Here is a 288,358-nt window from a genome sequence, read left to right as displayed (position 1 = left end):
GTGCTGTATAGTGTGGGTGCCTGTATACTGTGGGTGGCTGCATACTGTGGGGGCCTGTATACTGTGGGGGGCAGTATACTGTGGGGGGCTGTATACTATATACTGTGGGTGCTGTATATTGTGGAGTGCTATACTGCTGTACTGGATAGTGGGGGGGCTGTATACTGTGGGTGCTGTATATTGTGGAGTGCTATACTGCTGTACTGTATAGTGTGGGGGGTCTGTATACTGTGGGTGGCTGTATACTGTATACTGTGGGTGCTGATATTGTGGAGTGCTATACTGCTGTACTGTATACTGTGGGGGGCTGTATACTGTGGGGGGCTGTATACTGTATACTGTGGGTGCTGTATATTATGGAGTGCTATACTGCTGAACTGTATACTGTGGGGGGCTGTATACTGTGGGTGCTGTATATTGTGGAGTGCTATACTGCTGTACTGTATAGTGTGGGGGGCTGTATACTGTGGGTGCTGTATATTGTGGAGTGCTATACTGCTGTACTGTATAGTGTGGGGTGCTGTATAGTGTGGGGTGCTGTATACTGTGTGGGGCTGTATACTGGATACTGTGGGTGCTGTATATTGTGGAGTGCTATACTGCTGTACTGTATAGTGTGGGGGGCTGTATACTGTGGGTGCTGTATATTGTGGAGTGCTATACTGCTGAACTGTATACTGTGGGGGGCTGTATACTGTGGGTGCTGTATATTGTGGAGTGCTATACTGCTGTACTGTATAGTGTGGGGGGCTGTATACTGTGGGTGCTGTATATTGTGGAGTGCTATACTGCTGTACTGTATAGTGTGGGGGGCTGTATAGTGTGGGGTGCTATATCGTGTATAGTTTGGGGTGCTGTATACGGTGAGGTGCTATACTGCTCTACTGTATACTGTGAGGTGTTGTATACTGTGGGCTGCTATACTGCTCTACTATATACTATGGGGTACTGTATAGTGTGGGGTGCTATACTGCATACTGTGTGGTGCTGTATACTGTGGGCTGATATACTGCTCTACTATATACTGTGGGGTGCTATACTGCATACTGTGTGGTGCTGTATACTATAGGGTGCTATACTGAATACTGTAGGGTGCTGGGGTGCACTGTAATGCTAGGGTGAGCCGAGCCCTGGTCTCCTTCCTGCAGACCGGTGCCCACTTCCAACCTGAGCCCAGCTGCCCAGAGCACTGATCCTGAGCCGCTGGAGTCTTCAGAACTGGAAGTATTTACAGTCATTCACTGTACTCTACCAGATATGTAGATTTTTTGTGTGTGTGTTGTGGTGGAGGGCGTGATTGCCTGCTAAGGTGTGGGAAGGCGGGATCCTGGGGGTCCAAGTAAATTTTTGCCCAGGGTCCAATCAATATTAAAGACGGCCCTGCTCGTGGTGTATAAAAACTCACCCTCCTATGTATTTCTGTGTATTCGATATGTCTCGAATCTTTATGCAGCAGCCATATAGTTTAAATTTTCGCAGTGGAGAACTTTCTCGATACTGAGGTCTTTTGCAAATATTGCAGTCAGTATGTTCGGGTAGTGGTGGGTAGTTGCGATTCTCTGGTTCTGCCAGACGCGTTTCGAGGACCTCTGTCCTCTTGCTCAGTGGCCATGTTTCACATTTGATTATTCAAAGGACTGTTCTTTATATTGATGGACAGGTTGAATATTTTTAATATTTTTAGTACTTCAATTTTTCTACCAAGTTCATATTCACTGGTTTAACCACTACACCACAAGGAGTATACAGTCGTGGCCAAAAGTTTTGAGAATGACACAAATATTAGTTTTCACAAAGTTTGCTGCTAAACTGCTTTTAGATCTTTGTTTCAGTTGTTTCTGTGATGTAGTGAAATATAATTACACGCACTTCATATGTTTCAAAGGCTTTTATCTACAATTACATGACATTTATGCAAAGAGTCAGTATTGGCAGTGTTGGCCCTTCTTTTTCAGGACCTCTGCAATTCGACTGGGCATGCTCTCAATCAACTTCTGGGCCAATTCCTGACTGATAGCAACCCATTCTTTCATAATCACTTCTTGGAGTTTGTCAGAATTAGTGGGTTTTTGTTTGTCCACCCGCCTCTTGAGGATTGACCACAAGTTCTCAATGGGATTAAGATCTGGGGAGTTTCCAGGCCATGGACTCAAAATGTCAAGGTTTTGGTCCCCGAGCCACATAGTTATCACTTTTGTCTTATGGCACGGTGCACTATCGTGCCTGGAAAATGCATTGTTCTTCACCAAACTGTTGTTGAATTGTTGGAAGAAGTTGGTGTTGGAGGGTGTTTTGGTACCATTCTTTATTCATGGCTGTGTTTTTGGGCAAAATTGTGAGTGAGCCCCACTCCCTTGGATGAGAAGCAACCCCACACATAAATGGTCTCAGGATGCTTTACTGTTGGCATGACACAGGACTGATGGTAGCGCTCACCTTTTCTTCTCCGGACAAGCCCTTTTCCTGATGCCCCAAACAATCGGAAAGAGGCTGCATCGGAGAACATGACTTTGCCCCAGTCCTCAACAGTCCATTCACCATATTTTCTGCAGAAGATCAATCTGTCCCTGATGGGTTTTTTTTGGAGAGAAGTGGCTTCTTTGCTGCCCTTCTTGACACCAGGCCATCTTCCAAAAGTCTTCGCCTCACTGTGCGTGCAGATGCGCTCACACCTGCCTGCTGCCATTCCTGAGCAAGCTCTGCACTGGTGGCACTCCAATCCCGCAGCTGAATTCTCTTTAGGAGACGATCCTGGCGCTTGCTGGACTTTCTTGGACGCCCTGAAGCCTTCTTAACAAGAATTTAACCTCTTTCCTTGAAGTTCTTGATGATCCTATAAATTGTTGATTGAGGTGCAATCTTAGTAGCCACAATATCCTTGCCTGTGAAGCCATTTTTATGCAACGCAATGATGGCTGCACGCGTTTCTTTGCAGGTCACCATGGTTAACAATGGAAGAACAATGATTTCAAGCATCACCCTTCTTTTAACAGGTCAAGTCTGCCATTTTGACCCAATCAGCCTAACATAATGATCTCCAGCCTTGTGCTCGTCAACATTCTCACCAGAGTTAACAAGATGATTACTGAAATGATCTCAGCAGGTCCTTTAATGACAGCAATGAAATGCAGTGGAAAGGTTTTTTGGGGATTAAGGACTATGCAATTTATCTGATCACTCTTCATAACATTTTAGAGTATATGCAAATTGCTATTATAAAAACTTAAGCAGCAACTTTTCCAATTTTCAATATTTATGTAATTCACTAAACGTTTGGCCATGACTGTACATTGGACCAGAACCATTGACTTACCTATCTACCTACTACTAACAATGTGCAACCAGTAGTTCGAAGTCTCTATTTTTATTTTTATTTATTGTTTTTTATTGTTATTTGTACAATTTACAGTTTTTATGCAGAAATTATAAGTGTATATTCATCAATTTTTTTATTTTTTATTTTCCATTTTATTTGCATATGTCTTATCGATTTTATGTACATTATACATCAGACTATTAATTGATTTTTACCATTTATTCAAATTAATTTTACCCACTCAAGTTCTTGGTCTTAGATGTGTTTTGGATGGTGAGTGCTAGTTTATTTATTTATTTATTTACTCAATATTTCCAATTTGCCAAGTGACTAGGTGAGCCACTTTTAAACTAAGCACCTTTACCAATATTATTTGAGTTAAGTGAGCCACTATATAATTTTATACTTATAAATATACCATACACAACTGTGGATTTAGTGGAGATTCTAATTTAATTAGTTTGAATGCAATGAACTGTTGTACAAGTTTATCAAAACATAATAAAAAAACTAAAACTCAAAAAAAGACACAACCCCCCCGAAATAAAACGCACCTGTGTTATTGGTGCGTTTTCAATGCATTTCTTGCATTTACGCTACTTATAGGTAGCTAGATGGATTTCCCTCATTCTATTAATAATTTAATGCATAATCAGGTGTCACTCTATGAAATAATTAATGATCACGAATTTTGAACATGATGATCATAATTTCCTAATGGGCAAAGAGTCATTCCTCCAATAATGGCATATAAGTTCTTCAAATACCCCTACAAGTATCTAGGTAGTTCTATATGCTTAATATAGGCATATTATATTATTCCTTCTCTATCCTTTTTTCTTTTTCATTTGTATTTTTTTCCATCTTTCCTTCTTTTTCAGATGCTTTTTCAACATATGGAAATACTAACTGAAATGGAGAGGGAGAAAGAAGAAAAAGGGAATGCGTCCCTACCCAGGAGGGGAGATCAAAGTGCTGGTAAAACAGCCGGACTTCGATGTCTCGTCCCAGATTGGCACACATCCCAGATCTACAAGAAACAACTCCATTTCTGCATTTAGGCCTGCAGGAATTATGGTATAAAATTCGAAGATTCTTTTTGACTCTATTTTGGACATATTGGCTATGTGATTACCACCTCTCCAATATCTCCTAATCTTCTCGAAAGCTGCAAAAGTAAGTTGAATAGAATCTTTATTGTGATGGTCCCTAAAATGTTTAGAAACGGAATGTTGTTCAAAACCGTTTTTTATATTTGTAATATGTTCTGCTACCCTTTTCTTTAGTGTACGTTTTGTTCTTCCTACAGTCGTGGCCAAAATTTTGAGAATTACATAAATATTGGAAAAGTTGCTGCTTAAGTTTTTATAATAGCAATTTGCATATACTCCAGAATGTTTTGAAGAGTGATCAGATGAATTGCATAGTCTTTCTTTGCCATGAAAATTAACTTAATCCCAAAAAAACCTTTCCACTGCATTTCATTGCTGTCATTAAAGGACCTGCTGAGATCATTTCAGTAATCGTCTTGCTAACTCAGGTGAGAATGTTGACGAGCACAAGGCTGGAGATCATTATGTCAGGCTGATTGGGTCGAAATGGCAGACTTGACCTGTTAAAAGGAGGGTGATGCTTGAAATCATTGTTCTTCCATTGTTAACGATGGTGACCTGCAAAGAAACGCGCGCAGCCATCATTGCGTTGCATAAAAATGGCTTCACAGGCAAGGATATTGTGGCTACTAAGATTGCACCTCAATCAACAATTTATAGGATCATCAAGAACTTCAAGGAAAGAGGTTCAATTCTTGTTAAGAAGGCTTCAGGGCGTCCAAGAAAGTCCAGCAAGCGCCAGGATCGTCTCCTAAAGAGGATTCACCTGCGGTATCGGAGTGCTACCAGTGCAGAGCTTGCTCAGGAATGGCAGCAGGCAGGTGTGAGCGCATCTGCACGCACAGTGAGGTGAAGACTTTTGGAAGATGGCCTCTTGTCAAGAAGGGCAGCAAAGAAGCCACTTCTCTCAAAAAAAAACATCAGGGACAGATTGATCTTCTGCAGAAAATATGGTGAATGGACTGCTGAGGACTGGGGCAAAGTTATATTCTCTGATGAAGCCTCTTTCCGATTGTTTGGGGCATCAGGAAAAAGGCTTGTCCGGAGAAGAAAAGGTGAGCGCTACCATCAGTCCTGTGTCATGCCAACAGTAAAGCATCCTGAGACCATTTATGTGTGGGGTTGCTTCTCAGCCAAGGGAGTGGGCTCACTCACAATTTTGCCCAAAAACACAGCCATGAATAAAGAATAGTACCAAAACACCCTCCAACAGCAACTTCTTCCAACAATCCAACAACAGTTTGGTGAAGAACAATGCATTTTCCAGCACGATGGAGCACCGTGCCATAAGACAAAAGTGATAACTAAGTGGCTCGGGGACCAAAACCTTGACATTTTGGGTCCATGGCCTGGAAACTCCCCAGATCTTAATCCCATTGAGAACTTGTGGTCAATCCTCAAGAGGCGGGTGGACAAACAAAAACCCACTAATTCTTACAAACTCCAAGAAATGATTATGAAAGAAAGGGTTGCTATCAGTCAGGAATTGGCCCAGAAGTTGATTGAGAGCATGCCCAGTCAAATTGCAGAGGTCCTGAAAAAGAAGGGCCAACACTGCAAATACTGACTCTTTGCATAAATGTCATGTAATTGTCGATAAAAGCCTTTGAAACGTATGAAGTGTGTGTAATTATGTTTCACTACATCACAGAAACAACTGAAACAAAGATCTAAAAGCAGTTTAGCAGCAAACTTTGTGAAAAATATTTGTGGCATGGGCATTTCAATATGTATATTACATTGGTTGAGTCGCAGGCGAGATGATCTTTAATCTTAAAATGGTAAGTATTGTGTGTTGATCGTATTGCTGTGGTTTTCTTAGGAAAGTTGGTAATTTTGCAATTACTGCATCTACCGCATCTATAAAAGCATTTTAACTATAACCCATTGAATTTTGTCCCACATATTTTTCTTTTTATGGTTGGTGCAATTTTTAAACCCAGGTTTGGAGCTTTAGTATATCTTATTTGGGGAGTAGTAGTTAATATAGATCCTATAACTTTATCTTTTAACCCCTTCCCAACCTATGACGTACTACTACCTCGATAGCCCTCCATATACCTTTTTTTAAAGGGTGTGTTTTTTCTGTGTGGAATATAGTTTAATAAAAGGAAATAAAAGTTATATTTTAACTATAGGACCAGAAACGGAAAATTATAGTCAGTAGACTATTGGAATAATTGAATTAACTTCCTGGGTTAGTGGGTCATCTGAAAATATGTACTACTATGTCATGGGAACCACTGAGTTCCCGCAATTTGACGTAATAGTACGTCATAGTGATCGCGCGGGCACCGGAGTGGTGCCCGCGCAATCACTGCAGGGGATCGGCAGTCTGTGGTAGCGGGCCCCTGCTGTATCCGCCAGCATCGCTGTAAAAGCCAATGCTGGCGGATTAACCACTTCTATGCTGCGGTCCATGCGACATAGAAGTGGTTTGCGGCGGGTGAGTGATCGCATCGAGTCCCCGCGCTGCTGTGGCGGGGATCCAATGTGACACAAGGCAGCCCGATGCCGTGCAGAGGCTGCCCAATGCCTTGCATGGCATCGGGAACTGCCTTCTACGGGTGCCGAGGAGATCCAGATGTATTGTAATGCATTGCATAGAGGATAAGACCCCCAAAAGAAAAAAAAGATAAAAAAATGTGTTTTTAATAAAATTTATAAAGTAAAATTTATAAAAGAAAAAAAAACATCCCTTTCCCCTTATTTTATAATAAAAAACTGAAAAAACTAACAAAACCCACACATATTTGGTATCGCCACATCCGTAATGACTGGCTCTATAAATATATTGGTGTAAATATTGGGCAGACTAGATGGGCCAAATGGTTCTTATCTGCCGACACATTCTATGTTTCTATGTTTCTATGTTTAAAAAAAGCCATTTTTGTCACCTTACATCACAAAAAGTGCAACACCAAGCGATTAAAAAGGTGTATGTCCCACAAAATGGTATCAATAAAACCGTCACCTCATTCCGCCAAAAATGAGCCCCTACCTAAGACAATAGCCCAAAAAAAATATATATATATAGCTCTCAGAACATGGAGACACTAAAACATCACTTTTTTGGTTTCAAAACTGCTATTTTTGTGCTAAAGTGAAATACATTAAAAAAATATACATATTAGGTTTCGCCATGTCTGTAACAACCAGCTCTATAAAAATATCACATGACTTAACCCCTCAGGTGAACACCGTAAAAAAAATATGTATAAAAAAAAAGCTATTTTTGTCACATTACATAGTAACATAGTAACATAGTACATAAGGCCGAAAAAAGACATTTGTCCATCCAGTTCGGCCTGTCATCCTGCAAGTTGATCCAGAGGAAGGCAAAAAAACCCTGTGAGGTAGAAGCCAATTTTCCTCACTTTAGGGGAATAAAAATTCCTTCCCGACTCCAATCAGGCAATCAGAATAAATCCCTGGATCAACGACCCCTCTCTAGTAGCTATAGCCTGTAATATTATTACGCTCCAGAAATACATCCAGGCCCCTTTTGAATTCCTTTATTGTACTCACCATCACCACCTCCTCAGGCAGAGAGTTCCATAGTCTCACTGCTCTTACCGTAAAGAATCCTCTTCTATGTTTGTGTACAAACCTTCTTTCCTCCAGACGCAGAGGATGTCCCCTCGTCACAGTCACCGTCCTGGGAATAAATAGATGACGGGATAGATCTCTGTACTGACCCCTGATATATTTATACATATTAATTAGATCTCCTCTCGGTCGTCTTTTTTCTAAAGTGAATAACCCTAATTTTGATAATCTTTCAGGGTACTGTAGTTGCCCCATTCCAGTTATTACTTTAGTTGCCCTCCTCTGGACCCTCTCCAGCTCTGCTATGTCTGCTTTGTTCACTGGAGCCCAGAACTGTACACAGTACTCCATGTGTGGTCTGACTAATGATTTGTAAAGTGGTAGGACTATGTTCATTACAAAAATTGCAACAGCAAGTGATCAAAAAAGCGTATGCCCCGCAAAATAGTACCAAACAGACAGTCACCTCATTCCGCAAAAAATGAGACCCTACCTAAGAGAATCGGTCAAAAAATAAAAAAGTTATGGCTCTCAGACTATGGAGACACTAAAATATCATTATTTCGGTTCCAAAAATGCTATTATTATGTAAAACTTAAATAAATAAGAAAAAGTAGACATATTAGGTATTGCCACGTGCGCAACGATCTTCTCTATAAAAAAAGTCACATGACCTAATCCCTCAGGTAAACGCTGTAAAAATAAAAAATAAAAACGGTGCCAAAACATCCATTTTCTGGTTACCTTGCCTCACAAAAAACGTAATATAGAGCAATTAAAAATCATATGTACCCCAAAATAGTACCAATAAAACTGGCACCTTATCCCGTCGTTTCCAAAATGTGGTCACTTTTTTCAGTTTCTACTCTAGGGGTGCATCAGGGGGGCTTCAAATGGGATATGGCATCTTAAAACCAGTACAGATAAACTTCCAAAAACCATACCGTGTTCCTTTCCTACTGCGCCCTGCTGTGTGCCCGTACAGCATTTTATGATCACATGTGGGGTGTTTCTGTAAACCGCAGAATCAGGGTAATAAATATTGAGTTTTATTTGGCTGTTAACCCTTGCTTTGCTACTGGAAAAAATTGATTAAAATGTAAAATTTGCCAAAAAAGTGAGGTTCTGAGATTTCATCTCCATTTCCCATTAATTCTTGTGGAACACCTAAAGGGTGAACAAAGTTAGTAAAATCAGTTTTGTATACCTTGAGGGGTGCAGTTTCTAAAATGCAGCCATTTTATGGTGGTTTCTATTATGTAAACCCCACAAAGTGACTTCAGACCTGAACTATTCCTTAAAAAGTGGGTTTGGGAAATTTTCCGAAAAATTTCAAGATTTGCTTCCAAACTTCTAAGCCTTCTAACGTCCCCAAAAAATAAAATGTAATTTTCAAAATGATCCAAACATGAAGTAAACATATGGGGAATGTAAAGTAATTATTTTTGGAGGTATTACTATCTATATAAATCTATAAATTTTTGGTAAATTTGGTATTTTTTTATGAATAAAAATGATTTTTTTTACAAATTTTTACAACTGTCATGAAGTACGATATGTGACGAGAAAACATTCTCAGAATGGCCTGTATAAGTAAAAGCGTTTTAAAGTTATCACCACATAAAGTGACACATGTCAGATTTGCAAAAAATGGCCTGGGCAGGAAGGTGAAAACAGGCCCGGGGTTAAAAGGTGGTGCCAATGTTTATTGATTATTTTCTCAATCACCCTATATTGTGCATTAAAGGGTAAAATAGTACAAAAATCACACTAGCATTATTCTTTTCCGGCATAGAGTTCCGTCAAAAGGGCTCTATGCCGGAAAAGAACTGATCAGACATATCCCAATGCATTCTGAATGGATTGAAATCCGTTCAGTTTGCATCAGTATGCCTTCCGTTCAGTCACTGTCAGGAGTTTTGGCTGGACATAATACCACAGCATGCTGCGGTATTATGTCCGTCCAAAATGCCTGATCAGTCGCCGGAATGCCGGATCCAGCATTAATTCCCATTGACCTGCATTAGTGCAACTAATTCCCATTGACCTGCAAAACAACTGAATGATGGATCAGTCCTTCCGGTCTGCGCATGCGCAGACCAGGAAAACTGTGAAAAAGACTGCAAGATGGATCCGTCCATCCGCATGACAAGCAGAGAGACAGATCCGTTCTTACAATGTATTTGTAGACGGATCCGCGCCCGGATCTGACTACAAATGCTGTCAGTTGTCACACTGATCGGCGGATCCGGCAGGCAACTCCGACGACAGAACTGCCTGCCAGATCACACTAACGCTAGTGTGAAAGTTCCCTTAGTGGTCATAAAAAAGCTATCTCTGTTCATATCTTTAACTTTTTCCAAAGATATATCACCTACCTTATTGGGGTAATTTTTTGCTATAAATTGTTGTTTTAGTTCTATAGCCTCATACTCGAACTGTTCGTTATTTGTACAATTGCGTTTGATTCTCCAGAATTGACTAGTTGGAATATTCATGAGCCACCTAGGAAGGTGACAGCTTGAATTTAGAATATAACTATTTTTCATAACTGGTTTATGGTATGTGCTACATATCAATTTATGGTTATCAATTTTAATAATTAGGTCTAGGAACTCAACTTGTGTTTTGCTTACATTAGCTGTAAAACTGAGATTTCTCTCATTAACATTAATTTCTTGAAGGAAGGTGTTTAAATTGTCCACTGTATCTTGCCAATTAAAAATAATTTCGTCAATATAACTACGCCAGAGTACCAGACTGGTCCCCAGCCTAGACCGAACCACATCCTCCTCCCAATGGGCCATGAAGAGGTTGGCATACCTGGGGGGAAATCTAGTACCGATGGCTGTTCCACTTTCCTGAACAAAAATTCTGATTCATATGTAAAATAATTATGAGTGAGTATATATTCAACCACTTCTAATATAAATGCAATTTAATCCTTATGTAATGAACTATTTGTTTCCAATTGTTTTTTTTCAGAGCTTCTATACCCATATTGTGTTCTATAATCGTATACAATGAATTGACATCCATTGTACCGAGAAACCAATGGTCCTAAAATTCAAGTTTTTCTACTATTGATATAATGTCTGTTGTATCTTTTACGTATGATGGTATTTTATTTAACAACAGGTTGCAATATTTCATCTATATATAGTGATAAGTTGGAGGTCAGAGAGCCAATACTGGAGATAATGAGTATTCTGGGTTTGTTATTGTAATTTTTATGTATTTTGGGAATACAATAACAGACCGGTAGTCTTTTTTGAGTCCCAACCATATATTTATATTCTCGTTCTAGAAGAATTCCTTTATTGAGTCCCCTATATTGGATTAATTATTTATGATAATTATTAGTGGGTTCATATTTTAATTTGTGGATTGATTTAATAATTGTCATGTAAATAAAATAACCACCCACATTTTTTGAAATTATGTTTAACATAAAAACATGATTTAAACAATAGGTAATTTTCTAACTAATAAATGTGGTGTAAGGCATGTATGCCAATTTTTTTTTGAAAATTGCTTCAGATAAACTCATGCTACGGAGTTAAATTTGGACATCTTTGGGCGTATTTTCTAGACTATAAGACGCATTCCAGGTTTAGAGAATAGAAAATTAGAAAAAATATATTTTCTACCTTCCCTGGTGGTTTAATGAAATGGAGGGGTCAAGGTCGCTAACTTTGCGCTCTGCTGCATGCACAGCTGATGTATATGCAGACACATCTCTGCTGCATATACACCTGACAAACACAGCCATACTACACAGCTGACATCTACATACACACACCACTGCTGCATGCACTCCTGACAAACACAGTTTTGCAACAGAGGTGACATATACTGTATACATACACACAGCTCTATGGAATATATACCTAACAAACACAGCCTGCTACACAGCTGACATATACTGTATATATAGACACACAGCACTGCTACACATATCCTAACACAGTCTACTACATAGCTGACACAGCTAGTTTCACATCTCTGGAAGAGTCTCTAGCAGGGCTGTCCAGTTTGCTGGAGTTCTCCTGATCCGGATACTTTGCCCGATTCTGCTGTCTGCCCGCTGGACCCCATTAACTATAGATCTGGCAACGTTTTGCTGCCTGCACTGACCTCAGACTTGTTTTATGGATTAGCACAAACTCTGTCTGCCCTGACCTCGACCTGTGCCTAAGTACTGTTTTACCTTATTGCTCGGTCCTCCACATTGGTGTATCTGATCCCCCTGGGTCAGCTGTCAACCACATCGTAAACTACTCCTGGAGGTAGTGGCTTGGTGGCTCCCCAGCAGCAAAGTCCAGATCCTTATATAGGGGTTAAAGAGTGATTACCAGGGGACTGCCAGGATAACGCCCTTAGATTTAGCCCAAAATCAAACCGGTTGGTTGACACACCCACTAACTGTTACAATAAACACTAAGAGTACTGTACTGTGCCTGTTGAACACTGAAGTTGATCAGCAGAGGTGCCAGGAATCAGACCCTCACCAACATGTTATTGATGGCCTATGCTAAAACCCAGAAGTCTTGGAAAAAATATTTCAATGTAAATGATGTATCTTACTGTTGTTTGTATAGACGTTTGCTTCAAATATGATTTTGATAGTATTCCATCACAGAAATATCAATCTGATTTATATGCTTTTAATTAAAAAAATCTTTTACATCAAACTGATGACGTCTGTCACTTCTGCTATGTTTGCTTGCGTACTGTATTGATAATGACAATGATTAATAGGGCTACTGGGGCTTCCCTCAACCTTTGGCTGCTTGGTTGCAATTTACATTTCCTCTCCTACTATTGGAATCTCTTTGTGTGTTTTCCCACGGGGGTGATATTTTGACGTATGTTTTAATGGTGGGTAAAGAACTTAGATTGGATAAAAAGCAGGAACAGTCAGATCCCACCAATCCCATGCAATTAGTTAAAACCATTCACTCGTATATAAGAGAGCTGAGTGGACATGAAAATTCAAAGAGGTTAGATAGAAATAGATAGATGTAAACAGAGATAGATGTGACCGGTTAGTGCAGACTGAAGGATAGTTAGAAAAACCTAGTGAGATACAAAGAAAAGCAACCACGATTAATAGCACAGCCAGAAGAGAGGGCACAGAAACTCAAGAAGAGGAAGGAAAATATACAGCTAGAAACCAGCGTGAGATATCCAAGTGTCTCAAGAAAATTCCTGGAAGACCAATGCCAGCTATTGCCATGAGAGTATTCTTATTTGCTTTCTTCGTGGTATCCTGTGATGGACTCAGAAGGTAAGCCCATTTTTAAATGTCATAGTTTCTTTTTTTTTCTGGTTTCTTGTTGATTTGGATGGTACTGTTCTGCAAATTATGAAAACAAGTGATATCTAATGCTCTGTTCACAAGGGGCAAGGGGTATTATGCCATACGCTCTAGAGTTCTGGCTTTAATAGGTCGCAATAGATCCAACTTTTGGACTTTCTTGTGCAAAAAGTTTGTGACATTTTGCATATTCACTCCAGTTTTGAAAAGTTGGGTGGAAAAGCTGCCATAGTTAGCCTGTTGAGATGATTTAAAGTAATTGTCCAGCCTTTACTAAGTGATTGCTTATCATCAGGATAGGTCATCACTAGACTGGTTTCAGTGCAAGCAGCGCTGTAGTACCACTTTCCCTCTACTAAATGGTTGATGGAGCTGTGTAGTTCTAGCGTGGACTTCTGGCAACCACAGCTGATAGGCAGGGGTGTGAGATATCAGACCCTGCCGATCAGCTAGCGGTGACCTATCTTGAGGATAGGCCATCACTTAGTAATGGCTGGACAACCCCTTTAAGCCAGATTTTAAAAAGTTACAAAAATTGATGCAATTTTACTCCAGTAATAAAGGGATGGTCTAGAAAATGGTGTAAACTCTTCAGAGAGAAGTTTTAGACTTAAAGATGCACCAAATGTATCAAACTTCTGTGTATCATACTTGGGGGAGAATTATCAGGAGAGGAATTTTTTAAGTAAGTTTTGCAACAGCCTGCATTGCTGCAATATATACGATACATTTATTAAATATGTCATGCCACGTTTTATACATTTGGTGCATCTTTAAGTGTAACACTAATGTCCTGAGATATTATTCTACTTTCTACACCAACGACTGGAGTACGATTACGGCAATTTTTACAACTTTAATCAGCTGGACAGTCTAACCATGGCCTCTTATGAAAACTGGAGGGAATGGTGAAAACATACAAAATTTTAAAATTGCACAAAGAATCCCAAAAAGTCACAAATTCCTATTTTGTGACTTTTGAAGCTGAAATTATGGAGTGCAGAGCTTGATAATTCCATTCCTTCCAAATAACTGCCTGCTCATCAGTGGAGGCAAGGCCGGCGTCAGCACCCGGCATACCTGGGCAAGTGCTGGGGCCCACAGCTCCTGCAGGGGCCCACGGCAGAAGCTGGAGTGCAGGGAGCTGGGTCCTGTTACTCACCGCTCAGCTCCGCGCGCTCCTCTCCTCCTTCAGGCTTCTCCCTGCTCAACCATTAAAGAGGACCTTTCATCTGTTTAGCCCTAGTCTAATTAAGGTCTTACCTTATAGGGCAGCCCCCACTAATGTAATCACACTTATTTTTTTTCAAAGACTCCTGTTGCCCCCATTGATTTGAGCGCCTTATATTCTAATTAGCTGACTTGGTTATACTAGGCGGAGACTGGAACGGTTCACTTCTCCCTAGCTGTGAGCGCATCCAATCAGAGTGCACCACTTATAGCCAGGGAGGAGCTCATTCTCCCTGGCTATGAGCCGTGCGCTCTGATTGGATGCGCTCACAGGCAGGGAGAAGAGAACCGCTCCAGTCTCAGCCTAGTATAACCAAGTCGGCAAATTAAAATATAAGGCGCCGAAATCAACGGGGGAAAAAAAAAGTGCAATGACATCAGTGGGGCCCGCCCTATAAGGTTAGACCCTAATTAGACTAGGGTTAAACAGATGAAAGGTCCTCTAAGCCTGCAGGCACGGATTGCGCTGCCAGCCTGTGTGGGCGGAGGCTGCAGCCCGGTAAACTGCATAAGCCCCACCCACACAGTGCTGCAGAGCGATCTGTGCCTGCAGGGAAGAGAGGACTGTGAGCTTCAGGAAAGGGACAAGGTGAGTAGTTACTGTGTCTTTTTTGTTTTTAATTCAGAGGGGTCACAGAGAATAGGTAATCAATATCAGATCGGTGGGGTTCCGACTCCCAGCACCCCTACTGATCATCTTTTTGAAGGGTGTGTCCTCTTTAATGTTTACCTTCAATGTTACCTGCACTCTGTCAAGACTGTAGTAGGGGTGCAGGTCATCAATATCTGTAGCCCGGATAACCCCTTTAAGAAAATTTGAAAATGTTTACATATTATAATTTTCTTGTCTGTCAAAGGGGTTGTCTCCCGTCAGTAAGTTACATTTATCATGTAGAGGAAGTTAATATAAGCCACTTACTAATGTATTGTTATTATCCATATTGCTTCCTTTGCTGGCTGGATTAATTTTTCCATTGCATTATACACTGCTCATTTCCATGGTTATGACCACCCGTAATCCAGCAACGAAGGCCGTGTCTGCACACTGTAGGAAAAAGCGCTGGCCTCCCTGGTGTCCAGGATCATGTGAGCTCACATAGGCTAGTGCTTTTTCCTATAGTGTGCAAGTACGACTACCACTCATGGATTGCAGGGTGGTCATAACCATGGAAATGAACAGTGTATAATGTGATAGAAAAATGAATCCAGCCTGCAAAACAAGCAATATGGATACTAACAATACAATAGAAAGTGCCTTGTAATAACTTCCTCTAAATAATAAAAATGCTATTTGCTGAAGTGAGACAACATTTAATTTAATTTATCTCTCCTGGTACAATAATATGGTTTTCCAGGATTGGTATATCGATGAACTATCCTTTGGATAGGCCATCAGTATCTGATCAGTGCCAATCAGCTATTTTGAGAAGGCACTGGCACTACTTCTCGTAGCTTGCCAAGAACAGCACCGTACATAGTATAGCGGCTGTGCTTGGTATCTCGCTCAGCCCCATTCACTTGAATAGGGCTGATCTGCTCCTAGGCTACGTGAATGATGAATGTGACGTCATAGCCTAAGAAAAGCAGAGAGAAGCCTATGGCGCTCACAGGAGCGCTACTGCCTTCTCAAATAGCTAGGGATGAGCGAATCGACTTTGGATGAAACATCCGAAGCCGATTCGCATAAAACTTTGTGTTAATACTGTATGGAGCAGGAGCTCCGTACAGTATTAGAATATATTGGCTTCGAAGAGCCGAAGTTATTGCTATGTTTAGTATCACGAGACTTCGCGCAATAACTTCATAAATTAATTAGTACTTTTAAAAACCATTTCCCGAACTCGGGTTCAGTTCCAAGGTACCTGCCGGACAAGCCTTAGCTGTGTGCAGTAACAGGACCTGTGGTGACGTCACTCCGGTCATCACATGGTCCATCACATGATCCATCACCATGGTAAAAGATCATGTGATGGATCATGTGATGACCGGAGTGACGTCACCACAGGTCCCGTTACTGCACACAGCTAAGATGAAGACAGAAGGAGATGCCGGCTGCGCGATCAAGTGGATTAAGGTGAGTTAAATTATTTAGAATTTTTTTTAACCCCTCCAGCGCTATTTTACTATGCATTCTGTTTTCAGTATGCTATTATTTTCCCTTATAACCATGTTATAAGGGAAAATAATACAATCTACAGAACACCGATTCCAAACTTCTGTGAAGAAGTTCTGGTTTGGGTACCAAACATGCGCGATTTTTCTCACGCGAGTGCAAAGCGCATTACAATGTTTTGTTCCCGCAACGCATCCGCACATTTTCCCGCAACGCCCGTGTGAAAGAGGCCTTAGTGTTTTTTCCAGGGCCACTTTAAGTTCCCAGTCCGCCCTCGGGTCATAGGGGAACTGTCACCAACAGAAGTAGGGGTCATTGGTGATAACTTCTGTCCTATAACTCACACTGTAGAGTGTCAGTGTATTCTATGTAATGTGGCTTCAGTCTGTCTCCGCTGTCTCCACTTTGTGATAGCTTTCTCCCTATCGGCTCTTACAAGATGGAGGAGAACAGTGTTAAGCAGTACTACATAGAAATGCTGTGAAGATTCTGCACACAGCACTCATAAATATGTAGTGCGAATCCGAGGAGTCAGCTAATTATTGTAGGGATTCACGTACTAAATCGCCAAACTCCTGCTTTCTTAGATATCTTCAGCAGCACTTTATACACACAAGGATATACAGAGGAACAAGGAGATAGGTAGACAGAGGTGGTATCTGATTGCTGTCAGGAAGTATTTGATAGGAGATAATGAAATTCTGTAGATCACAGGAAGTCAGCCACACAGGAGAGATAGCATCTTGTCTACACAGCAAGTTCAGGAATGGAGGTCAGACTGGAGATCATATGAGCAGGTACCAATAATAAAAATTTATGGATGCAACTGAACAAGAATCAAAGAAAAGATACTAGTAGAATATTAGCGCTATAGAGCCAAATTACTGTAGACATTTTTAAACTGCTTTTAAATATTTATATACGTTTTATTTCCATCCACAGCCAACTTTATATACATCAGCGATATATTTGTTTAGTTTTCTTTTATACTTTAATCCGGTGTCGGACAGAGGTTCACTGGGTCAACGAACTAGACCCTACAGGCAAGTAATTAGCTCAAAAGGCAGCAAATGTTTCTTTTTCTCCTGGGCCTTTGGGGCCACTATATTGTCAAAGGCTGAGCCCAACAGAGGATTCTCTGGCACTCTGGTGGGCCAGTCCTACTCTACTTATATTGACAAGAGAATATACTTATGAGTAAATCATTTTGTTTAATATCAGGAAGGCATGGAGGACCTGAAAGAAGTTTATGAGATAGGCTCCAAGGGTAGAACTAGGTGCCTGTTTAGAAAAGAAAATGGAGGCGTACCTATAGAGGCGAGTAGCAATCACCCATGGATCCTACTGCCCAAGGGGTCATAAGAACACTTCAGTATTTTAAATGACACAATAGACAAGACTTTGTTACAGATTTAGCACTGAGCCAAGACATTTCAGGTTTCACCTCTTAATGGCCTCCAATCTACCAGAAAAGTCAAGAACCAGATTTGTGTGTTATAGAAAACTTTCCTAGTGACAATTAGCGCTTCTCCAGTATCCCACAGTACTTTGCTCTAAAGTTTTTGCCTTTTTTATTCCAAGGAGTACATATTTCAACCAGAAACGTTTACACAGTGTGGTACAGTGTGAAGTGCCTCCTAATGAAAGGCTTTCTAAATGTAACTTTTCTTTCTTTGATTCTGAGGTTTTACAAGTGCCCGTGGTATAAACAAAAAAAATCTGAAATAATAGCACACAATTATTCACAGGTTCTTTGCAGCGATACATTTTGTTAAAGACTAGTATTGATCGAGCACCAAAGTGCACTGCTCGGGTGCTCGAGTAGAACACTTTGGGATGCTTGGGTGCTCTGCAGAGCACCCGAGCACAATGAAAGTCAATGGGAGAACCCAAGCATTAAACCAGGCACCCCCTGCTCTGAAGAGGTGAGGGTGTCTGGTTCACAGGAAAAGGTCAGAAATTGATGGAAACACCACTAAAATGGTTCAGGAACAGAATGGGGAGGATGTCTGGATGCATCTTGGACTCCCAGGTCGCTGCTGGGAACGATGTTGTCCGAGTAGTACGCCACTTTTACAGACTGACAAAAATACGCACCAAACCGAAGATAAAATCGGTTTTAGAGGAAAAATTGTTCGGAAACATTCTTTCCTGTATATTTACTTGTATATAAAGTGCAAGTGCTGCCAACAATTACAACGAAAAGGGACTCTGATACAACCTGCATATCACATAAAGGAGGGCCTTATTCATATTGTGGTACAATTGTTCAGGTAGTGGGACTCCTACACTCAAAGCCTCTGCACTAACTGAAAGGGCTGCCAAAAATTACAAAGAACCATCACTCCAATACACCCTTTTTTGCACATAAAGGAGGGCATCATACACACCCTTTAAAAAGTATGATTGATGGCCTGCTGGTGACCCTCAAAAACATTAGGAACAAGTGCCTGCTGGTGACCCTCTAAAACATTAGAGGTGAGGGTCTGATGCTGATCTGACCATCTAAAATATTAGGGGTAAGGGTCTGTTGCTTAGCTGACCATCTAAAACATTAGGGGCGAGGGCCTGCTGCTGATCTGACCATTTAAAACATTATGGGCAAGGGCCTGCTGGTGACCTCTAAAACATTAGGGGTGAGGGTCTGCTGCTGAGCTGACCCTGTAAAACATTAGGAGCGAGTGCAGCCTAATAAGCATGTTGATATGATGGAGGAGGACAAGAAAAGGAAGAGTGAACCATATATCCTTTTTTGTGGGGGAAGGGGTGCATGGGAATACAGTGTATTCAATACACCATAAAAGCCACATTTAAAGTGCCTTTATGTTCAGCCGCTTTCCTCTGGTGGAGTAGAGAAGTCAGGGGCAATCCAGGCCTTGTTCATTTTGATAAGAGTCAACCTGTCAGCATGTTCAGTTGACAGGTGGATGCACTTATCAGTTATTATGCCCCCAGCAGCACTAAATACCCGCTGTAACAAAACGCCAGCACGCCAGCACCTCCATGGCGTAGAGCTCCAGTTCGTGCCACCTGTCCAGCTTGGACACTCAATAGTTGTGAGGCACAGAGGGATCACTGAGGACGCTGACACGGTCTGCTATGTACTCCTTCACCGTCTTCCAAAACCTTTCCCACCTTGTGACACTAGGCCGGGAATCAGGGTGAGGGTGCTGGAGGGGTGTCATGAAACTGTCCCAGGCCTTGGAGAGCGTTGCCTTGCCTCTGTTGGAACTGCTGTGTTTTGAAGAAATTTTTCCATAAGGACCTTCTGGTATTGCACCATTTTGCTAGTCCTCTCTACCACAGGAATGAGAGATGAGAAGTTCTCTTTGTAGCAGGGGTCGAGAAGGGTGAACAACCAGTAGTCGGTGTTGGCCAAAATGCGTAAAACGCGAGGGTCACGGGAAAGTGAGCAGCAAGCGTTTCAGTAGACACAGAAGTGGGATGGTTACGCTGATAATCTGTGTTGATTACTCAAAGTTGCGTAAAACCTCACAGAGGTCAGACATCCATGCCCACTTGTCGCTTGTGAAGAGCGGAAGCTGACTGGAAAGGCGACGACCATGTTGCAGCTAGTATTCCACTGCTGCCGTCTGTTGCTCACAAAGCCTGGCTAACATGTGGAACGTGGAGTTCCAGCGCTTGCTCACGTCGCACAACGGTCACTGAGCTGCCAATTGCAAGCGCTGCTGCAGCATTGCCAGACCGGTGGTAGCTGTAGATGACTTTCGGACTTTCGGAAATGGGCACACACGCAACGCACCTTCACCAGTAGCTCAGGCAAATTGAGGTAGGTTTTGAGAAACCGCTGAACCACTAAGTTGAACATGTGGGCATGGACATCTGTACGCTGCGCTGGGACACAGAAGTGGATGTGCTAGCTAATGGTGCTTGCGAAGGTCCAGGTGCAGGGCGGGAGGCATCCGGGCCTGCATTTTGGACAGGGGATTGGCCAGCACGTAACACAGGGGAAGAAGAGGCAGTGGTGTGACCCACAGACACTGACTGTGGACCCAGGCATTCAGCCCACCTTTTAGGGTGCTTTGATGCCATGTGGCGGATCATGCTGGTGGTGGTGAGGTTGCTAGTGTTCACGCCCCTGCTCATTTTGGTATGGCACAGGTTGCAAATGACAATTCTTTTATCGTCCGCACTTTCCTAAAAAAATTGCCAGACTGCGGAACACCTACTACTTGGCAAGGGAGATTGCCGCAAGAGGGTGCTCTGGGGAACAGTTGCGGGCCTGTTTGGTGTGGCCCGCCTTCTCCCTTTTGCCACCCCACTGCCTCTTCTAGCCTGTTGCGGTGCTGCGGATCCCTCCCCCTCTGTACTGCTGTCCTTGCTCGGCTTGCCACCTTCCAAGGTTGGGTCAGTGATTTCATCGTCCACCACCTCCTCTTTCACTTCCACACTCTGCTCATCCTCCTAACTTGTTGACCTAACAAGAACCTCACTTATTGACAACTGTGTCTAATCTTCATCATGAACCTCTTGAGACACTAATTGTGGTTGACTTATTGGCAACTGTGTCTCATCATCATCATCATCATCATCATCATCCACCTCGTGAAACACTAATTGCCGTTCCCCCACCGTCATCTTTTTCTGACTGTGGATGCTCAAGAGTTTGGGAATCAGTGCACAAGATCTCCTCATGTCCCTCTTCAAGCTGGCTTGGTGAGAGGGCCAAATCAAGGAATGGCTGTGAAAAGAGCTCCTCAGAATATCCGAGTGTGGGATAACTTGTTTGCCAAGACTCTCCATGGTGGGAGGAAGGAGGATCAGGGTGAGATTCTGTTGACCAGACTCTTGGCTACTGAGACTGGTCTTTGTGGAAGACAGGGTGGTGCTTAACCGACTGGAAGCATTATCTGCTACAATCCAACCGACCACCTGGTCACACTGCTGTGACTTCGAGAGTGGTGTCCTGCGCCGCCCTGCAAACTGGGACATGAAGCTAGGTATCGTGGATAGTGTGTTTCTTTTGCTCTGGCAGCAGGCCCTGGTCCACCGCACCCAGCACCACGGTCTCTGCGTGCACCATCAGCAGCACAGCCACTTCCCCGTCTCTTACTGCTCGCCTCGAGCATATTAAATGGTATATATGCTTGCAAGTATGTCACACGTACAGTGGTGCAGGTTTTGTAAGTGTATGAACAAATAAATGAAACTGAATGTTACAGATATTTAGGATGCTCAAACGTTATGCAGGAGATGTAGCTCAGGTAATGTCACTGTCACCAGCGCCGAAAAAAATTAAACTGAATGTCACTGATATTTATGAAGCGCAAATGTTATACAGGAGATGTAGCGCAAGTAATGTCGCTGTCACCAGCGGTGACAAAAATTAAACTGAATGTCAATGATATTTATGATGCGCAAACGTTATACAGGAGATATAGCGCAAGTAATGTCGCTGTCACCAGCGGCAAAAAAAATTAAACAGAATGTCACTGATATTTATGATGCGCAAATGTTATACAGGAGATGTAGTGCAGGTAAAGTCGCTGCTGTCACCAGCAGCCAAACAATTGCATGCAATTTAGCGCACATTGCGCGAATATATTTCGCAGCCAGATAAAACAATAGTCCTTAAAAGGACTGTTGGGTCTCTAACACCTTTCAACATTCAAAACTCCCTAAAAAAAATCCTCTCCCTACACTATCTTTCCCTTAAAATATCCCAAAACACTAAAGAGGTATAATTTAAGTATCATTCAAGTGGAATTAAAATATATTTTCTGGGATACAATGGTAGCCAAAAACAATGCAGGCTTCTAAGGTAGGCATAATGCACAATTCTTTCATGTACTGTGTTGAGGAAGGGTTGAGACGTATGCATATATATCCATGCATGCCTGCAAACACGTGCGGGCATGTATGGTATATATGTGCATACATTAACCACAGCATCATGGGATGATGTGCGCAGATGTGCCCAGCATCTGCGCACGTCTGCCCATGGTGATCCCCAGGGGCCCATGGTGGCCCCTGTGGGAAATATGTGACCCCTTATAATATATGTAGGGGCTTGTGCCCCCTTATCTGTGCCCCCTTATATATATGACTGCGTCCCCATCTATAATCCCCCTTAGAATACATTATGCCCCTTATATATGTGACATATATGTGTATCTGCCATGGCTCTCCCCCAGGTGTGTGTGTGTGTATATATATATATATATATATATATATATGGGCCTATAACTGCCCATGTATGCCCCCAGGTTTCTAATGAGTATATATGTATATAGATGCGCCCCAAGTATCTATATACATATATATATATATATATATATATCAAGTTCCTGCAGGGGGTGGATATGTCTCCAGGTGGCTAGTGACTTCAAAGGTAATTGATTTGAGGTTTATCAGCCTATTTACTATGCGGCCCCAACCTTGTGTTTGTGACATGGCTGGGCGTGTGGTGCTGTGAGCCTCAGGGGGCCAGCCAGTTGGCTGCTGCAATCTGAGTGCATGCATTCCGTCACACGCACACAATGATGTCACACCCCTGGAAAGGGGGGGGGGGGGGGTGAGAGTGACTTATATATCAGTCCAGGACAAAGGAACAGGGCTCTCTTTTGCAACCAGACTAGATACAGAGAAACATGAGGACTGCTGCCTGAAGGAAGAGAGGCCCATTTTGGCCCTGGAGATGGCTGAGTATACGCTGGCATGGCATTGTACCTCCCTTGCAGTGCCAACCATATTATCCTAACCCTTTGTATCCCAGACCCCATGCTGCCCCTTGTTACCCCTGATATCCCTTATCCATTAACCCCTGCTGCGCCAGTCCCCTGTTAACCGCCTTCTCCTACTCTGCACACCTTCTCCTACTCTGCCCTGCTGTGTCCCTGGACCCTTGCTGTATACAAACTGTATAACCCTCTTGTAACCCCGTAGGGACAGTATAGAGCTAGGCGGGTGGGTTGTTATACTTGTATGTGTGAATTGTCTAGTTAGTTTATGGGTGGAATTGGGAACGTGTAGCGTAGTTTGAGTATTGTATATGTGTAGTGCTGTGTATTGTTAGTGTATTGCGTGCTTAGTGTGTTAAATAAATACCGTTATATTTGTACCCTTTGTGTAGCGTGTACTTGTTAGCGGTAGCGAGTTAGTAAGGCGCATGCAGCTAGCATTAGTGATTAGTGTAAAGCATAGCGAAAGTATTATGTAATTGTTATATAAAGGCATAAATAGGCGGAGTCATCACTAGACGGTTCCTCCTATTTAGGAATATTAATTATCGATATTCGCATAATATTGGTAATTAATATTCCCCCTTTACATACTGTATGTTGAGAAACTCTGTATCCATGAAAAAGAGGTCCATGAGATTGTGTCCACCATGGTATAAGGAGCTTATGTAAATACATCCTCAGTGGAGAGCAGCAAATTATGTGAAGACTGACAATGCTGTAAAATTGTGGCAATACCTCATCTTTAGTAAATTTAGATGGATGCAGTAGTGAAATGTAGGTTGTTTGCCTACTTTATAAAAAAAAGTAATTTTTCAATGGGAAAATGTAGAAAAATATAGGCTCACTGGGGAACACATATTACAAAGGTAAAGCGATGCTGCTCTGAAATATGCTTGGTGAATTTTCTTGTATACCTTATATTGCATATACAAATATAGAGAAAATACAGAGTATAATCCAACAGTTTATGAAATTCAAAACATCATCCTAAATGAAACACCCCAAAAATTATAAATATATATTAGAATAAAAGTGCGGTATCTGTGGATCACTGCAGCTGAGTAATGGATTTAAGGTGCTCTTGGTTTATGTGACCCACCCAGTCACAGAAAGGAATACAAAATGATATAGGATAAACCAGGCACTCAAGTATGGAATAAATTGATAAGGATATGTATTCCCACAATGACAATAGAATATAACAATAAAATATAACAATAAAATTCACCAATAAAAATCACCAATAAAATATTATAAAACACTTTAAACCGTAATAGCAGCAATATAAGGCATGTGCACTAAAAGTCAATGTGTTAGTTGGATAGCAGCGGCATTTATATTACGCAGCAGCAATAGACATATGCATTGGACATATGTGGCTTGTAGATACTGAAGTCATTGGGTTCAGAAGACAAGGAAAACGCAGAAAAACCGTAATTGGTAGCAAAGTCTTATAAGCGCTTCTTTGGTTTCGGTAATGCTGAATTTGCACAGCGGTGGCGTCCCACCGATTTGAGCAACTCTGTTGCTTAGTTTTACCTGGCCAGTATGTCTTTATCCTACGTCTGGATCTGTGGAAGTTTGCTGTGAGCGCGGTGTCACCTGGATATCCTACTCACCGAAGCAATGTCTGTGGCTTTATTAGGATTCCTCCGGTGTTCGTCGCTCTTAGTCACAGCTGATGAATTCTTGGAAGTCCAGGGGAGCTATTTTTCCAGCATGCCGGTACAGGGTATTAAACCATACGCGTTTTGGGGTTCTTTGAGTGACCCCTTCCTCAGTATATGATATACATGTAAAGTACATGAGTAGCATGGTGTATGTTTTTTTTTTTGATGGCGTGGAAGAGGCAAGTAAATTAATAGCAGCAACAAAACATTTTTACAGTATAATATATACATTCTTTTACTCCACAGGAGACAGTACACTTTGAAATGTAGCAAACACATATTAAAGTCTCTCATAGGTGGGCAAGTAGCTTAGCGGTTTTTAGTCACGTGGCACACAAGTCTTAGTGGTTCTCACTCAGAGGCACAATGTCTTAAATCCTTACAGTCCTTAAAACAATAAAAACTAGCCCAAAGCGGGACATCCCTGCCACAGGAACATTTAGGCCACTAGGCTCCAGGTGTCATGCTTGGGTTCTCCACTCAGGGCAATACTCCTCCTGCTGCTCTTTATTGTTCCCAGGGGTTTATGCACTGACCAGGGCCTTCACTTCTCATCAGTCTGGTGGCAATAGCCCATACCACCTCTTCTCCAAGGGAACCTGGCTCACTTGACACTTTGTTCACTATTCCACGTCCCAGTCAAGCCTGGTCTGTGACATTTTCTTTTTGGACAGATTCCTGGTGCTCCTGTGTCACCTTGCTTGAGTGCATTTATTCACAGTAGGGGGTCACCTTCTCCTGCTACACAAACTTAAAGCCTTTCACCCACTGATGTAGCTGTTTCAGCAAGTCTTTGGTGTCATGGTTCCCTTGGCCGCTCCTGCCTCCATGCGGCAGCAGCATCTGGCTGCAAGGGGAATCAGGGCTGTGCTGACGTCAGAGCCCCGTGCCAATGAGGAGATGAGAAGGGGCTTCCGAGAATCATGGCGCACGGCCAACAGCTCCACCTGGCATGCAGGCAAGCCAATGTGCTGGCAAATTTCTTGCTCTCTAGCTCCCCCTACTTTTCCCTTGCGTGTATTGAAAACTCCTTTGGCTTGGATTTCTGGATGTGTTATTGTGACTACGTTTTTGGCTTCTGGTGTTTTGGTATTGTACTGGTTTTGGTTTCTCGTTTGCCACTGCACTGCTCGACTGGCATTTCACCATTTTTCTGTACGACTACTCTTTTAGTGTTTCTCTGTTTGTTTGTCCGTTTGTGTGTTGCCCCATCACATATTGCAGTAGATGGACTGTTGACCAGTTGTGCGGTCACTGCTTAGGGTGAACGTGCAAGTAGGTAGAGATAGTTGGTCCGGGCAGTTTAAGGGCTGCACTATCCATTTGTGTTTAACGGTAGTCATTATCCTGACATTGTGTGAGGGCTCCCCCCAGTTGTCGGGGGAGGATGAGGGCACAGTAGGTGGCTCACAGCTACACTCCTCTAAAGGTGCCCAGTCCAGCATTTATATTTACGCCTCCACCTTGACCAACATCACCGCACAGTATAGTAACAAGGGCCAGCTCTTGTCCTCCTTTCTGCTCTGGTTATCTCAGCAGAATGGTGTCTCAACATTTAGTAGGCAATGGCAATTGCCCCTGCAACCTATCACTGGCCACAGCGGTGAAGCGCTGGCCTGGCCACAGGGGGAGGTCAGCCTGAAAGGCCTGAAGTTGAAAAATCCTTTTAAGGCCAGTTACCAACAACGTAGTTTGGTGCTGTTTTTAATGTGTTTTTTTTTCCACCAAAGCCAAGACTATATTCTAAAAGGACAAAATTATATGTGTTAGGTAAAAAGTATTCTATAAAATTTTATTTTAGATTTTATTAATCATTTTGTCATTTATGTTGTAGGATACCAATCCGAAAAATGCCATCAATTCGTGAGACCCTGAGAGCAATGGGAGTAAAAGTTGCTGATGTATTTCCACAGTTAAAAATGATAGGATCTGGAGATCCTAACAATGGAACAGCCCCAACACTTCTTACCAACTACTTGGATGTGAGCAATACAATCTGAATGTTTTCCTATAAATCTATATACTAATCTGCTCAGCTCCTCCTGCTCTGTAACATGCGTAACTCTGCATTTTCTTTGACGACGGGTTCCCTTTAAGTGTGCGTTATGACTGGTAGAGATTAATTGTACAGTTTCGGGAATAGGGAATTGTATACACAGTCAGAAAACGCTCTCTCTTCAATTCCTCTCAATGAGCAGAGACATTGGAGATAATTGATTGGGTATACCTCAACAACCTCAACTCGGCCTCCTGCCTACCAAGTGCCATCTATAATATTGGGGTCTTCTTATATGGCAGAGAGGCTTTTGGGTGTGATTGCTACCTCTGCTACCTCTGTACCCCTTATAATATGGCCCTGTTCGTAGGAAAGTTGAAAAATAAAGTTTACTTAGCTTTATACAATGCAAATTCTAATAATGTGCTTTTATGGTTTATCTTTTCAGACCCAGTATTATGGTGAGATCAGCATTGGTTCTCCTTCACAAGTATTCAAAGTTGTTTTTGACACTGGATCAGCTAATCTGTGGGTGCCATCCAGTCGATGTTCCCCATTGTACAGTGCCTGTGGTAAGCCATTGTATGCTTGAAAGTTGTTGATAGGAAGTGGTGAGTCCATTCCCATGATGGTCAATTTACTAAAGGGCAACCTACCTTGAGTGCTGAGGTGGAGTCATTGCTTGGGATGGTTGCACAGTTGGTCGCAGTGTAGCCTGGAACCCCTATGTTACATAAAAACTGTTAAAATATAGAAAAAGGAAACTAGGGGGTTCAGAGCAGTAAATTGGATGGATGCAAATGGCTCCCTAGATGTGTCAGTCTTCAAATGTTGCTCAGTGTGTTGCTGATGGCCTGAAGAAAAGACAACCTAATGGTGCTCTTGCTTCTTTTATCTAGTAGAATTTGAAAGACCCTGATCTGTAACTATGTTATCCCAAAGAGTTGAAATATAATGGGTTGAAGAGTGTATAGCAGGGATAAGCAACCTTTGGCTCTCCAGCTGCTGTCAAACTACAACTCCCAGCATGCACACTTGGCTGTTCTTGTAACTCCTATACACATGAAAGGAGGATTTTGGGAGTTGTTGTTTCAGAACAGCTGCAGTGCCGGAGGTTGCTTATCCCTGGTCTATAGGATCTAAGATCATTATAACTTATAAGCAAAATAGTTTGTGGTTATAACATGAAAATATGTCAAGGGGTGTGAATATTTTTTCAATGCACTGTAGGTTGGGTTTATACATTTAGGTTTTCTGATGCAGTTGTGGAGCCACATCCTTTACACTTACCATCTCTTTATAATCTACAACTTAGTTTAGCTTTAAAAACTGGACAACCAAATCGAAACTTGGAAACCCAGCCTTATTAATCTAGTCCTACAAGCTGAAATATTGTGTAATCCCACCTTCTTCCCCATATTATCTGAATTGCATGTTTAACAACCAGAATTCCAAAGACAAGCCTGTAGGGCCTGAAGCCCATCTATCTGCAGGCTGTTTTACAACATCCTGTGTCTGCGCATTGATCGATTGTATACAGGTTGCTATAAATGGCTATCGCTATAATAATATGTCAATACCCATCAACGTTACCCCTTAACCCCCATTCAGGATCAGGCCATTTTCCATTTTTTTCGTTTTCATTTTTTACTCTCAGCCTTCCAGAGCCATAACTTTTTTTATTTTTCCATTCACATATGAGGGCTTGTTTTTTGCAGGTCAAGTTGTACTTTCTAATGGCAACATTTACTGTTGCATACACTGAAGTGGGAAGCTGGAAAAAAAATTCTAATTTGGTGGAATTAGAAAAAGAACACAATTCGGCCACAGTTTTATGGGTTTTGCTTTTACAGCGTTTCCAATGAATTGTGACCTTTATTCTCCTGTTCAGTACAATTATAACAGTACCACATCTTGCATTTTAATACTGAAAAAACATAAAAAAACTTTTTCTTTGCATCACCATATTCTGTCCCCCATAACTTTTTTATTTTTATGTCTATGGAGCTATGTGAGGGCTCATTTTTTATTTTTTATTGATACCATTTTGGAGTGTGTATGAATAAATGGCGAAGCAATGATTTTTATGTTTTTTTATTTTTTTCTATTTCTATTTATGGAATATATTTTTTTATATTTTAATAATAAGGGCATTTTCACAGGTGGCAAAGCCAAAAATGTTTATTCTTTAATTATTTATTTTTACTTTCATTTTGGGAAAAAGGGGGTTATTTGAATATATATATATATATATATATATATATATATATATATGCAGTGGAGCTGCCAGAGGGCCATATGAGAAGAAACTTGCGAAAATATATATATTTTTTTTTTCTCGATGTGGATCAGCTAGGCTGGTAATGAAGATAATTAACAGCCAGTTGAAGAGCTTAGGAAAATGTGGGCTGAGTTCCTCAATCAGGGCTCCTAGTCTGGGGAAGAAACAGGCTGGGCCAAGGCCTTTGGGAGCCAGGACCCTCTAACCTTGTGCAAGTACTGTGTTGTGTTTTGGGGAGCTGGGTGGTAGACCCAGATACCGATAGAGAGGGAGAAATACTGTGTAGTCAGTGGCCAGACGGCCTGGGATTTGTGTTTATGATTTATGTTTGGACTGCTGTAAAAGTGACAATAAAGCTGGTTGTGGCCAGTTTGCACCTAAATCTGCAGTGTTTGGAGTGGCTTCTTGAGGTGTGGCAACTGTCTAAGGTGAGAAGACGGCGATCCTGGAGAGCTAAATGACCCTGAGTTGTCACAATATATATTTTATTTAATGTATGTGTGTGTGTCATTAAAAGATATCGACAGTATCCACTATAACAGTGACATCTACAGTACCCCGCCGCCCTAACAGTGACCGCCACAGGTTAACACCTCTTAACACTGACCCCCCCCCCCCCACAGTGTCCCATCTCCTTAAAATGTGACCTCCACAGCAGCTCACCCCCTTAACTTTGACCTCCACAGCATCCTGCCCCTTTAACAGTGACCTCCACAGCGGTCGCTCCTTTATTAGTGACTTACACAGTACCCCATCTCCTTAACAGTGATTTCCACAACACCCCGCCCCCTTAACAGTGGCCTCTACAGCAATCTTTTCCTTAACACTGACCTCCATAGCGGCGTCCCCCTAACTGCGACCTCAACAACAGGTTTCCTCTAAGGTAGCCAGAGGTCCGGTTTTAGGCTGAACAGTCCAGCTTTCAGACTCCCTGTCCTTCGTCCAGTGCAGGACCTGGATGGACACAGGGATGTCCTTTTGAACAGCTCACTCTCAGACAGCAGCACTGTGCTGTCTAAGTATGAGCTGCAGGGAGAAAGTCACCCTCCCTCCTACCCCTGCAGCTGACAGAAGTTGATTTTTACCTTCATTTTTTCAATCCCCGTGGCTGTGGAGTGGGAGGGGCATGGCTTAGCGGGATCTGGGGGTGGGGGTTTTAAGTCTGTCTTTTGAGGGTGGCCTGAATGGCCACCCTACCTGCCCCTCTTTAGGGTCCATTCACACGTCCGTTTTTTCTTTCCTGATCTGTTCCGTTTTTTCAGGAACAGATCTGGACCAGATCTGGACCCATTTATTTTCAATGGGTCCTGAAAAAAAACGGACAGCACAATGTCAGATTTTTTTCAGGACCCATTGAAAATGAATGGGTCCAGATCTGGTCCAGATCTGTTCCTGAAAAAACGGAACAGATCAGGAAAGAAAAAACGGACGTGTGAATGGACCCTAACTGTGACCTCCACAGCACACTGCTCCCTTAACAGTGTCATCCACAGCACCCTGCCCCTTTAAAGGTGACCTACAAAAACTTTTTTTTCCTTACTATAACACTTTTAAAAATTTTCCTATTGAGACCTGCATCTGGACCCGGTGTTTTTACAGCAAAAAAAATGCCCAAATAATGCAAGTGTAAAAAACACCACAAAAAATGCAGAAACATGCCTTTAAAAACTCATCTGTGCAAACATCGTTCAGATCTCTGATTGCTTTCAGAGAATTATTTTAGAACTGGAGAGAGATTTGTATTGCTCACGTGTGTAGCCAGACTACTCCAAAATGTCTTATATGTATCTAATAAATGATGTATAGTTTCCTTTTTACTTGAATTAGCTATTAACATATGATTCTTGAATCACAGCGTCTCACAATCGATATGACTCATCTAAATCTCACACCTATGTTGAGAATGGAACAGGCTTCTCAATACAGTACGAATCTGGAGGAGTAAGAGGTTTTCTAAGCCAAGATATTGTTACTGTGAGTTTAACTTCTATTACCTGCTTTATGGAACATCTTTTTTTATTATTCAATTCAAGATATCAAAACTGGTAAACAAGAACAAATATTAATACTGTTTACTCTCCTGAAGAAATAACAGTGAGATACAAGTGGAATTAAAAAGAGGATCTGTCATGTCACTTCTATTGACATGTCTGCTTTAGGCTGGGTTCAGACCTGAGCGTATTCGATATGCGCTTTTTACTAGCATTCTGGAGCATCAGCTTTTCATACGTAACACTATGTTGTGCCAGGGTTTTTTGTGCAGCCTCTTTTCTGCATATTTGCCAGGTTGCCGGATCCTATTCAGTTGGCATCCAGTAATGCAAGATCCAGAGAGCGGCCAATTCTCATTAACGCTAGTGTGAAACTAGCCTTACTCCTCAATGTGAAAGTCAGAGGAGTTTCCTTGAGGCTCAGTTTGCAGAACTAAAATCCGCTGCAGATTTCCTTGTGGAAAATATCTGTTTTCTGCTGTGAAATCTGCCATCAAAACGGCATCAATGCACATGGCGCACATGGTGGCATTTTTTTTCTGCCGCTATATTGAGATCCGCTTTAGAAGTGGCATGTTATTTCTTAGAAGCGGATTGTTATAGGATTTTGTATTGCAGTCAATGGTAGAACTGAAAAAACATTCTAGTGGTTTTAGAAGTAGTTTTACAAGCATTTTACCTGTGTTTCCGCCACCAAAACCGCTTCTGGATTATATCCCAACCAAGGGCTGGATAAGAAAAAGACCGGCAGACCTCGGCTAAATCCCCTTCCAAATCCTCTACCCAATGCTCTTCTAAAATGCTTGTAAGGGCTCATGCACATGCCCGTTGTCTGTTTTGCGGTCTGCAAATTGCGTATACACAAAACATGGATACTGCCCGTGTGCAATTCTGTATTTTGCAGAATGGAAGGTTTGGCCCATAATAGAACAGCCCTATCCTTGTCCATAATGCGGACAATAATAGGACATGTTCTATTTTGTTTGCGGAACGGGCATGCAAAAATATGGACATGGAATGCACATTGAGTCATTTCCGTTTTTTTGTGGTCCTATTGAAGCGAAATGGTTCTGCATACAGAATGGACACAGAAAAAAAACTTACGTTTGTGTGCATGAACCCTAATATTCCTCTATGGCTACTTTCACATCTGTGTTGTCCTGTCCGGTTTTGATATCTGGCACAGGCTCTTAGAACCGCAGAACAAAGCTTCAGTTTTGACCCCATTCATTGTCAATGGGGACAAAACTGAACAAACCGGAACGGAGTGCACCAGAATCCATTCCGTTCCAGTTTGTTGCATTCCCATTCCGAACACAAAACCGATGCAAGCAGGACTTTTGTGTGTGGCATGGGAAACTGAAGAAGCCGGATCCAGCATCAAAAACCATGAAAGCCAATGGTGCCGGATCCGTTTTTATGGACACAATAAAAAAAAAACAGATCTGGCGCCCATTGACTTACAATGGATCCGGTTTCTTCATTTTTTTTTTTATATAATACAATCACATCCATTCAGAACAGATGCAGTCGGTTGTATTATTATAACGGGAGCGTTTTGTAGCGGTTTTGAGATCCGATGCCAGATCTCAAAATCAGACAGTAAAAGCGCAGATGTGGAAGTAGCCTAAATCCACCACCAAATGAGAAATCTGTCACCCAAAAAAAACTGCTTTTAACTAGTAATCTGCTACTGCATTTGCCGTGGGAATTTAGCCTGCCCTGAGGGTTGGAAAATCCTATACATAGTCTACACAAGAATTTAATGTGGATTAGCTATAGATTTGATTACAATCCCCCTGTGTAGCTTGTATATTGTGAATGACCATACAAACACTAAGGGCACCTTCACACGCGGCAGATATTGTGGCAGAAAACTCTGCAACTGAAAATCAGTTCCATTCACCCTAAGGCCTCTTTCACACGGGCGTGAGTTTTTTTGCCCGGATAAGAGCAGGGTGCGTTGCGGGAAAATGCGTGATTTTTTCTGCGCAAGTGCAAAACATTGTCATGCGTTGCATTCGCGTGAGAAAAATCGCGCATGTTTGGTACCCAAACCCGAACTTCTTCATAGAAGTTCGGGCTTGGGATTGATGTTCTGAAGATTGTATTATTTTCCCTTATAACCATGTTATAAGGGAAAATAATAATGATCGGGTCTCCATCCCGATGGTCTCCTAGCAACCATGCGTGCAAATCGCACGGCATCCGTACTTGCTTGCGGATGCCATCCGATTTTCACACACCCCATTCACTTCTATGGGGCCTGCGTCACGTCAAAATCGGAAAATATAGAGCATGCTGCGATTTCAACTGAACGCACAAGTGATGCGTTAAAAACATCGCTCATGTGCACAGCCCCATAGAAATGAATGGGTCAGGATTTAGTGCGGGTGCCATACGTTCGCCGCACGGATCGCACCTGCACGGAAAACTCGCCCGTGTGAAAGGGGCCTAATAGAACTTGCAGAAATCCATGCGCTTGCTGCCTCGTTTAAATGAATGGAACTGATTTTCAGTCGCAGAATTTTCTGGCACATAATCAGCCGCGTGTGAAGGCATCCTAAGCAAAATGCTGAAACACAGCCAAGTTCAGAGCATAGCAGTTATATTCAGTGTATAGTCCGCAGGGGACACAGAGAGGCATAAATCTTATGTTATACAAGTAGAATCAGTGCAAGGAAATTGCAGAAGGACTTACATTTGCACAATATTCAGACAGCACTCCAGTATGTAGTGTTAAGGCCTCATGCACACGACAGTTTTTTTTCACGGTCCGCAAAAACGGGGTCCGTGGGTCCGTGATCAGTGACCGTTTTTTCGTCCGTGGGTCTTCCTTGATTTTTGGAGGATCCACGGACATGAAAAAAAAGTCGTTTTGGTGTCCGCCTGGCCGTGCGGAGCCAAACGGATCCGTCCTGAATTACAATGCAAGTCAATAAGGACGGATCCGTTTGATGTTGACACAATATGGTGCCATTTCAAACGGATCCGTCCCCATTGACTTTCAATGTAAAGTCTGGAGTTCTTTTATACCATCGGATTGGAGTTTTCTCCAATCCGATGGTATATTTTAACTTGAAGCGTCCCCATCACCATGGGAACGCCTCTATGTTAGAATATACTGTCGGATATGAGCTACTTCGTGAACCTCAGATCCGACAGTATATTCTAACACAGAGGCGTTCCCATGGTGATGGGGACGCTTCAGGTTAGAATACACTACAAACTTTGTACAAGACTGCCCCCTGCTGCCTGGCAGCACCCGATCTCGTACTGGGGGATATGATAGCACAATTAACCCCTTTAGGTGCGGCACCTAAAGGGGTTAATTGTACTATCATATTCCCCTGTAAGAGATCAGGGCTGCCAGGCAGCAGGGGGCAGACCCCCCCCCTCCCCAGTTTAAATAACGTTGGTGTGCCCCCACCATCGCCCCCCCTCCCTCCCTCTATTGTATTAAATCGTTGGTGGCACAGTGTGCCAACCACCATCGGCCCCCCTCCCTCCCTCTATTGTATTAAATCGTTGGTGGCACAGTGTGCCAACCACCATCGCCCCCCCCCATCACCATGGGAACGCTTCTGTGTTAGAATATACTGTCGGAAATGAGTTTTCACGAAGTGAAAACTTAGATCAGAAAAAGCTTTTATGCAGACGGATCTTCGGATCCGTCTGTATGAAAGCAACCTACGGCCACGGATCACGGACACGGATGCCAATCTTGTGTGCATCCGTGTTCTTTCACGGACCCATTGACTTGAATGGGTCCGTGAACCGTTGTCCGTCAAAAAAATAGGACAGGTCATATTTTTTTGACGGACAGGATACACGGATCACGGCCTCGGCTGCAAAACGGTGCATTTTCCGATTTTTCCACGGACCCATTGAAAGTCAATGGGTCCGCGAAAAAAAACGGAAAACGGCACAACGGCCACGGATGCACACAACGGTCGTGTGCATGAGGCCTAAGGTGAAGGATTCTTATTATTCTGCCGGACAGGTAAGTGCACATCAGTATAGCAACGTTTCGGGCTTATGACACTTAGAGCCCTTTATAAGCAAGTATGTGCGTCTAAGTAAGAGCGCCGGCTGCAGTGTCGCTATACTGATGTGCACTAACTTGTCCGGCTGAATAATAAAAATCGTTCGCCTTTAGACCTCTTGCACACGGCCGTTGTCCGACCGTTTCGTGCATTGGGGACTGCAATTTGCGGTCCTCAATGCACCGGCGCCATCCGTGCGGCTGACACAATGGATACAGACCTATTCAACTTGAGCACAAGTGAATGGGTCAGCATCTATGATGCGGTGAGCACATGGCCGGTGCATGCATATTGCGGACCGATGTTTTGCAGGCCGCAATACGGGCTATGGCCGGCAACAGCCATGTGCATGAGGCCTAACACCTTACATACTGGAGTGGTGGACAAGGATCAAAAAGGGAAGGGCACCCAGGAAAAGCCTTATAATTGATGAGTGCTGTGGCTCCTATCAATAGACCGATGGACTTACATGGTGATGGTAAGGCAGGGAAACTTTGGTCCGTCACACTATAAGGCCTCATGCACACGACTAATTATTTTGAGGTCTGCAAACTGTGGATCCACAAAATATGGAAGTGGTCTATGTGTCTTCCACATTTTATTTGTAGACCTATTGACTCCAATGGATCTGTGATCTGCATTTTAAGGACAAATATAGGACATGTTCTATCCTTTGAGGAATAGACATACGGATGAAGTCAATGGTTCTCCGGAAGGCACATGGAACACTTTCGTATTTTGCAGATCACAAAATTATTGCGCTCATGTGCATTAGGCCTTATACAGCTATTTTCTTAGGGTGAACCCTCAGACACTGAGGCGCAAATGTAATTGCAAACCCCCTAAAATTAGTGCTGCAGTCAGGATTTTGTGCTTCTGTATTTGTATAGGATCTATAGCAATAAACCAGAACTTTCCACTAATTAAAATGTAGAAGATTGCATGGTGGCATTGATTATAAAATAATAACCTCTTTTGATTTCGTATATGACAGGTTGCAGATATTCCTGTCATCCAGGTTTTTGCAGAAGCCACAGCACTACCTGCATTTCCTTTCATCTTCGCCCGCTTTGATGGAGTACTAGGAATGGGATTCCCGGCGCAAGCGATTGATGACATCATGCCTGTTTTTGATCGGATTTTGTCTCAGAAAGTCCTGCAGGAAGATGTCTTCTCGGTGTATTACAGCCGGTGAGAGGGAATAAAGCAAAGCTGCAGAAAAAATGAAATTTCTGAATCCATATTATAAACTACAGTCAGATGTGCCCCATATCCACTTCATCATACTTCTATACAGTATTGTCACACTCACATGCCTGCACATGCCTTAAAGAGAATGTTTAATCAGAAAATGAGATATTGTTTGAATAACATCTTTATTTAAAAAAAAATATATAGTTTTATTTTTATTTTCCATCTCACTATATTTAAATAAAAATCTCAAAATCGTGCAGTTTTTACACTGGCCACTAAGACTAATAATAGCTCATGACATCCTGTTCTGTACATGTCACTTTTCAGTTGCCATTATCATTATCACCACAGGCAGATTTACAATGACAAGTAACACCTCTATATAGATAAGACAGGATCCTGCATTCATGATAGGCTATATCACAGCTTATCAGCTCCCTCCTGACCGCTGTAGCATGCCTAGAAAACTCTCCCATATAAGTCAAAAGGGTCCTCTCCCGTCCATTGTGTTTATGGCCCAAGACAGGAAGTATTAACATATTTTAGGCCTAGGGCCAGTGTAAAAACTGCAGGATTTAAGGATTTTCTTTTAATATAGATAGTGACAAGAAAAATGTAAAAAAAATTCTAAAAAGTATCTTTAACAGAGTTTTCTAAGATATTTTTATTGATGACCTATCCTCTGGATAGATCACCAGTATCTGATCGTTGGGAGTTCGACACCCGGGACCCCCCGCCAATCAGCTGGTGCTTGAAGTAACACTGCGGGCTTCTCACAGCTTTAACTATGCCATGTGATATCACGTTCATCGGTCCCATAGCCGAGGCGCAGCTCAGCCCCATTGAAGTGAATGGGGCTGAACTGTGATACCAGGCATGGCCGCTGTACAATATAAGGAGCTGTGCGCGGCGGTGTCTTCTCATCAGTATCAGATCTGCAGAGGTCCCAGGTGTCGGACCCCCACTGATCAGATACTGATGACCTATCTAAAGTATCTCAGAAAACCCTTTTAACATTAAAAACTTGATAATTTTCTGATACATTCCTATTAATAATAACTAACACAGTCACAATGTTATCTTCCTGGTAGCTTTAAATCACTTATATTCACTTCACCTGCTTTAGCCCTTTTGATAACATGCCACAGCTGCTTCCGTAACCAGAATCTCCTTTCTTTGCAGACAATACAAGTGAGAAGATAAGTTCCCATCCCCTTCCTATTGATGTCACTCACACTAACATGGTTCCCCAAGTGGTAACAAACTCTAACCCGGTGCCCAAGAGATTATTTTCAAGAGACTGCTCTGCTATACACCTTTTACTTAGATTCTTTTTCACCATACCCCATTTACAAGGAGCATATACCCAAAGCTCAGAAATGGAAAGGCAAATAAGATCCTAGGCAAAATACAGATGATTTGTTATAGCCACGTTATAATGACATAAATAGCCCTAAAGTGTGTGCACGCAAGAAGCAATAAATCTAAAAATAATTGGCATATGCATCAATTTAAATTTGGATTGTAGTATCAAGACATGTTCACTAAACACCAACCACTAGATGATACTAGTAGAATAAAGGATGAATTGTTTTTTTTTTCTTGAAGAAAATAATGAAGGACTCTGCTTAACAAACAAGTCCTTCGAAAAGAAATTTTTGCAATTTGTGTTAGAATTCTTGAATGTTCTCAATACTAAATCTTTCCCAAATTACACTATACACTCAAAATTGCCATACGTTTATATAGTCTGAAGTCATTTTCAGATACTTTTTTTTTTCCACAAAAGAGAAGTTGCAAATATGTCTGTCCTTTACATGTTTGCCAATATGTTACCTTGAGTTTAAAAACTATCCACTAGATGTCGCTGTTCTCCAGGAAAAGCTGGTGTCATGATTTAAAGGGGTTCTCAAGAAATAAAAACTTTTGATCTAATGCCTGTAGCCTGCCTCCGTAAATAAAAGATTCATACTTATCTGCTCCACCATGATGGCTCCCTCATGTCCATGTTCTGGTCGTTGGACTGTTTACATCCGGTGCTGCATAGGCATGGTCACAATAACTGGACACAAGCAGCACATCACCACTAAAGCTGGTTATTGGCTGCAGCGGAGCATGTAACCATACCCATGCAGCACCAGATATAAACCGTCCAACCACCACAACTGAGCGGCAAGCAGCAGACGACGATGAATCTTTTATTAATGGAGGCAGGGCATTAGATAAAAAGTCTTTGTTCCTGGAGAACCCCTTTAAATACACTGACTGACAAAAAAAACACCCAAGAAGGAGGTGATGGACTCGAATGAAATTTATATGTGCATTTGTAATGATGATATATGTGATATAATGATTACAATTTTAGAGTGAAAGGATACGTTTATTGGGGAAAACTGTACAAATGATGGAGGCTCTAGTATCCTGTTGGGCCACCTCTGGGCAAGATAAGATATGGTTTGGCATGGAGGCATGCAGGTTCTGTAAGATATCCTGCAGGCCATTTTCCCACTGATGTTGCAGCCTGGTCTGTAGATCCTGCACGTAGGTTGCCAAAGCTGGTGTCCTGGCTGGTCCCATAAATGCTGAATTGATGATAAACCTGGTGAATGGGCAGGGCAATTCGTTGAAACGACCATCCTGCCTTTCGGTTCAATGATGTGCTCCCTCTCAAAGTCTATCAACTGGGTAAAATGTCTTTCAGTGCCTCGTAGAGGCATGTCTAGCAGTCACAGATATCTCACAACAATGTACCCAAAAGTAGCCTCCGAGAGCCTTTTTATAGGCGAGCATGGGAAGCATTTTTATGCCACCTTGCGGCAAGACCCAGTGTCTAATCAGACCATATCTGTAATAATTTACATATCTGCCTTAGACATAACCGCATTCCGAGTTTATATTTGGGCGTGTAATTTTTATTTATTTGGCATTCGGTGTACTTCACTAAAGCACATGTAGCCATTTAGCAAGAGCTTTCCTTCTTGCTAGCGCAGTCCAGTCTAGTAACAGGACCCTTGTACCAACCCCTAAGTGTTAAACATACCTTCTCTTGTTTTGGTGAGTTTTTTGTTTTTTTTTGTCAGACTCTTGTTATAAACAATTCATTGAATATGTTTAAAACCACTTACACAGTATTACTTGTATCTTACTACAGGGATTCCCATCTAAACCCCGGAGGAGAAATTATCTTTGGTGGCTCTGATCCTTCTTACTACACTGGTAGCTTTCAATATCTCAACCTTAAGAAACATGGATACTGGCATATTAACATGAAAGGGTAAGAAGGGAGGGGATAACTAGATTACATATTATTAAAGGGAAACCGTGACAATGAATATGCCGTCCAATCTGCTTTCCCTTTAAAGGGATTATCCAGGAATGGATAATAATGACCTGTCCTCGGTTCTGGTGAGTGCATTTGGTTCCCAGCAGCTCTCCAAGCACAGCGCCGCACAGTGTCTGTGCTTTGTATTGCAGCTCAGTCCCATTCACTTCAAGGTACAGTGATGTCACATGGCCTAGGAAGACTATATGTACATATAATATTATATTTTCCATAAGTGGCCATGCCAGGTTACTGCAGCTCAGCTCACTTCACTTCAATCGGAAATGAGCTGCAGGAACCCAGCACGGCCACCGCGCTTTGAATATAGTGGTACTACCTGTTTCATTCAACGTGCTAGTTCAGGGGACAGCTGATTGGTGGGGATGCGGGGTGTCGGGCCCCCAATCATCTGCTATTGATATATAGGTCATCAATATCAGTAGCCTGAAAAAACCCTTTAAGCTCTATTACTTGGATTTTCCATCCATTCCTAATTGGCGGGTTCTGACGTCCATGAGTCTCAGAATGGAGAAGTCGCAGTGCTAGTTAAAGGGGCTGTCCTGAGATAGGGAATACATTTATATCTACCTGATAAGTGTCTGATCTTTGGGAAATCAACCACTGGGATTCCGACTGATCATGAGGGGTCCTGTATAAATGGAGCACTGGTGGCACATCCACACGGCCACTCCATTAATCCCTAAGGTACTGCAGCAGTCCCATAGAGATGAATGGAGCAGATGGAGTGTTATGTTACCATTACGGTAATTTACACAAAGTAAAAAATGATGTTTGGAAGGTACTTTTAATGGGAGCCAAAAACCTAGCACAAAAGACAGCATCACCTCTTACAGCTGCTTGTGAACTCTGAATGTAGAAAAAGCCCAGCAAGCCAACTACATGGAGCTAAAGGCATGCGTTGCGTGTGTGGTATGTATGTGGCGGTATGTGTTTTGGTTGAGGTGTAACCCTTCCTTTTTGTCTAAGCCTGGCCTAACAAGAGTTCACAAAATATGTCTTAACCAACCTAATGTAATGGTCTACAGGGTGTCAGTTGGTGCCGAGGTCCTGTTCTGCAAAGAAGGGTGCACAGTGGCAATAGACACAGGAGCAGCTTATATCACTGGCCCTGCTGGTTCAGTATCTGTTCTGATGAAAGCAATAGGAGCCATACAGCAACCTGAAGGGGAGGTAATGAAAATGAACATTTATTTCCTATTTTTTTCATCTATATGAATAAGATGAACAGAAAACATGCAGCTCTTCCGCTCCTCATATAGATATAACAGGAAGCTCAAATCTTCTGAGTAATATTTACAGAGGCAGACATGGACCGTCTCCTATTATTCTATTGGTCTCTCTGGTCAGTGTACGGGAATTAAAGGACTTATCCAATACCAATGTTTTTTTTAACAGACCTCTTCAGAGTGGCTGACCTGCAGTGGGGTTCATACTTACCTGGCACCCGCTGCTGGATTCCGTCTGCATTGCACCATGTCCACCTGGTTAGGTCCCAAGAATCAACATCCTGTTGACAGGTGTCATGTGACCGCTGTGGCCAGTGAATGGCTGCAATGGTCACGTGATGCCCGTCAACAGGATTTTGATTCCCAGAAACAAGGGACCTTCCTAGGTGGCCATGAAGCGATGCAGCAAGAATCCATCAGCGGGAACCAGGTGAACCCCACCGCTGGTCCAGACACTCTGAAGAGGTCTGTTAAAAATTTTTAGTCTTGGATAACCCCTGTAAACAGCTGACTGCAGTAGGAGGGACTAAGGGTACTTTCACACTTGCGTCAGTGCGATGCGGCGGGCAGTTCCGTCGTCGGAACTGCCGCCGGATCCGCCGATCTGCCGCTGACTGAAAGCATTTGTGAAACGGATCCGGATGCAGATCCCTCTCACAAATGCATTGCAAGGACGGATCCGTCTCTCCGCTTGTCATGCGAACCAACGGATCCGTCTTGTAAATTTTTTCAAATTTTTACCAATCTGCGCCTGCGCATGCCGGAATAACGGATCCGGCATCCCGGTATTCTGAATGCCGGATCCGGCACTAATACATTCCTATGGGAAAAAATGCCGGATCCGGCGTTCAGGCAAGTCTTCAGTTTTTTTCGCCGGAGAGAAAACCGTAGCGTGCTGCAGTTTTATCTTTTGCCTGATTAGTCAAAACGATTGAACTGAAGACATCCTGATGCAAACTGAACGGATTAGGGCTCTTTCACACCTGCGTTATTGTCTTCCGGCATAGAGTTCCGTCGTCGGGTAAATTCCGTTCAGGATGTATCAAGATGTCTTCAGTTCCGTAACGGAACGTTTTTTGGCCAGAGAAAATACCGCACCATGCTGCGCTTTTTGCTCCGGCCAAAAATCCTGAAGACTTGCCGCAAGGCCGGATCCGGAATTAATGCCCATTGAAAGGCATTGATCCGGATCCGGCCTTAAGCTAAACGTCATTTCGGCGCATTGCCGGATCTGACGTTTGGCTTTTTCTCAATGGTTACCATGGCTGCCGGGACGCTAAAGTCCTGGCAGCCATGGTAAAGTGGAGCAGGGAGCAGCATACTTACCGTCCGTGAGGCTCCCGGGGCGCTCCAGAGTGACGTCAGGGCGCCCCAAGCGCATGGATCACGCATGGGGCGCTCTGACGTCACTCTGGAGCGCCCCGGGAGCCGCACGGACTGTAAGTATACTGCTCCCCCGCTCCCCACTACTACTATGGCAACCAGGACTTTAATAGCGTCCTGGCTGCCATAGTAACACTGAACGCATTTTGAAGACGGATCCGTCTTCAAATACTTTCAGTACACTTGCGTTTTTCCGGATCCGGCATGTAATTCCGGCAAGTGGAGTACACGCCGGATCTGGACAACGCAAGTGTGAAAGAGGCCTTACTCTCCATTCAGAATGCATGGGGATATGCCTGATCAGTTCTTTTCCGGTATAGAGCCCCTGTGATGGAACTCTATGCCGGAAAAGAAAAACGCTAGTGTGAAAGTACCCTTAGAGGGAATCAAAAGAACAGCAGTGGGTGCAATGGTATAATATATTTTTGGCAGGGCTCCCCCTTTAATGTTTTGACCTTAATTGATGTTGATGTTTCTCTTTTCTCCAGTATTCCATGGACTGTGATAAAATCTCCCAGCTTCCTGATATCTCTTTTCATATGGGAGGGAATGAGTATACACTAAAAGGGCAAGCATACATCCTGCGGGTAGGTAATACACATGATTTTTTGACACCTTGTATACGGAGTCAAATTTTAATTTTATAAAGTGTCCTTTGTTGGCTGCACACGCATATTGAATTGTTTGAAAAATTCAGATTTGACAGAAAATGATGATTACACTTACCGGTAATCGGATTTTCCAGACCCCACGACAGCACCATAGAGAGAGGGATCCACCCCCAGGGACAGGAAACTTACAGAAATAAAAGGGTGGAGCCTCTCTTCCCATTCAGTGGTTTACAGAGCAAGAGAGGGACTCCTACACCATTGGTTATTCCAAACAGAACATCATAACTGCTTATACATTGCACCATTATTAACTACATCCAAATATACAACCCCAAAAAAATAATTTTTTTAATATTTTTTTTAGAAGAAACCATCACCAAGGGTGGGAATTAGGAAGGGTGCTGTCGTGGGGTCTGGAAAATCTGATTACCGGTAAGTGTAATCATCATTTTTCCCCTCCCCCACGACAGCACCATAGAGAGAATTACAGAGAAGAACCCTTGCAAAACCTTTCTCCCAAAGGAAAGATCAGAAGAGGAAAGTAAATCCAAACGGTAGTGACGGAAGAAGGTAGAAGGTGAAGACCACGTGGCTGCCTTACAAATTTGTTCAATGGAAGCCCCCGACCTTTCTGCCCACGATGTGGAAACCGAACGCGTAGAGTGAGCCTTCACCGAAAGGGGAGGAGACAGGCCTTCCTCCAAGTAAGACTGAATAATGGCCAGTCTAAGCCATCTGGACAAGGTACTTTTGGTAGCCTTCCTCCCTTTATTTGATCCCGAGAAGAGAACAAACAAAGCAGAAGACTTTCTCCATTCTTCCGTAAGTCTGAGATACTGCAACAAGCATCTCCGTACATCTAGTGTATGAAACACAATTTCTCCCGCATTCTTTGGATGGTCACAAAAGGAAGGGAGAACAATCTCCTGTGATCTATGAAATTTTGAAGATACCTTAGGAGAAAAGGCCGGATCAGGAAGAATAATAACTCTATCATCAAGAATTACCGTAAAAGGGGGGTTGATGGAAATGGCCTGCAGCTCGCTGATCCTTCTAGCTGTAGTAAGGGCCACTAACAAAACTAGCTTAAGAGTAAGAAACTTGATACCTATGGAATCAATGGGTTCGAAAGGTGCCTTGGTAAGGGAATTAAGAACTAAATTGAGGTCCCACGGGGGCACCCTAGGGGAAGAGACTGGTGTCATCCTATCTACCGCCCTGAAAAACCTAACAATCCATGGATCCATGGCAAAATTTCGCTCAAAAAGGGCAGATAAAGCAGAGACCTGCACTTTAAGTGTACTTTTAGCGAGACCCAAGGAAAGACCTTTCTGCAAAAATTCCAGGACCTGGGAAATAGGGACACATTCTGGCAAACACTTAGGGTTGAGTTTACTGAACTCCATAAACTTCTTCCAAGTTCTCGCATAGATAGAAACCGTAACTGGTTTTCTACTTTTTTGTAAGGTTGTGATAAGTTCCTGAGAAAAACCTCTTAACTAATAGGCTCCGCTCAAATTCCATGCAGTCAGATGGAGACCAGCTGCTGCTGGATGGAAGACCGGACCCTGGGACAGTAGATCCAGTTGATCTGGTAGGATCCAGGGGTCCGAAATAGACATGGTTCGAAGCAGCGTGAACCATGCCCTCTTGGGCCAAAAGGGGGCAATCAGGATGACCCTCGCTTTGTCTACCCTGATCTTTTTTAGAACTGCTGGGATTAACTGGAAGGGGGGGAAGGCATATGCCAGAGGGAAGTTCCACTTCAGAAGAAACGCATCCACCCCATAGGGGGATTCCCTTGGATTCAGAGAACAAAAGATTTCTACTTTCTTGTTCAGGCCCGTACTGAAAAGATCTATAGTTGGAGTACCCCACGCCCTGCAGATCCTGGAAAATATCGAGGCGTTGAGGGACCATTCCCCCTGTCTTAAGAGGTATCTGCTGAGAAAATCCGCCTGAATATTCTCTTTCCCTTTTATGTGGAGAGCTGAAACGTGACTGACCTGTCTCTCCAACAATGTTAGCAATCTCTCCGCTTCCCACCGTAGGGATACCGACCTTGTCCCCCCCTGGTGATTTACATATGCTACTGTCGTCTGATTGTCTGACAGAATTCTTACATGGCCTGTGCCAAGAAGGGCTAAGGAAGCTTTCACCGCCAGTCTGACTGCCACTAACTCTTTCCGGTTGGAGGAGAAGGCCTTCTGAGCTGGGGACCATAGACCTTGGAAGTTGTATCCCAGCACATGAGCCCCCCACCCCCAGGGGCTTGCATCTGTGGTCAGGACAATGGGATCCGGGTAGGACCATGGAATTCCCTGAATCAGATTGTCTCTGACCAGCCACCAGGATAAGCTCTTCCTTGTTGAGCCTGAAATTCTTACTCTGACATCCAGCTTTCCCCCATGACTTTTGAAGGCTGTCAAAACTTCCAACTGTAACTGTCGGGAGTGAAGCTGAGCCCATTCTACCGCCGGGATGCAGGAATTCAGAGAGCCCAGTACCGACATAGCCTTCCGAAGAGTCAGGGAGGTGGAAGAGAGGGATTCTATTTGACTCCAGACCTTTGCGATTTTTTCCTCTGGGAGATATGTTCTTTGAGTCTCGGAGTTCAACACTAGGCCCAGGAATTTCTGCACCTTCTGCGGTTTCAATCTGGATTTTTTGTAATTTACTATCCATCCCAAATCCTGGAAGGTCTGAATGATATATTGGACATTCTGTTGGCAGACTCGTAAGGAATCCGCAATGACTAGAAAGTCGACTAGATATGGGACTATTAAAATGTTTTTTATCCTCATGAACGACACCATCTCTGCCACTACCTTCGTAAAAATCCTTGGTGCCATGGACAGGCCAAAGGGTAATGCCTGGAACTGATATTGTCTGATCTGACCTTCCATCTGAATCGCCACTCTCAGGAACTTCTAAAACCTCTGGTGCATCGGTATGTGAAAATAAGCGTCCTTTAAATCTAATACTGCCATGAAACAATGAGGAAAAAGGAGCTGAATCGTATTCCTCATTGTCTCCATCTTGAATTTCCTGAAGACCAGAAATTTGTTCAAATCCCTGAGATTGATGATAGTCCTGAAGGAGCCGTCCGGTTTTGGAACTAAAAACAGGTGGGAGAAGAAACCTTCGGACAGTTCCTCTTGCGGCACGGGAATTAAGACATTTTTTCTGATAAGATCCAAAACTTCTTTTATTACAGGAAAGGAACCTCTTACACAAATACTTTTTGTAATAATAAATCTTCGTGGAGGCAAAGAGATGAAATCTGGTTTTAGACCTGATCGGATTATGTCCAAGACCCAAGGACCTGCAATCTTTTCCCAAGAGGCCTGGAAAAATTTTAGTCTTCCTCCCACCTCTAACCTGGTGTCATTGTGGGGTCTGTTTTTTGCTAGTAGAGGAGGAGCCTCCAAATAAGAAACCTTTCCCCCCCGGATTCCTGGATCTAAACCTCTGGTCTCTATCTCGGCCAGACCTCCTACTGGTTTTACCTCTGAAGGGCCGAAAGGACTGCTTATTTCTGGGACCAAAAACTGAACCAGGGCCAGGGGCCGGAAATCTTTTCTTTTTATCCGCTGCCTTTTCTAAAAGGTCGTCTAGCTCAGGCCCAAACAAAAATTCTCCCTGGCAGGGGATATTGCATAATCTTTGTTTAGAGGACAAATCCCCCCCACTCCAACTCTTCAACCAAAGGGCCCTCCGTGCAGAATTGGTAAGAGAAGCAGACTGAGCACTGAACTTAATAGAATCAACTGATGCGTCTGTCAGGAAATCGGCCGCTTTTTGTAGGGTTGGCAAGGAAGACAAGATCTGATCCCTAGGGGTTCTATCTTTTAATTGTCCCCCCAGCTGTTGCAACCAGAAAGATAAGGTCCTAGCCGTGACCGTGGCAGCTATAGCTGGGCAAAAGGCTAATGTAGAGGCCTCCCAGGCACCCTTAAGAAAGGTCTCAGCTTTCTTATTTAGGGGTTCCTTAAGCATCCCTGTATCCTCAAAGGGGAGCGAGGACCTTTTTGATGCTTTAGAGATAGCCACATCAATTTTAGGGGCCTTCCCCCAAGAGGAGGAAGCTACTTCTTCAAATGGGTATTTGCGTTTGAAGGCCCTAGAGGCAAACACCCGCTTGCCCAGCTTTTTCCATTCCCTCTGAATTAGGGACATGATGCTGGCGTGAACAGGAAAACAGCGACCCTTCTTCTCCTGTAACCCTTCAAACAAGGAATCAGCTACGGATTTATCCTCTTTGATGTCTTCAATATTCATGGTAGATCTAATGACTTTTAGTAATTTATCTGTGTCCTCAGGAGGAAAAAAGGTGCTGGACATGGACTCATCTTCCGAGGAAGAACCAGACGAGGACGACCCGCTGATCTATCACTGTCTTCTGATGAAAAGACCTGGGATGTTCTTTCACTTTTATCTTTCACAGAAGCTCTTGTTTTCCTATCCGACTTTAGGGTATTCTTAACCTCCGTCTTGATGAGTGACCGGATGTTATCCAATAGGGACGGGGACTCCTCCGATATAGTTTTCTCAATACAATTCTGACACAGCTTCTTCCCATAAGAAGCGGATAAGGCCGCACCACAGAGCGGACATTCTTTGTTTTTTCTTTTCGCCAGCACTTTTTTCGGTTTAGGCAGGATGGGATTCACATCACCCTCAGCAGCTTCTTGTCTTCTCTCTTCCTCCATAACAATCTCTGATAGGGGGAATATGGAGTCTATACACTTCAGGGATACAAGAGAATAGTATTAAAATCCTTTATACCACAAGCCAGGCCACTCAACTGAAAGCCTCCTACATTGTCCGGCTTCAGACCGTCTTGTATAGGCTCAGGGATTGCATGTCTTTTCCCCTTTAAATAACCCTGAGGGATCGAGAGCGCCTGACTCCCCATTCCCGGAACCGGAAGCACCGATGTGCGTTCCACCTGAATCCGGAAGTGCGCCCCACTCGGCGCGCTCCGGAAGTACGTCATTGTACCTACTGCGCACCGGAAGTGCGTCACTCGCTCACCGCCTCGGACCCACGTGGAAGCGCACTACTGCCAGGTTGCACCGCTCCGGTATCCGGTCCTGTGGTAGAGCCCCAGCCGAGGATAGCCACTGAATTGCGCCACATGAGGCGCCTCCCATGGGGCAGAGCTCTCCCTGAGAGATAACCCGCATGCCTGCCGCAGGAAACGGAGGGCCCCTGGAGCACCTCCGCATCCTAGGGTCCTGACAGCCTGCCCAGCAGCGCGATGGACCCCGGCAGCAAGAAACCGTAGCCCTCTAGGAACTCCTAGGAGCCAAGACCACGGTAAGACCTGAAAAAGAAACTGTAGGTCTCCCACTCCAGGGACAGGAAACCACTGAATGGGAAGAGAGGCTCCACCCTTTTATTTCTGTAGGTTTCCTGTCCCTGGGGGTGGATCCCTCTCTCTATGGTGCTGTCGTGGGGGAGGGGAAAAGAATAGTGCAGCACGCAGCACAATTATTGTCGTCAAAAAGACAAACACCACAACAGAACCCCAGTGGACTCCATTATAAGTCAATCTGTTTGTTGGGTGCTGTGTGGATCCTATGGTGTAGCCAATATATTGTTGTGGCTTCCATTACATCATATGCCATAAATGTTGAACCCATTTGGTTGTAATTTGCAGGTGCACTTTGTACAGTTACTAGTCGGTTTATTTTAAGAACCTACTAAATACTTTGCCGGACCACCTGAGTCTATCCTTATACATTGTAATGTCAGGCATTGTACTTAGGAGGCTGAGACAGGTAATGACGCATGTCTGTTTACCTGTACAAGATTTACATTCCTCCTCTTAGCACATGTATCCAAAAGTCATTTACCGACAGATTTATACCCTGTTTTATTGTCTTATGACACACCCTATGGTAAAAGCTGAAAGTCTGTTGCTTATCCATTATGTACTTAACACTAGTGGTGAAGCAAGAAGATGTCTGCACCCAACTTCACCATTCAGCCTTGCAGGCACAGATCACGCTGCAGCACTGTGTTGGAGGATCGTGCAGGCCTGGGAATCTTCCTGTGCCCTCCTCCCATACAGTGCTGCAGCACAATCTGTGCCTGGAGGTGCTGGAGGTGATCTGATCATCAGGAATGGGACAAGATGAGTATTTACAGTTTTTTTTAATTAACACTGTAGCATTACTACTGTGAGGGGGCACAGAGAAGGCATTACTACTGTGAAGGGGCATAACTGTTATGAGGGCACAGAGACGGCATATGTACTATGGGAGGGCACAATGAGGGACATACTCTGAAGGGGGCACAGAAAGGACATAACTACTGTGAGGGTGTCAAAATGAGGGCATAACTACTCTGAAGGAGTACAGAGAGGGCATAACTACTGTGAAGGGGCATAGCTAAAATTGGGGCACACAGAGGGCATATCTACTGTGAGGGGCGAAAAATCAAGGCATAACTACTCTGAAGAAGGGCACAATCGCGGCATAACTACTGTGAAGTAGTTATAAATACTGTGAGGGGGCACACTGTTGGCATAAATACTGTGAAGGGTTGCAATGAGGGCATTACTATTGTGAGGGGGCACAATGGGGACATAACTACTGTGAGGGGGCACAATGTTTTAAAGTATGCTGGGGGGAGGCAGAGAAAGGACCCACCTCAGGTGCCAAACACCTTAGGCACGCCACTGTTTTTATCCATTCTTTGTAGGTAAGAGGGTTGGTGGAAACCTTCACTGGCCTTGCTTAGTATCTCGCAAGTTTGTTGTGAGCAAAGCCTGAAAAGAGGGAAAGCCTTATTTAAGTTCTTTCCACCCATTTAAGAAAACCTTAGTTGGGCTTCGTCCCCTTGCATCCTGATAGCATTCACAATGCCTACCCTGATTGTATACCAGTCTTTGCATTGCTAAAGTATTATATTGAAAGGCTATTGTAAAATATTAAACATTAATGAGAAACCTGAAAGGGGTTCTCTGGGCCTATACCTAAAAAGTATTTTTCAGTCTACAGCAGACACTTTGAGCAGTACTTACCTTTTCATCGCTCCACTGATTCCACAATCCTGGCTGGTATTATATGATAGACCGACTCTCTGTGGGCTCTTCTTCTGACGTCACTACCAGATGCAATATGCACTTGAACAGAAAGAAAGAGGAGCACATCTGTTTGCAACATCAGAGGAAGAGCACACAGCCATTCGTGTGGTCACCTGATCCAAGCTGAGATCGTGGAATCAGCGGAGCAATGGAAAAGTAAGTACTTCTCAAAGTGACTTCTCTCTGACGGTTAGGCTACTTTCACACATGCGGTAAAGGGATTCGGCAGGCTGTTCAAGCAAAGGAAGGGCTTGGCAGAGTTCACTCTACCCGGCCAAACCCCATTGACTATAATGGGATCAAGCAAGGATTCAGCTAGTTCCCAGCATGAGTGCCGGGTTTTGACCGGACAAAAAACTGTGTATGATCTGCAGGGGTGCACCTCGCCTTACTGTTTAAGACATACTTGGAAAACATTCATTACAGAGCTACAAAACATACAGAATAATACAGCACCACGTACCTCTTACATCCAGTGATGTGTCCTTTGATGTAGACATTCTCTTTCTTTATCTTCTCCATTCAGACCAGACCACCATGATGATTTCTTTTAGCCATGTCTTGCAGAGTTTGACAAACAGACATCTTAGTTTCCTACTTTTCCATCCTGCTGCCCACCTTCTGAACACCCCATCCTGCCACCTCTAATACTGTGGCCACTGTCCTTCCCAATACTATACTGCAGAAACAGATACCCCCCCCCCCCCCTGAAAATACTATTACCACACAGATAGTTCCCCTTCTATAAGTTTTGTCACACAGGGCCCTAAAGAATTACAGCCCCCAGCAAATAGTGTCCCTGAAACTTATAGTGCTATAAACATAGTGTCCTCCAAAAATAATTGTGCTAAGCTGATACTGTGCCAGGGTGCCTCACAATGTAACAGTCCTCCCAAAAGTACCACCAATAGTAATAATTCTCTGCCAGAGTGCACTATGTGGTAACAGTGCACCCAATACTAATAATGTCTCTCATTTTGCCCCAGAAGTAATAATGCCCCTATAGTGCCCCCAGTAGTAATAACGGGCACAATATGTGCCTGTTTTAAAAATACCCCCTTATAATGTTTGCCAGTAAATTAATTCCCACTTGCAATGTGTGCCAGTACAAAAATGCTCCTTAATAATGTGCGCCAAGTACAAAAAATGCCCCCTTATGTGCCAGTACAAAAAATGCTCCCTTATAAGGTGTGTCAGTACAAAAACTACCCCCTTTTAGTGCCACTAGTAGAATTGATGTCCCCATTGTGGACCCCTTTATAATGTGTGCCAGTATAAAAAATGCTCCTTTTTGCAGCCGCAGTGTCCCAGAGTGCTTTCTCCAGTTACATTGTGGCCCAACACCATGCTGCCAAATAAAACTAATAAACTCAAATACTTACCTCTGTTCTGCTGTCAGCGATGCAGTGTAAGACACAGACCTCTTCTAGTCTGTGCCCTGAGCTCTATGAAGCCCGGCTCAGGCAGCGCGATAATGATGACACCGACCTCTGATAGGCTACTGGAACTAGGACTAATGCCTATTAGAGGAAACAGTGGGCCGGGACTCATGAGACATCGCTCCCATGCCCCGTCGCAGCATTCAACTGTACTGCTGTCCTGAGTACATGATGCAGTTGAATATGTAGAGATGAGCGTTTCCACGAGGAAAGCGCTCATTGCCCATGGCCCTTCCGCTGCCCCCCTCCTGCCCCTACCTGGTGCTGCCTGAGGCAATCGCCTCACTTCGCCTCATTGGCGGTGCACCCCTGATCATCTGCTGGAACTGCCTGCCAGATACCTTTACAGCAGGTGTAAAACTAGCCTTAGCTAAAAAAGTCTTTTTAGGTACAGGTCCCTTTTTAATTTTAAATTAGTAACCAAATAAATGAATGAATCAAACTTTCATTGCAAAAGTGAATACATTTGCTAGTACGGTATGTGCTGCATGTCCTATTTTCTGTTTCAGCAACTGCATTTTGGAGAAGAAGTCTGCTACGTTGCATTCTCTGGTCTGGATATTCCTCCTCCAACAGGACCTCTTTGGATTTTGGGAGCTACATTCATCGGACAGTATTACACAGAATTTGATCGCCACAATAATCGTATTGGATTTGCTACATCGCTCTGAAAGCACATTATTTTATTTCTCTATCATAGCCACACAGATTTTTAAGTCTATTTAAGCTTGTAGATAAATATTGTAATTATTTTTGTATCTGTATTTGAATAATCATTAAAAATAGATCATGTGTATCCATTATGAGGGACAAAGACTGAGCTAGGGAAGTGCTGGTGCTTTAGGGCTCCAAGAAGCTCCTCTGCCTTGGACAGGGTATTCAGATAGATGGCTAGGGCAGCAAAGGACAAATTTGCCTTGTAAGAAGGAAAGCCTATCTGAAACTCTGGATTGGGTGTACTGAAAAATAGGGGCCGATATCTCACTTTGATTACCATAATAAGAACTGAATGCCTGCTGAATCGCAGCAAACATAACCTTGTAGCTGGGTTTCCTTATTTATAAACTAGGTGCAAACGTAAACTAAATTACTCATAATAATTTAGCTTGAAATTCCTAAGAACCACTAGTCTCCCTTACTTTTCTCGGTAGTAGAAGGAGTCAGCAACTTTCTCCCTATTAAACAAATTCCAGTACCAGGTTCACTGCTTTTTGTCCCTGGGCAGAGGTCCAGTTGCAGAAAAAATGAACTTTGATGCAACACGTAAATGAGTTGCCCTGTTTTTATTGGTCACTTGCTTAATTTGTTAATTTTTTTATATGTTTTGGTGGAAGTGATTATGATTATTTTTGCAATATACTTTATTGGTGATGTTATACTTTTTATTAGCCCTTTTTTCTGTTTTTGCATTTATCTGCCTTCCCGGAGCGATATCTTTTTTTTTGTTCCCATAGCCATATGAGGGCTTTATTTTTTTTTTTGCAGGACAAGTTCTACTTTCTAATGGCACCATTTATTTTGCACACTATGTAGAGGGAGGCCGTAAAAAAATCCAAATGGGGTTGAATTGGAAAAAAATGTAATTCTGCCACAGTTTTACAGGTTTTGTTTTTACAAAGTTTCTTATGTGATAAAACTGACCTGATTACAACAATACCACATTTATATAGTTTTTCTTGTGTTTTTAATACTGAAAAAAATAAAAACTCTTCATTGTCATATTCTGATCCCAATAACTTCTTTAGTTACGTCTACGGAGCTGTGTGAGGGCTCATTTTTTTTGTGGTGAGATCTGTAGTTTTTATTGATACAATTTTGCCATGTGTATGACTATTTCATTCAATATTTTTTGGAAAGTGAAGCAACAAAAAAATGTTGAATCGGCCATTTTGATTTTTTTTTTCTGTCACGTCATTCACCGTACAGGACAAATACGTTTATATTTTATTAGTTTGAGCATTTTTGTATATATGGCAATGCCTAGGGCTACTGTCACATTAGCGCTAGCAGGTTCCGGCAGGGGAACAGCCTGCTGGATCCATACTAATGCTAGCCCATGTGTGCTGCCGGAATTCCGCTCCGGCGCCATTTACTATAATGGGGACAGGCCAGACAAAAACTGCAGCATGCTAAAACTGCTAATCTTAAAGTAGCCTAAGAAATTTATTTTTTATTGTTTATTTTATATAATTATGGGGAAAGGGGCATGATTTGAATTTTTATATCTTTTATTATATTTTTTTTTTTTACTTATTAACTTAGCTTTTAAGTCACCCTAGTTGACTATAACAAGCAATTAATAGATTGCTTCTCCTTTACATTGCAAGAAATTGCCCGAATTTATTGCAGATTCACAATATTTTTTAACCTGCAGGGCTCCGTAGGAACTACAGTTGTAACTGCCTTGGTTTCTTCAGAGAGACCAAGGCTTTTACATAGAACCAACAGCTTCCCTGATCTCCAATCGGGGATGCTATTTAAACCCTGGGAGCACAGCGCTACCAGGGAATGCTGCCTCAGATGCTATGGTCACAACTGACCGTGGCATTTGAGGGGTTAAATGTCTCCGATCCGCATTATCGCTGATTGCAGACATTATCCCTGAGTCTCTGCTGTTTTGAACATGTACTGCTTAGTCGGAAAAGGCTTATAAAACTGTCTCTGAAGTTATACCTAACCCATCTCCGGTGTTCAGTACAGTGAAGATGCTCCCAGCTCACTGCTGTTACCCTCAGTGCCTCCATCTTATACATTTATAGAAGTGACCTTATATACTATAAAACTCTTCTCAGTTGTTCCCTTCATCTACACTGTGAGTTGTGAGCGGTGACAGGGTGTCTGTGCTTCCCGGCACACTTACTAACTATCCACACCATGCTCACCATAGACAGTACGTATAGCAGGCAGGAAGAGAAGGAGAAGCAATTCTACAGTATATAGGGACAGTTCTATAAATCACCTTATAAAGTATATTGCAAAAATTCTTAGAATCACTTCTCCTACACACTAAGAAAAAAGTTACACTTTAAATGCAAAATTAAGCTACTTTCTAAATAGTCTGCAGTTGTGGTTCTGTCGAGTTTGTGTATATCCTTCACATCATATTTGACATAGAATCAGCAGTACACCACTCCTGGTTGGGCCCTTCCTTTTCACAGGGTAAAGCTGACCATACAATTTAGACCTGACCTGCCAATACACATGCATACTCATCGCCGCCAAGCGTGTTCTCAATAGACACATTATCTTTCACCAGAGCAAAGTATCTGCCATGTTGAAATCCAATATACCTGAAATGTATTTCCCCCAACATCTGCCATGGGAATAGTTGGGACATGATGATGCACATTAGATGGTCGTCCGATCTTGCCAGAATCACCATGTTCTGCCCAGATTTATCACCTCAACTTCTGCAAGAGACATGCCCCCATGAGAAAAGTCAGAAACTAGGAGCAAGCTACTGAAATCATGGGAATCAGAGTGATGATTGAAGCCTTAACTACTAAACTAGTATGGCCAAAAACATTTTTCCATGTCAGGGGAGTTCATAGCCTTTAAGTTGTAGTTAAATAAGTTGCCATGGCTACAGATATTGAAGACATTTCCTCATTTCCTCAGGAGAGGTCATCAATATCAGATCGGTGGGGATCCAATGTTTACGTGCATGCAGTTTCTCTTGTAGCGCTCACACGGGTGCCGCGCCAACAGCTGATGAGTGCAGGTGCCCTGAGTCGGACCCCCAATGATCGGATATTGATGATCCTGAGAAAAGGTCTTCAATATCTGTAGCCCAGACAACCCCTTTAAATTACTGATAAATGAAGCAACTTGCAGAAGTTTTTGAATCACATGGTTCCTATTTTTTCCAGAACAAATTACAAGCCGACCAGGCTGCAACATTTGAATATACAAAACTTTGTAATGAAGAATTGTCAGAGAAACATTTTGGATGGATGGGGTGGAGTGGATCTTTATACATGTGATGCTTTGGTCAGAACCTTGAAGTGTGCCCTTTGTATAATACAGACTCATAAGACAGCTTGTCACGACAGTGGATGGAGAGTAAACACATGTTGTAAAGGCTATCTTCCATAGTGAGCATTGTGGCAAGTGTTTAGCGGAATTAGTTTTACCGCTGTCAAAGATCAACAACTGCTGTAGTAATAAAGGGCAGTGTGCTCTTTTCTTATTCTGCTACCATGTAATCCAGGAGAGATGTGTCTTGCTTGCTCGTTTCCTAAATGGTCACCAAACCTATCTTATTTAAAGAGCAGCTGTCATCATAATGCTGTTTTTGTGTGCTAACATAAATCACACTAGAATTATAGAATTAGATTTTGAACAAGATGACTGTTATATTTGTTAAATACCTTACTTTCTAATCCCACTACTTTCAAAGTGTATCCCCATCTTTCCATAAATGTCTGATAGATGTGGGCGCCTCTGGGACCCATCTTGAGAAAGGGGCCACGTCTTATGACTGCTGTGAATGGAGATGGCACACATACATGGCTCCCTCCATTCAGTTCTATAGGCTTTCTGAAAACCCAGGCTTCCTAACTCAGCTATGTTCAGAACTATCATCGAAGAGAATGGGAAAGAGCCACACATTTACATGGGCCATGAGACAGGAACCCATTCTTGACATATGTGTGGGTCCCAGAGTTGTCCTATCAGAAACCTTTGGGTATGTGATAAATGTCTATCCAAATGTTGTTATTTCATCAAAATGGCTACTTGTAAATACTTTTGATGCTTGCATTGCAACTTGTTGGGCTGTACTTGTACTTGCCATTCTTACAATCTGTGGCCATGCCTCATAGGCTTTCCATTCCTGTCCAATCCTCATGGAATAATTTCCTCTGAAGGGTGGCAGCTTATGAGCGTGGCATTACATACACAAATGAGCCTCATGGAGATGCCATTATACAATAAGCTTGTGTATTCCTCTTAAAAATGATTCTAGATGTCCTTCAAATAGGACAGGTCTCTTTTCTGCATTTTGTGCTCAATGCAAAAATTTGATTTGTAGCATATATGATTGTGTCCCTCAGACTAAGGCCTCATGCATACGGCCGTTGTTTTGGTCCGCATCCGAGCCACAGTTTTGCCAGCTCAGATGCGCAGATGCGGACCCATTCACTTCAATGGGACCGCTAAATATGCAGACAGCACTCCGTTCCGTTGTCCGCAAAAAAAATAATAACCTGTCCTAGCATTGTCTGCGTTTTGCGGACAAGAATAGGCAGTTATATTACTGGCTGTCCGTGCCATTCCGCAAATTGTGGAACGCACACGGACGCCATCCGTGTTTTGCGGACGGCAAAACACACAACGGTCGTGTGCATGTTGCCTAAAGAGAACATTATCCCATCCAGGAACATTTCAACTAAACTTGAAGACCACATACACACAGTGCATACAATGCGGAGATTATCTTGCTGAAAATCCATAGCCTAAGGGCTCATTCAGACGGCCATATGCTGTCTGCAAAAATAGCATTCAGTATTTTTGTAGACCCATAGACTTCAATGGGGCCATGTCCTGATTTTCACGGACAAGTATAGGACATGTTTCATTTGTTTTGCGGAACTGTGGAATAGAAAAGGGCCCCATAGAAGTGAAGGGGTCAGCATCTAATCCGCAAAAAAACGGATCCGCAGTTTTGCGGATAGCATACGGCCGTCAGAATGAGCCCTAATACAGTACCAGCTTCTTGAAACCTCATCTACACAAATTCTCATTTTCAGAAAATTGACCTGTGGTACTGATTGTGAAATCTGTAGCATGCCAATTTTTGGTGCAGATTTCACCCTTTTCAATACAAAGGATGAGATCAGGAGCAAATCTGTAAAAATTTATGACAAAATCTGTAAGTAACATTTGGATTAGGACAAAACCCACACAGAAAATCTGCTTAAACGACCCTGCCGTGTACCCTATAAAGAATTCAGTTGTCTTCTCTTATTTCCCTGCCTGCACTGCCAAGGGGAACACTAGAGAAGAAGCTGAGCAGGGCGAGTCCATTTTTGACACTCACTATACATATGACAGGCACATAATAATATCCACGGCTGTGCATATCAGAAAAATACAATATTGTAATTACATTCACACCATGATACATTAGCAGCCTTGCTGTATGAAATAATAAGTACTATCACAATTTCACATTTTCGTAATTATATATGTATTCATGATTATAAGAATTAGCATGTGTTTTGGGCACAGTGATCCTTTATGTATGTGCTGGATTTCAGAAAAAGTCAAAATTGACAAGGACTTTGTTCGTGAGGAACAGGTGCAGGTTGTGATTTGGGGGACTTTCTCCGCTTACATTGCAGTCATCATAAAGGTTTTGCTCATTTTTTATACACTTGTTTTGTTTTGTGCACTAAACGTGTAAAATAAAAGCAACACAAATTACAGCTTTGTCGTTTTCTTTGTGATTTCTTGCTTGCGTGTATTTCTCCACATCTTTACATAGAGCTATCTATACAGGGAAGAATGCCACCAATGGGGGAGACCTAATGACGACAGATATATAGATCAGACTGGGGTCTAGTATCCTGCATCAAGTCTATCCTATGAATTGCTCTGGAAAAAAGAATACTGTATCCATTTTATCCCATTATTCCATTAGTCCATTTTTTTCTTCTCTCTGTTGCAGTTCTTTTAGAAACTCGTAATGCAATGTGTTAAAATCAGAGCATTATGACAAAATTGCAATATGGGATATCTAGAAACTTTTGTGGAAAACATCGTCGTACATCTCAATAGTTCTTCCATTTAGCATAGATTCATTCGAGAAATGTATTCTTATCTCTCAGCAAATATATTCATTCTCCTTTTACATGTATATGCAGTGAAAGAGAGACATAACTTTAAATGGGTTCTCCAAGTTATTGATGAAATCCTCAGGATAGGTCATCAATATCAGATCAGTGGGGGTCCGACACCCAGCACCCCGCCGATCAGCTGGTTGAAAAGTGCCAGCGCTGCCTTCTCTTCATTGTTTACCTGCTGCTATACATTTTTTGTAATGGAATCCATAGACAACTTGACCTGCAGTGCAGGTTTAAATTCCACTGCAAAAGTCAATTTATGTTGCGTATTTCAATAGTGAATTTAAAGGCTATGTACACCTAGGGGGCAACTTTTTTATTTTTTATTATTGCATTATACCAGTGGCGTGCCCAGGGTGTTTGGCACCCAGGGCAGGTCATTTCTCTGGCACCCCCCAATACTTGACCACATACCTCTCACATCCAGGGCCATCTCCTGCAGTGGCATAGCGTGGGTAGCCAGCACCCGGGGCAAGACAAGTATTGCGCCCCACCCCCCAACCTGTGACCACGCCCCCTTTTTTAGACAAATAATGTAATAGATGTCACCTGCAGTCCTATGTAACACCACAGATAACACGGTGATAACTCTGAGTTCAGATAATGTATTAGATGTCTCCTGCAGTCCTATGTAACACCACAGATAACACAGTGATAGCTCTCTGAGTACAGATAATGTAGTAGATGGGTGTGAGGCCCCAGAATTCAGAACACACATAGTGTGACCTCAAGTCTGGGGCCAGGATGCGGCAGTGTGGAACAAATTCTATATACCCCCTCCCCCCTACCCTACCGTGAAACAGATATTTGGATGGACATAACAAACATTGCTATGAAATATACAGGAGAATACAGCACCATACCTGTTACATCCAGTGACATCTCCTGTAATGTAGACTTTCCTCAACGTCCTCATTCGGAGATAACACCGCCATGATACCTTCTTTCAGCCACGTCTCGTCTCTGCAAAGTTTCGCAGAAAATGTTTTAGATTCCTCACTTTACTATCATCCTCAGATAACAGACCTCCCCTTCCCCCGTAGTGCCCATAAGTATAATGCTCTCTGTATAATTATAATATATAATGGCCCCCTCTGTAGTATTATAATAATAATTATGGCCCCCTTCAGACCGGGGCATACGGTCCTGTGTAAGATACAACACTCCCCCTGCCTTTATTCCTTCTTGCAAACAGTCCCATGTAAAATACATCGCTCTCCCTTCAGCTCCTCCAGCATACAGTCCCATGTAAGTTACAACCCCCAGAGGTTGCACTGTCTTTCCTGGAAGGTGGGCAGAGCCTATCGGGAACTGACGCGCATGCCCCGCCCCCTCTCGCCTCCTCACTCTGCTCTGCAGCCGGACGCTGTGTGAAGAAAAAAAACAACTTGTGCCAGCCCCCCAGACGGCGCCCCCCTGCAGAGTGGCGCCCGGGGCAACGGCCCCGCCGCCCCCCCCCCCCACGCTACACCCCTGATCTCCTGTCATGTAGACCTTCTCTTTCCTCTTCCCCTCCGTTAGACCGCCATGAGAAAATCCCCCACGCTGCCCCCCACACACAGTAGTCCCCCACGCTGCCCCCCACACAGTAGTGTCCTCCACACAGTAGTTCCCCCACAGTAGTCCCCCCACAGTAGTGTCCATCACACAGTAGTGTCTCTCACACAGTAGTGTCCCTCACAAAGTAGTGTCCCCCACACAGTAGTGTCCCCCACATGACCCCCCAAACAGTAGTGTCGCCCACACACTGCCCCCATACAGTAGTCCCCCCACACAGTAGTGTCCCCCCACGCTGCCCCTCACACAGTAGTGTCCCCCACGCTTCCCCCCACACAGTAGTGTCCCCCACACAGTAATTTCACCCACACTGCCCCCACACAGTAGTCCCCCCACACAGTAGTGTCCCCCCATGCTGCCCCCACACAGTAATTTCCCCCACACAGTAGTCCCCCCACACAGTAGTGTCCCCCACACTGCCCCCACACAGTAGTCCCCCACGCTGCCCCCCCACAGAAGTCCCCCCACACAGTAGTCCCCCCACAGTAGTGTCTCTCACACAGTAGTGTCCCCCACACTGCCCCCCAAACAGTAGTGTCCCCCACACTGCCCCCACACAGTTGTCCCCCACACAGTAGTGTCCCCCCACGGTGCCCCCCACACAGTAGTGTCCCCCACGCTGCCCCTCACACAGTAGTGTCTCCCACACAGTAATTTCCCCCACACAGTAGTGTCCCCCCACGCTGCCCCCACATAGTAATCCCCCCACACAGTAGTGTCCCCCACGCTGCCCCCCACACAGTAGTGTCCCCCATGCTGCCCCCACACAGTAGAGTCCCCCACGCTGCCCCCCACACAGTAGTGTCCCCCACGCTGCCCCCACACAGTAGTGTCCCCCACACTGCAGTGTCCCCCACATTACCATCCCTCCCATAATAAATTGCCCCCCCACTGTGTCACACAGTATCCCACCATATTGTCCCCACCCCCTCCTGTGTGCACCCCCTCATGTTCCCCAAAGTTGCCACATTATAAAATAAAAGTTTGCCCCAAAACATTCTCTGTCCTGTGTGCACCCCGGCCCCCTTATCTCACCCAAAGTTGCCACATTATAATATAAAATAAAAGTTTGCCCCCACACGTCCTCTGTCCACCCCGGCCCCCTCATGTCCCCCAAAGTTGCCACATAAAAGAAAAAAGAAGGAAAGAAACCCTAAAAGCTAAATACTTACCTGCACTTGCTTGCAGAGTCCTGGCACTGTGCTGCTGAGTCCCGGTGTTCTGCCAAATCTCTATACCTTGCCAAAAGTCTATACCGGAAGTGACACTGCCGCACCGGAAGTGAGGAGATCGCCACGGAATCAGCTGGAGGAGGGTGTGCGCGGTGCTGCGTAAGCGCACATCCACCGGCTTAGTTAGCAAAGAATTATTTCACTACCGGCCTGAAGCCTATTGAAATGATCGGCAGCGGGGCAGGGAACTATGCGCTCCGCTCCCTGCCCTGCCGCAGTATGTGATAAGAAAAAGTTGTAGACCAGCACAAGCCGTGGAGGAACAGCCAATCCAACGCCGTCCCATAGGTATAAATGGTTAACAGAAGATATCACAGCAGCATGTCCAGTGTGAATTTTATTGGGGACCAGAGTGCACACACAAGTACGACGTTTCTCCCGCAGTATGTGGGACTGGGTCACGGGTGTCAGCGCTTCAGCAATGAGCGCTTCCATCTGTATTGATGGAAGCGCTCATTGCTTCTGGGCCAGCTGGCACCCGGGGCGCACCGCCCCCCCTCCCCCCTGGGCACGCCACTGCATTATACTTGAGCTAAAAATAATTTTTTCTGTTGGTCTTTATTAACAATATGGAATCATTTTTTCTGTACAGAGCTGACATGCTCTACCAGCTGCCTGAGGATTTTTTTTCCCTTCCTGTCACCTGAGGAGCAGACGGATTTCTTATCTCTGTTCTCTCACATCATAAACACTCATTATAGCTCAATCCTTATCTTACTGATAAGAATGTGGCTTACATAAGTGTTTATGACCTCACAGTAGTTTAGAGATGAGAAATTAGATGACAAAGTGCCAGTCACACAGTTAGAAAGACAGTTAACCTTTTGTGACTGAACAGCTCAAAATGTTTAATAAAGGCCAACTGAAAATATGATTTTTAGCCAAAAATAAGTAAAATGCAATCAGGAAAAAAATTGACTGCAAAAATGTACATAGCGTTTAACCCTTACCAATGCAGATGCTGCAACAACTTTGTGCAGCAACCTACAGGGGGAGAGCTGGGTGGAGGGGAGAGGTAATTGTGGCACTGATGGGAGTGGTGGTGCTTCACAGTGTCTGTCCTCACTCAAACATGCAGTAAATGGAGGGGCACAACCCTTCTTTCACTTGGGCCACACCCTGGTGTTGGGGCTCCTGCCTGATGGTGGATGGGGTGCCCTTGATGTTAAAGGTGTATAGTGAAGGGGCACAAGGCAGGGGGCTTGGATGATAGGGGCAGGAGGATGGGTGCTGGAGTTAATGATCAGGCCCGTTTGGTTGGAACAAGTACAGTCTCTCTTTACTAAATCAAAGATGGCCGTTGCAGTACATATAGCAGCAATAGACACAGTTCTGAGGTATATCAGAGTAGGCTTTTCCCAATATTTGCGTATAGGCAGTAGCAAAGATGGTATTAATGCTCCCGGAGTCTCTTTCTGTAAGGCCTCAGGCACGCGACTGTTGTGTGTTTGGCGATCCGCAAATTGCAGATCCACAATTTGCGGAACGGCATGGACAGCCATTGATATAACTGCCTATTCTTGTCCGCAAATCGGACAAGAACAGGACAGGTTATATTTTTTTTGCGGGCCACGGAACAGAGCAACGGATGCGGACAACACACGGAGTGCTGTCTGCATCTTTTGCGGCCCCATTGAAGTAAATGGGTCCGCATCCAAGCCGCAAAAACTGCAGATCGGATGCGGACCAAAGCAACGGTCGTGTGCATGAGGCCTTACTGTTAGCAATCTTCACAAATAACCACAGGCATGCAATTTCATTCTCATCAATACTTTCTGCAATGTCTAAGTTGTGGGGTCCAGATCTCATATGGCCAGTTCCATCTCCAAGTGTGGTGGGCACCGAAGCAATATACCCTTTCCACAAGCAGTAAAGTATTTTGCCATAAACGTGCATCATCTTGCTGTCTTTCCAGCACAGCCTTGCATTGTTCTTAACCTTCTGTATGAATTTCAGGCTTTCTTTCTCTCAAACATTATCTCTCACTTTAGTTGCTTCTCTCTGGCAGCTCTTCCAGCCTTAAGGATTAAAGTTCCCAGGACTAGGTTTCACCTTAGGCCTACTTTGCAGCAACTCACACAAACATATTGCCTCTAGCCCTGATAGCTAGGCACTCTCAGCTGTACAAGCCGGTGGGGCAGGACCAGGCAGTCTCCCGACAGCCTAACCAGGACTGCCAGTGTTAACTATTTATAGCCAACAGACAACCATTAGGGATACATGGGGCCAGATTTATCATTAGCTCAGGTCAGAAAAATGGAGTAAAAAAGTCCCCAAAAAAGTCCCAAACGCTAAAACTGCGCACAAATTTGTGACTTTTTTCTGCTCTGCACTATGCTTGTCAGTTTTCTGAAAGTGATCGTGTTTTCTTATGTAAATGAATCTCTAGACAGATTTACGATTGGTGAGGACCATGCTTATCTTATGAGACTTTTTAATAAAACATGCGACTTTTTCATAAAAACGTGCGACTTTTTCATAAAAACGTGCGACTTTTGTAAAGCTGCCTACTGACGGATAAACTGCTACCGTCAAACCACATTTATTACAGTCTTAAAGGGCCAATCATAAATCTGACTTGGCTAAAACTGACTTTAGCCATATGTTAAAGTGGAGTGAGCTGTCAGAGTCATGATAAATCTGGCCCATGGTGCGTAAAGAAATGCAACAATTAACAATGGATCAGAGCATTAACTGTTCAGTATGAGATTAACTCTTTAGTGGTAATCCCAGATGACTTTAACCCTTTTGCAGTGATCCTCTGGGTCACTGCAGCTGCACCAATACATCCCATGTGGACATACTCTAAGGTTATGATGACCTGCTCAGGATAGCAATTGGCATATCCAGTGAATTTTCAAGGAAATCCATGGTAGAAAACTTCTGCTGCAGATTTGAATATGGATTAGGTTAATTGACAGCAATGGAGCTAGACCACTACATTTCAACTTGTAATCCATATAAATAATGAACAGCGGGGGTGGGAACTTCATGAATGCCTCTATGAGGCATGAATATGGACAAAGCGACTTGGATGTAAGGTTTTAAACTTTTTCAATTTGTGAATGTTGGTTTGCTCAGGATGACCTCATAAAGTGAGGTGAAAGAAAATTGAATATTGTGAAATGGATACAGATCTTCATAAGTTGTCTGGTGTGGAGTGATGGAGCTCTGGTCTGTTTTCCTAATTAAAAGCCACTGGATAAGTGAATTGGATCCTATAATCCCCCAGTAATAATACCCCTATGGTGTCCCAGTATTAATAATGTCTGCTATAGTGCCTCCGTCAATAATAATGCCCACATACTTCTCCCAGTATTAAAAATGCCCTTAGGCTCTTTCACACAAGCGAGTTTTCCGCACATGTGCAATGCATGAGGTGAACGCATTGTACCTGCACTGAATCCGGACCCATTCATTTCTATGGGGCTGTTCACATGAGCAGTGATTTTCACGCATCACTTGTGTGTTGCGTGAAAATCCCAGCATGTTCTACATTCTGCGTTTTTCAGGCAACGCAGGCCCCATAGAAGTGAATGGGTCTGCCTGAAAATCGCAAGCATCCGCAAGCAAGTGCAGATGTGGTGCGATTTTCACGCATGGTTGCTAGGAGACAATCGGGATGGGGACCCGATCATTATTATTACAGAATGCATAGTACAATTAATACAGAATGCATAGTACAATAGGGCTGGAGGGGTTAAAAAAAATAATAATAATATAACTCACCTTAATACACGTGATCGCGCAGCCCGGCTTCTCTTCTGTCTTCTTCTTTGCAGGAAAAAGACCTTTGATGACGTCACTGCACTCATCACATGGTCCGCCACATGATCCATCACAATGGCAAAAGATCACGTGATGGACCATGTGATGAGCGCAGTGACGTCATCAAAGGTCCTATTCCTCGAAGAGGAAGACAGAAAAGAAGCCGGGCTGCGCGATCAAGCGGATCCGCAAAACACGGATGGCTGTTTGTGTGCGTTCCGCAATTGGCGGAACGGCACAGATAGCTATTAATATAACTGCCTATTCTTGTCCGCAAAATGGACAAGAATAGGACAGGTTATATTTTATTTGCTGACCACGGAACGCTGTCCGCATCTTTTGTGGCCCCATTGAAGTGAATGGGTCCGCATCCAAGCCGCAAAAACCTCAGCTCGGATGCGGACCAAAACAACGGTCGTGTGCATGAGGCCTTACTGTTATCAGCTCCAGACTTTCTGTCTGTGCCTCTCTGTTTCTTACTCTGGAGCTCACTCCTCCTCCCCTCTCCAGAGACTTCTGTGACAGCAGGTAATCTTATCCTTCAGTGAGCTGAAAGTCCATATTGGTCTCTCAAGATGGATTTATCAAAGAAATCAGAGTGAATGTAAGTTTAGGAAAGGAAAAGATGAGGAAAAGAGCAGATAAGTGGTGAATTAGGCATTTGTCTCTGATAAGATATATTGCAAATTGAATATATTGAAATCGAATCCTGGCTTTCTTCGCGACAACTGAAAATCGGAACAATGGTGACCGTCAACGTGAAAAACATGGTGTTGGCGCTGCGTCAAGGAGGGCTGAGCCATGCGCCCTGCATGGCACACGTGTTCAAACTGGTTGTCAAGTGGTTCCTGAAGTCTTTCACCCATCTGCAAGACATCCTAAAAATGGCCAGGAAACGTTGCATGAACTTCAGCCACTTGTACTCAAAGCACACCCTCCTTGAGCTGCAGTGTCATAACGACATTCCCCAACATAGGCTGCTATGCGACATTTCCACCCGTTGGAATTCCACCCTCCGTATGTTGGACTGACTATACGAACAGGCCATAAACGATTTCTTGATAATCCAAGTGGACAAGACTACTCCTCTGTGTAACATCGATGTCAGCCAGTGGCAGCTCATGCGTGACACCTGCCGTTTGCTCAGGCCCTTTGAGGAGGCCATGTTATTTGTCAGTCACCAGGACTACGGGATGAACAATGTCATTCCACTGCTTCATGTCCTGGAACAGATGCTGATAAATCTGGCTGGTCAGGGGATTGGAGACATGGCGCCTAGATCTCATGGCTACATGAGCCCTGGTGGGGCTGAACTGGAGGAGGAGGAGGACATTGGAGCACAAGCAATGTGTAGCGAAATGGGTGTTTTTTCTACACAGGTGACAGGAGAGGAGAAGCAGGAGCAGACAGAGGAACTACAGGGCGATGAGGAAGACGAGGCTGAGGACCCAGACACACCGTGGCAGTATGCAGTGGAGATGGAGGCAGAGAGTCCCTCCGAGTCACTTGCACAAATGGCCAGATGCATGCTCACTTGCTTGTGTAGTGACAGCCAAATAGTCACCGTTTGGCAGAGGGATGCTTTCTGTCTCTCCATCTTGTTGGACCCTCCTCGCTCCCTGTCCAAAATGAGGGCCATTTTTACACCCGCTGAGAGGGATAACAAACTGAACTACTAAAGAGACATCCTATGTAGTCCTATGTAGCCTATCTGCGCCATCGTCCATCTTCTCTTAAGTCTGACCGGGGGGCCCTGTGCGCTCACATTGCTCTGCCATGGCTACTGTGGCAGGGTGGCACGTAGGAGCAGTTCCAGCTCCATCAGCAGCAACTTGAGTCTAGAGTCGCTGATGAGCAGCTTTTTTCACCCGTCTAGTGAAGAAACTACTCACCAGCAGCTAGACATAAAGCAGAACCTGAACCAGCAGGTGGTGGCATACTTGGAGTGCACCCTGCCAGCCGTCATTAAAGAGCCACTGGACTACTGGGCAGCCAATCTGGATTTGTGGCAGCAACTGGCTGCGTTTGCCCTGGAAAAGCTGTCCTGCCCGGCCAGTAGTGTGGCAGCAGAGCGGGCGTTTAGTGCGGTGGGGGCCATAGTTACCCCAAGAAGAACTCGCCTGGCCACCCAAAATGTGGAGAGACTGACCTTTATCAAGATAATTCAGGCGTGGATCAGCCAGGATTTCCACCCACCAATGCTTGATGCATCAGACCAGATCATCCATGGTGCAACACCAACACTTTGACAAAAGAGAGCGGTTTCTTCTGGCAACCTGCCTCAGCTACTATTCTGATGCTGTCACCCGCCTGATGCCACACATCTGATGCCAAGTGGTCCTTTTTTCACCCACCATCTTCAGCTGGTACTGGTATTGGCACTCACCTCCACACTATAACATTGTGCCACTCTGTGGTCTCCTCATGCTGCTGCCACCTCCACACTATGTCACCTTGCCACTCTGTGGTCTATTCATGCTGCCGCCAACTCACAACTCTGTCTCTGGGCCACTCTGTGTTCTCCTTATGCTGCTGCCACCTCCACACTATGTCACCTTGCCACTCTGTGGTCTCCTGATGCTTCTACCACCTCCACACTATGTCACCTTGCCACTCTGTGGCCTCCTCATTCTGCTGCCACCTCCACACTATGTCAACTTGCCACTCTGTGGCCTCCTGATGCTGCTGCCACCTCCACACTGTCATTGTGCCACTCTGTGGCCTCCTCCTGATGCTGCTGCCGCCACCTCCATACACTGTCAATGTGCCCCTCTGTAGCCTACCGTTGCTACTGCTGCCACCTCCACACTGTCATTGTGCCACTTTGTGGCCTCCTCATGCTGTCATAGGGCCACTCTGTGGACTTCTCATGCTGTTCCTACCCTCCCCACTTCATGACTGGGACACAATTTAGCCTTTTGGCCTGGCTGACATCATAATTTTTTTACCCTTCTTCTGATCTGTCAGAAGGAAGGAAAAATGAGATGCACACCGGATTCTGTCTGTGTAGCAGTTGTAAGGCCTGTATGGTTCCATAATAACTGGCTTGTCATTTGGTAGCCAAAAGCAGGAGTGAGTACAAAACACAGAAGACATGTAAATATTCCATTCACGTGTCATCTCTGTTTTGGATCCACTCCTATTTTTTTGCCATTAGCATTACTGATGGATTACTGAACAAATGCTGACCGAGTGAAGGCGTATGCTCCACAGACAGGATCCATTTTTTTGGGGTTATTATTCTGGCGGATCAGGAAGGGAAAAATAATCAGTGTCGTTGACACAAACTTACTGACACCCTCTCCACTCTGTCGGGGTGCTCTACTTATATAAGCGTTTAATAGAACAGGTTCTGTAGACATCTATGTGGAATCAACTGACTTGGTGCTAACATCGACCTGTAAGGCTGAGTTCATACTTGAGTTATTTGGTCAGTTTTGGCCCCGTGACTGCCCAAATAAGTGAAGTGTGCAGTGATTCTAAGAGCGACTCCTGTCATACGGACTCACAGTATTATTTCATTACCAGATCAGACTCCCTATGCATGCTACTGCAAGGCACAGTGTTCTAAACCACTATAGAGTCTCTCTGCAGCCAGGAAATAGCAGTTTTTTAACGCTATAAATTCAGATCGAACTGAATTTTTTCCCAAAAAGTCTGCGAAACGGCAAATCACATTTTTGAAACTTTTGCTCATCTCTAGTTAAGACCACCCTGCAATCAATCAGTGATGGTGGTGCTTGCACACTATAGGAAAAAAAATAGCCTATGTGAGCTCCCATGGTTCCACCACCAGAGAGGCCAGCGCTTTTTCCTAGAGTGTGCAATCATGACCACCACTGATGGATTGCAGGGTGGTCACAACCATAGAAACGAGCAGTGTATAATATGATGGAAAATTAAGACAGCAAATGGAGCAATATGGATAATCACAATACATTAGTAAGTGCATTGTATTAACTCTCTACGTGATAAATGCCACGTGATGAAGAGAGACAACCCCTTTAATGAAAACCTCAATACAGAGTGTGCGGTATGTCAGACCTAACAGGGGAATTATACGTGAGGTCACGGTGTGATCAATAGGTGGGCCGAGGTAAATACAGTTCAGGTTACTCACGGTTATGTCGTCCCTGGGCAGGCTCACATAAGTGAAGAGGAGAATGGCACAAGGATTCCCTGGGGCACACTCTGGTGTAATGGACACAGGCCAGATGGTGGCTGAGGTGGCCTTGATGGTCCGTATTAATGTGCCTATGGCAAGGTCCCTTGTAGTCGTGACACCAGTACCTTTTGTATGGAGGTACAACCATTTACTGTAGTATTAATTAAGGAACTTGAGGCAGAGACAAGAAGGATGAAATCCAGGGTGGAACTTTACTGAAGATAAATTCTGGTAACAGTATATCCAAGTAATAACAGTCTCTTTGGTACAGCAGATATTAAGTACAATCTCCCATGCATATGGGGGAACGGGAAAATGCAAGTTCTTAGTGGAAACAAGCTCTTGGTAATAAATATGAAAGTTACTGCTTCAGACTAGGCTTATAAAATATGAAAGTCTTACACTGGTAAAAACTCCAGCCTTATTCTAACCTTGGTTGAAGGTGCTTTTCTAAATCCTGGAACTTCTATTCCAGTATTGTTCTGACAGTTGGCCTAAACTGTCCTCAGGGTTTGACCTGGCGGTGAGGATGCCTGACATCTCCTATACCTGGTACAAAGGTGCCTAGTAAGCCCTCAAGTAATGGCTGTCTTGCTGATTTTTTGTCTTGAATAAATTGTAGTAATGCCTTAGATACTTTGCTGAATGCAGCTTGGACACTGGTCACTCCGGAGGGGTGATCTATAGGAGTGGATTGCTCACCTCTAGGTAGAATAGTTGCAGGCTTGAAACCCTGGACTGTGGAGCCGACAGGGACAGAGCACAGAGGCTGTGAATAAGCCTCCCTCCAGCTATACAGCTACATTGCTGCTGCTTTCTAACTAAGCTCATGAGAGAACTGGTCTGTTCTAGAATGAACTCTCAACTGCACTGAGCTGAAATGAACTGCCTAACTAGGTCTGAGCTAAGCTATATATATACATTCTGACACTACTCCGTCTTCTGGAGAAACTAGTGTAGTGCACCATAACTAGGCCTGTGTAAAGGATCTTGCATGTAAAAACCACTTTGTGACATGGGAGAATATGACATGAGATGAAGTACTAAATGCAGGCATATTACATGACAATAAAACATTTGTGGGACACTGCATACCCCTGTGGTAAAACATGTGTCACCCTCCCACACATCCAGGACAGGAATCTGGTCACCTGAAAGACACCAAAGCATACGCCATATACAATCAGGTCCATAAATATTGGGACATCAACACAATTCTAACATTTTTGGCTCTATACACCACCACAATGGATTTTAAATGAAACAAACAAAATGTGCTTTAACTACAGACTGTCGGCTTTAGTTTGAGGGTATTTACATCCAAATCAGGTGAACGGTGTAGGAATTACAACAGTTTGCATATGTGCCTCCCACTTGTTAAGGGACCAAAAGTATTGGGACAATTGGCTTCTCAGCTGTTCTATTGCCAGGTGTGTGTTATTCCCTTGTTATTCCAATTACAATAAGCAGATAAAAGATCAAGAGTTTATTTCAAGTGTGCTATTTGCATCAACTCTCAGGGTGAGATCAAAGAGCTGTCACTATCAGTGAAGCAAGCCATCATTTGGCTGAAAAAAAACAAAACAAAGCCATCAGAGAGATAGCAAAAACATTAGGCATGGCCAAAACAACTGTTTGGAACATTCTTAAAAAGAAGGAACACACCGGTGAGCTCAGCAACACCAAAAGACCCGGAAGACCACAGAAAACAACTGTGGTGGATGACCGAATAATTCTTTCCCTGGTGAAGAAAACACCCTTCACAACAGTTGGCCAGATCAAGAACACTCTCCAGGAGGTAAGTGTATGTGTGTCAAAGATTTCACCAGAGTGAATACAGAGGGTTCACCACAAGATGTAAACCATCATTGAGCCTCAAAAACAGGAAGGCCAGATTAGAGTTTGCCAAACAACATCTAAAAAAGCCTTCACAGTTCTGGAACAACATCCTATGGACAGATGAGACCAAGATCAACTTGTACCAGAGTGATGGGAAGAGAAGAGAATTGAGAAGGAAAGGAACTGCTCATGATCCTAACCATACCACCTCATCAGTGAAGCATGGTGGTGGTAGTGTCATGGTGTGGGCATGTATGGCTGCCAATGGAACTGGTTCTCTTGTATTTATTGATGATGTGACTGCTGACAAAAGCAGCAGGATGAATTCTGAAGTGTTTCAGGTAATATTATCTGCTCATATTCAGCCAAATGCTTCAGAACTCATTGGACGGCGCTTCACAGTGCAGATGGACAATGACCCAAAGCATACTGTAAAAGCAACCAAATAGTTTTTTAAGGGAAAGAAGTGGAATGTTATGCAATGGCCAAGTCAATCACCTGACCTGAATCCGATTGAGCATGCATTTCACTTGCTGAAGACAAAACTGAAGGGAAATGCCCCAAGAACAAGCAGGAACTGAAGGCCGTTGCAGTAGAGGCCTGGCAGAGTATCACCAGGGATGAAACCCAGCGTCTGGTGATGTCAATGAGTTCTAGACTTCAGGCTGTAATTGACTGCAAAGGATTTGCAACCAAGTATTAAAAAGTGAAAGTTTGATTTATGATTATTATGTCCCATTACTTTTGGTCCCTTAACAAGTGGGAGGCACATATGCAAACTGTTGTAATTCCTACACCGTTCACCTGATTTGGATGTAAATACCCTCAAATTAAAGCTGACAGTCTGCAGTTAAAGCACATCTTGTTCGTTTCGTTTCAAATCCATTGTGGTGGTGTATAGAGCCAAAAATGTTAGAATTATGTTGATGTCCCAATATTTATGGACCTGACTGTACATTCACCTCCAAAAATGGCAAATATAAAATGTGGACTTTGCAATGTAATTCAAATACATTCTAGGCAAATACGTCACATATAATATATTTCAGTAGTCTGGGTGAATAATGGGCGTTGACACTTTTCGGTGCTTGACAGGGAAATATGGGTGACGATCATAAGTAAGGGCAATAAAGTCCATGGCAAGTAAAAAAGAGTCCCAATATGTATTGGTATATATAACAAAGTGCAAATATATTATTTTAGTATATAAAACTTTTAAGAGATAAGTCAGTGCAATGATATCTCAGTATAGATCACAAAGAGCTCAGGTATACGTTTGAGTCTTTTCTTTGGGTGCAAGCTTTTAACGTTGCATAACCTGTGGAACAGTGCAAATATATTATGCATTTATTAGTGTATTAGGGTACTTTCACACTTGCGTTTTTCTTTTCCGGCATAGAGTTCCGTCACAGGGGCTCTATACCGGAAAATAACTGATCAGGCATATCCCCATGCATTCTGAATGGAGAGTAATCCGTTCAGTTTGCATCAGGATGTCTTCAGTTCAGTCGTTTTGACTGATCAGGCAAAAGAGAAAACCGTAGCGTGCTACGGTTTTATCTCCGGCGAAAAAAACTGAAGACTTGCCTGAATGCCGGATCCGGCATTTTTTTCCATAGGAATGTATTAGTGCCGGATCCGGCATTCAAAATACCAGAATGCCGGATCCGTCCTTCCGGTCTGCGCATGCGCAGACCTTTAAAAATGAAAAAAAAAAAAAAAAAAAGGATCCGTTTTGCCTGATGACACCGGAAAAACGGATCCGGTATTGCAATGCATTTTTCTGACTGATCAGGCATTTTTCTGACTGATCAGGATCCTGATCAGTCTGAAAAATGCCTGATCAGTCAGAAAAAATTACATCCGTTTGCATACAGTTTGCCTGATCAGGCAGTCAGTTCAGGCAACGGAACTGCCTGCCGGAATCAAACAACGCAAGTGTGAAAGTAGCCTTAATAATAAGCCCAAATATAGCTTGAGTCCTTTTTCTTTTGAAGTGCTTTCTGTAGAATCCTCTGGAAACAGGTAAAAGTCATTTTTAATCCTCAGGAACACGAGAGTTAATTGTAATCAGTCTCCTAAATGCTCAGAGATTATTGCCCCTTCCTAGGATAGAAACTACCACAGACTGAAAGTGACTGCTGCATTCATGAACCCATGATGACCTCTTGTCTGCAGTGGTGTCTGAATCAGTGTATATATACTCACAAGCACTTCCTACTTTGCTCTTGCTATATATATGCTGTGAACTGTGAATAGTAATGCCTTCTAGTGCAATGTTTTGTTTTTTCTAGTGTAATGCTTTAGTTTAAATGTCAGTTCTTGTTCCTCTGTCCATGGCATCTAGGATTGCTCCAAACAACATTTCATTGTATTGTACATTGTATTACATTGTATTGTACAGTGACAATAAAGGCATCTTATCTTATCTTATCTAATCCAAAGGGTGATATAAAAATGCCACATAAAACACGTATAAAAGCAGCATAATGAGAACCATAGTTCCATAAGGCTATTAAGTAACCTGAGAAAGGGGATAAAACAATGTAAACGTGGATAAAAGGGGTTAATGATGAAGGGGGAGTCCTAACAAAGGTGGCGATCTGGCTGAGGCTGCAACGTGAGGCAACGGAATAAAACAAAATTGACCAATAGTCTCTCAGCTTTCAGGATCAGTCCACGCTGTGGCTCCTATAAATTCTATTTTTTTTAGAAAAGGGCATTTAGAGAAGGACGTCCAGGTCCTCCTCGCTGCTAGAGCTACTGAAGCGCATTGTGGGGCGCTCATGCTTCTGGTAGCTCAGGGTTGCAGCAGTAGTGGTGCGCCACTGCCCTCTGGTGGTGTCATTGGGTAAAGGCTGTGCAAAGCTTGGCAAAGGCTGCAGGGATCCCTAGCCGGTGCAGAGGTGGTTAATACCTTCGGTTGAAGGGGCTCTGGCAGGCAAACTGGAGGTGCCTGTGGCAGCTTCCAGGGCAGTACGTATGGCTGCACCCTGGGGTTGAAGGTTAACACAGAGTTGTTAATCTGGCCCACCCGTAGTGTTAGTGGTGCGGCCAGATCAGGGATGAGGGGCTCCGGTTCTGGCTGGTGCTGTTCTTAGAAGTGCATCCTTCCATATGGGGCCTCCTGAAGGCAGTGTACTCTCCCTGCAGAGCCTGGATCTTCCTGCCAGGTCTCTGGGGTCAAGGCAGGGGACAACGGCCTGGCCAGCAAAGTCACACAGGCGGCGAAAGGGCCTTAGATAGAGTGCATGGGGGTGTATACCACCTGATCCCCCCCATATAGGTTGTGACGGGCCTGGGGCAAGTAGGAGCGCCTGACAGAGCGGCGGCCCACAAATATCTCGGCTCCAGAATGGTTGTCTCTCTACAGCAAACCACAAGACTGTCCCTGTGCGTCGAAATAATTTTGGGTCACCTGGCCGTGGGTCATCTAACACTTGCTTAACCCACTCTTCAATGGCCGACTTATACTCCCACGCAGTCTGGGTGTGAGCGGTGGTCTCAAACGGAACCTCAGGATTGAGGCGTCCTGCCCCGGGGGTATTGGTTCTGAGAGGCGGAGTGTAAACTCCGTCCTCCTCCGCCGCACCAGCAGGTGTGCGTAGCGGAGCTTGCTTGGGCCCGCGAGGGGTGTCAGAGTCCACCGGGAATAATGCAGGGGCAGCTTCAGACTGGGCTGGGGTCTCAGGGAGCGCGACTGCTCCTACCTGATGTCGCGGACGGGCAGTTCCGGTGCCTCCTGGTGGTGATCTGGGGTGTTCGCGGCTTGCTTCTATCCGATGATACGACTGGCTCTTGGACCGGAGCGTCGGTCGTCGGTGCCGACGGTGACGCGGTTGGTGCAGTCGGTAAGAGGGTAGAGGTGGTCATCTCCTCTGGTGCCTCGATAGCTGCTTTCGCGGGAGCGGACTGGATGTCGGCGGCCATCTTTGATGCAAAGTCAGTCGTCGCGGAGGGATTCACTGCCTCCGGAATCGTCGCCAGCGTCGAGGGGCCATTCTTCTGGACCAGCTGGGATACACTGATCTCCGGTGGGTACTGTTAATTCACCGGCTCCCCGTTGACGAGCATCTCTCCCCACTGCTCGCTTACTCAGTGTGGGGAATGAGGGTGGAGCCAAGAGGGAGGAGTCTTCACTTTGCAAAGTTCTTGGTGGGCAGACTTGAGGATTCACGCTTCTAGGGGGCGTATTCGGCATTTTCGCGCGCTTGAGTTTTCCCGCTTCTGAAGGGCATGAAGAAGCGGCACCATTACACGAATAGGTGGGCTGAGGTAAGTACAGTTCAGGTTACTCGAGGTTACGTCGTCCCTGGGCAGGCTCGCATAAGTGAAGAGGAGAACGGCACAAGGATTCTCTGGGGCACACTCTGGTGTAAGGGACACAGGCCAGATGGTGGTTCAAGGTGCCCTTGATGGTCCGTATTAATGTGCCTATGGCAAGGTCCCTTGTAGTTGTGACACCAGTACCTTTTGTATGGAGGTACAACCATTTACTGTAATGTTAATTGAGGAACTTGAGGCTGAGACAAGAAGGATGAAATCCAGGGTGGAACTTTACTGAAGATAAATCCTGGTAACAGTACATCCAAGTACTAACAGTCTCTTTGGTACAGCAGATATTAACCGCCTCCGGACAGCCTAACGCAGGATCGCGGTCCGGAGGCGGGAGCACTGCGCACAATCACGCATATGCGCGTCATCTCGCGAGACGCGAGATGACGCGCTTAGCCGGCCCGCGCATGCGCATATCCGGCCGGCAAAAGTTAGAGGGGGGGTCACGTCACCAGCCTGCCAGCCAATGATCGTTGCTGGCAGGCTGGTGATTTTTAAAATCACCATTCAGAAGCCAGTTAACACATCATATTTGTAAATATGATGTGTTAAATGGCTTCCCTGCTCCTCTGTAGTGATGAGCGGGAGGTGCCATATTCGATTTCGCGATATTTCGCGAATATTCGAATGAATATTCGTGTTATATTCGTCGAAATCGAATATTCGTAATTATTCCAATTATCGCGAATAATATACGATTTTTTTTTTTTTTTCGCGTATTGCGATTATTTATTTTGATAGTATAAGGCAACGTTCCTATGCTAATTGACTATGGCTAGGCTAATATGTGTATTTTACGAAATTTCGTGATTTGCTCTAACTTCGTCTCTTAGAATATTACGAATATTCTAAAAGACGAAGTTAGAGCAATATTACGAAATTTCGTAAAATACACATATAGATTGTAATTTAGCTAATATAGTGCTATAATCCCTTTTTTTGCCTCTAAATTTTTTTTGCCTCTTCTGAACTTAAGTTTTGTAAAATATGTACACTATTAAAAAATATTACTATAGCAGTATATTAGCTTAAATACAATCTATGTGTATTTTACGAAATTTCGTAATATTGCTCTAACTTCGTCTTTTAGAATATTCGTAATATCCTAAAAGACGAAGTTAGAGCAATATTAAGAACATTTGCAAAAGCCGAAATTGCGATGTGAGTTATATAATACGAAATAATCGCATGAAGATTTCAACTTAGCACTGCTATATTCCATATTCTAGCCCAATATGGAATATAGCTGTGCTAAGTTAGCACTGCTATATTCCATACTAGGCTAGAATATGGAATATAGCAGTGCTAAGTTGAAATCTTCATGCGATTATTTCGTATTATATTACTCGCATCGCAATTTCGGCTTTTGCAAATGTTCTTAATATTGCTCTAACTTCGTCTTTTAGAATATTACGAATATTCTAAAAGACGAAGTTAGAGAAATATTACGAAATTTCTAAAAGACGAAGTTAGAGCAATATTACGAAATTTCGTAAAATACACATAGATTGTATTTAAGCTAATATACTGCTATAGTAATATTTTTTAACAGTGTACATATTTTACAAAACTTAAGTTCAGAAGAGGCAAAAAAAATTTAGAGGCAAAAAAAGGGATTATAGCACTATATTAGCTAAATTACAATCTATATGTGTATTTTACGAAATTTCGTAATATTGCTCTAACTTCGTCTTTTAGAATATTCGTAATATTCTAAAAGACGAAGTTAGAGCAATATTAAGAACATTTGCAAAAGTCGAAATTGCGATGCGAGTAATATAACACGAAATAATCGCATGAAGATTTCAACTTAGCACTGCTATATTCCATATTCTAGCCTAGTATGGAATATAGCAGTGCTAACTTAGCCCTGCTATAGTCCATATTAGGCTAGAATATGGAATATAGCAGTGCTAAATTGAAATCTTCATGCGATTATTTCGTGTTATATTATTCGCATCGCAATTTGCGAAATTTCGTAAAATACACATATAGATTAGATTGTAATTTAGCTAATATGGAATATAGCAGTAAGTTGAAAACGCCACTGACTGGAGCAGCCAGGAAGCCAGGAATCCAAAGGACAGGTAAGAACAACTTTAGAGAAGTGGGAAAGAAAAAAATATAATAATAAAAAAAAAAAAAAAAGAATATTCGAATTCGCGAATATATAGAACGATATTCTAAATATTCACGAAATCTCGAAATTGCGATATTCGAGAAAAAAATTCGCAATTCGAATATTCGCGCTCAACACTACTCCTCTGCTGGTCCTTTTCGTCGGTTGGTCTCAGCAGAGGAGCAGGCATCACAGTGAGTATCACCAAACACTACACTTAGCCCCAGATCACCCCCCCCAGCACCCCAATTAACCCCTTGATCACCCCTTCTTGCCCCTGTCAATCACTAGTTAAAGTGAAAAAAGTGATCAGTGTAAACTGTCACTTTTTTTTTTCCACTGGTATTGACTGTTAGGTTTTAGGGATAGTTTAGGCCCCTTGGTTAGGTAGTTTAACGATCGTTTAGCGCCCAGCCCTCCGCACCGCAGTCACTTATTCGCTGATTAGCGTATCGCTAATCAGCTTTTGCACTTTTATAGTATCTGTAAGTGATCAAAACTGATCACAGTCAGATCTATAATAGTATTAGTGTCACCTTAGTTCGCCCTCCACCCAAAACGCTGTGTTTGCCCGATCAGGCCTGATCGGTCGCCCACACGTGCGTTCGCCCATGCCCGCCCCGCCGCAGTGACAACATTTTGTCACTGCACAATGACTTTACAAGCGCTGCGGCGATAAAAAAATCTTTTTTGATATTTTTTATCAATCGCAGCGCCCTCGGTACTTCGCTAGCCTCCCACTTGTAAGACAGGCTTGCTTTTTTTCTTGGGTAGTATCAGGGAATACCCCCTAAATTTAGTAGTCCAAATGTCAAATAAGAGGTATTCTTCTGAAGAGGCCTACAGGCTTCTGACCCAGTCCGATGAGGAATGGGAACCCTCATCTGACGACTCCAGCGGGTCAGAATAAGAACCTGTAGAAAGCAGTGGCAGTCTGACCCAAAGTTCGGACGAGGAGGTTAAGGTCCCTGATACCACCAGGCGTACCCGGCCCCGTATTGCTACACCACAAGTTGCGCAGGATCCGCTTCAAGGGCAGCAGAGTGGGGCTGCCTTGTCGGATTACGTGCTGAGGCATACACCAGCAGCACAGCCCACCTTGGACCTAGTACCAGCACTGCCGTACAACATGGTGAAGTGGCGAGCACCAGAAGGGCAGTTGAAGCTGGTACGGTGGCATGTGCAATAGTTGACCCGTCGCAGCCACCGCACAGACAGGCCCGTAGAGCCCCTAGAGTCCCTGAGGTGCTGGCAAACCCTGATTGGCAGTCCCCAACTTCAGCTGCACCATTAGTTCCCCCTTTCACCGCCCAGTCTGGAGTTCGGGTTGAGACAGCTCAGATCGGTTCGGCACTGGGATTTTTTGAGCTGTTCTTGACTGCGGAGCTCTTGGACATAGTCGTTGCAGAAACAAATCGGTATGCCACTCAATTTATAGCCGCCAACCCGAGAAGCTATTATGCTCAGCCTTTTCTGTGGAAACCCGTCCAAGTTTCCGATTTAAAAAATTTTCTGGGCCTTCTCCTCAACATGGGTCTAACCAAAAAGCATGAATTGCGGTCATATTGGTCCACGAACCCAATTCATCACATGCCCATGTTCTCTGCTGCCATGTCCAGGGCACGATTTGAGGCCATCCTGCGTTTCCTGCACTTTAGCGACAACACCACCTCCCGTCCCAGAGGCCACCCAGATTTTGACCGGCTCCACAAAATTCGGACCCTCATAGACCACTTCAACAACAAATTTGCAGATTTGTATACCCCTGAGCAAAACATCTGCGTAGACGAGTCCATTATACATTTTACCGGGCGCCTTGGCTTCAAACAATACATCCCAAGCAAGCGCGCCCGGTATGGGGTCAAATTGTATAAGCTCTGTGAAAGGGCCACAGGCTATACCCACAAATTTCGGATCTATGAGGGTAAAGATCAGACCCTGGAGCCGGTCGGTTGCCCTGACTACCTGGGGAGCAGTGGGAAGACAGTCTGGAACTTGGTGTCACCCTTATTTCGCAAGGGGTACCATCTTTATGTGGACAATTTCTACACAAGATTGGCTGCTGTGGCACCGCGCGACCTAGTCGTCGGGGCTTCCTAGTCGCCGGGGTTTCCCCCAACGGCTCGTTACCACCCGTCTTGCAAGGGGGGAGAGGGCTGCCTTGTGTAATGAAGAACTGCTCGTGGTGAAATGGAGAGACAAGCGTGATGTTTATATGCTCTCCTCCATTCACGCAGACATGACAATACAAATTGAACGAGCAACCAGTATCATTGAAAAGCTCCTCTGTGTCCACGACTATAATTCGCTCATGGGAGGGGTGGACTTCAATGACCAGATGTTGGCTCCTTATTTCGTTTCCCAACGCACCAGACGTTGGTATAAGAAGGTGTCTGTATATTTGATTCAATTGGCTATGTACAATAGTTTTGTTCTCTACAGTAAGGCTGGGAGAACAGGATCCTTCCTCAAATTTCAGGAAGAGATCATCGAGAACCTCCTGTATCCAGGAGGTTCCGAGGCCCCAACCACCAATGTAGTGAGCCGTTTACACGAGCGATATTTCCCCAATGTCGTTGCTGGTACCTCAACCCAACCGTCACCCCGAAAAAGATGTTGTGTCTATAGCAGGAGTGAAATAAGGCGTGACACCCGCTATTTCTGTCCTGACTGCCCTGACCACCCTGCCCTATGCTTAGGGGAGTGTTTCCGGAAGTACCACACACAGGTACACTTAGCATAGGGATTGCATCTCACAGGACAGGCACACAAGGCTATTAGGGCCCATTCACACAGAGCTGCTGCAAACCTCTCCTTTCACCTGGGACAAAGTGCATAATGTACTTCGCCACATCTCTAGGCGATTTGCGCTTTGCACATTGTCCCATGGGGAAGGAGAGGTTTGTCCTATAAAGGTAAAAAAAAAAAGTTTACGTTCTGTTCAAAAAGTTAAATAAAGTTTATATGTTCCGTTCAAATGTTATTATAAAGTTAATAAATTTATTGCGCTGCGGCCAGTTTTTTTCATTTTTTTTTACCTTCCAGGTGGACCAACCGATCGACTAGCTGCAGCACTGATGTGCATTCTGACAGAAGCATTGCGCTGCACACCGTATGCTTTGGCAAACACTTTGTATATAAAAAAAATCAAAAAAAATCCTGGCAATGATTTATTCATCCACATCGATTGATGTGAATAGAGAAATCGGGTTTGCCAGGGCATACGAGCTAAGTGGGTATGGATGTTGGGCGGAGCTCCTATGTCCTGGCAGACGCCTTTCCCCTCCTTTTTTTTTTTGGTAGAGATTTTTTCATCCACATTGATCGATGCGAATGAAGAAATCTGTGCCGTTCATTTTTTCTTTCAGCCCAGAGGCTGAACGAAAAAAAAAAATCTCATTACCTGTATGCTCAATATAAGGAGAATAGCAGAAACTCCTAATGCTGGCCATACATGTAATGATTGTGGAGACCCTCAAATGCCAGGGCAGTACAAACACCCCACAAATGACCCCATTTTGGAAAGAAGACACCCCAAGGTATTTGCTATGGGGCATATTGAGTCCATGAAAGATTGAAATTTTTGTCCCAAGTTAGCGGAAAGGGAGACTTTGTGAGAAAATAAATAAAAATCAATTTCTGCTAACTTGTGCCCAAATTTTTTTTTTCTATGAACTCGCCATGCCCCTCATTGAATACCTTGGGGTGTCTTCTTTCCAAAGTGTGGTCACATTTATACTGCCCTGGCATTTTAGGGGCCCTAAAGCGTGAGAAAAAGTCTGGGATCCAAATGTCTAAAAATGTTCTCCTAAAAGGAATTTGGGCCCCTTTGCGCATCTAGGCTGCAAAAAAGTGTCACACATGTGGTATCTCCGTACTCAGGAGAAGTTGGGGAATGTGTTTTGGGGTGTCATTTTACATATACCCATGCTGGGTGAGATAAATATCTTGATCAAATGCCAACTTTGTATAAAAAAATGGGAAAAGTTGTCGTTTGCCGAGATATTTCTCTCACCCAGCATGGGTATATGTAAAAAGACACCCCAAAACACATTGCCCTACTTCTTCTGAGTACGGCGATACCACATGTGTGACACTTTTTTGCAGCCTAGGTGGGCAAAGGGGCCCACATTCCAAAGAGCACCTTTCGGATTTCACAGGGCATTTTTTACACATTTTGACTTCAAACTACTTCTCACGCATTTGGGCCCCTAAAATGCCAGGGCAGTATAACTACCCCACAAGTGACCTCATTTTTGAAAGAAGACACCCCAAGGTATTTTGTGATGGGCATAATGAGTTCATGGAAGTTTTTATTTTTTTTCACAAGTTAGTGGAATATCAGACTTTGTAAGGAAAAAAAAATCATCATTTTCCGCTAACTTGTGACAAAAAATTTAAAATTCTAGGAACTCGCCATGCCCCTCACGGAATACCTTGGGGTGTCTTTTTTCAAAATGGGGTCACTTGTGGGGTAGTTATACTGCCCTGGCATTTTAGGGGCCCTAATGCGTGAGAAGTAGTTTGAAATCAAAATGTGTAAAAAATGCCCTGTGAAATCCGAAAGGTGCTCTTTGGAATGTGGGCCCATTTGCCCACCTAGGCTGCAAAAAAGTTTCACACATCTGGTATCGCCGTACTCATAAGAAGTTGGGCAATGTGTTTTGGGGTGTCATTTTACATATACCCATGCTGGGTGAGAGAAATATTTTGGCAAAAGACAACTTTTCCCAATTTTTTATCCAAAGTTGGCATTTGACCAAGATATTTATCTCACCCAGCATGGGTATATGTAAAATGACACCCCAAAACACATTCCCCAACTTCTCCTGAGTACGGTGATACCACATGTGTGACACTTTTTTGCAGCCTAGGTGGGCAAAGGGGCCCACATTCCAAAGAGCACCTTTAGGATTTCACAGGGCATTTTTTACACATTTTGATTTCAAACTACTTCTCACACATTAGGGCCCCTAAAATGGCAGGGCAGTATAACTACCCCACAAGTGACCCCATTTTGGAAAGAAGACACCCCAAGGTATTTCGTGATGGGCATGGTGAGTTCATGGAAGTTTTTATTTTTTTTCACAAGTTAGTGGAATATGAGACTTTGTAAGGAAAAAAAATCATAATTTTCCGCTAACTTGTGACAAAAAATAAAAAGTTCTATGAACTCACTATGCCCATCAGCGAATACCTTAGGGTGTCTACTTTCCGAAATGGGGTTATTTGTTTTTTTTTTTCTACTGTCTGGGCATTGTAGAACCTCAGGAAACATGACAGGTGCCCAGAAAGTCAGAGCTGCTTCAAAAAGCGGAAATTCACATTTTTGTACCATAGTTTGTAAACACTATAACTTTTACCCAAACCATTTTTTTTTTTACCCAAACATATTTTTTTTTATCAAAGACATGTAGAACAATAAATTTTGAGAAAAATTTATATATAGATGTCGTTTTTTAAAAAAAAATTACAACTGAAAGTGAAAAAATTCATTTTTTGCTAGAATTTTGTTAAATTTAGATTAATAACAAAAAAAGTTAAAATGTCAGCAGCAATGAAATACCACCAAATGAAAGCTCTATTAGTGAGAAGAAAAGGAGGTAAAATACATTTGGGTGGTAAGTTGCATGACCGAGCAATAAACGGTGAAAGTAGTGTAGTGCAGAATTGTAAAAAGTGGTCTGGTCATTAAGGATGTTTAAGCTAGGGGGGCTGAGGTGGATAAGGTCTTGAAGTATTTAATCATTATACTTACTACATTCACATTAGAAAATATTTTAACACTATACACCACACTAATACTGCACTAAATGCAGTCACTACACAGCCCACAATATTAGCACAAACATCTCAAACACTCATATATAGCTGTAGAATAAAAACAGCCAGCATAACCATTACAAAAATTCTGACATTATACTCATGTTATACACCTAGTAACAGTCCTTTATCTACACTGTTATAACAATATATTATTAACATATGACTTGCCTATATTTGCTCTCCGGTGTAGAAAGGCAATATTCTAATTAAACAATAAGCTATAACCTTTATGTGAATCAATATTAGTATATACACTCACCTAAAGAATTATTAGGAACACCATACTAATACGGTGTTAGACCCCCTTTTGCCTTCAAAACTGCCTTAATTCTACGTGGCATTGATTCAATAAGGTGCAGATAGCATTCTTTAGAAATGTTGGCCCATATTGATAGGATAGCATCTTGCAGTTGATGGAGATTTGAGGGATGCACATCCAGGGCACGAAGCTCCCTTTCCACCACATCCCAAAGATGCTCTATTGGGTTGAGATCTCGTGACTGTGGGGGCCATTTTAGTACAGTGAACTCATTGTCATGTTCAAGAAACCAATTTGAAATGATTTGAGCTTTGTGACATGGTGCATTATCCTGCTGGAAGTAGCCATCAGAGGATGGGTACATGGTGGTCATGAAGGGATGGATATGGTCAGAAACAATGCTCAGGTAGCCCGTGACATTTAAACGATGGCCAATTGGCACTAAGGGGCCTAAAGTGTGCCCAGAAAACATCCCCCACACCATTACACCACCACCACCAGCCTGCACAGTGGTAACAAGGCATGATGGATACATGTTCTCATTCTGTTTACGCCAAATTCGGACTCTACCATTTGAATTTCCCAACAGAAATCGAGACTCATCAGACCAGGTACCATTTTTCCAGTCTTCAACAGTCCAATTTTGGTGAGCTCGTGCAAATTGTAGCCTCTTTTTCCTATTTGTAGTGGAGATGAGTGGTACCCGGTGGGGTCTTCTGCTGTTGTAGCCCATCCGCCTCAAGGTTGTGGCTTCATAAATGCTTTGCTGCATACCTCGGTTGTAACGAGTAGTTATTTCAGTCAACGTTGCTCTTCTATCAGCTTGAATCAGTCGGCCCATTCTCCTCTGACCTCTAACTGAGCAGATTGTGAAATACTCAGACCGGCCCGTCTGGCACCAACAACCTTGCCACGCTCAAAATTGCTTAAATCACCTTTCTTTCCCATTCTGACATTCAGTTTGGAGTTCAGGAGATTGTTTTGACCAGGACCACAACCCTCCATGCATTGAAGCAACTGCCATGTGATTGGTTGACTAGATAATCGCATTAATGAGAAATAGAACAGGTGTTCCTAATAATTCTTTAGGTGAGTGTGTATATATATATATATATATATATATATATAGACAATAGAACATCTATATTTTCATAATTATATATCTTTATGTTTATAACTTCCTTATCACACTCTATAATAGCAAGACTATCCACTCCCCTTTTGCTACTACTCTGGATTTTTGGGAAATGCCTTCCCTAAAGTGATGAGATATCCCTTTAAAAGCTACACCAAACTCCTATACTGCAGGCCACTGAGAAAGAAGCATTGCGCTTTTGAAACGCGTTTGGTATTCCCTGCAGTAATATACACATTTAATATCTTTCAAGCAATTACATTAACCCTACAAAAGGACTGAACAATTTGATCCGGGTCAACTGAGAACATCATACAATGATCAACCCGGTACCTCTACATCCATCCGGAGGACAAGACACCGCTGAAGCTCCCGCTCACGTGGGACGCCACGTCAGGAGCTGGGGAGCGCAGTGATTAATACAAGCATACATCGCGGCAGACGACCCCCGATCCAGGCAACATACACAGGACGGGTAACGTTACAATATAAAGACTGTAAAGAGACGAGATTGTATACAAAGTATTTAAATATTCACTGACAGAAATCAATCTTTGATGCATGTATGAGTAGATAAAAAACTTTTTGGATATACCAAATGCATTTTATTTGTATATCTTATCCTACTCAAGCATAACACCTTTTTATCATTCAAACAGTGATTGGCTGATACCCCAATTGAATTTCATAAATAGGATTAATAACCATACCTATATAAGGGGACTTTACTATCTAAAACCAGTTCATCAAAGACTAATATGCATAAACATCTATGAATAGATGTATTGCATTGCGATCGCTACATACCTTTTGTCTTGAGAGCAACAGTGCCATCTACTGAATACACGTACAAAGATTATTATTTTACCAAATCAGTGGAAGGAAAATTTCTATGAAGTGGATTCCTTTTGAAATTACTTTTACTACAAAATATTTATTATTTTATCTTTTCAATTTTTATTTTACTTTTTCATTTTTTCCATTTTTCTATTTTTCATCCTAAGCTAATCATTATAAAAATAGATATTTTATATATATATACCTTTATATACCTGCCATGTACTGTTCACCAATGCTTGAGAAAGGCTCAGTTGGAGCCGAAACGTCGCTTTGCCATTGATGGGTGAATAAACACAGATTTTTTCAAAGAATTGCTTGGAGTGCAGTCCAATTTTTGTACCTATATAAATATATATATATATATATATATATATATATGTATAAAACAACAGCAAGTGTATCGTTGATGATATGCACATAACACCTTTTTAGTATCTCAACAAATACATTTATTCTGTATTACGGTAAGTCATATTTGTATTGTCATATACAGTACAGACCAAAAGTTTGGACACACCTTCTCATTCAAAGAGTTTTCTTTATTTTCATGACTATGAAAATTGTAGATTCACACTGAAGGCATCAAAACTATGAATTAACACATATTGGAATTATATACATAACAAAAAAGTGTGAAACAACTGAAAATATGTCATATTCTAGGTTCTTCAAAGTAGCCACCTTTTGCTTTGATTACTGCTTTGCACACTCTTGGCATTCTCTTGATGAGCTTCAAGAGGTAGTCACCTGAAATGGTTTTCACTTCACAGGTGTGCCCTGTCAGGTTTAATAAGTGTAATTTCTTGCCTTATAAATGGGGTTGGGACCATCAGTTGCGTTGTGGAGAAGTCAGGTGAATACACAGCTGATAGTCCTACTGAATAGACTGTTAGAATTTGTATTATGGCAAGAAAAACAGCAGCTAAGTAAAGAAAAACGAGTGGCCATCATTACTTTAAGAAATTAAGGTCAGTCAGTCTGAAAAATTGGGAAAACTTTGAAAGTGTCCCCAAGTGCAGTCACAAATACCATCAAGCGCTACAAAGAAACTGGCTCACATGCGGACCAGCCCAGGAAAGGAAGACCAAGAGTCACCTCTGCTGCGAAGGATAAGTTCATCCGAGTCACCAGCCTCAGAAATCGCAGGTTAACAGCAGCTGAGATTAGAGACCAGGTCAATGCCACACAGAGTTCTAGCAGCAGACACATCTCTAGAACAACTGTTAAGAGGAGACTGTGTGAATCAGGCCTTCATGGTAGAATATCTGCTAGGAAACCACTGCTAAGGACAGGCAACAAGCAGAAGAGACTTGTTTGGGCTAAAGAACACAAGGAATGGACATTAGACCAGTGGAAATCTGTGCTTTGGTCTGATGAGTCCAAATTTGAGATCTTTGGTTCCAACCACCGTGTCTTTGTGCGACGCAGAAAAGGTGAACGGATGGACTTTACATGCCTGGTTCCCACCGTGAAGCATGGAGGAGGAGGTGTGATGGTGTGGGGGTGCTTTGCTGGTGACACTGTTGGGGATTTATTCAAAATTGAAGGCATACTGAACCAGCATGGCTACCACAGCATATTGCTCCATCCGGTTTGCGTTTAGTTGGACCATCATTTATTTTTCAACAGGACAATGACCCCAAAAACATCTCCAGGCTGTGTAAGGGCTATTTGACCATGAAGGAGAGTGATGGGGTGCTGCGCCAGATGACCTGGCCTCCACAGTCACCGGACCTGTACCCAATCGAGCAGAGTGAAGGCAAAAGGGCCAACAAGTGCTAAGCATCTCTGGGAACTCATTCAAGACTATTCGAAGACAATTTCAGGTGACTACCTCTTGAAGCTCATCAAGAGAATGCCAAGAGTGTGCAAAGCAGTAATCAAAGCAAAAGGTAGCTACTTTGAAGAACCTAGAATATGACATATTTTCCGTTGTTTCACACTTTTTTGTTATGTATATAATTCCACATGTGTTAATTCATAGTTTTGATGCCTTCAGTATGAATCTACAATTTTCATAGTCATAAAAATAAAGAAAACTCTTTGAATGAGAAGGTGTGTCCAAACTTTTGGTCTGTACTGTACATTTTTGAATATTGAAGAGCCTTTCATACCCAAAATAGTAATACCTCCCTAGTAAGATCCCTAATACAATGGGAGAGAGGAGGAGGCTGCGAGCTATAACAGGCCATGTGACACAGGCTACCAGGTCCACCAGCATAGCACATTCAATACATTTAAAGAAAAATCACTGAATAAAGTGGCCTAAATGGGAGGAAATGCTCAACCACAAACATTGTAGCGTATTTATAATCGGGGGAGCAATTCCTCCGCAAGTGATCCATTGCTAACGGCAATCCCCAGCAAAAATGCATACAATGGAGGATGCCGGCAGTGGACCACATGCACCACAGAAACTTCCCACACAAGATGAAATAATGTGTGGATGAAAATATAAAAATACATAAATTACTGAAAAAAGGTGCACCATAGAGTTGAGCGGACACCTGGATGTTCGGGTTCGACGGGTTCGTATGAACTTCACAAAAAAATTTGAGTTCGGGACCCGAACTTGATCCGAACCCCATTGAAGTCAAAGGAGACCCGAACTTTTCAGCACTAAAATGGCTGTAAAAATGTAATGGAAAGGGCTAGAGGGCTGCAAATGGCATCAAAATGTGGTTAAGAGCATGGCAAGTGCTCTGCAAACAAATGTGGATAGGGAAATGACTTTAAATAACATGAAATACGTAAAAAAAAAAAAAATCTTGATCTAGGAGGACGAGGTCCATATGGAGTAGGAGGTTGAGGAGGCGGTAGATGTGACGGTGTAGGTGGAAGTGGCGGCGGTGGAGGAGGAGGTAGCCTACACTGCTTTTGGTTTTTACATTTATTTAAATTTTTAAAAATTAGGGTACACCCAACATTGGGAAATATAACCTGTGATAACCCTCTTGGAGGTGCTGGCTGTAGGGCAGGCCAGCACCTCCAAGGTGTAAAGGGCAAGCTCAGGCCATGTGCCCAATTTGGAGACCCAGAAGTTGCAGGGGGCAGAACCATCAGTCAGTACGTGTAGGCATGTGCAAACATACTGCCCCACCATGTTGCACGTCGCCTTGATGTTCACGATGCAATTGGATATCTGCTCTATCAACTTTTGATGTTCTTTTCTGCACCTACCATGTTGATCGAGGTTAGCGGCAAATCAGGGTTCCACCCCGGAGAGGGAGCGTGAGAAACAGAGACCACATCCAAGTGAGATCAATGAAAGAAATTGAATTGCGATCGAGCGGAAATGTGGGAGAAGCTATTAAAATGGAAGAATTAAAGGAAAGGAGGGGGCGCGCGGCTACGCACTCCCGACTCGGGGAGGTAGTGACGATAAATTACAATACAGGACTCTTAAGATGCCCTGTTATTGGAATGATTAATAAAAAATGATAGGGAATGTCACTGGGGTATTTTGGATTTGGAAACGTTAGTCAGGAGAGGCTCTGCTGCCGCTTTGCTGACTCTAGATAACTTCTGCCTGATCACACGTTCCTGTGAAGTCCACCATCCATTTGGATATCTGCTCTATCAACTTTCGATGTTCTTTTCTGCGCCTACCATGTTGATCGAGGTTAGAGGCAAATCAGGGTTCCACCCCGGAGAGGGAGCGTGAGAAACAGAGACCACATCCAAGTGAGATCAATGAAAGAAATTGAATTGCGATCGAGCGGAAATGTGGGAGAAGCTATTAAAATGGAAGAATTAAAGGAATGTTGATCACGGTTATCAGCGAATCAAAGCAGATTATTAAAGCAGAAAGATCGAAGGAAAGGGCCAATTAAAGACGAATTTTAGAAATTTAAGTCCCTATCACCTATGCAGAGCAGAGGTTTTTCATTGCCAGAAATGGGTTAATGTCACCCACCAATGGAACAGATTATTTAAAAAAAATTTGGTCCCTGTCACCTATGCAGAGCAGGGGTTTATTCATGGGAAAAATTTTAAAATGTCAAGCCAAGGATACAACAGTGAAATTTATTAACCTGTCTACTAGGTAGAGCAGGGGTCTATCACAGCCAAAAATTGGTTATTTTCACCCGAAAATGTAACTGACAAATGAGTGTTTTTTTTTTTACCTGTCTACTAGGTATAGCAGTGGTATATCACACCCAAACATTGCTGAATTTCACCCAAAAATGTAACAGACAAATTAGTGTTTTTTTTTTTTTTTACCTGTCTACTAGGTATAGCAGTGGTATATCACACCCAAACATTGGTGAATTTCACCCGAAAATGTAACAGACAAGTTAGTGAATTTTTTTAACCTGTCTACTAGGTATAGAGTTGGTATATCACACCCAAAAATTGGTGAATTTCACCTGAAAATGTAACAGACAAAATAGTGAATTTTTTAAACCTGTCTACTAGGTAGAGCAGTTATATATCACACCCAAAAATTGGTGAATTTCACCCAAAAATGTAACAGACAAATTCTTGAATTTTTTTATCCTGTCTACTAGGTATAGGGTTGGTATATCACACCCAAAAATTGGTGAATTTCACCTGAAAATGTAACAGATAAATTAGTGAATTTTTTTAACCTGTCTACTAGGTAGAGCAGTGGTATATCACAACCAAAAATTTGTGAATTTCACCAGAAAATGTAACAAACAAATTTGTGAATTTTTTTAACCTGTCTACTAGGTATAGCAGTGATATATTACATCCAAAACTTGTTGAATTTCACCCAAAAATGTAACAGACAAATTAGTAAAATTTTTAACCTGTCTACTAGGTATAGTAGTGGTATATCATCACACCCAAAAATTGATGAATTTCACCTGAAAATGTAACAGACAAATTAGTGATTTTTTTTACCTGTCTACTAGGTATAGCAGTGGTATATCGTGGGGCGTTGCGTGGGGGGGGACCAAGGGGGCCGTTGCCCCGGGCTCCACACTGCAGGGGGGCGCTGTCCGCTAGGCTGGCACAAGTTAAATCGCCAACGCTGTTTTTTATTTTCAAATTTTCACACAGTGCCCAGCTGCAGAGCAGAGTGAGGAGGCAAGGCGGGGCACGCACGGCAGTTCCTGATAGGCTCCGCCCACCTTCCAGGCGGAAAAGATAGTGCAGAGCCAGGAGCCGGAGCAAGAAGAAGCAGAAGATTGCTGCCGCACTGTCGCTGAATCAGTAGTAGACTGTAGTCCAGCCTAGAGACAGTGATTCAAGCAACCCTGAGACAGAGGGAGTGACAGTCAGTGTCACTGTCCCAGAGTCCCAAAGTCCCACCCTGAGTGTGTAATTAGGTCAGTAGTGACTAGTGTACTATGTTGGCATGGGCTGAGGACAGGCAGGCGTTAGGGGTAATATATGATAATATGAGTGAAGTGCCACTGTGCCAGTCAGTGCCATGAGAGCCAGGCCAAGACTGCCAAGCAGATGGCACCATGGCACTGCAGTCAGAGTGCTGGTGAAGGATGACCAGGGACACTAAGACAGTAACTTCACTGCCTGGTGCTCGGCTATCAGCACTGAGTGACAGTCAGTGTCACAGTGTGACTGAGTCACTCAGTGCTGATAGCCGAGCCCCAGGCAGTGAAGCTGCAGGAGAGCCAGGCCAAGCAGGACCTTGGCAGTCAGGATGCTGGTGAAGAATGACCAGAGAGACAGTACTGCCCAGAGGATGCCATCTGCCAATCTCTGCTGTCCATATACCAGGCCAGGCCTACCAGCATTACTCCTTGATATATCACCTGCCCGCCTGGTCACCCCACCTAACACTCAGGGAGACAAGTGACTCAGACTGTTAGGTGTGGAATGACCAGGCAGTATATGAAGGGGTTATACTGGTAGGCCTGGTATATGGACAGCAGAGATGGGCAGATGGCATCCTCTGGGGGTTGTATCTTACATGGGACTATATTCTGGAGGAGCTGAAGGGAGAGTGATGTATTTTACATGGGACTGTATGCTGGAGGGGCTGAAGGCAGGACAGTGATGTATCTTACATGGGACTGTATGCTGGAGGAGCGGAAGGCAGGGGGAGTGATGTATCTTACATGGGACTGTATGCTGGAGGAGCTGAAGGGGGCCATAATTAGTACTAGACAGAGGTAGTCATTATAATAATAATACAGAGGGGGCCATTATATATTATAATTATACAGAGAGCATTATACTTATGAGCACTATGGGGGAAGGGAAGGTCTGTTGTCTGAGGGTGATAGTAAAGTGAGGAATCTAAAACATTTTTTGCGAAACTTTGCAGAGACGAGATGCGGCTGAAAGAAGGTGTCATGGCGGTCCTATCTCCGAATGAAGACGTTGAGAAAAGTCTATATCACAGGAGATGTCACTGGATGTAACAGGTATGGTGCTGTATTCTCCTGTATATTTCATAGCAATGTTTGTTATGTCCATCCAAATATCTTGTTTGGGGGCTGGAAATAGAATATGGCCCACACTGCTGAAGCCTGGCTCCAGACTTCAGGTCACACTGTGTGTGTTCTGAATTCTGGGGCATCACACCCCTCTACTACATTATCTGTAATCAAAGAGTTATCACTGTGTTATCTGTGGTGTTGCATAGGACTGCAGGTGACATCTACTACATTATTTGAAAAAAAGGGGGCGTGGACACAGGTTGGAAGGGGGGGGGGGCGTAATTCTTGGCTTGCCCCGGGTGCTGGCTCCCCACGCTACGCCACTGGGTATATCACACCCAAACATTTTTTAATTTCACCCGAAAATGTAACAGACCAATTAGTGAAATGACATAATGACATAAAATAAAATACGTACAAAAAAACAACAAAAAAACTTGATTTATGAGGTGGAGGTCCATATGGAGTAGGAGTTTGAGAAGGCATTGGACATAGTGGTGTAGGTGGAAGCAGCAGTGGAGGAGGACGATGTAGCCATGGTTTTTGTTTTAAAAACAGTGGAAAAACAGTGGGAAATACCAAAAATACAACAATGAGCAATTGCGCTGTAGTATAACAATGGCTGGGTAAGGCCGGTATACATGTCTATTTTGCACAAGGTACGGACAAGTCTTGTGGGATCCCTGCCTGGTTCATTTTTAATGAACGTGAGCTTGTCCACATTGGCTGTTGACAGGCGGCTGCACTAGTCTGTGATAATGCCCCCTGCCATGCTTAACACACGTTCAGATAATGCACTGGCTGCAGGGCAGGCCAGAACCTCCAAGGCGTAAAGGGCAAGCTCAGGCCATGTGCCCAATTTGGAGACCCAGAAGTTGAAGGGGGCAGACCGTCATTCAGTACTTGTAGGCGTGTGCACACATACTGCTCCACCAAGATGGTGAAATGCTGCCTCCTGCTAAGGCGTTCCATATCAGCTGGTGGTGCTGGTTGTTGTGGCGTGCTGACAAAGGTTTTCCACATTTCGGCCATGCTAACTCTGCCTTCTGAGGTGCTAGCGGTGCCCCAGCTGCATTGGCGACCTCTTCCTCCTCCTCTGCCTTCGCCTTGTGCTTCCACTGTGCCCCCAATGTCAGGTGGGAATGCCAACAGAAGCGCATCTACCAGCGTGCGCTTGTACTCGCACATCTTACAATCACGCTCTCACGCGTTATCGACACTGGCCATGTTGGTGGAGTACTCGAAACAGCGCAACAAGGAACATAGGTCTCGCATGGAGGCCCAGTCATTGGTGGTGAAGTGGTGCTGTTCCGCAGAGCGACTCACCCGTGCGTGCTACAGCTGAAACTCCACTATCGCCTGCTGCTGGCTCCTGCCAGTCTGGCCAGCATGTGCAAGGTGGAGTTCCACCTTGTGGGCACGTCGCATATGAGGCGGTGAGCGGGAAGACCGAAGTTACTGCATCGCTGACAGGCGAACAGCAGCAGGGTGAGAATGCCGAAAGTGCGAACTATATGCAGCAGCTCTGACATATCGGGGTAATTTTTAAGGAATCTCTGCACCACCAAATTCAGCACATGCACCAGGCAAGGGATGTGCGTCAAACCGGCTAGTCCCAGAGCTGCTACAAGATTTTGCCCATTATCGCACACTACCAGGCTGGGCTTGAGGCTGACTGGCACAAACCACTCATCGATCTGTTGTTCAAGGCCCGTCCACAGCTCCTACGTGGTATGGGGTTTGTCCCCCAACAGATACGTTTTAAAACTGCCTGCTGTCGTTTACCCCTGGCTATGCTGAAGTTGGTGGTGAAGGTGTTGCGCTGACTGGATGAGCAGCCGGTAGAGGATGAGGAAGCGGAGTAGGAGGAGGAAGCAAAAGGAGGCAAACTGAAGCGCCCTGCAATCCTCGCTGATGGAAGGACATGCGGCAAACTGCTATCCGCCTCAGGCCCAGCCACCACTGCATTTACCCAGTGTGCTGTTATGGAGATATAACGTCCCTGACCGTGCTTACTAGTCCACGTATTCGTAGTGAGGTGCACCTTGCCACAGATGGCGTTGCGCAGTGCACACCTGATTTTGTCCCCCACTTGGTTGTGCAGGGAAGGGATGGCACACCTGGAAAAGTACGACGTACTGTGGGACAGCCACCGCCATAAGGCTTTTAAAACTCTCCATCTCCACCAGACGGAATGCCAGCATTTCAGAAGCCAGTAATGGCAGGTTGTGCTAAGGTTGAGAACGTTTATGCCTCACTTCAGGGTCTGATTGCACAGCGTGCAAACCACTCGTGTCTTGTCGTCAGCACATTGTCTGAAGAACTGCCACGCCAGGGAACTCCTTGGAGTTAGCTTTGGTGTGCTCGGTCCCTTGCTGCCGTGGGCAGTAGGAGGCGTACTGTCTAAGGGACGGCCGCTCCGCTTTTGCACCCTGCTCCCTCTTCTGCTGTGCTGGTGGCTCTGTGTGACCACCGCCTCTTCCTCCGAACTACACAGGTCACTCGCATGACCTTGATTCCATGTGGGGTCGAGGACCTCATCGTCCTCCACATCATATTCCACCCCGTCTTCACCCCTGCTCTCCCTGTCGGTCTGCACACTTTCGAAAGCCCCAGCAGTTGGCACCTGTGTTTCGTCATCATCTGAGACGTGCTGCGATGGTCCTCCCATGTACTCATCTTGAAACATAAGTGGTTGGGCATCGGTGCACTCAATCTCTTCCACTTCTGGGGCAGGGCTAGGTGGATGGACCTAGGAAACCCTGGTAACAGAGTCATCAAAAAGCAGAAGAGACTGCTGCATGACTTGGTGCTCAGACTGCTTGGCTGATTTGCAAGGGGGTGAGGTGAAAGACTGATAGACATCAGCTGCAGGTGCCAACTCTGATCTTTCAGCAGGAGACTGGGTGGGAGACAATGTGAAGGAACTGGAGGCACTGTCAGCAACCCAATCTACTATCGCCTGTACTTGTTCTGGCCTCACCATTCGTAGGCCCATTAGGCTGCATTAGGCCCGACCAAATACCACTGCAGGTTCTGTCGCCTAATCGCACCTGAGGAAGGTGTTTCACTTGTGCGTGTAGCTTGCACAGATCGAACACGTCCTCTCCCTGCAACAGGAGCTCCACCAGCAGCACCACGGCCGGGGCCACGTCCTTTATTTGACGCTCTCCTCATATTTCTCAAATTTAGGATTTTGCCCTAATTGGGTGTTTTTTTAATAGCAGAATAGAACCACAGTATCTAAAGGGTGCATCTCACAATGACATATGCAGCAAAGGCTGCAAAATTGTGCCCTGCACCCACACAACTATATCTATGTAGATCGCTAAGTTCAATTGGAGTTCAGATTAAAGATTCTGTCCTATTCTCTCCTTCACAGCAGCAGCATCCTATCCCTACACTAAGCACAGCAGAGTGAAGTGCAGCGCTATGTGACTCCAGCTTATATAGAGGCTGGGTAACATGCTACACTGGCCAATCACAGCCATGCCATTAGTAGGCATGGCTGTGATGGCTTCTAAGGGCACACAGTTAAACGCTTGTTGATTGGCTGCTCTGCAGCCTTTCAAAAAGCGCTAAGAAATCGCCGAACACCGAACCCGAACTTTTACAGAAATGTTCGGGTTCGGGGTTCAAAAACACCTAAAGTTCAGTACGAACCCAAACTTTACAGTTTGGGTTCGCTCAACCCTAGTGCAACACCATAATATGTGACTGACCATACTGGCTAAACCCTGACGCTGATGTTAAATATAGGTGGGGCTTGCAGCCTCCTCCTCCCTCCCATTGTATTAGGGACCTTACTATGGAGGTATGGCTTCTCAGAAGAACTAGCAAGTGGAATGGATGCGCACCAAAGAGTCGGATAGAAATTATTTAATAAGAAATAAAATTACAGCTAAAACCACAAGACTAAAGTCTCTGAATTGCCCGAATTCAGAGACTTTAGTCTTGTGGTTTTAGCTGTAATTTTATTTCTTATTAAATAATTTCTATCCGACTCTTTGGTGCGCATCCATTCCACTTGCTAGTTCTTCTGAGAAGCTGAGGTCTATTACCATCTTGGTGCAGAAGTATTTCATCCGTCGGATCGATATTTGGGATTTTCCTGTTCGAGTGTCTTGATCCTTGCCTGCTCCACCCGCCCAGCTGCCTGTGAAGATTGCACAGATCCCTTCCATGCATCTCATAAGGGATATCCTGTGAGTACAACCTTACAGCAAGCGTTTTAAGTGTAATTACATGCTACACTATAGTCCTCTTTTTTAACAGAGTTCTACTGAAGATACCATCTACTTCTATACGCATTTACTCGCAAGAAATCCTGTGAGTATAATCTATTCGCAGGTGTGCTAAGTTTTTGGAATTTGCTACACCATAGTGCGCTTTTTCATTTCAGAACAGATTTCCATACCAGTGTTATTTTGTGAGGTTGGCTTGTGACCACGTTGATTGAAGATCTACTAAAGGAACTTTTTATTTGATTTTCATTTTTATATAAAAGAATTTTCTCCTGCAGCGCAATCCTTCATTAATATCAAAGCTGAATATTTTTGGAAGTAGTTTTTAGTTTGTTTTTAGTTTTAGCTATTTTAGGGGGATATCTGTGTGTGCAGGTGACTATTACTGTGCATAATTATTAGGCAACTTAACAAAAAAACAAATATATACCCATTTCAATTATTTATTTTTACCAGTAAAACCAATATAACATCTCAACATTCACAAATATACATTTCTGACATTCAAAAACAAAACAAAAACAAATCAGTGACCAATATAGCCACCTTTCTTTGCAAGGACACTCAAAAGCCTGCCATCCATGGATTCTGTCAGTGTTTTGATCTGTTCACCATCAACATTGCGTGCAGCAGCTACCACAGCCTCCCAGACACTGTTCAGAGAGGTGTACTGTTTTCCCTCCTTGTAAATCTCACATTTGATGATGGACCACAGGTTCTCAATGGGGTTCAGATCAGGTGAACAAGGAGGCCATGTCATTAGATTTTCTTCTTTTATACCCTTTTTTGCCAGCCACGCTGTGGAGTACTTGGACGCGTGTGATGGAGCATTGTCCTGCATGAAAATCATGTTTTTCTTGAAGGATGCAGACTTCTTCCTGTACCACTGCTTGAAGAAGGTGTCTTCCAGAAACTGGCAGTAGGACTGGGAGTTGAACTTGACTCCATCCTCAACCCGAAAAGGCCCCACAAGCTCATCTTTGATGATACCAGCCCAAACCACTACTCCACCTCCACCTTGCTGGCGTCTGAGTCGGACTGGAGCTCTCTGCCCTTTACCAATCCAGCCACGGGCCCATCCATCTGGCCAATCAAGACTCACTCTCATTTCATCAGTCCATAAAACCTTAGAAAAATCAGTCTTGAGATATTTCTTGGCCCAGTCTTGACGTTTCAGCTTGTGTGTCTTGTTCAGTGGTGGTCGTCTTTCAGCCTTTCTTACCTTGGCCATGTCTCTGAGTATTGCACACCTTGTGCTTTTAGGCACTCCAGTGATGTTGCAGCTCTGAAATATTGCTAAACTGGTGGCAAGTGGCATCTTGGCAGATGCACGCTTGACTTTTCTCAGTTCATGGGCAGTTATTTTGCGCCTTGGTTTTTCCACACACTTCTTGCGACCCTGTTGACTATTTTTAATGAAACGCTTGATTGTTCGATGATCACGCTTCAGAAGCTTTGCAATTTTAAGAGTGCTGCATCCCTCTGCAAGATATCTCACGATTTTTGACTTTTCTGAGCCTGTCAAGTCCTTCTTTTGACCCATTTTGCCAAAGGAAAGGAAGTTGCCTAATAATTATGCACACCTGATATAGGGTGTTGATGTCATTAGACCACACCCCTTCTCATTACAGAGATGCACATCACCTAATATGCTTAATTGGTAGTAGGCTTTCGAGCCTATACAGCTTGGAGTAAGACAACATGCATAAAGAGGATGATGTGGTCAAAATACTCATTTGCCTAATAATTCTGCACTCCCTGTAGCTGAGTGTATGTATGTATGTACGTCCGCTAAAGGAATCCGCACCGTCGCCTTTACAATCACAAAATTTGGCACACAGGTACATCAGGTGTACATCAGGAAGGTTTTAGACCGGGTCTCAGTTCTCCAGCACATACCGTTCCTGATATATTCCCAAAAAATGCATTAGCCAATAGAAGCCTGGTCACATGAACCTTATCAACCAATAGAAGCTCGCAGGCCCTTAGTCTTCACATACACACAGTTTTACACCAGGTTTCCATAACAACCAGCCATTATTATTCAATTCTGTTGGTCAGCTTTAAAGGGGCAGGGCGCTGTGGATGACACTGTTAAGGGAGCGGAGTGCTGTGGAGGTCACAGTTAAGGGGGCAGGTAGGGTGGCCATTCAGGCACCCCTTAAAAGATGGACTTAAAAACCCACCCCCAGACCCCTCTAAGCCACGCCCTGACCCAGTTAGGCCATGCCCCTTCCCACTTTGCAGCCGACAGGGATTGAAAAAATGAAGGTAAAAATCAACTTCTGTCAGCTGCAGGGGTGGAAGGGAGGGTGACTTTCTCCCTGCAGCTCATACTTAGACAGCACAGTGCTGCTGTCTTAGTGTGAGTGGTTCAAAAGGGCATGCCTGTGTCTGTCCAGGTCCTGCACCGGATGGAAGACAGAGAGTCTAAAAGCCAGACTGTCTGGCCTAAAACCGGACCTCTGAACACACTAGGGGCAGATTGCTGTAGAGGCCACTGTTAAGGGGACGGGGTATTGTGGAAATCACTGTTAAGGAGATAAGGTACTGTGGAGGTCATAGTTAAAGGGGCGAGCGCTGTGGAGGTCACTGTTAAGGGGGCAAGATGATGTGGAGGTCACTGTTAAAGGAACGAGCTGCTGTGGAGGTCACTGTTAAGGGGGTGGGATCCTGTGGAGATCACTGTTAAGGGGGCGGGCACTGTGGAGGTCTCTGTTAAGGGGGCAGAGAACGGTGGAGGTCACAGTTAATGGGACGGTCCACTATGGAGGTCAGTGTTAGGGGGAGCGGTGCTGTAGAGGTCACTGTTAACCACTTCACATCCGCCCATAGGATATAAACGTCCTATGGGTGGATGTTTATCTCTGAATGGACGTTCTGGAACGTCCATTCAGAGATGGCAGCTGCACGCTAATCGTGCAGCTGCCGAGCGGGGGGCCCGCTGTCAGTGACAGCAGGCCACCCCAGAGAGAAGGCAGGGGCAGTTCCCAGGTCTCTCTGCCTTCTAAATCGCTGTATATGCGCTATGCACTTCCTGTCCCGGCTGGGAGAGTGCAGGAGCTGTCGGGTCTTCTACAGACCTCGATCAGCCCTGCACTGAGACTGTACAGCACAGTATACCGCTGTACAGCCTCTCTGGGGGCTGTATTTCCCCTGCAACTGGGCTACTATGTCAGCCCCAGTTACAGGATAAATCAATGGGGGGGGAGTGACCATAAATTGTAAAAAATTAAAAATAAAAACAATGCCAAAACAGCCATTTTTTTGTTTCCTTGCCTTGCAATTAGAAATTGTATGTGCCCCAAAATAGTACCAATAAAACTGCCACCTTATTACCTAGTTTCCAAAATGTGGTCACTTTTTGGGAGTTTCTACTGTAAGGGTGCATTAGGGGCGCGTCAAATGGGACATGGCATCCAAAAACCAGTTCAGGTAAATCTGCCTTCCAAGAACCATACGGCGCTCCTTTTCTTCTGCGCCCTGACGTGTGCCCTTACATCAGTTTACGACCACAAGTGGGGTGTTTTTTATGTAAACCGCAAAATCAGGGTAATAAATATTGAGTTTTGTTTGGCTGTTAACCCTCGATGTGTTAAAGAAAAAAATTGATTTTATTTTATGCACTTATATAGCGCTACTATATTCCGCAGTGCTTTAAAGATATTAGCATCCAACTGTCCCCAATGGGGCTCACAATCTAATTTAGAAATGTCATCTCCATTTTCCTTTAATTCTTGTGGAACACCTAAAGGGTTAAGAAAGTGTGTAAAATCAGTTTTGAGTAACTTGAGGGGCGTAGTTTCTACAATGGGGTAATTTTTGTGGGTTTCCACTATGTAAGCCCCACAAAGTGACTTCAGACCTGAACTGGTCCTTAAAAAGTGCGTTTTAGAAATTGTCTTAAAAATTTTAAGAATTGCTTCTACAATTCTAACCCTTCTAACGTCCTAAAAAAATTAAATGACATTTCCAAAATGATGCCAACATAAAGTAGACATATGGGGAATGTTATGTAATAAATATTTTATGAGGTATCACTTTCTGTTTTAAATGCAGAAAAATATAAATTTTGAAAATTGTGAATATTGACTCAAATTTATGACTGTCATGAAGTACAATATGTCACAAGAAAACAATCTCAGAATGACCTGAATAAGTAAAAGTATTCCAAAGTTATTACCACATAATGTGACACATGTCAGATTTGCAAAATTAGGCTCTGTCAGGAAGGGGGAAATGGTCAGGATGTGAAGTGGTTAAGGGGGCAGGGTGCTATGAAGGTCATATTTTAAGGGTAGCTCTGTGGATGTCACTGTTAAGGGGGCGGGTTATTGTGGAAATCACAATATTGTTAATGAGACGGGGTACTGTGGAGGTCACTAATAAAGGGGCGGCCACTGTGGAGGTCACTAATAAAGGGGCGGCCACTGTGAAAGTCTCTGTTAAGGGGGCAGGCCGCTGTGGAGGTCACTGTTAAAGGGGTGGGGTGCTGTAGATGTCACTGTTATAGTGGATACTGTCAATATCTTTTAACAACACACACAAACATTCAATGAAATAGATGAACTATACCCGTGCGAAGCCGGGTCCTTCTGCTAGTACTAAATGTAATTGTCATTACATATCTTATTATGTGTTTTTATTAGCACATACTTAATAACGATTATATTGTATACATACTTTTGGTTGTTGGTGCTGTTTTTGTAGGCGTTATATATGGCATTGGTTGGCACCATTATGACACATATTTAGGTTTCTGCCAATGGGACAGGTTATATCCTGTTATTTATGTGCACAGTATGGCAACAATGGTTATGTGTATAATATGGCAGCATCTGTGGTGACAATTGTGACCCCTTCAAAATCCAGCAAACAATCCTGTGGCAAATCAGTCTTCACACCCCCATTTGGTTAGCAGTATAAGCTTTGAGGGTGAGGGCTGTTTCTTGGCCCTGTTTCAGGATGGAAGCTGTAGTGATGTCAGCCAAACACAAGGGGGCGCCACTTGGGTGACGACTGACAACTACAAATAACTATGACTCAATCTTTGGACTTTGTAAACTGAGTAAAGTGTACTGCACATAGCTGCCAGAAGGGGGAGCTCTGTCGTATCTGCTCGGGTCTCTGTGTACTCTTCTCCTCCTCCTGAGACAGCCCTCTCATCGCACTGTGACAGCGAAGGGTGACACTGGGTGACACGTGCCGGCCCACTCCCCCCTCCAGTGGGTATTTCCCACCTGAAGAGGGGGCCCAGGTCTCAGAGCGAGCAGGGAATGGGTGAGCAGCAGTGTCACAGCCTGTCGCGGCACTCTCCCAGTGACAGCTCCACAGTGCCCGCCCTCGGCATTGCTGTGGATGAGCAGAACGTCCTTCCAGGCGCCCTGAGTCTTATCCGGGAGCTCAGACCCGACTGGGACCTCCGCCATGTGCAGACTAAGGTAATAAAGCCGTGCGGATCATATGCTGTAGTGATGTGACGGGACTACTACTCTCAGCAGGCCTTCCACCTGTGCCCCTGCGAGCATAGCACTCAGCCCTCCCACCTGTGCCAGCACCACCTCCCCTGCCCTCCTGGCTCCTGGAGGTGGGAAAATCGCCTAAAGAACAATTCCCCGCATATTTTTCTAGCAGTCACAGTCTTTAGGGCGCATCCATTCCTATTTTTTTTTTTTCGGCAGGTAAAAAGCGCTATGAAATTTTGTGACATATTTCTTTTCCTATAGAGAAGTCTATGGAAAATGCCTGAAAAAGGCAACGGTTAAACACGAAGGGGCAGAAATGACAGGAAAAAGCCTCCATTTATAGGGTGTGTTATCATTTCCCGCTGGCCGGCATGTAACATCTGTAAGAAACGCCATGAAATACGTGTGATCTGAAACTAATGCCAAGTGACAAAAAAACCAAAAACATTTCCACGCAGTGGGGGTCATTAACGAAGAGCGCTGTGTCTGTTTTAGGTGTAAAAGCCAAGAGGGGGAAAAAAACGTGCAACGGTATTTTGTCACATAGACGTTTTAATGCCTTGGGAGCGGAGGCGGCTGGGACATTGACACCGGAGGTGCACCTAATTTATCATGAGGCAAACGCCTCGTCATAAATGAGCGCAGATTGGAAAGAAATTGGTGTAAAAATCTGGACTTTGTGAATGACCCCCATTGTGTTAGAAACGTGTGTGCATAAAAACATGCATCAAATAGAAGCGAGATGACGACGGGGGTCATTTACAAAGACTGGCTCCAGTCTATGCTGACAAGTGCATTAGGTGCACCACCGGCCCAACGTGCACTTGGAGTAAAACCTACTCCGGCCCTTGACTGGAAATGTTTTCGCTCTTCTTTTGCTCTTGTTTAGGCCTCATGCACACGACCATTCCGCAAAACACGGAAGCCACCCATGTCCCTTCTGCAATTTGCGGAACGGAACAGGTGGCCCATTGTAGAAATGCCTATTCTTTTGCGGGGCCACGGAACGGAACAACGTATGCGGACAGCACACAGAGTACTGTCCGCATCTTTTGTGGCCCCATTGAAGTGAATGGGTTCGCAACCGAGCCGCAAAAACTGCGTGTCGGATGCGGACCAGAACAACGGTCGTGTGCATGAGGCCTTACATCGATTATACTGTGTATGATGCTGTGCCCGGTGAGCTGAGAGAAGACCGTAGCGCTCATAGGATCGCCGCTGCCTTCTCAAACAGCTGTTCGGTGGGGGTCCTGGGTGTCAGATTCCCACCGATCAGACACTGATGACCTGTCCTGACAGCTGGGGGCCACTATGGGGGACATTATAACGGCTGGAAGCCACTATGGGGGGCATTATTACTGCTGGGGGCCACTATGGGGGACATTATTACAGCTGGGGGACACTATGGGGACATTATTACAGCTGGGGGGCCACTATGGGGGAGATTATTACAGCTGGGGGCCACTATGGGGGACATTATTACTGCTGGGGGCCACTATGGGGGACATTATTACTGCTGGGGGCCACTATGGGGGACATTATTACTGTTGGGGGCCACTATGGGGGACATTATTACTGCTGGGGGCCACTATGGGGGACATTATTACTGCTGGGGGCCACTATGGGGGACATTATTACTGCTGGGGGCCACTATGGGGGACATTATTACAGCTGGGGGCCACTATGGGGGACATTATTACAGCTGGGGGGCCACTATGGGGGACATTATTACAGCTGGGAGCCACTATGGGGGACATTATTACTGATGGAAGCCACTATGGGGGACATTATTACTGCTGGGGGCCACTATGGGGGACATTATTACTGCTGGAAGCCACTATGAGGGACATTATTACAGCTGGGGGCTACTATGGGGGACATTATTCCTGCTGGGAGCCACAATGAGGGCCATTGGGGGCCATTATAGGCGACATTATTATGGGGGACATTATTACAGCTGGAGGGCCACTAGGGGGACATTATTTCAGCTGGGAGCCACTATGGGAAACATTATTACTGCTGGGAGCCACTATGAGGGACATTGGGGGCCATTATAGGTGACATTATTAATGCTGGAGGCCACTATGGGGGACATTATTACAGCTGGGGGATATTATAGGGTTACTATAGGTGACATTATTACAGCTGGGGGCCACTATGGGAGACATTATTACTGCTGGGAGCCTCTATGGGGGACATTTTTACAGCTGGGGGCCACTATGGGGGACATTATTACAGCTGGGGGACACTATTACTGCTGGGAGCAATTATGAGGGACATTGGGGGCCATTATAGGCGACATTATTAATGCTGGGAGGCCACTATTGGGGACATTATTACAGCTGGGGGCCACTATGGGGGACATCATTACTGCTGGGGCCACTGTGGTGGGCATTATTACTGCTGGGCCACTATGGGGGACATTATTACTGCTGGGGCCACTATGGGGGAAATTTATACAGCTTGGGGGCCACTATGAGGGACATTATTACTGCTGGGATCCACTATGAGGGACGTTGGGGGCCATTATAGGCAACATGATTAGTGCTGGAGGGCCACTATGGGGGACATTATTACAGCTGGGGGCCACTATGGGGGACATTATTACACTGGGAGCAACTATGGGGGACATTATTACAGCTGGGAGCCACTATGAGGGATATTGGGGGCCATTATAGGCAACATGATTAATGCTGGAGTGCCACTATGGGGGACATTATTACTGCTGGGACCACTATGAGGGACATTATTACTGCTGGGGCCACTATGGGGGACATTATTACTGCTGGTGCCAATATGGGGGAAATTTATACAGCTTGGGGGCAACTATGAGGGACATTATTACAGCTGGTTCTGCTCTTCTCAGACGTCTCATAGAAATGAATGGAGCATGCTGGGAATTAACACCTGGAGTGCCGAAGGTTGCTGACCCCTGACCTACACTATGAAGATACTACGAGAGAATTTAGACTAGAACCTTCAGAATCACAGGTGCATATCCATGAAGCAAACATGTTACAAAAAACAAAATGGCTGCACACCATTATACATACTAACAATGGAGCTAAGAAATGGAGGTCATTCTAAATAAAAGTGGTACAATACCGACTATAAATGAGTTAATGGAAGCTCTTAGTGCACATATTTGCTCAAACATGTGCCGGGCACATCTACCAGGCGTCAAGGTGGCTTCTGCAGAGCTTCCATTGACTCATTTATAGTAAGCATTGTACCACTTTTATTTAGAATGATCCCCATTTCTTAGGTCTACACTAAGAAGAGTCAGTGATGCCACTAGAAACCAGTCTGCCTTTATATTTGTAGCTATTTCTGAGCATTTGGCGTCTGCCACTCGCACACCGCCTCCACATCCCGCACTCTGTCCTGAGACTCGGGGACGGACTGTTGTCTCACCTCAAGTTACATAACATTGATATAAGTAACTTACTAATGTAGATGCATTAGCAGTATTGGCCCTGGTCCCCGCTATCTTCTTTCTGCTCGTCTCTAGGGGTTATTATGGCCACCGCTGCGATACAGTAGCAGTGGCCGCGATTGCGCACAGAACTGATGGAGCACACGGGGCCGCCTGCATTAGCTCCCATACCCGGCCACATTCTCAATCTTCGCTGTCATTTCATATAAGAAACAGATTGCGGCAACCTCAAAGTCTGCTCCACTGAGACCGCTAGCAGCTTCAGGAGCGCGCATGTACAGGCAAGGGGCGGGATTATTTTATCCTAGCACTGCTTGCCTGCTGCATCACACACAGGAGAGGCATGGCCCCCACTACAGCTCAGGAAGGGCCCCAGGAGCCGTGCACTGAGGACTGGAATGAGGAGGTGGGACAACACAAGTAGGCAAGGCCAGAAATACTGTAGTGCAGCACAAAATACCGCCCCAGCAGAACCAAATACCACTGTGCAGCATAAAATATGTCCACCCGCTGCAGTATCCATGTGTATCACCTTCCTGAGGCTGCGTTTAATTCAGAGGTCAGGCACATAAGTACCTTATTCTCCTAGTAATAATTAATGCTGAAAGTCAGACTGTTATGTACCGGGATGGCGGCCATGATGAGGGATCAGGAGGCCTCCTGTGCATTGGCTCACCGGGAAATGGGTGGGGTCTATGGCCAGTCTGCCCTTGCTGAGACCCCTACTCTTTAGTTAATAGCGCCACGCTTTCCCCAGTGTCAGAAATTCTCACACTTGATTCTACCCTGTCCTTCTAATCACATATCCAAGCCCTTTCCCTTTCAGACCTTCTCCAACTCCTTCCTGAACCTGGAGTCAACAACACTGCTAGTGCATTCCCTTGTCAACTTCCACCTTGGCTACCACATCCTTGTCTGTGGCCTACTATCTAAGGCTACTTTCACACATGCATCAAAGCCTGCCAGAGTTCTCCGGATACGGCATAGCCGAATAATGCCGCGTGCCCGCTGGACCCCATTGGCCATAATGGGATGAGGTGGGGGTCCGCCTGGATCCCTGTCACGTCCCATTATAGTCAATGGGGTCCAGCGATTCCAATGGCTCTGCCCACACCATGCCTCCTTTTTGGAAAGTGTCAAGGGTGGTCTAAAAGCAGCATCTGTGCAAAATGTGTGTGTGGGTGGTGTTTAATCAGCAAACCCACAGGATGCAACTTTATTACACCAGTTTCCTGGTTGATAAATCTCCACCGTGTGTAAATCTACCGTAAGGTTTTCTTCACATACACTTTTTTTGTGGCTTTTTTGAAGGGGGGCTTGCAAATTTGTGCACACAATTTTGATATGTTTTATCAGGCTTTTTTTGTTATAGAGAAGCCTTTGGAAGAGAGCCTGAAAAAGGCGACAGCTAGAGCATACGATGTTCTCTGTATGAGAATGAGCATTCTCTGGTTTGATCCTTCATCCCCCAAACACATTTATTCTTTCTGGGCAGCAGATCGCTGTTAATACAGAACGCTCTACTGCCCAGAAACAGTGATTAATGCTGCCGTATCAACAATGTATTCACCGGAAGAAGCCAGTTTACTGGCGAAACGGCGTTGGGTCAGGAGGTGGCTGAGAGATCCACACACCATTCAGGATATGCTTATTATCTATTTTTTAATCACCAAGTCTTTTTATCCTCATATTTGCCTCCATTGCAGCATTCTTTGGGGCTTATTATTCTGAGGTGTCTTGGTGTTTACCATCTTGTATTCTTTTCCCTGCTTGTTGGTGTGCTGACCTCTCGGCTCCCCCTTGGGCACTCTAATAGAAAATGTATTTTCTTGTCCGCAATTGCGGACAAGAATAGGACATGTTCTATTTTTTTGCCGAACGGTAGTGCGGATCTGCAAATGCGGATGCGGACAGCACATTCCGGCCCCTTTAATAATGAATGGGTCCGCACCTGTTCCGCAAAATAGCGGAACGGATGTGGACCCATTTTTCAGACGTGTGAACGGCCCCTTAAATAGACATGTCAGGAGCAGTGGAAGGTCCTCTTTAAGGTCTCATTCACACGAACGTGTGCTGCCTGTTGCTGTATTGCGGCCCGCATTTGCGGACCCGCAATACACAGGCACCGTTTCCTGTGCATTCGGCATCACGGATGCGGACCTATTTACTTATTTCGGTCTGCAAATCTGGAGATGCGGAAAAGAAGCATGGAACTGAACACTACAGAGTGCTTCCTGGGGTTCCGTTCCGTGCCTCCGCACCGCAAAAAGATAGAACATGCTATATCTTTTTGCGGAACGGACGGATCGCAGGCCCATTCAAGTGAATGGGTTCGCGTTCCCCATGTGGTTGGGCCACGGTCAGTGCCGGTGCATTGCGGACCGTGGCTGGGCTTCTCACGGTCGTGTGAACAAGCCCTTACACAGGTTATTATAAGGAACGAGCATTCCTAGGAGCCCTCCTTCCAAATAATCCCCGTTCGTTGACCCGTTTAACCTCTTCAGGACACATGACGTACCAGTACAGCATGTTGTCCCGGTACTTAAATACACATGACGTACCAAAATTAAAAGTTTCAAGTAAACAAAAACGTAATTTTCCCCAAATAAAGTTAAAAAAAAGACATATTAGGTATCGCCGCGTCCATATTGAACGGCTCTATAAATTTATCACATGACCTAACCCCTCAGATGAACACAATAAAAAATAAAAACTGTGCTTAATAAAGCATTTTTTTGTCACCTTACATCACAAAAAGTACAACAGCAAGCGATCAAAAAGGCATATGCCCACCAAAATAGTACCAATCTAGCCTTCACCTCATCCCGCAAAAAATTTGCCCCTACCTGAGACAATCGCTCAAAAAATATGGAGACACTAAAACATCATAATTTTTGGGTTTTAAAAAAGCTGTTATTATGTAAAACTTTCAAAAAAATAAATAAAAAGTATACATATTAGGTATCGCCGTGTCCGTATCGCCCGGCTCTATAAAAATATCACATGACCTAACTCCTCAGATGAACACCATAAAAAATAAAAACTGTGCTAAATAAACCATTTTTTGTCACCTTACATCACAAAAAGTGTAATAGCAAGCGATCAAAAAGTCATATGCACCCCAAAATAGTGTTAATCAAACAGTCATCTCATCCCGCAAAAAATGAGAATCTACCTAAGATAATCGCCCAACAACTGAAAAAACTATGGCTCTCAGAATATGGAGACACTAAAACATGATTTTTTTTTTTGTTTCAACTATGATATTATTGTGTAAAACTTACATAAATAAAAAAAAGTATACATATTAGGTATCGCCGCGTCCGTATCGACTGGCTCTATAAAAATATTACATGACAACCCTTCAGGTGAATACCGTAAAAAAATAAAAACGGTGTAAAAAAAAAGCCATTTTTTTGTCACCTTACATCACAAAAAGTGTAATAGCAAGCATTAAAAAAGCCACACGCACCCCAAAATAGTGCCAATTAAACCATCATCTCATCCCGCAAAAATCATACCCTACCCAAGATAATCGCGCAAAAACTGAAAAAACTATGGCTCTCAGACTATGGAAGCACTAAAACATGATTTTTTTTTGTTTCAAAAATGAAATCATTGTGTAAAACTTACATAAATAAATAAAAATGTATACATATTATATTTGTTTGGCTGTTAACTCTTGCTTTGTAACTGGAAAAAAATTATTAAAATGGAAAATCTGCCCAAAAAGTGAAAATTTGAAATTGTATCTCTATTTTCCATTAATTCTTGTCGAACACCTAAAGGGTTAACAAAGTTTGTAAAATCAGTTTTGAATACCTTAAGGGGTGTAGTTTCTAGAATGGGGTCATTTTTGGGTGGTTTCTAGTATGTAAGCCTCGCAAAGTGACTTCAGACCTGAACTGGTCCTTGAAAAGTGGGTTTTTGAAAACTTCTGAAAAATTTCAAGATTTGCTTCTAAACTTCTAAGTATTGTAACATCCCCAAAAAATAGAATGTCATTCCCAAAATGATCCAAACATGAAGTAGACATATGGGGAATGTAAAGTAATAACTATTTTTGTAGGCATTACTATGTATTATACATGTAGAGAAATTGAAACTTGGAAATTTGCAAATTTGGTATTTTTTTTATAAATAAAAATGTTTTTTTTTACTCAATTTTACCAGTGTCATGAAGTACAATATGTGACGAAAAAAACGAACTCAGAATGGCATGGATTAGTCAAAGCGTTTTAAAGTTATCACCACTTAAAGTGACACTGGTCAGATTTGCAAAAAATACCTTTTTATCAAATTCTACTGAACCAAAATGATTATTTAGCTTATGTATGCAGAGATCGCAGTATAAAAAAAAAAGGTTTAGTGGGCTGACAGAAGCCCTTTAAGATGAAAATGAAGGGGTTAAAGGGTCTTTTGGGTGCCAGCAGCAGATTTGTAGGCACATTAGCTACCTGGCTTGTAGGATTTTGCTAGCAAATTCATATGGGCCCCTCTGGACATTTTAACAACTTTCATAGATATTCTTTTAGTAATGTGTCATTAACAAATATTGCAAAAGCCTCATGTTATCTCAACATTGTGGACAGGTAACTAAAGACCTTGGTCTCATGTGCATTTTACTATTAATAACAATCTGGTGCATTGCACTCTGTACATTAACGCAGTCCTCCAAGAACCTAATCTGGATGTGTGTAGGACATTGACTTCTGGATAATAACTGGAATTTACTAAAAGACAACCGTACGAAAACAGGCACATAGTCCATGTTTCTGCACAAAAGACTCAAATGTCAAGGCCAGTACATAATGGAATTTCCTGTGCTTGATGTGTCATGAGAGAAGAAAGCAGTGGGCTTGGTGGGTATATAAGGTGTGCGACAGGCTGTCTGCACACATATCCCTTGTTGTCATGGGTAAAAGGGTAATTCTATCAGATTTGCAAAAAGGGATAACTATTTGCTTTTGGGCCAAGGGTGGCAGTATTTCTAAAACAGCACAGTTTGTGAACTGTTCACATGCTGCTGTGGTGAAAGTGTATCGTGAGTGATCAAAGGACACCATTGCGAATAAGAGACTCTGAAACAGTAAAGCACCACATGCCATTGATGTGAGAGGTGAACGTCGGCTATGAAGGTCAGCGAAGGCAGACCAACGCACTACAGTGGAGCAGCTCACCACCAGATTGAACCAGGGGGCTACCAGACAAGTGTCTAAAGCAAAAGTTCAGGGAACCTTCCGGTGTATGGGTCTCCTAAGGAGATAGGTGGTCACTACACCTCTGCTAACAACTTTGCATTGGCAGAAAAGGCTTCAATTCTCTAAGCAGTATTGGAATTGGACCTCTGCTGATTAAGAAATGGTTGCCTTCTCGAATGAGTCACGTTTTCTGCTTCATCAATCGGATGGACAATGGCGTGTCAGGTGAGAAACATCAGAAAACAAACATCTTGCAGTCATTGCTGGAAGAACAAAAGCTGGTGGTGGCAGCTTTATAGTCTCGGGAAAGTTTTTGTTGCATTCCCTGTGCCCGCTCCTCCATATGGAAGGCACTCTCAACTAGGGCTGCAGTAAACGAATATTTTTGTAATCGAGTATTCTATCGATTATATTTCTCGATTCATCGAGTAATCTAATAAGAAAAAGCTACTTAAAATAACGTACGTAATTAGGTATGAATAAAGTTATTGGTTTGAAGGGGTTAATAACTGTATACATGCCTAATGCCAAGGTGCTTCCATTAACCCCTCCAAACCAATAACTTTATACATGCCCATTGGGTTTGGAGGGGTTAATGGAAGCACCTTGGCATTAGGCATGTATAAAGTTATTGGTCTGAAGAGGTTAATGAAAGCACCTTGGAGGTGCCTTCATTAACCCCTCTCTAACCAATAACTTTATACATGCCAAGGTGGTGCTTGCAGCCTCCATTAACCACTCTCTCTCCATCTGCCTCCCCCAGCCTCTGATCTGCTTGCCCCCAGCCTCTGATCTGCTTGCCCCCCCCAGCCTCTGATCTGCCTCCCCCCCCCAGCCTCTGATCTGCCTCCCCCCCAGCCTCTGATCTGCCTCCCCCCCCAGCCTCTGATCTGCCTCCCCCCCCAGCCTCTGATCTGCCTCCCCCCCAGCCTCTGATCTGCCTCCCCCCCAGCCTCTGATCTGCCTCCCCCCCAGCCTCTGATCTGCCTCCCCCCCCCAGCCTCTGATCTGCCTCCCCCCCCCCAGCCTCTGATCTGCCTGCCCCCCCCAGCCTCTGATCTGCCTGCCCCCCCCCAGCCTCTGATCTGCCTCCCCCCCCCAGCCTCTGATCTGCCTCCCCCCCCCAGCCTCTGATCTGCCTCCCCCCCCCAGCCTCTGATCTGCCTCCCCCCCCAGCCTCTGATCTGCCTCCCCCCCCCAGCCTCTGATCTGCCTCCCCCCCCCAGCCTCTGATCTGCCTCCCCCCCCCAGCCTCTGATCTGCCTCCCCCCCCCCAGCCTCTGATCTGCCTCCCCCCCCCCAGCCTCTGATCTGCCTCCCCCCCCCAGCCTCTGATCTGCCTCCCCCCCCCAGCTTCTGCCTCCCCCCTCCCCCCAGCCTCTGATCTGCCTCCCCCCCTCCCCCCAGCCTCTGATCTGCCTCCCCCCCTCCCCCCAGCCTCTGATCTGCCTCCCCCCAGCCTCTGATCTGCCTCCCCCCAGCCTCTGATCTGCCTCCCCCCCCCAGCCTCTGATCTGCCTGCCCCCCCCCAGCCTCTGATCTGCCTGCCCCCCCCCAGCCTCTGATCTGCCTCCCCCCCCCCAGCTTCTGCCTCCCCCCCTCCCCCCAGCCTCTGATCTGCCTCCCCCCCCCAGCTTCTGCCTCCCCCCCTCCCCCCAGCCTCTGATCTGCCTCCCCCCCTCCCCCCAGCCTCTGATCTGCCTCCCCCAGCCTCTGATAACGCAACCCCCCCTCCCCAGTATTAATCATTGGTGGCAGTGGCCACAGGGTCCCCCTCCTCCCCCCCATCATTGGTGGCAGTGTCAGTTCCGATCGGAGCCCCAGCAGTGTAATGCTGGGGCTCCGATCGGTTACCATGGCAGCCAGGAGTCACGCTACTGAAGCCCTGGCTGCCATGGTATGTTAGTAGTGAGCAGAGAGCAGCGCATTATACTCACGTGCGCTGTGGCCGCCGGTCGCTCCTTCTTCTGTCTGTGCGGCGGATTGCTAATGCTGTAAGCATTAGCAATGCGCCGCACAGACCTATGAGAAGGAGCGACCGCCGGCCACAGCGCACGTGAGTATAATGCGCTGCTCTCTGCTCACTAACATACCATGGCAGCCAGGACTTAAGCAGCGTCCTGGCTGCCATGGTAACCGATCGGAGCACCAGCATTACACTGCTGGGGCTCCGATCGGAACGGACACTGCCACCAATGATGGGGGGGAGGAGGGGGACCCTGTGGGATATGGCCGGCGCATTCATTGGTGGTGCAGTGGCCACAGTCCCTCCCCTCCTCCTCCTCCTCAGTCCCTCCCCTCCTCCTCCTACTTGGTCTTCAGCGGCAGCCGCGCACAGTGAGGAGGGAGAGACTCCCTCCTCCTCCCTCCTCCCTCAGCTGTGCCGGCCGCTCAGTCCTGCCTCTCTGGCTCCGGAGGACACGGAAGCGGTGAGTGAGACGCTTAATTTCACTCCCGCTCCGTGATCACGTGATCTGAACGATTCCTCGATGCAGGGAAACTGCATCGATGAATTTTTTGACTCGATTTAATCGAGTTATTCGAATAATCGTTTCAGCCCTACTCTCAACTGATATCGGTATGAATCCATGCTTGCAGATCACGTACACCGATACTTGCTAATTGTCTTCCCTGGGGCAGAAGGAATCTTTCAGCAAGACAATGTGACAAGTCACACGGCTAGAAATGTCCAAGATTAGCTGGAAAAGTCTTCCAATTACTACCCTGGCCACCTAGTTCCCCAGACTTGAACCCAATTGAGCATCTGTAGACCACCTCAGTCGTCTTGTTTGTTCTGTGGATCCACCTTCCAGCAGCTGTAGGATGCAGCATGGCTCCAGATACCTGTGACAACCTACCAGGACTTATTGAGTCACTCCTAGCCTGTCTAGCTGCTGTCCGTGCTGCACATGATGGTCACTCTGGATATTAGTTGGTGGTCATGGACTTATGCATGAGTTTCTACTTAAACTTCTGGAGTCTGTGTTGAGCCAGATTAATTATATGTCACACAATATTTGAAAAACTCAGTGCATCTTTAAAGGGCTTCTGTCACCCCACTAAACCTTTTTTTTTTTTTTTTTTTTTTTTTTGCTTACTTATAATCCCTACACTGCGATTTATGCCTACATAATCTAATTAATCATTTTGGTCCAGTAGATTTTGTTTAAAACATGCTTTTAAAATATGCAAATTACCTTGCTACCAGCAAGTAGGGCGGCTATTTGCTGGTAGCAGCCGCATCCTCCGATCCTAAAGACAACCCACCTGTAAGCCACAGGTCTACCTATTGTTTGGTAGTGATTTTCTCTATCTATGTGATTCAAAAAACAAATACACAGTAAACCTAAAAGTCTATTTTCTAGAGCTCAATAAAATGTAAATTTTCTTTAACCCTCATGGGTCCGATCCCTAAACATGGCGCTCTCTCGCACGTGCAGTGGGCGCCTTAGCCCCGTGGTTTCTGCTATTTTAAATTTGACCACATTATCTTACCCTTCAGATAATGTGGTCAAATGTGACCACGGCATCTGCGCAGACCGTAACCAGAAGTCGCGCGCTTCCGATCCGGCAAAAGCTTTCCCCGGCTGAGATCGGGGAATCTGTTACCTTTCGCTAATTGACCGAAGCCTCAGGCCTCTTGCACACGAACATGTGCGCCCCGTTGTCGTATTACAGTCCGCGATATGCTGTGGCTGCTCCACGGACTGTGCTCGTGCATTGCGACCCACATTTTGCGGGCTGCAGCACGACCACGGGGCGCACACGTTCGTGTGCAAGAGGCCTCAAGCGGGCTTCAGAGTCAATTAGATGTATATATCAATGCATGCCACTAGGTGGAAGCCTTGTATTGATATAGTGCAAATTAAGTCTTAAATGATGGCTATTTAGACATCACTGAATACCATGGGCAATCGAATGATTGCCAGTATTGTCAAACAAGGTGACTTAAAAAAAAGTAGTTCAAATCACCCCCTTTCCTAAAACTAAAAAATACTTAACTAATAAAAAAAAATAAACATCATGGGCATCACTGCGTGCAAAAATGCCCATACTATTAAAATAAAACAATATTAATGGCATACGGCAAATGGCGTAGCAGTAAAAAAAAAAAAAAAGCCAATTTGCAATTTTTTGTCACTTCAACTATCCAATAATTTTTTCATAAAAAGTGATCAAAAGGTCGCACACACTTAAAATTGGTATCACTAAAAATAGCAAACAGATCGTCCGGCAAAAAAATTAGCCCTTACACAGCCCCGTACACATAGCTACTAAAAGGTTATAGGGGTCAGAATATGGTTATGAAAAAAAAATTGTTTTCCTCTAAGGTTTTAAAAAAAAATTCAGTATTAAAACGGAAATAAAATTATACAAGTGTTGTATCGTTGGAACTGTACTGATCTGGAGAATGAAAACAGGTCAATTTTACCGCATAGTATACAGTGTAAAAAAATAAAAACCTTTATCAGAATTTTGTTTTTTCCCAATTCTACCCCATTTGGATTTTTTACCGCTCCCTACTACATGGTATGCATCCGTAAATGGTGCCATTAGAAAGTTCAACTTGTCTTGCAAAAAATAAGCCCTCATAAGGCTATGTGAATGGAAAAATTTAAAAGTTAGAACTATGGGAAGGCGAGGAGTGAAAAATGAAAATGAAAACTCCCAGCGTTCTTTAAGGCTGATAGCAGCTTTGAACCCAAGCACACTGCATGCAAGGCAAGCATCTAAACCATTGAGCTATAGCTTCAGACAGCAAACTGGAGGATTTTCTTTATCTATGTGATAGAGCAGATTAAAAGTACAATGAAGCTAAAAGTCAATGTGACGCTGACTAGTGAGAAGAGAAAAGTCAGACATCAGGGTCACACATCACTTAAATTTGTCTCTTTTCTCAATAAAATGCCAAATTGTTTTAAAGACTGAAAGGGGCTTTGAACTCAAGAACACTGTGTGCAAGGCAAGCATCAAAACCACTGAGCTATAACTTCAGGCAGCAAACTGTCATACAACTCATTCTCACTTTGACCCTGACCTATAAACTCAGATATCAGAGTCAGGGTCAGGTGTCATGGTCAGGTGTCACATTGGCATTGTTCTAATACTTGACAGTGATATCTGATGTCCTAAAATGAAAACTGTACTACTGGTATGTAGTGACAGATGCCATTTAAATCAGCTCTAAAGGCTCACAATGGCCACTTTCCCACCCATTTTTACAAATTGGAGTCAGTACAGTAAAAATGCACAATGTCACAATTTTTTTTAATGAGCCCAAAAGGTCACAATGCCCTATTTTGCAACTTTTTGAATCCAGAATTCTGGAGTGCAGGGCTTGATAAATTCTCCTCAGTTTTGTTTATAGGCTTTTGTCCTCTTTATTTTCAGGATTCTGCAATGGAGGCTCCTGTAGTGAAATAATATAAACACGTTTTTGAACCTTCACTTGGGAATTGAGTTGAAGGCTCTTTGGAAAGGCGTTTAAACAGTGAGAGAGACTGACTTAGGCCTCATGCACACGAACATATTTTGTTTCCGTGTCCGTTCAGTTTTTTTTGTGGATAGGATGTGGACCCATTCATTTCAGTGGGTCCGCAAAAAAAACATGTGCTGTCCGCATCCGTATGTCCATTCCGTAGCCCCCCAAAAATATAACGCATGTCCTATTTTTGGCTATTTTGCGGACAAGGATAGGAATTGTTACAATGGATCCTCAAAAAAAATGGATGTCACACGGACATCATCTGTATTTTTTTTCAGATCTGCATTTTGCCGACCACAAAATACATAGGGTCGTGTGCGTGTAGCCTTATGATGAAACCTGACAACTACGGCGCATGTGCATGCATAGGCAGATGATCAGGTCAACTATCAGGAATGAACATATATACGAATGATCATTCCCAATAATTTGCCAGCGTAAATGTGCTGGCGATCAGCCAGTAAACATGCAAATGCTCATCTGTTGGATGACCCAATATTCTGTGTGGCACAGTAAATCATTGTGAGCAGTACATCACCGTAAAAATGGATGTGCTGACAACAAACAATGACACCGTAGGCGGATGAATGGTCATAGCAATAATTATTCATCCTCATACAGCATCAATAATTGCTTCATGGAAGTGCAGCCACGGAACAGTTAATGATCAGGAACAGTTTGTTCCCCGTTATTGACTGCTGTTTTGGTCTATGTAAATAGGTGCTAAGATAGACGGCCAGCTGATGAAAACCTAAAGGGGTAGTCCCATCTTAAAAAGTGATGGCATAATGCTAGGGTATGCCTTCACTTAATGATCATTAGAGGTCTGACTTGGGACTGCCACCAATACTGAGAATTGAAGGCACTGGTATAGCACTGTAGCCCCTTTAACCGCTACAGGACCGCCGTACGCAGGATTGCGTCCTGGCAGCGGCTCTGCTCTTCTGGGTGGACGCATATACGCGCCCTCCCGCGATAGCCGAGATTTCCTGTGAACGCGCGCTCACAGGAACGGAAGGTAAGCGAGTGGATCTCCAGCCTGCCAGCGGCGATCGTTCGCTGGCAGGCTGGAGATGTGATTTTTTTTAACCCCTAACAGGTATATTAGACGCTGTTTTGATAACAGCGTCTAATATACCTGCTACCTGGTCCTCTGGTGGTCCCTTTTGTTTGGATCGACCACCAGAGGACACAGGTAGCTGTGCAAAGTAGCACCAAACACAACTACACTACACTACACCCCCCCCTGTCACTTATTAACCCCTTATGAACCACTGATCACCCCATACAGACTCCCTGATCACCCCCCTGTCATTGATCAGCCCCTCTGTCATTGATCACCCCCCTGTAAGGCTCCATTCAGACGTCCGTATGATTTTTACGGATACATGGATCGGATCCGCAAAACACATACGGACGTCTGAATAGAGTCTTACAGGGGGGTGATCAATGACAAGGGGGTGATCACGCATATAGACTTCCTGATCACTTCCCTGTCATTGATCACCCCCCTGTCATTGATCACCCCCCTGTAAGGCTCCATTCAGACGTCCGTATGTGTTTTGCAGATCCGATCCATGTATCCATGGATCCGTAAAAATCATACGGACGTCTGAATGGAGCCTTACAGGTGGGTGATCAATGACAGGGGGGTGATCAGGGAGTCTATATGGGTGATCACCCCCCTGTCATTGATCACCCCCTGTAAGGCTCCATTCAGACATTTTTTTGGCCCAAGTTAGCGGAAATATATATATTTTTTTGTTTGTTTTTTCTTACAAAGTCTCATATTCCACTAACTTGTGTCAAAAATAAAAATCTCACATGAACTCACCATACCCCTCACGGAATCCAAATGCGTAAAAAATTTTAGACATTTATATTCCAGACTTCTTCTCACGCTTTAGGGCCCCTAAAATGGCAGGGCAGTATAAGTACCCCACATGTGACCCCATTTCGGAAAGAAGACACCCCAAGGTATTCGCTGAGGGGCATATTGAGTCCATGAAAGATTGAAATTTTTGTCCCAAGTTAGCGGAAAGTGAGACTTTGTGAGAGAAAAAAAACAAAAAACTATTTCCGCTAACTTATGCAAAAAAAAAAAATTTCTATGAACTCGCCATGCCCCTCATTGAATACCTTGGGGTGTCTTCTTTCCAAAGTGGGGTCACATGTGGGGTATTTATACTGCCCTGGCTTTTTAGGGGCCCTAAAGCGTGAGAAGAAGTCTGGGATCCAAATGTCTAAAAATGCCCTCCTAAAAGGAATTTGGGCTGCTTTGCGCATCTAGTCTGCAAAAAAGTGTCACACATCTGGTATCGCCGTACTCAGGAGAAGTTGGGGAATGTGTTTTGGGGTGTCATTTTACATATACCCATGCTGGGTGAGATAAATATCTTGGTCAAATGCCAACTTTGTATAAAAAAATGGGAAAAGTTGTCTTTTGCCAAGATATTTCTCTCACCCAGCATGGGTATATGTAAAATGACACCCCAAAACACATTCCCCAACTTCTCCCGAGTACGGCGATACCAGATGTGTGACACTTTTTTGCAGCCTAGGTGGGCAAAGGGGCACACATTCCAAAGTGCACCTTTCGGATTTCACCGGTCATTTTTTACAGATTTTGATTGCAAACTTCTTCTCACACATCTGGGCCCCTAGAATGCCAGGGCAGTATAGCTACCCCACAAGTGACCCCATTTTGGAAAGAAGACACCTCAAGGTATTTCGTGATGGGCATAGTGAGTTCATGGAAGTTTTTATTTTTTGTCACAAGTTAGTGGAATATGAGACTTTGTAAGAAAAAAAAAAATCATCATTTTCCGCTAACTTGTGACAAAAAAAAATAAAATTCTAGGAACTCGCCATGCCCCTCACAGAATACCTTGGGGTGTCTTCTTTCCAAAATGGGGTCACTTGTGGCGTAGTTATACTGCCCTGGCATTCTAGGGGCCCAAATGTGTGGTAAGTAGTTTGCAATCAAAATCTGTAAAAAATGGCCGGTGAAATCCGAAAGATGCTCTTTGGAATGTGTGCCCCTTTGCCCACCTAGGCTGCATAAAAGTGTCACACATGTGGTATCGCCGTACTCAGGAGAAGTTGGGGAATGTGTTTTGGGGTGTCATTTTACATATACCCATGCTGGGTGAGAGAAATATCTTGGCAAAAGCCAACTTTTCCAATTGTTTTATACAAAGTTGGCATTTGACCAATATATTTATCTCACCCAGCATGGGTATATGTAAAATGACACCCCAAAACACATTCCCCAACTTCTTCTGAGTACGGCGATACCAGATGTGTGACACTTTTTTGCAGCCCAGGTGGGCAAAGGGGCACACATTCCAAAGTGCACCTTTTGGATTTCACCGGTCATTTTTTACTGATTTTGATTGCAAACTTCTTCTCACACATCTGGGCCCCTAGAATGCCAGGGCAGTATAACTACCCCACAAGTGACCCCATTTTGGAAAGAAGACACCCCAAGGTATTTTGTGATGGGCATAGTGAGTTCATGGAAGTTTTTATTTTTTGTCACAAGTTAGTGGAATATGAGACTTTGTGAGAAAAAAAAAAATCATAATTTTCCGCTGACAAAAAATAAAAAGTTCTATGAACTCACTATGCCCATCAGTGAATACCTTAGGGTGTCTACTTTCCGAAATGGGGTCATTTGTGGGGTGTTTGTACTGTCTGGGCATTGTAGAACCTCAGGAAACATGACAGGTGCTCAGAAAGTCAGAGCTGCTTCAAAAAGCGGAAATTCACATTTTTGTACCATAGTTTGTAAATGCTATAACTTTTACCCAAACCATTTGTTTTTTACCCAAACATTTTTTTTTATCAAAGACATGTAGAACAATAAATTTAGCGAAAAATTTATATATGGATGTCGTTTTTTTTGCAAAATTTTACAACTGAAAGTGAAAAATGTCATTTTTTTGCAAAAAAATCGTTACATTTTGATTAATAGCAAAAAAAGTTAAAATGTCAGCAGCAATGAAATACCACCAAATGAAAGCTCTATTAGTGAGAAGAAAAGGAGGTAAAATTCATTTGGGTGGTAAGTTGCATGACCGAGCAATAAACGGTGAAAGTAGTGCAGTGCAGAAGTGTAAAAAGTGGCCTGGTCATTAAAGGGATTCTGTCACCTCCCCTAAGCCAAAAAAACGATTTTAAAGCAGCCATGAAGCACAGCTTACCTGGATTAGGCTGTGCTCTTTTATCTTGCAATCCGTCCAGCAGTTACTGCAAAAAACGACTTTTATTCATATGTAAATGTGTCCTGAAGGTGCCCAGAGGGGCGTTTTGTTCTTCTTAGAGAGCCCAGTACCGCCCCTCTTACAGTGCCCAGCCCGCCTTCCTTGCACTGTCTAACCGCCGCCCCAGCCTGCCACAGCCTCTCCTCCCTCCCCCTCCCTCACGCCGAACGAACTTCTCGCACAGGCGCAGTACCCACTGAGGGCTGCGCCTGTGCGATCAGCAGGAGACTGAGGGCAGGAGCTTCATCCTCGTCACTGGGCATGCGCCGAGCCCAGTGACGTCCGATGCTCGCTCTTCCCTCAGCTGACTGAGGGAAGAGCGAGCATCGGACGTCACTGGGCTCGGCGCATGCCCAGTGACGAGGCTGAAGCTCCTGCCCTCAGTCTCCTGCTGATCGCACAGGCGCAGCCCTCAGTGGGTACTGCGCCTGTGCGAAAGTTCGTTCGGTGTGAGGGAGGGGGAGGAGAGGGATGACAGGCTGTGGGAGGCTGGGGGCGGTTAGACAGTACAAGGAAGGCGGGCTGGGCACTGTAAGAGGGGCGGTACTGGGCTCTCTAAGAAGAACAAAACGCCCCTCTGGGCACCTTCAGGATGCATTTGCATATGAATAAAAGTCGTTTTTTACAGTAACTGCTGGACGGATTGCAAGATAAAAGAGCACAGCCTAATCCAGGTAAGCTGTGCTTCATGGCTGCTTTAAAATCGTGTTCCCTGCACAGCTGCAGTCCCGGCCACTTAACTGTGCAGACACTCCCAGTCCCAAATGAATGGAGCTGGCTACAGAATTAGAAGGGACCCATGCTGTGTCTAGGAATAAAAGGGGAGCCATGCTGGGGAACAAGAGTGAGAGGGGAGTCTTGCAAGGGATAGAAATAAGACACAAAGTTACTGTATGCCTGGGGCCAAGAATAAAATGAGACCCATGCTGGGGTCTAGGAATGAGAGGGGAGCAATGCTGGGGACCAGGAATGAGAGGGGATTCTTGTGGGGGATCAGGAATGAGACACATATGTCTGGGGCCAAGAATAAGAAGGAACCCATGCTGGGGTCTAGGAATAAGAGTGGAGCAATGCTGGGGACCATGAATGAAAGGAGAGCCATGCTGGAGACCAGGAATGAGATGGGAACCATCTTGAGGACTGGGAATTAAAGGGGTGCTATGTTGGGGACTAGTAATATGTGGGGAGCCTAGCTAGAGACCAAGATTTATGGGGCTGCCGTGCTGGAGACCAAGAAGTAATAGACTTGTTCTTGGAACCAAGAATGATGGAACCATCTTGAACTGGGTCATAAGCAACATTTTGGGTTTATTAATCATTATTTGTATGTGTTTGTTTTCTGTACATTTTTGCCGACTCCATTAAACATACTTCAGTCTGCATACTTTTTTCTTTGAGAAACATTTGTTTGGTTGGCTCATGGATGTTTCACTGTATATACATCCGTCCCGTAGTGGGACCACAGTCTGAACTCTCTAAACCAGACAACTGTTTTATTTTATTTGGCCACATAATTTCAGAAGGCACCTAACCAGCCCTGTGACCCCTATATTAGTTTACTGCTAGTAAAAAAAAAACTGTTTTCTGTAAAAAGTTAAAAGCATAGATCAATACAGATCCAGAGCAGGTATTTTCTTTGCTGTGGAAAATATAGTATAGTAAATAACCTATTAACTTCACCAATAATTAGCTAGGAGCTGTACAAGGTCCTGTTTCTTATTAACTTGACTATAAACATACAGTGAGGTGGAATAAATATGTAGCTTTCTATGTGCAAGAAATATCATTCCCAAGTCCAGTGCCCTCTCTACCCAGCAAGCACATGGGCTGTTTCTAATACCAGGCTGGGAATTTAGCGCCCGGTATAATATAGACTAAATAAGTAAAGAATATTGGGCAGATTTACTAATCCCGTCTGAAAATGTAGGCAGTGCAAACTTGCGGCTGTATTACACTGGCCGATATTTCAGACGATAATCACTAACAAGCATTCACATGAACGTTTGTTAGCAATCATCTTGCAGTGTAATCCTGCCGCCAATTGTCAGGTGAACGGACAAACACTTGTTCATCGGACAATTCAGATTTTTAAGCATGCTTAAAAATCAGCACTTGCCGGCAGCAGATTGTGCTGTCTAATAGCGATCTGCCGCCAGTAAACCATTAGGCAGTATGGGGGGGAGCGATGACATAGCTATCACTCCCAGTGGCGTTGCTAGGGCTGGTGTCACCTGGTGCGGTAGAAAATGGTGTCACCCCCCCTGGGTGACACCTGACAGTGTAGGCTATATGTATATAACAAACATATTTCATATGAAAACTTACAGTTACTTGGCTTGGCCCTTGGGGATCTCGGACGCCACTTCCACACTTGGCCGGGGGCTCGGCGGAGCTGATGATATGTTTTATCCTAATGAGAAAGATTTCATAATAAGGATTTGGAGAAGGGGCAGAGGGATAGCAGAGCAGGGAGAGGCTGGTGCTGCTACTAGGGGGTCATACCATGGGGAGTAATAACGCCCACCATAATGCCCCCCCCCCCAGTAGAAATAATTCTCCTTATAATGTGTCAGTGCAAAAAATACCCCCCTGTAATGTCCCCAGTTGAGCTAATGTCCCCATAGTGCCTCCATAATGTGCCAGTATAAAATACCCCTATATAGTGACCCCAGTAAATGCCCCCATAGTGCTCCTCTCCCCCCTAGTGCCCCCATAATGTACCAGTATAAAATGCCCCATATATAGTGCGCCAGTAGATGCCCTCAGTGTCCCCCATAATTTGTAAGCATAAAATACCCCTTCTCAGTGCCCCGTAGTAGTCCTCTCCCCCCTTCCCCATAGTACCCAACACAATGTGTCCCAGTATAAAATGCCCCTATACAGAGCCCCCATATAAAATAACCGTTCTTTGTGGCCTCAGTAGATGCCCCTATAGTGCCACCAATAATGTGCCAGTAAGAAGTGCCCCCATAGATGTCCCCCAATAATGTGGCAGTGAAATGTGCCGTCATAGATGCCCCTTAATCATGTGCCAGTAGCCTAAGCCCCCCATCAACATGTGCCAGTAGCCATAGGCGCCCCCCCTATCATGTGCCAGTAGCCATAGGGCCCCTCTATCATGTGCCAGTAGCCATAGGGCCCCCTATCATGTGCCAGTAGCCATAGGGCCCCCCTATCATGTGCCAGTAGCCATAGGGCCCCTCTATCATGTGCCAGTAGCCATAGGGCCCCTCTATCATGTGCCAGTAGCCATAGGGCCCCCCTATCATGTGCTAGTAGCCATAGGCCCACCTATCATGTGCCAGTAGCCATAGGCGGCCCCCCCTATCATGTGCCACTAGCCATAGGGCCTCTCCTATCATGTGCCACTAGCCATCAGTATTGTACAGAAAAAAAAAAAAAAAGGAAAAAAACACTTACCTCTTTGGCAGCGATGCGATGCAGGCCTCTTCTGGCCTGTGTCCCGCGCTGTGTACGGCTCAGGGCTTAGGCGGCGCGATGACGTCATCGTGCCGCCTGCGCCGGCCTCTGATAGCAGGGCTCCAGACTATAAAAAATACCTAGTAGCCATTGGCTCCTGAACTGAAAAATTTAGGAGCCAAATTACATTTTTAGTTGCCAAATCAAAACCGAATGAAAATTTTGGTATCGTGACAACGCTACGCCGATCAGATCGGCGTAGGGTTGTTTCAATACCAAAATTTTGATTCGCTTTCATCACCATAAAAAAGTATTGCGATGCTCGAGCAAAAAAGGCACGTGCATTTCGCATTTTATGAAACGTTCGGCCCATAATAGAACAGTCCTATCCTATTTTTTGGGGTGACAAGGTGACTAAAAAATGGCAAATGCTCACTGCATAGGAGATATTTTTTAATAATTTAATAGTTTGGACTTTTCGGACGCAGCGCTATGTAATATGTTTATTGTATATATTTTTTATATGTAAAATTGGGAAAGGGGGGGATTTAAACTTAATATTTTAGAGTACTTTCACACTAGCGGTTTTCTTTTTCGGCATAGAGTTCCGTCCTAGGGGCTCTACACCGGGAAAAGAACTGATCAGTTTTATCCCCATGCATTCTGAATGGAGAGTAATCCGTCCAGGATGCATCAGGATGTCTTCAGTTCAGTCATTTTGACTGATCAGGCAAAAGATAAAACCGCAGCATGCTACGGTTTTAGCTCCGGCGAAAAAAACTGAAGATTTGCCTGAATGCCGGATCTGGCATTTTTTCCCATAGGAACGTATTAGTGCCAGATCCGGCATTCAAAATACCGGAATGCAGGATCCGTCCTTCCGGTCTGCGCATGTCGGTAAAAATGTGTAAAAAGATACAAGACGGATCCGTCTGTCCGCATGACAAGCGGAGACATGGATTCATTCTTGCAATGCATTTGTGAGATGGATCCGCATCCGGATGCATCTCATAAATGCTTTCAGTCACATCAAGATCGGCGGAACTGCCCGCAGCATCACACTACCGCAAGTGTGAAAGTAGCCTTAGTGTTTGTGTTTTATTTTTACTTACTATTAGCCCCCTTAGGGGCTGGAACCCTTGTCCTATTCACCCTTAGGCCCCTTTCACATGGGTGAGATTTATGCACGGGTGCAATGCGTGAGGTGAACGCATTGCACCCGCACTGAATCCGGGCCCATTCACTCCTATGGGGCTGTGCAGATGAGCGGTGATTTTCACGCATCACTTGTGCGCTGCATGAATATTGCAACATGCTTTATGTTGTGCGTTTTCATGCAACGCAGACCCCATAGAAGTTAATGGGGCTGCGTGAAAATCGCATTGTATCCGCAAGCAAGTGTGGATGCGGTGCGATTTTCACGCATGGTTGCTAAGATGACAGTCTATTCACTGTGTTATTTTCCCTTATAACATGGTTATAAGGGAAAATAATAGCATTCTTTAATACAGAATGCTTAGTAGAAGGTCAATATAATAACAATATAAATATATACACCCCAGTATAATAAACATTGAGTGCGCCCCCCCCAGTATAATAAACATTGAGTGCGCCCCCCAGTATAATAAACATGGATGTGCGCCCCCCCAGTATAATAAACATTGAGAGCGCCCCCCCAGTATATAACATTGAGTGCGCCCACCCAGTATAATAAACATTGAGAGCGCCCCCCCAGTATATAAACATTGAGTGCGCCCCCCCAGTATAATAAACATTGAGAGCGCCCCCCCAGTATAATAAACATTGAGAGCGCCCCCCCCAGTATAATATACATTGAGAGCGCCCCCCCAGTATAATAAACATTGAGAGCGCCCCCCCCAGTATAATTAACATTGAGAGCGCCCCCCCCAGTATATCAAACATTGAGAGCGCCCCCCAGTATAATATACATTGAGAGCGCCCCCCCCAGTATATCAACATTGAGAGCGCCCCCCCCCAGTATAATACCATTGAGAGCGCCCCCCCACAGTATAATAAACCTTGAGTGCGGCCCCCCCCAGTATAATAACATTGAGCGCCCCCCCAGTATAATAAACATTGAGAGCGCCCCCCCAGTATAATAAACATTGAGAGCGCCCCCCCAGTATAATAAACATTGAGTGCGCACCCCCCAGTATAATAAACATTGAGTGCGCCCCCCCAGTATAATAAACATTGAGAGCCCCCCCCAGTATAATAAACATTGAGAGCGCCCCCCCAGTATAATAAACATTGAGTGCGCCCCCCCAGTATAATAAACATTGAGTGCGCCCCCCCCCAGTATAATAAACATTGAGGCCCCCCCCCAGTATAATAACATAGAGCGCCCCCCCAGTATAATAAACATTGAGAGCGCCCCCCCAGTATAATAAACATTGAGAGCGCCCCCCAGTATAATAAACATTGAGTGCGCACCCCCCCAGTATAATAACATTGAGAGCGCCCCCCCAGTATAATAAACATTGAGAGCGCCCCCCCAGTATAAAACATTGAGAGCGCCCCCCCCAGTATAATAAACATTGGCAAGTGCGGCCACCCCCCCCGTATAATAAACATTGAGTGCGGCCACCCCCCCCAGTATAATATACACTGAGAGCGCCACCCCCCAGTATAATATACATTGAGAGCGCCACCCCCCCCAGTATAATAAAAATGAGTGCGGCCACCCCCCCCCCCAGTATTAAATATACATTGAGTGCGGCCACCCCCCCCCCACCAGTATAATATACATTGAGAGCGCCACCCCCCCCCCAGATAATAAACATTGAGAGCGCCACCCCCCAGTATAATAAACATTGAGTGCGGCCACCCCCCCCCAGTATATATACACTGAGAGCGCCACCCCCCCCAGTATAAGATACATGAGAGCGCCACCCCCCCCAGTATAATAAACATTGAGTGCGGCCACCCCCCCCCCCCCCCAGTATAATATACATGAATGCGGCCACCCCCCCCACCAGTATAATATACATTGAGAGCGCCACCCCCCCCCCCAGTATAATAAACATTGAGTGCGGCCACTCCCCCCCCCCCCCCAGTATAATAAACATTGATGTGCGGCACCCCCCCCGTATACTATACACTGAGAGGCCACCCCCCCAGTATAATATACATTGAGAGCGCCACCCCCCAGTATAATAAACATTGAGTGCGGCCACCCCCCCCAGTATAATAAACATTGAGTGCGGCCACCCCCCCCAGTATAATATACACTGAGAGCGCCACCCCCCCCAGTATAATATACACTGAGAGCGCCACCCCCCCCCAGTATAATAAACATTGAGTGCGGCCACCCCCCCAGTATAATAAACATTGAGTGCGGCCACCCCCCCAGTATAATATACATTGAGAGCGCCACCCCCCCCAGTATAATAAACATTGAGAGCGCCACCCCCCCCAGTATAATAAACATTGAGTGCGGCCACCCCCCCCAGTATAATAAACATTGAGTGCGGCCACCCCCCCCAGTATAATAAACATTGAGTGCGGCCACCCCCCCCAGTATAATATACACTGAGAGCGCCACCCCCCCAGTATAATATACATTGAGAGCGCCACCCCCCCAGTATAATAAACATTGAGTGCGGCCACCCCCCCCCCCCCCCCCAGTATAATATACATTGAGTGCGGCCACCCCCCCCCACCAGTATAATATACATTGAGAGCGCCACCCCCCCCCAGTATAATAAACATTGAGAGCGCCACCCCCCCAGTATAATAAACATTGAGTGCGGCCACCCCCCCAGTATAATATACACTGAGAGCGCCACCCCCCCCAGTATAATATACATTGAGAGCGCCACCCCCCCAGTATAATAAACATTGAGTGCGGCCACCCCCCCCCCCCCCCAGTATAATATACATTGAATGCGGCCACCCCCCCCCACCAGTATAATATACATTGAGAGCGCCACCCCCCCCCCAGTATAATAAACATTGAGAGCGCCACCCCCCCAGTATAATAAACATTGAGTGCGGCCACCCCCCCCAGTATAATAAACATTGAGTGCGGCCACTCCCCCCCCCAGTATAATAAACATTGAGTGCGGCCACCCCCCCCAGTATAATATACACTGAGAGCGCCACCCCCCCAGTATAATATACATTGAGAGCGCCACCCCCACAGTATAATAAACATTGAGTGCGGCCACCCCCCCTCCCCCCCCCGGTATAATATACATTGAGTGCGGCCACCCCCCCCCCCCCCCACCAGTATAATATACATTGAGTGCGGCCACCACCCCCCCCCCAGTATAATAAACATTGGTGGTGCAGTGGGAAGTGCCAATGAGGGTTAAAAAAATAAATAAAAATTAACTCACCTCCTACAATTGATCGCAGCTGCCGGTCTCCTGTTCTATCTTCAGGACCTGTGAAAGGACCTGTGGTGACATCACTGTGGTCATCACATGGTACATCATATGATCCATCACCATGGTAATGGACCATGTGATTAGCTCAGTGATGTCACCACAGGTCCTGAAGATAGAACAGGAGACCGGCAGCTACGGGATCAATTGGAGGAGGTGAGTTCATTTTTTATTTATTTTTTTAACCCTCATTGGCACTTCCCACTGCGCCACCAATGTTTATTATACTTGGGGGGGGGGGGGGTGCACAAAATGTTAATTATACTGAGAGGGGGGGGGGCGCACTCAATGTTAATACAAATACAGGAGGCGGGTGCCGGAATGAAATAGCCTGCACCCGACCTCTATGATAGGGGGCTGCGATCAGTGGCAGTTAACCCCTCAGGTGCCGCTCACTGTCATAGAGGTCGGGTGCCGGCTATTTGATTCCGGCACCCGCCTCCTGTATTTGTATTACAGGTCAGTTTTCTTCATTGGTGGCGCAGTGGCCACAGCCCCTCCCCTCCTCCTCCCATCCCTCTTCTCACTGGCGGAGGCAGCGGCAGCAAGAGCAGCACAGGGGGAGGGAGAGAGCTCCCCCTGCCTCTATGGAAGTTAGTTAGGAGAACTCCGGCGGCCAGCGGGTGACACCCCATCAGACTGGTGTCACCCGGTGCGGCCCGCACCCCCCGCACCCCCCTCGCAACGCCACTGATCACTCCTCCCCATGCTGCAGAGGAGATCGCTGCATGTACAAAGTGATTGCCAGGAGGAAACACTTCCCTCCCGACATTGTCTTGCTGATCTGCCTGTCTAAGGGTGCAATCACACCACCGTAAGTGTTTTGCAGTCCGCAAATTGCGGATCCGCAAATCACTGATACCGGCCGTGTGCATTCCACATTTTGCGGACCGCACATGGCCGGCGCTATATAGAGAATGCCCAAGCGGACAAGAAAAGGACATGCTCTATATTTTTTGCGGGACGGTGGAACAACAGATGCAGACAGCACACGGTGTGCTGTCCGCATCTTTTGCGGCCCTGTTGAAATGAATGGGTCCGCATAATTGCAGAACTGATGTGGATCCTTTTATACGGCCGTGTGAATGCACCCTAATACAGGCTTTAGACTAGACAGGATGAGTGGATGATGCAATATATTTGGTACATGGCTAGGCACTTTGGTTTAACTTTATACCATCTATTAGTTGGTTTATTTTGCAACAGAATTTTGTGTTCAAATTGTGGTGGATCTTAAGGTACAGCCACACACTCAGGTTTCTGCATGCAGTTTTGGAAGCCAAAGTCAGGAGGGAAAAAACGAGGAGAAATCGTATGCATCCTTTATCATGTCACTCCTTTTATGATCCACCCCTTATTTTAGCTTCCAAAACTGCATTGTACCCTAAGGCCATCCTCTATTTCTTGCTGAGCCACCCCAGAATAAAAGGTGATAGCAATTAAAATCTTACTGATGTATAACCTGCAGCCCTCCATGCATCTTGGACAGCCTACAGCTATTAGGGCATGGTGGGAGTTGTAGTTTTGGAGCAGCTGGAAGGCCACAGGTTGAGCATCCCTGTGCTAGAAGGTGTGCACCTTTAAATAATTCTGGTGCATCTCATACAAATTTGGAATACATGTCCCACAATATGTTTTTAAATGATGATATTGTTTATTGAAGGGAAATGCCGTTCAGCCCTACCTGACTATATGTGAAGAAGTAATTGTACCCTCAGGTACTAAATTGACCAAATTCAATTGACAACTGGGTTCATTGTCACTAGGAACACTTAAAACCTGTCAGACAATGTGTCTCAAAAAGCAGCATGATTCCACATTCCAAAGAAATTTAAATACAGGTCCCAAATAAAGTAATTTAAATCTACCATTCTAATAAGGGTTAAAAAGCCAAGGGGTTAAAGGTAGATTTAGATGGGAAGATTCTGCAGCCAATTGTCGGGAAGTAAGTGTTCCTTTCGAACAATCGGCTGCTCGCTAGTTTACATGCAGTGATCTCCTTCACTGTATGCGGATAAGGGATCACTATAGCAATCCCCATACAGAATCATGGTTTCTGAGAAGCAGATCGCTGTTTAGACCACACGATCTGCTGCCCGGAAACTATGATCGGTGGAGCCTGCATAAGCAACAGGATCATCCAATGAACAAGCAAAACGGGTGGACTGTGGCACATTTACATGGGCAGATTGTCGGGAACGACTATTCACACGAACGTTCGTTCTTGATAATTTGCCCGATTCTCGGGCTGTCTTAATGCACCTTAAAGGGGTTCTCCGGTAATTAAGAAAATGAAAATATTGAAATATTACTTCATTATAAATATTTTCCTATATGCCTTTCATTAGTTATAATGGCTCGTTTTGTCTAGGGGGCAATCATTAGGAAAAACAAAATGGCCTCAGTCCTATTAGTACACACAAAACCTGTCCTAATTACACAGGAGGACAAGTTACTTCACAACACTGAGCTAAAGGGCTGCCTCATCCTCCTCTCTGCTCTACTTTTCAGGGATTATGATCCTGAATACAGTTTTAATATGGTCATCAGCTGAATCTCTGTAGGAATAGAGTTCATGAGTAGCAGTACTTATATGCAGTCTCCATTACCACAGCTATATAACCCTTACAGTTCGGGAATGCATTAGATGACACTGACATAATACTATTTTGTGGACTGATGAGTGAGAGGTGGGACTTTTTGAAAGACATGGGTCCTGTTACATAGTAAAACTAACACTGCATTCCACTGTAAGGGTAGTTTCACCTGGTGGATTTTGACACTGTCAAAATTAAACATTTACTCTGTGACTGCTGCACTCAGGCACACTTCAGGCTCTTCTAACCAGGCCCCGACCAGATGTGGCCACTTATACACCACTCACAAAAAGTTAGGGATATTCGGCTTTTGGGTGAAATTTCACGATGAACCTAAAATGTACTCTAACCTTTACAGGTGAACTTAATGTGACCTTCTCTAAACTTTTAAATGCACATGTCCAACTGTTCAATGTTTTAGTACTTTTTGCACAACTTGCTGTTCTCTAACATGGAGCTTAACAGCAAAATTCACAACAGGTGTTTGATCCATGAATTGGCCAATACATTTCCTGGTTCAATTAGAATTGATATTTAAACTGTCCTCCTCATCATGCTGTTCACATTTTGACATCATGAGACCAAGACGACACCTAACAATTGATTAACAGTACATCACCATTGCGAGGCTTCAAGTAGGATGTCAGGTGGAAGTGGCTCCTGAGCTTAGAATGTTATGAGCAGGTGTGACTGGAAGAGTCACAGAAAGGCATAGAAGTGGACATCCTTTGGCCAAATCCCACACTAAAGACTGCTTCATTTTGAACAATGCCCTGCTGAACTGCATGATAAATGCCACACAACTCCAGGCAGATTTGAAGTGAGGGGAGAGGCACCCAAGAGTCACATCAGACCATTTGAAACTGTTTACACCAGCATGGTCTGCATGCTAGACGACCTGCAAGGGTACCTGACCACAGGCGTCATTATCTTACGTGGGCCAGGGAGCATCTACGCTGGACAAGGGACTAGTGGTCCTCAGTGCTGTACACTGATGAAAGTCAGTTCATGCTGAGCAGAAATGATGGCTGCCAATTATGTTGGAGACGTCAAGGAGAACGCTATACAACAGCCACTGTTGTCACCAGCCAAGCCTTTGGTAGTATGACAGTGTGGGCAGGTGTGTCCAATCAATACAGAACTGCCCTACACTTTGTGAATGGTACAGTGACAAGCTCATACTACTTGAATAAAATCATTAAGCCAGTCATTGTGCCTCTGCATAAACAGCACTGGCCTAATTTCATCTTCATGGACGACAATGCTCCAGCTCATCGAGGTCGCATCATTAAGGAACGGCTGCTGGAGACAAGGGTACTTTTTCCAGACTTGAAAACCTATAGGATTAGCTGAGTCTCAACTCTGTACCCCAGAACCTCAATGACCTGAGGGTCCCCCTTCAAGAAGAGTGGGATGGCATGCCTCAGAAGACAATAGGTTGACTTGTGAACAGCATGCCACATCGTTGTCAAGCTGTAATTGATGCTCAAGGCCACATGACACTGACATTTTTGTGGGGGGTATACCCACCACTGTTGTTGCCTTTTGTTTCAAATAAATTGTTTGAGATGAGGAAATCACCATTGCATGCTTCTACTTAAATAACCTACTTTCATGATATAATATCAATGTAGCATGAACTTTTTACATTTTCCATAAATTTCACCTGAAAGGTTAGTGACAAGCGTTAATTAGGGAAAGTGCCCTGAGAACCTCTTTAGGGAGAATGTCCGCCCGTAATTGGGGTATGTGACAGGACAATGATCCTGAATGGCTTGTTCCTAAAGGACAAGTTTACCCCTGAATGGCTCAAAAGAAACAAAATTAAGGTTTCGGAGTGACTGAATCAAAGTCCTGACATTGAGATGCTATGGCAAGACCTCAAGCAGTTCATGCTTGAAAGCCCCCCAATGTAGATGAATTAAAACAATTCTGCAAAGACGAGTGAGTAGAAATTCCGCCACAGCAACGTAAAAGACTCATCACAAATGTTTGATTGCAGTTATTACTGCCCAGCAGGTTGGCACATTGAGTTATTAGGTTTAGGGGGCAATTACTTTTTCACATGGTAGTATACATTTTGAATCAATCTTTATCTTAAATAATTGAATGATCATTTAACCCTTCCCGACATATGATGTAATAGTACGTCATGGTGGCAAGTGACTTGCCGCATTTTGACGTACTATTACCGTACGTCATGGTGATCGGGCGGGCACCGGAGCGGTGCATGCCCGATCACTGCAGGGGCCCGGAAGTCCCTGAGAGCCGGGCGCCTGCTGTATCTGCCTGCAGTGTTGTAAAAGCCGATGCCGGTGGATTAACCCCTTCTATGCCGCTGTCAGCTTTGACCGCGGCATAGAAGTGGTTTGCGGCAGGTGAGGAAGCCCATCGGGTCCCCATACTGCTGTGGCAATGACCTGATGGGTGGCAAGGCAGCCCGATGCCTTGCACGGCTTCGGGACCTGCCTCCTATGGGGGCCGAGGAGATCCAGCCCCAGGCTGGGTCTCCTAGGCAACCTGTTAGTGTATGCATTACAATATAGATGGTATTGTGGGACAGAAATAAAGTATTTTTTTTTTATGCAAAAAAAAATTGTTTTTAATAAAAAAATTAAGTTTCAAGTAAAAAAAGAAAATAAATGTCCCTTTCCCCTTTTTTTAAAATAAAAAATAGAAAGAAAAAAAACACACATATTAGGTATCACCACGTCCGTAATGACCGGCTCTATAAATATATCACATGATCCTCCCCGTCCTATAAACACCATAAAAAAAATAAAAACTGCCATTGTTGTCATCTTACATTACAAAAAGTGCAACACCAAGCGATCAAAAAGGCGCTTGTGTGCCACAAAATGGTACCAATATCCTGTAAAAATTAGCCCCTACATAAGAAAATCGATCAAAAAATAAAATAAAAATATAGCTCTCACAACATTGAGACAATGTTTCAAATATGCTATTATTGTGTTAAAGTGAAATAAATAAATAAAAAGTAGACATTAGGTCTTGCCACATCCGTAACAACCTGCTTTATAAAAATATCACACAACCTAACCCCTCAGATGAACACCGTAAAAAAATTAAAACAGTGCCAAAAAAGCTATTTTTTGTCATCTAACATCACATAAAGTGCAACACCAAGCAATCAAACAGGCATATGCCCCCCAAAATAGTACTTATTAAACTGTCACCTCATCCCGCAAAAAATAAGATCCTACCTAAGACAATCGGTCAAAAAATAAAAAAGCTATGGCTCTCAGACTATGAAGACACTAAGACATCATTTTTTGGTTTAAAAAATGCTATTATTATGTAAAACTTAAATAAATAAGAAAAAGTATACATATTAGGTATTGCCACATCCGTAACGATCTGCTCTATAAAAATGGCACATGACCTAAGCCCTCAGGTGAACGCTGTAAAAATAAATAAAAACTGTGCCAAAACAACCAATTTGTTGGTCACCTTGCCCCATAAAGTGTAATAATGAATGATCCAAAAAATCATATGTACCCAAAAATGGTACCAATAAAAACGACAACTCTTCCTGCAAAAAACAAGCCCCTGCACAAGAAGAAAAATAAAAAAAATATGGTGTTCAGAAAATGGAGACACAAAAACATTTTTTTTTTTAAATGCTTTATTATGTAAAACTGAACAAAGTAGACATATTTGATATCATTGCGTCCGTAACAACCTGCTCTATAAGAATAGCACATGATCTAACCTATCAGATGAATGTTGTAAAAAATAAAACGGTGCAATTTTTTGGTTACCTTGTCTCACAAAAAACATAATATAGAGCAATTAAAAATCGCTACTTAGGCTACTTCCACACTTGCGGCAGAGTGATCCGGCAAGCAGTTCCATCGCCGGAACTGCCTGCCGGATCCAGCAAAACGTATGCTAACTGATGGCATTTGTAACGCTACTTTCACACTCACGTTTGGTGCGGATCCGTCATGGATCTGCACAGACGGATCCGTTCAGATAAGACAACCATCTGCATCCGTTCAAAACGGATCCATTTGTATTATCTTTAACATAGCTATGACGGATCCGTCTTGAACACCATTGAAAGTCAATGGAGGACGGATCAGTTTTCTATTGTGCCAGATTGTGCCATAGAAAATGGATCCGTCCCCATTGACTTACATTGTGTGTCAGAACGAATCCGTTTGGCTCAGTTTCGTCAGACGGACACCAAAACGCTGCAAGCAGCAGTTTCGGTGTCCTCCAAAGCGGAATGGAGGCGGAACTGAGGCAAACTGATGCATTCTGAGCAGATCCTTTCCATTCAGAAGGCATTAGGGCAAAACTGATCTGTTTTGTACCGCTTGTGGGAGCCCTGAACGGATCTCACGAACGGAAAGCCAAAACGCCAGTGTGAAAGTAGCCTAAGGGTACTTTCACACTTGCGGCAGGACGGATCCGGCAGGCTGTTCACCCTGTCGGATCTGTCATTCCTCTGTTTCGCCGTGCCGCCGGACCACCGCTCCGTCCCCATTGACTATAATGGGGACGGGGCGGCGCTCCGGCGCAGTACGGCAGTTCGCGGTCAGAGGCCGCCGGACTAAAAAGTCGGACACGCAGGACTTTTAGTTCGCTGTGCACTGCCTGTACTGCGCCGTAGCGCCGCCCCCGTCCCCATTATAGTCAATGGGGACGGTCCGGCGGCACAGCGAAACAGCGGAAGGAGGGTTCCGACAGGGTGAACAGCCTGCCGGATCTGTCCTGCCGCAAGTGTGAAAGTACCCTTAGACTGATCAGGATCCTGATCAGTCAGAAAAATGCATTGAAATGCTGGATCCGTCTTTCCCGTGTCATCCGAAAAAACTGATCCGGCATTTATTTTTTTCACCTTTCTTTTGGTCTGCTAATGCGCAGACCAGAAGGACGGATCTGGCTTTCCGGTATTTTTAATGCCGGATCCATCACTAATACATTCCTATGCATTCAGGCAAGTCTTCAGTTTTTTTGGCTGGAGATAAAACCGTAGCATGCTGTGATTTTATCTTTTGCCTGAACAGTCAAAAAGTCTGAACTGAAGACATCCTGATGCATCCTGAACGGATTGCTCTCCATTCAGAATGTATGGGGATAAAACTGATCAGTTCTTTTCTGGTATAGAGCCCATGTGACGGAACTCAAGGCCGGAAAAGAAAAACACTAGTGTGAAAGTGCCCTTTCTGTAGTGTGGTGGGGTGATTCTTTTTATTTTCATTGGTCGGAGTGGCTGCAGTACTTGTCCGCTGGCTGTTTTCCTAGACAGTAACCTGTTAGGGAGTGCAGTAAGTACACAATGTAGGTCATGTGAATAGACCTTGCAACCCTCTGCTGATGCAGTCATTTCTGTTATAGTGACACCAGTACAAAGGTTTACTTTTTTGGCATCACTCGTGAATTCCTGTACACAATCATGGGTACCCTGGACAGTTCAAAGCAATTTTACCTTGGATGGCCTGTTCAGAGTATCCTTCTACTAATGAATATAACTAGAAGGGTAGAAGTGACACAGCCAATCAGTGTCCACCAATGACAAGGACTGGCCAGATAATGTACACAATGTCAGGCTTGAGGACAGTATACAAGGGTTGCACCACAAACATCAGCATATCTGACACAGTGATGATCTCCTTGAATTTTAGAAGCACTTATATACAAACCGGATTCCAAAAAAGTTGGGACACTAAACAAATTGTGAATAAAAACTGAATGCAATGATGTGGAGATGGCAAATGTCAACATTTTATTTGTAATAGAACGTAGATGACAGATCAAACGTTTAATCCGAGTAAATGTATCATTTTAAAGGAAAAATACGTTGATTCAAATTTTTACGGTGTCAACAAATCCCCAAAAAGTTGGGACAAGTAGCAATAAGAGGCTGTAAAAAGTAAATTTGAGCATAACGAAGAGCTGGAAGACCAATTAACACTAATTAGGTCAGTTGGCAACATGATTGGGTATAAAAAGAGCTTCTCAGAGTGGCAGTGTCTCTCAGAAGCCAAGATGGGTCAAGGCCGTAAAACCATACTGGAGGCCCGTGATCTCCGGGCCCTTAAACGACACTGGCACCACAAACAGGAATGCTACTGTAAAGGAAATCACAGAATGGGCTCAGGAATACTTCCAGAAACCATTGTCAGTGAACACAATCCACCCTGCCATCCGCCGTTGCCAGCTGAAACTCTACAGTGCAAAAAATAAGCCATTTCTAAGCAAGATCCACAAGCTCAGGCGTTTTCACTGGGCATGGGATCATTTAAAATGGAGTGTGGCAAAATGGAAGACTGTTCTGTGGTCAGACGAGTCACGTTTCAAAGTTCTTTTTGGAAATCTGGGACGCCAGGTCATCCGGACCAAAGAGGGCAAGGACAACCCAAGTTGTTATCAACGCTCAGTTCAGAAGCCTGCATCTCTGACGGTATGGGGTTGCATGAGTGCGTGTGGCATGGGCAGCTTGCATGTCTGGAAAGGCACCATCAATGCAGACAAATATATTCAGGTTCTAGAACAACATATGCTCCCATCCAGACATCATCTCTTTCAGGGAAGACCCTGCATTTTTCAACAAGATAATGCCAGACCACATTCTGCATCAATCACAACATCATGGCTGCGTAGGAGAAGGATCCAGGTACTGAAATGGCCAGTCTGCAGTCCAGATCTTTCACCTATAGAGAACATTTGGCGCATCATAAAGAGTAAGGTGCAACAAAGAAGGCCCAAGACGATTGAACAGTTAGAGGCCTGTATTAGACAAGAATGGGAGAGAGCATTCCTATTTCTAAACTTGAGAAACTGGTCTCCTCGGTCCCCAGACATCTGTTGAGTGTTGTAAGAATAAGGGGAGATGCCACACAGTGGTGAAAATGGCCTTGTCCCAACTTTTTGGGGATTTGTTGACACCATGAAATTCTGATTCAACATATTTTTCCCTTAAAATGGTACATTTTCTCAGTTTAAACTTTTGTTCCGTGATTTATGTTCTATTCTGAATAAAATATTAGAAGTTGGCACCTCCACATCATTGCATTCAGTATTTATTCACGATTTGTATAGTGTCGCAACTTTTTTGGAATCCGGTTTGTAGAAGAAAATAATGTAATATAGTTTGGAGCTCCATGTACAGGTAACAATGGCTGCCTAATAATTTAAGTTTTCCTAACTTTTTTGCTATTTTGACTTATTTTTCCATTTGTTTTTACTCTTTTTTACATTCACTGCTAGCCATTTTGACCCCGGTTTCAGATATTTGTCTATGTACACTACCAGAAAATGTAAAAAGGACACCTGGAAAAGTCTACATGCTCTTCAGGGTATCCAGCAGTTCGATCTCCAGATCTCCTCCCCTCATCGAGAATGAAATTGGATGGGGTGACAGATCCTCCATGTACATCAGCCAACAGCCACCTTGGCTGAACTATAGGTCCACAAAGCTTGGAATGACAGACCCCAGGAGGATATCCAGAACCTGTAGGACCGTTACCAGGCCAGGGTAGCAGCCTGCATCACATCAAGGGGAGATGCCACCCAGTGTTAATGTGACCCTGCCCCAACATATACCTTGCTGCAGAACCCAAACCCTTGTGTGATCATTGACCAGCCAGCACTAGCAGTTTATACTTCTGTCAATCGCAGCTCAATCACATTAAGTTTTCCAGGTGTTCATTTTCCAGTAGTGTATTTGCTTTTGTACCGCTGACATATTCTGTAGAGCTGCTCACAGATTATCATTCACATCAGTCCTCGTTCCTAGTGGTGCTCACAGTCCAATTTCACAATCTTACAGCCATCTGGGACTTTGGGGTGTCTGATCTGTTAGCACCTTTAAGAGAAACCTCTCATCACACTTGCAGCCCCTAAACTGCTACCATCTACAGGATGGTAATATGTTTCAAAATCTATAACTCTGAAGTGTCCCTTGCAAAACTGAATAAAAAATATAGTTATTAAGTAGCAGACAATTCCTGAATCCTGTGGCCAGACCCAGTACTCTGACAAATCATGCCCTCCCCTGCCCATACTGGCTGGAATGAAGTCTTACAGGCTGGCATACATCATTACAAACTAGCACCGTACATCTGGCACATGTGCACTTAAGCAAGGTGCACTGGCTCCAGCTTTCTTTGCACACTGCGCATGTGCTGAGTGCCCGCTGGAGCTGTAATGATATATCCCATACCCCTGTAGGCCAGGACTTTATGACTCCTGAGGAGACTGGGCCTCCCACATGACTTCTAAGAGGTAGTGGGCGCATTTTCCATGGTGACATCTTTAAAAAACTATCTTGTATGATGCTATGGTAACTGTTTTGGGATTGGAAATCTGATGACACATTGATACTGTAGGTTCATTAAAGCATCACTAGTCGATAGCACATAAGTATACAAATAGCAAGATTATGAATACCTGATACATGCAGTGCGGACTAATTTGGTTATTTGCTGCTTTTCAGCAGGTATTAGGATTTCTTTAAACTCTTAAGGACACGACCATATTTTACCTTAAGGACCAGGCCATTTTTTGCAAATCTGACCAGTGTCACTTTATGTGGTGATAACTTTAAAACACTTTTACTTATCCAGGCCATTCTGAGATAGTTTTTTCGTCACATATTGTACTTCATGACACTGGTAAAATGAAGATTAAAAAAAAATCATTTTTATTTACAAAATTTACCAAATTTTTAAAAAATTTGCTAATTTCCAAGTTTCAATTTCTCTACTTTTATAATACATAGTAATACCTCCAAAAATAGTTATTACTTTACATTCCCCATATGTCTACTTCATGTTTGGATCATTTTGGGAATGCCATTTTAGTTTTTGGGGATGTTACAAGGCTTAGAAGTTTAGAAGCAAATCTTGAAAATTGTCAGAAATTTTCAAAAACCCAATTTTTAGGGACCAGTTCAGGTCTGAAGTCACTTTGTGAGGCTTACATAATAGAAATCACCCAAAAATGACCCCATTCTTGAAACTACACCCCATCATTAACCCGTTAGGTGCTCCAGAAGAGTTATTGGCAAATGAAGATGAAATTTCAGAATTTCAATTTTTTGCCAAATTTTCCATTTTAATAAATTTTTTCCACTAACAAAGCAAGGGTTAACAGCCAAACTAAACTCTATATTTATTACCCATGGCTCTGCGGTTTACAGAAACACCCCATATGTGGTCGTACACTACTGTACGGCCACATGACAGGGCTTAGAGGGAAAGGAGCGCCGTGTGGTTTTTGGAAGGCAGATTTTGCTGGACTGGTTTATTTACACCATGTCCCATTTGAAGCCCTCCTGATGCACCCCTACAGTAGCAACTCCCTAAAAGTGACCCCATTTTGGAAACTACACCCCTCAAGGTATTCAAAACTGATTTTACAAACTATGTTAACCCTTTAGGTGCTCCACAAGAGTTATTGGCAAATTAAGATGAAATTTTAGAAATTCAATTTTTTTGCCAAATTTCCCATTCAAATTTTTTTTTTCCACTAACAAAGCAAGGGTTAACAGCCAAACTAAACTCTATATTTATTGCCCTGACTCTACAGTTTACAGAAACACCCCATATGTGGTCGTGCACTACTGTACAGCCACACGGCAGGGCGTAGAAGGAAAGGAGCACCGTGTGGTTTTTGGAAGGCAAATTTTGATGGACTGGTTTATTTACACCATGTCCCATTTAAAGCCCTCCTGATGCACCCCTCAGGGCCGTCTTTAATATTGATTGGACCCTGGGCAAAAATTTACTTGGGCCCCCTGGATTTCGCCTTCCCACACCTTAGTAGGCAATGACGTCCCCCTCCACCACAACACACACACAAAAAATCCACACATCTGGTAGAGTACAGTGAATGACTGTAAATACTTCCAATTCTGAAGACTCCAGCAGCTCAGGATCAGTGCTCTGGGCTCAGGCTGGAAGTGGGCACCGCTCTGCAGGAAGGAGACCAGGGCTCGGCTCACCCTAGTGTTACAGTGCACCCCAGCACCCCACAGTATGCAGTATAGCACCCTATAGTATACAGCAACCCACAGTATGCAGTATAGCACCCTATAGTATACAGCACCACACAGTATGCAGTATAGCACCCCACACTATACAATACCCCACAGTATATAGTAGAGCAGTATAGCAACCCACAGTATACAGCACCCCACAGTATACAACACCTCACAGTATACAGTAGAGCAGTATAGCACCTCACCGTATACAGCACCCCAAACTATACACAATACAGCACCCCACACTATACAGCCCCCACACTATACAGTACAGCAGTATAGCACTCCACACTATACAGCACCCACAGTATACAGCCCCCCACAGTATACAGTACAGCAGTATAGCACTCCACAATATACAGCACCCACAGTATACAGCCCCCACACTATACAGGCCCCCCCACAGTATACATCCCCCCACACAGTATACAGCCCCCCACACTATACAGGCCCCCACACAGTATACAGCCCCCCACACAGTATACAGGCCCCCACACAGTATACAGCCCCCCACACAGTATACAGCCACCCACATTATACAAGCCCCCACACAGTATACAGCCCCCACACAGTATACAGGCCCCCATACAGTATACAGCCCCCCACACAGTATACAGCCCCCCACACAGTATACAGGCCCCCACACAGTATACAGGCCCCCACACAGTATACAGCCCCCACACAGTATACAGCCCCCCACACTATACAGGCCCCCACATAGTATACAGCCCCCCACACTATACAGGCCCCCACACAGTATACAGGCCCCACACTGTATACAGGCCCCCACATAGTATACAGGCCCCCACACAGTATTCAGGCCCCCATACAGTATGCAGCCCCCCACACAGTATACAGCCCCCACACAGTATACAGACCCCCACACTATACAGGCCCCCACACAGTATACAGCCCCCCACACTATACAGGCCCCCACACAGTATACAGGCCCCCCACACTATACAGGGCCCACAGTATACAGACCCCCACACAGTATACAGCCCCCCCACAGTATACAGGCCCCCCACAGTATACAGGCCCCCACAGTATACAGGCCCCCACAGTATACAGGCTCCCACACAGTATACAGCACCCCACTATACAGTAGTTTACAGTATATTAGCATAACAGCCCCTGTCACCTTTTTCTGATGTAATCTTCATAAAAAAAGCTCCACAGTTAAGGCAAACTTCTCCAGCAGCAACACTCCTGGTAGGACCTGTGATGACCTCATAGCCATGTGACCAGTAATATTGCTAGGTTACTGGTCACATGGTGATGATGTCATCTCAGGTCCTAGATCACAGCTCTCACTCACAGAACGCTGCCTGGACTTTGTGCCGGCAGGCATGGCATGGCAGCACCCCCTGTGTAGCTGACAGCCTGACATCCGGGGCAGTGGCTAGCAGGGCTCAAGAGGCAGCTGCCTTGGGCCACCCAAGAGCAACTGGGCCCGGGGCAGCTGCCCCTTTTGCCCCTTGGTAAAGACGGCCCTGGCACCCCTACAGTAGAAACTCCCTAAAAGTGATCCCATTTTGGAAACTACGGGATAAGGCGGCGGTTTTGTTGGGACTATTTTAAGGGTACATGTGATTTTTAGTTGCTCTATATTACATTTTTGTGAGGTAAGGTTACCAAAAATAGAAATTCTGAAATTTTATCTCCATTTGTCATAAGCTGTTGAGGAACACCTAAAGGGTTAAAAAAGTTTGTAAAATCAGTTTTGCATACCTTGAGGGGTGTAGTTTCTTAGATGGAGTTATGGAGTTTCTACTCTAGGGGTGCATCAGGGGTTCTTCAAATGGGACATGGTGTCAAAAAAAAAGGTTGCTCCTTTCCTTCTGTGCCCTGCCGTTTGGTCATACAGCAGTTTGCGACCACATATGAGGCGTTTCTGTAAACTGCAGAATCAGGGTAATAAATATTAAGTTTTGTTTGGCTGTTAACCCTTGCTTTGTTACTGGAAAAAATGGATTCAAATGGAAAATGTGCCAAAAATAGCAGTTTTTAATACATTTTTTTTGGACCGTGTTAATCTGTGGGGTCAGGTCATGGGATATTTTTATAGAGGAGATTCTTACGGACACGACGATAGCTATTATGTCTACTTTTTTACATTTATTTAGGTTTTACCCTATATTATCCTTTTATAAACAAAAACAAAACATTTTAGTATCTTCATAGTCTAAGAGTCATTTTTTTTTTTGTTTTTAGCCGATTATCTTAGGTAGAGGCTCATTTTTGCGGGATGAGGGGGCGGTTTTATTGGCACTATTTTGGGGGCTATATGACTTTTTGATTCATCATCGCTAGATGATGAGGAGGACGCAGATGACAACAGGAAAGTGGGGTCATCATCGTCCTCACTGGGGCTCTCGGACAGGGCGTATGCCTCCTCGGCCGAGAACGTCCGGTGGGCCTTAGAGGAGTGTGTCTGTGTGTGTGCATGTAAATCTTTATTTAGTGTGCGTGTGGGTGGGGGCACAGGTGTTCGCGAACTTTGCCCTACAGCTAGAAAGAAAAATTTAAAAAATTACTATTTAAAAAAAAAAAAGTGTAAAAAAAAAAAAAAAGAAAGTTACAAATGCGTAGTGGGGTGGGGTGGGCGATGCGCTAACAGTGGCCGGACACAAAGAGTGCCGGCCACAGTCAGCGCATGCAAAAAAAAAACTTTGTCCCAAAAAAATAAGTGCTGTGGACCCCAGACACCCGATCAAGGTGCTAAAAGTGCTTTAGAAAAAAAAAAAAAACCTTTTCCCCCTATCTATCCCTGACTATCTGTGCCGAAATTGCCTATCCCTACCTGCCCCTACATACTACAGTGCCTGATGGCACAAAAAACTAGCTCCACTCTCTCCCCCTCCACGGACCTGTATGAGCGGGGAGGGGAGCTCCGCCAATTCAAATTTGCCGCTCCGCCTGCCCAGCCTCCCTGCCAGCCAATCAGATGCGATCCTGAGAGGTGGCGTGAGCGCCACCTCGCAGGATCGTGATTGGTGGTGTATTATCACACCACCGACCACCGTCCTTTCCGCGTTATCGGGTCACCAGGGACCTGAATAACCCGGAAACGCAGCAAACCGCAGGTCTGAATTGACCTGTGGTTTGCTGCGATGCCCCCTGGGCATTGTCCCACTGTGCCTGCTGATTGATTTCAGCAGGCACCGGGTTCCGATCACCGCCGGCCGCGCGGCGGTGATCGGAACTACACATGACGTACCGGTACGTCATGTGTCCTTAAGTATCGGGACATCATGCCATACCGGTACGTCATATGTCCCTAACTGGTTAAAGAAGACTGACAATCAGTCTCACACAGCAATAAATAAATCTATCAACAGCCTCCATGTTGATGACTTCCATTTAGCAACAATGATAATATAATTATTTATGCACAAGTTAGTTTTTTAGTGTTTTTTATGGAAGAGTTTATTATTGTATTGATTTTTTTATTTTATTTTTTGTGTTCACAGTTGTTCACTGACGGCATCACAAACAAGCTTCTTGCCTGCTATGTGGATACGTGTATGAAAGATGCAGTACTTGTGCGTGTCTATGGCAAAAGGACTGAGCTGTTTGTGGATCGAGAAGATGAGGTGACAAGTTTCCAGTTGTTGCAAGCTCATGGTTGTGCCCCCGAGCTGTTCTGTACTTTTCAAAATGGACTGTGCTATGAGTTCATGCGTGGCTTGGCACTTGGCCCGGAGCATGTGCGCCAATCTCAAATATTACGGTAACATTTGCTATTTAACCAAGCAGTGACTAGATATCAAAGAAAATTAATAAGGGGTTATCTAATGAATAATGGAAAAAAACATATAGTACATGACAATATCTTTCTAACAAAGCTAGAACCAGCCCTGCACCTCATATGGGTCCAGAGATCTTCCCATTCATTGTTCCCATTGCTCTGATAGATTTATATGAAGCTGGCAGCTCAGCATGTGTGTCCACTAGGGATGAGCGAATCGACTTCTGATGAAACATCCGGTCGATTCGCATAAAACGTTGTTCTAATACTGTATGGAGCAGGAGCTCCGTACAGTATTAGAATGTATTGGCTCTGAAGAGTCGAAGTTATTACTTTGCGAAATCTCGCGAGACTTCACATAATAACTTCAGAAATTGATTTGTACTATAAAAAAAACATTTCCCGAACTCGGGTTCGGTTCCAAGTTCGGGAAACGTTTTTTTACAGTACAAATTAATTTATGAAGCTATTGCAAGGTCTCACGAGACTTCGCAAAGCAATAACTTCGGCTCATCAGAGCCAATAGATTCTAATACTGCACGGAGCTCCTGCTCCGTACAGTATTAGAACAAAGTTTTATGCGAATCGACTTCGGATGTTTCATCCAAAGTCAATTCGCTCATCCTTAGTGTCTACCACAAAAGTACTCAGATCCAGGTGCTGGTTTAAAAACTGCTGAATATTTTTTCGTGGGGCCACCCCTTTAAAATATAGGTGTGAATGGTTATAAAACCTTGCTGATAAAAACTTTGGGGGTCATTTACTAACAGAAATTCATCTATTTTTGGTGTATTTCTGCGACTTTACACTTACGTCAGGTCTAAAAAAAGGTGGGCACTGCGTTTGCGGTCCGTCTCATTTGTCATTTTCTACGCCTGGTTTAGGCATAGAAAATGGTCTAAGTTTAAGCCAGCAGGGAAGCTGGCGTAGATTTAGACTGGCGGTGGATACGCCAAAGTTATGTAGAGACCGGCGCCTCTTCATAACTTGGGTGGATCCAACACACAGGGTTATTAAGACTGGCATCTAAAACACTGGTCTTAATTGATCCCCTTTATTTTTGTGTACTGATCTACATCATTCCACAGTGTAAAGTGTAACTAGCATTTTTTTTTTCAATGTGTAGGGCAATTGATAATAAACATTTTTTCAATACATTTTTATTTATTGATTTTGCCATTATGAAAAAAACTGACCCTGAAGTTAATTTTTGGCAGTGAGCTGCAAATCTTCACTGTTCTGCACAATACTGAATATCAAAAACGTTCCTCACTCACTGCGCTCCCTGCCTTCACTCCTCCCTCATATATTCCCTAAAGCTGGCCAGTTTATATGTCTGTATTCTGCCTGGCCTAACATTGGTGAGTACCCACAGTGTCCATGAGAACTGTATGCCCAGCGTGCTTGCTAATTATCTAGCTGCTTGGAGATGCAGGAGATCACTTCCAACTTTCCTGCATCTCCCGGGGGCTCATTAGTCAGTGTGCCTGGCATACAGATGGTACGGACACTGTCACATATAATATAGAAGGAGGGTGATGGTTGAAAAACGTAGTAAACAATAGTTTCTCAAATGCAGCCATACACATCTTAGTCCATACTGGTCATTACATTTGACTAATCTGACCATACATGTTCAGTGACACCGGATCTTTCTGGAAACATTCTGTCAAAAAAGATATTTTGTCCACAACCAGTCTTTCTTTTAAAGAATGATCTTTTATTAGACATTTGGGGGAAAAATTCAAACACGGCCGACTTCTTTTCAGGTGGCAATGGTCTGTCATCATTGGGCTAAAGTGATTGTTCATTGTTAAATTTCACCTGATGAACAATTATTTGTTTTTTATTAGCTTTTAGACTAATGTGTATAGCCATTTTAGGTAAAGCATAGCCAACAATTGTAATAAAATAATGCGTACTCCCACCACCAGTGGGAGGGTGCCTGAGTTTTAGGTTTCTATGTTGCTAGTTGACCAGCAAAGGTTTGCTATTTATTCTGTTTACCCATGTACCAAACCTCTGCCTGTTCTATATCCCTGGTGCCTGCTCTGACCTTAGCCTGTTCTCCGTTTTGACTCACTGCTGCCCTGACTTGACTCGGACTTGGCTAACAGATACACACGGACTCTGCCTGCCACGATCTTGGCTTGTTTCCTGCCAAGTACTGTTTGACCACTTGGTGCTTCACATCTGTGTTTCTGACTTCCAAAGGATGAAAACCAGGGAACCGCCAGGACAATGCCCTTAGGTTTAGTCCTAAGTCAAACTGGTTAGTTGGCTGTCTGTAACAGTTTGGCTGCAGAGATGACATGCCCAAATACTCCACATAACCACTACAGCCAGTCTCTGGCCTAGGTGGTCATGTGCCGTATTCCGCTAAAGCCCGTGATTGGCTGCAGCAGTGTCCAAGGTATACGCTGCAGACAAGAAGATGACATTACGCATGCATCAATAGGAAGGATCAGTGTGACAGTGTTGAAAGCAGGGGATAAAATGGGTGAGTATGCATTCTTTATCACTATTAGTGGGGGATTTTTTTTAAATAAGTTGGACAACACCTTTAAGTGATGAAATATCCAGCTGACAAATGTGATCATCATGTTACAGGAGAGCTCTGATACTCTTAGGGGAATCAGTCTACTAAAGGGGCTTTCAAGCCTCATATAAATACCCCACCCAGTGGGACCTGTTGGTTGAAGCATACTTACATCATTATATACCCATCTCTTTCTCCTGGTCCTCCTCCTGCTGTTTGTTTACAGGCTGCAGCAGTGATGCGCATATGACCACTACAGCCAATCATTGTCCTCACCAGATTGCTAACAACAGTGATTGGCTGCAGCAGTCATGCACATTACCGCTGCACCCTGTAAACAAACAGCAGGAGCAGGGTTGGCACAGGAGCAAGAGGTAAATATGTAGTCATTTTTTATTTTACAGCATTAGGTGATATCAAGCAAATTAACTTGGATGTCCACTTTGAAGAGGAGCTTTCATGGAATTTATTTTTGTTAAAGGGGTTGTCCCACGAAAAATATTCTACAGTTTTCAAACCAGCACCTGGATCTGAATGCTTTTGTAATTGCATGTAATTAAAAATTTAGCATAGCCACTAAGTTATTCAATAAAATGTATCTGTATAGCGCTACTTGCCGTTTGTTTATTTCTTTGTCCTGCTCACTGAGAAGGCCGCACATGCTCAGTTTCATCCTTCAGCTGCCTCCTGAGCTGTGATAGGGAGAGCGTAGACACGCCCTTAGCTCCAGCAGAAAAGACACTCCCCTTGAGCTGTCAGCTTGATATAAATCTAGCAGAGCAATGAATGGGGAGATTTTCTGGATACATGTGAGGTACAGGGCTGGTTCTAGCTTTGTTAGAAAGAGATTGCCATGTACTATATGATGTCTATTTTCATTCTTTACATTAGTCATGGGATAACCCCTTTAAGTACCTTTACTTTCAGGGCCATCCTTTTTCTTTTTTCCAAATAACCCTTCTATGCCCTGCTGTGCCCCATGCAGTTTTTACGCCAGTATGTACAGGGAGGAGGAGACGCCAGGGTTTGTCAGTAGACGTTTCCTCCTCCCTGGCTGTGCTGCAGTCCAATCGCAGCAGAGCGTGATTTTCTAGATCATAAATGCAAACAAATTTATGATCTAGTAAAGCACAACATCAAAAACTAGTGATGTCACAGCTAAGAAATCCATCAGTAGCGAGTGCAGCACCTAAGAGGTTTTACAGAAAGGGTGCTCTTCTGTAAGCCCATTGGCATCACCATATCCTCAATCACCTTATCTATAAAATTGCTGCAAAGAACACGAAGGACAATGCAAGAATTGTTATTTTTTTATTCATTTTTTTATTTATTTCTCCTCAAAAAATGAACAAAAATTTATCATAAAGCATTATGTGTACCAATGAAAACGACAGCTCATCCTTAAAGTACGTCGATGGAAATATAAAAATCTTATGTTTTTTGATAATCAGCAACACAAAAATAAATTAGTTTTTTTATAATAGTTTCTAATATAATTTTAATATCACTGTAATTGTATCACCCCATAGAATGAAGGACATTTTAAATTTTTTCCGCAAACAATGGTCGAATTGCAGTTTTTTTCTATTCTCTTCCAAGGTGTTAATAAAAGTTATTCAATACATAAATATACCCCAAAATGGTGCAATTTAAAAATACAACTCACCCTTCAAAAAACAAAGGTAGTTAAAAACAAGGCACATCAAATGTCTTAAAACTCCGGTTGCCCGCAGCTCGCCTGGTTGCCCTATTTTTCCCTTAATTTCTGATCAACTAGAAATGGTGAGGAGGAAAATGGGTTGGAGTCTACACAATGTCTGCCATCTGAATGGAGTCTAGCTTCCTCTTTGCTTTTGAAGGGGTTCTTTGAGACCTACCTTTTGATATTGCCAGGCAGGGTGCATGAATAAAAAAATACTCATGACACTGGTGTCAGTGCGGCACTCCCTTCTCCTCTGCTAGTAGTCCCCACTGGTGTGTGCAGGCATCGCTGCCATTACTGAGGCCTTTGATGGCCAGCAGCGGGTCCAGAGAGGAGAAGCGAGCTTGGTGCAGGATCTGGAGCGCCACTGACAGATGAGTCTTTATTTTTTTTTATCTCTGCACCCTCGATGGCCATATTATAAAAGAAATGCCCCGCCATAGAGAAACCCTTTAATTATTAAAATATTGCAAAGAACTACAAGTAAGAGTCTTGTCAGGCACATTTATAAATAGGGTTGTCACAGGGATTAACCCTTTCAGTACTGAGCCACTTTTCACCTTAAATCCCAGGCCGATTTTTGCTAATCTGACATGCGTCACTTTATGTGCTAATGACGTTGGAACGCTTTTACTTATCCAAGCCATTCTTCAAATTGTAGAAGCAATTTTTCAAATTTTAACCAAAATTTCCAAAACCATTTTTTTAAGCACCAATTCAGTTATAAAGTGATTTTGAGGTGCTTATGTAATGGAAACCCCTCATAATTGACCCCATTTTAGAAACTACCCATCTCAAATTATTCAAAACTGATGTTACAAACTTTGTTAACCCTTGATGTGTTCCACAAGAATGAAATTAAAATGGAGGTTAAATTTCAAAATTGCACTTTTTTGGTAGATTTTTAATGTTAATAATTTTTTTCTTGCAACGCAGCAAGGGTTAACAGCAAAATAAACCTCAATATGCATTACATTGATTCTGCAATTTCGGGCATGTGCCAGTGGTCAGAAGAAAAGCAGCGCCAAACACTGGTGTCCCCTGCCTGACCCAGGGGGGACAGGTGCTGACAAGTTCACCCCTGTACAAACCCTGTTCCACCCCCCCTGCAGCTTCCTGGATGAATAAAAAAAATCATCTGGAGCTGCGATTGGCCGGTCTGCAGAAATCGGCCAATCACAGCGGTGGGGTGGAAAAACCTCCCTCTGCCCCTTGGGAAGATGGCTGCCTGCTGTCCTGAGCAGCCATCATCACCCGGTCACCGAGCGATTTCGCTCAGGGATTGGGTGAACACAGCACCGTAGCTCTACGGGAAGTCGGGAAGGAATTTTTTATTCCCCTAAAGTGGGGAAAATTGGCTTCTACCTCACAGGTTTTTTTTTGTTTTTTTTCCTCTGGATCAACTTGCAGGATAACAGGCCGAACTGGATGGACAGATGTCTTTTTTCGGCCTTATGTACTATGTTACTATGGTATTTTGAACCCGGTTCCCCGGCGCTGATATCCTACGGGTTAATCACGCTCATAACAAAACACAATGAGGGCTCATGCACATGACCGTATATATTTTGAGGTCTGCAAAACATGCATACGCAAAAAATACATATGACGTCCATGTGCATTCTGTATTTTGCGGAACGGAACAGCTGGCCCCTGATAGAACAGTCCTATTCTTGTCCGTGATGCAGACAATAATAGGACATGTTCTATTGTTTTGCAGAACCGGAATGCACACGGAGGAACTTCCTCTTTTTTTTGCGGACCCATTGAAATGAATGGCTCAGCATACGGTCCACAAAAAACAGAACAGAGACGGAAAGAGAATACATTCGTGTACATGAGCATATCACATAATACCTGGTCAACATTGCCAGAAATAAGACACCAAATAATACTACTACACCATGACCCAATCATTAATAATCCCATTTAGGTGATGTCTCTGTTCACTTTCCCGTTTTATGTCAGTTCTGTCTCTTTAAATACAGTGTCACCCTTAAATAAAGTGCCCCCCCCAGTAGTGGCCTCATTAAATATGGCCTCCACCCAGTAGTGCCTTCTTTATATATAGTGCTCCTTCAGTAAATAATCCACCAACTCCTCCCCAAAAGTGCCCCAGTAGTGTTCACAAACCAAATAAAAAAAACACATAACTCGCTCCTGCTGACTGCGCATGTCATCATGTAGATCTTGCCTGCAGTCCTATGTAACACCACAGATAACACAGTTATAACTCTCTTAGTACAGATAATGTAGTAGATGTTGCCTGCAGTCCTATGTAACACCACAGATAACACAGTGATAACTCTTTGAGTACATATGGTGTAGTAGATAGTACCTTCAGTCCTATGTAACACTACAGATAATACAGTGACAACTCTCTGAGTACAGATAATGTAGTAGATGTCACCTGCAGTCATATGTAACACTACAGATAATACAGTGACAACTCTCTGAGTACAGATAATGTAGAAGATGTTACTTGCAGTCCTATGTAACACCACAGATAACACAATGACAGCTCCCTGAGTACAGATAATGTAGTAGATGTTACCTGCAGTCCTATGTAACGCTACAGATAATACAGTGATAACTCTCTGAGTACAGATAGTAGACTCCGCCTCCTTCATAAATGCCTAGTAATTAGTAATAATTTACTGTCATAAAATGGTAATACAATTTCTGAAACGAAAAGTGCATGTGGGTCCTGCATTTCATATTTCCATAGACTTCTAGCTGTACCATTTTTTTGCAGTTTTGTCACTTTTTTTAAATCAGGATCTCATGCACATATCATATAGCTCCAAGCGACCTCTAAGTTGTAAGACATACATTTTTTTTTCTACAGGATTACACTTAAACATTGAAAAAAATGTGTCATACTGTAGATGCATTGCATCTAGACAGGAATATGTTGAGAATACAGCAATGTACAGAGCACCATATGGTAAGATTGGATTCTCCTGTTTTTTGACAGCTTGATTGCTCACGAGATGGCCAAATATCACTGTATCCCAGTCCATAATGGCTGCCTTCCAAAACCAGTCCTTTGGCAGAAGCTGAACAAGTACCTATGTATCCTGCATACCGAAGAAGGAATCCAAGACAGGTATGGCTCACAGAGTACATGGCAAAGGGATCTGTAGTAAGAGCACGGGAAATTCTGTAATATCCATATTTACTATGGTGAAGGTGGGATGAGCTTACTACAAAATAACTAAATATGTAGAGAGGACAGATAGATTAAAGATTGGAAAATGTTGTCTATTCCAGTGATGGTGAACCTTTTACAGACCAAGTTTCAACCTTCATAGTGCGCCCTGCGCTGATGAATGGCAGGAGAAGTCTAAGGCATATTGGTACACCATAGACTTTTTCCAGGGTGCGGGTGCCCACAGAGAGGGCTCTGAGTGCCGTCTCTGGCACCTGTGCCATAGGTTCGGCACCACTGGTCTAGTCTCATGATTCCAATACTGCTGAACCATTCCTGATGTTGTTTCTGCACAATCCAGGAAGCTACAACACAACTGTATTCCCAATGATCTGCAGAAAAAAAGCTTAAAGTACCTTATTCCCTTCATTCTCAGGAACGCCCCATGATCATAATAATTGACATTATTCTGGGTATATGCCATATAATTACAAGACGGAAATGAGGAACACCTGAATACGTTTTTGCCTTCGATGTACAGGTTTCTTGATGCTGTGTTAAAGCCACTGCTGCTTGGGGACAGGTCACTGATAAGGCCAGTCACCGGCTGCAGCAGCGGACATGACCTGAGATAAACGAGCCAGGGACCAGAAGACTGACTAATCGAGCCAGGGTGCAGGACTAGAGCAATGGGAAGCAGATGACTATAATTCTTTCATTAGGTCAAACACACTATGTGACCTAACTAAAAAACAACCAAATCTTGGAAAAACCTTTTAAAGGGGTTTTCCGAGATTTTCTTACTGACTTTCTGACTATCCTCAGAATAGGTCATCGGTATCTGATCGGTGGGGATCCGACATCGGGGACCCCCACCGATCAGCTGTGTGAGGAGGCACCGGCGATTGACAGCTAATGCTGCATGAGTAAGCATAGAGAGTTAGCTGTCAAACTATGAATAGGAATGTCCACATGACTCCTGGGCATAAAAAAGCTGGGATTTAAATAAGTAAATTTCAAGTTATACTGAATCTTTTCTCATAAAACTATATATACAGTATATTATTCAGGTTCCCTTTACTGATTAGTAAAGCGATGATATTACATTAGTATCCTGCGAGCCCATGCCTCTTTTAATACATGACAATTTTTGCAGAACAGACATTTGGTCATGGACACAGTCATTTATTTATTTTTGGGCCCCATTGAAGTGAATGCTTCTACATACGGCCTGCAAAAAAAAAGACACAGACAAAAAATACGTTTGTGTGCATGAGCCCTTACCAGTAGAAGTAACATAACTATCAGTAGCACCAGTAGTACCAACAGTAGTATGAGTGGCACCAGCCAGATCTTCCTCACTGTCTTTTATTAGCAGGGGCGGACTGGCTCTAAAGAAAAGAAAAAAAAAGTGAAATGTTGACAGAAGGCGGGACAACAGAAGTTGGCAGGGCCAGCAATACTGTTGTGCAGAACATAATACCACAGTGCAGCACTAAATACTACCTCAACAGAACCAAATACCACAGTACAGCACAAAATACTGCCTCAACAGAACCAGATACCACAGTGCAGCACAAGATACTGCCTCAACAGAACCTAATACCACAGTGCAGCACAAGATACTGCCTCAACAGAACCTAATACCACAGTACAGCACAAAATACTGCCTCAACAGAACCAGATACCACAGTGCAGCACAAGATACTGCCTCAACAGAACCTAATACCACAGTGCAGCACAAGATACTGCCCCAGCAGAACCAGATATCACAGTGCAGCACAAAATACTGCCTCAACAGAACCAGATACCACAGTGCAGCACAAGATACTGCCTCAACAGAACCTAATACCACAGTACAGCACAAAATACTGCCTCAACAGAACCAGATACCACAGTGCAGCACAAGATACTGCCCCAGCAGAACCAGATATCACAGTGCAGCACAAAATACAGGCACCCATGCCACTTATGGCAATACAGTTGAATTCAGAAGGGCACCTGCCAGGCCAGGTACATAAGTGCCTGATGCTCCTACATTAATTAATTCTGTGAACAACAGATCTTTATGTACCTAGCTGGCGCCCAAGAGGAGGATTTGGGTGGATATCGGCCCACCAGGGAATTTCCCTGTAGTGTCTATGGCCAGTCCACCCATGTTTATTAGTATACCATAAGGCATTTTTGTGACAGAAGCAGCCATATTGATTGCTCGTATAATGCACTGTTGACCTCAGACCAGACCCACCAAAACCAGACCTTCGAAATAAACACAGACACCAGACGCCTTAAACAAATCCAGATGCTGGACACAAAAAAGATTATAATCTTCGACTCTGCGTACTGGCTTCAGGACCTGCAGACATAGGATCATGTGGCCTTATTTGTGCATGTCCTTCAACAGTAACAGGTCCTTCTCATATTTGTCCTTTATGCCACCCCTCATTCTGAATCTGCCATATTGGGTATCAGGGGCGGTTTGGCCATAGACCTTATCGGGAAACTTCCTGGTGGGCCGATGCCCAGGGGGCCGCCTGGGCCCTCCTCATGTCCGGCCTGGAAGTGTTTGGGGATGTATTTTGTGCTGCTGGCAGTATTTTGTGATGGACTGTGGTATTTGGCTCTATTAGGGTACTATAATGTGCAACAACATGGTATTGCAGGCGATGCCTTCTATTGATTTAGACCCGACTAAAAAATGGGGCCACTTTTAGTATTTTTTCCAGGGCCACTTTAAGTTCCTAGTCCACCCCTGTTGGGTATGTTCCCAAGATATAAAGGAGTTGTGCAAGAATGGTTGCCAACCTCACCAGCCACACACATTCTTGCCCAGACATGTAAAGGAAAACTTACTTATCTGCTTCCCGGCGCTTTCTCCACGCTTCTTCTCCACCCGGCTCTGCTGGGCTCCCTCGCTGAAAACATCTGGTTTCACATGGTTGCACCTAATCCTTGACCACGTCACTGATTGGCTACCCTTACATCATGACAAATGGCCACGTGACACAAGGGGATCCAGTCACCGCCGTGGCCATTGACCGGCTGCAGCAGTGTTAAACCGGATGTTTTCAGCGAGGGAGCCCAGCGGACATTGCAGGACGGGAGGAGAAGGAGCAGGGAGCCATCACTAGGAAGCAGGTAAGTAAGCGTCCCTTTACAGAACTGGCCAACCCTCCACCCCATTTCTGCGCAACCCCTCTAGGCCATATACTATTCACTTTTCATTAATTAGCCCAAAGGTGCAAACCTCAAGAGTCCATACCCTGTGTGTAGGCACTCGGGCAGACAAAAATTGGAGCTGATGTCCATAGGTCATAAGGTAGAAAATGAGAATTGTAACTTGATTAGCTTCTGTGGGGAACTGTCCCACTTTATATTTGTGCACATTTTTATATATAATTTATATAATAATATAGATTTAATTACCTTTGCCCGATGGCATATATCTGAATACGTCATACACTTTATAGTCCCCGAAGGAATGGTTCCAGAATATTCAATGAGATTATTTGCCGGCTTATTGGTTACCTGAGAAACTGCATTGTCTTTATCCAGATTATCCTAATGAGTGTTAGTGACTGCTATAGACAGTTAGCTAAGCTGTGGTATGAGGCATATGTGGCAAACCGGGTCATTACTTGTTTTGCTGCAGAAACCTAATAAAGCAGTAAAATAGGGGGATTCTATTAAGATTGGTGTCTCATATGTCAGTCTTAAAGGGAATCTGTCACCAGCGACGTCCCTATCAAACTGTTTGCACAGACGCATAGCTGTTAAAACACTTCTTTTGTTGATCCTAGGCTCCATTTCCAAGTTAGTCTACATTCACACTCGCGTTTTGGCTTTCCGTTTGTGAGATCCATTTAGGGCTCTCACAAGCAGTCCAAAACAGATCAGTGTGCATTCTGAATGGAAAAGGATCCGCTCAGAATGCATCAGTTCAATCTCCATTCCGCTTTGGAGACGGACACCAAAACGCTGCTTGCAGCGTTTTGCTGTCCGCTTGACGAAACTGAGCCAAACGGATCTGTCCTGGCACACAATGTAAATGGAGACAGATCCGTTTTCACTGACGCAATGTGGCACAAGAAAAAACTGATCCATCCTCCATTGACTTTCCATTGGCTATAATACAAACGGATCTGTTCTGAATGGATGCAGACGGATGTATTATCTGAACGGATCCATCCATGACGGATCTGCACAAAACGCGAGTGTGAAAGTAGCCTTAGGCCTCTTTCACACGCGGGTGCAATGTGTGAGGTGAACGCATTGCACCCGCACTGAATCCAGACCCATTCATTTCTATGGGGCTGTGCACATGAGCGGTTATTTTCACGAATCACTTGTGCGTTGTGTGAAAATTGCAGCATGCTCTACTTTGTGTGTTTTTCACGCAACGCAAGCCCCATAGAAGTGAATGGGACTGCATGAAAATTGCAAGCATCCGCAAGCAAGTGCGGATGTGGTGCGATTTTTACGCACGGTTGCTAGGAGATGATGGGGATGGGGACCATGTTATAAGGGGAAAAGATTGCATTCTTAATACAGAATGCATAGTACAATAGGGCTGGAGGGGTTAAAAAATGTTTTAACTCACCTTAATCCACTTGTTCGCGCAGCCCGGCTTCTCTTCTGTCTTCATCTTTGCTGTGCACAGGAAAAGGACCTGTGGTGACATCACTGCGCTCATCACATGGTCCGTCACATGATCCATCACCATGGTGATGGATGATGTGACGGACCATGTGATGAGCGCAGTGACGTCATCAAAGGTCCTATTCCTACTGCACAGCAAAGATGAAGACAGAAGAGAAGCCGGTCTGCGTGAACAAGTGGATTGAGGTGAGTTAAATTATTATTTATTTATTTTTTAACCCCTCCAGCCCTATTGTACTATGCATTCTGTATTAAGAATGCTATTATTTTCCCTTATAAGCATGTTAGGGAAGAAGTTCGTGTTTGGTTACCAAACATGCTGATTTTTCTCACGCGCGTGCAAAACACATTACACCCGCATCTTATCCAGCCCAAAAACATGACGCCCGTGTGAAAGAGGCCTAATGATGCTCTTTCTTAGTATACAAATTAGACCTTTGGTGCAGTTAAGGCGTCACCATTCGGCGGTCAACATATAGAGCAGGAGAAACTGAGCAGATTGATGCATAGTTTTATGGGAAAAGATTCAGTATAGCTTGTATTTAATTAATTTAGATTCCTGCTCATTCTGGGCTTTGAAGTCCAGGAGGCGGTGCTATCAGTGATTGACAGCTATCTCTGTATACACAGTCCTAGAGGGAAGGCTGTCAATCACTTCAAAGCCCAGAAAGTGCATGGATATTAATGAATAAATTATAAGTTATACTAAATATATTTTCCCATAAAACTATGTATGAATCTGCTCAGCTCCTCCTGCTCTATAACATACTGTACTGCATTCATCTCAGACAACACGTTTGACGTGACTGGTTCCCTTTCATAAATTTGGTGAATCGTCTGGCAGTCTGTGTGTCATAAAAGCAAATCTGATGTAGATTTGTGCTATAAGTTCCCCTAGTTTCTTGCATAAATTATAGTGAATCTGAAGAGCCATACCACTTGCCCACATTTTTTTAACTTTTGTATGCCAGAAAATTGGTGTACAGCTTCTTATAAGTGGTCTCTGTACTCGTTTATTATAAAATACATAGTTAGGCCTCATGCACACGACCGTTGTGTGCATCCGTGGCCGTTGTGCCGTTTTCCGTTTTTTTTCACGGACCCATTGACTTTCAATGGGTCCGTGGAAAAATCGGAAAATGCACCGTTTGGCAGCCGCATCCGTGAGCCGTGTTTCCTGGCCGTGAAAAAAATATGACCTGTCCTATTTTTTTCACGGCCAACGGTTCACGGACCCATTCAAGTCAATGGGTCCGTGAAAGAACACGGATGCACACAAGATTGGCATCCGTGTCCGTGATCCGTGGCCGTAGGTTAGTTTCATACAGACGGATCCGAAGATCCGTCTGCATAAAAGCTTTTTCAGAGCTGAGTTTTCACTTCGTGAAAACTCAGATCCGACAGTATATTCTAACACAGAGGCGTTCCCATGGTGATGGGACGCTTCTAGTTAGAATACACTACAAACTGTGTACAAGACTGCCCCCTGCTGCTTGGCAGCACCCGATCTCTTACAGGGGGATATGATAGTACAATTAACCCCATCATATCCCCCTGTAAGAGATCAGGGCTGCCAGGCAGCAGGGGGCAGACCCCCCCCCTCCCCAGTTTGAATATCATTGTGCGGCCCCCCCCTCCCCTGTTGTTAACTGTTGGTGGCACAGTGTGCGCACCCCCCTCCCTCCCTCCCTCTATTGTTTTAATACATTGGGGCCAGTGTGCGCGCGCCCCCCAACCCCCCCTCCCTCCCTCTATTGTTTTAATACATTGGGGCCAGTGTGCGCGCGCCCCCCCAACCCCCCCTCCCTCCCTCTATTGTTTTAATACATTGGGGCCAGTGTGCGCACCCCCCCCAACCCCCCCCCCCCCCTCCCTCTATTGTAATCATCATCGGTGGCAGCGGAGTAGAAGATTTTCATACTTACCTGGCTGCTGGCTGCTGCGATGTCTGCGTCCGGCCGGGAGCTCCTCCTACTGGTAAGTGACAGGTCTGTGCGGCGCATTGCTGTCACTTACCAGTAGGAGGAGCTCCCGGCCGGACGCAGACATCGCAGCAGCCAGCAGCCAGGTAAGTATGAAAATCTTCTACTCCGCTGCCACCGATGATGATTACAATGGGGGGAGGGAGGGGGGTGGGGGGGTGCGCACACTGGCCCCAATGTATTAAAACAATAGAGGGAGGGAGGGGGGGTTGGGGGGGCGCGCGCACACTGGCCCCAATGTATTAAAACAATAGAGGGAGGGAGGGGGGTTGGGGGGGCGCGCGCACACTGGCCCCAATGTATTAAAACAAGAGAGGGAGGGAGGGGGGGTTGGGGGGCGCGCACACTGGCCCCAATGTATTAAAACAATAGAGGGAGGGAGGGAGGGGGGTGCGCACACTGGCCACCAACGAGTTAACAACAGGGGAGGGGGGGCCCACTGGCCACCAATGAGTTAAAAACAGGGGGGGGGGTCTGCCCCCTGCTGCCTGGCAGCACCTGCCAGGCAGCAGGGGGCAGTCATGTACACAGTTTTTTTGTATATTCTAACCTGAAGCGTCTCCATCACCATGGGAACGCCTCTGTGTTAGAATATACTGTCGGAAATGAGTTTCACGATGTAGCTCATATCCGACAGTATATTCTAACATAGAGGCGTTCCCATGGTGATGGGGACGCTACAAGTTAAAATATACCATCGGATTGGAGAAAACTCCAATCCGATGGTATAACAGAACTCCAGACTTTACATTGAAAGTCAATGGGGACGGATCCGTTTGAAATGGCACCATATTGTGTCAACATCAAACGGATCCGTCCCCATTGACTTGCATTGTAATTCAGGACGGATCCGTTTGGCTCCGCAGGGCCAGGCGGACACCAAAATGACTTTTTTTTCATGTCCGTGGATCCTCCAAAAATCAAGGAAGACCCACGGACGGAAAAACGGTCACGGATCACGGACCAACGGAACCCCGTTTTGCGGACCGTGAAAAAAAACGTCCGTGTGCATGAGGCCTTAATGTGTAATTTAAAGGGCTTGTCCAGCTGCAGATTTTGACAATATATCCTCAGTTCAGGTCATCAGTATAAGTTTGGCGGAGATCCGAATCCCGGGAACACCCACCAGTCAGCTGTTTAAGGGGGCTGCAGTGCTTGTACGAGCAGTGCGTCCTCTTTAGTGTTTACCTTTACACCACCTACTTTGTGGCGGTAGTGCAGTGTAATTACTGCTTCCTCTCCAATTCACTTGGGGCAAATAGCTGTAATTATCCTGCACCGCCACTGATTGAAGAGGGTGCCGCATTAGTGACTCCCCGCTGATCTTATGTTAAAGGCCTAGGTCATTAGTATAACTGCTTTAAGCTGAGGTGTATTAGATGCAACAGCCGCACCTTCTCTAGGTAATGCATCAGTAGAATATAGTATGACACTATGGTACAATTTGCACATATTAGTTTTTTGTATTTATTTTAGCTGCTGTTGCAACACTACCTATATTCATGAACATAGCCACAATTTGGGAGACTTGTTAATAAGCCAGTAGCTGGATGGTGATGATTGATTTTTATAATTCTTCCTGATTTGTGCTCACCTCTTTACCTGTCAGGCTCAGGTCTTTCTTTTCTCACAACCAGGAGATGGCAGCAGAAGACATGGTAGCAAAGCTTCAGTTCTCCAGTGAAGCACTGCTTTGTAAAGCCTTTTTCACCTGCCTGTGTTCATTTTGTGGATACAAAACCTCAGACCGTTTTGTATTGTCATAAAAAATAAAGAAGATTTGTAGTTGCACAATCCCTCTACAATGGTTTTCTGGTAATAATGATTTTTTAGCAAGTTCCTGTAGATTTCTACTTACCCGCTCCACGCTGCTCCGGTCTTCGACACTGCCTCTGCTAGCTCCATCTTCTGGTGCCCCACTGTTAACATCCAGCAGGGTATGGTCATGGTCACAACACTCTCTGATGCGGCCAATAGCTGGCTTTAACGGTTATGTGGTGCATGAGGCCACAACACAGCTGAAGCCAGTTATTGGCTGCAGCAGAGCATGTGACCATGCCCTGCCGAATGTAAACAGTGCAGGGACCGGAGGTTGGAGGAGCGGAGCAGCGTGAAGCAGGTAAGGGTGGGTTCACATCTGCATTCTGGATTCAGTTATGGCTTTCCATTATAACATGACTATAACGGAAAATAAAGTAAAAAAGGAAGCCTTTACAGGCATTCCGTTTTGATCTGTCCTAATAGAAGTCTATGGGGAAGCATAACGGATCCATCTGGGTCCCATTATGCAAGACGGAAAACAAAGTCCTGTCGACAGGACTTTTTTCTCTATTCTGCATAACGGAAACCAGACGGATAAATTATGCTTCCCCATAGACTTTTATTAAGATGGAAAGCAAAACGGAATGCCTTTTAAAGACTTCCGTTTTGCATTCCGTCATAATACAAGTCTATGGGCAGCATAACGGATCCGTACTTCCGTCTTATTGATTCCGTTATAACCATTTTATAATGAAAATCCATAACTGAATCCAGAACGCAGATATGAACCCACCCTAAGTACGAATCTTCTGTTTCAGGAGGCAGGCTGCGGGCACTAGCTTAAAAATAATTATTCCCAGAAAACCTCTATATGGCTTTCCGGATCTTAAAGGGGTTGTCCAAGTTATTTTTTTGTTCTTTCTATGTTCCTAACTAAGCAAATGTAACAGCTTTCCAATTAACTCACTTTATCTGCAGTGGCTGGTTTCTCGGATTTCACTGAGGGTCACATGACCTGTGATTTAAGCTTCTCTCTCTGCTCTGATAAAGGTTGTTTATGTCACTGTGCTGGCCACGCCCCCTTCACTACCCTCTGCTCTCTCTCTCTCCTAAGATTCTTAACCCCTTCAGCTGCACATACTGGCTAGCTGCAGCAGTGACAATTCTGGGCACAGGATCTGACAGACTAGAGAGAGCATTGCACAAGAAGGTAGAGGGAAGATCCTGTGTGTATTAGCAATGTCATTATACAAGTGGGACTTGTAGTTCTACACATACAACATGCTGTTGATTCTCCGAGCACTCAGGACAGCTCTTGTATCCACTCCCTTAGCAGTGTCATTATATAGCTTTGACTTGTAGTCCTACACATACAACATGCTGCAGAGTCTCCCAGCAGGCAGACATGTCACTCAGGGCAGCTCTTGTATTCACTCCCTTAGCAGTGTCATTATACAGCTGGGACTTGTAGTCCTACACATACAACATGCTGCAGAGTCTCCCAGCAGGCAGACATGTCACTCAGGGCAGCTCTTGTATTCACTCCCTTAGCAGTGTCATTATACAGCTGGGACTTGTAGTCCTACACATACAACATGCTGCAGAGTCTCCCAGCAGGCAGACATGTCACTCAGTCCAGCACTTGTATTCACTCCCTTAGCAGTGTCATTATACAGCTGGGACTTGTAGTCTTACACATACAACATGCTGCAGAGTCTCCCAGCAGGCAGACATGTCACTCAGGGCAGCTCTTGTATTCACTCCCTTAGCAGTGTCATTATACAGCTGGGACTTGTAGTCCTACACATACAACATGCTGCTGATTCTCCCAGCAGGCAGACATGTCACTCAGGGCAGCTCTTGTATTCACTCCCTTAGCAGTGTCATTATACAGCTGGGACTTGTAGTCCTACACATATAACATGCTGCTGATTCTCCCAGCAGGCAGACATGTCACTCAGGGCAGCACTTGTATTCACTCCCTTAGCAGTGTAATTATACAGCTGGGACTTGTAGTCCTACACATACAACATGCTGCAGAGTCTCCCAGCAGGCAGGCAGACATGTCACATAAGGCAGCTCTTGTATTCACTCCCTTAGCAGAGCAGGGGGAGGGGCAGAGATTGTTTTTATTGCATGTAAACAAAGGGCCAGAAGAGAACCAGGTAAATGAGGAAATATTTATTTTTATTTTTTGCATAAAGCTTGCTTAGCTCAGTTATATATTGCTGCCCATCAGATTTTCAGTGCTATATTATTTTTTTTCATAACTCTGAAAAAAGGAATATTTGCATCCAGTAATATGTCATGACATTATGATCGGTATGAGCCTGACTTCTGGGACACCACCAGTTACAAGAACAAAGAGACCTGGGTCCTTTTGGATTGTTCCCTGCACAAAACTGCAAAAAATCCACCTCGGAGCAGCAGTGCTTCTTCATTCTGAGTAGTAGTTGCGGTACCGTCATTTTGACCCCCATCAATCAGCAAGTGATGGTATAACCTAGCATTACGGCGGATCATTTGTCACGTGATGAACACATCAGCCACACCTACTTTTAATCAACAAATCTAAAATTGGATTTAAGACAGGTTTCCCAGGATGCATTTTAAGGTATATTTTGGTTGATTCTTCCCTATTGTAAGTGGGTATAGAGAGAAGAACGCCAGTCAAAGCACCACTGTTGTTCATAAGACTGGCATTGATCTGTACACTTTGCTTGTGTGACTTTTTGATGCAGAACGTATCCAGATCAGATCAAAATCTCTCTACATATGCAGAATTATAACTCACGTTTATTCACTCACCTGTAGATTGCCAGCAGGGATTCCCAGCCTGAAGGTGTTGGAAGAGGAACTTCTCTGGCTACAAAAGTACTTGCCCTCCCTCGAATCACCTATTGTCCTTTGCCATAATGACTTACTATGTAAGAATGTTATCTACAATGAAGAAGAAGGTAGGGACACTGTAGGGACGCATTTGTTTTCACAAAACAAGTCTAACAGCGTTCGCTAAAATGCTCTATTGATTTCCTGACAGGTCATGTCCGATTTATTGATTATGAATACGCTGGGTACAATTACCAGGCCTATGACATCGCTAACCATTTTAACGAATTTGCAGGTAATATAAATGTTTTATACATATAACTTACTGCTACTGCTAGTTGGCTGTCACCTCTTCTTGCAGGAACTGTTGGCATAGTGTGCTATAGACAGTTACGAGTCCCGGAAAACCTATTAGGCCCCTTTCACACGAGCAAGTTTTCTGCGTGGGTGCGATGCGTGACGTGAATGCATCGCACTGAATCCTGATCCATTAATTTCAATGGGTCTGTGGTACATGAGCATTGTTTTTTCATGCATGACTTGTGCGTTGCGTGAAAATCGCAGCATGTTCTATATTCTGTGTTTTTTACACAGCCCTGGCCCCATAGAAGTGAATGGGGTTGCGTGAAAAGCGCATCGCATTCGTAAGCAAGTGCGGATGCAATGCGTTTTTCACTGACGGTTGCTAAGAGATGTTGTTTGTAAACCTTCAGTTTTTTATCACGCAAATTAAAAATGCATCAATGCACGTTTCACCCACGCGAAAAAAACTGAACAACTGAAAGCAATCGCAGACAAAACTGCCTGAACTTGCTTGCAAAATGGTGCGAGTTTCACTGAACGCACCCTGAACACATCCGGACCTAATCCGTCACGCTCGTGTGCAAGAGGCCTTAGGATCAGGTGAAAGGCAGATACTGAAAGCCCAGCTTTGAGCCAGAGTCATTGAGACCCTCAAAGAGCCTTCACTCATCTGAACAGTGGTCTCTTTCTATGCTGCAGGTGACATTTGTGCCAACCAGGGCAAAATAATTGGTTCTGTTATGGGCCATACAGGAGTTTGCGTACCACAAAGCTGACTACCGCTGGCCACCAATAAGGAGTCTGTTACTTATATATAGACAGTGTGGTCAGTGACAGCTGTGGAAAATGGAGTGGAGTTGGAGCTGGGGTGACCAAGCAACTTCATGCACCAAATACCATAAAGTGTAGTGGCGCATGAACAGTAGCTGCTCTAGTAGTGGAAGCAGAGTCTCTGTTCTTGTGCGGCTACTTGGAGTAGCAGTGCAAGCAGGGCCCTGTCAATCAAGCGGCAGTTGGGCACTTCTTCACCTGCGGGGATTTGCTCATCCCTAATGATAACACATCCATCCGTGGTTGGACGCTTTATCGGCAGCATATTCCTTATTACACTGAGGGATGTGCTGCCAATAATCGGGCATCTTTCATCCTGATAGAAGGTGCCCATCAGCCGATAAACAAGAGTTCCTATGAACGCTTGTTCCCGATAGTTGGCCCGAATGTCATGCAGTCTAATAGGAACTTAAAGGGGTTGTGTCACTTCAGCAAATAGAATTTATTATGTAGAGAAAGTTAATACAAGGCACTTACTAATGTATTGTGATTCTCCATATTGCCTTCTTTGCTGACTGGATTCATTTTTCCATCACAATATACACTGCTCGCTTCCATGGTTACGGCCACCCTGTAATCAATCATTGGTGGCCGTACTTGCACACTATAATAAAAATCACCAGCCTATGTGATCTCCCACAGCCCCGGCTACCAGAGAGGCCGATGCTTTTTCCTATGTTGTGCATGCACGGCCACCAATGATGGATTACAGAGTGGTTGTAACGACATGGAAACGAGCAGTGTATAATGTGATGGAAAAATGAATCAAGCCGTAAAGGAGGCAATATGGACAATCACAATACATTAGTAAGAGCCTTGTATTAACTTTCTCTACATGATAAATGCCATTTGCTGAAGTGAGACAACTCCTTTAACCAGTAAGGGAAACATGGATACATGGTGCTGCCTAATGTCTATGGCCATCTTAACAATTTGATCTTAAGTTATATAATTTGCAATTTCCTGCCCTCTCCTCTTGATAGCCACCTCTACATGCTTTAAACTTTACTAGGGAATTACCTCAAAGCAGCAGATACCAAGAACAGTGATGGTCAGTTCGCAGTGTTCGCCAGCGAACACATGCGGACTGCCATCTTTAGTAAGGTAACTCACCCGTCCAGCAATGCACAGGTAAGCCCTTACCTGTGCCCGCGCCAGGAGCTGGTCTGAAATCAAATGCGGGAGCAGGCAGTTCCAAAAACAGCCCGATGAAGGCCCCCGGCGGCTGTTCTTAGAACTGCTTGTTCCAGGTGACTGCATTTGATTTCAGACCGGCTCCCGGCACAGGTAAGGGCTTACCTGTGCATCGCCGGACGGGTGAGTCTAACCTTCGCTGGCGAACACTGCGAACTGACCATCACTGACCAAGAAGTGTATGTTCAGATAACCATACATAAATCGTCAATGTCAACCAAAAATAACAAAGTATTGCTTAGCGTAAGCTTGAAACTGGCTAGCATGTCCACAAAGTCCCAATCTTTGAAGCACTTCACTGTATGGTTGAGATGTTTAAGGCGGTAGCATTATAAATGTGAGAGCTAATAGTGTAAACTTCTGCCTACATTTCTAGGAGTGAGAGAGCCAGATTATCGATTGTTTCCTGACAGAGAGACTCAGCGCCAGTGGTTGCGGCATTACTTGGGGGCCTGCAGAAAGCTGAAAGGAGTAGAGGGAGAGCCCCAAGACAAAGAGGTGGACAAACTTTGTATGCAAGTCAATCAGTTTGTACTGGTGAGTTTGCGGGGGAAGGGGGATTTCTATTCTAGCTATAAATGGGAACATTTCTGGTTACTGACACGAGATGAGACAGCAAGGGCCAAACACAGCTGTAAATCTTACAGCACAGCTAGGAAACTGCTAACACTTAGACCCCTTTCACACGGGCGAGAATTCTGCGTGGGTGCATTGCACCTGCACTGAATCCTGACCCACGCAAATTGCGGATCTGCAAAACACGGAAGCCGCCTATGTGCCTTCCACAATTTGCGGAATGGTACAGGCGGCCCATCGTAGATATGCCTATTCTTATCCGCAAAATGGACAAGAATAGGACATGTTATATTTTTATGCGGGGCCATGGAACGGAGCAACGGATGCGGACAGCACACAGAGTGCTGTCCGCATCTTTTGCGGCCCCATTAAAATGAAAGGGTCCGCACCCGAGCCGCAAAAACTGCGGCTCGGATGCGGACCAGAACAACGGTCGTGTGCAAGAAGCCATATTCTGTGTTTCTCACGCAGCCCTGGCCCCATAGAAGTCTATGGGGCTTCAGTGAAAAACGCATTGCATCCGGAAGCAAGTGCAGATGCAATGCGTGTTTTACTGATGGTTGCTAAGAGATGTTGTTTGTAAACCTTCAGTTTTTTATCATGTGCGTGAAAAAAATCATTCAATCATTCAATTCAAAGGGTCCGCAAAAAAACGGAAGTTACTTTGTGTGTATTCCGTTTCCGCATGTCTGTCATTCCGTTCCGCAAAAAAAAGGAACACGTCCTATTATTGTCTGCATTACGGACAATGATAGGACTGTTCTATAAAGGGCCAGCTGTTCCGTTCCACAAAATACGGAATGCATAAGGATGTCATCCATATTTTTGTCGGATCCATTTTTTGCAGACCGCAAAATACATATGGTCGTGTGCAAGAGGCCTTAACAGTAAATTTTGTGGCGACAGACTCCCTTTGTCTCAGCACCCAGAACATCAGCATTTGGATGCACACCAAGTGTCACAGTTCTCAATATAGAACGCTATGTGCTAAGTTGCTATTAAAGTTCAGTCAGCTGGTTGGTTAAGTGATAAAAAATCTGTGAGGTATTGGGGCACATAGGAGCCCTTCTTTAGCAATAAAAATAGCTATCTGATATTTTCACTGCTGAAGAAGGGTATCGGCTGAGCTCTGAACCCTAGAATTATTTTTTAAGGAACTAATCATTGCAGATTTTTATCCCTTCAATAGCTAGTGGTACAAGAAAAAATAATCAGCATCATTCCTGTATAATCCGTAGTGCAGCCAGAAACATTGGCCCCAGCGCAGGCAATGGGTTGCCCGTTTCTGGTGTAAATAATGATAAATGAGTCGGGGCCCCAACCTTGCCACGCTCACAAGTCACAATTGCATGAATCCTAAGAAGAGCCCAGTTGAAAAAATCCAGTGGATTAGCAACTTTTGTGCACCAAAAACAGTGCATGGAGAATAATGAATTTCCCTCTCATATCTTTTCCTTACCAGCACCATGCTGAGCGGATGGGCTCTTCTTAGGGCTCATGCACACTACCGTATGCCCTCCGAGACATACGGTCTGTGAGCGGGCCATATGTCCTGCAGCGGCATACATCGTGCTCACAGGGGCGCACAGCATCATGGGCACTATGATGCTGTGTGCACCGGGCCGCCCGCGGGGATATTGTCCCGCACTCTTAATATCATATGAGTGCAGGACAATACTCCCGCGGGGGACCCGATGCACACAGCATCATAGTAACCCATGATGCTGTGCGCTCCCGTGTGTAGCTGCAGTGCTCTGCTGTTTCCCTCTCCCCAATAACTCCCCTTCATTCCTGTCTCATATATACAGTTTTACACTAGATGGATTTTTTGGTAAATTCAGCCCCTCATAGACCACCTTAACACCAAATTTGGCCCCTCATAGACCATTTCAACCAGAAATTTGCAGATTTGTATACCCCTGAGCAAAACATCTGCATAGACGAGTCCCTTATACATTTTACCTTGGCTTCAAACAATACATCCCAAGCAAGCGCGCCCGGTATGGGGTCAAATTGTATAAGCTCTGTGAAAGGGCCACAGGCTATACGCACAAATTTCGTGTCTATAAGGGTAAAGATCAGACCCTGGAGTTGGTCGGTTGCCCTGACTACCTGGGGAGCAGTGGGAAGACAGTCTGGGACTTGGTGTCACCCTTATTTGGCAAGGGGTACCATCTTTATGTGGACAATTTTTACACAAGTGTGCCCCTCTTCAGGCATTTGTTTTTAGAACAGATTGGCTGCTGTGGCACCGCGCGACCTAGTCGCCGGGGCTTCCCCCAATGGCTCGTTACCACCCGTCTTGCAAGGGGGGAGAGGGCTGCCTTGTGTAACGAAGAACTGCTCGCGGTGAAATGGAGAGACAAGCGTGACGTTTACATGCTCTCCTCCATTCACACAGACACGACAATACAAATTGAACGAGCAACCAATGTCATTGAAAAGCCCCTCTCTGTCCACGACTATAATTTGCTCATAGGAGGGGTGGACTTCAATGACCAGATGTTGGCTCCTTATTTAGTGTCCCACCGCACCAGACGCTGGTATAACAAGGTGTCTGTATATTAAATTTAATTGGCACTGTATAATAGTTTTGTTCTCTACAGTAAGGCTGGGAGAACAGGATCCTTCCTCAAATTTCAGGAAGAGATCATCGAGAACCTCCTGTATCCAGGAGGTTCCGTGGCCCCATCCACCAGTGTAGTGAGCCGCCTACACGAGCGATATTTCCCCAGTGTCGTTGCTGGTACCTCAACCCAAGCGCCACCCCGAAAAAGATGTTGTGTCTGTAGCAGGAGTGGAATAAGGCGTGACACCCCCTATTTCTGTCCTGACTGCTCTGACCACCCTGCCCTATGCTTAGGGGAGTTTTTCCGGAAGTACCACACACAGGTACACTATTAGCATAGGGATTGCATCACACAGGACAGGCACACAGGGCTCTTAGGGCCCTTTCACACAGAGCTGCTGCAAACCTCTCCTTTCACCTGTGACAAAGTGCATAATATACTTCGCCACATCTTTGGGCGATTTGCGCTTTGCACATTGTCCCATGGGAAAGGAGAGGTTTGTCCTATAAAGGTAAAAAAAAAGCAAAACAAAAAAAAAATCACCGGTAAGCAAAAAAGTGAATGTTCTGTTCCAAAAGTTCAATAAAGTTTATAAAAGTTAATGTTCTGTTCAAATGTTATTATAAAGTTCATGTTAATAAATTTATTGCATTGCAGCCTGTTTTTTTCTTTTTTGTTTAGTTTTTTTTACCTTCTAGGTGGACCAACCGATGAACCAGCTGCAGCACTGATGTGCATTCTGACAGACGCATTGCGCTGCTGTCAGATTACACAAAAGTCGGTGTATGCGGCGCTGCAAGACAAGATTTCTCCTCTGCAGTAAAAGATACGTTTGCCGAGGCTTATGAGCTGAGGGGCGGTGTTCATATGCTTTGGCAAACACTTTGTATATTAAAATAAATAAATCCCGGCAATGATTTATTTATCCACATCGATTGATGTGAATGGAAAAATCGGGTTTGCCAGGGCATACGGGCTGAGTGGGTTTGGATGTCCTGGCAGATGCCTTTCCCCTCCTTTTCTTTTTTTTTGGGCAGAGATTTTTTCATCCACATTGATCGATGCGAATGAAGAAATCTGTGCCGTTCATTTTTTCTTTCAGCCAAGAGGCTGAACGAAAAAAAAAAATCTCTTTACCCGTATGCTCAATATAAGGAGAATAGCAGAAACTCCTAATGCTGGCCATATATGTAATGATTGCGGAGACACTCAAATGCCAGGGCAGTACAAACACTCCACAAATGACCCCATTTTGGAAAGAAGACACCCTAAGGTATTCGCTGATGGGCATAGTGAGTTCATAGAAGTTTTTATTTTTTGTCACAAGTTAGCGGAAAATGATGATTTATTTTTTCTTTTTTTTTCTTACAAAGCCTCATATTCCACTAACTTGTGACAAAAAATAAAAACTTCCATGAACACACTATGCCCATCACGAAATACCTTGGGGTGTCTTCTTTCCAAAATGGGGTCACTTGTGGGGTATTTATACTGCCCTGGCATTTTAGGGGCCCTAAAGCGTGCGAAGAAGTCTGGAATCCAAATGTCTAAAAATGCCCTCCTAAAAGGAATTTGGGCCCCTTTGCGCACCTAGGCTGCAAAAAAGTGTCACACATGTGGTATTGCCATACTCAGGAGAAGTTGGGCAATGTGTTTTGGGGTGTCTTTGTACATATACCCATGCTGGGTGAGAGAAATATCTCTCTAAAATGACAACTTTGTATAAAAAAAAGGGAAAACTTGACTTTTAGAGAGATATTTCTCTCACCCAGCATGGGTATATGTAAAAATACACCCCAAAACACATTGCCCTACTTCTTCTGAGTACGGCGATACCACATGTGTGACACTTTTTTGCAGCCTAGGTGGGCAAAGGGGCCCAAATTCTAAAGAGCACCTTTAGGATTTCACAGGGCATTTTTTACACATTTGGATTTCAAACTACTTCTCACACATTAGGGCCCCTAAAATGCCAAGGCAGTATAAATACCCCACAAGTGACCCCATTTTTGGAAAGAAGACACCCCAAGGTATTTCGTGATGGACATAGTGAGTTCATGGAAGTTTTTATTTTTTGTTACAAGTTAATGGAATATGAGACTTTGTAAGAAAAAAATAAATAAATAAAAATCATCATTTTCCGCTAACTTGTGACAAATAATAAAAACTTCTATGAACTTACTATGCCCATCAGCAAATACCTTAGGGTGTCCCCTTTCCAAAATGGGGTCACTTGTGGGGTATTTATACTGCCCTGGCAATTTAGGGGCCCTAATGCATGAGAAGTAGTTTGGAATCCAAATGTGTAAAAAATGCCCTGTGAAATTCTAAAGGTGCTCTTTAGAATTTGGGCCCCTTTGCCCACCTAGGCTGCAAAAAAGTGTCACACGTAGTATCGCCATACTCAGGAGAAGTTGGGCAATGTGTTTTGGGCCCAAATTCTAAAGAGCACCTTTAGGATTTCACAGGGCATTTTTTACACATTTGGATTTCAAACTACTTCTCACGCATTAGGGCCCCTAAAATGCCAGGGCAGTATAAATACCCCACAAGTGACCCCATTTTGGAAAGAAGACACCCCAAGATATTTCGTGATGGGCAAAGTGAGTTCATGGAAGTTTTTATTTTTTGTCACAAGTTAGTAGAATATGAGACTTTGTAAGAAAAAAAATAATAATAATAATCATCATTTTCCGCTAACTTGTGACAAAAAATAAAAACTTCTATGAACTCACTATGCCCATCAGCGAATACCTTAGGGTGTCTACTTTCCGAAATGGGGTCATTTGTGGGGTGTTTCTACTGTCTGGGCCTTGTAGAACCTCAGGAAACATGACAGGTGCTCAGAAAGTCAGAGCTGCTTCAAAATGCAAAAAATTCACATTTTTGTACCATAGATTGTAAATGCTATAACTTTTGCGCAAACCAATAAATATACACTTATTGCATTTTTTTTTATCAAAGACATGTAGAACAATAAATTTAGACTAAAATTTATATAGAAATGTAGTTTTATTTGAAAAGTTTTACAACCGAAAGTGAAAAATATAATTTTTTTGCCAAAAAAATCGGTACATTTCGATTAATAACAAAAATAGTAAAAATGTCAGCAGCAATGAAATACCACCAAATGAAATCTCTATTAGTGAGAAGAAAAGGAGGTAAAATTCATTTAGGTGGTAAGTTGTATAACCGAGCAATAAACCTGTGAAAGTAGTGTAGTGCAGAATTGTAAAAAGTGGTCTGGTCATTAAGGGGGTTTAAGCTAGGGGAGCTGAGGTGGTTAAAGGAACACTAAACCTAGAAATAAACGCTAAAAGTAAGAAAGAACTATAATTGACCTCACTGGTTGTCAATCTGCAGCATAATTGATCCTGACACAAACAGTTTTGTAGAAATCCTGCAGATAAGGCCTCATGCACACGACCATTTTTTTTCACGGTCCGCAAAAACGGGGTCCGTGGGTCCGTGATCCGTGACCGTTTTTTCGTCCGTGGGTCTTCCTTGATTTTTGGAGGATCCACGGACATGAAAAAAAAGTCGTTTTGGCGTCCGCCTGGCCGTGCGGAGCCAAACGGATCCGTCCTGAATTACAATGCAAGTCAATGGGGACGGATCCGTTTGAAAATTGAGCCACAGTGTGTCATCTTCAAACGGATCCGTCCCCATTGACTTACATTATAAGTCTGGACGGATCCGCTTGCCTCCGCACGGCCAGGCGGACACCCGAACATAACTTGAAGCGTCCCCATCACCATGGGAACGCCTCTACGTTAGAATATACTGTCGGATATGAGCTACATCGTGAAACTCATTTCCGACAGTATATTCTAACACAGAGGCGTTCCCATGGTGATGGGGACGCTTCTAGTTAGAATACACTGCAAACTTGGTACAAGACTGCCCCCTGCTGCCTGGCACCACCCGATCTCTTACAGGGGGATATGATAGCACAATTAACCCCTTCAGGTGCGGCACCTAAAGGGGTTAATTGTACTATCATATTCTCCTGTAAGAGATCAGGGCTGCCAGGCAGCAGGGGGCAGACCCCCCCCTCCCCAGTTTGAATATCGTTGGTGGCACAGTGTGCGCCCACCATCGCCCCCCCCTTCCTCCCTCTATAGTTAAAAATCGTTGGTGGCACAGTGTGTGCCCACCATCGCCCCCCCCCTTCCTCCCTCTATAGTTAAAAATCGTTGGTGGCACAGTGTGTGCCCACCATCGCCCCCCCCTTCCTCCCTCTATAGTTAAAAATCGTTGGTGGCACAGTGTGCGCCCACCATCGGCCCCCCCTCTCTATAGTAGTAACAACCATTGGTGGCAGTGTGCGGCCTCCCATTCCCCCCCCCCCCCCCCCCCATCATTGGTGGCAGCGGAGTTCCGATCGGAGTCCCAGTTTAATCGCTGGGGCTCCGATCGGTAACCATGGCAACCAGGAAGCTACTGCATCCCTGGTTGCCATGGTTACTTAGCAATAGTACAATTGTAGAAGATTCATACTTACCTGCTTGCTGCTGCGATGTCTGTGACCGGCCGGGAGCTCCACCTACTGGTAAGTGAAAGGTCTGTGCGGTGCATTGCTAAAGAACTGTCACTTACCAGTAGGAGGAGCTCCCGGCCGGTCACAGACATCGCAGCAGCAAGCAGGTAAGTATGAATCTTCTACTATTGTACTATTGCTAAGTAACCATGGCAACCAGGGCTGCAGTAGCTTCCTGGTTGCCATGGTTACCGATCGGAGCCCCAGCGATTAAACTGGGACTCCGATCGGAACTCCGCTGCCACCAATGATGGGGGGGGGAGATGGGAGGCCGCACACTGCCACCAATGGTTGTTACTACTATAGAGAGAGGGGGGGGGGGCCGATGGTGGGCGCACACTGTGCCACCAACGATTTTTAACTATAGAGGGAGGAAGGGGGGGCCGATGGTGGGCGCACACTGTGCCACCAACGATCTTTAACTATAGAGGGAGGAAGGGGGGGCGATGGTGGGCACACACTGTGCCACCAACGATTTTTAACTATAGAGGGAGGAAGGGGGGGCGATGGTGGGCGCACACTGTGCCACCAACGATTTTTAACTATAGAGGGAGGAAGGGGGGGGGGCGATGGTGGGCACACACTGTGCCACCAACGATATTCAAACTGGGGAGGGGGGGGTCTGCCCCCTGCTGCCTGGCAGCCCTGATCTCTTACAGGAGAATATGATAGTACAATTAACCCCTTTAGGTGCCGCACCTGAAGGGGTTAATTGTGCTATCATATCCCCCTGTAAGAGATCGGGTGGTGCCAGGCAGCAGGGGGCAGTCTTGTACAAAGTTTGCAGTGTATTCTAACTAGAAGCGTCCCCATCACCATGGGAACGCTTCTGTGTTAGAATATACTGTCGGAAATGAGTTTTCACGAAGTGAAAACTTAGATCAGAAAAAGCTTTTATGCAGACGGATCTTCGGATCCGTCTGTATGAAAGCAACCTACGGCCACGGATCACGGACACGGATGCCAATCTTGTGTGCATCCGTGTTCTTTCACGGACCCATTGTCTTGAATGGGTCCGTGAACCGTTGTCCGTCAAAAAAATAGGACAGGTCATATTTTTTTGACGGACAGGATACACGGATCACGGCCTCGGCTGCAAAACGGTGCATTTTCCGATTTTTCCACGGACCCATTGAAAGTCAGTGGGTCCGCGAAAAAAAAACTGAAAACGGCACAACGGCCACGGATGCACACAACGGTCGTGTGCATGAGGCCTCATACAGAGGTTTTCCTGCAGATCTCCATCTTTGGTTGGAGACAGACTGTGAGGACAAGCCTTAGCCAAGTGGTGTGGCTTAATTATAGTCCTATTGCAGATGTCCTTGTTACAGGACTGTAAGGAAGAGGAGGGGGTCATGGATGACCTCATGGAACACATAGAGATGATTTCTTTTTGGAGATTTATTTGTGCAAAGGAAAACTAGCAACCAATCAGAATGATCCTTTCAATTTCCAAAAGAGCTCTGAGAAATGAAAGATGGGATCTGATTAGTTGCGATTGGCTCTATAGCCAGTTTTCCTTTGCAGGAGTTTTGCTAAAACTCCCCAGGGTTTCTCAGTCTTAACTGTAAAATGAGACTAAATAGGATCAAGGGAAAAAGGAGGAGATAAAGAGAAGAGCTGCTGGGATATGTTTTTGTGCATTTCCAGTGTATATTGTTCTGTTAAAGGGGTTGCCTGTGCGCTACATATTGATGACCTATCTTTAGGATAAGTCATCAACATCAGATCATTGAGGGGCAGACAACCGACAGTCCCACCGTTCAGTTGTCAGCAGCGGCTGGCACTAGAAATTACACAGTGGACGGAGCTGGAAGCAGACTTCGTCGTCTACTGTGTAGTCACCATGCTGGGTTACTACAACTCAGGTCTAGGAGAGGTCATCAATATGTGGAGCAAGGACAACTGCTTTAAGATTTCTGAATGCAGTGTATCAGTACTTACAATAACTACTTTTTCTTTTCCAGGCATCCCACTTCTTCTGGGGTCTATGGGCTCTCATTCAGCATAGATTTTCAGACATTGACTTTAACTTTGCACAGTAAGTATCTTAAGGAAGTACTGTATAACATAAAGAGAAGTTGGAATGATCTCTGATAAGAGCAGGGAAACCATTGCCGTTGAACAAACAGTTCCCTAAAGCCTTATTCACACATCAGTGTTTAGTCAGTGATTTCCATCAGTGATTGTGAGCGAAAACCAGGATTGGAGCCTCCACAGACATAAGGCATAAGGGAAATATCTGCACCTGTTTTGTGTTTAGAGCTGCACCTGGTTTTGTCTCACCATCAGTGATGGAAATTACTGACCAAACACTGACATGTGAATGAGGTATAAAAGTCATTAGCAAGGAGAAAGAGCAGGCACACCACCTTCTGGAGAAAAGTGTTTAACTGTTTATTCAAGATCAGGAGTGTGAATAAATATTCCAACTATAATACTCAATACATGATTAAAAACTGCAATAATAGTTCAAAAGATATCATAAGATAAAAATATATAAACAATAAAAATCACTGAATAAAAAGTCACTGAGTAACAACTCAAAATAAAAAAGTGTAGTAATATATGGAATCCAATGTAAACAGTCTCCTGAAACTTATAAAAGAGGTATCCGGCTGTAACACAGAGGTAAGCACCACTGTTCTCATAGACCGCCCAATATAGTCTGGAACAGTTCGGTAGCTACTGAGGAGGAGGCAAGTCGCCTCGAAATGCGTCTAGCGAACTACGGCTTCTCCACATCCAGTACTGGTCCGGACCTAAAGTACAGAAGAATCCTTGTGTGCACTAAAGAAGTTTCTTGAATTAACCACCTTCGATACAGACTCTTACTGTGGTATAGGACCTGTGTACCACATGACTATAACATCGCATCAGCTGATTTGGTCATCTGATCTGTCCACCAGGATCATCTGACCTTGACACTCCCCCCAAGCAACTGAGCCGAGCGCTCCGAACACGTGTATTCAGCGTCTCGGTGAAGGCATCCTGCTCTCCACTCTCTGGAATGTGCCCGTGCAGACACGTGAGTAAGCGATTCTGCTGACACACCAACGGACACTCCAATCACTACGAAGTGGAAAGAGTCTCACTGAGACAATTCAATAAGCTTGGAAACTATTCATCAGACTATATTGGGCGGTCTATGAGAACAGTGGTTCTTACCTCTGTGTTACAGCCGGATACCTCTTTTATTGCCACGGTTGTGGCACGTTTTAGGAGACTGTTCACATTGGATTCCATATATTATGAGGGCGCTACACTTTTTATTTTGAGTAGTTACTCAGTGACTTTTTATTCAGTGATTTTTATTGTTTATATATTTTTATCTTATGATATCTTTTGAACTATTATTGCGTTTTTAATCATATATTGAGTATTATAGTTGGAATATTTATTCACACTCCTGATCTTGAATAAACAGTTAAACACTTTTCTCCAGAAGGTGGTGTGCCTTTTCGTTTTCCTTGTTATATTCTCTTACCTTTAACTGGGTGGGTGACCCAGCGAGCAGTGAACCCACCGTTACCCTTCCATCTAGGCATTGAGCCTCCCTAGTTGACGTTTTCTGCATAAAAGTTATTAGCACATCAATAATCATTTTTCTGGAATGCATCTTGAAATTTACTCCATATAGGAAGTGCCAACTAAAGGCCTCTTTAGATTGCCTGATGTTCAGGCAGATTATCGTGACGTGCCACTGCTTTCAGAAAATTGCGATGCAAAAACATGATTTTTCTTTACAAAAATGTTTTATGTAAAAGTAGTAAAAGGTACAAAAAACTATATACAAATGGTGTCTGTAATCATACTGACCAGCAGAATAAAGATAGCATGTCAATATTTACCAAATTTACCGCTATCATGAAGTACAATGTGACAGTCTCACAATCGTTTAGATTTTTATTTATTTTATCCACTTACAGACGTGGACAAAATTGTTGGTACCCTTTGGTCAATGAAAGAAAAAGTCACAATGGTCACAGAAATAACTTTAATCTGACAAAAGTAATAATAAATTAAAATTCTATAAATGTTAACCAATGAAAGTCAGACATTGTTTTTCAACCATGCTTCAACAGAATTATGTAAAAAAATAAACTCATGAAACAGGCATGGACAAAAATGATGGTACCCCTAACTTAATATTTTGTTGCGCAACCTTTTGAGGCAATCACTGCAATCAAACGCTTCCTGTAACTGTCAATGAGACATCTGCACCTCTCAGCAGGTATTTTGGCCCACTCCTCATGAGCAAACTGCTCCAGTTGTGTCCGGTTTGAAGGGTGCCTTTTCCAGACTGCATGTTTCAGCTCCTTCCAAAGATGCTCAATAGGATTGAGGTCAGGGCTCATAGAAGGCCACTTTAGAATAGTCCAATTTTTTCCTCTTAGCCATTCTTGGGTGTTTTTAGCGGTGTGTTTTGGGTCATTGTCCTGTTGCAAGACCCATGACCTGCGACTGAGACCAAGCTTTCTGACACTGGCTAGTACATTTCTCTCTAGAATTCCTTGATAGTCTTGAGATTTCATTGTACCCTGCACAGATTCAAGACACCCTGTGCCAGACGCAGCAAAGCAGCCCCAGAACATAACAGAGCCTCCTCCATGTTTCACAGTAGGGACAGTGTTCTTTTCTTGATATGCTTCATTTTTTCGTCTGTGAACATACAGCTGATGTGCCTTGGCAAAAACTTCGATTTTTGTCTCATCTGTCCACAGGACATTCTCCCAGAAGCTTTGTGGCTTGTCAACATGTAGTTTGGCATATTCCAGTCTTGCTTTTTTATGATTCGTTTTCAACAATGGTGTCCTCCTTGGTCGTCTCCCATGTAGTCCACTTTGGCTCAAACAACGACGGATGGTGCGATCTGACACTGATGTTCCTTGAGCATGAAGTTCACCTTGAATCTCTTTAGAAGTCTTTCTAGGCTCTTTTGTTACCATTCGGATTATCCGTCTCTTAGATTTGTCATCAATTTTCCTCCTGCGGCCACGTCCAGGGAGGTTGGCTACAGTCCCATGGATCTTAAACTTATGAATAATATGTGCAACTGTACTCACAGGAACATCTAGTTGCTTGGAGATGGTCTTATAGCCTTTACCTTTAACATGCTTGTCTATAATTTTCTTTCTGATCTCTTGAGACAGCTCTTTCCTTTGCTTCCTCTGGTCCATGTCGAGTGTGGTACACACCATATCACCAAACAACACAGTGATTACCTGGAGCCATATATATAGGCCCAATGGCTGATTACAAGGTTGTAGACACCTGTGATGCTAATTAGTGGACACACCTTGAATTAACATGTCCCTTTGGTCACATTATGTTCTGTGTTTTCTAGGGGTACCATCATTTTTGTCCATGCCTGTTTCATGAGTTTATTTTTTTACATAATTCTGTTGAAGCATGGTTGAAAAACAATGTCTGACTTTCATTGGTTAACATTTATAGAATTTTAATTTATTATTACTTTTGTCAGATTAAAGTTATTTCTGTGACCATTGTGACTTTTTCTTTCATTGACCAAAGGGTACCAACAATTTTGTCCACGTCTGTATATGGTGCTCACTTATTCCGCAGCACTTTACAGACATTAGAATCCAACTGTCCCCAATGGGGCTCACAATCTAAGGTCCCTATCAGTATGCCTTTGGAGTAAGAAAGCCCATGTAAACACAGAGAGAACATACAAACTCCATGTACATGTTGTCCTTGGTCAAATTCAAACCTAGGGACCCCAGTGCTAACCACTGAGTCACCGTGCTGCCCATTCCAAACCATTCCAAAGTTATTACCACTTAAAGTGAGACATGTCAGATTTGAAAAAATAGACCTGGGCAGGAAGATGAAAAGGGGCCTAGGGTAAGAAGGGATTAAAGGGGTTTTCTCACTTCAGCAAATGGTATCTATAATGTAGATAAAGTTAAAGGGGTTCTGCAGTTCTTTTAAACTGATGATCTATTCTCTGGATAGATCATTAGCATCTGATCGGCGGGGGTCTGACACCTGGGACCCCCGCCGATCAGCTGTTTAAGAAGGTAGCAGCGCTGGCATTAGCACCACAACTTCACGCTGTTTACCACAGGCCTCGTGACGTCACAACTAGTATCACTGGCTTGGGTGCGGCTAAGCTCCATTCAAGGGAACAGAGCTTAGCCCTGCCCAGGCCCATGTTACTAGTCGTGACGTCACTGGGCCTGAGGGAAACAGAGAAAAGGCCACGTCACTACTGGAGCGCCTCTGCCTTCTCAAACAGCTGATCGGCGGGTGTCCTGGGTGTTGGAACCCCGCCGATCAACTACTGATGATATATCCACAACATAGATCATCAGTTTAAAAGAACTTCAGAACTCCTTTAATACAAGTCACTTACTAATGTATTGTAAGTGTCCATATTGCTTTGTTTGCTGGCTTGTTTCATTTTTCCATCACATTATACACTGCTCGTTTCCATGGTTATGACCACCCATCGGTAGTGGTCATGCCTGCACACTATAGGAAAAATCTCTGGCGTTTCTGATGACCGGAACTGTGGGAGCGCACATGGGCTAGTGCTTTTTCCTATAGTGTGCAAGCACGGCCACCGCTGCTGGATTACAGGGTGGTCATAACCATGGAAACAAGCAGTATATAATGTGATCGAAAAATTAATCCAGCCAGCTTATGGATAATAATACATTAGAAAGAGCCTTGTATTAACCTCCTCTACATAATAAATGCTATTTATTGAAATGAGACAACCCCTTTAAGGAACAGTTCTGTCTATGTTCTATCTTTCCTTTCACTAGGATACTTGTTATCGTGGTAGTCATTTGATTCTTTGTTTCTTTTTCATCAGGTATGCTAAGTTAAGGTTCCAGCAATACTTTCAAGTGAAGCCACATATGACTACACTGCAGGATGTGAAGTAAACAAAACACTGGAAACTAAAGCAAAAACAGGATAATCTGGTCAAAATCTGCAGTGTCCTCTACATACAAACACTAACATTGGATCAGTGACACTATATTGGCTAATAATCAGAGTGTCCCCTTACCCAGTTACACAAACTTAGCTTGAGAGTAATGCTATGTCTAAACGTGAATTATACACATTTTATTGCGGGTTATAAGTAAAGGATATCTTTATTAAGCTACTTTCACGCTTGCGTTCAGAGGTCGCACAATTTTTTTTCCCAAAAGATTTAAAATACTCCTCTTACCAATTTTGAGGAGTATTTTCAGCTGAAAAGGAGTACGAAAGTTGAAGTGATCAATATGTATAATACATAGGTCTAAATAACATTAACAGGCTGCTATTTATGCAGGAAACCGTTACCAGTCTACTCTAGCATTGTCTTCTATACATAAATAGCAAATTTAGAAAATTTTACATTTCTGATTGTGCAATTTAAAAACTCGTGTTTTCTCCATCATATTTAAAATATAACGCAGCCAAAATGGCAAATTATCAGTGCTCTGCATCTCCAGTATTACATTGGCCCATCAGCACCATGATTATCCCCACAATGTTCTGCTGTGTAGATCCAGTGCCCACACATGAGATGACCAAGCAGTGCAGAAATGTCTTTGCTGGGATGATGCTGATGGGGCAGAGGCAAATACACTGACTCACTGATCACTGCACCAGCAGGCACTGGCTGAGCACCTAACACAGGGAGAACACAGGAGAGTTTAGCGTTGTACTTTACATTCCGGTGTCAAGACTCCAAGAGGTATAATGACCTCTTGTCTGGCAGTCACCTCCTCACCGCTGATGTGGGCAGCTGGATCTGCAGTCAGAAGAATGCAGCCATGCTGCACTCTAAGTGATCCCATTACCCTGGTGCAGAGCAAAGATCAGTGCTCTTCTGTCCATCCACAGCTCCTTATCAGCTTGTCCCCAGACATTAGTTGGCCTCCTCACGGGCTGCTCTTCAGTCTTCATGGATCTTCCTTCTGCCAGCCACTAGTTAGCCTACACAGTCAGGGACTCTGGAGCAGCAGTGCGCCCAAATTGGCCAATGAGCAGCCTCCCTCCCTAATAAGAAGCTCCTTACTTGCTGCCGTCCCTACACCTGCCAGTAAGGAGCTTAGCTATTGGATGTATTGCTGTGCTGCCCATGAGATTCAAAGCGTGCAGTGCGCTGGTAACTACATGAAAAGCCTTAATGCATATTCATACGCATTAGCCTTTTTTCAAAGCGTAAAATTGCCTGAACAGGCGTCTATGACGCTTGTACAGGCGTTATTGCGACCCCTGCATGCATTGTTGTTTTCCAGTATTAAGGTCCGGCAGAGGATCTCAATACCAGGGGAAAAAAACGTTTTCGTATAGTCCTCATGGATTCTGAATAGAAAGAGATCCATTCAGGATGTCTTCCGTTCCAGCATCATTCCATTTTGTAATCGGACACAAAACCGTTGCAAGCTACGGTTTTGTGTCCGGTCATAAAAAAGGAAAAAAACTGATCTGGCACTGAAAACAATGTCAGTCAATCGTGACAGATCAGGTTTTTTTTGGAGCCTAAAAAACAGATCTGTAAGGCTACATGCACACAACCGTATGTGTTTTGCGGTCCGCAAATTGCCATACGTTTTGTTTTTTTTGCAGATCCATTGTAACAATGCCTATAACGGACAAGCATAGGACATGTTCTATTTTTTTGCAGGGCTACGGAACGGACATACTGATAAAAAAAAAAAAAACGGACACGGAAACAAACAACGTTCATGTGCATGTAGCCTAACCCATTGACTTTCAGTGTATTTTGAGACGGATCAATTTTTTTCTGTTTTTATTTCACACAGCCGCATCCTAACAGAACAGATGCATCCTGATGTGCAAAATCAAAACAGATACGTTTAATTGCGGTATTGAGATCCTCTACCGAATCTCAATACTGGAATTAACAACACAAGCGTGAATTAGCCCAAGTGGCTCAAAAAAACATTTCACTAATAGGAGCTATGAAAGACAGTAGAATACCTCAGACAATGGGAATTGTCTTTTCAGTATTAGGCTACATACACATGACCGTGTCATGTTTTGTAGTCCGCAAATTGCGGATCCGCAAAACACAGATGCTGCCTGTGTGCGTTCTGGAACAGACAGCCCATTATAGAAATGCCTATTCTTGTCCTCAAAATGGACTAGAATAGGACATGTTCTATTCTTTTTGCAGGGCCATGGAACGGAACAACGGATGCGGGCAGCACACGGCCCTATTAAAGTGAATAGCCGCAAAAACATCTGAGCCGCAAAAATTAAAATGTGGCTCGGATTCAGACTAAAACAACTGTCGTCTGCATGTAGCCTTAACCAGCTTCTTGGTGCATTTTTCTTAAAGGGCTCACGTACATGTATATTACAGATCCACATTATGTCTGTTGATTTCATTGAAAAGAAATGTTGCCAATATACAGTATTTCAATAGTTTTCTTCAGATTTTTTTTTTTTGTAAACGCATTTTTTATGTGCATGGAGTTTTTTTCATTACCCTGCATATTCACAGTTTTTAGTCCATAGAAGTCTCTGAGTTGGATTTAGAAACGTGTTTCCGTGGCCTTCCAGGTCCGTTACTCCATGGCGCAAAAGATTGGACATGTCCTATCTTTCGCCGCATCTTGCAGATCACAGACCCATTGAAGTCAATAGATCCACACCAAGATGCAAAGGGCACACAGCGGTTCAAGTTTTTTGCTGAACCACCCGTGGTCTTGTGCATGAAGCCATAGGAATATTTGCAGTCAGTAGAGTATGTAATTAATACAACTACACTTAGTACATAAAAAAGCTATAAAATGTAGTGGACAAGTATGGGAATTGTTATCATGTGACTATTATGTGCAAATGACATGGACTGGCCGATGGAGAGTGTATGAAAGCATCTGTAAAAAAGAACTGTACCATCACATGTAGAAATCTTGCGCAGACTGTGGTATGTGCCAAACTGGAGACTTATTTTGTATGATAGGTAATTTTGCAAGAGCTGTGAATTCCGTTGTCCACTGGATATTGTAATAAAACTGAGAAAAATTAGACTAAATCTACTTTGTGATGAGGTTAAAATCTCAATAAATACATTAATAAAGAATATAGATGAGATTCTCTTATTTTCATATAAAGTGATTAGGAAATGTCAGATTCTTTGTCTGAACTCTCAATGTGTGCTGCATTACTGCATAGAGGACTGTGCATCGATACACACAACTAGACAGTACAGACTCTATGTGTCAGGATTCTACTACAAGTGTGCAGTGATTCATTCACTCAAGCAAATCATTCTGTCCGGACAGCACCCAGACAGAAATATCGTTCACTCGTTGGGCGAGAAAATATCACTGTGTAGCAATGCAGCCATTCAACTCACACGCAAGTTACCGCGACCCCAGAATTGCAAGAAATTAATTGCTCCAGGGTGCAAACAAGAGTACTGTTCATGTAACAGTATGCAAACGAACAGCACATGCGCAAGAATTCAGAGCAAGGTGATGTACTATGGGCTAGCGCTATCCATGGTCTAAGGGACGGGCAGGCCAGAGAAAGGGGTTGTGCCTGGGTGCAATTGTGACACAAAAAAAGACTTTGTGTACGGGCTCTTTCACACGAGCGGATGCCATGCGTGGAATCTCCTCGGTGAGAGACAGCCAAGCCCTGCTCCGGACAGCAGGGACACACATAAGAGCACGAAGCAGCATCTTTACTTGGACACCTAGCGTCAGACTGGACGCGGAGTCATGTTGCCCCTGCCCACTGGTAGTTAGGCTACCTTAGCTCCTTGTTACCTTAAAGTCCCTTATCACTATAGGGCACCTTAGGGATTCCTTTTGCGTTCCGGCTACTTGCACCTGTAGCACGGGACCCCCTCCTTTATTGGTGGTAATCCCTTAGGCTGGGTTCACACCTGAGCGTATTCGATAAGTGCTTTTTACAGGAGTTTTTATCGGGCGTATTTTAGGGTGTTTTTGTATTTTGGAAACGCGCGTAATACGCGCGTTTGTGTGATTAACCACAGAGGCATCCAATGAAAAACTGCCACAATACGCGCGACAATACACCCCAAAGAAGCTCCTGTACTAATTGGGGCGTAGGGCGTTTTACAGCGCGTTCGTACCCGCTGTAAAACGCTCAGGTGAGAACCATGCCCATAGGGAAACATTGTTTTTGGCCTGTTGAGCGTTTTACAGCGCGTAGGAACGCGCTGTAAAATGCTCAGGTGTGAACCTAGCCTTAATCTTGATTTTTGGTTGGAGTTATCCCCTCTTATACCTAGCAATATTCAGCAATTTGTATATTCAGCATTTTGTGTACTCAGCATTTCAACCTAGATTGCGTATCCCCTGATGAGTTACTGCAACGAAACGTCGCACGTCGGGAACTTCTCTCTAGGGCAGTGTTTCCCAACCAGTGTGCCTCCAGCTGTTGCAAAACTACAACTCCCAGCATGCCCGCACAGCCAAAGGCTGTCCAGGCATGCTGGGAGTTGTAGTTTTGCAACAGCTGGAGGCACACTGGTTGGGAAACACTGCTCTAGGGTACACTAGGGACTCTGCCCGGGTCTAGGGATAGGCATCCGGGCGTGGTCGCCCCTTTCGGGTGCTCTGCATAGGTAGGTAGGGTATTTATAGCTCCCCTCCCTTCGTAGGGCATTATAGGGATAGCTGTCCCTGCTGCCGCCTCTGCATAAACGTTCAAGAGCCACCCTGCTTCGTTTTTGTGAAGTATTGGAGAACTCCTATTTTCCGCCTGGCTGTACACTGATAACGCACCTGAGAGAGTGTATCTGGCACTAACAGCAACCTGGGGACCTTTGAACGATTAACATCCGAAGTAACCATTTATCGCGTCCGGACCAGTGAGATTGTTCAATATTTTCTTCCCCTATGTTGTATCCTATGGCCCCAACTCCGCCTGGTGACATATTTTATAATTTTGCAGCCAAAATGTGTTTTTTTTTCACACACGTTTTCTATATTCAATGTATGTCTCTATGGTGTTGAGATTTTTTTAATAATCACTAGTAAAGGTTATGTCTTAAATTCCCATACCTCTGGTCTTGGAGAGTTCTCTAATTTTTTGTAAAATCCATTACCACTGTCCTAGTTGCTGTCTCAGACTCAAGGAAACGAAATATTCAGGTAACTCAATTTTATTCATATTCCCTATGGCCCTGGGAAGAAAAACTGAACTATCATTTTGTAGTGGGAAGCCTGCACATGTTGGATGATAAATTTTGGTTGTAATACTGCCAAGTTTCAAGGCAAAATTGTGCCTCAACCTGCCTGGGTTAAGGCAGGGTAAGAAAAGGGAGGGGGTAAAATTTGTGCTTTATATTTTTATTTTTGGCTGTGGTATAAATACACTGGTGTTAATTCAATTTATTTACATGTGCCATGGTAGATTTTTTTTATGATCCCTATACTGGAGATCTAACCATGTTGTCTTCAATGATCCAAATCTTAAAATTTTGTCTAGGGGTAAAAGAATGAGAAGACATGACTTATTTGTATTTCAGTCATCCTCCACCTTTTCCAACTCCAAACGGCAGAAGACTCCCTTTATTAGCAAAGCCCCTGGTGTCAACCTAAAACAACAAATGAACCAATAGGAATGTGACATGGTTTAGCAAAGTGACGTATATACGTATGCATCTGGACGCAATTAGGATACTCCAAGCAGGAAAACCAGAAGAGGAATTCCTTGTCTAGATACATGATGTCCCTTCTGTAGCCATCTAGCTTTTAAATCAAATAGTATATCCAAGATTAAATTATGTTTAAAATAATCCTACTATATCACATGGTTTATGTGGAATTAGTTCCCCCTGTGCTGAAACATCAGATTACATGTTTAATGAGCAAGAAACCCATATTTTAGCATAGTCATCTAAATATTCAAATGACTGCAAAACCACTTTTCTCACCACTGGGAATATCCAGGGGTGAGCATCCTAGTTCATAGATCCATTCCATTCATGTGTATCACTTAGGAACAGATGATAAGGGCAGAACCATATGTTTACGTTGCATATTATTTGTGTTGGAGTGTACTGTAATTGCTTTATATACCCCTCTCCTGTACTTCAGTGTAGTTATGAAAAAAGTTCTTATATTTATAGAACTTGTACCAAATATTCCATTCATGATTATGGGTGACGTCAATAATGTAGCTCATTCATATTGGGATAGGTTGCGTGCAGACTGACGGACGAACGTCGGCCGGGACGTTTCGCGAACGCAAATGCGCAGTTCGCAATCAAATGTTCTCGAACCAGGCCCCATTGACTTTAATGGCAGGCGAACCTGAAAAATCTTCAGGTCATATTTGCAGCCACTAAATACTTACTAGAAGTGCAGAAATATTCCCACAACATGGACAGTGACATACCAGAGGGGGATCACTGGCAACCATTCCCACAATTTTTTTTTTCATTTTAATCAGGGGCCATTTTTATGTGTCTTAAAGGGAAACTATAAAAAATGTGCCCTGCTGGAGCCTAGAATTTTTTTATTTTAGGCCAAGGGAGTACAGGCCCCAAAAAGTTAGGCATTCACCTGACAGAAAAGAACTTGTGATGATGTGGCTGGAGGTACATTAGGCGGTCACTAGATAAAAATTTTACTGTAGACCACTGGAGTACAGGCCCCAAAAATTGGGCATTCATCTGACAGAAAAGAACTTGCGATTATGTGGCTGGAGGTACATTAGGCAGTCACTAGATACATTTTTTTACTGTAGGCCACTAGAGTACAGGCCCCAAAAAATAGGCATTCACCTGACAGAAAATAATTTGTGATTATGTGGCTGGAGGTACATTAGGCGGTCACTGGCTAAAAATGTTAGTGTAGGCCAGTACAGGCCCCAAAAATTAGGCATTCGACAGACAGAAAAGAACTTGTGATTACGTCGCTGGAGGTACATTAGGCGGTCACTGGATTTTGTTTTTACTGTAGGCCAGTACAGGCCCCAAAAATTAGGCATTAACCTGACAGAAAAGAACTAGTGATTATGTGGCTGGAGGTACATTAGGCGGTCACTGGTTAAAAATTTTACTGTAGGCTACTGGAGTACAGGCCCCAAAAATTAGGCATTCACCTGACAGAAAAGGCCTTTTATGCCGCTGTATATACATAAGACAAGGACCATTCTTTGTTCTGGGTTGTGGCGGATATGTGTTGGCTGGCATGAGGAAATTCAATTACATGTGGTCGTCACAGGTGTTGAATTCCTCCGAGATCCATGCCTCATTCATTTTTAGAAATGTGAGATAGTCTACACTGTCGTGAGCTAGGCGAGTGCGCTTATCGGTCACGATCCCCCCTGCTTCACTGAACATCCTTTCGGACAGGACACTCGACGAGGGGCAAGCCAAGAGTTACATGGCAAATTGTGCCAGCTCTGGCCACAGGTCAAGCCTGCACACACAGTAGTCCAGGGGTTCCTCGCTTCTCAGAGCGTCCACATGGGCCGTTAACCCGATGTAGTCGGACACCTATCGGTCTAGGCGTTCTCTGAGGCTGAATCCGGAGGATGGCTGTCGATGGGTTGCTTGCAAGAATGATCTTATATCCTAAGTGACTTACACATCTTCAAACAACACTCTCCTTGCAGACGTGGTAGGATTGGTACCCGTACCTGTTTCGCTGTTGGTGGACATTCCTCTGCCAGCGCTCACAACAGTAGAATGCAGCATCTCTTGCAGCAAGGCCTGGAAATGCTGCATTCTGCCAGCCCTCTGTGATGCTGGTAACATGTCTGCCATTTTGTGTTTGTACCAGGGGGTCTAAGTATGTTGCCACACAGTACTGGCCCTTGCCCTTTATACTTTTTATACGGGGGTCCCGCTTCAAACACTGGAGCATGAAGGCACTAAATTGGAAACGGTGGGGCTCGTTCTCCTCCCCCCAGCCACGGACAACACCAAGGATCCCTGAAAAGTTTAAAGTCCCCCCTCAAACCCTGCTCTTCTTGCTCCTCCCCCCAGCCACTATCCTCCTCTGACTCCTCTTAAGACTCCTGCTGATTTGTCTCAGATGGAGTAGCCCCCCCCCCCCCCCCCACCCTGGGAATTCATTCAGCATTGTGACTTCCATATATCACTGAAAAAAGGTGCACCACAATAATATGTGACTGACCATACTGGCTAGACCCTGACGCTGATGTTAAAAGCTGAGACTTTAGCCAATATGTAAAGAAAAATCACTGAATAAAGTGGCCTAAATGGGAGGAAATGCTCAACCCCAAACACTGTAACGTGTTTATAATCGGGGGAGCAATTCCTCCGCAAGTGATCCATTGCTAACGGCAATCCCCAGCAAAAATGCATACAATGGAGGATGCCAGCAGTGGACCACATGCACCACAAAAACATCCTACACAATATGAAATAATGTGTGGATGAAAATATAAAAATGCATATATCACTGAAAAAAGTCAGGAACATATCGGAGCCCTGCGCACCCCGTCAAGGTATCTCAGTGTGGCTTGGTTCCTACCGCTAAACTACCTATCATGTGTGAATACAGTCTGATAGGTGCTAAGGACCGACTCACAGCCAAGCTCATACATACCTCCATAGTAAGATCCCTAAAACAGTGGGAGGGAGGAGGAGTCTGCGAGCCCCACCTATAAAATGCCATGTAACACAGGCTACCAGGTGCACCAGAATGCTACCAATGACAAGTATTAGCACATTCAATACATGTAAAGAAAAATCCTCATCTTCCAGCTCCTGCTCCTCGACGGCTTGATCAATGACACGACACAATGCACGCTCCAGAAAGAAGGGGTAAGGTACGATGGCGCCCTGGCTGCGACTGACCAGTTTGGAGATCTCATCAAATGGCTGCAAAAGTCTGCATGCATCGCGCATAAGCAGCCACTGGCACGGTGAAAAGAAACCAAGCTCCCCAGAACCTGTTCTGCTGCAGAGTTCGTACAGGTAGTCGTTAATGGCACGGTGCTCCTGGAGCAGCCTATCAAGCATATATAAGGTGGAGTTCCAGCGCATCGGGCTGTCACAAATCAAACGTCTGTCGGGCAAGTGGCGTCACCGCTAAACGTCAGCAAGGCGAGCCATGGCCGTGTAAGATCTAAAATGGCCAGAGATTTTCCTGGCCTGCCACAAGACATCCTAGACCCAGGGTATTTGGCAACGAATCGCTGCACGACTAAGTTCACGGTGTGTGTCATTTTGCCATGTTTCAGCGTGCTTAGCAGATTGGCACCATTGTCGCACACCACTTACCTACTAACTGTCAAATTGAGCGGGGTTAGCCACTGATCGGCCTGTGACCGCAGAGCTGAAAGCAGTGCCGGACCGGTGTGGCTCTTGGCTTCCAGGCACAACAGCCACAGCATGGCAACGTCTCACCTGGGATGTCAAATAGGTTCTGGGGAGCTTGGGGGCCGCAGCGGAATAGGCGGTAGCAGTGGAAAAGAAGAGGCAGGCCTGCATGCAATCCTTGGTGGTAACACCAAATCCACACGGGAGCCATGGGTTACATGCTTGACGGGCATCAGAAGATTCACTCTGTGGGCCTTTATGTACCTTCCCTGCCCGTGTTTGCTAGACCACGTGTCTGTAGTCAGATATATCGTTGCACTGACACTGTGTGCCAGAGATATATTCACTTGCTGCTGAACATTCCCATATAGCTCTGGGATGCCCTTCTGGGAGAAATATTTCCTTCCAGGGACCTTCCATTGCGGTGTGCCAATGGCCACAAAGTTTCTAAAGACCTCCGAGTCCGCCAGTTTATATGGCAGTAGTTGGCGGGCTAGCAGTTCTGACAAGCCAGCGGTCAGCCGTTGGGCAAGAGGATTATCCGGTGTCATCAACTTTTTACGCTCGAACATTTGGGCCACGAAAGCCTGCCTTCTGCCAGATAAACGCGACGACGGCACGGTGGAAGGTGGAGTGGAGGACAGATGGGAGGAGGAGAAGAGGCAGGACGTGGAGCACAGGGAGTGTAGCTTTGTGGGTTCTGAAAGTGTTGCTCCCACTGGGCTGGATGATGGGAGGCCAGGTGCCTTCTTAAGGTGGTCATCCCTAGGTGAGTTTTGAGCTTACCGCGATTAATGCATTGACAGCACAGGCTGACACGTTAAAAAAAGCCCACACTGCGGAGCCATGTGCCGACGTCCTGGGAGCGCCAGAAGTGACGGTTGATGGCTCGCTCCAGATACATTTGCAGTCTGATTTTTGCCTACTGTGACCTGCGAGCTCTGCCTGCTTCTCCCCCCTTTCTGCTGCTCCTTCTCCCCCTCTGAACTCCCTTCCTCTCTTGTGGGCACTCACTTGACGTCCATCGACACGTCATCATTGTCACCTTTACCACCACTGACATTTGAGTTCTCGGAGTAGGCAGCAACAGCGGGGACCACCCTCCTTGGGCTGATCTGGGTACTGTCGTCAGACCGCTGGGTGGCGGCCGTTGCTACCTCCTCTTCCTCATCCGATGTCAAGAATGGCTGTGCATCGGTAATGTCTGGGAAAATTATTCCTCTGACTCAAGTGGAGGGGCTATGTTGGTGGTAGTGGTGTATTTGGGGGTGCACACAGCAGAGAGTGAGGTGGGTACAGATACAGAAGATGAGGAGGGTCCAGAAGTGGAAGGCTGAGTGAGCCACTCAACCAACTCTGGTGTGCCCTTTGACTCAATCGCACGTGCCTTCTCCGACTTCCCATTTAGGCGCTGGCCTTGTGCACCTGCCTGACCCCTACCACCCCTGCAGAACGGCCTGCCACTTCCTCTGCCTGTCATTTTCAAAATGACCCTGTGCCTAAGTCCCTAGAGAAGAGCAGTATTTGCGGAAGCAGGTATATCGTAGGCCTCAATCAGTATTTGGTAGGAACAGGTATATCGAACCCCTTAATCAGTATTTTGTGGAAGCAGGTATATCGCAGGCCTCAATCAATATTTGGAGGAAGCAGGTATATCAAACCCCTTAATCAGTATTTTGTGCAAGCAGGTATATCGCAGGCCTCAATCAATATTTGGTAGAAACAGGTATATCGAACCCCTTAATCAGTATTTTGTGGAAGCAGGTATATCGCAACCCTCAATTAATATTTGGTGGAAGCAGGTATATCAAACCCCTTAATCAGTATTTTGTGGAATCAGGTATTTCAAACCCCTCAATTATTAATTTGTGCCACAACAGTTATATCACACCACCCTGTTTATTTAGGGCAACAGGTATATCATAGCCCTCAATCAGTATTTTGTGGAAAAAGGTATATCACACCCCTCAATCAGTTTTTTTTTTAGGCAACAAGTATATCACACCCGTTGCAATTAATTGTTCCAAATCCGTTTGTCCGTCTATATACCTGCGGTATCGCAGAAGAACTGCACACAACTGCTGCACAATACAAATGCATTATAATATACTTTCTATGTTAGAAAGTATATTATAAGTATATCACACCTATCAATAGCACACCTATACAAGTCCTTAAAATGACTTTTGTGGCCCTATTAGCTAGCGTTTGGTGTCCCGAACAGCCTGTCCCTGCTCCACAAAGCAACCTCTCCCTACACTGGCAAAACACAGAATGTAAAATGGCTGCCAGATCACGTTCTGTTAGAGTTTGGAGGTGTGTCCATGTGCTCAAACATCTCAATTAGCTGTCCTGTCCCACCTGATGGATGTGTCATGGGTCAAAGTTCGGCGCGATGTAAAAGAATATGGCGCCGGCGGACATCGCCATATGTTTGCATGTTCGGCGAATCGTGAATGTGCAAAGTTTGAAACGACCGCCGGGCAAACTGCAAGGCCATCTCTACCATGTGCAAACAGTACCATAATCAATTTTGGTTGATTGCTTGATGAGCTCTCCTTTAATAGATATGAAGTTACAAGAATCTAAATTAATAAAATGAATGCTTCTTCTCCTGTATAATTCTATGTCCTGCAGGGACATGTTCCTTGTAAATGAACTCCTATTACCAAATGTCTGTGCATTGAATGTTTAACGAGAATCTCCAGTATTGTTGAGGGCGTGGAAACTAAATTATTTTTGGCTTCCATTATTAGATGATACTACTGTAGCTAACCACATTAAAGAATACTTTCACATAAATGGAGGATCGCCAAGCCATGAGGTGATGTGGGATGCTATGAAGGCATTTCTTCGATGCAATTTGATTGAACTCATTAGAGCAACTGAAATGGAGGAAGCCTTTGACCAGCCCCAGATGAACTACATAGTGCAAATTAGAGGGAGGCATGGCAAGCACATGTTCTTGAGTTGGCTAAGAACAGGAGGATCTCTACCAGACAGTTTTATTAAGAGGAAGGAGAAAGAGCTGGGCATATGCTTGTGACAACTGAGAAATCTCAATCTACAATTCATTACCTCTTTAAAATCCCCAAATGGTCAAAGATACTAAGGGAAAATTAGAAGTTTTTTTTATGATCTGTATAATAATCTATATAAATCCAAATTGCTAATTTTCTCTGAGTACATTACAGTAGATCATACTTAGAATGTATTTCGCTCTCAGCACTGTTAATTGAAGATAGAGTCTTTCTTAATTCCCCATTAAAAATTGGAGGAATCTCAAGAGGCCACATCATCTCTTGCGAACAATAAGGCTCCTGGCTTCAATGGTTTGCTAGGAGAAATTTATGAGGCGTTTGGCACTATACTGTTGCTCAAACTACTTATAAATTTCTAAAAGCTCTGGAAAACAGATTATATGTATGAAGCTTTAATTGTAGTCCTCCATCGAATGTTACTATCGACCGATTTCCCTGCTCCCAGTGTATATTATGATAGTGGTGAAAATCTTGGCTATATGTCTCTCTAAAGCACTGTTCCCCAACTCCAGTCCTCAGGGTCCTCCTACCGGTTCATGATTTGAGTATATCCCACTGAATGAATACCTGTGGTAAGTCCTGATGCATTGACACTAATTTTATCACCTGCTCAATATTAAGGAAATCTTGAAAACATGGCCGGCAGGTGGGTCCTGAGAACTGGGATGAGGACCATTGCTCTAAAGCATTAACTCTTATGCACCAAGATCAAACCATTTTTTTGGCAGCTAAATCAACACCAATGAATATAAATTGGTTATATCACAATTTACAGCTACTAGTGGATAACTGGAAGAGACTTATTTATTGGATGTGGTCAAGGCCTTCAATACTATAGAGTGGGGGGTTCTGTGGGTGGGTACTGACAAATATGGACATTACAATTAACTCTCTCTTCATTAACAGACTTTATTAAGGAGAACCTAGGGATAAGAGGATTAAGGTTGCACTAGTCAGCTTGACATTAGTGTACAGTTGATCAAAATGGACGACTTCACCAAAAATGTATGTTTGTTAGTTAAAATTTAACAACAAACAATTGTTTTAGCCAACAGATGACAGAGCTTTATCATCTGAAAAGAAGTCGACCATGTTTCAAATTTTATTTAAAGAAAGATTGTTTGTGAATGAAAGATATTATTTGAAAGAACATTCCCAGAAAGATCTTAAATTCAACATGTATGGCCACTTTCAAGAACTGTAAAGGCCAACATGGAGTAAATGTTTATGATCAAGTCTGCGAAATGAACGTTCACCAAATGTTTGTTCAACTCCTGTTCAACCGTCTTCTATCTAAGGTGTATGGCCACCTTGAGCGTTAATAGTGCTCTGATGCAGATGTTTGCTTTGGGCAGGAACACACACCAGTGCTACCCTGTCTTTCCCAGCTGGTCAGGATTACTCGAACCATTGGCCACATTTCAGGGCACACGCCACATGACGCCAGTATTGTGGATTTACAATGTGGAGACTTTGCATAACAAAATAGCACTTTACAGTGGTATGTTGATTTTGGGTGATGCCAGGGTATCACTGCATAATGACACGTCCACTCTTGAAACATATGAGCAATAATTGGTACTGTCCATTAACTGGAACAAATCAGAGCTGTTACCAGTGGATGAGCCATCCACTGAATTAAATATCTTTGGAATGTGCATCTCTTAGCACCTCTGACATAACGTTTAAAGAAATGAATGTTTGGTGTGGGCCACCATTATTGGTGATAGGCTGGACCAATCATACTAAAATGATATGCCACAGTTGTTGTATGTTCTTCATAATTCAAATAGAAGCACATACATTGAAATATTCCCACAATATATAGTATAGGCTTACACTCAGTTTTCCCCAATTTGAGGTATTCCATGGCATTAGCAGATGGAAATTCAAGGGTACACATTATACTGTATTTCAAATGTTTTCAAAGATTGAGAGATTAAACAAATCTCACAGTCCAAATACAATTTTCCGCATAGTCAATTATATAAGTACTAGGCTGTGAATAAGTATTTGCCCCTTTTTAGTTTATTTTATTCTTGCATATTTGTCACACTTGGATGTTTCAGATAATCAAATTACTTTTAATATTGTAGTATGACAAAGCTAACAAGTAAACCCAAAGGACCACATTTATCAGTCTTACTTTTGTTTGTGTCATCTCCCACCTAGATTTACTGTAACATTCTCCACTGTGGCCTCCCATCTAGCACCCTCGCACCCCTCCAATCTATCCTCAACTCTGCTGCTCAACTAATCCACCTCTCCCCCGTTACTTCTCTGCCTCTCTTCACTGTCTCCCCATTGCCCAGGGAATTTAGGCAGATAAGTAAATGATTACAGGTGTGGTGTGATTAGATTCTGGGACTTGCCACAAAAAGGAATAAATGTGCTTTCCCCGATGCCCTATAAAAAGCCTCACAGAGGCTACTTTTGGGTAGTATATTAGGTTCTTGCTGATATTTTGCCCAGTTGACAGACTGAGAGTTGGCATATCATTGGACTGAGAGAAGCAGGATGGTCGTCTTGATAAATTGCCTGTGATCTAGGCCTTTCTGGCCAAGCTGTTAGGAGATGTTGGGAGCAGTGGTTACATAAGGGCATGCACACATAGTGAACAGACTCCAGATGGGTTGGGCAGACCACCAGTAGAGAGGATTGGTTGATCGACTGACAAGCAGGAAGAGTTCCCATAGTTTCGTTGTCTACCACCCAGACACAGGTGGCACCTCCATTACATACCCATCTCTGCCAAGACCATTACCAGGCCCTTAGCAAAAGGAAATGTGGTGTCACAGCACCCATTACGTGTCCTGCTATTGACAGTCAGCCACGGTCACCTTTGTTTTCAGTAGTGTTGTGAACAAGAAAACTGGAATGTTACAGACTAGAACCGTATCGTCTTAGGGACGAATCCAGATCCTGTTTGGAATCTCATGATGTTTGGGTTTGATTATGGAGGCCTCCTGGTGAGCGCTTCAATCCTGCCTTTGCTGTGGAGCAATACACTGCCCCAAATACTGGTATGATGATCTGGGTCGCATTTGACAGTCAGACTCCGCTAGTAGTGATACAAGGTACACTAAAAGCTTAGCGATATACAGTATGCAGGTCATCCTGCGGCCACATGTATCACCTCTATTGGCAGAGATTTCAACTTGTATTTTCAGCAGAACAATGCTCGTCCACACACAGCAAGAGTTTCACAGAAACGTCTTAGGTCCAGATTGCAACACTATTTTGGCCTTCCCAATTACTAGATGTATCGCCAATAGAGCATGTATAAAACCAGCTGGAAGACCGGCTTAGGAAACTTACGAGTGTACGAAATCTACAGACCCAGCTATAAACATCTGTGGGCAAGTATGCTGCAGGTTACCATAGGGCACCTGTATGCCTTCATGCCCAACTGCATCTCATCTTGTATCCAGGCTAGATGAGGCCCAACAGGGCACTAAAGCCTCATTTCATTTGTAGTTTTCCCCCATAAACTTATCATTCCACTCTAATATTGTAATCACACATACTGTATATCATTATATTCACAAATAGAAACTTTCAATTACAACAACTCCTTCTTGGGTGTTATTTTTGTCAATGAGTTCTAGACTAGAACCCCAGTAAAAGAGATATTATTTTGGGCGTGGATCACTGGTGTGCCATGTGGTAAGGGAGTATTTGCTGCTTTGTTACTGTAAAATTAAAGTTCAACCAAAAAAAGGAAAGCTGGCCCTACACATTAGACAGAAGTTGAATGATGGTGGAACAGCAGTTGAACAAACATCTGGAGAATGTTCCTTTCGCAGACACGACTATACACATTTTAGTTTATATTGGACGTTACAGTTGTTCAGACTGCACACATACGTTCGATGAAACTGGCCGATGGACAAAAGATCTTTATTGGAAAAAAATTTCAAGGAAAGATCTTTTGTCCACAAGCAATCTTTCTTTGAACAAAAGATCTTTCGTCTATCAGCCGAAAATAATGAACATGACCGACTTCTTTTCAAATTATAATGATCTGTTATTGGTTGACCAAGTTCTCTTTCACATCTACGTCAAGAGCTCTCCAGCAGGCTGTTCTAACAGAGAATAGCCTGCCATAGCTCTCTGGATGCAGCATAGCCAGATGTCACCTCAATGCTTGTCAGCCCTATTGACTATAACCAATTCGACCACTACCCAGATCTCCGCCAGGCAAAAACCTCTGCATGCTGCAAAAATACCCTTAAAGGGCTTCTGTCAGCCCACTAAACTGTTTTTTTTTTTTTTTTTTGGTCAATAATAATCCCTACACTGTTCTGTAGATTTTGTTAAAAAGCTATTTTTATAATATGTAAATTACCTTTCTACCAGCAAGTAGGGTGGCTACTTGCTGGTAGCAGCCGCATCCTCCTCTCATAATGACGCCCGTGTGATTGACAGGGCCAGGGAATGGGATCGTTCTCTGCTGGCCCTGTTTGAATTCAAAATATCGCGCCGTACCTGTCTTTAATCGGCGCAGGTGCACTGAGAGGCGGCCGCTCCATCCTCAATGCGCTTGCGCATTGAGGATGGAGCGGCCGCCTCTCAGTGCGCCTGCGCCGATTAAAGACAGGTACGGCGCAGGCGCGATATTTTGAATTCAAACAGGGCCAGCAGAGAACGATCCCGTTCCCTGGCCCTGTCAATCACACAGCGGAGGGGGCGTCATTATGAGGGGAGGATGCGGCTGCTACCACTACTTGCTGGTAGCAAAGTAATTTACATATTATAAAAATAGCTTTTTAACAAAATCTACAGAACCAAAATGAATATTTAGCTTATGTATAGGGAGCTCGCGGTGTAGGGGTTATTATTAACCAAAAAAAAAACGGTTTCGTGGGCTGACAGAAACCCTTTAAACGATTGTTGTTAAATTTTCACTGACGAATGTTCGTTTTGGTTGAAATTGTCCGCATCTTTAGACTAATGTGAATGGCACACTGAATATAGTAAATTGGACCAGTGTGCTTGTGGGGAATGTGGTAAAATCTTTGCTCACATGGTCCTCTTGAAATGTCTTTATTTACAGTAACAGAAAGTAATATATTACTGAAGAACATTTAGTAAAAGCACAGAGTCTGGTTTCACACAAACTGTAGACGGTTTATTTTTTTTATTCTGTACAGTAAACCGGGAACTAGAGAAATATTTCAGATTTAAGTTATTTTCTGTTTCTTTATCAAAATAAAAAAAAATTCATCATCTCTATGACCTATATTTACAAAGGTATAAAAATATACATACATTTATATATATATACTGTATATGTCTAAATCTATCGTGTCTCTTATGAGGTATGAGAATTATGGGTTCTTAGGTTACTATCCCTTAAGTACATTCAATAAGGCACTATGGAGATGTAAATAAAATGATTGCACACCGCTGATGTGACACCAACGTCATAAAACAACATTGATACCTACAGACCAAATTTTCGCAATAATTCAGGGATCCATTTACTTAAACGGGTTGCCTTGGATTAGAAAAACATGGATGCTTTTACCCCTTAGTGACCAAGCAATAAATTTTTTTTTTTTTAATTGTCACATTTTAAGAGCTATAACTTTTTATTTTTCCGTTGAAGTAACCATATGAGGACTTGTTGTTTGGAAAGGACAATTTGCAGTTTTAATGGCACCATTCTGCAGTACACATAACCTACTGATTAAATTGAGTTTATTACTTTTTTGGTGGGAATAGGAAAAAACAGTAATATTGCCAATGAGTTTTTAAGTTATAAATTTTGCTGCATTTATTTTAACTTTTTATTACTTTTGCACAATAACCCCTTTTAAAAAATATATATAAAATGTTTTTGCATCACTGCAACCCAAGGCCCATAACGTTTAAATATTTTTGTTCTATTGAGATATGTGACGGCTTGACTTTTTCAGGATGACTTCTCATTGGTATCATTTAGGGGTAAATAACCATTTTTGACCTTTTAATGCGGGTTGTTACAGATGCAGCAATACACATTTGTGGAGGGGATTTTATTTTTTTCCAATTGTTTCCACTGAATTTATTTTTTTAATCAAAAAAGGTATATTTTTTTACTTTTTTTTAACCACTTATTGGTCCCACAAGGGAACTTTAACAGTCAATCTTTTGATCACTTCTATAATACATTGACATACACTGTAGGAGGGTTCCATGCAAAGATATCGGCACGTGGTGATCTCATTTACAGAATGTCAATGGGAGACAGCCACCCCCTCCCTCTAAACCAGTTAGATGCAGAGATCTCTATTGACCGCTGCATCTAAGGGTCAAACGGCCTGGACGGCGCTTGTGTCGATCCAGGCTGTTAGAGCAGGAGCCTGGCTCTCATGCGAAAGCAGAGTCCCCCCTCTATGCTGTACGGGAGACCTGTGCAGCACCTAGACTAGGCTGCCGGAAAAAGCCTAACGTCCGTTAGATGTAAGAAAGGGTATTGGCGGTTATTAACTGGTTAATCCAAAAACGGCACTACACCTGTCCATTGGTTGTGTGTTTGGCGTGGCAGCTCAGCTCCATTGAAGTGAAAGGGGCTGTGCTGTAATACCACTTGACCTACGGAGAGGTGTGATGCTGTTTTTTGGAAGAAAGCAGCCATATTTTTCTAGTCCTGGACAACCTCTTTCAAAAAAACACCCTGGATTATTTACTTTTTATTAGGGTACCCATTTACAACACTGGGTTAGGGTAGGATAGTGAAAGACCTTGCTGGTCTATTTGTGGCCTGACTGACTGATACAGCATCTGCAGTGTCAACCAGAAGAAGGCCTTTCTTTCCAAGTCAATGAGAGCCAGGAGGTTAGTCTTATAGACTTCCATCGAGAATCTTACTTTAGACAATTTAGCAGTCTGGTAGTCGGACTATAGTCTCTTGATCTTGCATCAGTGGGAACCTTTCCTTTTTTTAGGCACAATAAAGAGGCCAGTAAGGTCTTTTAGTACCCTAACTCTTATCACTGTTACCAACACGGATCTAATAAAAACAATTAATATCAGAGCACTTTAAGTAGGTGGCACCAGTTTCTTGACAGAGCCACTGTTGAAGTCCTAATCATCATTTGAAGAATATATTAAATACAACTAACTGAATCTCAGGCTTCAATACAAACAAAATCTGAAGACACCTTTGTATCCACCATTTAAAAACTTTTCTGAGCCAGGATACCTCCCATTCCAAGGTGGCAAAACCAGTAGGTTATGTAGAATAGCAAGTACAATGGTGGCGGCCTTCATTTTTTATTTTTTCATTTTTTACACTACTAAAATACTTGTTGAATTGGTCTTTTAATTTATTTGCTCTTAATGCAAGTGTCAAAAATTCTGACTAAAATACAGATTATATACAGAAAACCACTCTTATTTGAGATAAATCTTTCCCTATTTGAAAAAAGAAAACTGTCAAGTGCACAGCAACAGAATACTCCCTCATTTTACTCATGCCGCACATTTCCTCCAGTTTGACAATATGCTGAGTTGCTTTGCTGCTACTGAATGTCTTAAAACTGCAAAAGCATTCCAGAGGATTTTAGTCCAGCTCCATGTGATAAATAGTTTTCTTTCCCGAGGTGAGTATATAACTTATCCAAGCAGAATAGACCTGGAAAATATGATGGGGCTTTTCCACTGTCCCTCTGCAAAAGAGGAGATTATATTTTGTCCCTATTTACATTATACCCGAGAAGAGGGCATCGCTGGTGGCCTTAATCTGTTATAACTACAAGCTCTCCTTCACTCTTGATAGAGTCTTCAGAGTCGCTGCAGACATCAGGCATACATGGCACAGGCCCTCTGGGATCCTGATTTTGAAGACTTCTGGTGTTGAGGATTACTGGCAAATTGCCATCCTGGGCTTGGTAAATATCAGAAGTGGGCAGATGAGACATTCCTGTCAGAGATTGGAATCCAGATGGTGATGGAGGACTTGCCACCGACCCCTGGGATCTGTTAAAAAACAAACACAACATATGAGGACACTACGACAAGGATTTAGGTTTAGATTGGAAACAATGTGACTTCAAATTTGATTAACCAAATACTGCAATGCTGCAGTGAAAAAATTTATTAATTTGTGATGAAAATATACATACTCCACTCGTATAACACTTTAAAGGGCAATTGACGGCAGATTTTTACCTATGAGCTGACCTGTTGCATCTGTGTTGGTCCCATGTTCATATGTGCCCGCATTGCTGCGAAAATACATGTTTTATTTTATGCAAATGAGCTTCTAGTAGCAACGGGGGTGTTGTGGTTACACCGAGAGGCTCTGCTCTCTCTGCACATTGATTGACAGGGCCAGGTGTGATGACATTTTCACTGCCTGGCCCTGTCAAAATGCAGAGGGTGCAGAGCCTCTAGGTGTAATGGCCCCAGTTGCTCCTAGAGGCTCATTTTCATATATTTAAACATCAGTTTTCTCAGCAATGCAGGCACATATGAACATGGGACCAACACACATGTAACATGTCCGCCAGTTTCATAGATACAAATCTGCTGACAGATGCCCTTTAAAAACGAACACTCAATAATGGAAGACTGTTCAAACTGCATTTTTCTACACATTGATATGAATGATTAGTCAAGAGACAACCATCCAAATCTCAACCCTTGCAGTGGCCATTGATCTGTATATTATTGATGACGGCATAGGTTACTGACATAAGTAAAGCCTTAGGCTCTACTCACTTTAGGTTTGAAACATTCAACTGACTTCTGACCCTTTTACATGGGGTCATAAGAGAAAGAAAGCACTTGTCCCTGATCACCACCCAATGTAATCATGCCACTGATCACTGCCCTAAAATATCTTGGGAAATTCTCCATACAACTATACAGCTACATGCATCACTTGAAGAGAATGGTATACCTGGAAATGCACTTTAACGTATAGCAGCATGACAAAAGGTCTGCCAGACCCATTAGCGACAGGTAAGTTGCAAACTTCCCCATAAATACCAAGCAAGCATTGGCAATCCAAGATCAATAGGTGCTGGTACTTATGTGTAATACTTGCCTTGTGCCTAGGATTTAAAAAGCCCCTAAAAAAACAATACTGCAAGCTCAATAAACACGATAATCTATTATCAAAGTGACAGTCCAATTCAGAGGCAACGGTCCCTCTATTGAGCCCTGGTTAATGAAATAACATCCACTTGGCTCTCCCTTTTGTACCCTGCAGTTATTTAATTAGAATGGACACAAAAAGATATGCCATGCAGCAACGATTTCACTACACCACGTACAACAGATGGGAAAAACCTATTGTGCTTATTTTAATTAAATGTCTCAATTATAGAAGACTTCCTCACGTGGGAGCACATTTTACAGGCCAATGTACCCACAGAATGTTTAGTTAGTGCTACCAGTGTACACAGGAAAAATCACATCCGGAAAAAAAAATAAAGTGAGCCATAATGCACCCATTTCTCTACCATTTAACAGTATCTGTCACAGAGGCTCCTAATGGAGCTTTGTGTCCTGGGATTTCTATATATGCTACTGACTGGGTAGCTAAACTGAACAAGGCTAAAGTTCAAACACCTAAACTTTGGGTAGAAGCGGTAAAAAAAAATCCACTGAAAATATCTGTGTAAATCTTAGTGACCTGCCCTCATATCTCCTCTAACTTGCTTATCAGGAAGACTGGTATCAAAATGCGTTCCAGAATGGATTGGTCCAGAAACATTTTATATACCGGAATTAATTTCAAGCAAAAATGGCTCCGGCAGATATCTCTGGTGCCACCTGAGGAACCCTAGGAAGCGGAAACATTAATTTGTAAGTGACAGATTTAGATTTCTTTCTAAACGACCACTTAACAGAGAAAATGTAAAATAAAATAAAAAAATAATAAAAAAAATAATAAAAATATCCCAGCATTTACTCCTTTTAAGCAGTTGTACACCTTCAGGGAACCTTTCTGCCACAACCCTTCCCTCCCGTCTAAGGACCTGCAAAGGGAAGTGGCTCCCTGCCACTGGCTTTGCTCCTGTCTCTGTTTGTCAACATATATTTTGTTCTGGGTCACGTGGCCTCTGCAGCCAATGACTGGATGTGAAATGTCCCCTACATCTCAAGTCACCGGGTTACGTGATGCATGTGGGGGGTATGGCAGAAAGGCTCCCCAAAGGTATAGTTCATACTCTAAGAAAACATCCCAGACTCAGGTACTGTCCAGTGCAGACTCAGAGTAGGATGCAGCTGTGCATGGCTAAGAAAGCGGTCAGGTGAGCAAACCATATGACCATCATTTTGCTTCCCATAGACAGGACGGCACAGTGCCGTTTACATAGCCCTGGAGGGCCAGTGGGGAAGGTCTTAACTGTATCTTAGGTGAACTAAAAGCATGCTGTGGATCTACTGTGTCACAGCATGTACTGTATGGCAATTTAGGGCATATCTTTATAAAGTGGCCAACCCCTTTAATCTCCTGCACCACTTTAATCATTATTTATCTCATACTGTATTTAAATTTTTTAACTAAATATATTTTTAAAAAATTATCTGTATGAGTCCCAGAAGGTCAGTCATGTTCCCCTGCAGAAGCAGCCCCCTCACCCCACCCCGACCAGTCTGCAGATAGTCTGTAAGATAAAATATTTTTTTTTAAATCCAGCCAAAAATGGAAGATCAGTCGGAGATTAACCCACTTGATCTCTGCAGGATTTTTTCAGGAACATGCTGACAGTGGGGGCAAGTTTATGTCCTGTTTACTTTTACCATTAATTTCTAGGTTTAATGGGCAAATTCATTATCAAAACATTATAAACATTCCTTCTTATTAATATCCATATGTTTACATACTTACGGGAGAGCATATCCATGCCGCGAGTCTTGTCTCCGGTTCTTCATCAGAGCTTTGTATTCTCCCACTCTCAGCCTCTTTCCCTCCACAATGCAGGTACGTTTTGGTCGTGGCTTGTATTTGTAGTCAGGATACTTCTCCAAGTGCTGTCGGCTCAGCCGTGCCTGTTCTTCGTAGTATGGCTGCTTTTCAGAATTACTCATAGCCTTCCAGCGAGAGCCTGATAAAAGACAAAAGAACATGACAAACAGATGTCACCACTGAAGGCACATTGTATGAATTCATCACTGACATTATATGGGTCTCTTGACTATGGCTATACATAGGAGACAATCCCCCATATGTGAAAGGACAGGACCTTTTACTAAATTATGAACTATTTAGTTTACATGAAAGAGTTTATGACCTTATGACAAACGAATATTCCAAGAACAAGAGATCTGCACTCTGAACTGCTTGTCACGCGCCACAGTGACTTAACTACCTGGCAATTGTATCCCAGGATGAGAGCCGGACTTCAATCGCAGTCATATACCCACTTTCTCCATTGCAATGCAATCTAATTCCACAGGTAAATGTCTGTTTATGCCCTCCATTAACAAATGGTATGTTTTTTTTTTATTATTTTAGTGTTTGGAATTTGCTCTAAGTCTTTCACTAAACTTTAACCTATGAGGAGGAGAGTTATTTTTTTCCAGACAGACCGGTTTCAATATTTTTTTCCACAGACACAGATTACTAGTCTTCAGTCTTGGGCTGTAGAGTATCCAGTTCTCATAAATCCATAGTGAAGAATCTGTCATAGCATCATATTTGCCGCACCCAGTAGGGTTAAAAGTCATTGCTTCAATCTTCTATTGAAGAGGGGCACAACAGAAACCTCCAGCTGCCTTATCACTGTGACCGTCATGGCTTTCTGGGGTTATTATTATTATCTAGGATGGTTGTATTGCTTAAAATGGCATTTTGGATTTTTACTAAGGGGGAGTTCTGATCAAAAGCTGACTTCAGAAAAAAACCAGATACAGTGGAAAAAAAAATAAAAATAAAAAAAAAAAGGATTCTGTGCATCAGTTAGGCACATTTTGCATCCATTTCCATCAGATATCCGTTATTTTACAAAGAAAAAAAAAGGACTTTTTTTTGTCTAAAATAACAGATCTCTGACGGAAATGGTAGAAAAGATGCGAAATGTGCAAAACAGATGCGCAGATGCATTATTATTTTTTTTACAGGATCAAATTTCTTTCATTGATGTGAACTCCCCCTAAGCTACACAAATTAGATTCTCTGCCAAGAGGTCAGGAGTAGAGTTGAGCGAACACCTGGATGTTCGGGTTCGAGAAGTTCGGCCGAACATCCCGGAAATGTTCGGGTTCGGGATCCGAACCCGATCCGAACTTCGTCCCGAACCCGAACCCCATTGAAGTCAATGGGGACCCGAACTTTTCGGCACTAAAACGGCTGTAAAACAGCCCAGGAAAGGGCTAGAGGGCTGCAAAAGGCAGCAACATGTAGGTAAATCCCCTGCAAACAAATGTGGATAGGGAAATTAATTCAAATAAAAATTAAATAAATAAAAATTAACCAAAATCAATTGGAGAGAGGTTCCATAGCAGAGAATCTGGCTTCCCGTCACCCACCACTGGAACAGTCCATTCTCAGATATTTAGGCCCCGGCACCCAGGCAGAGGAGAGAGGTCCCGTAACAGACAATCTGGCTTCATGTCAGCAGAGAATCAGTCTTCATGTCATAGCAGAGAATCAGGCTTCACGTCACCCACCACTGTAAGAGTCCATTTTCATAAATTTAGGCCCAGCACCCAGGCAGAGGAGAGAGGTCCCGTAACAGACAATCTGGCTTCATGTCAGCAGAGAATCAGTCTTCATATCATAGCAGAGAATCAGGCTTCACGTCAGCCACCACTGCAACAGTCCATTGTCATAAATTCAGGCCCAGCACCCAGGCAGAGGAGAGAGGTCCCGTAACAGACAATCTGGCTTCATGTCAGCAGAGAATCAGTCTGCATGTCATAGCAGAGAATGAGGCTTCACGTCACCCACCACTGCAACAGCCCATTTTCATAAATTTAGGCCCAGCACCCAGGCAGAGGAGAGAGGTCCCGTAACAGAGGATCTGGCTTCATGTCACCAGAGAATCAGTCTGCATGTCATAGCAGAGAATCAGGCTTCACGTCACCCACCACTGCAACAGTCCATTTTCATAAATTTAGGCCCAGCACCCAGGCAGAGGAGAGAGGTCCCGTAACAGAGGATCTGGCTTCATGTCACCAGAGAATCAGTCTGCATGTCATAGCAGAGAATCAGGCTTCACGTCAGCCACCACTGCAACAATCCATTGGCATATATTTAGGCCTAGCACACAGGCAGAGGAGAGAGGTCCCGTAACAGACAATCTGGCTTCATGTCAGCAGAGAATCAGTCTTCATATCATAGCAGAGAATCAGGCTTCACGTCAGCCACCAATGCAACAGTCCATTGTCAGATATTTAGGCCCAGCACCCAGGCAGAGGAGAGAGGTCCCGTAACAGAGGATCTGGCTTCATGTCAGCAGAGAATCAGTCTTCATGTCATAGCAGAGAATCAGGCTTCACGTCACCCACCACTGTAAGAGTCCATTTTCATAAATTTAGGCCCAGCACCCAGGCAGAGGAGAGAGGTCCCGTAACAGACGATCTGGCTTCATGTCAGCAGAGAATCAGTCTGCATGTCATAGCAGAGAATGAGGCTTCACGTCACCCACCACTGCAACAGTCCATTTTCATAAATTTAGGCCCAGCACCCAGGCAGAGGAGAGAGGTCCCGTAACAGAGGATCTGGCTTCATGTCACCAGAGAATCAGTCTGCATGTCATAGCAGAGAATCAGGCTTCACGTCACCCACCACTGCAACAGTCCATTTTCATAAATTTAGGCCCAGCACCCAGGCAGAGGAGAGAGGTCCCGTAACAGAGGATCTGGCTTCATGTCACCAGAGAATCAGTCTGCATGTCATAGCAGAGAATCAGGCTTCACGTCAGCCACCACTGCAACAATCCATTGGCATATATTTAGGCCTAGCACACAGGCAGAGGAGAGAGGTCCCGTAACAGACAATCTGGCTTCATGTCAGCAGAGAATCAGTCTTCATATCATAGCAGAGAATCAGGCTTCACGTCAGCCACCAATGCAACAGTCCATTGTCAGATATTTAGGCCCAGCACCCAGGCAGAGGAGAGAGGTCCCGTAACAGACAATCTGGCTTCATGTCAGCAGAGAATCAGTCTGCAAGTCATAGCAGAGAATGAGGCTTCACGTCACCCACCACTGCAACAGTCCATTTTCATAAATTTAGGCCCAGCACCCAGGCAGAGGAGAGAGGTCCCGTAACAGAGGATCTGGCTTCATGTCAGCAGAGAATCAGTCTGCATGTCATAGCAGAGAATCAGGCTTCACGTCAGCCACCACTGCAACAGTCCATTGTCATAAATTCAGGCCCAGCACCCAGGCAGAGGAGAGAGGTCCCGTAACAGACAATCTGGCTTCATGTCACCAGAGAATTAGTCTGCATGTCATAGCAGAGAATGAGGCTTCACGTCAGCCACCACTGCAACAATCCATTGGCATATATTTAGGCCTAGCACACAGGCAGAGGAGAGGTTCATTCAACTTTGGGTAGCCTTGCAATATAATGGTAAAATGAAAATAAAAATAGGATTGAATGAGGAAGTGCCCTGGAGTCCAATAATATATGGTTATGGGGAGGTAGTTAATGTCTAATCTGGACAAGGTTTATATCAAAAAACCACGGCACTCTATAGAGAATTTATAAGTTGCTTATTTTATTATTATATTTCATATCTTTTTGTAAATCCATCCATAATAGTAGCCACTGGCCAACGTTTCGGTCTAATCTTAGACCTTGATCACGGCCTAGTATATAGACAAGTAGATAAATATTTACATTAATATATATTAATGTAAATATTTATCTACTTGTCTATATACTAGGCCGTGATCAAGGTCTAAGATTAGACCGAAACGTTGGCCAGTGGCTACTATTATGGATGGATTTACAAAAAGATATGAAATATAATAATAAAATAAGCAACTTATAAATTCTCTATAGAGTGCCGTGGTTTTTTGATATAAATTTGGACATACCCTTACCACAGAGCACCGTCTACTCTCCAATAGGAGTGCCGCTCAACCCCAACCTTAATCTGGACAAGGGACGGACAGGTCCTGTGGGATCCATGCCTGGTTCATTTTTATGAACGTCAGCTTGTCCACATTGGCTGTAGACAGGCGGCTGCGTTTGTCTGTAATGACGCCCCCTGCCGTGCTGAATACACGTTCAGACAAAACGCTGGCTGCCGGGCAGGCCAGCACCTCCAAGGCATAAAAGGCTAGCTCTGGCCACGTGGACAATTTAGAGACCCAGAAGTTGAATGGGGCCGAACCATCAGTCAGTACGTGGAGGGGTGTGCACACGTACTGTTCCACCATGTTAGTGAAATGTTGCCTCCTGCTAACACGTTGCGTATCAGGTGGTGGTGCAGTTAGCTGTGGCGTGTTGACAAAAGTTTTCCACATCTCTGCCATGCTAACCCTGCCCTCAGAGGAGCTGGCCGTGACACAGCTGCCTTGGCGACCTCTTGCTCCTCCTCTGCCTTGGCCTTGGGCTTCCACTTGTTCCCCTGTGACATTTGGGAATGCTCTCAGTAGCGCGTCTACCAACGTGCGCTTGTACTCGCGCATCTTCCTATCACGCTCCAGTGCAGGAAGTAAGGTGGGCACATTGTCTTTGTAGCGTGGATCCAGCAGGGTGGCAACCCAGTAGTCCGCACAGGTTAAAATGTGGGCAACTCTGCTGTCGTTGCGCAGGCACTGCAGCATGTAGTCGCTCATGTGTGCCAGGCTGCCCAGGGGTAAGGACAAGCTGTCCTCTGTGGGAGGCGTATCGTCATCGTCCTGCCTTTCCCCCCAGCCACGCACCAGTGATGGACCCGAGCTGCGTTGGGTGCCACCCCGCTGTGACCATGCTTCATCCTCATCCTCCTCCACCTCCTCCTCATCCTCGTCCTCCTCGTCCTCCAGTAGTGGGCCCTGGCTGGCCACATTTGTACCTGGCCTCTGCTGTTGCCAAAAACCTCCCTCTGAGTCACTTCGAAGAGACTGGCCTGAAAGTGCTAAAAATGACCCCTCTTCCTCCTCCTCCTCCTCCTCCTCCTGGGCCACCTCCTCTTCCATCATCGCCCTAAGTGTTTTCTCAAGGAGACATAGAAGTGGTATTGTAACGCTGATAACGGTGTCATCGCCACTGGCCATGTTGGTGGAGTACTCGAAACAGCGCAACAGGGCACACAGGTCTCGCATGGAGGCCCAGTCATTGGTGGTGAAGTGGTGCTGTTCTGTAGTGCGACTGACCCGTGCGTGCTGCAGCTGAAACTCCACTATGGCCTGCTGCTGCTCGCACAGTCTGTCCAGCATGTGCAAGGTGGAGTTCCACCTGGTGGGCACGTCGCATATGAGGCGGTGAGCGGGAAGGCCGAAGTTACGCTGTAGCGCAGACAGGCGAGCAGCGGCAGGATGTGAACGCCGGAAGCGCGAACAGACGGCCCGCACTTTATGCAGCAGCTCTGACATGTCGGGGTAGTTGTGAATGAACTTCTGCACCACCAAATTCAGCACATGCGCCAAGCAAGGGATGTGCGTCAAATTGGCTAGTCCCAGAGCTGCAACGAGATTTCGCCCATTATCACACACCACCAGGCCGGGCTTGAGGCTCACCGGCAGCAACCACTCGTCGGTCTGTTGTTCAATACCCCGCCACAACTCCTGTGCGGTGTGGGGCCTGTCCCCCAAACATATGAGTTTCAGAATGGCCTGCTGACGTTTACCCCGGGCTGTGCTGAAGTTGGTGGTGAAGGTGTGTGGCTGACTGGATGAGCAGGTGGAAGAAGAGGAGGAGGAAGCCGAGAAGGAGGAGGTGGCAACAGGAGGCAAAGAATGTTGCCCTGCGATCCTTGGCGGCGGAAGGACGTGCGCCAAACAGCTCTCCGCCTGGGGCCCAGCTGCCACTACATTTACCCAGTGTGCAGTTAGGGAGATATAGCGTCCCTGGCCGTGCTTACTGGTCCACGTATCTGTGGTTAGGTGGACCTTGCTACAGATGGCGTTGCGCAGTGCACACTTGATTTTATCGGATACTTGGTTGTGCAGGGAAGGCACGGCTCTCTTGGAGAAGTAGTGCCGGCTGGGAACAACATACTGTGGGACAGCAAGCGACATGAGCTGTTTGAAGCTGTCTGTGTCCACCAGCCTAAATGACAGCATTTCATAGGCCAGTAGTTTAGAAATGCTGGCATTCAGGGCCAGGGATCGAGGGTGGCTAGGTGGGAATTTACGCTTTCTATCAAATGTTTGTGAGATGGAGAGCTGAACGCTGGCGTGTGACATGGTTGAGACGCTTGGTGACGGAGGTGGTGGTGGTGGTGTTGGTGGTACATCCCCTGTTTGCTGGGCGGCAGGTGCCAACGTTCCTCCAGAGGCGGAGGAAGAGGCCGAGGCGGCAGCAGCAGAATAGGCCGAGGCGGCAGCAGCAGAAGAGGTAGCAGGGGGAGCCTGAGTGACTTCCTTGGTTTTAAGGTGTTTACTCCACTGCAGTTCATGCTTTGCATGCAGGTGCCTGGTCATGCAGGTTGTGCTCAGGTTTAGAACGTTAATGCCTCGCTTCAGGCTCTGATGGCACAGCGTGCAAACCACTCGGGTCTTGTCGTCAGCACATTGTTTGAAGAAGTGCCATGCCAGGGAACTCCTTGAAGCTGCCTTTGGGGTGCTCGGTCCCAGATGGCGGCGGTCAGTAGCAGGCGGAGTCTCTTGGCGGCGGGTGTTCTGCTTTTGCCCACTGCTCCCTCTTTTGCTACGCTGTTGGCTCGGTCTCACCACTGCCTCTTCCTCCGAACTCTGAAAGTCAGTGGCACGACCTTCATTCCATGTGGGGTCTAGGACCTCATCGTCCCCTGCATCGTCTTCCACCCAGTCTTGATCCCTGACCTCCTGTTCAGTCTGCACACTGCAGAAAGACGCAGCAGTTGGCACCTGTGTTTCGTCATCATCAGAGACATGCTGAGGTGGTATTCCCATGTCCTCATCATCAGGAAACATAAGTGGTTGTGCGTCAGTGCATTCTATGTCTTTCACCGCTGGGGAAGGGCTAGGTGGATGCCCTTGGGAAACCCTGCCAGCGGAGTCTTCAAACAGCATAAGAGACTGCTGCATAACTTGAGGCTGAGACAGTTTCCCTGGTATGCATGGGGGTGATGTGACAGACTGATGGGGTTGGTTTTCAGGCGCCATCTGTGCGCTTTCTGCAGAAGACTGGGTGGGAGATAATGTGAACGTGCTGGATCCACTGTCGGCCACCCAATTGACTAATGCCTGTACCTGCTCAGGCCTTACCATCCTTAGAACGGCATTGGGCCCCACCATATATCGCTGTAAATTCTGGCGGCTACTGGGACCTGAGGTAGTTGGTACACTAGGACGTGTGGATGTGGCAGAACGGCCACGTCCTCTCCCAGCACCAGAGGGTCCACTAACACCACCACGACCATGTCCACGTCCGCGTCCCTTACTAGATGTTTTTCTCATTGTTATGGTTCACCACAACAACAAATATATTATTTGGCCCAATGTATTGTATTCAAATTCAGCGGGATATAAATTTGAGGCCTAGTATTTAGGCGCTGGGTGACCGGTATGGATTTAGTGACAGAATTAGACTTGGAAATGCACAGAAGCGTGTGTGTGAAGTTATTCTGAATGACCCTATGTGCACCTTGAATATTATATACCCTTTTTGGGATAGATTTCAAATAGCTCTGATATAGCAGGAACCACTAAATTATGAAATTGCTAAATTGGGAATTGTATTTCAACCCAGAACAAAAAATGTGCTTTGACGGACACTAAATATCTTGCCCAGCAACAACAGTACAGCGGTAACGAGAGATTTAGCAGGATATAAATTTGAGGCCTAGTATTTAGGCGCTGGGTGACAGGTATGGGTTTAGTGACAGAATTAGACTTGGAAATACACAGTAGAGGGTGTGTGTGAAGTTATTCTGAATGACCCTATGTGCACCTTGAATATTATATACCCTTTTTGGGATAGATTTCAAATAGCTCTGATATAGCAGGAACCACTAAATTATGAAATTGCTAAATTGGGAATTGTATTTCAACCCAGAACAAAAAATGTGCTTTGACGGACACTAAATATCTTTCCAAGCAACAACAGTACAGCGGTAACGAGAGATTTAGCAGGATATAAATTTGAGGCCTAGTATTTAGGCGCTGGGTGACAGGTATGGGTTTAGTGACAGAATTAGACTTGGAAATACACAGTAGCGGGTGTGTGTGAAGTTATTCTGAATGACCCAATGTGCACCTTGAATATTATATACCCTTTTAGGGATAGATTTCAAATAGCTCTGATATAGCAGAAACCACTAAATTATGAAATTGCTAAATTGGGAATTGTATTTCAACCCAGAACAAAAAATGTGCTTTGACGGACACTAAATAACTTTCCCAGCTACAACAGGACAGCGGTAACGAGAGATTTAGCAGGATATAAATTTGAGGCCTAGTATTTAGGCGCTGGGTGACAGGTATGGGTTTAGTGACAGAATTAGACTTGGAAATACACAGTAGCGGGTGTGTGTGAAGTTATTCTGAATGACCCAATGTGCACCTTGAATATTATATACCCTTTTAGGGATAGATTTCAAATAGCTCTGATATAGCAGAAACCACTAAATTATGAAATTGCTAAATTGGGAATTGTATTTCAACCCAGAACAAAAAATGTGCTTTGACGGACACTAAATAACTTTCCCAGCTACAACAGGACAGCGGTAACGAGAGATTTAGCAGGATATAAATTTGAGGCCTAGTATTTAGGCGCTGGGTGACAGGTATGGGTTTAGTGACAGAATTAGACTTGGAAATACACAGTAGCGGGTGTGTGTGAAGTTATTCTGAATGACCCAATGTGCACCTTGAATATTATATACCCTTTTAGGGATAGATTTCAAATAGCTCTGATATAGCAGAAACCACTAAATTATGAAATTGCTAAATTGGGAATTGTACTTCAACCCAGAACAAAAAATGTGCTTTGACGGACACTAAATAACTTTCCCAGCTACAACAGGACAGCGGTAACGAGAGATTTAGCAGGATATAAATTTGAGGCCTAGTATTTAGGCGCTGGGTGACAGGTATGGGTTTAGTGACAGAATTAGACTTGGAAATACACAGTAGCGGGTGTGTGTGAAGTTATTCTGAATGACCCAATGTGCACCTTGAATATTATATACCCTTTTAGGGATAGATTTCAAATAGCTCTGATATAGCAGAAACCACTAAATTATGAAATTGCTAAATTGGGAATTGTATTTCAACCCAGAACAAAAAATGTGCTTTGACGGACACTAAATAACTTTCCCAGCTACAACAGGACAGCGGTAACGAGAGATTTAGCAGGATATAAATTTGAGGCCTAGTATTTAGGCGCTGGGTGACAGGTATGGGTTTAGTGACAGAATTAGACTTGGAAATACACAGTAGCGGGTGTGTGTGAAGTTATTCTGAATGACCCAATGTGCACCTTGAATATTATATACCCTTTTAGGGATAGATTTCAAATAGCTCTGATATAGCAGAAACCACTAAATTATGAAATTGCTAAATTGGGAATTGTATTTCAACCCAGAACAAAAAATGTGCTTTGACGGACACTAAATAACTTTCCCAGCTACAACAGGACAGCGGTAACGAGAGATTTAGCAGGATATAAATTTGAGGCCTAGTATTTAGGCGCTGGGTGACAGGTATGGGTTTAGTGACAGAATTAGACTTGGAAATACACAGTAGCGGGTGTGTGTGAAGTTATTCTGAATGACCCAATGTGCACCTTGAATATTATATACCCTTTTAGGGATAGATTTCAAATAGCTCTGATATAGCAGAAACCACTAAATTATGAAATTGCTAAATTGGGAATTGTACTTCAACCCAGAACAAAAAATGTGCTTTGACGGACACTAAATAACTTTCCCAGCTACAACAGGACAGCGGTAACGAGAGATTTAGCAGGATATAAATTTGAGGCCTAGTATTTAGGCGCTGGGTGACAGGTATGGGTTTAGTGACAGAATTAGACTTGAAAATACACAGTAGCGGGTGTGTGTGAAGTTATTCTGAATGACCCAATGTGCACCTTGAATATTATATACCCTTTTAGGGATAGATTTCAAATAGCTCTGATATAGCAGAAACCACTAAATTATGAAATTGCTAAATTGGGAATTGTACTTCAACCCAGAACAAAAAATGTGCTTTGACGGACACTAAATAACTTTCCCAGCTACAACAGGACAGCGGTAACGAGAGATTTAGCGGGATATAAATTTGAGGCCTAGTATTTAGGCGCTGGGTGACCGGTATGGATTTAGTGACAGAATTAGACTGGGATATGGCCAAAAAATAACCACACTATTGCTGGTTAAATGCACTTGGTGACGGGCGCAGCTTGCCCCTGATGTAGTATATGGCCAAAAAATGAACAGACTATTGCTGGTTAAATGCACTTGGTGTCACAGCTTGACCAACCACACTACTGAGGGTTAAATGCACTTGGTGACGGGCGCAGCTTGCCCCTGATGTAGTATATGGCCAAAAAATAAACAGACTATTGCTGGTTAAATGCACTTGGTGTGACAGCTTCACCCTGATGTAGGCTTTAGCCAGAAAACAACCACACCATTGAGGGTTAAATGCACTTGGTGACAGGCGCAGCTTGCCCCTGATTTTGTATATGGCCAAAAAATGAACAGACTATTGCTGGTTAAATGCACTTGGTGTGACAGCTTCACCCTGATGTAGGCTTTAGCCAAAAAACAACCACACCATTGAGGGTTAAATGCACTTGGTGACAGGCGCAGCTTGCCCCTGATTTTGTATATGGCCAAAAAATGAACAGACTATTGCTGGTTAAATGCACTTGGTGTGACAGCTTCACCCTGATGTAGGCTTTAGCCAAAAAACAACCACACCATTGAGGGTTAAATGCACTTGGTGACAGGCGCAGCTTGCCCCTGATTTTGTATATGGCCAAAAAATGAACAGACTATTGCTGGTTAAATGCACTTGGTGTGACAGCTTCACCCTGATGTAGGCTTTAGCCAAAAAACAACCACACCATTGAGGGTTAAATGCACTTGGTGACAGGCGCAGCTTGCCCCTGATTTTGTATATGGCCAAAAAATGAACAGACTATTGCTGGTTAAATGCACTTGGTGTGACAGCTTCACCCTGATGTAGGCTTTAGCCAAAAAACAACCACACCATTGAGGGTTAAATGCACTTGGTCGCAGCTTGTGCTGGCGCACCACAAGACACAAAATGGCCGCCGATCACCCCAGAAAAATGTGACTGACAAACGGTCTGGGCAGCCTAAAAACAGTGAGCAATTGAGGATCAGCAGCTCAATGATCCACAGCTGCAGATCGATCAGTTAATCAAGTCCTTTGGAGGAGTTAATCTGCCTAATCTCGCCCTACTGTCGCAGCCGCAACCTCTCCCTACGCTAATCAGAGCAGAGTGACGGGCGGCGCTATGTGACTCCAGCTTAAATAGAGGCTGGGTCACATGGTGCTCTGGCCAATCACAGCCATGCCAATAGTAGGCATGGCTGTGATGGCCTCTTGGGGCAAGTAGTATGACGCTTGTTGATTGGCTGCTTTGCAGCCTTTCAAAAAGCGCCAAGAAAGCGTCACAAAAGCGCCAAGAAAGCGACGAACACCGAACCCGAACCCGGACTTTTACGAAAATGTCCGGGTTCGGGTCCGTGTCACGGACACCCCAAAATTCGGTACGAACCCGAACTATACAGTTCGAGTTCGCTCATCCCTAGTCAGGAGGGATGGCTGCTGGCTGACCACTATCTAATGTACTGCCTTGTCTAGAATCCACCACCACCTTATAATATGGCAGTAGACCATATTTGTGGAAACCAGTGTATAATACCGTAGTGAAAAGGCTTTGCTTGACTGTCCAAGTAACTGGATGCTGTATCATTTGACTACAGAATACATAAATCTCACCAAGAATTTTGCTGATGCTGGAATTGTGCATGTCTGGGAATGCTTGCAAGATCTTTCGCCGTTCATCCTTTGCCCATACCATAAAAGCATTCATCGGCCTCTTAATATGGCTGCCACGGCTCTCAGAGAAGTGGCGAGATCCTGGAATACAATTGAAGATAAAATTCATAAATACAAACAAAACATATCCCTTTAAAGAGACACTTACATTAGAAAGGGTATTTTTAAGTTAATATTCATAGAAATTTATATAAAATATTCACTGTTGGTTTACTGCTACTGTGAGAGAAATATATTATTTAAGGGGTAATCCCCATGATAATAGTAGGTATAGAATTTGGATAACAGCTCTTTTGTTCTCTTGATAGTGTGTGCTACAATTTTATTTTTATGGAAATGTAACTTTAATGTGCCATTTGACAATTTGGTCATCTATTTCTGTCATTGAACTGCCTGATAATTTGGAATCTGACATAAGTGAATGTGGAGACACCAAACCTTGTGCATAACCATGAAACACAAACAGAAGAGTGGATACTAAAGAGAGAAGTTAGGCCCCTTTCACACGGGCGTTGCGGGAAAATGTGCGGGTGCGTTGCGGGAACAACCCGCGATTTTTCCGCGCAAGTAAATATTGTAATGTGTTTTGCACTCTTGTGAGAAAAATTGCGCGTGTTTGGTACCCAAACCCGAACTTCTTCACAGAAGTTCGGGCTTGGGATCGTGTTCTGTAGATTGTATTATTTTCCCTTATAACATGGTTATAAGGGAAAATAGCTTTCTGAATACAGAATGCATAGTAAAATAGTGCTGGAGGGGTTAAAAATAAATAAAAAAATATTTAACTCACCTTAGTCCACTTGCTCGCGTAGCCGGCATCTCCTCCTGTCTTCATCTTAGCTTTGTGTAGCAACAAGGACCTGTGGTGACGTCACTCCGGTCATCACATGATCCATCACCATGGTAAAAGATCATGTGATGACTGCGACGTCACCACAGGTCCTTGTTGCTACACAGAGCTAAGATGAAGACAGAAGGAGATGCCGGGCAGCGGGAGCAAGTGGACTAAGGTGAGTAAAATTTTTTATTTATTTATTTTTAACCCCTCCAGCGCTATTTTACTATGCATTCTGTATTCAGCATGCAATTATTTTCCCTTATAACCATAATAATGATCGGGTCTCCACCCAGATCGTCTCCTAGCAACCGTGCGTGAAAAATCGCACCGCATCCGCACTTGCTTGCGATTTTCACGCAACCCTATTCACTTCTATGGGGCCTGCGTTGCGTGGATTATCGCACCGCAACGCACAAAGAGGAGCATGCTGCGATTTTCACACAACGCATAAGTAATGCGTGAAAATCACAATCAAATGCAAATCAAATAAAGTACGCATAGTGGGCCTTACCATCAATGTCCATGCCGCATCGCAGCAAAGAGTCTTCACTTTCTTGCAAAGAAGACTCGTCATGAAGTTCCCTTTGAGTTACTGATTCAAACACGTCCTATGAGACACACAAATACCAAAGTTTATTACATTAGGAAATATCACTAAGACGGTTAGCTATTGGATCGTTCTTCCTGCTTATCATATACAGTATGCGCCATAGAAACATTGCTCCCAGCGTAGTTACCTTAACACTGTGGCCATCACGCTGCTCTGGTGTTTTGTTCTGTCCATGAAGAAGCTGCCTTGCTTCTTGTATTGCTTTAGTAATGGCATCTCCTTCACCAAGGAAACCTGAGGACGATAAAGGCCAATAAATCTTTGTATAAAAGATGAATGAATGCAGTCGATAGCAACTTTGTGATAGTATTACAAAATAAGATATTAACTGAGAGGTTATTAACACAAATATCTAAATCTAAAGATCAGTGCGAGACAAAAACACTGACCAAGATTGTTGTGAAACAGAATATTTTACTGGTACAAACATGTCAGACACTTTGGTTTGCCAGAACAATCGTAACTGCATCACATAATGTCTTGAATGATTCTGAAGCCTCAGAAGGACTTTCAACATATAGCTAATAGGTTTACTCTAAAAAGGTGGGGGATTCTGCAGACATACCAAGTGGCAGATTGGATCTTGCGGGGCTGGATGTATTATCTATGCAATTTCCAACACCATTGCTTGGTGCTGGTGAAGATTTCAAAGTTGGAGAGCAACTTGATCTTGGAGACTGCTCAGATTTGGGTTTGGCTGTCAGATTCAAAGGCTGAGATGGTTCCTAAGTAGAAGAGCAGAGTGACATTAGAACCTTGTTTAATGGTTGACTACATCCTTTACTAAGTCCATTCACTGCAATACCTTACCTGTTTTCCAGTAGTAGAGGCTCTTGGTGGAGTGGGATTATGAATCAGCGACATGGGATAGTCAACTGAAAACAGGAGTAGTAAATTAATATGACAGATTATGGTAATACTATTAACTAATCAATATCTTAACTTGTATGACTTTATGTAGTTAATATGGCTAGTCAATGATACTTGAGACTCACAGCAAGTGTCTTGTTTTTATCTTCCGTATCTACTAAACTAAAGGGGTTATCCCATGACTAATCTAAAAAATGACAATCAGACATCATATAGCACATAATCTTTCTAACAAAGCTAGAACCAGCCCTGTACCGCACAGCACAGATCTCCCCATTCATTGCTCTGCTAGATTTATATTAAGCTGGCAGCTCAAGGGGAGTGTCTTTTCTGCTGCAGCTAAGGGGGCGTGTCTGTGCTCTCCCTATCACAGCTCAGGAGGCAGCTAAAGGATAAAACTGAGCATGTGCGACCTTCTCAGTGAGCAGGACAAAGAAATAAGGAAAAAAAAACAGCAGTTGCCGCTATATGCACTTTAATTTATAACTCAGAGGCTAGGCTAAATTTTTAATTACATGCAATTACAAAAGTATTCAGATCCAGGTGCTGGTCTGAAAATTTTAAAATATTTTTCATGGGACAACCCCATTAAAGTAAAAAAAAAAAAAAAAAAAAAAAACTGTATACAGAAGATTATATGATTCCTTGCACAGTTGTTAGCCTTGTTTTCGCCAAAATTTTGAATCTGTCCCAGAGGTGGACACGTTCTCTTGTTCCCTGAGGCAAGGCAAGAAGTTCCAGAATGCACACTACCTTCATAACAGTATTGGGGGAGTAGACAAAATCAACATAACATGGTCAAAATGTCAACTGGCCATTTTATGTTGATAGCTTCTAGTTCCTTAATGATTATCTCTATTCTTCATGCTGGATTTTGTACTCATGTGTACCCATTTACTGAATCTTTTCAGTGTTTGAAAAAGGTCTTTTTTTTACTGAAACATTACAAAAGTTGTTTGCTCTGAATGATTCACAATAAACCTCTTGAGCTTTGCATTATCCTTGGACTTCCACTGTTTACTTTGCTGATTATTTTTAGTTAAAATTAAAGGGGATATCCAATACTATAAATATGTCCCCCATATGCCAGGCCCCTCACAGTGAATATACTTACCCTGCTCCCCGCTCCTGATCCCAGCACCGCCGCTGCAGCTTGTCCCTGTACGCGGATGAAAACATGAAAAGCGAGCAGCCACTGGCAGTCGGGACAATCCTCCCTAGCATCGCGGGTGACGCTAGGGAGGTTTGTCCCTGTCCCCGTCTGCCATTGGCTGTTCGCCCCCCAACACCAGATGTTTTCATCCGCGTACAGGCAGAAGCTGCAGCGGTGGTGCCAGGACCAGGAGCGGCGTAAGTAAATTCACTGTGAGGGGCCCGGCATATGGGGGACATATTTATAGTATTGGATAACCCCTTTAAAGGTACATTTAAAAAATGACTCATGGGCAGTTTAAATATTGAAAATTGGGTAGCTTCCATAACTTCCACCAGTCCCCTGAGTATTCCAGTGTTGGTTTAATTTTTCTGTGACCCACAGTTCCTGAGATATGGCCCCTGTTACGACTGGTGCTCTGTATGTAAATTGTGGTTTGCTCAGGTGGGGGCTGCCAGATCTCTTCTGAGGAGGAGGAGTCATCTTCATCTCTCTGACTCTGTCCATTCAGGGCAGACAAAGTCAGAAGGGCAGGTCCAGCATGATCTCATGGGATATACGTTATATCGCAAGACCATGCTGTGTGCTCACTTGGTGCTGTGATGCCAGAGTATTCTGCAAGATCACGTTAAATCGACCACTCTGATGCTGTCAGATGACTGGACAGCATCCGCTTTACATAGAACCGGAAATAACGGCGGCCATAACTTGGGGACAGGGAAAAGTGTAAAGATTAGCAGAAAAAATAAAACAATATCTATCCAACTATAAATCTACACACAAAAGAGGCTGCACTCCAAGTCAGGTGAAGGGTGGTGAACCCCAAATGCAATGTTTCAAGCATATCTATGCACCGATCAATAAATACATCAATCTATAAATCCATCCATCAATCTACATTTTAGCATTTTATAGTTAACAAATGAAGTAAACGGTTAGGTAATAGCCTAACAGATATCCAGGCCCCATTTTCCCCCTGTATTGGTTAGTACTAACAGAAATCCTCACACTGAGTGTTCTATACATCAATTTAATCTAATTTCTTGTCTGAGATCACGATGCACTCACCAGGCTTGCAAGGAATTTGTTGCATAAGAGGTGACATCTGAGGATCTGTAGAAACTGCCTGAGCTGAAGGGAATGCTGGAATCATGACATACGGCATGTTTACTTGCTGCAAAGACCAAAAAAAAAAGGTGAAAATCTGCAAACATTCAATGAGAATATCATTTATAAGTAAAGTTGTCTAATAGACTGAAAGCTGAAGGCAGCAACTACCTGGATCTGCTGCTGTAACACATTGATTTTGTGCTGCTGCTGGATCAGCTGCTGCTGCTGTTTAGCGATCTGTGCCGGGAAAGTCATAAAGATGACAGAAGATGATGACTACTACAAAAATATGACAACAGCCGCTAAGGCAGTACACATGACAAAAAGTAAAAAAATAAAAATAAATGAATGAGTTCATTTCTACCTGCTCCTGTTGTTGTCTTGCAAGCTCCATCTGCTGCTGTTGTTTCTCCAACAACATGGCCGCCATGTTCCTATGTTCAGAGTGTGCACTAAGCAACTGGTCCCTCAGTCCCGCCAGCTGACGGATCATCAGCAACAACTGCAGCTCCTTCTCTGCCAGGCTCTCATGAGTGCCTAAAAAAATAACACCAGTTCAACTAAAATGGAAACCGACTATATGATATTTTTTTTTTGTCTAGTAACAAAACTTCTGTTATTCTGTTTAAATGCCTTAAGTGGATTAGTCTAAAGTACATTTAAACTTCATCATCAGATTTTCATTTTTCTAGACACATGCCTATTTCTATGTAGAAAGCTGCCTGGCACACAAGGCATTGCAGACATTACCTTTCACATCTTTACTGTGAAGTGCTCCATTTCCCAGTAGTTTCTCTTTCCACTCACTAGTGAGCAGTTTCTCTAGGGCTGGCATTGCTGCAAAGAGAGCGGTGCATATAAGTACACATCTATAGTCCACTGACATAATGCTACCATGTAGATTGTAGGCCTCTCTCCTCCTGTACCAGTCTGTAACTCATCTTGTTTATGATAAGTGCAATTGTCTGTATTATATATGTGCACCCCTTATGTGTACAGCGCTATGGAATGAATGGTGCTTCAATAATAAATAATAATAATGCAATAATCTGTGCACAGTTCATGCACCTTACAGTAAAGGTAATTCTATTGAAATCAGAGCCAACCTGCCCACCCAGCAGTCAACTGAAAGACTATAGCTCTACAATAGGAGCCTATGGAATGAATAGCTTAGTTTATATGTAGTTATCCCAATCTAGGGCTGAATGTTCAATAGATTAAAGGGTTATTGCCATCTTATTAAGTGACGGCTTACTGCCAGGCTATGCCATCACTTCATGACAATTCGGAGTCCAGCCTCTGGAACCCACTACTAATGCTATGAATGACGGTGTCACGCTGTGCACCCTTGTAAGTTTCCCCGGCACTGTGGCACTACCAGGTGTGCAGGAAACTGCAGCCAACCCCATTCACACTGCAGTTGCCTGTATAGAAGGTGGCCAGAGCACTGCTTTGCAGTGAAAAACAGTAATGGGGGTACAGTGCTACACCTGGCCCAGCCCCTTCATTCTCAGGATCGGTGGTGGTCCCAGAGATTGCACAGTGACGCTCATAAAGTGATGACATGTCCAAGCCATAGGGTAGGAATGCCCCTTTAAAGATTCAAAATGTGTCTAAATGGCATAAGAGGGTTCACCAATTCTTAACAATTTGTCCTTAACATTGCTTAGAAGGGTTTGGCTGCCAGCAACTTGCCGCTCGGTATCCATGATAACCAAGATGGCAGTGGTCACATCATTTATGCAGTTGGGGAAAGCCAGGAAAGCCGCCATGTGTGTAAATAACATGCCCACCACCATCTAGTTGCTGTGGACAAGATGGCAGAGTCTCAGCACTAATTACAAGGGTCCTTAGCAGGCACCCGGAGGTCTTCTAACCAGTGATGAGATGAGATAAAGGCTCTGTACAGCTGCTACGGACACAGTGACAGAACCTCAAACGCAAACATTTTTTTTTTTCCCCCCCCACTTGTATCCTACTATGTTAAGACCCTCTAGTACTACTAAAACAAAACAAAATCATTAAACAGTTTTGAGATTTACTTCAGGTCACACGGTACAAAAGGAAAATAAAAAGTACAAGTGTGGGTTGGGAGTCCTACCATCATTTATGGTTTTGCTCACTTCAGGACTTAGTCCATTAGCCAGAGGTGCAATACTCCAAGAATCAGTGATATATGAGGCTTCCTGAGTAAAATAAAAGTGAAACCAGCAAAGAATTAACAAAAATACAAAAATATTTGAACCTTTCATGTGATATTTAAAGGGAATCTGTCATCTGCAAAATTATGTCCAATCTACTAGCATCATTGTGCAGAGCAGGAGAAGCTGAGCAGATTGGTGTATAATTCTGTGAAAAAGATTCCATATAACTTTTATTTTATTCATTCAGAGCTTAGGAGTCCAGTTGGTGGTCCAATCATTGACTGGGAGCTATGACTGTATGCTCATACAGTAAAGGCTTTCAGCCACTGGAACAGTACATTTACTCCCCTCTGTACACTAGGTGGCACTGTGGTGTTCTGACAAATACACTTAAAGGGCATGTTCACATCCTTGGAGGCTCCACATGGGACCTCTGTCACAGAATTCTTTAAAAGTAGCAGAACTTTTCTCCATTTAAAAAGCATTCTCACAAATGATCTCATTATAGTCAATAGGGTCTGTTTGCTTCAGTTATGTACTAAATCAGTCAGTTCCATTATTTTCGTTATTTTGCTCCTCTAATGGAGCCGAAGAATGGAAATAACTAACACTAATGTGAAAGCCCTAAAAGACATTTAAAAAAAAAATCTTTAAAAGGAAACTGACTTGGATGTCAAATAATTTGTAACTATACGACTTAAACGTGTTCTTCTAGCAAATAGAAAGACTACAGGAAGATTAAAGGTCTTTATGCTATGCTTGGGACTATACCATTCTTAAAAGGTAAATTAAGTCTGATTGTCTATAATAAAAATCCTAAATAAGTCATAAGCAACCATTGCATTACAGAGGCTGGTGCCTTACGTTTTCACGCTAATTAAAAAAAACCACGATTACATCACCGTGGAGTTTTTGGCATTTTAAAAAACACCTACATTTTTTACAAATTATATTTCATTCTGCACAGAATCTTGAAGTCCTGTGGCAAATACCTTAAGCATGCTGTACTTTGATAAAAATAATGCCAATGACTAACAAAGTGCTGTATTTGTAGAGATTTTGATATTTCATTATAGCCTTCAGAACCAACCATTGGAGGGTCCAAATGAGCACTGCACCAAGCAGAACTGCGTTGTGCACTGCCATATATCCTTATTGTAGGCTAAGCATCAGCAACCTTCAGCACTCCATCTACTGTGAAACTATAACTCCCAGCATTCACACTTACTCAGCTGTTCTTGTAACTCCCATGGAAATAAAAGGAGGATTTGGGGAGTTGTAGTTGCAGAACAGCTGGAGAGCTGGAGGTTACTGATCCCTATTGTAGGCCATCAATACGGATCATGGGGGTCTGAACTCCAGGTTCCCACCAATCATCACAGTGAAAGGAGCTCCATGTTCCTGCAAGTCGTGCACCCTGTTTTTTTTTTCTTTACACAAACAGAACGTCTCATCCATATGACAGATGTGCCAAACACTGCCTTCTGTCCTGTTAAACTGAAAAAGCCCTATGTACATGGATGAAGAGGATGCAGAACGCACATGAGTGCCATGTTCCCTTCAGCGTGATGATCGTGGGTGCAACTATTAATCAATCAGACATTTATGGCCTTCATTCCAATGGGTATCGTTATGTTATAGAGGCAGCAAGATAATGTTTATCTATATGGCGCCCCCATATTCCACAGAGCTTTACAATTCAGGGAGTACATGTACAAATCAAAATAGACATCACAAGATTAAAGGCTAATCTACAATTAAAACACTAGGAGTGAAGGCCCTGTTCGTAAGAGCTTTCAAACGGGGGCGACATAAAAGGTAAAATTGATTGTTTTATAAAGTGGTCCTGCCATCTTTGTACTAAATGGAGCAGTGCAGGAGGAGCTGCATGAGCTAGTGCATGTGGATCTGAAGAATGAGGGGCGGGGAAGAGTCAGTTTAGGGAGTGTGATAAGCCTGCCTAAAAAGATGTGTTTTTAAGGCATGTTTAAAGCTAAGGAAGTTGGAAATTAACCTCATTGCTAGGGACAGTGTATTCCAGAGAACTGGTGCAGCTCGAGAAAAGTCTTGAAGACAGGAGTGAGAGGTTCGAATTAAGGAGGATGCTAATCTTAGATCATTGGCAGAAGAGAGAGCGCAAGTAGGGTGGTAGACAGACATGAGGGACAATATGTAGGGAGGTCCAGCATTGTGGAGAGCTGTGTGTATTCTGTGGTGGATGAGCAACCAGTGAAGGGACTGGCACAGGCTAAAGGCATTGGTATAGCAGGTGGACAGATAGATGAGCTTGGCTGCTGCATTTAGGACAGACTTAAAGGGGTTTTCTCATCTCAGATAATGGGGGCATATCGCTAGGATATGCCCCCATTGTCTCATAGGTGTGGGTCCTACCGCTGGGACCCACACCTATATCGAGAACAGAGCCCCGAAAGTGAAGGAGAGCGCACTGCGCAGCAGCTCTCCATTCATTTCTATGGGGCCGCCGAAAATAGCAGAGCGCTGGCTCGGCTATTACCGTCTGCCCCATAGAAATTAATGGGAGCATGGGCCGCGCATGCGCAGCACACTCCTATTCACTTCTATGGGAGAGGTGGGGATTAGGGCTTGGTGGTGGACGGACCCTGGGAAATCTGGGGTCCTCCAGCCGCAGCGCTCCCCACTCCATTCTCGATATAGGTGCGGGTCCCAGTAGTGGGACCCGCACCTATCAGACAATCGGGGCATAACCTAGCGATATGCCCCCATTGTCTAAGATGGGATAACCCCTTTAAAGAGAGAGACAGAGTTCAGTAAGGGGAAGACCGATTAGTTACAGTAGTCAAAACAAAAATAATTCAAAGCAACAGAGTTCTGTCAATTTCCACTGTCACAAAAGGGCGGATACTGGAGATGTTCTTGAAGAGCAGATTAAATATGGGAAACAAAGGAAAGATGGTACTGAAAACCAAATCTGCCAACGGTCTGTTCGAAAGAGGCTTTGTAGAGAGAGTATAGAGGAGAAGATCTAAGATTCAACCCTGAAGAACCCCAACAGTAAGAGGAGAAGAGCAGCCAGCATATGCTACACTGAAAAAGCAGCAATAGAGATAGGAAGATAACCAAGGGTGAGCAATTTCTTTAAGGCCAATAAATTGGAGCATACTGAGTAGGACTTGGTGGGTCTACAGTATAAAATGCTTCAGAGAGATAAATAATCAGTAGAGAGTAATTGCCATTACTTTTTGCATTCAGGAGATCATTAGACACTTTGGTAAGAGCAGTTTCTGTAGAGTGTGAAATACAGATTGTAAGGAGTCAATAAGAGAGCCGGTGGAGAGAAAACTGATGAGGGGAAAGTAGACCAGAGTAGATCAGACGTTGCAGGACTTTAGAGATGAAGGGGAAGTTAGAGACAGATCTGTAGTCAGCAGCACAGGTTGGGTCGGTTATAACAGAATGTTTAGATAAATGCCAGAAGAGAGAGAGAGGGATTAAATATTGTAGTTAGGTGACTAATGACAGCCAATGAGAGGGACTGGAGAAGATGGGATCACTACGGCAGGTCACAGATCGAGAAGAACAGAGCAGCCTGAAGATTTCTTCTGTTATCAGGTCAAATGATGACAGAAAACAAGATGAGGTGTGGGAGGGAGGGGGATCGATGCTGGTTGGGAACTGGGAGAAGATTATTTCCTGCTGGATGCCATCATATTATATTTGAAGTAAGTGACCAGGCCTTCAGCACAGAATCCATTGATAGGCACGTGCACTTGAGTGCTGAAGAGGGAGTTAAATAGTTTTAAAAGAGTCCTTTTAAGTTATTTGAATGTGAGGAGATAAGAAAATTGAAGTAGGCTTGTTTGGCAAGAAGAGGGAAAGAGTTGTAGGTTTTAAGCTTAAAGGGGTTCTGCACTTTGTTTAAACTGATGATCTATCCTCTGGATAGATCATCGGCATCTGATCGGCAGGGGTCCGACACCCGGGACCCCCATTAATCAGCCCTTGATGAAGCTGCTCCAACCTTTCCAACACAAATTGCGGGAACCTTGATGCTTGCCTGAAACATGTTTTCTTCAGTGATGCTCTAGGTGTGCCATATGTTTATGGAGAAACTGACATATGCCAGCAGATTTTCCCAATTATAAATTTAAAAGGGTTCTGCACCTCTGGATAGATCATCAGCATCTGATCGGCGGGGGTCTGACACTCGTGACTCCAGTCGATCAGCTGTTTGAGAAGGCAGCGGCTCTCCAGCAGTGCCGCGGCCTTCTCACTGTTTACTGCTGGCCGAGTGACTTCACGACTTGTATCAACTGGCCTGGGCGCGGCTAAGCTCCATTCAAGGGAACGGAACTTAGCCACGCCCAGGCCAGTGATACTAGTCGTGACGTCACTGGGCCTGCGATAAACAGTGAGAAGGCCGCGGCGCTGCTGGAGCACACTGCCTTCTCAAACAGCTGATCAACGGGGTCACGAGTGTCAGACCCCCGCCGATCAGATGCTGATGATCTATCCAGAGGATAGATCATCAGTTTAACCAAAGTGCAGAACCCTTTTAAATTTATAATTGAGAAAATCTGCTGGCATACGTCATTTTCTCCATAAACATTTGGCACACCTAGAGCATCGCTGAAGAAAACATGTTTCAGGCAAGCATCACGGTTCCCGCAATTTGTGTTGGAAAGGTTGGAGCAGCTTCATCAAGGGTGGCTTTGAGGGGAACATTGTAATGATTGGCAGCCTGATCCGGACAAGAGAGGGAAGAGATTGAGGCCAGTGATAACTGTAGGGTGTCTATAAGTTGCTGTGAGTAAATAATGTGTAGGTTTCTGTATGTGTGAAAGAAGAAGGAGAGCTCTTTATAATTAAAGGATAACTGTCACACTTAGACCCTAATTTCAATTTTCATATATGTAGTTACTAATAACATGATATTCCAGAATCAGTTACTATTAGACTGACTTACCCCATATTTAATAAGATTCAGCCCTTAGCAACCAGTCTGCATAAAACTGCAATCTCACTATTCAGTTAAGATGGCCGCCACTGCCCTCACCCTGAGGCTAATCCCGCCTGCCCTCACTAGCCAGTAACAATAGCCCCCCAAAAGTGTCAGTAACCACAGCCCTCCCCCTAAAGTGTTAATCTCCTGCAGCACAAAGGGGTCCTCTTACCACATGTTGCTTTCATTTATACACTGAGCATATTGCAGATCTCCCTTCCCTGGTCTGCGCTGCTCCAATTCTGCATTCTCCAGCTCTGCTGAGTGAGGGAGCGTCTGCCAAGCGCAGGGACAGGGAGAAGTGCACACAGCCCAGGCACTGTTATCAGCTGCTGGGGAGGACCTGGCTTTAATCATTTACTTACAGTCCCTGGCTCTCAGTAATGTGAGCCTGCACGCTGCGTGCTCCGTCCTTCAACACATAGACGGACCCTGCATAGCAACCTGATTTTAAGCACAGGTAAAAGTAGGCAGTACAGGGAACAAAAATGTGGAATTAAGGGGTAATTGAGTACACAGTGAAAAGTTGAAATAGGGCCACCAAGGAGATATTAATCACCACAATCCAATAGTCCAAAAAAAAAAATATATATATATATATGACAGTTATACTTTAAGGAAAGAAGATTGTTGTCAGAAAGTGGGATGGATAAGTTGATAGTTTCAGAAAGTGAGCAGATGCAGAAGAAGACTAGATCAAGTGTACTGCCGTCTTTATGGCAGGGGATGTAAGTTGTGAGAGGCTCAGAAAGGAGGTTATAGAAGTAAATTGAGAAGCAAAGGGGAGATTGGGTCTTCAATGGGGATGTTAAAAATCACCAATAATATAAATTGGCAATTCGCTTGATAGAAAATGAGGAAGCCAGACAACAATATGATCCAGGAACTGGTGGGGTGAGCCTGGGGTACAATAGACAAGAGTCACTCGCAGGGAGAATGGGTGGAAGAGTCTGATGGTGTGGTCCTCAAAATACGGGAATGTGAATGAGGGTACATGGTGAATGACCTGAGTCAGACTGTATTATACAAGGCCCAGGATCCCTGCTGCCGTGGGTGGTGGGTCCTGTATGTAAATAATGAATACTCCTGTCCTGGCGGTCCAGGCCCCCTCTGGTGTGGACCCTGTAGCAGCCGGTATGGCAGCATGGACATAAATGGGCTTTCTTCTGCAGAAAACACCTGATTTTCTGGAAAGCCTCATACAGATGAATGAGACAGACACATGTTTTGCAGAACAATAATGATAGAAATGTCAGATCAGGCACATAACTGAAACCTATGGACCCCACTGACAATAACTGGGTCTGTTAAGGAGCCTGACATTTTACCGGACAAAACAGGGCAGCATGATGATGCTCTATGTTGTCCTGCTGTTTTGATGGAATCGATGACGCAGGCTCCTGAGTCTTACAATCCAGATAAAAGATGCCTGACTCACCCGAAGAGGTGAATTCTGTTGTAAAGTGGTCACATGTTTAAAGATTTCATCTTTAGAATCTTCCTCCATCTTGGGGCAGAATTCTGCTGGAGAGGTAGGCACCTTCAAAGCAACACTGCAACAGAGGGTTCAACAAGGGTTATGGGGTTTCTAATGTCTGGATTTTCTTAACACAGAACAAAGGGTAAAGAGGGAAATTCATATAAAATGTAGTTAAAGAATGAATGATAAAATTAGAGCAGAGGAGCACAAGTCCTAAAACACAGACATCCTGAAACAATTCATAGATATTGAAAAGGCAAAATACGAGTAACTTTAAATCTTGAAATGTATCATTCATTAACTAGCCCATAACCTGCTGCTGTCAACTAACTTAGGCTGGAGGGAGAAGAAATAGTAACCCCTAGATCCGTGACAAAGGCCTGTCACCCACATAAGTCAGTTCTCTCTGCTCTGCAAAAGGGGCAATCACCCCAAAACAACTACCTGCAGATGAGACACTGACTTGGTTATGAAGTTAACTTATATCTCAAGGCTTCTTTAAAAGGTTTGACCTTGCCTTTAGGATAGTTACCATTAAAGAAGCATTGCATGGCTTATAAGATTTCTTATGCCTTCTAAGTGCTCTCCATTAGGATAAATATTAACTCTGGATCCTCCACAAAGGCCGCTCACCCAGCTTAAAGGGAACCTGATACGCTGAACATGATGTCTGAGCTGCAGGCAGCATGTTATAGAGCAGGAGGAGCTGAGTAGATTGGTATACCGTTTTATGGGAAAATATCTAGTATAACTTGCATATTACACATTTATATTCCTACTCCTTCTGGGCTTTGAAGTCAGGGAGCCGTTCCCATCAGTGATTGACAGCCCTTCCCTCTATGACTGTGTATACAAAGACAGCGGTCAATCACTGACAGGACCGCCTCCTGGACTTCATTTAAAGTATTTCAATGAATAAAATACAAGTTATAATAAATCTTTTCCTATAAAACTATATAATTAATCTGCTCAGCTCATCTTGCTCTATACCATGCTGCCTGTAGATTGCACTGCATTTTTATGGTGACAGGTTTCCTTTAAGCAAGAGATGATTAGGCCGTTATTACCACTGGTGTCCTTACACAGTCTAGCACTTTAGGTACTGACTGGACTGCTTCACCCTCAGCAGGGACACCCCCCCCACCCCCCCAAACTATTAACATCCAGTTGTCAATTTATGCATCAATTTGTAATAGGAATAACAGAAGAACAGAACGACGCAGCGTTATGAAAAATGCTCCAAAACAGTTACAGTTATGGTGAACAACATTATTCACTAAAAACAGACATGTCTGAAGTGGTGACAGGTCCTCTTTAAGAAATGATTATTTGGGCACAGTGCACCGAGTTCTACACAATTCATCAAACTAGAACCGAGCTGATATGGTGTGCCAGGGGAGAAAGTTCAATGAAAGGAAATAAATTCATAGCTCAAAGTTCAGAGCCATTGTCGTTTGTCTTCGTGCACATTGTTTGCTGTCCTCATTGTCTGATCATTGAACTACTGGAAAAAAAAACAAGGGAGGAACGCAAGGCAAGCTGTAAAAGGAGGAAACCATGGATGAGGAAAGAAAAGTGAGAGCGGCAACACGCACAAAAAAAAGGAACGAGGCAGAATATAAAATCCTAATGTGCTATTGATTACGTTACTGAAGACTAGAAGACACATCTCCTCCAAGTAGGGGAAGTCCAATGTGTAGACCGTGCAATAGAAGAGAAAAGCGCAGTACACAGCCAGTTTCCTACTTATTAACACCCTCACCTCCGCATGGAGCTTTGCTGGCACAATACTGGAGGGAGTGCAAAAGCTTCCCATCGGAGGCAAAGCGAGGAGAGGCCACTCAGCAGGGGGCAGAGGAAACCGAACAATGAGCGGACAAACTAACAAAGGAAGTATGACAAGGACACAATGGGGCATTGTGATAATGTTCCGCTGCCAGGAACCTGTACGCTCACACACAGACATGTATCATTTAACCACATAGAGTATACCTACAATGCATGACTCACACACCTATATGTCAGCGAGGAGGACAGATACACCGGGCTACTGAAATACATGTATATCTATCCAATGCTCTTACCACTGCATCTCATCTGCTTACTCTTCTCCCTCTCTCACCCTTCTTCATTCTCTCCATTTCCTACTCCCTCCCCCTACCAATCAGGCCTGTTCCTGCCCTGCAGGTTGCTGTGGGGACTCTGCCTTTGCTAAGGATGGCATTGTTAGAGTACAATGACTTCCCCCACCCTCACTCCATGCACTGAGCCTCTCCCACATTCCTCACACTGGGCCGCTGATCACCAGGGAAGGGAAAACACAAGGGACAGCTCAAAACACCCATGTCAGAACTGCAATCATAGACAAATATGGTTTTTACAATCTTTTAATCTTCTTTCTGACCCTCGATCACTGTTCCCACGTGTTCGGTACTCATTTATTCTTGGAGTTCCACATTTCTAGATTCTCTGTGTAAAATATCTTGATAAGCGGTGTATACAATAAGACCGTTCACAGTACATGTAAATGAGAAGAAATCTGGTAGAAGGTCCAGAAAAGCAGCGCTAAACCCCTCAGAAAGGCTGTAAGAGTGCAGGACGTGTTAGGGCTCTTTCACATTTGCGTTGTCTGGATCCGGCGTGTACTTCATTTGCTGAAATTACACGCCGGATCTGGAAAAACGCAAGTGAACTGAAAGCATTTGAAGACGGATCAGTCTTCAAAATGCGTTCAATGTTACTATGGCAGCCAGGACGCTATTAAAGTCCTGGTTGCCATAGTAGTAGTGGGGAGCGGTATACTTACAGTCCGTGCGGCTCCCGGGGTGCTCCAGAATGACGTCAGAGCGCCCCATGCGCATGGATGACGTGCCATGCGATCACGTGATCCATGCGCGTGGGGCGCCCTGATGTCACTCTGGAGCGCCCTGGGAGCCGCACGGATGGTAAGTATGCTGCTCCCCCGCTCCCCACTACACTTTACCATGGCTGCCAGGACTTTAGCGTCCCGGCAGCCATGGTAACCATTCAGAAAAAGCTAAACGTCGGATCCGGCAAAGAGCTGAAACGACGTTTAGCTTAAGGCCGGATCCGGATTAATGCCTTTCAATGGGCATTAATTCCGGATCCGGCGTTGCGGCAAGTCTTCAGTTTTTTTGGCCGGAGCAAAAAGCGCAGCATGCTGCGGTATTTTCTCCGGCCAAAAAACGTTCCGGTCCTGAACTGAAGACATCCTGATGCATCCTGAACGGATTTCTCTCCATTCAGAATGCATTAGGATAAAACTGATCAGGATTCTTCCGGCATAGAGCCCCGACGACGGAACTCTATGCCGGAAGAAAAGAACGCAGGTGTGAAAGAGCCCTTACACACAGGCAGCAATGGCCAATAGCCACACAATGTTTAAATTTTACCCACAAAATATTGTGGCCGTTGACCACTCAAGGTGGGTGAGGTTTAGGTCGTGTGCACTTACCGCAATGTGTGTCCATACCCTGAGCTGTTCAGTCATTCCACACTTGTAGTTTTTTAAGTTAAAAAGGTTTTCTGAGATTTTTTTTATTTTTTTATGATGATCTATCCTCTGGATGGGTCATCAGTATCTGATCGGTGGGAGGGTCACACACCTGGGACCCCTGCAGATTAGCTGTTTGAGAAGGCACAGGAGCTGTGACTGCCGCTGCCTTCTTAATGTTTACCAAGCACAGCGCTGTACATTGTATAACGCTGTGTTTGGTATCAGTTCGAGTTGTTTCAAAGCCATGTGAAACATGAATGTATCGTCATTTGGCCTAGGAAAAGCAGAGAGAAGGCCACGGCGCTCAAAGGAGCAACGCTGCCTTTTCAAATAGCTGATTGGCAGGGGTCAGACCCCCCACTGATGACCTATCCAAAGGAACATCTGCATGGAGTTTGTATGTTCTCCCCATGTTTGTGTGGGTTTCCTCCATGTACTCCGGTTTCCTCACACACAAAGACATACTGATAAATAAATAGGTCACCGGTATCAAAATCTAAGAAAACCCCTTTAACTGCTGTTGATGGACCTTACTATGGTTTTTTTCATTCTTGCTTCTGTGACTACAAGCTCATGGCATTAACATTAAATACCTGATGTTTATCAATAAGTGAATTTGGATATTTACTTGAAATGGGAAATCTGTAGAGGACTTTAAGGCTATACATCGGCATTCTAAAATCAGACAGGCTGTTCCAGTAGAGCAACAGCCTGCTGGAGTTCACCATATTACAATGGGATTTGACCACTTTCTGGCATAAATGCCAGCTTTCGGCCTGACAAAAAGTCATGCATGCAATGGGGATCCGGCATTTCCTGGCATTATCTAACTATGCCGGATACGGTGAACACCAGCAGGATGTTACTCTGCCGGATGATGTGAACATAGCCTTAAAAATGTTACAGTGATCAGCAGCACATGTCATGTCCCTGGACACCCTGCAGTCTGTGGGTATTGGATGGGAAATTAGTGTGCATATGCATAAACCTAACTGTATAATTACAAAAAGAGTAAAAAATAACAAAGATCAGTCAACAGCAGCATATGGACAGTTTCAGTGAAAATAAGTGAAAGCAGACAAAAAAGGTGATAAAGACACATGTGAATTAATAGAGGGGACATTCAGGATCCTCATCCATTAGCCAGAGAGGGGACAGATAAAAAGGGAGCTTCTCACCCTGGAGGAGTCAGCACGTTACATAGCACCGCAATTTTAATAAGAACTGCTGTGGGATCCTGGAGGCAGGATGCCCAGTTATCAGCTTTATGCAATTTTAAAAGCCTGTTACAACATGAACTATCCCTAGTGCTTCAGTAGTACTTCCCCTTTTAGGTTAAAAAGTAACCAGGGAAACTGGTTGTAAAACACCACATGTTTTTTAGCAATGTGGTTTTCAATGGAAGCCATTCTAGGAACAATGACATATAGGACAGACGTTTTGGTATGCACTTGTTGCACCAATGTCAATGGTGCCTTTAAGGCTAGTTTCACACTAGCGTTCGGCTGTCCGCTCGTGAGCTCCGTTTGAAGGGGCTCACGAGCGGAGCCGAACGCTTCCGTCCAGCCCTGATGCAGTCTGAATGGATGCGGATCCGCTCAGACTGCATCAGTCTGGCGGCGTTCAGCCTCCGCTCCGCTCAGCAGGCGGACACCTGAACGCTGCTTGCAGCGTTCGGGTGTCCGCCTGGCCGTGCGGATCCGTCCAGACTTACAATGTAAGTCAATGGGGACGGATCCGTTTGAAGATGCCACAATATGGCTCAATCTTCAAGCGGATCCGTCCCCCATTGACTTTACATTGAAAGTCTGGACGGATCCGTCTGAGGCTATTTTCACACTTAGCTTTTATATGCCAATATAATGCAGACGGATCCGTTCTGAACGGAGCCTCCGTCTGCATTAATATGATCGGATCCGTTCAGAACGGATCCGATCGAACACTAGTGTGAAAGTAGCCTAAAGCAGATCTGTCACCACAATATACTGCCCTAGTTATTATAGCCTACTGAAATATTGATTTTAGTAAAGAACTGTAGTCTTGATGAAATAACAATTCAGGGTCACCTTTTCTTAGAATTCTGCCTTGTGCAGTTTCTTATTTATTCCTCCTAAAAACGCAAGTAAAAAATGAGAGATTATACCTCTGCTTGACCTTACTTCTACAGAATCATACTGACAGCTTTATGTCACTATGATCCTGTACAAGTAAGGTCAAGCAGAGGGACATAGCATTATAAATCATGATAATGCCCTGCTGCAAGTCCAGAACGGAGGATCACGCTCACACGGAGCGCGATTCCCGCAATGGACTCACTGGTGTGAACCAGCCCTAAGGGCTGTTTCACACGAGCGGATGCCGCGCGTGACATCCGCTGCATGAATGACAGCCAAGACCCGATGCAGACAGCAGAAGTACGGAGCAGTAACATGACTGATAATGCTCCGTGCCTCTCTGTGATCTCTTAACTACGAAATCCCAGTGAGATAAAGTTGTCACTGTGATTTCGTAGTAAAGAGGTCACAGAGAGGCACGGAGCATTATCAGTCATGTTACTGTTCCGTGCTTCTGCTGTCCGCATCGGATCTTGGCTGTCATTCACGCAGCGGATGTCACGCGCGGCATCCGCTCGTGTGAAACAGCCCTAAAGGTCTAGATACAAATTAACAGTTGGAAGCGTGTCCCTGCACAGTCTGTCATTGTCCAATCAATGGTGCCAGTGGTAGACTATGCAAGAACACATCCCCAACTGGTAACACCCATCTGTACCTTTATCTAGAAATTTCTAGCACGAATAATACTAGACTGGCACAACACAAATATATCCTCCAGAATTGTTATTGCATGGGCCTGCAAGTAGTTACTAGAGCAGTTTTGTTAGGAGAGGCGACAGGTCCCCTTTAAGGGCAGCATTTAACAGTGACAGGTATTACTAGAACAGCAAAACATGGTGGACTAATAATTAGGCGCTTCTCTTACATCACTCACCAATGACCAAAGGCAACAGTGTATTATGTCTTAGGTGCCATTATCCAAATGGCATAATATATTTTTGTAATCGTGCAATGGGACTGGTAATTATAATATACTCCCATTTAACAGTGCAGCTTATTAAACGGAACCTGTCCCCATGAAATGTACAGCAATCTGCATGGAGCATGTTACAGAGCAGGAGGGACTGAGATGATTGATGTATAGTTTTGTGAGAAAAGATTCAGTAAAACTTGTAATTGATACATTTATATATCTGCTTTTTCTGACTTCATTGTACACGGGGGAGGTGTTATCAATGATTGATAGCATTTTCTGTGCAAGATTGTCACTGACAGCTGTACACAAGTGTGGTCTTAAGTTCAGAAAACTCTGAGATATAAATACAAAAATTTAAAGTTTTACTGAACCATTTCCCACAAATATAGCAATCTGCTCAGCTTCTCCTGCTCTATAACACGCTGCCCGCAGATCACACTTTCATGGTGACAGGTTCTCTTTAAGATAAGGGTCCATTTATACGACTGTCAATACGGGCACGGACGGCTTACAATCACAAACGCCTATTCATTGACTTGAACGGCAAGATACGGAGCTGAGAGGAAGCCCACGGAAGTGCCTCCGTGGGCTTTGGGATCTATGCCTCCGTACCACAAAAGATAGGACATGTCCTATCTTTTGCCATATATTGTGGATCGCAGACCTATTCAAGTTAATGGGTCCGCACCGCAGTACGGGATTCAAACGGCCGCTGCCCGTGCAGCACTGACATGGACGGCTTACGTTCGTGTGACTGAGGCCTTACAGTGATTTAAAATCACTAACTAGTTTTTGTGTTACCTTTGCTCCTGTAGGTTTCCAGAATAGCATTTTAGAGCATCCTGCTTTACTGAAGAATCCATTCAAGCAAACACTAGAAGACAAAGATGTACATACAGGTTATATACAGAGACATCTATGTACAACTAAACTGATAAATAAGCAGGTAACAAGTAGGGCACACCAGACACTTAGTGCCACACAAAGAGTTAATTTGCACGTAATTTATTAGATGTAATACATATGATGAATTAATATTAATAATTAAAATGCATTAAAATACACGAAAATCTAAAAACTTGAAGATAATTTAAAAAATTAAAACAAATAAAGTCCTTAAATATATCCAGTGATGAATAAATGGAACGTTGTAAATATAGTAGTCTTTTTTGAGAGTTATTATAAACTCGCTATTTGTGACCGGAATCAGTCAGTTCGAATCCCTAAGAGGATTAAATCCTTGGATAGTAGTAGCGGTACCGCTAACTTTTTTTCACAAGTTTTTTACTGCCTGTTTGCAAAATGGCCCGAATTGGTGTACTCACTATTTCAGTTGGTATCAGGCTTCTTAACCTCACTCGTGGCGTCCCACGTGCAGTGAGGATACTGTAGGCAGAAATAAATGCGGTGTAACTTGTTGCGGTAAAATGTTAAAGTTGTTTCGGGATCCTCGGTGGTCAGATGTTAGCTGCGCTGTTTTCAAGGTGCGCTGTTTATGAGATGGTCTGGTCACTCTAATCTTCGGTGCAGTGACAGTCCAGATTTGCAGAGTTATACCAGATTACCAATCTCAACAGCAAGTATCCTGCTTTCCTGAGTGTCAGCATAAAAGAACACCGATCCCTTTCTTCAAGCGCTTTTTATCCTCGGGTGCCGTATTTGTTTCTCATGGGATTAGTTTACCATACGCGTTTCAGAGCTTATTCCAGCTCCTTCTTCAGTGGTTGAGCGTCAATCACTGAAGAAGGAGCTGGAATAAGCTCTGAAACGCGTATGGTAAACTAATCCCATGAGAAACAAATACGGCACCCGAGGATAAAAAGCGCTTGAAGAAAGGGATCGGTGTTCTTTTATGCTGACACTCAGGAAAGCAGGATACTTGCTGTTGAGATTGGTAATCTGGTATAACTCTGCAAATCTGGACTGTCACTGCACCGAAGATTAGAGTGACCAGACCATCTCATAAACAGCGCACCTTGAAAACAGCGCAGCTAACATCTGACCACCGAGGATCCCGAAACAACTTTAACATTTTACCGCAACAAGTTACACCGCATTTATTTCTGCCTACAGTATCCTCACTGCACGTGGGACGCCACGAGTGAGGTTAAGAAGCCTGATACCAACTGAAATAGTGAGTACACCAATTCGGGCCATTTTGCAAACAGGCAGTAAAAAACTTGTGAAAAAAAGTTAGCGGTACCGCTACTACTATCCAAGGATTTAATCCTCTTAGGGATTCGAACTGACTGATTCCGGTCACAAATAGCGAGTTTATAATAACTCTCAAAAAAGACTACTATATTTACAACGTTTCATTTATTCATCACTGGATATATTTAAGGACTTTATTTGTTTTAATTTTTTAAATTATCTTCAAGTTTTTAGATTTTCGTGTATTTTAATGCATTTTAATTATTAATATTAATTCATCATATGTATTACATCTAATAAATTACGTGCAAATTAACTCTTTGTGTGGCACTAAGTGTCTGGTGTGCCCTACTTGTTACCTGCTTTTTTAAATTACTTAGAGGATTGGGTGAATCCTCCTGCAGGTGCACCCATACCATTCTGGAGCAGCGGGTGAGCCCTCTCTAAGATTTCAAATTTTAAACTGATAAATACTCAATAACAAAAGATATGTCTTAATTACTGAACTGCTATAGACAAGTTTCTTTTAGTCCAATGAAAAAAAAACTTAGCCTTCATTGGATATAACCTACAGTTTTGAGCAAACAGCTCCCATGTACTCCTGTTACTAAACAAACCCCTGTGTGTGGTCTGACAAACAGCAGCACAGGTGCAACCAGGTCACCACCTCGATATCAGCCTCCGTGCTCGGATCCGGGCGACGCAAGCCCAATATGAAAAGAAAGAGAGATTCCTGCACTGGAGATTCGAAGTAAAAAAAAAATTAAAATCTTCTTTATTAAAAAACGATTAAAATAATCCAGGTACAACACAGATAGATAAATCCCCATGAACAAAGGTCTATGCGTTTCGGACTGTACCTAGTCCTTATTCATGACACAAAATCAAAGTGAAACCACCCCCTTATTTAAGATGTAAATACGACATATTATATCTTTCTATTACAAACCAGATATTCTCAGGGTTTAAATAGGCATCAAATTATCATGAATATTTATTAAGTAATGTTTGCAGTGTATCTCCATAGAAAACACTTATTTTGTATACATGGGGTTAAATCTGAGTGTATCACATTACTGCCCACGTGATGGGGCTATTATCTTAAATTAGGGAGCGGTTTCACTCTGATTTTATGTCATGAATAAGGACTAGGTATAGTCCAAAACGCGTAGACCTTTGTCTATGAGGATTTATCTATCTGTGTTGCACATGGATTATTTTAATCATTTTAAATAAAGAAGATTTTTTTTTAACTTCAAATCTCCTAGTGCTGGAATCGCTTTCTCTTCCTGTGTGTAGTCTGATCCTGCAGTAATCTTTACGTTCCCTGCTCTCTGCACCTTAATAACCTAGTCCTGAGCACCACCGGTGGTCAGAACGTCAGTATTATTGACGCCAGAGGGAGCGATCCCCTCCAGGGCCCAGTCACTCAAAGCAGGGAGGGAGGGGCTAGGCGCTAGAACGACCAAATGAGAGCAACAGTGACGCCCCAATTGCAGAAAACAGCTCATTTGCATATTAGGAAAAACACGATATTACAGAAATGGAACCTAAAATTGGGATGGAAATAAAAAAATATTTTGTTCTGGTGAGCAAATGCTATCTAACAGTGCTCCGGGTTTAATAGGGAGGTCTGTGGTGACAGATTGCCTTTAATGAATACAGTGTGTTCCGAATGAAGTCTTCTGTTCTCCCGTTTTACTGCTATTAACAAAAAAAATATTTTTGCATAGTTTAATAGCACAACATATTCTGGTGACAGATCCACTTTAAAGAGTAACTAAACCTTAGAAAAAAAGGTGATTTGTCATAGCAACATATCAAAAGTTTTGCTCTGTAGAGGTCTGGGTGCTGAGACCAATGCGAGGAGTGAGAAGCACCCAGCTGAGCTGTTGAAGACAGAAATGAAGACCGCCTTAGTAGAAGATCTGTGGGGGTCATCTTCATTTTAGACTTCAGAGACATCACTCGCTTCTCATATTAGGGATCAGCAGGGATCTCAGCATTCAGTCATAGTGTACAAACACTACTGAAATTAGCAATGAGGTATAGACTATCATGGTAAAATGCTGAAGATAGTAGAGAGAAATGTGTCCCCTACTGTATGGCAGCTGGACACCTACACACCGTCCAGTATGCTGTGGCACTGCACAACCCCATTCTAACTGCAAAACATAGAAGATGGGTCTCATGCACACGACCGTTGTTCGGGTCTGCATCCAAGCCGTAGTATTTACGGCTTGGATGCGGACCCATTCACTTCAATGGGGCCGCAAAAGATGCAGACAGCACTCAGTGTGCTGTCTGCATTCGTTGCACCATTCCGTGGCCCCTCAAAAAAAAATATATAGCATGTCCTATTCTTGTCCATTTTGCCACCCGTTCTGTTCTGCAAATTGTGGAAGGCACATGGGCGGCTTCCGTTTTTTGCAGACCGGTCGTGTGTACGAGGCCATACTGGTAGAAATTTTCCAAACTGCTAGAAAGTCACTTTTACCAGGCGATAGGCATTATCAAGGCAGGAGCAAAGGTCATCAAAGCGGCATCTGCATCACACAAGCCGAAGCAAACAAGCAAACTGCTTAGAATCAGTAAGACTCCTTTTACACAGGTGGAGAAATTTATCATTCCCCTACGTCTTGTTTTTGGAGACTAAATCTAGAAGAAACAGGTGTTTTTACACTGCCAGAAAAAGAGGCAAGGCCAGAGCAGAGTGTTGGCGGGGCCCTGGCTCATTTATAATCATTTGCACCAAAAACTAGCATAACTGATTACTGAAATCAACGCCAGCTACAGGCTGGTGAATATTTCAGTCTGGAGCACGGACTGCCGGAGGAGGCATTTTGCTTACAGGTCTGCGCCTCCTCATAAATTAAATGCCTCCTCCAGTGGTGCAGGCCCTATTGGATAGAACACGTGGGTCTTGATAAATTAGGGCCTCGGAAATCTGGTCAGTGATTGTGTGGAGCCTCCACAGACATAAGGTATAATGGAAAGATTTGTACTCCTGTGTTTTTGACCGGCACCTGGTTTTGGCTCAGTCACTGATGAAAATCCCAGGTCCAGATTTACTACCCGTAAAGATGGTGTAAACTTAGACAGGCTGTCTACACCTGCATTAGATTCATCACAGGGGCTCAGGCTGGATGATAAATGTGGTGCAGGGATAGACACTGTTCTCTAGCTCTAACTATTGGCAGAGTTTTACACGAGAATTGTGGCACACGTCTGGTACAAAAAGTCATATTTTAGGCCACACACCTTCTCGATGAAGCTTTGCCCTTTTTATAAGTCCCACACCCTTTTTCAGGCAAGTCGTAAAAAAAAGTGTTGTGCCAAATTGTGCCACTTTTTAGACAGATTTTAGGGACAGACACATTAGTAAATCTGGGCCACTCAATTAGGCTTTAGGCTGGGGCTACACTACAATATGTGTTGCATGACAGCAAGTCCCAGAAACGTCACCATCCAAAAACATTTGTCTGAAACTTTCTGTCATGCAGCTATTTTAGAGCTGTGATTTAGCTGTAAAAAAAAGTTGCAGGCATGTTGCAGTTGCACAAGGTTTATGAGGGCAAAGTCACTTGGCACTAGTGAGCAAGTTTTTAGTGGCAGCGGGTTGCAAGGTCACTTCATAGACAGACATTACAAGGCGACATTGCGATCTTCAGGTCCTGCGACACATTGCCATGTAGCCCCGGTCTTAATAGCCAGATACCAGAATGTACGCCCATGGACAGAGAAGAACATGGATTTCTACTTCCAATACCTTCTTGTTTTATTCTCCAACCTTATCTCACCCAGAAGCTGAAAACCCCTACAGAACGGATAAAACTGTAGAAATCTATCAGTACAGGAGACTGATTTGTGCGGTTCATGACTAGCTTACAGAGGATTGACTAGATAAAAACGTAACAAATGCTGACAGCAAAGAGATAGAAAATGGTGAAAAATGAAGGTATTCCATTATACAGTGATTAAGTTTTAGGCTACTTTCACACTCGAGTTTGGTGCGGATCCGTCCCAATAGTGCAAACGCTTGTATCCATTCAGAACGGATCAGTTTGCATTATTCATTAAAAAAAAGTCCAAGTCAAAACGGATCTGTCTTGACTTACATTGAAAGTCATGGGGTGGGGGGGGGGGTCAGGATCCGTTTTCAATTGCACCATATTGTGTCAATGAAAATGGATCTGTCCCTATTGACTTACATTGTAACTCAGGACGGATCCGTTAGGCTCCACATAGTCAGACGGTCAGCAAAACGCTGCAAGCTGTGTTTTAGTGACCGTCTAAAAAAAAAAAAAAACGCAACTGAGACCAAACGCAGCCAAATTGATGCATTCTGAACGGGTCCTTATCTATTCAGAATGCATTGGGGCTGAACTGGTCTGTTTTGGGCAGCCTGTGAGAGCCCTGAAACGGATTTCAAAGCGGACCCAGAAACACCAGTGTGAAGTAGCCTTATTTGCATTAAGCCTGGAACCCCCCTTTAAGTGTCAGGACATCTGCAAAAGTATGTTTGATGACATTAAAATTCAGCATTTTTTATGTGAATAAAAGCACCCAATATCATCAGCCTCAAAGACATGAGTGATACAACCGAGAATAAAGCATGTCTCTAGTAAAATAAAACAGGTAAAAGGATTCTGGCATCACTTGGGTCAACTGGTATTGGTAGCTGGTGCTTTTAGCGATACAAAAAAGAAGGACAACCAGCCACAATATTTAGACCAAATATTGGATTTAAAAAAAGCTAATAAGAAAAAACATGCATCTAATATTCCACTGACCAACTTTATTAGAGGGGGGAAAAAAAATGAAAAAAAATAAATAAAAAAATCACACAGAAGGTTTACTAAACGTATGCTGTGGATTGTATTCACTGGGTCATTATATGCACAGAAGTGAACAAATTTGCTTGACAAATATATATTTTTATAATAAGATTTATTTAACAAAGAGCCATTTGTATTGTGTCATGATCAAAGCCTCATATCGTGCTTCAAGCCCTATACCATTTGCCAAAAGCGACAAGAACAACAACATGCAATAAATTACTTTAATAGTTTCTTTTTATTGCTGTCACTTGTATGCAAGATTTAAATATTTGCTATGTGGTCAACATCCAGACACTGTAATAATGCACATATACACTGCAGAATGCTAACATTGTATATTACCAGTCAATATTTTGTGACTTATGTACACAGTGATATGTCACTTAAAAAGGCACAACCGTCAATGTGAAAAACGCATGCCTTCAGAGACACAAGTAAAGTGTGAAGATCTAACCTACTTGTCTAACTCTAAAGAATACCCCTGTGTACTAAAGTATACCATATGTATATTTATACACACACACATACCCATATTATGCCTCCTTTACACATCAGTGTTTGGTCAGTGATTTCGAGACAAAACCAGTTGCGGCTCTAAACACAGAACAGGTGCAGATCCTTCCCTTAGATCTTATGTCTGTGGAGGCTCCAATCCTGGTTTTGGCTCACAATCACTGATGGAAATCACTGACCGAACACTGACATGTGAATGAGGCTTTACAAACCTACCTGTCTGCATCATTTTCCCTTGTAGGCTCTAAGCCCTCATGGGCAGGACCCTCTATGCCCATCCATCACTAGGTTTGACTATCAGTACTCTACTTGTTTATGCATTGTGTGTAGATTCTTTTTATACGTAAAATGTTCAAAAAATATTTTTTTTTTTATTGTTTTTCTTATACGTTTTGTGATACTGCCCATTTTTGTAATATAATTTAAATGTACATTTCTATTAGAGAAATAGCTCTAAAGTGGCCCATTTTGTGCCTTAGCAATGCTCCCCGTCTTCTGTTTACTGTACTGTTGAGACGCGCTCCACACTGACTGCTGCTGCCCTCACTACCTCTCTCCTACACACACACATAATATATATATATATATTATGTGTGTGTGTGTGTGTGTGTGTGTGTGTAGGTGTGTAGGAGAGAGGTAGTGAGGGCAGCAGCAGTCAGTGTGGAGCGCGTCTCAACAGTACAGTAAACAGAAGACGGGGAGCATTGCTAAGGCACAAAATGGGCCACTTTAGAGCTATTTCTCTAATAGAAATGTACAATTAAATAATATTACTAAAATGGTCAGAATCACTGCTTCTACATGAGTTACACTATAATAATCCTAATAAAAGTGCACACAAAGTGAGTGATTGGCAAATAAATAAATATGCAGCGTGATGCCCAGGTAGCCACTAAGTTAGACATAATGATGATTTATACTAATAATATTTCTGCACATACAAGAAATAAAATATATAACATTCACGAGAAAGAAAGAAGGGACTGTTTCTCCATACACATGCTTCTTAAGACATCAATGCTCAGCTTGTTAACACAATTATTTACTCAGATTTCTCTTTAGGGTCTATGATCCTTACCTACAATGTCTTGCTGAGCTGATCCGATTACTGGTTTTACCACAGTTTCATCCAACTATCAAATATTGTTCTTTCTTCTCCTCTCCCGTTAGTGGACCATTATTCATTACCGTCACAGGCGGCTCTATCTCCTACCACATCACTAGTTATTTGTGTGGCGCACTCACACAGGGAGTAACAAAATGTATTCTTATCATCAAGGATCCCTTCTATCAGCTCCCACCTATGAAAAGGCAGGAAGTGGGCTCAGCAGTGATTCTATCAGCTCTCTACCCCTATTTTGAACCTTATTTTTCCAACCCACGATTTTATCTAGTTCTTCAGAAATGGGACTGGAAGAACTGCAGAAGAAAAGAACTCCAGGAGCCATCACTAGAAAACATGTAGGCAGGTACACATAACATGTAATCCTTTTAGTTATCAATGCGTTTCAAGGGCAAATATCCCTCTTCATCAGCCTCATTCATTGAAACGTGTTGACTAAATTAAGGAATTACATTTGATAAGTACCGTACCTGCCTACATGTCTTTTGGGGATAGTGCCTGGAGTTCAGTTCCCTTTTCTTCTGCAATTTTTCCAGTCTGAGCTTGCGGCTCACATTCCACAAAGGTGACCGTCCCAAGTAGCAGTTCACTGTGCGATAGAAATACAGCAGGCTCTTAAGGTGTTGTGCCTCTCACAACACACAGAGGTAAGTGCAGTATATACTGTGAAACTTTCTGTGCTTTTATTGTGTCAAAAACCAGGTTACCACTGAGGAAGGGGTCATTCAGAGAACCCCGAAACGCGTATGGTCTAATACCCTGTACCGGCATGCTGGAAAAATAGCTCCCCTGGACTTCCAAGAATTCATCAGCTGTGACTAAGAGCGACGAACATCGGAGGAATCCTAATAAAGCCACAGACATTGCTTCGGTGAGCAGGATATCCAGGTGACACCGCGCTCACAGCAAATTTCCACAGGTCCGGACGTAGGATAAAGACATACTGGCCAGGTAAAACTAAGCAACAGAGTTGCTCAAATCGGTGGGACGCCACCGCTGTGCAAATTCAGCATTACCGAAACTAAAGAAGCGCTTATAAGACTTTGCTACCAATTACGGTTTTTCTGCGTTTTCCTTGTCTTCTGAACCCAATGACTTCAGTATCTACAAGCCACATATATCCAATGCTGCTATATATTAATTAATGCATATGTCTATTGCTGCTGCGTATTAATTTAATATAAATGCCGCTGCTATTCAACTAACACATTGACTTTTAGTGCACATGCCTTATATTGCTGCTATTACGGTTTAAAGTGTTTTATAATTTTTTATTGGTGATTTTTATTGGTGAATTTTATTGCTATATTCTATTGTCATTGTGGGAATAAATATCCTTATCAATTTACTCCATACTTGAGTGCCTGGTTTATCCTATATTATTTTGTATTCCTTTCTGTGACTGGGTGGGTCACATAAACCAAGAGCACCTTAAATCCATTACTCAGCTGCAGTGATCCACAGATACTGCACTTTGATCGGATGGACAGACCAGTTAAAAAGAGGTATGCGTCTATAGCCCACTGACTTGTATGGGTTAATGTGCTGTCCGTTTAAAAAATGGATAGCACAATGAAGAGAAACATGGTCGTGTGAATAAGCTCTTATGGATAGTTATGGCTTTCCGCCTCATTTGCATCCCTTTCTTCCCAGAATTCCAGAGGAGCATGTGTGGTCTATACGTCTCCTCAAGGCGAATAAGGCCCTCTCCCCAAGGAGAGATAGTACCCTGCAAAACCCATTTATATTCTCATCCTTCTTTTCAGGAGGTGACCCTTCCTAGAAAGATCATAATCAGGGTATTTGGCAAGGAGGGTGTATAGAATATTAAGCGGCTGTTAGAATTTTTATTAATCGTAAGGCAGAAGGGTCAAGCATGAAAGACACAAATGGGGCTGATTGTAACAGCAAACATAAAAAAGCAGGGCACAATAGTGAAACCATGTCAGTTACTAATAAATAAAAAAATAAAAAGTACTATGGTTGGCACTGTTCTATTTAGAGAGAGGAAAGGGATTATATGGGCCTCTTTTTACATGCCAGTACATGAGGGCATACACATTACAACGTTGTTAACCACACAATGGCAATTGTGGTTTCTACATACAGTACTCTGTGTATTAGTAAGGGATACTAACGGGCGCTAAGAGAGTTAAACTTTAAGCCACTGTTTTACGGTTTCAGATTAAAAGAATTGGGAATATATCAGGAGAAAGTGCCAGCCCCAAATCTAAATGAAGTTTGGAGCCACAGGCTTTAGCGCCAATCACAACAGTGTGCTGTAAACACTAGAGCGAGTCATGTCATCTTTGTGGCCGGTCATCACTAGCGCAGATATTTGTTCTGCTTTGTTCTTGTGTATACTCTCTAAAGTGATGCAACAATAGTAATACATTCCAGGCAGGATTATTTTACAGAAGACATTTGTAAGACAGCTGCAAAATAGGCTAATAACTCTTCATGGACTCTACCGCACTGTGACCTGCAGAAACCAGGGCGCTTTGTGTCTACGCAGCAGATGAGATTGCTCCTTTGAGGGTCATCCACGCGTGAGGCTTTGGTTTCAATCCAGCTACTTGTGAAGTTCCAAACTCCTTTCATCTCTCTGCACCTCAACTTCTAATTCTGCATGGCTCCGACACAGTCTGTGCCTGCACCTACAAACTACCAGGGCACAACACTGAGCTCAGCTAGAAGTTCCGCTAGAAAATAGTTTTTCATGATTATGAGCCACCGTTCAAGCAACACAGATTAGATTATTGTTCACAACTATTATTAGTAAAAATGCACACACATATTACGTGGATTACCTGACTGTAGGGGATGAGAAAGTGGGATCTCTCACGTATCGTGGTGTCAACCTCCTCTGTCGGTAAAGACTTCTATCACATGAACGTTTTACAATGGGTTCATGAGAAGTGCTGGACAGCTGGCCTAAGGGCTCTTTCACATGAGTGGATGCCATGCGGGTAATCCGCTGTGTGAAAGAGAGCCAAGCCCCGTTCCGGACAGCAGAGACACGCAGCATTAACATGATTGATAATACTCCGTGCCTCTCTGTGATCTTTTTACTACAAAACCATGGTGACAACTTTATCTCACTGTGATTTTGTAGTAAAATGATCACAGAGAGGCTCAGAGCATTATCAATCATGTTAATGCTCCGTGTCTCTGCTGTCCGGAGCGGGGCTTGGCTCTCTTTCACGGAACAGATTACCCGCATGGCATCCGCTCATGTGAAAGAGCCCTAACACTGAGAAGCTATAACAGGGGGTTAGCAACCTCCGGCTCTCCAGCTGTTGTGGAACTACAATATCCAGGCTGCAAACTTGCTCAGTTGACCCCATAGAAGTGAACAGAGCATGTTGGGAGTTATAGTTTAACAGCTGGAGGTTGCTGACTTCTGAGCTATAATGTAACATTGCACTGTGTATGGTCACTATCAACTGGGGGGTTTGGCTTTCAGTTCAGGCCAGTACTAAAAATGCAGTCTTGGGGAAAACAGCCCCCAAAATGTCATATCTACAGCCTTTAAAGAACAGACAGTCCTGTCTCAGCAGAATTAAACCAGCTTCATACTAATCACTACAGATTTTTTTTTTTTAATGTTCTAATCTAATGTGTAAGAAACAGCGACAGACCCCACAGGACAACTCCCTATGGCAATATGCATGCATGCTCAGCCAACCAAAGTGTGAATATTTATGGGAAGGCTGGGAATGGTGGCATAGGATCCAAACGTATATATATGTACCTGAAGAATGCATAGACATAAACTTTAACAATCTGTTCCTCAAAAGACTGACCATGTTCTCTACTTGTCCTCAAAGTGCAGACCACACAGGCTTCATCCGTATTTTGCGGATCCGTGGTATGCGGGGTGCAAAACTGACACAGCCGTGTGCATGAGGCCTCAAGGAGAGCTCATCAAAAAAAAGACCGGCGGTTGAGCAGAATAAATGGTAAACCTTTGCTCCCATCATTCTGGTGGTTTCATACTAGCTTGTTTTACTTGGCCCAGAAATTTTGGATCCTAAAGCCTCATCTATAAATATCAGTAAACAGAGACACAGGAAAACAGCTTTAAAGATTTTATGATAAATTGTCACCGCACAGGCGACCAGAACAAGAAAGGAAAGATATGACTGGAAATTGTTATGCAAGCTTGCATGAATACATCCATATAAACTAACTAGCAATCTTCTATAAATCAAATGAAGAAAACCAAACACCATTTCACAATTCTCTAAGAGTTTGGCAACAATTACCCAGTAACATGTTGTTCTACACGGGGCAAGAAGACATCTGTTTCGGCACGACAAGAAAAGAAAGTGACAAAAAACCCACATATTTATTAAAACCAGAACAGTACTTGCCACTAGCGACTAGATTTAAAGTGTACTAGTATTTTAAAAAACAATACACTTCTAATACATTATACAGAGGCTTTGATCAGCAGGGGTCTGAGTGCTGAGACCCCCACCGATCGATAGAGCAAGGAAAAAGAGGTGGTCAGAGTGCTGCCTCTCCTCACTGCAGGAGATTAAACTTAGTTAGGCTCACAGACTTTCTACCAAGCAATCTGCATAACAGGAAAAAAAACATTAAAGTGGCAGATTTATTGGTCATTTCACCACCACCCAAAAATTTGAATAAAAAGCAATCTAAAATTTGTACACACCACAAAACGGAATCACGAAAAACTATAGATGGCCTGGCAAAAAATGAGCCCTCACACAGCTCTGTAGACATAAATATAAAAATTTTATTCACAGCTATGTGAATGAAAAAAAAAAAAAATTATATATATATATATATCAAATTATTTGGTCAGGACGTGGTCTAGAGGGGACCTTTCACCATTTACTTTTTTGGTTAAACTACCGTATTTTTCGCCCTATAGGACGCACCTAGGTTTTTGGGGAGGAAAATAAGAAAAAAATTATTTTTAACCAAAAGGTGTGCTTTTGGTGGGTTTGGAACTAATGGTGGTCTGTGGGTGGCACTATTACTGGGGATCTGTGGATGACGGACACTGTTATGGGGGGGATCTGTGGATGACGGACACTGTTATGGGGGGGGATCTGTGGATGACGGACACTGTTATGGGGGGGATCTGTGGATGACGGACACTGTTATGGGGGGGATCTGTGGATGACGGACACTGTTATGGGGGGGATCTGTGGATGACGGACACTGTTATGGGGGGGATCTGTGGATGACGGACACTGTTATGGGGGGGGATCTGTGGATGACGGACACTGTTATGGGGGGGATCTGTGGATGACGGACACTGTTATGGGGGGGATCTGTGGATGACGGACACTGTTTATGGGGGGGATCTGTGGATGACGGACACTGTTATGGGGGGATCTGTGGATGACGGACACTGTTATGGGGGGATCTGTGGATGACGGACACTGTTATGGGGGGGATCTGTGGATGACGGACACTGTTATGGGGGGATCTGTGGATGACGGACACTGTTATGGGGGGGATCTGTGGATGACGGACACTGTTATGGGGGGGGATCTGTGGATGACGGACACTGTTATGGGGGGGATCTGTGGATGACGGACACTGTTATGGGGGGGGATCTGTGGATGACGGACACTGTTATGGGGGATCTGTGGATGACGGACACTGTTATGGGGGTGTGGATCTGTGATGACGGACACTGTTATGGGGGGGATCTGTGGATGACGGACACTGTTATGGGGGGGATCTGTGGATGACGGACACTGTTATGGGGGGGATCTGTGGATGACGGACACTGTTATGGGGGGATCTGTGGATGACGGACACTGTTTTATGGGGGGGATCTGTGGATGACGGACACTGTTATGGGGGGGATCTGTGGATGACGGACACTGTTATGGGGGGGATCTGTGGATGACGGACCACTGTTATGGGGGGGATCTGTGGATTGACGGACACTGTTTATGGGGGGGATCTGTGGATGACGGACACTGTATGGGGGGGATCGTGGATGACGGACACTGTTATGGGGGGGATCTGTGGATGACGGACACTGTTATGGGGGGGATCTGTGGATGACGGACACTGTTATGGGGGGATCTGTGGATGACGGACACTGTTATGGGGGGATCTGTGGATGACGGACACGTTATGGGGGGGATCTGTGGATGACGGACACTGTTATGGGGGGGATCTGTGGATGACGGACACTGTTATGGGGGGGATCTGTGGATGACGGACACTGTTATGGGGGGGATCTGTGGATGACGGACACTGTTATGGGGGGGATCTGGGATGACGGACACTGTTATGGGGGGGATCTGTGGATGACGGACACTGTTATGGGGGGGATCTGTGGATGACGGACACTGTTATGGGGGGGATCTGTGGATGACGGACACTGTTATGGGGGGGATCTGTGGATGACGGACACTGTTATGGGGGGGATCTGTGGATGACGGACACTGTTATGGGGGGGATCTGTGGATGACGGACCACTGTTATGGGGGGGATCTGTGGATGACGGACACTGTTATGGGGGGGATCTGTGGATGACGGACACTGTTATGGGGGGGATCTGTGGATGACGGACACTGTTATGGGGGGGATCTGTGGATGACGGACACTGTTATGGGGGGGATCTGTGGATGACGGACACTGTTATGGGGGGGATCTGTGGATGACGGACACTGTTATGGGGGGGATCTGTGGATGACGGACACTGTTATGGGGGGGATCTGTGGATGACGGACACTGTTATGGGGGGATCTGTGGATGACGGACACTGTTATGGGGGGGATCTGTGGATGACGGACACTGTTATGGGGGGGATCTGTGGATGACGGACACTGTTATGGGGGGGATCTGTGGATGACGGACACTGTTATGGGGGTGGATCTGTGGATGACGGACACTGTTATGGGGGGGATCTGTGGATGACGGACACTGTTATGGGGGGGATCTGTGGATGACGGACACTGTTATGGGGGGGATCTGTGGATGACGGACACTGTTATGGGGGGGATCTGTGGATGACGGACACTGTTATGGGGGGGATCTGTGGATGACGGACACTGTTATGGGGGGGATCTGTGGATGACGGACACTGTTATGGGGGGGATCTGTGGATGACGGACACTGTTATGGGGGGGATCTGTGGATGACGGACACTGTTATGGGGCTGGGGATCTGTGGATGACGGACACTGTTATGGGGGGGATCTGTGGATGACGGACACTGTTATGGGGGGGATCTGTGGATGACGGACACTGTTATGGGGGGGATCTGTGGATGACGGACACTGTTATGGGGGGATCTGTGGATGACGGACACTGTTATGGGGGGGATCTGTGGATGACGGACACTGTTATGGGGGGGATCTGTGGATGACGGACACTGTTATGGGGGGGATCTGTGGATGACGGACACTGTTATGGGGGGGATCTGTGGATGACGGACACTGTTATGGGGGGGATCTGTGGATGACGGACACTGTTATGGGGGGGATCTGTGGATGACGGACACTGTTATGGGGGGGATCTGTGGATGACGGACACTGTTATGGGGGGGGATCTGTGGATGACGGACACTGTTATGGGGGGGGATCTGTGGATGACGGACACTGTTATGGGGGGGATCTGTGGATGACGGACACTGTTATGGGGGGGATCTGTGGATGACGGACACTGTTATGGGGGGGATCTGTGGATGACGGACACTGTTATGGGGGGGATCTGTGGATGACGGACACTGTTATGGGGGGATCTGTGGATGACGGACACTGTTATGGGGGGGGATCTGTGGATGACGGACACTGTATGGGGGGGATCTGTGGATGACGGACACTGTTATGGGGGGGATCTGTGGATGACGGACACTGTTATGGGGGGGATCTGTGGATGACGGACACTGTTATGGGGGGGATCTGTGGATGACGGACACTGTTATGGGGGGGGATCTGTGGATGACGGACACTGTTATGGGGGGGATCTGTGGATGACGGACACTGTTATGGGGGGGATCTGTGGATGACGGACACTGTTATGGGGGGATCTGTGGATGACGGACACTGTTACGGGGGGGGGATCTGTGGATGACTGACACACTGTTACGGGGGGGGGGATCTGGATGACTGACACACTGTTACGGGGGGGGGGATCTGTGGATGGCACTGTTACAGGGGGGGGGGGGTCTGTGGATAGCACTGTTACGGGGGGGGGGATCTGTGGATAGCACTGTTACAGGGGGGGATCTGTGGATGGCACTGTTACAGGGGGGATCTGTGGGTGGCACTGTTACAGGGGAGATCTGTGGGTGGCACTGCTACATATGTGCCATCCACAGACCCCCCACCCCATAACAGTGCCATCCACAGCCCCCCAGCCCATAACAGTGGCATCCACAGCCCCCCAGCCCATAACAGTGGCATCCACAGCCCCCCAGCCCATAACAGTGGCATCCACAGACCCCCCCCCCCCTTAACTGTGCCATCCACGGATCAGCTCGATCATCCAATAGCGCTCCCCCCCCCGCCGCCACCTGTATACTAATATTAAATGTCTTATTCGATTAAAATGTATTATATATGCCCCCTCACTCCTATATTGCTAATCGAACCTTAAATCCTTTTCCTAGGTGCTGTAATGCAGGCCGGGCGGCCGGCGCGTCACTCGCCGACGTCACTTGCCTGCGCCGCCTGCTTCATTCATAAAGTAGGCGGCGCAGGCACGTGACATCAAGGAGTTACGCTGCCGCCCGCCCAGCCTGCATTACAGCACCTAGGAATAGGATTTAAGGTACGATTAGCAATATAGGAGTGAGGGGGCATATATAATACATTTTAATCGAATAAGACATTTAATATTAGTATACCGGAGCGGCGGGGCGGGGCTATAGTACATTGATTGCACCGCCCCTGCCGCTATTCCCGGCCCCCAGCTCCTCCTCCCAGTCCCTCCCCTGGCCCCCGCTCATGCTACATCGCATCCAGCGATGGTAAATTGTCAGCATTCGCCCCATAAGACGCAGGGGCATTTCCCCCCGATTTTTGGGGGGGGAAAGTGCGTCTTATGGGGCGAAAAATACGGTAAGTACCTTTACAAGCGGGGCACCCTTGCTCCTCCTGCTTCCTCTTCCACCTCCCCCTTTCCTTCTTGATTGACAAGTCTAGGAGAGATGACTATGCCAGGAACCTGACCCTGTCAATCAAAGACAGGGAGGGGCTGGCAGAGGAAGCAGGAGGAGCAAGGGTGCACATAGTGGATCGGGTTGTCTTTGGTGTGTATACAATATTTTTCGCCCGATAAGACGGACATAGGTTTTAGAGGAGGACAATAAGAAAATAAATATTTTTCATTAGACCTCTGGTCAGACCACCAATCAGACCTCCAAAGTTAATCAGACCTCAGCTGACAGCCCCAATCAGACCCCAAATGTTAATAAGACCCCAAAAAGTCCTCAGATCAGACCCCCAAACAGATGTCAGCTCAGACCTCAATGTGAATAACCCCCAATAAGACTTCAGATAAGAGACCCATTGCCTCTCATCAGCCCCCAGCAGCATTATATATCAGCCCCCATTGCCTCTCACCAGCACCCAGCCATGTTATATGAGACCCCATTGACTCTCACCACCCCCACTGCCTCTCACCAGCCCCCAGCCAAGTTATATCAGCCATCAGAAGCCTCATGGATTAAAATAAAAAATAAAAAAAAAACCTCTTCTGCTCTGGAAGCCGCCGCTCCTCTCCTCAAGCGCGATCCTCTTCATCCTGCCGCCGGCTGTGCTGGGAACTGGCGCGCACAGCATGGGGTCATAGAGCCCCCTGATGTTGCGCGCAGCCACTGCACAGACGACAGCGGAACTAATGAGCGCTTCCATAAAGTCTTACGGGGCGAAAAATACGGTAACTGTTCATTTGCCTATACATTATAAGTACTTTTTCTCCAGAATGAAGCAACAGATCAATAAGTGAAAAGTAAAATTGTATTCAGCCGAGCTAGCCCTACAGGGCATTTTGCCTGGTTGAACAGTGAATTTGCTGAAAACATCGCACAGTTGTCTCATTCCAACTGCCCATCTTCTTTTGGTCCCGGTCATCTTCTAGAGGCTGGGGTCAGGTAGAATAGAGCAATTCATTGCAGGATCAGACTACCCAGTTTATTTGTAGTCTGTTACCATGGAGACATTTATTTATATGTAGATGTGTAGAAACTAGAAAACTATTGACTGCAAGTGTGTACAATGGTTTTAGCTGAAAAGTTTGGGTTTATTTACTTTATTGTTCATCTGTGGAGCCATCAGAATAATTACAACCACCATCATTGACCAGGGCCCTCATCTCCAAACGGGCATTTACAGAACCAATAGAGTCATCTTGAGCTCCACCTTAGACCCACTCCTACACCCTCAGCTCATCTACTGTGCAATCTAATGAGAATGATCAGAAACATGGCAGGTGCCTTCTAACTGGTTGCTGCATAGAGTAAGCAAGGAAAGGCATCAAGGCTGACCACAGCTTCTGATGAGAGAAGCAAATTACCCAAGAAAAAGTTCACCCCAAACCTATAAAGAAGAGAGGACATGTCTCAAGCACTTCCATCCAGTGCAGATAAGGCAGTTGACGTGCTATTCCTTTCAGCTAGCTGTGCTATTATCCTGGAATAAAAAAACAGACCCCTCTCCATTGATCTAGGCTGTAAGGGTCAATATCGGCACTTACTGCTTTTTATTTTACATCAATAAGTTTGCAAAACCTATTAACACTGTGGCCCCAATTTTAATTTTGCCCGGGGTCACCACCGAGGGGACTAATCAGCACAAATAAACACTTTCCCATCATCATTGTGACATGCAATTGTTAGAAGGGGACAAAGGAAGTGTAGAAGTGCACAAAAGACCCTTTGTTTGCCTGCAACAATTGTTAGGTGTCACAATAGCTGCTGAAAAACAACAAAAGCTCCAGTCAAACAAAAGCTTTTTTGTGCACCTCAACGCTTCTTGTGACACTCAATAGCTGCAGGTGACAAAGGGGTAATGGAAAGGTGCACATCAGTTCCACCCTGTACTGTCTCATGTGTATTCATGCTGATCAGCTGTGACATATGGCCTCACAAGAGTGATCATTATGTGAGATATCGTATTGTACATTACTAATCACGGTCCAGTGTCAACACGTTCAATGACTGCGGAAGCAGCAAAAATAAATAAATTGCTTGCTGATCAACTTTGTTACGGTAGCTTTTAAAATGTAATTGCCTGTCAGTGTGTTATCACTGATGCCTTCCACCTTCCCACCCCACCTCCATGCTCAACCAACTTTCTGTGTTAATGTACAGGTGAAACTCGAAAAATTAGAATATCGTGCAAAAGTCCATGTATTTCAGTAATGCAAATTAAAAGGAATTGCATTAATGCAGCTTATAATTCAAATTTTGTGAAAAGGTTCAATATTCTAGGCTCAAAGTGTGACACTCTAGTAAGATAATTAATTCATACCCCCTGAGCAAAGGGGACCTCAAAATTGTGACTTTGGGGTTTTATAAGCTGTAAGCCATAGGGCTGTTTCACACAAGCGAGTTCTTATTCCTACAGAATCATACTGACAGCTTTATGTCACTATGATTCTGTGGAAAAAAGGCCATGCAGAGGCACATAGCATTATAAATCATGATAATGCCTGTGCACTCCTGCATGTCCAGAGCGGAGGATCACACTCACACACGGAGCGCGATTCCCGCAATGGACTCGCTCCTGTGAAACAGCCCATAATCATCCAAATTATAACAAATAAAGGCTTGATATCTCGCTTTGCATGTAATGAGTCTATCTCATATAGTTTCACCTTTTAAGTTGCATTACTGAAATAAATGAACTTTGCACAATATTCAAATTTTACGAGTTTCACCTGTATATGAAGGACAGGCAAGCAATCTCTAAAGTAAAAGCTTGCATAAGATACAACTATTCTTACTTATAAATGCACATCTTTATCTTCTCCAATGTATTAAAGGGGTTGTGTCACTTCAGCAAGTGGCATTTATCATGTAGAGAAAGTTACTACAAGGCAGTTACTAATTTATAGTGATTGTCCATATTGCTTCTTTTGCTGGCTGGATTCATTTTTCTATCACATTATAAACTGCCCGTTTCCATGGTTACAACCACCCTGCAATCCAGTAGTGGTGGTCGTGCTTGCACACTATAGGAAAAAGCGCCAGCCTCTCTGGTGGCCAATACCGCGTGAGTGCACAAAGCCTAGTGCCGTTTCCTAACAAATGCAACTTGGCAAACCCCTTTTAGGCTACTTTCACACTTGCGTTTAGAGCGGATCCGTCTGAGACGGATTCGCTAATATAATGCAGACGGTGGCTCCGTTCAGTACGGATCCGTCTGCATTATAATGTTAAAAAATTTCTAAGTGTGAAAGTAGCCTCAGACGGATCCGTCCAGACTTTCAATGTAAAGTCAATGGGGGACGGATCCGTTTGAAGATTGAGCCATAGTGTGTCATCTTCAAACGGATCCGTCCCCATTGACTTACATTGTAAGTCTGGACGGATCCGCACGCCTCCGCACGGCCAGGCGGACACCCGAACGCTGCAAGCAGTGTTCAGGTGTCCGCCTGCTGAGCGGAGCGGAGGCTCAACGCTGCCAGACTGATGCATTCTGAGCGGATCCGCATCCACTCAGAATGCATTGGGGCAGTACGGATGCGTTTGGGTCCGCTTGTGAGCCCCTTCAAACGGAGCTCACAAGCGGACAACCGAACGCTAGTGTGAAAGTAGCCTAAGCCACAACCATTTGTCAAGCAAGTCGCAATAATTCTTCTAAGACACTTAGAAAATGTGGTGCACAGCATGTGTGAGACTACATTAGCACAGTGAATCTGCCCAATTGTATCAGAGACACACTAGGGCAGATTTCCTAAAACGGTCTAAGAGTTAGACAAAGTAAACTTAGGCAAGACAGTCTAAAGATGCGCCAAAGTGTATCATGCTGGATTATAAACTTTATACATGTTTCCGGTTCTATATTGGTGGCCTATGCTCAGGATAGGTCAGATTGGCATGGGTCTAACCCCACCCCCCCCCACACACACACTTTTCAGCTGTTTCGGGCAGCTATACAGTGGAAAGAGCCAGATGCATAAGGGTCTATCCACTGTGTAGAGTCAGTGCCATGGCTGCCCATGGAAACCTCTGACAGCCCAAGATGCAACACATTTTTTCTTAATAAATTTGGCAAATCTTACCTCAAGTACAGTACACTAAGACTGGCATAAAGATCACCATTCTTAGTAAATCTACCCTTATTAGTTGACGGCACATAATATGGCGTACAGGCTATAACGAAGTGCATGCCTGCAATAATTTTACATGCGCCTTTTTTGTCTGCAAAATGCTGGATGTGACCCTTCATACAAATTTGCTCAATAGTTTCCATTGACCAGCTAGACAAAAGTATAATATAATAAAAGTATAATGCAGGAAAGCTGTAGAAAGTGGAGTAAACAGACAATGATAATAATAATCTCATACCAAATCACCAAGGAAATCATTATTTTGCTCCCGCGATACACAGTGAAGGCTTTTGGCTGGGTTGATAGCTTACAAGGAGCAGCTTCAGTTATGCGCATGAAGGCATTTCCTTAGGGTCGCCGTTACTGACATAGAAGTGTACTATTACCGCACCACGGCATACGCCATGTGAATGCATGTAATTATACCAACCTAGCCACATTCCGACCTTTGGTAGGAGAAGTAGCCAGACATTAATATGGGTTATGGGAATCCTAACCCTTCAAGCTTTTACCCATTTTGGCCCTTAAAAACCCCTTAGTGACCAAGCAAATTTTTTAAAAAATTGCATTTCAAAAGCTTTTTTTTTTTTTTTAAATAAATGTACTAATAAATGTACTTGTATGAGGTCTTATTTTTTGCAGGACAAATTATAGTTTTTAATGAACAATTTTAAGTACATGTAATGATTGATTAAAGCCAGCCGTTTAGCTAAAACCCTCTTTGTTTATGTCAGTAAAAACACGTATGGGTGGTCACTAAGGGGTTAAAGGGGTCGTCCAACTTATTAAAAATGTCCAAAGGTAATAAAATAATAAAAGAAAGCATACTCACTTATTTCAGCCCCAGCTTCTATTAGCTTTACCGCTCTGATCCTTCCTGCTGCTGCAGCTAGGATGTCAACCACTATCCCCAGGGGTATATGGCACAAGACCACTGAGGCCAGTGATTGGCTGCAGTGGTCATGTAACGTATACAGGCCCCTCATTGTTGCAGCCAAACAAACAAATCCTGGGATTTGTATTGATGTGATACGTTGTCTTCTTTAAGAGCCCCATTTTAGGGTACAAATACAGCCTGACACTACTCCACTATTGATTTTCTGGTTCTGAGGACCGGCCAGGGTCTCAATATTTGGACCACTAGCAATCAAGACAACAGGCCGATCATGGCACCGTTCAGCCACTAATGGTGTTGACACTCATGAGAGTTAAAGAAAGTTCTCAAGGGTGGCCATAACTCCCATCCCACAGCGGGCAACTCTTCACCTAGAGCTAGGAATGAGAATTCCTAGCTGTTGTCTTCTGCTGGGTAACATATCATCACTTCCAAGAACATCAATAAAACAATCCAAAAATTCAAGCAGCAGCCCATAGCTGGTTATTTATGGATGCATGTCCTACTGCCTCCAGGCCTGATCTATAAGTAAGCAGATACATATACATTGTAGTCTAAATTAGGTAATATTCATCCCGTATTACTGCTAGCAAGACACAAATGAGAAAAGAGCACATAAATAATAATCGGCAGCTGCTAACAGCGGTGAAAGGTCTTACGAGGCCCTCTATAGAAGTCTTCATTCATCCTCGTATTAGCTGGAACAATATATAGAAAGCCATATATGCAGCTGGTTCCCACATCTGTCACCTTACAAATGACTGAATCTCACATGTGTGAGCACAATGTCACCAAGGATTTTCACCCAGAAACTCTTTTATACGTACGTCTCACTTATTGTCATGTACCTGGAGACTCCAAGGTCTGTGGCAGGCTTTTGAAAATATACATTTTCACTGCTTAACCCCTTCACTACCGAGCCACTTTTCACCTTATGCGGTGATAACTTTAAAACACTTACTTATCCAGGCCATTCTGAGATAATTTTTTCGTCACATATTGTACTTGATGACACTGGTAAAATTGAGTCCAAAAATTTTATTTTTATTTATAAAAAGATACCAAATTTACCCCAAATTTGGAAAATTTTAATGTCTCTACTTTTATAATAGATAGTAATAACTCCAAAAATAGTTGCTACTTTACATTCCCCATATGTCTACGTCATGTTTGGATCATTTTGTGAATACCATTTTATTGTTTTAGGATGTTAGAAGGCTTAGAAGCAAATCTTGAAATTTTCAGAAAATTTCCAAAATCCACTTTTTAAGGACCAGTTCAGGTCTGAAGTCACTTTGTGAGGCTTACATAATAGAAACCACCCAAAAATGACCCCATTTTAGAAACTACACCCCTCAAGGTATTCAAAACTGATTTTACAAACTTTGTCAACCCTTTAGGTGTTCCACAAGAATTAAAGGGGTTCTGTCATGAGAAATAACGTTATGAAGCGGACTGACTAGCGATGTGCTAATGTCAGCACTACATTACAGTATGCTTTATAACTCCTTGCCTGCCGCCGTTCTCTTAAGATAAAGACTTTTAAAATATGCTATTGAGCCTCTAGGTGCTATGAGGGCGTTGCTTCAGAACCTAGAGGCTCGGTCTACGCACCCTTTAGCACGCCCAGGTCCAGTTGATTGACTTTCAAGTTCTCCTCAGTGTCCCGAAAATCCCACGCCTGTGCCGCCTCGTTGAGTATTTGGCGCAGTGAGTGAAGGACGCGCTCCTGCGGCCGGCTTCCTTACTGCGCCGAAGGAAGGAAGCTGGCAGCAGGAGCACGTCCTTCACTCACTGCGCCTGCGCCGAATACTTCTCATGACAGAAACCCTTTAATGGAAAATGGAGATGAAACTTAAGAAAAAAAAATGTTTTGTCCCACTATGGGACTTCAACTTTTGGGGGTCTGATCCCCTGTACTATGCATTACAATACTTCTGTATTGTAATGCATTGGCTGTAAGAGTATTGCCAGTGTAATACACTTACAGCTTCCTGCCTGTGAGATCCAGGGGGCTGGATCACACAGGCTCTCCTGAAAGGCAGCCACAATGCCTAAGCAAGGCATCGGGCAGCCTACCCTGCTGCCATGGGGCCCCCGTGGACACCGGCACCCATGAGGATACCGCACGTGCCTCGGTCAGCGCTGAACGCGGCCGTGCAAGGGTTAATGCGCCAGCATTTCACCGATGACGGCGCATACAGGAGGGGTCTCGCTATCAGTAACAGCCGGACCCCTGACGCCGATTGGGCAGGTGCAGCACCGTAGCTGTACTGCGCTGGTAGTGAACGGGTTAAACTTGAGGGGAACCCAGTATAACCAGTCTATCTTGTTGTATATGGCCATCACTGCCATAATGGGATGTTACATGCATTGCTACATGGAAGCTGTTTAGCTACACGTCTTTGTTTAGGGGAAAAATGTCAGTGCATTGAGAGTTAAAGGAAAATATGGTGCATAACACTGATTAATGTGGTGCACGTTTCAGCAATCACTGGCATATACTGTGAAGACTGGAACAGCAGGAGGTTTAGTAAGCAAAATGCACCAAAGTTCTGCCACAAATTGTCTCTTCAAAAAAATTCATTTTTGTCTAATTATGTGTGTTATACAGTCATGAAAAAAACTAAGTCCACACTCTTTGATTTCTATGGCTTTACACATCAGGAAATCGGTCCTTAGAAGGTCTTAAAATTAGGTGAATACAACCTCTGATGAGCAACACATGACAAATTACACTACGTGTAATTATTTAACAAACAAAAAAAGCCCAAAATACACAGGCTGGTTGTGAAAATTTAAAGGGGCTCTGCGGGAATTAAGAAAATGAAAATACTTAAAGGGGTTGTCCCACAAAAAATATTTCTACAGTTTTCAAACCAGCACCTGGATCTGAATACTTTTGTAACTGCATGTATTTACAAACTTTGGATAACCACTGAGTTATTCAATAAAATGTATCTGTATAGCACTACCTACTTTTTGCTCTTTTTTTTTATTTCTTCGTCCGCTTCACTGAGATGGCCGCACATGCTCAGTTTCATCCTCCAACTGTCTCCTGAGCTGTGATAGGCAGAGAGCTCCAGCAGAAAAGACACGCCCCCTGATCTGCAGCAGAATAGACACTCCCCCTTATGCTGCCAGCTTGATTTAAATCTAGCACAGCAATGAATGGGGAGGTACAGGGCTGGTTCTAGCTTACTTAGACAGACATTGTCATGTACTATATGGTGTCCGATTTTCATTTTTTACATTAATCATGGGATAACCCCTTTAAATATTACTTTTATATAAATATATTCCCAAATACCTTTCAATAGTTATAAATGGTTAGTTTTGTCTGTGGAGCAATCATCAGGGTAAATAAAAGGGCCGCTATCCTATTAGTACACACATAACCTGTCCTAACCACACAGCAGGACAAGTTACTTCAGAACACTGAGTTAGGCCTCATGCACACGACCGTTGTGTGCATCCGTGGCCGTTGTGACGTTTTCCGTTTTTTTTTCGCGGACCCATTGACTTTCAATGGGTCTGTGGAAAAATCGGAAAGTGCACCGTTTTGCAGCCGCATCCGTGATACGTGTTTCCTGGCCGTGAAAAAAATATGACCTGTCCTATTTTTTTCACAGCCAACTGTTCACGGCCCCATTCAAGTCAATGGGTCCGTGAAAAATTACGGATGCACACAAGATTGTCATCCGCGTCCGTGATCCGTGTCCGTTTTTTCCTATCATTTCAATGGCAAACTTGACAACTGAACTTTTTTTCATGTCCGTGGATCCTCCAAAAATCAAGGAAGACCCACGGACAAAAAAACGGTCACGGATCACGGACCTACGGACCCCGTTTTTGCGGACCTTAAAAAAAACGGTTGTGTGCATGAGGCCTTAAAGTGCTGCCTCATCCTCCTCTCTGCTCTACTTGTCAGGCATTATGATCTTGAATACAGCTGATAAGATCTTCAGCTGAATCTATGTAGGAATAGAGTTCATGAGGAGACATGTATCTATTTGCAAAGGATGGACATGGGGCTTGGGGCTGATGGCACTGGCTCTGGGGGAAATATGGCAGATCATGGCAAATGCCACATGGGGCTGATGGCACTGGCTCTGGGGGACATATGGCAGATGATGGCAAATGCCATGGGGCTTGGGGCTGATGGCACTGGGGGACATATGGCAGATGATGGCAAATGCCACATAAGGTTTGGGGCTGATGGCACTGGGGGACATATGGAAGATGATGGCAAATGCCACATAAGGCTTGGGGCTGATGGCACTGGCTCTGGGGGACATATGGCAGATGATTTGTGTTTTACTAACACTTAGTCTTCATCTTTACATTGTTTGGAAAAAGATCTGTTACTGTTACACAATACACATATTAAAAATTTCTTGAAAAGTTTAGTCATTTGTATTTTTTGTATACATACAGAAGAAAATAATATATCGCAATATATATCGCATATCGCACATGCTTCAAATTATATTGCGATATAGATTTTAGGCCATATCGCCCACCCCTAGCTTTCACTATTGTGATGCAATTTGTGTTCCATTGCAGTATTTGGTACTGTTAGGGTTAGCATTTTGTGCTACGTTGAGAACTTGGCAATGCTGGGGGAGGGGTATTTTGAACTGTACACTGATATTTCTTTGATATTTGGGCTTGTTTTGCAGCCACAGCACCTGGGCATCTTGCAATCATTAAGTCGACCATGACCTCCACTGTATACCATAGTATTCTGGAGTCAAACGTGAGATCATCTACCCAACAGCTAAAGTTTGGCGGGCAACTGGGCCATACAAGGGGACAATATCCCAAGCACACCAGCAAATCTACAAGAAAATGGCTGGAAAAGAAATCAAGGTGTTGCAAAGACCCAGCGAGTCCAGACCTCAACCCAACTGAAATGCTGTGGAAAAACCGCAGCATAATACAGCAGCAGCAAAGTGTACAAGCTTAGACAAATCTCACCTACACTTAGCTTTTTTTCTTATGTGCGGAAATTGACCTGTGGCGCCGATTTTGAAATGTAAAACATGTCGACTGTTGTTGCGTTCTACTTGTGCGGATTTCAATAGAAGAGCGAGATCTGCAGCAAGAACGCATCAAATCTGCACAAAAACAAAACATAAAAACCACACAAAGTAGTGCCGGTTTCTTGCGGATTTTCTGCACACATATTGGCACCGTGTGCAGGTACCCTAAGAGGCGTGCAATGAACTGAAGCAACGCTGTCGAGAAGAGTGGCCCAAAGTCCTACAGAAAACAACGACTTCCAGTTATTGCTGGTAAAGGGGCTCTACAAGCCTCTGATTCACGGGTGCACTTAGTTTTTCACACATGACTGTCATTTTGGCTTCATTTTTCTTGAATAAGTAATGAAATGGAAGAATCCGTTGTGTGGTTCATCCGACATTATAATTGCCCAATTTTAAGACCTTCTAAGGACCAAATATATTTATGTCCCGATACATAAAACCATAGAATTCAAAGAGGGTGCACTTTGTTTTTCTCATGTCTGTAGGCAACAAAACACCACAAGAAAAAGGGTCTGACATTTCTAACAAATTGCGCTCAATTTCAAATATTTTTCAGACTTTTAACACTATTAATACCAGCTTCCTAAAATATTACAATTCACCATCTAGTGTTTATGCTTAGTTTTTCTCTGGGTTCCTCCAACACTCCTGAAATATACTAACAAGCGAAGTTGAAGGAAGACCAATTAACCTTAAAGGGGTTCTCCCGCCTAGCAGTGTACCCAGTGACGTCACCGGTCCTGATGGGCCGGCTTTAGCGCTGCCCTAGCTGTTTTACAGGCTTAGGGCAGCGCTAAAGCCCGCCCATTAGTGCCGGTGACGTCACCGGGCTCACTACTGGGCGGAAGCCTCTCGCCTAGCTTAACCAGAAAAAGCTTTTGCCCTGCGCAATTTAGCAAGGGAAAGCATTGGAACATGTAATGCTTCAATTCTCACGTCAGAGGGTCTGAGTGGGTGAAAACAGTTATTTCCGGGTTCAGCTCTTAACCCAGACAGCCCCTTTAATGAGGAGAGGGCAATAATAGCTGAAATAAACGGCACGAACGCTCATTCCCAATAATCGGACACCTCAATCATCGATTCCCTATGTGAAGCAATGAATCGACAGCAGTGACCATTGCCTGTCCTCTTACAGAGGAGCTGATCGCTGCATGTAAATACAGTTCTTCACCTCCACTGATGAGCAGGCGATTATCAGGAATGAACGCTTCCTTCCAGATAATTGTCTGCTCGTCGGTGCAGTATAAAGGGGGCTGGCAGTTTCTATTACTAGCTGCACATTAGGGCTGCACGATATGGGAACGGTATGCGATGCGATATTTTAAAGGGAATTGTGCTAGAGGTCTATTGGATTTTCAAGGCAAAAGCACACAGAAATTACTGATAATGCTGAACTGTAGTTATGCTTAACTCAAGAACTGAAATGCACAGTGTTTTTCAAAATAAAACATCTTTTACTAAATTAAATAACATATTTGCATTACTGCAAAAGTACAAAACTTGCCATTTTCTTAATAGCACTGCACAGAACAGATAAATAAAATAGAATAAATAGAAGAACATTTGTTGCCTCCAGCCCCTCCTCCCTCCCCATACGGTAACTGATGTATCGCCGGCCGCGCTGTGCAGCATAGCGGCCGGCGATACATCCGTGTCAACCACGTAAAAAGTCAACCATCGCTTTATAAGACGCACTGCCATTTCCCCCCCACTTTTGGGGGGGGGGGGGGGAGTTTGTCTTATAAAGCGAAAAATATGGTAATATAATTGCAGCATTTTTGGGTCGGCCAATTGGCGATTGCGATTAATTGCGATTGCTTTGGCGATATATTGTGCAGGCCTACTGCACATGTAGTGGTAACAGCGCATACACGCAGCTAGTAATAAGCATGATTAAACTATCGGCACTGATGTCCGGTATGAATAATTCATATTAAATTGTGTACATGCAGGTCCCCTCTCCATCAGCGGCCATGTTCCCAGTGCAGCGCCGGCATGCAGGTCAAGAGACCCGTGTGTAAACATGAATAATTCATATGAAACTAATCGGACAACAGTGCTATAAGGGTTCTCCGGGCATTTAATACTGATGACCTGTCCTCGGGATAGGTCATCAATATCAGATCGGCACCCCCTCCGATTAGCTGTATGAAGGAAAGCGCGTGCTGGGCGCTTGTGTCATCCCCCTTCTCATAGGCATAGCAGCAGCGAGCAGGAGCTAGTAATATCAACTGGACAGCCCCTTTAAGCCACTGCCAGACACTTCTGGTGGCAGCTTCTCTCTTGAGAACAAAAGGATCAGACATGTTGAAATATAACATGCCCAATCATTTTTTGCGGCCTCCCCGACATCCACTGTCAGGGGAAAGAGTTGGGACACAGCCCAATGTATAAATATACGTATATGATGTTCCCTATGAGGACATGAAGCAGATATGAGGATACAGACGTCAGCATCCACACACAAAGCGACATATGTGACAATATAAACACCAATAAGCTCTAATTACTACCTGGAGAACAAAAGCCTATATCATATACATCCACGTGGTATTAACCATAAGACGGCCACAATGTGTCACTATGGTGTAAACATTAGTCACCGGACATTATAGCGACGGCATCACTAATGTATCTTCTGACGTCACCAGAATAGGGTCCCATGAAGAACGGGCTGGAGATGCGGGCCCCTGTTCTTGCTTCAGAAGACACATTAAACAACACAGATACATAAGATCAGGACAACCCTAGTCGTGGACATCATAGATGGGGGACCACCGCTCAGAACCCCCCACCTAGAATAGAGAGCTGCTGCTGCAAAGAGTGACGCTTGCTCTGGAGGCCCAGAAATAGCACATGGTTGACAATGGACTCCATGCAATAACACATAAACATGGAGGCGCTAGCAGTCAACCCCCATTGCCTCAAAATACTATGTATGAGAAGAAGAAAAAAAGTCAGATACAAAAAAAATTCTAAGTGAAACTGCTAGTAACAAAAAAACTAAAAAATACTTTTGTGCCTGGCAAAAATATGTAAACGTATACTAACAACCTATGTATGAACCCACCCCAGTCTTCAGAACGAGCGACTGTGGCCATTTTCTCCGGCACCCAATGACAGTGACAACTTCTATGGCTTTAAACTGGGATGTGGCTACATAGTCACATGTAAGGTAAAATATAGACACCGACTAACGTCAGTGTACACCGGCCACATACCCAGTGCTTGAAGCCATCAGGCAGGAGGCTACACCGGCCACATACCCAGTGCTGGAAGCCATCAGGCAAGCTACGCCGGCCACATACACATTGCTGGAAGACATCCGAACAGTCAGGCAGTCTACACTGGCCACATAACCAGGGCTGTAAGACATCCGAACAGTCAGGCAGTCTACACCGGCCACATACCCAGTGCTGGAAGCCATCAGGCAGTCTACACCGGCCACATACCCAGTGCTGGAAGCCATCAGGCAGTCTACACCGGCCACATACCCAGTGCTGGAAGCCATCAGGCAGTCTACACCGGCCACATACCCAGTGCTAGAAGCCATGTAGTCAGGCAATCTACATCGGCCACATAACCAGTGCTGGAAGCCATCCGAGTAGTCAGGCAGTCTACACCGGCCACATAACCAGTGCTTGAAGCCATCCGAGTAGTCAGGCAGTCTACACCGGCCACATACCCAGTGCTGGAAGCCATCAGGCAGTCTACACCGGCCACATACCCAGTGCTGGAAGCCATCAGGCAGTCTACAACGGCCACATACCCAGTGCTGGAAGCCATCAGGCAGTCTACAACGGCCACATACCCAGTGCTGGAAGCCATCAGGCAGTCTACAACGGCCACATACCCAGTGCTGGAAGCCATCAGGCAGTCTACAACGGCCACATACCCAGTGCTGGAAGCCATCAGGCAGTCTACAACGGCCACATACCCAGTGCTGGAAGCCACCAGGCAGTCTACAACGGCCACATACCCAGTGCTGGAAGCCACCCCTGTAGTCAGTCTACACCGGCCACATACCCAGTGCTGGAAGCCACCCCTGTAGTCCGTCTACACCGGCCACATACCCAGTGCTGGAAGCCACCCCTGTAGTCAGTCTACACCGGCCACATACCCAGTGCTGGAAGCCACCCCTGGAGTCAGTCTACCACCTACCGATCAGACATTCCCAACCGTATTAATGCAGGGAAGCTTTCTAGAACTACTGACCAGGGCTATAACATGGTGGGATGGCTTCACTGCTTTGCACAGCATCTACCTTTAGTAAAAGTGACAGATCTTGTCCTTGCATTATCCTGGGGAACCCCCAAAGTCCCTGGGAACCCCCAGATGTACAGCCAGCTGGATGAGGCTGCTGTGCGGCTGGACACATCATACGGGGCATTACAGAAGAAAAGTTGCCCCGAGCACTGCCCATACTCACTGCTCTGTCACGCCGCTCCTGTCACCGGAATAAGCGCTGCCCTCATAGCACCGCGCGCCCGCTGCTGCCTCCCGTCCGTGTCCTGCCTCCTCCTGGGATCCTGTGGGTGTGAGCGCCTCTCGTGGGATGCAACCGGCGCTTCCTGCCCGCCCCCTGCCGCCTGTGCGCGGAATTACCAATCACCGGCCGCACACGGGAGCGGCGCTGCAGAGCGAGCTGACAGGGAGCCGACCCCACACGTGCGCTCCTGACTGGGGGGGAGTCACGTGACCCGAACTCCGCGACAAGCTGGGCTGTATGCGCTCACATGTATCTATGGAGTCGTGTGTGTGTATGCGGTCAGTCATGTGTGTATATGCGGTCGTGTGTGTGTATGCGGTCATGTGTATGCACAGCCTAGAAGCGCATGTGTCGGGTGTGTGTCCGGCTAACAATTAACAAGAGCCCAGAGCAGCGGCAGGAAAACAATGAACAATGGCTCTTTGAGAGGAGGGAGGTGAATAAAAGCCCTTTGTTCCTCTGTCCATATGATGCTCACAGACCCTATTACTGGGAGCAGCAGGAAATGGCTCAGTCCCTGTACACTGGGGGGGAGGGGGCACATTCCTGTCCCGTGAGGGACACATCAAAGGGGAGTGGGGGAGAGAGGCCCCTATACTGTGCACAGAGCCCTTAACCCGTCACCCGCCGGAGCCCTGAGAAGAATCGCCCATTGTGGCCGCCGCTTATCTGCTTTATTACAGGTGACCTTTGCTGTGAGGTGATTGTTCAGGAGGCATAACAAAGGTCCATGGTCCTGGAGCAGGACTGACACCACCCTGATGCTGATTCACGTCCAATATATGTGCTGTTCTTTTCATTGGTTGCCATTACTTTGCTATATCTGTTCCTGGGAAAGCTGGGTGACCATTACTTCCTTAAAAAGGCTTGTCAGCCAGTTTTCCTGACTAGATTTCCAGTTCAGGACTCTGGAGAAGCTGGATGGAGGCAGGCGCTGGGCATCAGTCAGACCTTCATGTTAAAAATGCTTTTTCTTGCGGCCTCCGCACACAGAGGATTCTTCCACGCTCGCGTTTTGGGCAGATCCATTATGGATCTGCAAAAACGGATCCGTTACAATAATACAACCGCATGCATTCGTCATGAACGGATCCGTTTTTATTATCTGTAACATAGCCAAGACGGATCCGTCATGAACTTCATTGAAAGTCAATGGGAGACGGATCCGTTTTCTATTGTGTCATGTGTCAGAAAAAACTGATCTGTCCCCATTGACTTACATTGTGTGCCAGGACGGATCCATTTGGCTCTGCTTCGTCAGGCGGACAGAAAAACACTACAAGCAGCGTTCTGGTGTCGGCCTCCAGAGCAGAATAGAAACGTAACGGAGGCAAACTGATACATTCTGAGCAGATCCTTTTCCATTTAGAACGCATCAGGGCAAAACTGATCCGTTTTGGACCGCTTGTGAGAGCCCTGAACGGATCTCACAAACGGAAAGCCAAAGCGCCAGTGTGAAAGTAGCGGCCGCATCTACACATGAGGATGTTCCTGCAGCATTGTACAGAAACGGCAAAGTGGTTTAAAGAAATCTCATCCGCACAAAAACCGCAGCGTAAAGTGACCTGTGATGCGAATTTGAAATCTGCAGCATTTCGATTAAGGCATTCCGGAAAATCAGTTTAAGGGTCCATTCACACGTCCTGTTTTTTTTCATCCTGAAAAACGGTCCGTTTTTTGCGGATCCGTTGTTCCTGAAAATGCTTCCGTATGTCATCCGTTTTTTGCGGATCCGCAAAAAACGGAAACATGTATACATTTCAATAATCAAATAAAGTTGTTTGGATTTCTTTGAAAAAAAATTGAAAAAAAAAAAATAAAAAATTTGTTGTGTTTCCAGGAACGGAATCCGCAAAAAACGGATGACATACGGAATGACATCCGAATGTCATCCGTTTTTTGCGGATCCATTGACTTTGTATTGTACCAGGATCCGATTTTTCAGGACAAGAATAGGACATGTTTTATATTTAAACGGACATGCGGAACGGAACAACGGAAACGGACAGCACACATTGTGCTGTCCGATTTTTTACAGGACCCATTGAAAATGAATGGGTCCAGATCTGGTCCTGATCTGTTCCTGAAAAAACGGAACAGATCAGGAAAGAAAAAACGGACGTGTGAATGGACCCTAAGGCTACATTCACACATCAGTATTTTCCTATATCCCGATTTTCGGTCCGTTTTTTGCGGATCCGTTGTTCCTGAAAATGTTTCTGTATGTCATCCGTATGTCATCCGTTTTTTGCGGATCCGCAAAAAACGGAAACATGTATAAAGTTCAATAATCAAATAAAGTTGTTTGGATTTCTTTGAAAAAAAATTGAAAAAAATAAATAAAAAAAAATTTGTTATGTGTTTCCAGGAACGGATTCCGCATAAAACGGATGACATACGGAATGACATCCGAATGTCTTCCGTTTTTTGCGGATCCATTGACTTTGTATTGTACCAGGATCCGAATTTTGCGGACAAGAATAGGACATGTTTTATATTTAAACGGACATGCGGAACGGAACAACGGAAACGGACAGCACACATTGTTCCAGGACCTATTGAAAATGAATGGGTCCATATCTGGTCCTGATCTGTTCCGCAAAAAACGGAACAGATCAGGAAAGAAAAAACGGACGTGTGAATGGACCCTAAAGATGTGTCCACAAATGCCTGAAAATTCAGCTGATGTGCTGCCCGGACACGGAATTGCAGACCCAGCAATTCCGTTCCCGAAAAAAATAGAACATGCCCTATTCTTGTCCGCAATTGCGGACAAGAATAGGCATATTCTATAGTGCCGGCAATGTGCGGTCCGCAAAATGCGGAACACACATTGCCGCTGTCTGTGTTTTGCGGATCCGCAAAACACGTTGCGGACGTGTGAATGGAGCCTTATGCTGTACAATGCTGCAGATCTGCTGCAGGAACATCCTCATGTGTAGACGCGGTCGCTCCTTTGCAATGGAGGGAGGCGAATTCCACTGTCATTTACACTGCAAAAACCATAGTGTACCGTATTTTTCAGCTGAATTTTCAGGCATTTGTGGACACATCTTTAAACTGATTTTCCGGAATTTTGATACTGATGACCTATCCTAAGGATAGGTCACCAGAATATGTTTGGTGGTGGTCTACACCTGGACCCCCGCCGATCAGCTGTTTGAGAAGGCACCGGCACTCCTGTGAGCTCCATGGCCTCCTCTCAGCTCACCAAGCACAGCGCTGTACATTGTATAGCGGCTGTGCTTGGTATCACGCTCACCCCCATTCACTTCAATGACACCCATTATATCCCGGAAAGCTGGCAGCATGACTGCATGTCCACATGGGACACGAAGTGGGCAACTGCAGTTGTGTTCAATGGTCTTCGGGTCTGTGCTCCATGAGATCTGGCCCTAGATAGAGCTCGCCCTGAGTTTCTCCACACGGAGCTTCGGTCTGTATGGAAAAACAGAGATGTGAATAGCGCCATTGACCTCTATGGGTCCATATGCTGCCCATCGTACGCATGCACAGCACATGTATCAACAAGGCACACTTGCCAACTTTGAAGAGTAGAAGAGGCACGCCTTTACGGGGTGCAGACACAACCCCTTATGGAACCCCCCCCTCTTGAATAGCAATGTCCTTTTAACTCATCACGCCCCTTTCTGTGACGCATCAGGCTTCTTCAGAGGAAATATGGGTGCCGAGGCCCCGCATACAGCTTTCCGGGAGAACATAGTCCTCCATGCCATCCACAGGAGATTTGACAGATCTTGCTGGATTCAGGTGGTCTCCCCCTTTTCTAGAAACCCCCTAAAATTCTGGTAAATAGGGAATAAGGTCTTAGGTGGTCATACAGGTTATCATTCAGCAGTCAGATCTAACTAGGAAACGGTGGAATCGAGTTTTTTCAGAAGAGGATAACTCAATGCAGAAAATGTATCAAAACCGGTGCCAATGATCACTGGCTTAGTTGCAATAGCGACCAATCAGATTCCACCTTTCTGAGCTCCTTTGACAAATGTGATCACTCTGGTTGCTATGGGCAACTAAGCCAGTTTTACTTTACACCAGTTGTGATGAATTTCCCCCCTTGGCTTATATTTATTCATCTTTTTATTTTTTTGTGTTTGAGAGGAAATACGCTTTTCCATTAAAACAATGCTTTTCCAGGCTGGCCATGTGTGCAGAATTAAGTAGAACAGAACACGATTATGTAATATTAAGCACAGAATGTAATACCGTCGCTGGTTAACCAATTGGGGCTACGGTGTGTATAACGTGGCTCAAAGTGGTTTTCTGTCCACAGCCGGTGGTCACTGATGTCAGTGTCTGTGATGGGAAAACCAGTATATCGACATTTATGGCATCACGTGTCTAATCAAGGGGTCTGGCCGCTGGGCACCAGTCCTGCGTGTCTAGTAATACTAATTCACTTCCCATTATGGTCAATAGACATTCGGAAATACAGGAGCTGAGCATTCTCCAACAGGGGACTCGGCCCCCCCACCGATCAGTCATTTACCACCGATGAGGTAATGGCAGTAAAGGTGCCCATACACATTAGATTTACAGTGGCTGAACCTCAGATATCATCATCTAATGGGTATGGAGTGTTCAGATTTTTCCCAACAGATGATGTCCAGGAAAAGAAGAATCAGGCGTTTTGTCTGGCAGAGGATTACTCCCTCTCTACCATTAGCCCAACCGAGCATGCATGTGTATGGGCGATTCACAGGTATTGAAAGTGTTTGACCACCCCTTCTACCCTCCCCCACCTGCATACAGCTTTAGGCACACAGTTGTCCATTTGTCTTTTCATTTCTATTGTCCATGGTGCTATTGTCTTCTATTGTGCTATTACTATCTGCATTCTCCGGCAACTCTCAGAATGCTTCATTCATCTATGGGAGAGTATGTTTGCATGCTGGTAGTTGTAGTTTCACAGCTGCTGGAGGTTGCTGATCCCTGTCCTAGAGCTACGTGATGCTAAGTACTTTTATGTGACAAAGAACAGCAGTGTTATAGGAGCGATACCTTTATGGGCTAACCAGAAAATGATATCTGCGAGTTTTTCAGAGCACAGAGGCCCCTTCATAAGAGAAAAGCATAACATTTAAAAATATTACAGACATTTGGTGATACCTAATTAAAGGGGTTGTCCGGCCTAGGAGCCGACAACCCCAATGGACGAAATCGGTGCCCAGTTATAAAAAACAAAACACTTTGTTGTCCGTAGCCTTGCTGTTCCTGTGCCACTGTCCCAATTTCTGGTCTCTGCCATACTGGATGTGGCTTGGTTCCATGACCACTGTGGCCAATCACAGGCCTCAGCAGTAATGGCACAGTGTTAGCACGGCTCTAGCAGCGACCTGCCGTTGAAGCACATGTGACCACTGAGGCCAGTGATTTGTCGCAGCTGTTCGTGACCAAACCATTTCTGGTCCAGTGGGGACTGGAAGTGGCCAGCAAAGTGGGCCTCTGGGCACCAGTTCAGTCCCAGGAACCGACAACCCCTTTAAGCCAGAGCAAAAAAAAGTAAGGTTTCTGTTATAGATAGGCAAGCAATAGGGGTTCAGGATTAAAGAGGTTGTGCAGGAATGGGGTGGGGGTTTGGCAAACTTTACCTGACCTGTAAAGGGAAGATTACCTACCTGCTTCCTGGTGCTGGCTCCCCGTTCCTTCTCCTCCTGGCCTGAGATTCTTTATTGGCTTCCCTCGATGTAAACGTCCCGTTTGACATCACCGCGGCCAATCACTGGTTGTGGAGGAGACCGGATCGCTTTGCATCATGTGACCATTTGTCTAGGTGATTGGCTGCGGCGATGTTTACAGCGAGGGAGCCCAGCGGAGCATCACCAGCCCGGAGGAGAAGGAGCGGGGAACCAGCGATGGGAAGCAGGTAAGTAATCTTCCCTTTACAGGACCAAATGGGCGAGGGAGGGTTGCCAAAACCCCACCATTTTTGAACATCCCCTTTAAGCTGGCCATATACATTGAAATAATATCTGTTCGGTGAACGATCGTTTGTCTGACAGCTCTCTCTCCCAACTCCTTCCTGACTTCCCCACACATGTTTGGTTCGGCCATGCATGTATGTGTTGTCAATGGGGAGAGGGGAGAAAGCCACTGCCAGACACCTCCTCCTGGGAGAACAAAAGGATCAGGCGAAAATGTACAGTTCGCTCAATCCTTCTCTCCCCTGTCATCATCTGTGCGAGAGAGCTGACCGTACACTGATGTGTATGGGGACCATTGCGACCCTATTAGATCTGAAGTCAGACTACTCGGGAAGGGAGCATATCCATGTAGTGGGGCATACATCGGGGTGCTAGAAATGTGCCTTTCTCTCTGTAATCAATTTGTAAAAATGCCTGATGAAGGACCCTTAGGCTCTTAAAGCTTGTAAATATCATTTTGGTTAACCGTTAAAGCTATCACTGCTATAATAATGCTCTTCTTTTAGCACCTCACATTGATTTTTATGCCATTTTTGCTATACATCTCCAAAAGCCAGGCATAGAGAGCAGATAAACCTCTGGTCGGGCAAGTATTCTTATTTTTTCATTCACTTATAATTGATACATGCTTTTTAAAGCCAGTCGGAGAAGTAAAATAAACCACATCATTTTATAACGGCGTAATATTAACCACAAGCGGTATAAATGAAATGCTTAACTGCAACAATGGAAACTATGCTGTATGCCTGTGATATTTGATTGCATTCGTTTTTCATTTGAAAATCCATTACCATTATGTGTAATAATTCTCAAAGGGGTTTTCCAGGCACAGACATTGTCACATTAAACAAAACACACTACAAAATGACATGTCATTAAGGTGTGTATGTTTAAGGAAACTCCCTATAAAAGGTTTTCCCCAGGAATTACTTTCCTGCTCTGCTGGATTCTCTTTGGTGCAGTGGGAGCACAAGCCCTGCTCTGCACCTTTACTGAGGGACACACGTTTCTGTGGCCCCCGCACTCAACTGTGTCTCCATCCGCAGGACACATTGGTTCCCTGCTCTGCCACGCCAGCACTTTTCTGTGACTTAGGCAGCGCAAAGTCATCACGCCGCCTGCGTGAGCGAGGACAGGTGAGTATTTTAATACAGTTTGTGTGCACTGTATTCAGGGGGCCCGAGAAGGAGCACTACACACTGGGGGCACAGATAAGAAGCACTGTATATGATAGGGGCACAGATAATAAGCACTATACATAACGGCACTATATATAAAGGGGTGCGCTGATAAGAGGCACTATATATAAAGGGGGCACAGATAATAAGCGCTATACATAATGGCACTATATATAAAGGGGTGCGCTGATAAGAGGCACTATATATAAAGGGGGCACAGATAAGAGGCACTGTATATTAAAGGGGCACAGATAATAAGCGCTATACATAATGGCACTATATATAAAGGGGTGCGCTGATAAGAGGCACTATATATAAAGGGGGCACAGATAAGAGGCACTGTATATTAAAGGGGCACAGATAATAAGCGCTATACATGAAGGTACTATATATAAAGGGGTGTGCTGATAAGAGGCACTATATATAAAGGGGGCACAGATAAGAGGCACTGTATATTAAAGGGGCACAGATAATAAGCGCTATACATAATGGCACTATATATAAAGGGGTGCGCTGATAAGAGGCACTATATATAAAGGGGCACAGATAAGAGGCACTGTATATTAAAGGGGCACAGATAATAAGCGCTATACATAATGGCACTATATATAAAGGGGTGCGCTGATAAGAGGCACTATATATAAAGGGGCACAGATAAGAGGCACTGTATATTAAAGGGGCACAGATAATAAGCACTATACATAATGGCACTATATATAAAGGGGTGCGCTGATAAGAGGCACTATATATAAAGGGGGCACAGATAAGAGGCACTGTATATTAAAGGGGCACAGATAATAAGCGCTATACATGAAGGTACTATATATAAAGGGGTGTGCTGATAAGAGGCACTATATATAAAGGGGGCACAGATAAGAGGCACTGTATATTAAAGGGGCTCAGATAATAAGCACTATACATAATGGCACTATATATAAAGGGGTGCGCTGATAAGAGGCACTATATATAAAGGGGCACAGATAAGAGGCACTGTATATTAAAGGGGCACAGATAATAAGCGCTATACATAATGGCACTATATATAAAGGGGTGCGCTGATAAGAGGCACTATATATAAAGGGGCACAGATAAGAGGCACTGTATATTAAAGGGGCACAGATAACAAGCGCCATACATAATGGCACTATATATAAAGGGGTGTGCTGATAAGAGGCACTATATATAAGGGGGCACAGATAAGAGGCACTGTATATTAAAGGGGCACAGATAATAAGCGCTATACATAATGGCACTATATATAAAGGGGTGCGCTGATAAGAGGCACTATATATAAAGGGGGCACAGATAAGAGGCACTGTATATTAAAGGGGCACAGATAATAAGCGCCATACATAATGGCACTATATATAAAGGGGTGTGCTGATAAGAGGCACTATATATAAGGGGGGCACAGATAAGAGGCACTGTATATTAAAGGGGCACAGATAATAAGCGCTATACATAAAGGCACTATATATAAAGGGGTGTGCTGATAAGAGGCACTATATATAAGGGGGCACAGATAAGAGGCACTGTATATTAAAGGGGCACAGATAATAAGCACCATACATAATGGCACTATATATAAAGGGGTGCGCTGATAAGAGGCACTATATACAAAGGGGGCACACATAAGAGGCACTGTATACAAACATGCACAGACAATTGGTACTATACATAAAGGAGGCACAGACAAGAGGCACTATTGTGGTGAAAATAACCTCAACACTGGGTTTTGGAGGGGCTTGTTTGCCAGCCTCTTGCCCCAGGATTATGGCCCATACTAACTTTGAAGGAGAAGATAGACCGGCCGCACAGCCTAAATCTGTGGAATTGTTTTGGGCAGGAAAGCCATGCGTGCGGTCGGTCAAATATGACCTCCATGGAATTCGGGAACCCCTGCTCGAATCTGGGTGATTTTTGGATATGTTGTTCGCCCAGATCAGAGCTATCCATGGATGTAAAAGTTATGGGGATATGTGGGGTTTTGAGGTGTTTTCTGTGTTTTGGGAAAAATGTGTGTTTTCTGCCTGTGAGTGATTAAGTTAATTGTGTTTGGTAAATGTGTTACAGACAATGCCCATTGTATTTTGTTGATTGCGTCAGAGACAATGCCCATTGTATTTGTTGATTGCTGCACAGACAATGCCAATTGTATTTTGTTGATTGCATCACAGACAATGCCCATTGTATTTTGTTAATTGTATCACATGCAGAGGGGGGTTTGTGTACATTAGCTGGGAGTGTCTAACTGTACAATATGTTGATTGGCTGTTGTGACTTTGTGTCCTGTGCTCCACGTGGGTAATAAGCTTGTGGGGAAAACTGTATATAAGGAATGCCTTTGTACTCATTAAAGAGTCCTGCTTTACCCCTTCATGAAGTCTTGGCTCATGTTTGGGGGATGGGATAACTACACTCTTGGGGATTGCTATATCACAATACTCCCCAGCGTATAAGCTCTTGTAAGAGCTTGTTCCTGGTTCCTGCTCTCTGGATTTAGAAGAGGATCACCCACTGGAAGTTGAAGCCCGGTCTTTGGTCCAGCTTTTGTGGAGGACGGCGAGACGCCAACCAAGCTGCGGCGGTTCGTGGGGTCTGTGGTGGTTATGGTGTCGAGCGAAGTGCTTGGAGCCCTCTGAAAGCGCTAGGAGCATCCATCAATGGAGGTACTCAGTCAGGGTGCACGGAGATCTGCTACAACTATACTGTATATAAAGGAGGCGCAGATAAGATGCACTGTATATAAAGGGAGCAAAGACAAGAGGCTCTGTATATAAAGGGAGCAAAGACAAGAGGCACTGTATATAAAGGGAGCAAAGACAAGAGGCTCTGTATATAAAGGGAGCAAAGACAAGAGGCACTGTATATAAAGGGAGCAAAGACAAGAGGCACTGTATATAAAGGGAGCAAAGACAAGAGGCTCTGTATATAAAGGGAGCAAAGACAAGAGGCACTGTATATAAAGGGAGCAAAGACAAGAGGCACTGTATATAAAGGAGGCACAGATATGAGGCACTGTATATAAAGGAGGCACAGATAAGAGGTGCTATATATAAAGGAGGGAACAGACAAGAGGCACTATATATATATAAAGGGGGCACAGACAAGAGACACTATATATAAAGGGGGCACTATACAGGTCCTTCTAAAAAAATTAGCATATTGTGATAAAGTTCATTATTTTCTGTAATGTACTGATAAACATTAGACTTTCATATATTTTAGATTCATTACACACCAACTGAATTAGTTCAAGCCTTTTATTGTTTTAATATTGATGATTTTGGCATACAGCTCATGAAAACCCAAATTTCCTATCTCAAAAAATTAGCATATTTCATCCGACCAATAAAAGAAAAGTGTTTTTAATACAAAAAAAGTCAACCTTCAAATAATTATGCTCAGTTATGCACTCAATACTTGGTCGGGAATCCTTTTGCAGAAATGACTGCTTCAATGCGGCGTGGCATGGAGGCAATCAGCCTGTGGCACTGCTGAGGTGTTATGGAGGCCCAGGATGCTTCGATAGCGGCCTTAAGCTCATCCAGAGTGTTGGGTCTTGCGTCTCTCAACTTTCTCTTCCCAATATCCCACAGATTCTCTATGGGGTTCAGGTCAGGAGAGTTGGCAGGCCAATTGAGCACAGTAATACCATGGTCAGTAAACCATTTACCAGTGGTTTTGGCACTGTGAGCAGGTGCCAGGTCGTGCTGAAAAATGAAATCTTCATCTCCATAAAGCTTTTCAGCAGATGGAAGCATGAAGTGCTCCAAAATCACCTGATAGCTAGCTGCATTGACCCTGCCCTTGATAAAACACAGTGGACCAACACCAGCAGCTGACATGGCACCCCAGACCATCACTGACTGTGGGTACTTGACACTGGACTTCAGGCATTTTGGCATTTCCCTCTCCCCAGTCTTCCTCCAGACTCTGGCACCTTGATTTCCGAATGACATGCAAAATTTGCTTTCATCCGAAAAAAGTACTTTGGACCACTGAGCAACAGTCCAGTGCTGCTTCTCTGTAGCCCAGGTCAGGCGCTTCTGCCGCTGTTTCTGGTTCAAAAGTGGCTTGACCTGGGGAATGTGGCACCTGTAGCCCATTTCCTGCACACGCCTGTACACGGTGGCTCTGGATGTTTCTACGCCAGACTCAGTCCACTGCTTCCGCAGGTCTCCCAAGGTCTGGAATCGGTCCTTCTCCACAATCTTCCTCAGGGTCCGGTCACCTCTTCTCGTTGTGCAGCGTTTTCTGCCACACTTTTTCCTTCCCACAGACTTCCCACAGAGGTGCCTTGATACAGCACTCTGGGAACAGCCTATTCGTTCAGAAATTTCTTTCTGTGTCTTACCCTCTTGCTTGAGGGTGTCAATGATGGCCTTCTGGACAGCAGTCAGGTCGGCAGTCTTACCCATGATTGCGGTTTTGAGTAATGAACCAGGCTGGGAGTTTTTAAAAGCCTCAGGAATCTTTTGCAGGTGTTTAGAGTTAATTAGTTGATTCAGATGATTAGGTTAATAGCTCGTTTAGAGAACCTTTTCATGATATGCTAATTTTTTGAGATAGGAATTTTGGGTTTTCATGAGCTGTATGCCAAAATCATCAATATTAAAACAATAAAAGGCTTGAACTACTTCAGTTGGTGTGTAATGAATCTAAAATATATGAAAGTCTAATGTTTATCAGTACATTACAGAAAATAATGAACTTTATCACAATATGCTAATTTTTTTAGAAGGACCTGTATATATATAAAGGGACACAGGCAAGAGGCACTATACATAAAAGAGGCACAGATAAGAAGCACTAAATATATATATAAAAAGGGGCACAGATAAGGCAATATACATAAAGGGGTACACAGAAAATGGGCACAATATATACAGGGGCACAGATGACAGTTTCTATATACAAAGGGGGCACAAGCAGGAGGCACAGGCAAAAGGCACTATATATAAGGGGGGCACAGGCAAGAGGCACTATATATACAGGAGGCACAGACAAAAGGCACTATATATAAAAGAGGCACAGACATGAAGCAGGGGTGCACCGCCAATTAGGCGATTTCCTCAGGCAGCGCCAGGTAGGGGCAAGAGGGTGGCAGCGAAAGGGCCATGGAAAATGAGCTCTTTCATTGTGGAAACGCTCATCTCTACATATTCAACTGCATCATGTACTCAGGACAGCAATACGGTTGAATGCCGCTACGGGGCATGGGAGCGATGTCTCCCTGGTCCACCATTTCCTCTAATAGGCATTAGTCCTAGTTCCTGTAGCCTATCAGAGGTCGGTGTCATCATTATCGCGCTGCCTGAGCCGGGCTTCATAGAGCTCAGGGCACAGACTAGAAGAGGTCTGTGTCTTACACTGCATCGCTGACAGCAGAACGGAGGTAAGTTTATTATTTTTATTTGGCAGCATGCTGTTGGGCACAATGGGGTGGGGTCATTATTTTGTAACTGGAGAAAGCACTATGGGGACACTACGGCTGTAAAAAGAAGCATTTTTGTACTGGCACACATTATAAGGGGGCCATTAAGGGGACATCCGTTCCACTGGGGGCACTAATATGGGGTAATTTTTTGCACTGACACACGTTATAAGGGATCATTTTTGTACTGCCACATAAGGGGGCATTTTTTGTACTTAGCACACATTATAAGGGAGCATTTTGTACTGGCACACATTCTAAGGTGGCCACTATGGGGACATTTGTCCTGTCCTACAGGGGGCACAATTTTTATTTATTTTTGTACTGGCACATGTTATACGGGAGGATTTTTTTGTATTGATACTCATAAGGGGGTATTTTTGTACTGCCACACATTATAAGGGAGCATTTTTACAAATGGTAGGTGCGTTCACCTACTCTGAATCTCAAAAGGAAGCATGGACTGTGCTGGGCACAAAGCACGGTAAGCACAATGAAAAATGAAGGAGTCCAGCTTCCAAAAAAAGTGACAGTCTTTATTCAAGTGCTAAATAAAATCCAGTTCAGACACCACGACAAGGGAGCATTTTTGTACTGGCACACATTTCAAGAGGGAATTATTTTTCTGGCAAATATTATAAAGGATAATTTTTTTGGTACTGGCACACATTATAGGGGGAATTACTACTACTGGGGGCACTATAGGGGCATTATTACTTCTGGGGGCAAAATGAGGGACATTATTACTATTAGGTACACTGTTACCACATAGTGCACTCTGGCAGAGAATTATTACTATTGGTGGGACTTTTGGTTCTGTAGTATAGTATTAGGGAGTATAGTATTAGAGGTGGCAGGATGGGGTGTTCAGAAGGTGGGGAGGAGGATGGAAAAGTAGGAAACTGAGATGTCTGTTTGTCAAACTTTGTCACTGGATGTAATAGGTAATGTGATGCTGTCTTATGCAATGTGTTTTATAGTTCTGACTGTATGTAATGCTTTCCAAGTATGTCTTTAACAGTAAGGCTAAAGGGTAGGAGTTATGTTACGAAATTGGCATTGGGGAGGGGCACCACTTCAGTTTTTGCCTCAGGCAGCAGAAAGGCTAGGTGAACCCCTGACAAGAAGCACTATATATACACAGGAGGTATAGAGAAGGGGCACTATGTATAAAAAGGATCACAGATAAGAGGTTCTATATACAGTGGACAGATAAAAGGCACTAAATACAGGGTGCACTGAAGAGAAGTACAGGGGTAGCAGAGCATAAAGCAGTATATATAGGTTTCACAAAGTGTGTGATACTATTTATAGGGGCACCAAGAATATAGCAATACATTTCCTGGTTCTATTAGAATTGGTATTTAAACAGTCCTCCTCATCATGCTGTTCACATTTTGACATCATGAGACCAAGACGACACTTAACAATTGATCAACAGTATCTCGCCCAAACCACCACTGTATCAAATACTTATTTTCCCCACTGTAGTATCACTGTAGCGTGAACTTTTTGTGTTTCCATAAATTTCACCTAAAAGCCAAATATCCCTAACTTTTTGTGAGTAGTGTATGTACTGTGCTTAATTCTGGTAATGTAGTTAGGTAATGAGCTTGGTTTTGGTGCTGTATTTGTGTTATGAACTTGGTTCTACTGCTGTATATATGTACTATGCCTGGTTCTGGTACTGTATTTATATAATGAGCTTGGTTTCGGTGCTGTAATTTTGTTATGATCTTGGTTCTGGTGCTATATTTATGTAATGAGTCGGGTTTTGATACTGTATTTGTTATGAGCTTGGTTCTGGTGCTATATTTATGCAATGAGCTTGGTTCTGGTGCTGTATTTGTGTTATGAACTTGGTTCTGTCGCTGTATATATGTACTATGCCTGGTTCTGGTATTGTATTTATATAATGAGCTTGTTTTCGGTGCTGTATTTATGTTATGATCTTGGTTCTGGTGCTATATTTATGTAATGAGCTTGGTTCTGGTGCTGTATTTGTGTTATGAACTTCATTCTATTTATGTATATATGTACTATGCCTGGTTCTGGTACTGTATTTATATAATGAGCTTGGTTCTGGTGCTGTTTTTGTGTTATGAACTTGGTTCTGTCGCTGTATATATGTACTATGCCTGGTTCTGGTATTGTATTTATGTAATGAGCTTGGTTTTGGTGCTGTATTTGTGTTATGAGCTTGGTTCTGATACTGTATTTGTGTTATGAGCTTGGTTCTGGTGCTATATTTATGTAATGAGCTTGGTTCTGGTACTGTATTTGTGTTATGAGCTTGGTTCTTGTGCTGTATTTGTGTGTTAAACTTGGATCTTATGCTATAGTTTGATCTATCTATTCACATCTGCATGGGAGGCTCTGTTCAGTCGTCTGTCACAGATTCAGTCAAAAAGACTGGACAGTAAAGTCCGGCATGCAGGACTTTACTGTCCGGCAAATAAAGTAGCATTCTGGACAGATCCTGTCGTAGTCAATAGAGTCTGTGCAGCTCACTATGTGTCAGATATGCTCTGAATCAAGCACTCCCATTATTTTCGTTGTTCTGTTCCTGTAACGAGAGAAGAACAATGGAAACTGATAGTGCTTTTGTGAAAGCAGCAAGTAAACTGAATGTAGGGCTGTAAAAAAATAAGCACTGCAAACTTTGCTGTGCACTTTACATATTTCCCCCACACATATGATGCACTGGTCTGTAATTAAGTTATGCATGTGAGTAGTGTCCGTGAGTTGGTATGTATGTTATTATATCTATACTACCAACTTGCCAACTCTAGGAACATCTGGGAGGTTCCCAGCAAAAGGGGTGACCTCCCGAACTCCCAGAGGATTTTCAGAACGTGCCATGATAGGTTGGGGGCATACATGGAAGGGGTAGAGTCTCAGCAAAAAGGACGTGTCCACAGAAAAATAAATTGTTGCATGCTTTGTGCTCCACACTCTCCCACCTCCCATAAGCTAACTCGTTCATGTTGGCAAATATACTACAGTATGGGGCACACTCCACTAACATTTCCTCATTATTTACTCCAAAACATCTACGAGTTTTACTAAATGTCATGCTGTATGTAATGGTGGGGGCTTTTGTGTTTGGGGCTCCAAGTGAATGGCGTGCTCTGTACTCCTGGAACCCTTAAAGGGGTTGTTTCACTTCAGAAAGTGGCATTTATCATGTAGAGAAAGTTAATACAAGGCACTTACTAATGTATTGTGTTTGTCCATATTGCCTCCTTTGCTGGCTAGATTCATTTTTATATCACATTATACCCTGCTGGTTTCCATGGTTACGACCACTCTGTAACTCAGTGGCGGTGGTCGTGCTTGCACAGTACAGACAAAAATGCTGGCTATGCCTACTCCGGCAGTCCCAGCCACCAGAGCGGTCGATGCTTTTTCCTTTATTGTCCAAGCACGGCCACCACTGATGGATTGCAGGGTGGTTCTCACTAGAGATGAGCGAATTTTATATTTTGAAATTCGCTCACGCTTTGTTTGGTTGTAAAAGCAGAATTGCGTTATGGATTCTGTTACCACAAACCAAAACGCAATTCTATACTGGTATGCATAACGGAATGCCTTTAGAGGTATTCAGTTATTCATTCCGTCATAATAGAAATCTATGGGCTGCAAAACGGATCCGTCCTGTTTCCGTTATGCAGGGGAGAAGCGGGAAAAAAATGGAAGTGGAATTGTAAATAAAGCAATTTTGCCACAGCTTTATGTTTTTTTTGTTTTTTTTTTTGTTTGTTTTTTATGGCATTCACTATAAATCGACCTGTCACCTTCATTTTCCAGGTCAGTATGATTACAACAATACCACACTTGAATAGTTAAAAACCTATTCTGACCCAATATGCCATTTGCCATATGGGATTAATATTGTCAGATTGTTAAAGTATGGGCATTTTTGCATGTGGTGATGCCCATCGTGTGTATTTATTTATTGGTTATGTATTTTTATTTTTATTTTGAGGAAAGGGGGCTGATTTGAACTTTTATATATTTTTTTATTTTTAAAAATGTTTTTTAACCTTTTTTAAAGTCACCATGGGTGACTATAACTAGCAATTATTAAATTGCCTATTATGTTCTGTGATGGCTACATATACACATCATTTACAATCAGGGCTGCCATCAGAAATTTTGGGGCCCCTTACACAGCTCAAGGCCTGGGCCCCCCCTCCTACCCCGCCCCTTTAGAATCCATCCTGACTCCACCTCCCCTCCACCCCCAAGGACCTACCCCCAATTTCATAATTTTTTTACAACTACAAAGACAGTAAAAAGTGATAATCAGTGATTTCAGTAAGGAATTCGTTTTTGACCAAATAATATGAAGCCTGCTACCACGACAAGGTAGACTCTTTTAAGCAGGACCCTCCACTAACACTAACTACACTATCTGTTCTAATCTGCCCCAGCAATCTTCCCCTGGCACATTTAAAATAAAAAAAAGCACAAGGTTTACTGTTACAGTGTTATGGGGGGATCTGTGGATGACGTACTGTTATGGGGGGAATCTGTGGAGGACTTACTCTTATGGGGGGAATATGTGGATGACACACTGTTATGGGAGGATCTGTGGATGACGCACTGTTATGGGGGAATCTGTGGATGACACTGTTATGGGGGGATCTGTGGATGACACAATGTTATGGGGGATCTGTGGATGACACACTGTTATGGGGGGATCTGTGGATGACACACTGTTTATGGGGGAATCTGTGGATGACATTGTTATGGGGGATCTGTGGATGACACACTGTTATGAGAAATCTCTGGATGACGCACTGTTATGAGGAATCTGTGGATGACACTGTTATGGGGATCTGTGGATGACACTGTTATGGGGATCTGTGGATGACACTGTTATGGGGATCTGTGGATGACACTGTTATGGGGATCTGTGGATGACACTGTTATGGGGATCTGTGGATGACACTGTTATGGGGGATCTGTGGATGACACACTGTTATGGGGGATCTGTGGATGACACACTGTTATGGGGGATCTGTGGATGACACACTGTTATGGGGGATCTGTGGATGACACACTGTTATGGGGGATCTGTGGGTGACACACTGTTATGGGGGGGTCTGTGGGTGACGCACTGTTATGAGGGATCTGTGGATGACACACTGTTAAGGGGGGTCTGTGGGTGACGCACTGTTATGGGGGGTCTGTGGGTGACGCACTGTTATGAGGGATCTGTGGATGACACACTGTTAAGGGGGGTCTGTGGGTGACGCACTGTTATGGGGGGGGGTCTGTGGGTGACGCACTGTTATGGGGGATCTGTGGATGACACTCAACCACTCTCAAACCCAACTGGTCAAACTTGTTAAATGGATCCCAAACACAATATGCACAATAACACCCCCCACCCCCTCCAACACTTAATTAACCCCTTCATGGCCTAAACATTTTTTTCAAAGCTGAACACAAAGCTAAATAGGGCTGGGTGGGCTGGCAAGGGAGGGGTTAAAAACAATAATGGAGGATCATGGCCCTGTGGGATAATCCAGAAAACAGCTTTGCATTTTACCCCTGAGCAAAGACCACACAACAAGTTGGACATGCAGTACTTTTAGTCCGGCGGCCTTTCGCCATGCACTGCCGTGCTGGGCCGGAGCTCCACCCCCGTCCCCATTATAGTCAATGGGGACGGAGCGGTGGTCCGGCGAAATAACGGAAGGACGGATCTGACAGGGTGAACAGCCTGTCGGATCCGTCCTGCCGCTAGTGTGAAAGTAGCCTTACAATCTCATGGCTTCTGAGCAACAGATCGCATGGTCTTCACAGTCATCTGTCACTTCTCTTATCTCTCTGCTCCTGTCCCTTAATCTTATCACTGCTGCAACAAAAGCCTCAGCCTCAGTGTAAACTGTTCTAGTGACTCACGGCTCTTTTAACTCAAAGAATCGAATGAGTCTCTAAGGGCTCTTTCACACCTGCGTTCTTGTCTTCCGGCATAGAGTTCCGTCGTCGGGGCTCTATGCCGGAAGAATACTGATCAGGATTATCCTAATGCATTCTGAATGGACAGTCCGTCCTTCAGGATGCATCAGGATGTCTTCAGTTCCGGAACGGAACGTTTTTTGGCCGGAGAAAATACCACAGCATGCTGCGCTTTTTGCTCCGGCCAAAAATCCTGAAGACTTGCCGCAAGGCCGGATTCGGAATGAATGCCCATTGAAAGGCATTTATCCGGATCCGGCCTTAAGCTAAACGTCGTTTCGGCGCATTGCCGGATCCGACGTTTAGCTTTTTCTCAATGGTTACCATGGCTGCCGGGACGCTAAAGTCCTGGCAGCCATAGTAAAGTGTAGTGGGGAGCGGGGGAGCAGTATACTTACCGTCCGTGCGGCTCCCGGGGCGCTCCAGAGTGACGTCAGGGCGCCCCAAGCGCATGGATGACGTGATCGCATGGATCACATGATCCATGCGCATGGGGCGCTCTGACGTCACTCTGGAGCGCCCCGGGAGCCGCACGGACTGTAAGTATACCGCTCCCCACTACTACTATGGCAACCAGGACTTTAATAGCGTCCTGGGTGCCATAGTAACACTGAAAGCATTTTGAAGACGGATCCGTCTTCAAATGCTTTCAGTACACTTGCGTTTTTCCGGATCCGGCGTGTAATTCCGGCAAGTGGAGTACACGCCGGATCCGGACAACGCAAGTGTGAAAGAGGCCTAAGTCGGATCTTTAGATTCTTTTAACCTGTGACTCATTCGATTCTTTCTCAGACTCCCTGCACTTGTGTCAGTGACTCAGACTCAGAGCTGCTAGTGCTTGCCTTGCCTCAGCTCTGATTGGTTGGTGGGCGGGGAGGGGAGGGGCTGGCAGAAGCAGCTTCCACTCTAGGATCAGATTACACTCCTCCCAAGTCCCTCCCTGCTGCCAGCGGCTCTGCTATTGTGTGCTGTGTGACTCACTGACTCAGACTGAGCGGCTTCACACGGATCGGCTCAGTCAGAGGAATCGACTCCTCCGGTTCAGTGAACTGAATCGATTCAAATGAATGATTCGTTCATGAACTGGACATCACTAGCAAGGAATAATCAATTGCCCCCCTCTGGCAATGCAATAAAGTTCAACTCAAGTCACTGACAAATGAGAGGGGGTAAAAAAAAAAAAAAAAAATTTTTTTTTTTTTTTTTTTTTTACATTGGAACTGGCCGGGCCCCCCCAGGGTCTGGGCCCCTTACTGGAGTATCGGCTGTACCCCCCTGATGGCGGCCCTGTTTACAATATACCAATACAGTGCTGCAACCTGGTGGCTTGTTATGGTATATTTCAGTAATAGCTGTCAGAGCCTACTTGAGGCTTCCGGCTATTACTCTAAGGTCGCAGCTTCCAGACTGCTCAAATGCCGTGGTCAATCTAAAGGGGTTAAATGTATGCCGACTTCTGACGTACATGAGGTCGTGAAGGGGTTAATATGTGTGGTTTCCGACTGCTACAATAAGCCTGATATATTGTTTCTACTTGTGGCAATGTTAGATTCACACTGTTTGCATAGAATTTCTGTGTGAGGGAACATTCACACTACCTCTTGTCCACATTAGATAGTGTTGCATTTGGACTGACCATATCCATTTGACAAAATATGGATGCGGTCCGTTTGCCATCTGCATTTTATTTGCGGACCCATTGTTTTCAATGGTCCCTAGTCCGCATTTTGTGGACAGTCATATGTCTACTGTCTGCATCCGTATGTCCATTCCGCAAATTATAGAACATGTCCTATTCATGTCCATATTGCAGATAAGAATAGTCATTTCTAGTGATAGGAGTGAGAAAAATGGGGAGTTAACATGGAAGGTATCCGTATTTTGTGGATCTGCGGTTTGTGGACCATAATACGGACAGTGGTGTGCATGAGGCCTTACCTCTGTGTGTGTTTGATTAGCAGCACAGTTCTGCAGTGGTCATTTCTTGGAGCCCTTTTTTTAGCCAGGAACCAGGAGGAGGGAGGGGGATCTTCAAAAAAGGACCTAAAATAGAAATGCTACATTAGGTGCCTAAATTATGACAGCGCTTTCTTATCTTTCCTGTACCAAGCTTTATTACAGAATGTTATAATGATATCTCCCTCTCCATCTTTAATGTTATTCTCACGATATGAAGATATAATCATCCCTCCGCATGCTACTGCTTCATCTATATTTAGATATTTTTGGTTGCACCTGCTGTAGATACCATGTGCCTTATGAGATATGAAGATGTTCCAGACAGTGCACAAACCAACATCTAAATAATGATTCTGACAGCAAAATTTCATAACTGTCTGATAAAATTATAATGATTTCCTTTTATGATTTCCAGATAAGACTCTGATTTTCTGCACTTCTATTTAATAAAGTATTTTACTCTGGTTACATTATAAAGAAATAGCTTTTAATGGTGTAAAATAGTGGCCTCCAATCTGCAAGGGAATTTAGTTACATCTGGGGGGCCATATGTTAGAGACCATATGATCTTCCC

At 44.2% G+C, this 288,358-nt stretch overlaps 3 protein-coding genes across 6 annotated transcripts; 2 read left to right on the top strand and 1 right to left on the bottom strand.

Moving 5' to 3' along the window:
• The first annotated feature begins 13,139 nt into the window (after positions 1–13,139).
• Positions 13,140–52,858, top strand: REN (renin). Of its 2 annotated transcripts, XM_044287517.1 has the most exons (10): positions 13,140–13,267; positions 26,849–26,996; positions 27,459–27,582; positions 31,147–31,265; positions 36,323–36,519; positions 37,705–37,713; positions 39,674–39,796; positions 40,891–41,035; positions 42,963–43,061; positions 52,130–52,858. In XM_044287517.1, exons 1-10 carry the CDS (start codon positions 13,200–13,202, stop codon positions 52,289–52,291), a joined length of 1,194 nt encoding a protein of 397 aa, XP_044143452.1. In that variant the 5' UTR covers positions 13,140–13,199; the 3' UTR covers positions 52,292–52,858. The 2 variants fall into 2 exon arrangements, with proteins under 2 accessions (XP_044143452.1, XP_044143453.1); XM_044287518.1 differs by lacking the exon at positions 37,705–37,713.
• A 48,418-nt stretch (positions 52,859–101,276) lies between these two features.
• Positions 101,277–181,488, top strand: ETNK2 (ethanolamine kinase 2). The gene is made up of 8 exons (XM_044288407.1): positions 101,277–101,599; positions 143,925–144,184; positions 151,421–151,552; positions 162,811–162,953; positions 163,037–163,120; positions 165,530–165,690; positions 174,807–174,880; positions 179,684–181,488. Exons 1-8 carry the CDS (start codon positions 101,435–101,437, stop codon positions 179,754–179,756), a joined length of 1,092 nt encoding a protein of 363 aa, XP_044144342.1. The 5' UTR covers positions 101,277–101,434; the 3' UTR covers positions 179,757–181,488.
• A 15,770-nt stretch (positions 181,489–197,258) lies between these two features.
• SOX13 (SRY-box transcription factor 13) lies at positions 197,259–267,652 on the bottom strand. 3 transcript variants are annotated; one of them, XM_044288404.1, is made up of 15 exons: positions 267,233–267,652; positions 235,751–235,823; positions 228,361–228,475; positions 221,899–221,983; positions 220,548–220,634; positions 220,162–220,334; positions 219,966–220,034; positions 219,756–219,861; positions 217,475–217,539; positions 217,230–217,389; positions 216,792–216,898; positions 216,566–216,662; positions 215,157–215,297; positions 202,985–203,201; positions 197,259–200,118 (listed from the first exon to the last, which is right to left on the bottom strand). In XM_044288404.1, exons 2-15 carry the CDS (start codon positions 235,810–235,812, stop codon positions 199,878–199,880), a joined length of 1,725 nt encoding a protein of 574 aa, XP_044144339.1. In that variant the 5' UTR covers positions 235,813–235,823; positions 267,233–267,652; the 3' UTR covers positions 197,259–199,877. The 3 variants fall into 3 exon arrangements, with proteins under 3 accessions (XP_044144339.1, XP_044144340.1, XP_044144341.1); XM_044288406.1 differs by having other exon boundaries at positions 199,980–200,118; positions 202,981–203,201; XM_044288405.1 differs by lacking the exons at positions 235,751–235,823; positions 267,233–267,652 and adding an exon at positions 230,487–230,596.
• Between the last annotated feature and the right edge of the window lie 20,706 nt (positions 267,653–288,358).

This window comes from Bufo gargarizans, chromosome 3, assembly GCF_014858855.1.
Source record: "Bufo gargarizans isolate SCDJY-AF-19 chromosome 3, ASM1485885v1, whole genome shotgun sequence".
Classification (NCBI taxonomy): Eukaryota; Metazoa; Chordata; class Amphibia; order Anura; family Bufonidae; genus Bufo; species Bufo gargarizans.
The sequence above is the reverse complement of the archived record's forward strand: the minus strand, read 5'-3'. Positions and strand labels throughout refer to the sequence as shown.

Excerpts from the sequence above, each read along its gene's own strand:
- REN (XM_044287517.1), top strand. The coding sequence starts at position 13,200 with ATGCCAGCTATTGCCATGAGAGTATTCTTATTTGCTTTCTTCGTGGTA. Across the intron at positions 13,268-26,848 it reads TCCTGTGATGGACTCAGAAG|GATACCAATCCGAAAAATGC; the intron begins GTAAGCCCATTT and ends TTTATGTTGTAG. Across the intron at positions 27,583-31,146 it reads CCCATTGTACAGTGCCTGTG|CGTCTCACAATCGATATGAC; the intron begins GTAAGCCATTGT and ends CTTGAATCACAG.
- ETNK2 (XM_044288407.1), top strand. The coding sequence starts at position 101,435 with ATGGGTGAGCAGCAGTGTCACAGCCTGTCGCGGCACTCTCCCAGTGAC. Across the intron at positions 162,954-163,036 it reads TATCTACAATGAAGAAGAAG|GTCATGTCCGATTTATTGAT; the intron begins GTAGGGACACTG and ends ATTTCCTGACAG. Across the intron at positions 163,121-165,529 it reads CCATTTTAACGAATTTGCAG|GAGTGAGAGAGCCAGATTAT; the intron begins GTAATATAAATG and ends CTACATTTCTAG.
- SOX13 (XM_044288404.1), bottom strand. The coding sequence starts at position 235,812 with ATGGATTCTTCAGTAAAGCAGGATGCTCTAAAATGCTATTCTGGAAAC. Across the intron at positions 217,540-219,755 it reads ACAAATTCCTTGCAAGCCTG|TTGACTATCCCATGTCGCTG; the intron begins GTGAGTGCATCG and ends TCCTGTTTTCAG. Across the intron at positions 203,202-215,156 it reads CAGCATCAGCAAAATTCTTG|GCTCTCGCTGGAAGGCTATG; the intron begins GTGAGATTTATG and ends GTCTTTTATCAG.